This window comes from Vulpes vulpes, chromosome 9 (genome assembly GCF_048418805.1).
Source record: "Vulpes vulpes isolate BD-2025 chromosome 9, VulVul3, whole genome shotgun sequence".
NCBI classification, from domain to species: Eukaryota; Metazoa; Chordata; class Mammalia; order Carnivora; family Canidae; genus Vulpes; species Vulpes vulpes.
Window position 1 is genome coordinate 10,065,082 of NC_132788.1, and position 288,358 is coordinate 10,353,439.

General features: G+C 40.6%; 1 protein-coding gene across 6 annotated transcripts; it reads left to right on the forward strand.

Annotated features, from left to right (window-relative positions):
- Positions 1-2,358: 2,358 nt before the first annotated feature.
- PID1 (phosphotyrosine interaction domain containing 1) lies at positions 2,359-230,740 on the forward strand. Of its 6 annotated transcripts, XM_026006314.2 has the most exons (4): positions 20,808-21,128; positions 21,368-21,408; positions 107,120-107,266; positions 228,571-230,740. In XM_026006314.2, exons 3-4 carry the CDS (start codon positions 107,132-107,134, stop codon positions 229,045-229,047), a joined length of 612 nt encoding a protein of 203 aa, XP_025862099.1. In that variant the 5' UTR covers positions 20,808-21,128; positions 21,368-21,408; positions 107,120-107,131; the 3' UTR covers positions 229,048-230,740. The 6 variants fall into 6 exon arrangements, with proteins under 6 accessions (XP_025862095.1, XP_072575422.1, XP_025862099.1 ...); XM_026006310.2 differs by lacking the exons at positions 20,808-21,128; positions 21,368-21,408 and adding an exon at positions 2,359-2,696; XM_072719321.1 differs by lacking the exons at positions 20,808-21,128; positions 21,368-21,408 and adding an exon at positions 3,003-3,104.
- Positions 230,741-288,358: the final 57,618 nt, after the last annotated feature.

Below are 288,358 nucleotides of genomic sequence, written 5' to 3' on the forward strand. Positions count from 1 at the left end.
GGCCGGTATCTCATCCCGCTGCTATTTAAAACAAAATCACTTTTCCACGGAAGCATCTGCAACTGAGGATGGTTTCGAAGCTTGAGTCTGAAGACATCTCTGGCAACTGAATATTCCCATTTTTAGCTTCCTGAGAGGTTTAATATGCACATTTGGATTTTCTAGATTTTCGCAACGAAGTGCATCTCTTTCTGCGTTGGGATTTGACAAAAGGGAGCTGGGAGGCTGGGAAGGTCTATTATTCTCATCAGGAGTTTTCTAGGTGTGGGAGGTGTGCAGGATGTCGTTATGGGAAAACTAAAAATAACATCTCAAAACAGACCACATGAGCAAGCATCAGAGATGTATATCCACGGAGGGCCGATCACCAGGGCCTCAGCACCGGGGGTTTATCGATGGGTCCAGAGCAAGTGGCAGGGCCTCGGGAAGCAGCTGAAAAAGGTCTTCAAGCAGAAGCTGGGGAGAGGGGTGTCCTGTGTTCATCTGGGGAGACCGAGACCAGCCCCGAGAAGCAGCTCTGTGACTCTGCCAGAGGCTCCTAGGGTGCCAAGGGTGTTGGACCTGCCAGGGCAGGGCTGCTGACCCACAACTTTGTGGTCTGGAAGGTGATGCATGGAGCCCTGGTAAAGGACATCGTGGGGGGCCAGAGCCCTGGATCTGAGATCATCAGGGTGCGGCTCTGCTCTGGGCGACTCTGTGAATCTTGCGTTCTCCAGGCCTTGGGAGATGGGCTAGGGGGATCCGATAAGCCGAGGGCTGGATTCCAGAGCACTCTGAAATCTGGAAATCATGCTACCTATGCATGAGATAAGCACAGGTCCTTCTGGACACGGGGTGTTAAGTTTGATAGTGCACAGATGGCTCAGGACCCAGGCTGTGCACGTGCCCCAGTGCCCTATGTTGTCAGAACCCTCCTTCTGCCAGCCACCCCCCCCCCCCCACTCCCTGGATGCTGCCTCTCAGGACCTTTGGGCCCCCACATGCTGCATGCTCTTCTTCCTCGATCTCTGTTCTTTCTGCCCCAGCATTTCCCAGCACGCTCTCGGCCCACACTCTTCATCAGCCCTCCAGCGCTCAGCTTAGCTTCCCTACCCTGCCAAGTTCCCCAAACCCCCAGGCCCAGAGGGTTGCTCTTTTGCCCAGGCATTCCTGGAGGTCAGAGGAGTTAGAGGCGCAAGTCAAGAGCTCTGGCCTCAAAGTCATCTGAGTGTGCTCACTCTAGGCCACTCACTGGCTGTGTCACCTGGACAGCGACCTAAACTGCAAGCCTCATTTATTTCATCCGTATGATGGGAGTATTTTATTTTTTAAAGATTTTGTTTATTCATGAGAGACACACACAGAGAGAGAGAGAGAGAGAGAGAGAGAGAGAGAGAGAGAGAGGCAGAGACACAGGCAGAGGGAGAAGCAGGCTCCATGCAGGGAGCCTGATGTGGGATTCGATCCCGGGACTCTGGGATCATGCACTGAGCCAAAGGCAGCTGCTCAACCACTGAGCCACCCGGGGTGCCCCTGATGGGAATATTTTCATGCTAATCTTGCCTAGCTGTCAAGAGGATGGCAAGAGGCAGGCCTGTTTAGAAAAGTAGTTATTTCCAGGTGGGAACACTGGCTTGTGAGCCTCCAGGCCTGGGCTCCCACAGTGCCCCCCCCCACCGCGACCCCCATTCCCCGTGGGATCTGCGAGCTCCTGCAGCACCTGGCAGGTCTCAGGAAGAACCAAGAACTGGGAGCTTGCACTACCCTCCTCACCCAGGTACCCGCACCTCATCCTGAGCCCAGCGCAGCATCCCTCACCCCGCGGGTCCCTTTCTGGGTCTTGCTCCAGACACTGCCAGGCTCCCCATCTGCGGAAGCTCTCCCGTTTCGTTTCCCTTTCTCCCTCACCAGCCCCTGCTTATGTGCTCCCCTAACACCTGTCGCCACCTGACCCTGGCTAGCGAGCCCCGGGGAAGGGGAAGGGGAGCCTTCTCCAGTGTTGGATGTAGCAGTGAGGACGTACTAGCTGCTCAGTTAACCGGGGGGGGGAAGAAGGGGGCCCCCGGGAATGAATGAATAAATGAATGAATGAATGAATGGAAAGTCGGTGGCGCGGCTTCAGGGATGCCCGCTGACCCGGAGCCCCCCTGGCCCCCGCGCGCGCGCCCCAGGCCCTGCCCTGGCCGCCCCCGCCAGCCCGTCCGCTCTCGGGCCCCGCGGCGCGGGGGTGCGGGTGCGGGCGCGGGGTGCGGGCTCCCGGGCATGCTCAGAGCGCGCAGGTCCGGGCGGGGGCGGGGAGGGGAGGGAGGGGAGGGGAGGGAGGGAGGGGAGGGGGCGGGAGGGGGAGCGGCCGCCGCCGCCGCCGTGCGCTCGCGGCCCGGGCGGAGCTGCGCAGTCCTCTCGCAGCGGCGCCAGGACAGCGGCGCTGGCCGTGCCCACAAGTTGCCGGCAGCCGAGCGCGGCGCCGCCTCCTCTGCTCGCGGCCCCCGCGCCCTCCCCGCGCGGCCGCGGCCCGGGACGCACCGCACCGCACCGCACCGCACCGCACCGCACCCGCACCGCACCGCACCCCCGGCGGACGCCCGCCCCAGATGTGAAGCGGCGCCGCAGCCCCTCGCCCCGTCCCCCGGAGCCATCCGGAGCGAGTGTCGCCCGCGTCTGCGCTGCCCGGAGCCCGGGGCTGGAAGATGTGGCAGCCGGCCACCGAGCGCCTGCAGGTAGGGGCCGCCGCAGCGCCGGGGGCCAGCCTGGAGGAGGCGGCGGCGCTCCGGCGGGAGCCCAGGGGGCGCGCTGCGCCTCGGCGGGGCTTTGACCCAGGGCGCGGGCGGGAGCCGCGGGGGCGAGAGGGCGCTGCTGACCGCGGCCCCGCAGCCGGCGGAGGGGGGGGGGGCGCGACCCCGAACCCGACCCCGACCCCGACCCCGGACACGCCGCGCCCCGGGGCCTTCCAACTTTTGGCCGGGGGTGTCGGCGTGCGAGGCCGGAGATGTCAGGCTGCACTTTCTGAGCAGCGGTTCTAGATCACGTTCCCCTGTGACAATTTACTGGCCTGGGGTGCTTGTTTTCTTTTCTTGCCTCCAGATTTCTCCTTTTCCTTTTTCTTTTTGGTCTCCAGGAAAGAGCAGGTAATTTGTGAGAGTATGATTTGGAAATATCAAACTTGCGTTGGGGTGGCCATGGGATGCTTATTTTATTTTATTTATTTATTTTATTTTATTTTATTTTATTTTATTTTATTTATTTATTTTATTTTATTATACTTTATTTTATTTATTTTATTGTATTTTATTTATTTATTTTATTTTATTATACTTTATTTTATTTATTTTATTGTATTTTATTTATTTATTTTATTTTATTTATTATTTATTTTATTTTATTTTATTTTTTTATTTTATTATCTTATCTATCTTATTTATTTTTATTTATTTTATTTTATTTTATTTTTTATTTTATTATCTTATCTATCTTATTTTATTTATTTTTATTTTATTTTATTTATTTTATTTTATTTTATTTTTTTATTTTATTATCTATCTTATTTATTTTTATTTATTTTATTTTATTTTATTTTTTTATTTTTTTATTTTATCTTATCTTATTTTATTTATTTTATTTTATTTTTTATTTCATTATCTTATCTATCTTATTTTATTTATTTTATTTATATTTTATTTATTTTATATTTTATTTTATCTTATTTTATTTTATTTTATTTATTATTATTATTTTCTTCCTATTTCTTGGTGCTCTCCTTTCCATTCTCCCCTGAACTTCAACTCGCCCAGACGATCTCCAACGCCAGAAGTGAAGTTGTGGGCCAGGAGGAATACTGGCGCTCTGGGTCATCCCATCCAAAGTTTTTCAGTGCCGTCTACTGAGATGACAGGCTGCCTTTAATTTGGATTTGGATTTAATTTGGATTCCGTAGCCGGGGCGTTGGGAAGGGGGGCAAAATGAGCAAGAGGGATGTTTACGGAAAGGAGCTCTTCCAGTGACACTTGGCACCCTGGAACCGCCCAGACTGCAAAGGTTTGATGACTGCCTTTTGCTGACAGATATATTCACCAGGGAGAGGGCAGCTTCTCTGCCAGATAAAATCCACTGAATCCTGCAGTCCAACTTTTGGCAAGCTCGCAGCCACATTGTTTCGTAGTAAACTTTGAAGAAGTGTTTAAGTGGTAAAATATAGCACCATTGGAGGCCTAGTGGGTCTGAAGACTTAGTACAGTGGAGGCCAGGAGCCCTGGCTGGCTCCGGAGGTTTCTCAATGAACATTCAGAGCTCCAAATGCAGAATGCAGACTGCTCCTTCCATCCTGGGAGAGGCTACCCTTTGCCTGGGAGCTCTCATACTGAGGATTAACCTGCAGAGGGCATTGCATTTAGCACAAACAGATGCCCCACGCCCCGCTTCTAAGCCTCCCTGGGCCTGTGGATTTGTGGGGAGTGGGGTCACATGAACAGAACCTGAGACACCAGGCCAGTCCCCCAGGATCTCAAACAGACTCCCCGAGAAAAGAGACCTTTAACCTTGGGGACAGTGTGGTGGGTGACCAGCCTCTAACCTCCTCGTCTTAGTAAGAGACCGTCAGTCACATCGAGCTTCTGAATGATGGACCAGAGGCGATGTGAATATTTTTTGGCAGTGACCCCAGTTACCAGTTGGGCATTTGAATTCCCCGATCGGTTCAGGGCACGGCTTCTATTCTAAAGGAAGGAGTGACTGGAGCTGGGGGGGGGGGGGGGTGGGTTCCCCATCCAAGTGAGTAGCCCCACTCTCAGAAGTCCTTGGAGAGATGAGGCCAGAGTTCCTTGAGGTGGCTTTTCTGGCCCGGGGCTGTGTGCCTCTGCAAAGTTTGTGGATTTTGTCTCTCGCAGTTATTTCTGTTTCATTTAAGGACTCCTGTGTGCTCCGGAGCACGTGACCCTTGGCAGGCGAGAGCTCTGGCTCGCGCTCCGCATGGCAATGGTTCCTTTACTAGAAACGTCCTCCTGGCTCTTCTGTGAAACGTACACATGTGCGTTTGGCACGAGCCTGGTTGATTACAGTTTGCGCTTGCAGTGCATTGCCTGCATGTTGAAGTGTCATGTTGAAAGAGCCCCCGGTTTGGGCTTTTGAAAGCTCAGGTAAACATGTCTTATCACTGGCTAAGATCAGATCGCTGCTGGAAGGTTCTTGCCAACAGGAGGCTCAACTTCACGCTCCCCAAATGAAAATGGGTAAACAAGCCGGGTTCCCTTTGAAAGGTCCGGCTCCTGCCTTGCGATTATAGAAGCGGACCAAATGGAGGGGGGAAAAAAAATCTTCATAGTCGGGCTTCTTTCCACACAGCAGCTCCACTCTTTTTTCTTTTTTTCTCCAAAACACACATTTTGCATGTTTTTGCTTCTTTGCGTCTGGGGGAGGGAGTTGCTGAGGGTGAGGTGGTGAGTGAGCTGCGCGTAATAATATTTTATTTACATTCCTTGTGGTTTTGTTTGTCACGGTCTCTGTTTGCTGTCTGGGATTTTTTTTTTCTTCCCCGTGTTGCCCTCAAGGCACCACCATATAGGAACGTGGGTTTCCGATTCCTCAGTGAATGGGATGCTTTATCTTGCCCCGATTCTGTGGCCCTTGGAGATGCTGATGGGAATTGTGTTCAGTGGGGAAATGAATGATGAGTCCCACTCGTGAATGAAGTCAAAGCCCCACCCTTCTTACACACATTCCTCACCTTCTCATACAACCTCATTAATTTTTTTTTTCTTCATTAATTTTTAATGGAAGACTTCAATTTAGATGAGCTGGAGTGCGGAAAATCCTTCAAGGAAACATTCCCAGAGCTTCCTTAATAGGACTGAGGACTCAGGAGCCAATTTCTTGTACAAATACCTAGAAACAAAAGAGGCGAGGGAAGAAAGGAAGGCCGTCTTTTCTTAATTGATTTTATGAGTTCCTGCTAGATGATGCCCATGCAAAGGGTCTGGGGCCCTGGGAGCGTGGCCGAAACTTGCGTAGGCCGGACGGTCACTCTGTAGCTAATTTGGGGCTGGCAGCTAGCCGTTTTGCTCGGGACATGACATCTTTGGGCAGGTTTAATTATCACTATCAAAACTCACTTCCTTGCCAGACGCAGCGATGCTTATGCTTCCCGATTTGAGGTGCAGCTGATTGACCCAAATCCAGCACGGGCACTGCGACCTGTTGCCCCGAGCCGGGCTGAGCTGGATCGTTCCTCATTCACACAACCCGCGGCAAGTTCAGCTGCTCCCCTGAATGTTAAAACTTCTGTTGCATCCCACTCGAGCCCTGGCTGCGAGCTTCTGCCATTAAAAATATAATAGGATCAAAAGGGATGTGAGGATTTAAATTACCACCCCAACTTTTGAAAATGAATACATATGAGTTCTTCCCTTTTCACCTCCTGTACTGCACAGCAGACCTTTTCTTTTTTTTTTTTTTTTCTCCCTTGGAGGCACTCGGGGGAGTTATAAATTTTTAAAGGAGCAGATTTGAAACAGGCTCTTCTCAGAGAAGTACAGGGGACTTTTTAATAGAAAAAGGGCTATGTATTGGTCTTTAAAAACACAGAGCTGAGATTACTTCTGGCCTTGATACCTTAAAATCTGCATGGATTTCCTAATTGTCTTCATTCTTGGGCAGGGAGGGTCCGTTAGAAATGACAGACTCCTCTGTGCAAGAGTGAGGACACGTTAGCCATAGAAACGTGTGTTTCCCCAGAGCACATGTCTCCAGTGAGCCACCAGATACATTTTTCTGCAGGCCAGGAAAGGAGGAGAACAAGAGAAAGATGAATGGAGACTCAGTTTGAGACAAAGGAGGCCAAGGGATCCGGGCCTGAGGTGGAGCTGTTACAAGGGTGGAGTGGAATGGGATAGTAGGAAGCTGTGTGAGAAGCAAGTTCTAGCAAATTCGAATTGTGGAGTCGATGGGGAACTGTTTTCTCATGAGGCTTTTTTTTTTTTTTTAAGATTTATTTATTTATTTTAGCGGGGGGGAGAGAGAGAGGGAGAGACAATGAGCAGAAGAGGAGGCAGAGAGAATCCCAAGCAGACTCTGTGCCAAGCACGGAGCCTGATATGGGGTTCGATCTCATGACCCCTGAGATCATGACTTGAGTCCAAACCAAGAGTCAGATGCTTAACCGACTGAGCCACCCAGGTGCCCCTCATGAGGCGTTCCACAAGGTTCCAGGTTAATCATTTGCCTGTCTTCCCTGAGATTGAAATTTTTCCTGTGGCAGATCCAGAAAATACCGAACTTCCATCCGTAAAGCTTGGCTTTTGGCTTCTCAGCTTGGATCCTTCTCCTGCCCCCATCGCTTTCCTTTTTACTCTTACTCTGTTCAGTGGCCAAGCATCAGCACCTTCAAAATGGGGTGAAATGAGGAAGGGTAGGGAGAAAACCAGATCCTGCCTCCTTTGGTTTCTGGTGAACGTCTGGGCTGGCAAAAAGGTTCAAGGAAATAAAACTTCTGTTTTATTGGAGTTACAACTTTGGAGATTATAGGAGCCGAGAGTACTTCGTTCCTCCCCCCCCGCCCCCCAGTACTTATATTGTCCTTTCTCCGCCTTGCTTGAGCTGATAGATTTCATCTGCCCTTGCACTGGAGATTGTTCTAGACTTATTCTCTGTTATCCAGCCCCTTCCACTTTTCCCCTGAGGATTGATGGAGGAACCCTCTAGAACAGCAGCTGGAGACCATTAGACCAGGAACGCTGGGCAGAGAGAAACCTTTGGCAAGCAAGACCCTTTTCCAGGCCGACCAAATTGACAAGAGGAACACAGAGTAAGGAAGGTAGTGGTAGTAGCAGCCCGTTTTTATGGAGCACGCACTGTGTATGGGGCGCTGTGCTAAGGAGTTTTATTTGAATTATCTAGTTCATTTGCCTTCCCTAGCCTCTTTATCCCCATTTTATAGTGAAAAACCCCCTGAAAGCCAAAGAGGTTAAAAGATTCGGTCAGGGTTGGACAGCCAGAAATGAGCAGAGCTGGAATCTGGCTGGTCTGGCTTCCGAACTCACTTCTTAGCCACTTCTCTGTAGTGCAGAAGGGTAAGAAGATGCTCTACACCTGCTGGGGCCACTGTTATTAATAAAGAAAATTGTAGCGGGGGTGGGGGGAGTCCGGTGGCTCAGAGGGGCTGCTTTCATATTTCTTGTTGATGTTGTCTGGCTGCCTGTGCCGACAAGGGCTACCCTCTTTGGGTGGCTCACACCTCTGGGTGGTGATGGTGGTGGGGGGACGACGTAAGTGGTTATATCGTACTTTAGCTGAAATCCCAGTTGCTGTTTAAGAGTCTCTTCAACTGGAGCACATGGCATTTATCCAAACTAGAGACCTTGAAAGATGGTAATCAAGCCTGGTCTGGTCTGCAGTCCTTCCACGTTTACACCAAAAGTGGGGGGCAGGGGGAAGGAGATTGGGGAGTTCAGGAGCAACGGCTTGGAAATAAGTGGTAGCTACTCTTAGGGACGCACAGGGTTCTCACCGAAGGGATCCTAGATTTTGCCAGTCTTTTCGTGCGTCTTAGATGAGTAAGTACAAAGCCTTGGGCTTTATCGTTTGCAGAGGAAACTTGGAGATATCATTACTGTGAGGTCTTTGAGAAGCAGCATGCTGTCTTACATCATTGGGTCTTTCTGTGCATTTGTCAGCAAAATCTCCACCAAGTGACTTGCAAAATGCCAGCCTTGGAAAAAAACCAAAAAACTCTGCCCCCTGGTTACCCATTGCCTAACTGGGCTGTTTCATGTTGAATGTACTGGGTTATCTTGGGGTGTTAGGCAACTTTTTGCATTTTGTTTGATGTTCCAGATTGGCTCCCTCCTCCCCCACATCCCAGTCGCACTGACTGCCCCCCCCCCCCCCCCCCCGCCACTATGCAGATTAATCCTGTAAATTGGGTCCTGGAAGAGTCAGCCCCAGACAGCCCCAAGGCAGCTGGGGAATCAGGCTTCCTTCCATGGGGCTATTCGACTCCACAAATAGCGAATAGCAGCAATTCAGGGAGTCGTTAGTGGTCAGCAAATAAAACTAGTCCCAAAACACCCAGTAACACTGCAGTGTGCTTCACTCACACCCCCCCACCCACCCCTGGGGCACAAATCTAAATGGAGGCTTTGTTTAAGTCCAGCAGGAAGAAATAGTTGAGGTTGTTGTCCAAAGACCTCCTTGGAGGCTAGTGGAATCAGTTACTATCATTTTATGTCAACTTAAAAAGAGGTTTTGATCCCAATTTAGCTGCCAGCCAGTGATAGAGCATCAGAGTATTCCAGGTCCAACCCTCAGGCCAGGATCTGGACGAGGACCTTGTCAGGAGTCAGGCACAGACTGGCCCTATGTCCTTGGCCTATTTCCGTGCTTCCAAAGTCTGGGGGAGCTCTCTCACCTAATGCTGGTGAGTCTTGCCACTTGGGTTCCTCGTCTTGCTGAGGTCTTCTCTCCTGTGTCTGATGGCCCAGAGCTGCTTCCTCTTCCCTCACTCGTTGCCACTGAGGTCTCGCTTTGATAAGGGAGGTTCTGGTAGCGAGGAAAACACCACTTCCTTCTGCTTGTTGAAGCTTAAACACTAGTTGAGCCTTTTATTCCTTGCACCTTTGGCCTTCCTAATGGGCGCAGCCTCAGACTCGAACCCTGGTCCCCATGTCTTATGCATTGTGGTGGGCCTCCCCCCGGCCCCCACATATATGCTGAAGACCTAGCCCTGCCATTATCAATGCTGCCTCGTGTGAAAATAGGGTCTGTGCAGATGTAATCGAGTTGAGTCACTCGGATTAGGGGAGCCCTAAATCCAGTGACTGGTGTCCTTAGGATAAGGAGAGATTTGAAGGCACAGAGGAAGGCATAAGAAGGAGAAAGCCTTGTGAAGACAGAGGCAGAGAATGGAGTCATGCTTCCACAAGCGCAGGAATGCCAGGGGGGGGGGGGTTGGCAACCACCAGAAACTAGACGAATCAGGGGAATGTCCTTCCTTAGAGTCTTTACAGGGAGCATCGCCCTGCTGCCACCTTGATTTGGGGCTTCCAGCCTCCAGAACTATGAGAGAGTACATTTCTTTTTTCTTTTTTCTTTTTTCTTTTTTTTTTTTGAGAATACATTTCTATTGTTGCCCCATCTGTGGCAACTTGTTACAGCAGCCATAGTAAACTAATACACTAATGAAACCACATCGCCTTTGACCGAGTTCTGTGTATTTCCAGAAGCCTGGGTATGCCTGACTTTCATAAACTGGGACAAAATGAATGTGTCTCTGTAGCACACTCTTTTGCTACTGAGTGTGTGAATTTATTTACAGCGGATTCAGAGAAAATGAAAACAGACATTATAAAACAACTAAATCACTGCTTCTTCCTCCCTCATCTGCTTCTGGTCAAGAGCCTAGGGATGGCGGGGAACGGGTCTTGCGTTGCTAAAGGGAGCGCCCCTGGAACAGATAGTAAATGTGCTTCAAGAGATAGTTAACTTTGATCGTTAAAATTATGGGATGTGAAAGACAGTTTGCTTTAAGGCGGATCTCAGAGACACTTTTCCAGGCAGGTAGAGACCAAGGGTGGGCTAGGGTTTGATCCTCAAGATTGTCACAGACCCTGCAGAGTCTCTGGGGGACAGGCCTCCGGTGCTTGCCTCTGCCCCACGGAGACCCGTGTGGGTTGACTTTCGAGTCCCCTCCGGGCAGCCCCAGATGATTGTCTGGTTGATGATTTGCATCTGGCTGGATATTTTGCTTTGTTTTCGTTTTTCACTTGGTAACAGTATAAATTATTTTAATGAAGAATCGCTTTCTAGAAAGTACCCAACTCACTTTTAAGACAAAAAAAGTCAGTGTCACGAGGAGGAGTCATCACACTTGCTTTCCTCCCTCCCAAGTGCAGCAGACACTTTTTGCCCCCCCTGCCCCCGAGGGCAAGGAGCCTGGGTGAGGGCAGGGCGGCCCTGGGGTCTGCACATCTCAGAGTGGAGAGCCTCTTGGGTTTTAAAATGCTATTTTACCTTTCATTCTCTTCCTCAGGAAGAAGAGAATCCTGCGCTCGGGGGTGGGCAGGGAAGGGGGAGTAGAGATGCCAGGAAAAAGAGGCTCCTTAATTGCCATCCTCCTGTGAGGATAGGCCGTTCTGATCCCTTCATGACAAGTCCTTTCCTCACAGCTTCTTTGTAATTGTGGGTCTGAGGATGAATACCCAGATGGCCTAGCGCCTTCTTCCCAGCACATGCTTTGAGGCCTTTCCATCAGGAACTGGCTGCCTTTTCCCCAGGTGTGTGCAACATCCTGGGGTCCAAGCCACCCATGGTGTGGGGTGTGGGAGTGGACACTGCCGTTTCCTTTCTGACGGGCCTGTGGATGCTCCCTGGGGGCTGAGCCGGGGTCTGTGGGGCCATGGGGCAGAGGGGTGGCTAGTTTGTGTTGGGCTGACATTCTTGGTGGCCTCGTGCACTAGCTTCCGAGCGCTGCCATAACAAGGTACCACAGGCCGGGTGTCCTAAGGAAGAGAAACTTCTTGTCTCACAGATGTGGAGGCTGGAAGTCTGAAATCAGGGTGTCGGCAGTTGAGGTTTCCTCTGAGGCCATGAGGGAGAATCTGTGCTGTGCCTCGCTCCTAGCGTCTGGTGGTCTTTTGGAAATCTTAGCTGGCCCTTGGCACATGGTGGTCTCCCAGTGTGTGTCTCCTTAGAAGGATGCCAGGCATGTTGGATCAGGGGCCTACCCTCCTCTGGGGACTACTTACGTCTGTGATGAGCCTCATTCTGAGTCAGGTCACATTCTGAGGTATTGGGGTTTCAGCATAGGAATTTTTGGAGAGACACTTCAGCCTATAATACTTACTTTAGAATTTTCTTTTGGGTATCCTCTGGGCACCAGCACATTTCTCCCTGCTTGAACCAATTGCCAAAAAAGAAAAGAAAAAAAGAGCAATGGGACTTTTTTCCCCCCAAATGGCAGTGCAGATGTGAAATGAAGTGGCATATCTGCTTCATGTCATGGCTACTATTTTATACTTGATTTGATAAAAAAAAAAAATAAATAAAATGACAAAATAAGGGCAGCCCGGGTGGCTCAGCTGTTCAGTGCTGCCTTCAGCCCAGGGCATGATTCTGGAGACCCGGGATTGAGTCCCACGTCGGGCTTCCTGATGGAGCCTGCTTCTCCCTCTGCCTGTGTCTCTGCCTCTCTCTCTCTCAATCTCTCTCTCTCTCTGTCTCTCATGAATAAATAAAATCTTTTTTAAAAATGACAAAATAATATCTGCCTAGGGTGACAAGGTAACAAATCACACAGCTGGGAAGTGTGTTAAGATGCTAATAAGCTTTCTCTAGATTTCCCAATTCTCCCCATGAAGGAAACTCATAGGATCTGTCTGGTAGTGATTTTCCCACAGCTTTCTTCCAGGTTTGTGCAAACATGTACAAATATATAGATGCATATTTAGATCTTTCTCATGTGTTTCAATAATATACTATATATGTATTATTTTGCTTTTTCTTTTTCACTTTACAAAGTGCTTCCTAGGGATCTCCTCTGGTCAGTACAGTTGGCTCCCCCTTCTCCATGGTTCTGTGTTCCGTGCTTTCAGTTACTGGCAGTCAACTACAGTCCAGAAACACATGATCCTTCTTCTGACAGATCATTAGAAGGTCAGTAGTTGCTAAAGGTCACATGGCAACACCTACATCATTCACTTTACTATCAGAAGAAATATGAGTACAGTTATATAAGATATTTTGGGGGACAGAGACCACAATCACTTCTGTGACAATATGTTGTTATAATTGTTTTATTATCAGTTATTTTTGTTAATTTCTTACTGTACCTAGCTAAATTAAAATTTATCATAGGTATGTATATATAGGAAAAAAACATAGCATATGCAGGGTTTCAGATATCCTCTGGGCGTCTTGGAACATATTCCACATCGATAAGGGGGAAACTACTCTAATATAGCTCCAACTCATTCCTTTTAGGATCTGCATGGGATTTGTAGTAGAGTTGGGTCGCAATTTATTCAGTCCTTCCTCTATCAGGTTGGATCCGGGGCATATCCACGTTCTTTTGTTGCCCTCCTGCCTGTAAATAATACTGTTATAACTCTCTGGGTATATCCTTATGTACTTGTGCTCGTATTTCTTTAGACAGGACTGGAAGCATGAGATTTGCTATATCTATGAGTACGCATGTTTTATATTTTAGCAGCTGTTAATGAAGGCCTTTTGTGAGAAGTCTTCTTTTTGATCTGAAGTCTGGGCGCTTCTGGCAAAGGTGCAAAGAACATAGTTTGCTGGAGACAGGATAGTCTTTGCAACAAATGATGCTGGCATAATTGGATATCCCTGTGCAGAACAACCAACTCCAAACTTTAATCCTTACCTCAGACTTCTGGCATACGAAAACTCACTCAAAATTCATCACAGGACTAAATAAAACCTTAAACCTATGGAATTTCCAGAAAAAGACAGTGGAAAGTCTTTGTAACTTTTTATACATCAGCATAAGCATTCTAAACATCAAGACAATGAACAGGCCTGTTATACCCCAAAGTTTTGTTGGATTGGGCCAAGATTTCTTAGAGCAATAACAAAAACATGATCAATAAAAGAAAGATTTGATTAAATTGGACTTCATCAAAATGAAAATCTTCTGCTCTTTTTTTAAATTAATTTCATTTATTTATTCATGAGGGACATAGAGAGGGGCAGAGATGTAGGCAGAGGGAGAAGCAGTCTCCCTGCAGGGAGCTGGATACGGAACTCGATCTCAGGAGCCCAGGATCACCACCCAAGCCAAAGGCAGATGCTCAACCACTGGAGCAACCCATGTGCTGTGAAAACCTTCTGCTCTTTAAGCCATTTTAAGAAGACAATGAATAGATAAGACACAGACTGGGAGAAAATGCTTGCAAATCATATATCTGTAAGAAAGGACTTCTATCTGCGATACCAAAAGGACTCTCAAAACTCAATAATAAGATAACCCAATTAAAAAAAACAAACAGTTGAACAAAGAGGTTATATGGACAGGAAACAAACACATGAAGCTGTTGAACATCATTAATTATCAAGAAAATGCAAATTAAAACCACAGTGAGGTATCATCATGTAACTATAGAATAGCTAAAATTAAAGAGACTTCAACCACCCTGTATGCTGGCAAGGGAGTGGATGAATTGGAGCTCCTGCTGCTGGTGGGGACGTGATGGAAGGCAGATCAGTGGATCTGAGAATTGGATGTGTGTGAGGAAAGAATTTGAAAATGGCTTGCGTAGATGTTGGAGGGTGACGGATGTGTTCAACATCTTCATTATGGTGATGGTTTCATGGGCGTCTATACATGCCAAACTGGAAATCACACAGTGTATTACACGTCACCTGGATCTATATAAAGCTGTTTTTTTTTTTGTTTTTAAATTTTTTATTTATTTATGATAGTCACAGAGAGAGAGAGAGGCAGAGTCACAGGCAGAGGGAGAAGCAGGCTCCATGCACCGGGAGCCTGACATGGGATTCGATCCCGGGTCTCCAGCATCGCGCCCTGGGCCAAAGGCAGTCGCCAAACCGCTGCGCCACCCAGGGATCCCATAAAGCTGTTTTTAAGAAGCTATGTGAAGTAGTCATTGTATGGCAGGCACAGTGCTAGGTGTTGGGGGAACTCAAAAATACATGGTTTTTGCCCTCACTTCAGTGAATTCTCTGTAGCTTTCGTGTTCTTTTAACTAGAAATTAAAATTCTAACCTAGCGTCTAAATAACAAGCTCTGGTTTTTTCCCTAGAGTTCCAGTCACTCCTTTTAAAACATTCCTTTATTTAGTCCTTGAAATGACAGGTTTCATCAATGTTAGTTTGCCTCAGGATCCTAAGTGAAGCAAGTAGTTGAGCAAAAGAGGAAATCCTGCCAAAAGGGTGGATGGTTCCAGTTGGTGCCTTGTTCTTTCTGTCATGCTATTGTGTTCTTGCTTCTGGTGCTTTGTTTCTCACTTCTTTACAACCTACCCAGATGGCTTGGTCCTCTGAGGCCTTTGTTGCCCTTTGCCCCAGCACCTGACTCTGACCCCCGTGGCCAGTAGACTTAGGAGCTTGTGCTGTCGGATGGGTGAATTTCCAGGGTCCTGGCCCCATGGCTGGCTGGACCACCTTCTTCCTTTTCTTTCTCCTGCAATAGGAAACAGAGACTACATCATACAAAACCATGAGTGGGTCTTGATTCCAGTTTGTGAATGTGAAGTGTCTAGCCGAGGTAGGGTCTGGATTTCTTATGAAATAATCCTTTTTCTTGTGAGTATGGCAACTCAAAACTTTACCTAGCCCCTAGTGACTTTACCGATAGCCGTTGAACCTTAGTAGAATGGTTTTGAGAAGCATTTATAAAAATAATATTAATCTAGTTTAAAAACATTTTTTTCCTCCTCTAGGAGGAAAATTGAAGACACTTGACTCAATCTCTTGTAAAGCAAAGAGCAAGTAGTATAAGAATTTATTCAGTAAATATGTAAGGAGACCATGTTGCATATTGTCCAATCTGAGGTCCTGTTGAGGTGCTGGGGACACTATTAATAATTAACTGGTATAGCGGGCGTAAACCAGAGTCCCCTGGCAAACCAGGCTGTGTGGTCACCCCTAAGAATGGCAAGTAAAAATGCTAGACTTCTGTTCCTAACTCTGTCACTTTGGGAGTGAGGGAAAGAAATGAAGTACATGGAGGTGAGGGACAGCAGATGGGCAAGAAAGCCAGGCAGAGGAGAGATTTCAGAGGAGGGGGTAAAGAATGTGCAGACAAGAAAGAGGAAGAAGTGGGAGGGTAGAGGAAGTCACGCAGACACAGCACCATCCCTGGCACGAACGTGTGCTCCCCAAAAGGTAGCTGCCAGTCACATGTTCAATGCAGCTGTTGGCCCATTGAAACATTATTCTTTGGAGCAGGGGCATCCGATGTTCACACCTGCTCAGTGGTGCTGAATGCTTTGGTGGATTATCTGGCTGTTTTGGAAAACTAAAGTTTTTCAGATGAAAAACTAGGAAGCATTGAGGGGGGAATACAAAGGAGATCGAAAGCCAAAGGGCAGGCGTCTTGGGGGAAATAGAGAGTATTTCTTTAGGCTATGAGTCTGGCTACCTGTGGCCCATATAGGCTGTTGAACAGGGGAAAGGTCATGGGGTTTTTATCAGGCACCTCTGGATGTAAATCTTGCTGCCTCACTTATTAGAAATTACTTCAGGGCCTCTGATTTGTATTTTTTCAACTTTAAAATGGGGGTAGTAACATTTAGCTCTTAACTATTCATTGAGGTATGGAATACAGAGAGCATATCATGGTAACTGGCAATTATTGGGAGTCAGTAAATACTAATTTCTTCCCCTATTTTACTTCCAAGGGTGAGCTAGGAATAGCAGCATAGCATCTTAGGGCTAGATGGATAAGAGAATTTTGGTGTTTCTCAAAGTGTGTTCCATGGACCATGAATTTAGTGAGCTACTCATGTGAGTCTTGCCACACAGGATTCAGTCTTTAAATAGTTTTGGGAAGCAGTGGGTGAAACAAAGTGAGTCTGGTTTACTGCAGGACTTCTTGTGGCCTTTCAGATGCCAGTGCCCCGTGAATTTCTACGTGGGAGAAGAGAAGCCAGCTCTTTGTGAAGAAGCATTCCGCAATCCAGAGCGCTTCAATCCACAACTTGAACTTCTTTAAGTTGACAAACTGTGGGCCTGAGGCTTGGCTCTAGCTTACAAAAATATTTCCTTTGGCACCTTCAGTATCTATAAAAACTTGACAAATTAGTTTCCAGGATTGAAAAATTAGAGGAATTTATAAGGAAATCTGGATTTTCTGATTCTCTTAGAGAATGGGAGGTTCAAAAACCCCAGTGGGTTCTGACATGGTGACCATTGGCCAGCGCTGTTCCATGTGGAGGGGAAGCTTGTCCCAGTCTTACAGAGTGGGTGTCACTACGTCACATAAGCTGATGGGCCTGGGGTGTTGGGGTTGGGGACCGTGGTCTAGTTCAGCTCCTTTGGCTGGTGGGAAGAATAAATCCAAAATTCATGTAGTCCTTGGAATCAGGACAAGGTTCTTGGTCTTCTTTCAAAGGTCAAGGTGATAGAATGTTGTGTGACTGTGTTTATTTGCTTAGCATCATTTTTTGCTCTGCAGGCACAACTCCAGGAGCCCACCTTCTGCCTGGAGGCCAGTTCTTCTCTCCCTCTTTTTTGGGATCTGTGTGTCAGAGTTTATATGATTGGAGCAGGAACTAGCTGTTGCCCCTTCTCTCCAGTGCACACAGAAGCCTGGGAACCACAGGTGGCCTTGGGCATGCCATTTGCTGATCCTGAGCACAGGAGAGGGCTTCCAGGCAGAGGTGGGAGGCTTCTCTGACTTTTCACTGTATCCACATCCCCCGCATATCCCATGCCAGGCAAGTGGAACTTTCTCATTGTTACAATATTGGCTCATTTGGGGGCATTTTTACTGCCAAACGTTGGAACAGATTGCTTCCAAAAGGGGAGAAATTGAGAGGTTGGAGAGTAGTTTTTTTAGTTTAATGGCATTCAATGTTTTCCTCGCAGGTTATCAGCCTATGAAGAAATGCTCAAATGTTATTTCAGGAAACCCAAACTTAAAGACATTTTTAATAGTGGCAACACCTTCATATTTGAGGATCCCTGTTTCCAAACACACACACACAACTCCCAAAAAAATCAGCCCCAAAAAACCAATCCCAAGCCATTCAAAAGCACACTGTAAATGTTTTCTGATCCTCTTGGGAGCAGATCTGCTACTTCACTTATCTTCTCAGATATGCTGCTGGTCTCCTTAGCGCTGCCCATTCCTGCAGAAGTATGAGATTCTGATTATTTTTAGCATGAAAAGGACACGGAGTTAACCAGGAGGTGGCTTAAACTATAAACCAATGAATTAGACCTCTCACTCTTACCCATCAATATGGTCCATGAACGCACAAACATTGTGTATCTCCTGGTTCCTCTGAGTCAAACCATCTAGTTAGGTTTGACACAGTTCCCTATTATTCCTCCATTAGACCCCCTTCTAATTAAAGTTTATGACTATATTGATAACTATTCTGAAAATTGTTGCACATGGTAAATCAGACTCAGAGTTGGGTTATTATTCATCTATCTCCTCTCTAACCTAATTTAATCTGTTTTCCTCCAGCACCTTTTATTTTTATTTATTTATTTATTTATTTATTTATTTATTTATTTATTTATTTATTTATTTTTTTTGAGAGAGAGAGTGAGAGCAAGAGAGTGTGAGCAGGAGAAGGGCAGAGGGAGAGAGAGAATCTTAAGCAGGCTCCATGCTCAGCACAGAGCCCAAAGTGGGGCTTGATTTCAGGACTCTTGAGATCATGATCTGAGCTGAAATCGAGTCAGACGCCTCACCCAATGAGCTGCCCAGGTGCCCCCCAACAGCATCTTTTAAAACCAGAAATTCATGTGAAATAGTTTCTGCTGCACAACATTAACTCTGTCATAGCAGAAAGAGAAAGAGATCATGCTGGCTCCAGAACATAAAGCTCTTGGCCAGTCTAAAAGCTCAGAAAATACACTTACATGTTAGATCCTTATGTAATTCCGAAAAGATTGGCGTTTGGTTAGTTAAGAAAGAAAACCAAGTGCTTTTGAAGTACTTTTCAGTAAAAGATAGAAATATCACTGACACAGTAAAACAAGACTGAAACAAAACCCCTCAAATACTAGTCATGTAATGAAGGATTTAGTTGTACCTGAAAACCTAGGAGAGCTACTGTAACTGAGCCTGAAACTTCCAGCTCTGAGCTTCCTGGCAGCCTAAGTAAGAAGAGAAACGTAATGAATTGCTTAGCTCTCTTATCTAATAGAAGAATCTCCATCAACTCATGTGGAACCCTAAATGTTTTCCTAAGTTGAAGACCCTAGAACTTACCATGTGGTTCTTTATATGGGACATTGTGGCACAGACCCTTGGGTGATAATACTTATAGTACTTTTTGACAGAGTGGGCTTTAGAAATTGAAAAAAATATGTTTATTTTTTATATGGTGGCTGAAGTGGACATCTGTAGGGTTTTTCTGCCCTGCTTCATTTCCCATCTTTGGTAACAGCACCCTGATCTCATTTTTGGGAATTATTCTGTCTCTCCTGTTGGGGTGTGTGTGGGGGTGGGCTCCATTTACTTTTGGGAGAGGGATTGGTATCTAAGTTAATCAGACACCCTCTCCCAAAACTGGGATCTGGAGCAGGATGGCAAAAAGGCTGAAAGTCACCAAAACTGGTTATTCTGGCCACCAAGATCCATAGTCCTGCTGCACACGTCCCAGAAGCTTCTTGATCCCCGTCCTTTCGGAGCTTGGTCCTCCTGTCCTCCTTTCAATCTGGTATCACTCTGATAATCAATTTTCTTTCTTCTGAAGTGAGCTGGAGTTGGTGTCTACTGCTTGCAACCACAAACTCTGATATACAGGAAGGATTTTCCTTCCTATTTGGCCTTTCAAATTCTGTGTCACAAAATGTTCTTATGGAGCAGAGCTTGGCGTGTGGAGAAAATCGAGACAGCCATGCTGAAGGGGTCTCCGAGATGCCAACCAGAAGGTCTCATGGACATGCACCTATCCTTTCTTATGGGTACCCTTTCCTTTTTTTTTTTTTTTAAAGATTTTATTTATTTATTCATGAGAGACACACACAGAAAGAGAGAGAGAGAGACATAGGCAGAGGCAGAAGCAGATGTGGGACTCAGTCCCAGGACCCCAGGATCACGACCCAAGCCAAAGGCAGAGGCTCAACCACTGAGCTACCCAGGTGCCCCTATGGATAACCTTTCCCTGTCAAAAGTCTGCTTGCTCAACTGGGGGGGTGAAGGAAGGATGCAGACATTTCTCTCCCTGGAATTCTTCACGCACATAGCCTTGTAAGTGCCATTGAACAAAAAGAATCCTCATCATCCCATAGTCCTGAGTCCTGGCCCATCACTGGAGAATGATTTCTGTCCTTGTTTATAAGGGTGTAGCCCTGCTATTGGCATCTGCTATAAATCTTAAGGTTTTTATAACTTGGATGTCACTCTCACCTTTCTGCCAAATCTCTGTACTGAAAAAGCGGCCCATCATTTTAAGTAATGATGCTTTTACGACGTCCAAAACAAATAAAGTAGTGTGGGTACACACTATAAAATGAAGCCCTCTTGTCTCTGCATCTGGGGCAGAAATAGTGTCAAGGATGCAAACAGTCATTTGGGCCAAAATAGCCAAAGAGATGGAGTCTCAGGCTGAGTCTCGGTTCTCGAGAAACATTTGTTGTAGTTGTTGGTTGAAAATGTGAATGGCTCCGTAAGTTCACTCTAGGACAGTGTGGGCTCTTTTAGCCCAGAAAGTTAAATACGTCCGACTTTGGCAGCCCTGACCTTCGGGGTGGAGAATGTAGTTCACTAGTCTTCAAGACCTGCTTTGCCACTTTGATTTAATACAAGGCGGAAATCTTCAAAACAAAGCTCTCTGAATCCAGGAAAGTTCATCTGGCATCAGTTAGCTAGGGCATTAGCTGGGGCACCCCTCCTACCCCCCCCCCCCCCCCCCCGCCACCCCCCTGCCCCCTCCCACACCCCACCCCCTTGTCTTTTCTCTAGGAGCTTGATGCTTTGTAGAAAATGAATGGCTTTGCAAAAGTGCAAATTTGGGAGAGCGCGTTGTACAACCAAAGAAAATTCAAATTAGCATTCCCCCTGTGGGAACCCTCTTGGGAAAATGGAAGTTATACTTAAATATTCACGTTCAGAGGACAGCCAATATGTGTTTTGGGATGTTGACACACTGAATGATACAGCTCGGTGGTTTTCGGGGAGTAAGGTGGTCCAGAGAAGGAAGAGCGCAGCGTCTAAAAAGCGCACTAATTGGTGTTTCCTTCCCTCTGTTGTGCTGGTGGTAAATAGCACAGGCTCAATGCTGATCTCTTTACTCCTTGGCCCAGAGAACTGACGTTTCTCTTCATAATGTAATTTAATGCCCTGGTTGGACAGAGGCTGGCCCGTGAGATATGTGTGTGCTCTGAACAGGAGGGGACGTGTGCTGGCAGGGTACCTTGGGGCAGGGCAAGCATTCAGCAAAAACTTGGAGGGAGTCTTCTGGAAGTAAAACCCAATTTGCAGGGATCTCTCTACTCAAAAGGTAGACTTGCTGGGTGATTTGGGATTTGGGGCCGGATCTGTGTTTGCTCCCTTTTGTGTGGATTCCCCTTTCTTTCTTTTCTCCTCTTGCTCTCCTCACAATGAATGGGAGTGAAGCTCTCTCCACTCCTGAATTTCTCCGAGCTGTCTTGCTGACTGCTGTAGTTTTCAGATATTTTTTTTTTATAGCTCTCCCAGGGGGCGATGGCCACCTCTCCTTTCTCCTGTCTTCCTTTTCAGCAGCTAAAGGCTCTTGGTCGGCTGGATCACGGCTCAACTGGGTAAGTTTGACTGTTGCTTCAAAGCCATTGTTTTTTGGGGGGCTTTTTAAAAAAATTCTCACTTTTTGTTTTGGCTTATGGTTAAGAGCATGTGATCTCTGCCTTAGATGGCCATCAAAACTCATTTATTGGGTTGTAGATGGAGAGGAAAAATGGATTCATTTCGATCCAAGGCCTGGAAGAAATTGATAGACTGTTGATTGCTTGTAAAATGCACTTTAAAAAGTCCTTGTTGGAACTTAGCAGATGCCTGCTTTCATTATGTTAAGAAACCGATGCTATTTATCTTTCTTATTTCAATCATTGGCCCCTCTAAATAGGAAATTTAACTTTGATTCAAAGCTATTAATGCCTGCTGGTAAATAAGAAAATGCGTGATAGAGCAAATTATTTTTCATCTCTTGCATTTCTTATGGGCATCCCAGACTCAGGGGAATTTTTATGTAGCATAACAATTTCATAAGTGTTAACATGTTTTTTTAAACTTCACATTATAAATAGGAGCAGAAGCCTGCTTCAGAAATTTAAAACTAGATTAAAGTTGGCCAGAGCAGAAGGCAAAGTCATGGCTCTATTACAACTCACATCTTGGGGTTTTGGGTAGTCTACTGACAATGCGGTAGATTCAAATAAAATGCTCTTATTAGGGATTAATGCTTTTTGACCCGTGGATCTTGGAACTCGAGAGGGTCATGGAGTTGTTGTTTTTTTTAAAGACATCTGTGAACCCTGGGGCACCTGGATGGCTCAGTTAGTTGTCTGCCTTTGGCTTGGGTCATGATCCCAGGGTTGTGGGATCGAGCCGCATGTCAGGCTCCCTGCTCAACGAGGAGTCTGCTTCTCCCTCTCCCTCTCCCTCTCCCTCTGTTTCTCTCCCAGGCTTGTGCTGTCTTTCTTTCTCAAATAAAATAAACAAAATAAATAAAATAAATGAATAAATAAAATCTTGAAAAAAAGACACCTGTGAACCCCATGTGCATTTTCTATAGACCAAAAACATATACTTTGCAAATGTATCAACTACTTTTCAACTCTCGTGTGCTTTATTGAAAGACATATTTATTTAAAATCATTACTGATTCATGGTGACTTTTGGACTTTATGCATATTTTCAAGCACTGAATATCAAAGTGCTCTATGTGGTCAGCAGCACTGTGGACTTAAGAGGGGTGTTGGCATTGAAGAGACACTGGCTTTGGATTTGTCAGGATGCGTCACCTCTTAAGTCCACAGTGCATCATCCCTCTTATTTATTTATTTCAACAAATGCTAGGGATCTTTTATTGTTGGGTGAGGAGCCAAACTGACTGAGGAGATGGGTCTAAAGAATTGGTTCTTGTGCTTGGGAAGGGTTTAGTCGGTTAAATATAACACAGATTGTTGTTGTCATGGAGGAAACTTCCATCCTAAGATTGCGGAGGGCAAAAGAGGAGAGAGCCTTTGTAATATGTCCCCTTTGAGTGGGAACACGAAAGCTTCCCTTCACGTCCTACCCTGGGGGATGCTAATGTCTCAGGAAATGAGGACTGTGTGTGGCTGCATATTGGCTGGGAGAGCAGATATTTTAATTGGGCAAGTTTTTGCCTCAAACTGAGTCAGAGTTCTGTTATTAAGGTCAAAGGGAAAGATGGCAACATCACATCATCTTGCCACAGGTACTAACTTGAAAATAATGGCAGACATGGGCACTCTGACACCCTGCGATTACGTGAGTTTATTTGCCATTGAACCCCATGTGGTTCCCCCTGTGGTCTGGTGCTGTCATGTTAAAATTGACACACAGTCCTCGGATATGAACCGTTAGTTGATGCTGGTCCCACATGGTCTCAGATGGTTTTCCGGTCCATCTTTTGATAAAAGCATGTTGAGCACGGCATGTGTTGAAAATTGCCAGGATCACTGAGAAAGGGAGACTCTCTTTGTGATTAAAATAAGAGTTTCCTTTAAGTATTCAGAAGTTTAGAATTTTTATGTTTGTTTGGACAGATGTTATTTGGCTAATTTCTTCTTGGAAGAAAATGTTATTTAGTTGATACTGCTTGTTCTTTCGTTTCCTATCTCTGCAGTTTTTATTTTATTTTTTATTTTTTATTTTATTTTTATTTTTTTTTTTACACATCGGATGTGAGCAGATTGTATGGAACGAGGCCAAATGAGCGTAGATATTGGCTATTAGGCAGGTTTCCTTTCCTCCCTTCTGTGGCCAGTGTTTGTAAAAGATCTGTCCTTCTGAGATGCTAAGTTGTTGCTTTGATGCTTGGGTTCAAACTCACGTGCCATCTTCATGTCTCTACATCTTTAAATGCATCTTGGACCATTTCCCACATTTTGTGTGTTTTTATGTTTGATGCTTTCGCTAATGTTTCCTTAGTTTGAAATATCCTTCATCACTTGTATGCTCTGCCGAGGAGATCATACTCCTCCTGCAGCAGAAGAAACTGCCCTTCTTCTGCCTTTCTGACTCTCCAAGTGCAGTGAATCCTCCCCTTCTTCTAAGTGTCCACAGTTTGTGGCACTCATCCTGTTTATTTAGCTCATTCTAGTTTTTGTTTTTATTAGAGTTGCTTGTAGACTTCCATGTCCTAGAAGCCTCTGAGCCCTAGGGGCTGGGAACTGGGTCGTTTTTCCTCCCTGTTTATCCATTGCACCTGGCATAATACTTGGGATGTAAAGCTGGGAGCATAATGCAAGCCCAGTAAATATATTTATTTCTGTAGTGCTTCAGTGAACTAACGATATTTTATAATTTATTTGCTATATCTTAAGTTCTTTGGAAGGAAAGAAGGGAGGTAGTATGGCATACGTGTCATTATAAGTCAGTGAGATGCTAAGAGTGGGGTTTGACTTTTGCATTAAGGGGAGAAGGGAGGGAGGGAGGAAGGGAGAGACAGAGAGAGAGAGAGAGAGAGAGAGAGATTCTTGTATTTATCTTTAGAGCCAACTTTTAATAGGGAAGCACGCAACTCTATGAGTCTATATTAAATTCTCTAGAATATATCCTGTATCTCCTTGACATTTAAGTCAAAATATCATATATTCATCTTGTAGCTAAGTTATTGCCTGTTTACTGTAGGGATATTACTTGTTATATTTAGTTTCAGTAATGTGAGAGATGTCAACACTCAGAGCTATTCATAAAAATAATAATTAAAATATAAAATGCAGAATTTGTTTTGTTTAGGGTTACATCTGTTTCTTGGTAATGGTTGAGTTTTAGATGGGAGAAATGTTTCGGTTGATTTTCCTTATATAAGATGAAATACTCTCCAGTTGAGCATCTTCAGGAAACCTGGAAGCCAGCTTGGTTTCCATTGACCAAATATGGCACACACTGACCCTCACAATAAATAATAGCTGTTGTGTATTGTAGCCCATTGAATAAAATAATTATCTCTGAGGCTATACTGAAGATAGAAACAAATAAATAGGTGAGGAAGGAAAGCTCTTCCTTATTATACGATGTCAACTAATAAAGAAGGTGAGAATGATGGAGCTAGAAGACGACCATTTTGCAACCATCGTAATGATTGGTCCTGGCTAGCATCATTAGTGAATGCTAAAACAGGTGGATGGTTGTTTGATTTGGAACAGGGTTTTCACATAATCTCATATATAGTATGTCTCCACAAATTATCAATGGAAAAGAGGGAAAATTGTAGCTTTTCAGTGAAGAAATCACGTGGGTATCACCTTAAACAAAGACTCAAAGTTAGCATCACCCGAATTGGGCAAACCGTTACTGGGTGTCTCCTGATACGGTGCACTGGGAGGTACCACTTGCATAGTATTCCTGTTTCGGGAGCATGTACTCTACAAAATAACTGGGACGTGCTCTTAGAAAATATAAATGCCAAGAAAGACAAAGAAAGGCCAAGACACTGTTCCAGACAGGACAACCAAGTGCAGTACATGATCTTGAATTGGATTCTGGGCCAGGAAAATAATTGCTATAAAGGACTTCATTGACATGGTTGGTGACATACTTTTATGACAGTTATGCAAGAGAGTGTTCTTGTTCTTGAGAAATATATAACAGAACGTTTTAAGTGTGAAGTGGGGGGGTGACATCTGTAGTCTGTATCTTCTCAAATGCATGTGAGGGAAGGAGGGAGGAAGAAGGGGAGTGAGCGGGAAAGAGGAGAGGAGGAGGGAAGAAAGAGAGACAGGAGTGGGGAGGAAGGGGAAAGGAGATGGGAAAGTGGGAGAAAGTGAATGAATGAGAGCGAGAATATACTGCAAAGGAAATGTGGTTGTTAAGTGTTGCTGGTTGGTAGATCTGGTAAAGGGTATAGCTATTCTTGCAATGTTTTGGGAAATCTAAAATTATTTCAGAATAAAATGCTAAACAAAAAACACATTACATAGACATGTTTGCAAATGCCATTTCTAATGGTTTGGGGCTGGTGGTAACTGAACTGTCTGAAGCATGAGGACAGGGGCTGTTCTGTTTCATCCCTCACCACGCACCCAGTGCAAAGCCCAGGACCTGGCAAGAGTAGGCAGTTTGCAAATGTTTGATGGACACATAGATTGCAGGGCCTTGAGGTCTCTTGAGCTGTAGAATATGGATCTTGGCACAATTGCAAATACCAGTTGTGAGTACCTATTTGATGATTTTTGAGGTTCCCTTGCAGCTAGTTATGGCCATATAATAGGTTAATGGTAGCCAGTGGGATGTCAGCAGCAGTCTTACAGGGAGGGTACCTGCTTCTCAGGCCCTTTCTTGCTCTTTTCTGGTGGGAATGTGAATGCAATGCTTGAAGGTTGAGGGGCCCTCGTAGACCATCTTGGGGGAGCTCTGTGCTCTGGTTGGGGTACAGAGGATAGGCAGTTGGGACCTTGATGCCTGGGAGCTGCCACACTAGCCCTCAGCTGCTTACCCCAGAATTCATTTATATGAGAGAGTAATAAACATCTGTCTTCTTTAAACTACTGCTATTTTGCCATTTCTTTCATTTGCAGCGGAAGCCCATCCTACACGATACACCGTACTCTCTAAAAATCATCACTCTTGAATTTTTGTTCCTCTGTGCAGCTTTGTATTCAGTTTGTCACGTATACACATCGACCGTGGCAATTCTCTGGCCTTTTCTTCTTCTTCTTTTTCTTTCTGTTTTCCCAGGGTAGGAGTTTTCTTATTTTGATTGGGATTTTCTTTCTGTCCTTGAGTTGGTGGGTTAGAATCTGGGGCTTGGGGGACGTCACATGCTGAGGGCACCCTCCTTTCTCCCCTGTCATAACAAACCTTCTCCGTTTTGCAAATTGCTAAATTGGCCTGAGAAGATTGTGAGAACTGGCTTTCCTTTAGGAGATTTCTTGTTCTGACAGACCCAGCTGGGGACCGGATGTGCAGAGGTAAGCACTTGCGATAATCAGAAAATAGGAAATTTTAACTGTTTCCAGTTGCCAAAAACATTTTGCTTCAGTGGAAGGGTTCGGAGCAGGTTTTAAAAGTGCTCCTCCTGCCTGGTGAGTTTTGTTTAGCACAGCTTTGTACTTCTTGGAATCCACTCATGTTTTTACTTGTCCGGCGGCCGGGTCTTCCTTTGGAACTATTTATTGCCACGAAGGTTTGTGGTGCATCCAGCCCCACAGATAATAAATGGGTGTGGGTGCCCACAGCACAACATAAATAGAGGAGCTGACTTACAGCTTGTTTATTGTTAGACTGGTATGTAAGCAGCAGAGCTTTAACTCCCCAATTATGTGTGTGTCTGTTTCTGGGCTGTGGAACTCAGGAACTTGAAAATGGAATTTGTATGATGTTCAGTTGTTTCCTTTAAAGGACTTCTTTTTTAGGTGATATGTGAATGAAGATTGTATTGGTTTGCATAGTTCCCATGCTCCTCCTATTTCATGACCTGGAGGCTCTGCAGTACGAAGGGTCATTCCTTCCAGTGGGCTGTATTGACTACTGGTGCTCTGGCTAATGTCAGTCTGAGAGATGCTTGAAGATTATATTTGGAATTGCTATGGGTGAGGTCCACAGCTCTTTAAACTCCAAATAGCCTCGGGCAGGAATCAGTGATGGCTATCATATGCAAATTTTGATCGCATTCCTACAGAACAGAGAACAAATAACTTATTTGTCTGGAGTCACCTGATGAAGTCCCTGTCAGTTGGGTCTGCCAAACCAAACAACAAAGGAAACTCAGCAACCAGACAAACTGGAACCAAAATGTAGATAGTTGCATGAAATATTCCCTGGGCCCCAGTGAGCCTGGTGTGATGGGGATGGGGTGAGACTGGGAATCAGGATGTTTTCATGTGAGTTTCACGTAGGTTTCAGCCCCCATTGGGCAGTCTCACTGCGACCTTGGGCAAGTCACATTAACTTCTGAGCCTCAGTTTTCTCATTCAGCAGAATGAGTCTGGTACTAGAGTTCTACATAGATGAAAAGGTGTTTTGTAAACTGGGAAATAGACTCAAGTATTATTTAGCAGTGAGCTAATTAAAAGAGGGGTATTGCCTTCTCCCTACGAGCTCCAATGCTGATTTTCCTGGTAGGGAGCCCTGCAGTTTCATGATCTAAGTAATCGTTAAGAGTTTGTCAGAATATTTGTATGATCTGCAAAAATAGACTCTGGTTAGAATGAGTAACATTTCCATACCTTAAGGATTACTATTGTTAGTGAAAAGTTTTGAGAGTAATTAGGCAAAACAAAATTGCCTTTCTCCCTTGTCCATGAGCGTCTGTGGACACCTGTGGCGTTTACTAGGAAGCTTGGGGTGTTACAAGAAGCATCATTTTCATCTTGGCCCTGCTTGGGATAGAGGGGCATGTATCCAAAGGAGAAGCTTTATGAAGTCGTGTGTTCCAAGCTGAATTCAGAGGAAAAGCAGTGCTAGAGACTTAGTCATGCAGAAGAGTTTCAGACTGCAGGTGGGTTTTTGAGAGTGTTGTCAAGGAAGAGATGCAAATGCCATAATTAGTTTGGACAGCTCTTTAAAGTGTAAAGAAAAACATGTCTACTGGCAGAGATGGAATTTGTTACACGACAGATCTATATGTGGGATTTGATCTTAGACAATTGAAAAACAAGTAACATTCTGTTTATAGTATCTGAAGCTTCTGGTCATGGAGTTTTGAGGTTCTCCAGGATGGTTTCCCTGCCTCCGTAAGCACCAAAGTGTCTAGTGCCATGGCAGGTTCATACCTAACATTGCCAGAAACAAAACAAAGATTGGGGAGGATTTTGTAGGAAGCCTCTGATGGGAATTTAGAGAACAAAATCTGGGAAATGAGGTTCTTAAGAGGAAGTTGAGAAGGAAGACGATGTAGTTTCACTTTGAAAAGAGTAGAGAATTGCTTTTGCTGAATAGAAAAAGTGTTAAGATTACAGGGATTGAAAAAAATATTTTGTATTTGTAATAAAGCATTATTTGGGCAACTAAATACAGATCAATGGGAGAGAAGATAATTGGTCATTTTAGGAGAAGTTACATAATTTTGATGAGTTAAAATGAGGAAAAATTAAAGGATTTTGTAGGGTTGAATCTTTTTTTTTTTTTTTTTTAAAGAAGTGGTCTGTGAGTCAGGATTTCAGGAAAGAGGGTCACAAATATTTGTTGGTGAAAACAGTCATATTTGGTAGCTTTGAGGGGATGCCCTATAGATAGACTTGATTCCTGTGCTAGTTTTCACAGCTGGTTGCAATTGTTTGGATGACAATAAGAATCAGGGATCCTGGGTTCTGTATTTGAAAAAAAAAATGGTGCTTAAAAGTTTGGGGAAAAAAGTTTGGAAATTTGGATTGTGGTGAATGTTTGACAAGAATCCCTGATTTCGCTGCCTTAAACTGGGATCCCACGTCTCACTAATCTGGTGGTTAAATAAGGTTGCACTAATTTTCTGTTGAAAACTAGAAGGTAACATATTTTGTTTACACAATGCTAGTTTTTGCTTTATTCTTATGTTTATATTAGAAATGAGTAATTTAGTCTAAGAGAAAATACACGTGGGGCTTTCTGCCAAGACCCAATGCCGAATGTGAGTTTTGTGATTAAAGTATCCAATATTAATCTTTGCTCGACAAAACCAAATGAAGTTTTTAAAAATTTTATATGATCTGAAAAGAAAGCATTATAACTAAAATGTAAGATCTAGGAAGAGTTGAGAGTTGCTAAATTGGGCTATGGCCAGTACAGATGTGACCTTCATCTTGTAAAATGAAAAGATTTTCAGTTCTTTTGGTATTAGAGGAATGCAGATAAAGGTGACTGTAATTATGATTCATACTGAGTCTCCTTGTTTGATTGTTGTCCTTGGGGGTGAGATTTGCACTGAGGCCAATATTTTGCTCCATTCTTGTTTTTCGTTTCTGGGCTTTAATATGCAAATACTGCATATCTGTAGAATGTTAGCCACAGAAATGTAAAGATGATATTCATTTATAAATTCAGTAAATGTTTATTGAATACCTCCTGTGAGCCAGATACTATGCTGGGCATTGTCTTTGTCTTCTGGGAGCTCACAGTCTTGAGATCACAATAGACATATGAACATGTAATTATGGTTCTGTAATCCAACAGAGAGGGGCAATTGTGAACCCTGTCCTAGATGGAAACCCTTCACGGAGGAGGAGATGTAAGCTATTTGAGGATAAATAGGCATTGGTTAGGTAGAGAGGTTTACCCTAGGGATAAGTAAGAGCATGGGCAGAGCTGGGAACTTGGGCTTGTCCAGACAAGACTGAGCACACCACGTGAGGCCGGAAAGTAAGGGGGGGGCTGGGGTGAAGGAATGTAGAAGCCAACCTGTAGCGAGGCATGATTGGGAAGGAAGGGTCTCATATGGGCACTTTCTGAGCATAGACTCCATCTTTTAGGCATTGGGAACCCCCTGGCAGCTTATAGGAGGCAAAGGTGAAAATGTATTGGTTTTAGGAATATTATTCTGGCGGTGACATGGAAGATGAATTAAAAGCAGGGAAATGAGGAGGCTGTTGGAAATGGTGAAGGAAAAAGGGGATGAAGGTGTCATGCAAAATAGTGACTGCTGGGGGTCAGGGGATAGCAGAGGTATGAGTGACAGGTATGCAGCAGAATGGATTGACAGTAGGTTAGGGAGGAGAGAGAATGCGAAGGATGATATTGAGGTTTCTGGTCCAGGCAACCGAATGGAACATCATGCTGCATATGGAGCCTGCTGGGATCTGTAACTGAAGGGGCATATTTCAGGTGGCAGTGGGATATGGTGGGGGCAGAATCACGAATTGTCCTTTCAGACCTGTAACTAACTATTTTAGCTTGTGGGCATGCAGTTCTAGTTGTTATGTGGAGTACGTGAGTCACAGCAAGTGGTGTGAGTTTTGATTTTAGCTGGCCTCTAATTAGGCAGAACAGGAAAACTATATTTTAGTTGTTGGATTAAGTTTTTTTTCTACCTCATGATCCAAAGGCAAAGATCTCTGCCTTTAAAAATAACTATTTACTGAACAATAACTCTGTATCTGCTCTTGCGCTTGAGAGGTACTTGTTGTTGCAGATATTTTACGGGGAAGGAAACAGATGCTTATAGAGGATGAGTTTGCCAAAAGTGGTAAAGATGGAATCAAATCAGGTCTGCATTATATGCAAGCATATTCTTGTATTTGATTCTTGAAAAATGATAACTCCTATGGAAAAATTATTGAAAAAGTAGGAAAAGATTCCATTTTAACTGCAGCAGATACATCATAAGGTATTTTGGTTCTTATTTGGACTTTTAGGCCAGTTATTAAAACTTTTCTGCCCATCTGCAAATTTTGTATTACTTAAAAGCTCACCGATGCCTCAGAATAAATATAGTTTGAGTATTTTTTGGAATTATATTGGAAGAACATCTTGAAAACCTGTGCTCACGTAAGGAATGATTTTCCTTCTATTTTATTTGTGCAAAACTCAGATTTTCTGTGGTTAGGTAAGTAGCATTTCATAGTCTTTATTTCTGGGTAAAATAATTTTTTTCCTTCAACTGAGGACAAACCTGAACTAGACTCCCTCCTACCAAAGAATAAAAACCAAACTTCCACATGTTCAAGGTGATTAGTCCATAGCTCACCAGCTTTTTAAAGCAAGAAATCAACATTCCTGTTAACCATAGAATGACAGAAGAATCCAGATTCCTAAACTGTATCATCTAACATGTTCAGTGTAAATGAAAAAATCTGGCAGGAAAATGTAATACATAGCCAAGAGAAGAAGGAGTCAATAAAAATAGACCCCAAGAAGACATAGATGTTGGAATAGTAGGAAAAGACTTTAAAGAAGCTACTATAAATATGTTTAAAGAATGAAAATTTTTGTTATAAGGAGTGAACAGTAGAGAATCTCAATAAGGAAATGGAGACCATACAAAAGAACCAAGTAGAAACTCTAGAATGGAGCAATAAAATATCTATAATAGAAAATTTTTCTCTATGGACTTAATCATGGATTGAAGAAGGAAGAGGAAAAGGTCAGTGAACTTGAAAACAGATCAGTAGGTATCAATCCATTTGAAGAACATGGAGGAAAAGACTGAAAAAGCTTAACAGAACCTCAGCAACTTGTGATACACATCAAGCAGTACAGGATACGCATGTAATTGCAGTCCCAAGAAGAGAAGAAAGAGACTGGGGCAGAAAAAAATTCAACAAATCATGTTTAAAAATTTCCCAAATTTAGTGAAAAATATAAAAAAATTTTTCTTTTTTTTGGAGAGGGAGAGTGTGAGTGGGGGTGGGGTTGGGGGGACAGTGGGTCAGAGGGAGAGGAAAAGACAGACTCTTAAGCAGGCTCCATGTCCAGTGCAGAGCCCAACTCTGGGCTTGATCCCATGACCCTGAGCTCATGACCTGAGTTGAAATCAAGAGTCAAATGTTTAATTGACTGAGCCACCCAGGTGCCCTTGAAAAATATCAATTTACAGTTCCAAGAAACTTATCAAATCCTAGGTAGGAGAAACCCAGAGTAAAGTACACTTAGGCAAATAATAGTCAAAGTACTGATAATTAAAATCATGAGAATTATCGTGAAAATGACTAGAGAAAAGCAATTCGTTACATAAAGGGAACTGTGCTCTGAATGATCACTGACTTTTCATCAGAAATAATGGAGAGAAAGACATTATGGCAATGATTTCTTTCAAGTAATGAAAGAAAAGAATACTCTGTCAACCCAAAACTTTATATCTGGGGGAGATATACCATGAATATGAAAACAGGATTTTCTGCTTACTAGTAATTTGCTTACCTCTGAGCTGACCAAGTGAAACAGATCTGTACTTTACAGATTTTAATTGATTTTACTTTAGTAAATTGAGAAGTTCTCTGAAAAAGATACCACATCCACCAATTTCCAAGCTTTCTTCTTTAATACCATAAATCATTTCTTCACAGGATGTCTTAGGGGATTAGCTTTATTTGTAAGATGCTTCTGGAAATAGGAAACTTCAGGAATGGAAAATGATATTACTTATTGTTCATTTTTATGTTCAGGATATCTCTGGGATGTAGTGATTTGGGGAAATTATTGGCAGTATATCTATATCTGTAACAATGAAAATGTGAAGTCTTACCTACCTTGCATTTTCTTCCTTCTAATAACACATTTTTAGGTTGAATGGCTTTGGGTGGTTGCCAGGTGAAATACTGTCCAGCAGTGCTAAATTGTCCAATGTTGCCTCTTTAGACCCTTTTAAGTCTAGATGAAAATAGGACTCCCACCTAGAGTTCTCAGTGCATATTTTAGGAGCATAATAGTACCAGGAATATAGGTTGAGTTGGATTGCAGTGAAATTATTACCCTTTGTATCTCTGTCTTATGAGTGCTTACCTGTGCTCTTATGTGCAGTTTAATCATGAAATTTTGTAAATTAATGCTACAGTAAATGCAATTTGTATAAAGGTAGTCAGAACTACATTATAAATGATGTGAGCCATCTAGCTCAAATGAAGTTTCAACTTCTTAAAATAATTCACTGAAGGATCAAGTGGCTTAGGTTTCATTGCTACTGAGCAACATGACCTTCTCTTTCAATATATTTGCAAAGGGAGCTTAAGAGATCATGATTCACAAGGTTTGTTTTGAATTTGTTGCTTGTCCTCCTCTCTTATTTCTCAGTCTGGTTCTAGGAGTCTAACATATTTCCTTTCCGTGGCTGACTTTGAACCCTCCCCATGGACCACACTAAGGCTCTCCCAGTGCAATAGCACTGGTTGACAGATGACTGGTTGTGCTTGTCTTCTTGCCTGTGGCTGTTAAGGAGATGATGTAGATTCGTCTCCCTTTCTCTGTCTTGTTTCCTCCAGAAATTTTTCGGTCTCAGTCTCTTTTCCCTCTAAGTCAAAGATGCCTAACTATAGAATAAACTTCTAGAGCAGAAATTCTCTAACTGGTGATCCCCAGAATTCAGCACCAATCACTTGGAAACTTGGTAGAAATGCAAGGTATTGGGTCCTCCCATGGATGTCCTAAATCTGACACCCCAGAAGCAGGGCCCAGCAATCCATGTTTTCACAAGCTCTCCCAGTAATACTGAGTCTTGCTGAAATTTGGGAACCACTGATCGACATTAAGGAAACATTTTTGAATAGTTCTTCTGTCCTGCTGGTTATTCAACAACAAAAGTAAAAAGCAGAACCCAAGAGTTCTTGGTGCTGGTAGTGTGGGCTGTTGGATGAGTTCCTTTCAAGCCAGATGAAATACTTTCAATAATACCAATAACAATAATTAGTAATAATAAAGAAATAATAGAAACTAATATTTATAGTGCATTTTTCCATGGGCCAAGCCCTTTGCCTGCCTTATCTCCACTAATGATTACCATATTCCTGAGGTCAGTACTGATGTGATTGCTGTTTTACAGCGAAGAAACAGGTTTAAGGAAGAAGTTGGCCAAGGCTGAGGTATTCAGTAGGACAGCCAGGATTATGATGCTGGTCAGACTAGCACAACAATGTCATGACCCACTTGGTAATGCTATCTGAGACTTTGGGCAGTGCCTCTCTCTTCCTGTCCCAGCCTGTATCTCCTGGGGAGGCTGGAGACCTATTTGTAAATGCAAGAAGTGGAGCCAAAGTTCATGTCATTACAGATAAGCTCATGTCTTACTTACTTAGTTGTGATTTGCCCCGCTCTCCCAAATTAATATCCAGAGCTACTTTGATCAAGTCCAGTGGTTGTGGCACACACATTCTTTATAGCCTGTTTTCTTTCAAAAGTTGATCTCATTCTGGAAGTAACCAATTCACTGACCTTTTATCTTTGGGTTCTGCTTTGTGGTTTTTGAAGCTTTCCAAGATCAACTGAGCAATGATGTGGTTTGGCATTTTAAACAGTTAATACAGTATCAAGCTGGATGATTTTGAAAGCAATTAATACTTGAATGAAGTCCTTATCCTACTGAGTCATGTTCTCCCTTTTAAAAAAAAAAACTTTATTGGATGATTAGAGGCAGCCTTTCAAATTCCATTCCTGGTAATTGAGGGATTTATTTTACCTCCAAGATAGTTTTGTTTTCTTGACCAACAAGGAAATAGAATGTTTTAAAGAAGTAAAACCATATTAAATGGAGAGAAAAGGGCTCTCCAAATTGAAATTTAATATCATCATTTTTTAACATGAAAGCAAGAACTTAAATGAACCTTCAAAGTTACTAATTAATTTGACGCTAGCTCCACCCCTCCACCGTGTAGCTTCTATTTAGTAGAGGAGTCTAAAAGAAGGGCATTAATTAAAATTGGAATGATTAATTTTATTATGTGTAAGTCAGAATAAATTAATTCCAATGTCAGTATAAATTAACTCCAATGTTAATAATTCCATAGACCTCCTTCCCATGGTTTGCTTCAGTAATTGAGAGTTTATCAGACATTCCTAAGGATTCAGAAAAGCCTTTGTGGGGGGAGCGGTAAGGGTGGGGTGAAGGACATACAAGTGTATAGATACTTAAGAAATGTCAGTTATACTTCAAATTCTTATTTATGTTAGAGTAACCCTCACTTTTTAAGCAAAATACTTAAGATGATAAAAGTTTCTCCTTTCTCTCCCACTGCACCTAGGTACATTTTCTCTTTTACTCTTAAACCACACACAGGTGGAAACAGCTGTGCCCTTGCCTGGGATTCAAAGACTGTTCTTTTTTTTTTTTTTTTTCTTTTCTCTGTTGCACAAAGTGGATCCTTGCAAATTATTTCTACATCTCCAATCAAAATTGTGTACTATTTAGAGAATAATGTTTGTTGGGGCAGTTTGGTATGGCAGTATTTTTAGGGAAACTCTTAAATGAATAAAAATGGTAAGAGGAGCTATGCCTATAACATGTATTTACTGTTATTTTCTTTTCACCCAAGTCATTCAGAACTGTAGGGCTCCTTTTATGGGTTGACTACTCATCCTGCAAAACTGACAAATGTTGGTGACTGAATATTTTCTCCTAAATCCTTTAATGTACTCACAGAATGAGTAAACATTTGGAATTGGTTTCGATTATTGTTCTCTGGATGTAAAGAAGATTCCTTAGTTCCCACCTCCCACCAAGTTCTTCTGTTCATATTAACATTTTAGTATTAGGGTGAGATTTTGCAGTATTTCCAAAACCCATGCATTGTGATCTGTATCAGGGGTCAGCAATTTGTGTGTGTGTTTGCAAAGGGCAGGGCAGTATTTTAGGTGTTGTAGGATGTAGAGTTACTCTGCTGTAACTTTTTCCCGAGGTAGTGTGAAAACAAGCTATAGACCGTACATAAACAAATGGACGTGGTTGGGTTTCAATAAAACAACAAATGGTGGATTAATTTGCTCAGAGCTGCCTATTTCTCTGTCCTCCCTAATTGTTCTTCATACATTTCAGCCTATTGGCCCATTCCTTCTACTGGAAGAGGAACATGTGCTTTCCTTCTTCCCCATCTTTGCTCAAGATGCTCCTTTACCCCAAATGCTGGCTTATCTGTTCATGGAGAATGCTGCTCCCAGGATGTGAACGTGACCTGACTGTAAGCCTCCACTTCTCACTGATAACCAAGGTTTATACTTTTGATCTGATGAGCTGCACTGGGCTTCTCCTTCCTCCTTTACTTTTCCAGGAAGGTCCCTCCTGAAGTTCCACTGCTGACAGTAAAAGGTGACCTTCTCAGGTACAGGAGGCTGTTCCTTGAAGGGGAGAAGCAGCGGTGGGGCTCTTGGACACAGGGCTTGGGAGAGAACCATCTCCCCGAAGCTCCAACTGACCACTCTATTTGCAAATGGCATCTCCCTGTCCCTCTGAATCCCCTAGATGTTTCTGGACCTACCTTCATGAGATGCCTCCTGCTTCTCCCTCTTCATCCTTTTGTTACTTGCTTTTCTCTGGGGTAAGTTTGTGTTAGGGAGACCCCTGTTCTTAAAACATGGCCTCATTCTTACAAGTTTATACCTGAATTGACCCCTTCAGTGGCTGAACTCTAGGTACGTTTTTTTTTTGTTTGTTTTTTTAATTTTTAAAGCTGACACACATTGTTAATTTGTTCATAGAGTAAATTGTTTATAGCCTTGTTCAGGTCACCTGTGGGATGATAGGCTATCATCAGCTCTCAAGGAGTCTTGTTCCAAGATCTTTTTCTCCAAAACACAAGCTTTGGTTTTCCACTCCATTGAAGAACAAACTTTGTCACAGACTCCTTCTTATGTGCAACCAAGCACAAGACACTTGTTCTCTTGCCCTCCAGATGCCTGGAAGCCCTCACATTGACTCTCTTTTCATGGAGACCCTTCTGGTCTGGGCTTCCTCACCTCAAACTACAGTAGCTCTTAGCCCCTTTCCCTGAATGATTTTAATCTCTCCTTCCTTTGGCCCATCCATTTGAAGTCCCTCATAGGATCATAATGTCACTATCATGACCTCGTCCACTTAGGTACAGTGACAACACCGGTCAGTGATTGCAACAGTGGAGGAAAACCACAATGCCAGTGTTCCAGTATCTATTTCATGGAATGAATACTCACAATAAAAAAAGGGAAGTGTTTAAGAGTCAGGAAAAATCAGCAAAAATCAATCTTAAATTTCAAATGGAAAAAATATAAACACATTAGAAAATACCCATCTGGCTCCTGTTGGCTCTTGCATCCTTCTCTCCTGCCATGTCTCCCTGGAAGCTGTGGGCTTCTGATGGACCTGTCCGAGGACCTCAGGACTTCCTGCAGTTTTGCTGTCCTGAGTGTAACTTTCAGAACCACAACCTTTGGGCAGCTCCTCTGCCCTGCCTGCTGCTTCCAGTAGGGTAGTGGCAGTTGTGATTGATCTCTCCTCCTAAATTGTCTTACTTTTGCTTTTCTTCAGTGGAGAGACTCACTGCTTCTGGGGGCTCCTCTTGCCACTGGCATCAGCCTCTTGATGATGAAGGGTTGGGAGTGGAGACTGCACCTGTCAGAGCTGAAGATGCTTAGGGGGAGGGAAGTTAAAAGCCTGGGGTCTCAGGAGGAGGAGGAAGGAAGCTGTTGGTCAGAGCATGAAATAACAGTATCATAACTGGCATTTCAGTCCTTAAAATCAAGCATGGGTGACCAGGATGCAGAAAACTGAGCTTGTGATCTCTTACGTAAAAATAAGTTAATATTTAGTAAGGCTTGTTAGGTGTCAGACACTGTGCCAGGTACTTGAAATACCCAATCTGTTGTAATGATAATGGCTTTTCAAAATAGGTCCTTGTTTGACAATAACATGGCCATCAGAAATTTCTAGGCTTGCTTGCTTGCTTGGTCCTGCTAGTTTGCTCTTCAGTAAGAGGTGAGTGCATACGTGTAGAAGGCTGAATGCCGCCCCCCTCCCCAAATAGCCACAGCCTAATACCCAAAACTTGAATGTGTTATTTGTGTTAGTTTCCTTCTGCTGTAATAAAGTAGCTCACATTTAGTGACTTGAAAAACACAGAGTTATATCTTACTGTTCTGGAGATCCGAAGTCTCAAGTGGGTCTTGCTGGGCTTAAATTAAGATGTTCGTAGATTGACGTTGCCTTCCTTCCCAAGCTCAAGGGGGAGGATGTTTCTTTGTGTTTTCTGATTCTAGAGATTTCCTGCATTCTGGGGTTCATGGCTCCTTTCTACCTTCAAAGCTGGTCAGGTCTTTCTTCTTTCTCCCACTGCATCACTGACACTGACTCTTCCTCTTTCCTTCACTGAATACCCTTGCAATGACGTTGAGCCCATCTGGATAATCCAGGACAATTTATTTATCTTAAAGTCATCTGATAAGCAGTATTAACTCCCCCCTGCATTGTAACGTAACATAAGACTTAGCCCTCGGTGTTATATGCTCCTTGAGAGTAAAGACGTCTTTCTGGATTTCCCAATACAGGGTGTCATAGTTAATACTCAATGAATGTTTGCTAGATGACTAATTAAAAGTGATCTGTAAAAATAAATGAGGCATATGCTTGCTGGGAGAGGTTTCCCCATTGTGTAGTAATCATCAAAAATCTAGCATACTGGGATCCCTGGGTGGCGCAGCGGTTTGGCGCCTGCCTTTGGCCCAGGGCGCGATCCTGGAGACCTGGGATCGAGTCCCACATCGGGCTCCCGGTGCATGGAGCCTGCTTCTCCCTCTGCCTGTGTCTCTGCCTCTCTCTCTCTCTCTCTCTCTCTCTCTCTGTGACTATCATAAATAAATAAAAATTTAAAAAAAATTTTAAAAAAATTAAAAAAAATCTAGCATACTGGGTACTTTTGGTCACCAACTTTTACATCTTCCATTTCTTTCTTTTTTTTTTTTAAGATTTTATTTATTTATTTATGAGAGACACAGAGGCAGAGACATAGGCAGAGGGAGAAACAGGTTCCCCATAGGGAGCCTGATGCAGGGCTCAATCCCAGGATCCTGGGATCATGCCCTCACCTGAAGGCAGATGCTCAACCACAGAGCCACCTAGGTACTCCTCTCTCTTTCTTTATTTTTTTTCTTTTTAAGATTTATTTATTGATTTTAGAAAGAGAAAGAGAGTGTGGGAGCCAGGGAAGGACAGAGGAAGAGAGAAAGGGACAAGTAGACTCCCTGCTGAGTGCAGAGTGTAACACACAGCTCCATCTCATGACCCAGAGACCATGACTAGAGCTGAAACCAAGAGTTAGTCACTTAACCGACTGAGCCACCCAGGTGCCTCAGACCTTGCATATCTATAACTTTTTTTTCTCAGCTTGGTTCCCATCTCTGTCACCCCCACCCATACCCTGCTCATGTACATTGAGAATTAGTAAGTGGTTCAACACCCCCTGTGGTAGCCTGCCAGCTGGCCTCCTACCCTCCGAACATTCCCATGTTACAAAAGCTATGATTCTTACCCTCTTGCTCTCCCTGTACATCTAAAATCTCTCATTCCAGCTTTGAGCTAGTAATCTGATTAAAATAATTTACATTATATAATGAAAAACCCGATAGGCAGTTTTGACCATTTGGGATTTTTGTTTTGTAAGAAAGATCTTATTTTAAAGATTTAACTGAGTTATTGTGGTTTGTGAATAAATCCGCTGTCTTCTCTTTTTGCTCTTCCTGTTCATATGAGATTCTTGGCATTGCCCATCTGAACACTTATAGCTCAGCTGTATTGGTAAATGGAACACACATTTGTTTTAGGGACCATATTATGATATCGAAAAGCAGATTTAAAAAACATATCCTCAATCTGAATTCAGAGTGCTTTTCTGCTGCTTTAGTCTACGTTTCATACTTCATGTACCTTTTTCAGCAGTTTCTTACTTAAGAGTGTGAGTAGATACATACACACATATGAATTACATATATGCACATTTATATATTTTGGTGAAGGGTAGATGGGTGAGGTTTGAATGGGTAGGAGAGATTAGGAGGCACCACCTTTGACTTCTCTCTGTGTCCATTGGTGAGGAGGGTCCAGAGGAGTCTTGGGAAGTGGGGTATGTAAGATAGCATCCCACATCTGGAATGTTGATATGCATCGGGGGCAACCATACATTATAAAACCACATGTATAGGGGAGAACTGACACAGATTTGGAAACTCTAGTACAGCTGCAAGCATGCTTCTTTGGAGCCACATACATTTGAGTTTGTTTCTGGCTCTCTTGATCAACAGAGTGACCTTGGGCAGCCTTCTCAGAGTGCCTCAGCACCATTGTCTTCATCTATGAACCAGAGCTGGCAATACTTGCCTGGCAGGGTTAGAGAGCGTGCAGATTAAATACCTGGGCCATGGTGGGTATTCAGTAATTGGTAGACCATTTTATCTGGAAGGCTGAGGTGACATATTCATGTGATGTTATATCGCCAGGAGGAAGGGGGCATCCGAGTGTGTATATTACATAGAAGGCCAAATTTGCGGCTTGGAGGAGAGTTTCCATAGATCAAAAGGATGAGTCTAAGTTTGTTAGATTAGGGGTGTGTGTGCTTCACTCAAGCTGGGGACTCTGGTTTGGCCTCATTGGCTGACAGTGGACAGAGAGTCCACTGAGACTCCTCCACTGACTCTCCCTTGGTCCTCTAACCCACTGTTTAGCCACACACGTGGGCATCGTATGTTACTCCTGACCGTTGGTAGTTGGACGTCTGCTGGCACACCATTTGGGGTGAAAACTCCGGGCTTCATGTGACTGTAGTCCCCCATTGCTGGGCAGCGCTCCTTAACATAAGAGGCATTGATTTGTATCCTGCCACACTGCCGAATTGCTGTATGAGTTCTAGCAATCTTGGCGTGGAGTCTTTTGGGTTTTCTATATAGAGTATCATGTCATCGGCGAAGAGGGAGAGTTTGACTTCTTATTTGCCTATTTGAATGCCTTTTATTTCTTTTTGTTGTCTGATTGCTGAGGCTAGGACTTCTAGTACTATGTTGAATAGCAGTGGTGAGAATATGGTCTCATTCATTTGGGGAATATAAAAAATAGTGAAAGGGAATAAAGGGGAAAGGAGAAAAATGAGTGGGAAATACCAGAGAGGGAGACAGAACATGAGAGACTCCTAACTCTGGGAAACGAACTAGGGGTGGTGGAAGAGGAGGTGGGCGGGGGGTGGGGGTGATTAGGTGATGGGCACTGGGGGGGGGCACTTGATGGGATGAGCACTGGGTGTTATTCTATATGTTGGCAAATTGAGCACCAATAAAAAATAAATTTATAAAGAAAAAAAACCATAAGAGGAACTTAGTGATTTCCATGATTGTCTGATGAGGAGGTATTGATGAGATTTTTAGTTTAATAAACACTGCTAAGTGTTAATCCAAACACAGAGAAACAAATCAAGAGAAATGATTGTATATTATACACATGTATATATGCACAGGAAGGTATACATATATGTATTTATTTAGGTTTCTCAAGTATATGTGTTTGTGTGTATAAAATGTATCCCATTTCCCTTTGGAAATTATGGTGCGCTGCATTTCGAAAAGTAGACTGCAATTCGATATAAAAAGTGAAAAAATGAACTTCTTTCAACCCCAGGAACTCACATAAGGCTTCACAAGCAGATACTACAAAGCCTCAAGGGCAGCAATAAATTCCTCTTATTGATTTAAATCCAATTAGGGTCCAAGCTTGTGAAACAAATGTTGAAATCGTATGGCTGACAAACCAAATAACTGAAGGGGGCTTTCTACCAAAGGGGCTTATAGAAGTTATTCACAGAGAAACTTGCAATTGTAAAAGAGATAAACAAGCTTTGGATTTGAGTGGTGTGTAATCTGAAGATGTGTTAAGGGCCAGGAAGGGTTCATATTGCAAAATGTAGGGCTTACTAAAAAATTTCAGTACTTTAAAATCCTAGTGGTCTCTGCTTCACTGATCAAAGCGTATTATTTTAGTCTATCTTCCTTCCTTCCCTTCTTTCATCCCACCCTCCTTTTTTTTTCTTCCTGATAGCTTTTGGTATCAAATTACAATTCCAAACACCTTTCTTTCCTGCAGATAGATGTGAAACTCCTTGACTTGTGTTAGACATGATTGCTCTCTTTTAGATTGGCACCCCTTTCCAGGCCAAGGTTAAACATTGCAATGACTCAGAGAAGTATATGCACAATGAATTCAAATGTTAAAAATATAGCAAATAATTTGGTGCATTGAGACCGTTGTTTCACTTCATAAAGTCTTCTTAGGTCCTTCTCCCAGCATGCCTTGTGTCTTTTATAAAAGTCTTAATATGTACCATATGTGTAAATAGAAGGGCTAAATAAAACTTTATAGATCACCTGGGTGAGATTATTGAATAAGACATCTGGCTTTAAGCCAAGTTCAGATGCGCTCTTTGTAGGTTCAGTCTGTCACGATACAGGCAACGTGAAGCAAAAAAGGTTTATTTTTGAAATTTTGAAGATGAGCTAAAGCTCCACCCCAAAAAAGGGACCATACAGAAGAAGTCAGGTAGTAAATAAGAGATGCCCACCTGAAAATCTGTGCCTCTCCTCCATTTGAGTACACTGTCTGGTAAAACATTTTAATGTGAAGAAAAATATATAAGAACTGATTTATCACCACAAACTGACCGAATATCGCTTTTAAACATTCCCTTTGAATGGGACAGTGCAGGGACATGCAATCACCTTGCAAGTTGCGGTAGAAATAAATGTGATGCATGGCTACAGAAAACGCTGTGCAGAGTGAAGTCTAGGAGGCCCTCAAGTCTAGCTTGACCTCCAGGTTAGCTTGTTGGCAGCCTTCTAAGGTGAGATGGTACCATTGGAGAAAGAACGTGTTCCAGAGTAGGCACAGGATGGGTTTCATTGCTGATCATTCATTCATTCATTCATTCGCAAATCATTCTTCAGCTTCTGCTGTGCGTCACAGCCTGTACTAAACACAGAAAATTAGTGATGGCCGAGGCTATCCCAGATGACATTGAGGCTGGGTTAGAAAAGGGAAATCAGCTGACCATTTCTCCACTATTCCACTTTTGATGAGACTCCAAGCCATTAGCCTCGAGTGTGCTTGTGTTTCTCTGAGATAAGGGTGTATTTCTCACACCAAATAGTGTAAAGGACCAACAAGGGATATGGTTTCTCTTCAAGAATTATATTTTTAACAGGCTCCAAGTTCCTGTTTTGCATAAGCCTATATTTCTCATGGTAAGATTTCAGGCATCAACAAATTGTATTCCTGTGTATAAAGGGATCTTAACCATTAATCTCTGAGATCATTTTAGGAAAATGACTACCAACATGGTTTTAATGGATACCTTTTTGTTCAAATATGAAGGAATGTGAAAATCTCCATCCACATGTGTTTCCTGGATGTTTATGAATTGCGTATATAAATGCACAAAAGGAGTGTGCTCATTAAAGAACATTTTTAAAGCAGAAAATGTGTCCGTATAGTCATACTCAAAGACATTTGTTAAAAAGTACTCAGTGTAGTGCCATTAGATTTATGATTTATCATACTTTTTAAAAAAAGTTTTTATTTATTTAAAGAGAGAGTGTGCGTAACGTTGGGGAAAGGTATAGGGACAGAAAGAATGTTGAGCAGATTCCCCACTGAGCTCAGAGCCCTAGGTAGGGCTCCATCTCAGGACCCTGAGATCATGACTTAGGCCAAATCAAGAGTGAGGCGCTTAACTGACTGAGCCACCCAGGTACCCCATCAGCATACTTTAAAAAATGTTTTTATGTTTGCCATATACATGCATATATTAAATAGTATAAAATTTAATTAAATCTTTTTGTGTTTATTTTATCTGCTTACATATATGTGAGCTAGGGAATGTAAGTAAACATAAATAAAATATAAATTACTATTAACAATTGGATCGTTCTGGACTTAATGATTCCAGTGATTTGAATGATCTTAGATCTTGGAATACTTGACTCACAGACCCCCACCATTATAGGTAAGTGTGGAAATAGGAATATGACTGCTTCTAATGGAAATGCTTCTAATAGTGGCTTCAGCAGGAGGGATACAGCAGCTCATGTGACAAGTGTAGACATGAGGAATTGATGGCTGGTATTGGGTTGATTAGCTCTTCAGATAATATCATCAAAAATGCAAGTTCTTTCTGTTTTCCTAGTCCTATTGAACTTAGTGTGTTGACTTTCATCCTCATGTGTTTGCCTTTTGGTGGCAAGATGGGCTGCTACAACCCCAAGTCATGATAGTTATGGTCAAAGAGGAAGAAGGCAAAAAGGTGCACTACCTATATGAGGAAAAGAAAAAGTTTCCCCAGGGTTCCCCAGCAGAGTTTTATCTAGATCTCATGCCTGGCATTGTGTGACAATCCTGCTGAGGCTACCCACCACTTCTGGCCTCTGAAGAGGAGAGCTGAGGTGAAGGAGAATGCATAATCACCGCCACCAGTAGGGTCTGCAACATCAATAAATTGTAATTGCTGCTGCCGAGCTGCCATCGGTGGAAATGTGGATGTGCATAGTACATTGGATGAACTAGTTTGACCCGATGTTGTCCCATACAACTTTCTGTGGTGATGAAAATGTTCAGTCATGTGTGTTGCCCAGTACCGTAGTTACTGGCCACACATGGATGTGGAGCCCTTGAAATATGGTGATTGTGACTGAGGAACTGATTTGATTAAATATATTTAAGCTTGTTTTTTATTTTTAATATTTAAAAAATTGTTTAAGAAATTTATTTATTTTAGAGAGAAGGAGAGGGAGCAAATGTGCACAAGCAAGCAAGCAAGCAGGGGAGGGGCAGAGGGAGAGAGAGAGAGAGAGAGAGAGAGAGAGAGATACTCAAGCAGACTCCCTGAGGAGCACAGAGCCTGACACAGGGCTCAGTCTCACAACCCTGAGATCATGACCTGAACTGATAGCAAGAGTCAGACGCTTAACTGAGTCCCCTAGGTGCCCCAGATGTGTTTAATTTTAAATAATTTAATTGTAAATAGTCATAGGTACTAGGCTAGTGCCTGCCATGCTGGACAACACGAATTTGAGCATTAAACCTACTTAAGTGATTTTGAGAAGCAGTGTTGACATTTGAAAGGTCAAGTTCTTTTATGGTAAGTGTGATTTTATAAAAATGGTTATTTCCTCATGTGTAGGTCTTTACTTGGTATTTATGTGTTTGTTTTTGCTTCATAAAGTCAGCCCAAAGACCAGTTTCTATGTGCAAGCACAGATTCTTTGTAAGAAAATTTTTGTTCTGGAGATTGTTCTTTTATCATTAGGATACCACTGCAAATTAAAAAAAAAATAAAATTCAAAACACCCTGTTTTTGTCTATATCAACACTATTGCAGTAACTGTGGAACAAAATGATCCTTACAGAGGGTCATTCTAACAGTTTAGCTCCTGTTGCCTGCTAGTGTATGAACTGTAAATGCGTCCCCTCCCAGCCTGAAATGGTCCCAACTTCTGAAATGTGAGAGTTTATTTTGGATTTAATTTTATTCCTGGCACATTTCATGAGAAAGAAATATCAGAGAAGACCAGGGAATTTTCAGTGTTAGGAGTCCTCCCTGTTCTGATTTCCTTGTCCATGTGGGTGTTGGTGAACAATCTGGCAGTGTTCTTTGGCTAGAGCTCTGATGGGATGAGCTTGTCCAAGCTGGAAGAGTACAGACCCCAAATGTACTAATGGGAACCATCACTGGCTCTTGGGGTCTTGAATCTTGGGTGAGGTCACTTGGATTGGGGAAGTGTCATCAGTGCTTAGTTTTGTCAGGAGATGTGACAGCAGCAAGTCTGTTTATCCTCCAAATTAGAATGTTCATGTCACTTTGAGGTTCAATAACAGTGCGTCCTTTGTTTTCTCTGAAATTGAGAACACTAGTAATGAAATTCTTGGATGTGAGATTCTTAAAAGCAACTGTTAAACTAATCCTAGGATGTTGGGATGTATGAGAAGTGCTTACCTTTTGCCTGGGCCACAGACCTAGGTGGGGTATGGACACTGCCACCCAAATGTCAGACCTATAGTTCTTGAAGTACCATGAAGAGTTTGCATCCTGGCTGAAAACAGGTGGCATGCTCAAATGATTCACTGAGGTCACTTGAAGAACAAACTATTGAAGTGTGAATAGGTTAGAGTTAAGGGGATGCACAGGAGATAATGAAGCACCAGAAACCAGCATCAGTGGGAGGCCTTTAGTCCTGAACAGGGCCCAGTGGAGCCGCTGCTTCAGAAGAGAGGTTGCCGAGTGAGCCATGTCCATAGGTGGAGGAGAGGATCCACTGTGAAGAATCCTGGTCCTGGAAGAAGAGTGAGAAAGTAGGTAATACTCCAGTGGCTTCTTGTTCCCTTCCTATCCTTTGCCTGACATATCTCGGAAGCCTGCGGGTAAGTGAAGAACACAATCCACAGAAGGTAGAGGATAGCTCTTGAGGGTCGATGAGACCTGTGTTCTACTATGTGATCTATTCTGGAGAATGTTTCAGGTGCACTCAAGAAGAATGTGTATTCTGTTGCTTTAGGATGGCATGCTCTGAATATGTCTATGCAGTCCCTCTGGTCCAGTGTGTCATTCAAAGTACTTGTTTCCTTGTTGATCTCTGCTGAGATTATCAGTCTGTTGCGGTGAGTGAGGTGTTAAAGTCCTCTGCTATTGCTGTGTTATTATCTATGTGTTTCTTTAATTTTGTTATCAACTGGTTTATATAATTGGCTGTGACCATGCTAGGGGCATAAATATTTATAATCGTTAGACCTTCTTGCTGGGTAGACCCCTTAATTATGATATAGTGTCCTTCCTCATCTCTTATCGCTGTCTTTATTTATTTTTTTTAATTTTTTTATTTATTTTATGATAGTCACAGAGAGAGAGAGAGAGAGAGAGAGAGAGAGAGGCAGAGACATAGGCAGAGGGAGAAGCAGGCTCCATGCACCGGGAGCCTGATGTGGGATTCGATCCCGGGTCTCCAGGATCGTGCCCTGGGCCAAAGGCAAGCGCCAAACCACCGCGCCACCCAGGGATCCCTGTCTTTGGTTTAAAATCTAATTTGTCTGATATGTGGATGGCCACCCAAGCTTTCTTTTGATGTCCATTAGCATAATAAATGGTTTTATACCCCTCCCTTTAAATGTAGAGGTGTCTTTGGGCTGAGGGTCAATGAAAATAACCAACACGTTATGTAATTTGTCCCATGCTGCTATGTGCATATGGGCTGCAAAGTACTTGCACACACATTACCTATCTCTGTCATCACGATGGTCTCCATTTCACTCAGAAGGAAACTGAGCTCAGGGAGCTTATGCAAATTTCCCCGAATCTAACACTTGGTCAGTGACCAACTCATGAGCACGAACTACTGTCAGACTCTGGCCTCCTGGCTCTTAAATTCTATGCTATGAGAGGGGTTATGGAGGTGTAAAAGAAATTGAAAAAATATGGAAACCAAACCTTATGGTCACCATCATAATCATAATAATGGGAAGAATGACCCTGCCTTATATTTCCAGACATCATTACACTTGACCCTGATAATATTCTTGGGAGTTAAAAAGGTCAGGTATTATTATTCTCATTTTACTAATGAAAAATAGCAAAGGTTTAAGGCCAAATGACGTGCCACAAAACAGTATCTCAGAGCTGGCACTTGAATATAGGCTTTTAAAAAAATTTCTGAATCCATTACTGAGGCAAATATACTATATTGTTAATTAGAAAATGCTGGCAACAGGACAGTTTAATTAAATGAAGCCAGAAAACAACAAAACAAACATCTCATATACATATTCTACTTAAACATTAGTCTCTATTTTGCCTTGTGAGTCACTATTTTATTTTGTTCATATTGAAAAGCCCACAGTGATGGTCCATCATAAAATAAATGGATAAATCACACGTGAATCAAAAACAAGAGGAAGGAAAACAATATTTAAATACATGTCTATCAATTTCTAAAAAAAAAAAAAAATTAGTTTAAAATTCATACCGTACACCAAATGCCCAAATTAATTCCAGCTAGGCTCCAGAGTTTGATGTGAATGCATAATTTATGGAGAGATGAGCAGGAGGTAGTGTGATCTATGTGTGGCTAATGTTGTTGGGGGTTATGCTTTACTGGATGGCAGATACAGTGTAGGGGCTTTAAAAATGTTAATCCCTATTTCACAGATGAGAAAACTAAGGCCCAGAAACCTGCTGTGGCTTGGCATATGGCAGATGATGGTGCATCTTAGTTGGGGGCCTCATTCTGACTCCACATTCAGTCCAATTAACCATCGGAGGTCTTAGGATCATTTTCATCCTGACTGCTAGGATACCACGAATGTAAGAAACTAGCAGTTTCTTTTCTGGAAAACCTGTTAGATTTCCCTAAAATGAGCAATAATGTAGCTAAGAGCAAACAGTTAAACAAACCAGGACCATATTTGCATGAAATATGACAAAGGGTTAAATTTTATAGGAGTATTTTAACTGATGCATAAGAAACGCCATGTAGATAAATGGACAGGGACTATGCATAAACATTAGAATATGCTTCGTAAACAAATTTGAAAAATTAAGCTTATTAATAATAAAAGAAATGCAAATTAAAATAATAATGAGATGGTATTTTACATGTTTCCAATGAATAATGGTTTTCTTGTTTGTTTTTTAAGACCAAAGCTAGGAAAATTACGAGGTCATTGGTGTGGTGGCAGTGGAATTTGTAGAGCCTCTTTGGAAAAGCAATTTGGCAACAATTATAACGAATCATAAAATTTCCACACCCTTTGACCCAGCAATCTCACTCTTGGGAATTTATCCTGAGGCAATTATTAAAAAGACAATGAAAGCCATGTGTAAGAAAATATTCATCACAGTAATGTTTATAATAGTAAAAAGTTGGAAGCCACCTAAAGGTCCCACAACAGGGAAATGATTCAGTAAATTATGTGTATAACCATCAGATTAATTATGGAAGCTATATGATAGTAGAAGGATACTAATGATGTTAATTGAAGGAGTGAAAATTATATCTATACTGTGCTTTTAACTCAGAAAAGTCTGCCTGTGAATTAGCACTGAAAATAAATACAGAAGAATAAAAATCATGGACATGACATGATAGGGACGCTGGTGGCTCATCTCAGATGGTGAATCCGTGGGTGTTTGTGGCACTGGCTCATGGAGTTCTGGGTGTGTGAAGAGAAGTGTCCCAATATCAGACTGACTAGGTACATTGAAGCCAAGTTGGGAAGAGTTTTAGATATCGCCTTGAAGAGTTTGAACTCTGTCCCTTAGAGGCATTGGAAAGCCATTGCAAGTGTCAAAGCCAAATGTATCTTTGGGGAACTCTGACAGCACCAAGGGCTTCAGAACAAGAGGGAGGTGGCTTAGGGCAGTACAGACCCTGAGGTAGTTATGATAATTCTATGGAGCCTAACTGGGTGTGTGGGGAGGTGCAGTGGAGGGAGCAACCCCAGAGAAACATGGGAGGTGGAATCACCGGAACAGGCCAAGAGCTCCAGTGTAGGAGTGTGGGAGCAAGAGGAGAGGAAGGGATGTTGCTTTCTGAGCCTGGACACACCATTAGAGGGATCTGCAGAGAGGGCTTCATTTTGAATGTGTTGGGAGTATGGTTGATTTGGGCATCCCATACTGCCTTCCATAGACAGCTGGAATATAGTCTTGTCCTTGGGAGGGAGGTGATGGTTGATGGTGGAAATTGGGTATGTTGGCTTATGTATGTAGCTGAAGTTGGAAGGATGGAGGGATGCCCAGGGGACATTTGTCTCGGGAGGAAAGGGGTAGGCAGAAGGCAGAACCCTGGGAAAGCCCAAGGTTAGAGATGGTTATGAAGAGGAATTGATGATGCAGTTGTAGGCAGATGTGGAAAAGAAATAAAGAAAAAGGCTTAAGAACGAAGGAATGGACCAAAGAGCTGAACAGGGCTGTAGGTCCAGACGATGGGAAACCCCATAGTAGGCCTTTGGTTGGGTCACTGGATCTTGGACAGTATAGGTCTAGTGGCGCATGGAGTGAAGTGGGGGCGCACAGAACCCAAATGACTGTGGGGTGAGAAGCTCAAGGGAGCTCAAGGGAGAGGATGACTCTCAGTGGCTCAACACTTTTAAAAAGCTCAAAGATAGAGCACCCAACAGTCCTAGTTCGCCTGGGACTTGGGGCAGTCTCAGGATGCAGGCTGCTCAGTGTCCTAGTCAGGAAGGTCCTGGGCCAACCAGGACAAGTTGGTCACTCTACTCAAAAATGCATAAGCCAAAATATCTTTTTTTTTTTTTTTTTAAGTGAGGATAAATCTGTGTGAGGTTACCAGTTGTATATTCCTAATGCCGTTAAGTAGCAACACAAGGGAACCAGCCTATGCCGAGCTGCCAATTTAGTGGGATGGAGAGTTTGGGAATATTTTTGAAAATAGTTTTGGGTTGAAGCAATCTGGTGAAATTTGGGGAAAAATAAGTTGTTTTTCTTTTTAATTTTTTTTAGTTAAAAAAAATAACCAAGTCAGAGTGGCACAGTAAAGCCATAGGAAGTAAAGCACTGGTATAAACATTGACAGTTTTAAACTAAATGGCTTCCTTCTTTGAGTTTTCCAATTACTGTTTTATTTATTTAGTTTTAATTTTACACCAAGGTGACTAAAAAGCCTATAACGACACCTCATTAATTTGCATTAACAGGGAAGGGGTGTGCTGTTTGATGTATGAAAGCACTGCATTTGAAGACACAGAGTGCTAATAGACCCTTGGTCCTAGGGAAGACTCAGTTCATCTCATGGAGCCAGCTGTACTCACGGAATCTTGTTTGCCAGGCTGGGCCTGACTGCTGCCACTTGCTGGGGGTTGGAGTTGTAGACCCCCCGGTTGGGTTCCCCAGCCTCACTGCCTGTTGGTTCACTGGAGAGTGTGGGCCATTGGGGTTCTGGCATCCAAGTCCTGTTGGCTTGGGTCCAACTTCTGGCTCTCTGCGACTCATTTTCCTTCTTGGTTGTAGAATCCTTTTGTTAGAATTTAATACAGTATATGTGGAGCAAAGATGCCCCTCTGTCTGGGGCTCTTTCACTTGGCTACTTGCCACTTGCAAGTTGTATACAGGTTGCCCGATGTTTTGGGGCCTCATTTTTCCTGCTAAAGAGTTTTCAAGATGTTACGGGGTTTAAAGTTGATCACATACATGGAATGATTTGTGCAGGGTCTGACCCACATTTTTTAAAAAAGATTTTATTTATTTATTCATGAGAGATGCAGAGAGAGAGGCAGAGACACAGAGAGAGGGAGAAGCACGCTCCCTGTGGGGAGCCCGGTGTGGGACTCAATCCTGGATCCCAGAATCATGCCCTGAGCCAAAGGTAGGCACTCAACCACTGAGCCACCCAGGCGTCCCTCTGACCCACATTTTTGTTAGGTATGCCTAGTTGTGGCCTGATGCTTATTAGCCACATGACCATAGGCAAGTCCCTCCCCCTATTTCTTTATCTACAAAAAAAAAAAAAAAAAAGCCCTCAAAGTAGATAGATGATCTCTGTCGTCCTGTCCAATTCCTGAATAATGCATTTTCTCTAGTGCTATTCAAAGTTTGGATTGGACTGAGATTAATAATAAGGTTTTTTTTTTTTATGATAGTCACACAAAGAGAGAGAGAAAGGCAGAGACACAGGCAGAGGGAGAAGCAGGCTCCATTCACCGGGAGCCGGACGTGGGATTCGATCCCGGGTCTCCAGGATCGTGCCCTGGGCCAAAGGCAGGCGCTAAACCACTGCGCCACCCAGGGATCCCTGGACTGAGATTAATAATTATGTCCTTGTGTGGTGATAGGAGAAACCGACTTTACAAGTCTTCAGTTTAACACACCCTGACTTATGACAATGAGAATTCAGTTGAGGACGACTTTGGGAACCTAGACTGGAAAGAAAGGGGTGGGGACCAAGATACAGTAATCCGACTCTATGAAGATCCATGGAGAGGTTCTGTTGAGCCAATCAACATATTGGGCAAAATTTGGGCTTATTGGTCGGCATCCCTGCTACTCATCTTTCCATTTGCTCCTTCTCCCCCACTTCTGAATCTGGTCTGTGTAAATTATGGACCTTAGCCATCTGTCCACTCCTCTGTTCTCCCCTGATTCCCAGGGTTCCACACCTGGCTTCTGTATATGGAACCCACTTCCATACTAGGCCCACCTACTCTCTTCCAAATCCTGGACATCCAGTCTGTCTGCTCCCCCATCATCTGAGACTTGTCTGTCCCATCCTGCCTCTGGTCAACGTTTTGGCCCTCCATGTTTTTGCTGACCCTGACCTGGCCCCTTTCCTGCCCTGTTCTCTCCCTGCCTCGGAATCTTCTTGTTTCCATTATTAATTCCCAAAGCATGTGCAGCAGGAGTTACCCTGTGATTGCAGCTTGTACAACTTGACATGGGATGAATGGGAATAAGACGAAATGAAACAGCAGAAGATTGTCATTGATTTTTCTTTTTTATATTTCTTTTGTTGTCATCTTTTTTAAGCCCTTTTTTGCTCAGGAAGCAAAATTGTGGGGAAGTTCATTTCAAGTATAATCATTTCATGAGATAATCCATGCCAGTCTGTGCTGTGATGTTTTTATTAGTATTTGTTTTTCGAGCACCTGCTATATGTCAGGCACTGCCTCTGGTCCCTGAATGGAATTCAGGGCCACTGAATTTTGGGCCACTGAAAAGGAATTCATACTTTAGTGGAGAATAATATTCAGGTCCTGAAAATAAAGGGCTATTATAGAGGGTATGTACAAGGGTTTTGGGGTGCACACACACCAGTAGTCTGCAATGGGGTTTGGGGAGTATGCCCAGAGGGAGTGATATTTGGGCTCAATCTTGAGGACACTCTAGGTAGAAGAAACAACACAGAGGCTTGTGGGAGTGAAGGAATTCCTGGTATTTTGAGGTGATGAGGTTGGGGGTACATGAGTGGAATTGAAAAACAAAGCTTGTAAAAAGCAGCTGGGACTGTGTTTAGAAGTACCTGGGAATGGGGCGCCTGGGTGGCTCAGTGGTTGAGCATCTACCTTTGGCTTAGGCTGGAATCCCAGGGTCCTTGGGTCCAGTCCTGCATTGGGGTCCCTATAGGGAGCCTACTTCTCCCTCTGCCTGTGTCTCTGCCTCTCTCTCTCTGTCTCTCATGAGTAAATAAACTCTTAAAAAAAAAAAAAAGGAGGTACTTGGGAATGCTAGGATAAGGAGATGGGTGATGACAGGGAATTATTGCAAAATCTGAATGAGTTAAGTCTAAATTAATGCAACTTAACTGTGACGAGCTTGGGAAATAACTCTTGGTAGTCACGAACTGGGTATCTCAGTATTATTTGAAATGAGCAATTCTGGTCCCTCTCCACAATTGCCAACCATATATTGGCCTTCTCCCACTGTCCTGGCACTTGGGTGGAGTTATCTTTTCCTTGAAGTCTCTCTGTTTCCGGGTGGAGCCACTCGTTCCCTGCCACCCCCCACCCCCCCATTCTCCGACTTGGAGTAAGATTAAGGAATCTTGTTCACTTCAGAGCAAGGGCCAAAGGAGAGGCTTTGAATAGATCATTTCTGACTGTATTACTTCTCAGGGTTGTTTTCTCTCCAGAAAGGCACTATCATTAATTAAGGCAAAACAAACAAAGCAAATCCTAAACAGCTGAGCTTCGTATTTTCAAAGACCCATAAACCTCATCAGCATAAAATAAATTAAATTTGGAGCTTACCTAGCACAGACATTCATTTTGATGGAGTGCTCCATGCTTTGCTTTATTAACTGGAATGGAGTTTTCTGGAGTTATCCCAGAGCCCTGACAGGTTTTCCTGTAGATCCTGGATAGAAAGGGGCTCTGTCCCCAGGAGGCTGCTCCAGCAGAGAGGCTGCAGAAAGTGAAGGACACTTGTGGCTAGTCTGCCCCAGGACACTGGAACGTGGACCTCTGAACTGTGTTTGTGGAGTGCTTTATTTAAAAGTTGGATCTATACAACAAAAGTTAGAGCTGTACATTTCACACTCTAAATTATAACTCAGTAAAAATTCTAAGTAAAAAAAAGGAGTTATTTATTTTAAAAAAATCTTTAAAAAAATGACAGCTTATAAGGGGATGCCTGGGTGGCTCAGCAGTTGAGCATCTGCCATTGGCTCAGGGCGTGATTCTGGAGTCCTGGGATTGAGTTTCACGTCGGGCTCCCTGCATGGATGGAGCCTGCTCCTCCCTCTGCCTGTGTCTCTGCCTCTCTCTCTCTGTGTGTCTCTCATGAATAAATAAGTAAAATCTTTGAAAAAAATATGACAACTTATAGGTACCTTTTCAGGAAAGGACTTTGCAAACCAGAGATAGTGACAATAATAATATCATTTATGGCTTTGGGTCTGTTACTTCTTTCTGTGTGTAGGTTTTCCTCATTCTGAAAAGTGGCATGTTATGGTTTGGATTTTATTTCTGGGTCCTGTTTCTGGTTTATTTTCCCTCCATAGTGGAATAATACTTAATACATACTTTGTAAAAACTGTTTAAGGCATCAACAGCAGCAAGTGTTATGGTTATTTACTTTCTAAGAGTTTGACAGCTTGAGGATGACCGTATTTTTTGAAGGATCCAGATCTAAGGCTTTATTTAATCTACTGATTCTTAGCATCCTCATGAGTTTACTGACCTTTTCTCTAGGTAGTGTGATTATTTAGATGCTGGCCATCCTGGTGGTGGCATATTCTTCTTTCTTGAGTCCTCATGTTGCTTTCTGACCCCATCATTTTGGGAGGTAAAAGCCACACAAGAACCCATGAAGCCCAAGGATGCTGGGTGCTGAGGCTGAGAAGCAGACTGGTATCTATCATCCTCTGAACTTAGAGGAGAAATCTTCAGATGAACTTGAGCGTCGTCTTCTCCTACACAACTGCTTACCAACAAGGCCCCTGTGCAAGGGGAACCATAGGGCCAGTGTCATATTTGCTGCTTTCCATTTTTGAAAACTCTGTATAGATTTTTTTTCTGCTACTGCCCAGCATTTTTTTGATTGAGATCACAAGGCCAGGTTTTAAAGACTTTGCCTTTTGAAAATAGCTCTTCTCAAAGCCACATGTCAAAACTGAAAAAAGACGTGGGTACATTCTCTTCTATAGGGAAAGTGACCATCTGTTGGCTTCTTGCTGGTGTTCAGTGATTTCCAAGCCATGTTTGGCAGAGGTGACGCAGGTGTCCCACACATGAACTGTATTTTAAAGTATATTTTCACTACTTAGAGACTGTAATGACAAAGCAGTATGAGTGGTTGACTATGAGACTGATTCCATTTTAATAGGTTGGAGACCACAGGTACATTAATTGGAGACTGTGAATATAAGTTCAACTTTTTAATTTTTTCTGATTTAACAATGAAATTTCTCCTGTTGTATGTAGGCACATGTTTGGACTTAGGGTAAACCATATCCCTGATTTGAAGTTAGCTGTGCACAGTTTGTTTTGGGGAAAGATGTGGTGCAAACATTTGACCAACAAAGGGTCTATTTTGTGAATATTCAAAGTACTTTCACAAGTCATTGTGAAAATGACAAACAATCCAGTAGAAAAATGGGCAAAAACTTAAATACGTAAACTAACAGAAAGAAAGTATACATTTCCAGTAAACAAACAAAAAGATTTTCAGCCTTATTCAGTGAAAGAGGTGGAAGATGTAGCAGTAGTACGCGACTTGCATCCTCCAGCTGTCAGGTAGGTAGTGCCTACAAAGTGAAATGAAGCCCAGTGCTGTGCGAGCCAGGCATCATAGACACTTTCATACTGTATTGTTTTTGTAGAAGTGTAAATTGCTCTGATCTCTTTTTTGGGTGGATTTGGAGAACATGCGCCAAGAAAAATAAGGTACACTCTTAAGGCAGTTACCTATCTGTAAATGTATTTCTCAGTTGCCCCAATAATTGTACTTTTCTATATTGTTTGTATCAATAACAATATATCTGAACTGCTAGAAACAACCTAAATATCTGTATATGACTTGTGAAATTTTGGTACCAGGATTTAATGCAACACTGTAGAGCTTAAAGAGAGAGGGACAGACAGAGGAGAAAGGGAAAAGGGGAGGAGGGGAAAAGGACAGGAGGGGGACATAAGATACCTGTATGCTGCTGTTAGGGGAAAATGTTCAGTATATTGTAAGAAAAAAGCCGTAAAATAGTAATTTGATATGATCACATCTGTATTAAAAAATAAGAGAAAGAAGATCTCTTTATGTTCATGACTGCATTGAAAATTTCTGGAAAGAGTTGCAAAAGAAAAACAAAAAACCCCAAACCAAACAACAACAAAAACCTACTGATAGTGATTGACTCTGGGATTTGACACTGAAATTCAGAGAACAAGGAGCGGTCTTCTATATTTCACCTCTATGCCCTTCTGTGTTAATTTAGTTTCCTTTATTACACCAAGCATGTGGATCTTTAGTGATAAGAAAGGTACTTAATAAAAAAGCCCTCTCATTATTTTGCATTCTCTAATAATGTCTTCATCCTCCCCACATCTGATTCTAGAATTATTTTTATCCTAAATACTTGTAGATTTTTTTTTTAAGATTTTATTTATTCATGAGAGAAACAGAGAGAGAGGCAGAGACACAGGCAGAGAGAAAGAAGCAGGCTCAATGCAGGGAGCCCAACGTGGGACTCAATCCCAGGTCTCCAGGATCACGCCCTGGGCTGAAGGCAGGCGCCAAACCACTGAGCCACCCGGGTGTCCCCTGTAGATTTGTTTTTAATTGAACACAGCTTCAATTGCCTTCAGATATACTTCTTAAGAAGTAATTACATTTTGAATGACTTGCCCAGCCATCTCTCTAGACTCTTGACAGGAGGATTGCCCAGGATTTAGGAACAACAAGGTTATGACCTGGTGGGGGAATCCATGCTGCAGGTTCTCAGTCAAGAGCAATGGTCAAGAAAGTGGTCTCCCTGGTCAGATGGCTTGGGTTTATTACTTAGTAGACATAGGCCTTTGGGCAGATTTTTTTAGCCTCTTTCCATTTTTATTCTGTATCTGTAAAGTGGGGCTTTTTATAATACCAACTGCACTGGATTGTGGGGATGAAAAGTCATACTACTTACAAAACACTGAGAAGGGAGTCCAGAACTTAATCTGAATCTGAATCACGTCGGGTATCATTCTTTCATTTTATGTTTCTAGGCATGCCCACCTCCCCTCAGTGTTTCAGTTTTCTTACTTTTAATTTAAGACAGTCAAGATAAAATGGAACCCTTCTTCTGGTTCAGAATCTAATGATTTACTACCTCTATTTCTGACATACTCTGTATTAAGTCCAACATGGCCTAAGATTGTATATGGTTGTTTATAGTGTTTGATGGTGAATTTAATTCTGGCTTGTGTTTTGATCAAGGGTCCTTGGGTAGCTTAATGAAGATAGTATTACATGATACATATTTGTTTTTCCATTGACAAAAATCATACACATTCTGTGCCTAGTAGTGTCAAGTATTTGAGAATAGAAGGAGGGCATAATGTCTACCTTTGAGATACATACGGACATATGACTTGTAGAATTGGTGGGGGGCATCCACAAAATGGACTGTGTCAGTCAACATGTTGATTGAGAAGGTGATTGGAGGAAAATTGTGAGCAATTCGTTATTCTTGCAAGAGGGCCCTAGAGCTTAAGGTATGGAAATTGTTCTTTCTGGAATCCACACTTTTTCTGCCTTTCTGCATTCTAAGTTTTGCCTTTGTGTCTGGCTCACATCCTCTGAGTTTAACTTTCCTAGTTGAAAGAAGCCAGCTCTTGAGACAGTTGATGGTGTGGACAGGGTATCCCTTGAGAGAAATGACACTCAGTGACTGGAGAGCCTAAGGACTTGAACTTGGGTTGTGATTGAGTCTGGTGTTGCAGATGGAACGGTTTTATTTATCTTACTTTATTCTCATAGACACCCTGGAAGTTGGGCATTTTACCTATGAAGAATAGAGGTTTGGAGGGGTTAATCTACTTGTCCAAAGTACAAAGTTCATTATTCCCAGAGACTGGATTGGATGGAGCCCGGGTCTGACCTACCCCTTAACTCGTGTATCTTTTTCTTTCTCCGTCTACTCCTGCTTAATTTTGTTTTATTTCATGGACCAGAGTATATGCTAATCCCTTCCCCTGGCCTCATTAATATGTCTTGTTGGTTAAAAAGGGGATTAGGTTTGAGAGTGAGTTTGGAAGAGATCAGGGTCACGGGTGAGGTAAGAGTGTGTACTTAAGAGTGGGTCACTGAGGAGAAGGGAATCTGGGTTTAGCCATCCTGCCTTCTGATCCTGTCTCTCCCCCTTGCCCAGCTGTGTTTTGGAATAAATAATCAAGCCTCAGTTTTTTCATATGTAAAATGGGGGTAATTTTAGCTGTCTGGCAGGGTTTCTGTGAAAAGTAAATGGCAAAAGCCTATCAAATGCCTCTTGTAGTTTGTGCCTGAATACATAAGTCCCCAGCTGTGCTTTATAAACCTTCAGACGGCAGCAATGACCATGAAGTCCAACCCTTGCCAAAGAAACCTTCTGGTGTATCTTTGTGGCCGATTCCTGCTAGGATATCTTTGCATGGAAATAGATTTAAAATAGCACACTGGGAAGATTCTTCTCCAAACTTAGCCCCCTTTCCAGCTCTAGGTAGAACACCAAGAACTGCTGAGAGCTGCCGAGGATGTGTCTTCAATTCTTAGTGACATTCTCGTAGAAGTTTCCTCTGCCATAATGGAACCTGGGCTCGTGTTTCTTTTGACAGAGGAGGGGAAAATAAAGAAATCACATAACAGGTGACAGCTATAGAACATCTCTCTGTGATGACTAACTGCTTAACCTCTGGATGAACTTCAAAAAGTTATCCTTTGAAAGGGAATTATAAATTTCTCTAGAAAAAACTTTTGGACACGTGACTTAAAGGCAACCAGGACAAATCTACAAATCTATTTTACACATGGTGAGGAAGCACACTGTCATAGGAATAACAAGCATACAAACAGAGCCCTTAGCCAGCTAGTTCTTCTTTGTTTCTATTTATTAATTTTTTCACAGACAATGCAAATTCTAAGAAAAAGAGGCCATAATAAAGGCCTAAGTTTAGGGATCCCTGGGTGGCGCAGTGGTTTGGCGCCTGCCTTTGGCCCAGGGCGCAATCCTGGAGACCCGGGATCGAATCCCACGTCAGGCTCCCGGTGCATGGAGCCTGCTTCTCCCTCTGCCTGTGTCTCTGCCTCTCTCTCTCTCTCTCTCTCTCTCTGTGACTATCATAAATAAATAAAAATTAAACAAAAATAAAGGCCTAAGTTTAGAACACAAACTTAGTGTGTGTGCTTTGTGGTTGTCCGGGGTTATTCCATATTAAGCCAGTCTGACACTTTCTATATTTGAGAAACTGGACAATTAAAACTGAATTTCTGAAGAGTGGCCTTAAGACTCTCTAAATTTCTTATTCATTAGAGAATATTGTTTTCAGAATTGTATTTAATTTCAAGCTAAGATACAGTTTTCTTAAAATTTCGATGAACCAAAATTTGGCAATATTGCCAACCGTTTTACTGTGTGTTGCTATTGGATGGGACAGATGATGTTGCGTTATGACACGTTCTTTCTTGAAAAGTTACTTCTGTGACAACCTCATCCATCCAGAACACAGCCAGAGTCTGTCCAGAAGCAGGTAAGAAAAACCCTTGGCATGCAAACAGCTACCGCAATGTCCAAGCGTTATGTTCTGTGGATGTGATGACAGAGCTCACAAATGCATTTCGAAGATAGAATGTGCCACTGTTTGGCGTAGAGAAATCCACATTTCCATGGAGAATCACCCATTTCTCAGTGGCCCATGAGAGCATTTCTCCATTTAAGCCCCATGATATGATTTATGTTCACATCAGTAGTAAACGTGATTGATAAACAGCTATATTTTACTCATATACTCTGTTTAAGAAAATCCCCAGTATGCAAATAAAGATTTTTTGTTCATCCTAGTCCACTACAGATTTGGCACTTGGAGTCATCAGCTTGATATTTAGACCTTTGTTCTCAGTACAATACCTGCCTATAAATGTTTTGAATAAGTAAGTAAAGGACCTGGGAATATAGACGTTAGGTTATGCAGGGCACCTCATTTCTCAATACTTGAATGAAGACTTACTGTAATTTTGAATCTAACAAATGCTATTTTGCTCAATCCTCTGATTTATGGAGAACTACCCTGCCCCCCCCTGCAAACCAGCCTCCTGCATTTTGTTGTATAATGTCTTTTTATAATTGTTTCACTCCACACCCCCCATCTCCTTCCATTTTTGAGAAAATAATAATAATAATATCATCATAATAAATATTTTTTTCATTGTAAGGCAGCTTTATTTGGAAAGGGGTTTTAGAAAATACTAGTTAATGAAATTTTCAGCAGAGGCTGTCTGTGGCCACACAAAAAAGCATGATAAAATTTTAATTAAAGTATACTTAATTAAATCCTATTGGCTGAAAGTAAATGGAAAAAGTTATTAGCCCTCTTTAACTGTTTTCAACAAGCTTTTAGGTACCCTGCCTGGAGGGGACTGTTGCTGCTGGCGGGCACAAGAGCCCGTCTGGAAGGATGGATCTTATTTTCTGACCTGCCGTGGTTCACTGCTGGCTTCTAGTGCCATATTGGCACATGGTGCTCAGCTCCTTTTCCTAAATTTCCAGCAAACTATCTGCACATAAAGAAATAACATTGTAAGACAGCAAGCTATGCTGTTTGAATTTTTATCTTTACTTATGTAGCAAAAGGTGTTGGGAAAAGTGCCTTGAAATCTTCGAACTTCTCCCACTCTTGGTTTTTGTGGCAAAATTCCCTTTTGTGGAAGGAATCCAATCTAGAATGCCGATCTTCTCGATGTCTTTCCATATGTTAACCATTTTTTAAAAATCCTTTTTTTTTTTTTTTTCATTTTCTGATATGAAACTTCCTGGGAGCTTATCTTAGGTAGAGAGAAAAGGCAATAAGCGAGCATAAAAAGGAATCAGCTTATTCTCGAGAGATATTTTGTAGTTTAAAAAAAATGATTATGTGAGAGGATTTTTCAAAATGTTTATACATTTTCCTCCATGGCGACATTTCCTTAATAGAAAATGATAATCCTGGTTCTGAATCTGATCCTAAATACCTTTTTTGAGTGCTCTGGAAAAAAAAAATCACTGCCCTTAAGCAATGGATTAATAAATTAGCTAAATGTGTCTGAATAGGCATGGAGGACCTAGTTTAATCAGAATTAAAGATAAACATGCCTAGAAGAGAAAAATGAAAGCATTCCACTCATATTTGAAGTAAGGACATTTCAAGGATGGTGAAAGTACAGTATTTTTCAAAGCTAAAGGGTAAAAGATCCTAGAGACTATATTAAATGAGTCAAGCTAGGCTGCAAAAACTAATAGGCCCTAAAACATAAAATGTGTAAAACACTATCCATTTGTTTTTCCAAATTACCATCCAACACTGTGTTCCTGGACAATTGGTGGCTCTCTTCCATGTGGTGTTTCAGGGACCCAGGCTTCTTCCTTGCTGTGGTTTCACTGCTCCTATGAACTCATTGCTGTTTGTAGAGGTGGAGAGAGAGCATGAGGGAGAGCAGTTGCTTATTTGCAGTCTTTCCTTGTTAGAGACACATATTTTTTCTGCTCTGATTCTGTTGTCTAGAACTCCGTTATCAGTTCAAACGTCATGCCAGGGTATATAGAGAAGTGTGGTCCAGCTGAGTGCCCAAGAAGGAGGGCAAATAGATTCTGGTGACCAACTAGCCTCCCTGCCACAGAGATCATCTAGGTGAAAGTTTATAAGTGGTTGGCCAGCGAGGTGGGGGTATATTTCCTTTGGCTCGCACAGTGCTTGTAGAATTTTAAAATTATAGCAGACACACACTAAAAGATCAGGAGATTTCATATAAATATTTGGCTTTTGGGCTTCTGTTGGAAAATTTGACTTCTTGGTGATGTTTATCTCATATTCTTGTTGCTCTTGTCTAGAGTTATGTTGAGGCTCTGCTTGTACAGAGGCTAGAGGCTCTTTTATTTGTCATGGTTCTGGCCACTCTTTGTCATCACCAAGAAGGCGAAGCCTTAGTTTCCACTCACCATTTTATACCAAGCCTGCTTCTCTAACTCCTGCATGACTCCAGGATTGGAAACTAGAACACTGACTCACAACCCTAATGTCTCTCCCCTCTCTCACCTCCACCCCTCCCTTCCTTTCTTTCCCTCTCTCTCATTATACCAGAGGAAACACTCATGTGTAACTTAGATAGATCTAAGAAATAATACTCTGGTTGGTTAGGAAAGGTTTCCGTGAGCTCACAGAATTGCAAGTGCTATTGGAAGGAAGGAAAGAAGGCAGGCAAAAAGAGGGAAGGAAGGAGGGAGGGAAATGAAGGAAAGAGTGAAGCGAATGCATTCTGTGCTTTTGAAACAAACTTCTAGATCTCTGCACAAACACCAAGCTGCATTTAGCATGAATATATTCTATAAGCCTTGTTCTATTCTGTCTAAGATTTGTAATTGGGAGTGGGATCTTTATCCTCTAAAATCAGAGTGTAGGAATGGATATTTCTGTTTGTGACAGTTGTTGTGAGGACCGATTATATACTCAGATGGGTGGCTGGAAGAGACAAGACAGCGGTGAGCTGAGTAAAAGTACTTTCCTTCTGATAGACCAGCCTGTTCATGGGGATTTGGGAGGCCTGCCCTGGAGGTGCACCGAATTATTGGTTAGTGTTCCAATCTCCTTTGTAGAGAAGTGTTAGGGGAAGCCGCAGTCTGGAGGTCACTGGGCAGGGGCTTGCTCACCGATCTTACAGAGCACTGATCTTAAGAATCACTGAAGCTGCCTCCATCATGACCCAGTTGTGCTGGTGATTAAAAGAGAAAAACATCAGGGCCCAGAGCTTGCAATTGCTGTTGATCCAGATATGACCAGAGTTATGAAATGGACTTATTAGGAGGACGTGGTGCCCACAGCTAAGGGAGAGTCACTGTGAGTTCATCCTCGAGCCTATATATGAGGATAGCAATGACAACACAATCTTGTATCTGGGAAGAGTTTGCTACATCCTAAACCCTGTTGCAAGAGCCTAGGTACCAGGTGGTTGGGCATCACTACCACACTCTAGGTATCTTTGGCTCTAAAGATCAAGGCAGTGATTTCCAGTCCTTACTGCAGATCAGGACCACTAGGGAGGTATTTAATAATATGGATTTTATTATCTGTTGTATGAAACAGCTCTGCCAAGAGAAGTTGCTAACCACGTTAATGGCCCCATGGGGCTTTGTTTAATGGAAGAGTAGAATAAGATTCAAATCCAAGTCATTGGTAGGGACACCCCATGCCAATCCCATGCGAGAATATATTCTAGACTTCTGTACTTTAAATCCTACTCTACATTAAGATTCATGTGAAACATGACTTAAAATTTTACATCTATTGATTTAAATTAATAATTATGTTAATAATAGGGAAAGCAAAATTAAATAGAGCTTCCATTTCATGCCTGAAGAAAACCAACTATTGATTTCCAAGCCATAATCAAAACATGGTCATCACGCACCTTGCTTCTCAAAGGATGTGCCAAGGAGTATCAGAGTCACCTGGGAATTGATAGAAATGTATACTATTAGGTGCCACCACCCATCTTTTGATCCAGAATCTGCATTTCAACAAAATCCCCAGGTGGTAACTATACAACAGAGTTTGAGAAGCACCGCACTATCCAACAGATGTTGGAAGCCAGATACCTTCCGGAGAAATAAATAGGCTCATGGTCTTGTCCTTGCCAATGCTTATGTGTGAAGTGATGCTTGACAGAGTACGAGCTTGGGGTTTAGCCCAGCAGATGGTTTGTAGGTAGAGCTAGGTATACCTAAAAAAATACAGTGTTTGATTTGTCACTTTTGTAGAGTTAGCATGTTTGTTTAACTTATGATGTCAGGGTTAAAGAGCTAGAATTGGATCCATTTACCTTGGATCATAAAAACACATAGCAGAGCCCTTCTGATGTATGAATGTGTATCCAGTGCTTTCTGGTCATGAAGATGTTTATTGCTGAAGTTTTGCTGAGAGAATTTATAAACTGAATTTAAGAGTCAGGTCATAGAGTCAACTAAACTTAAGTAGTTTTTTATACCCTGATTATTGTCTTTCTGTTACTCATATCCCTTTCCTGATAACTCTTAGCTAGAATATGATGAACATAGAAATGCTAAAAAAAAAAAAAAGCCTTATTAATCATTAGTCATTATGGTTGTTGGGATATTTGGTATTTTCTGTACTTACACAAGCAATAACTTACCAGCAATAATTATTTCCTTAAGCAATAATTTTTAATTTGCTTTCATGAGACATATTCCCGGAGTGTGGCTTGCACATGAATCTGAGTGGCAAAAACCACCTTGGTTTTATATATACTTGTATTTTTCGGCCTGAGGAAGAAAAATCTAAATTTCACCCAAAGCACACAGGATCTATTTCGGCATCAGCCTGATAATGAGACAGTAATTGGTGTGTAAGCCGTTCATTCTCCAAGTTTTCTCACGGGGCATAATTTGTCTCTTATTTGTCAGGGATGGGTTCTGGGAAACAACACTCCCATTCACGATGGGCAGAGCAAATGTACTAAAACATTATCATAGCTGGGATTAATGGTCCACTATGGATTTATGTCAAGAATGTTAATGATTTGTTTATGAATAAGTGGGACTGTCGCATGGTGAAACAGTAGCCTGCAGAATTGCTGAATGGACAGTTTGCTTGCAGAGGATTCTTGGAGGAAATAAATACTCTTGCCAGGCCTTTTGCATCTCTTAAATCGCTACTGTGAATTGACTTTGGAATTTGAAATGGTGGCATTTACCTCACTAGATCCTGTGCTTGCCATTGCACATCTTGTAACTCTAAATTTTCTTTATACAATTAGAGGAAAAATATTTTTTAGGATTGAGTCTAATTTGGTTTTGTAAAAGGTTGTGAGAAAATAGTAATTAAATCTCTCATCGAGCAAAATATATTCCTGACCCAACTCCCCCCATCAGATTATGGTAACATATAATCAAACTTTCTTGAAGGGCAAGTTAATGTTTGGAAGATAGGGATTTACAGTAGATTTTAATTGGTAGATAAAAGTCAGTTATTGCTAGGTAGAGTCCAAGAAATGATAAATAATTCAAAATTATATAACGATTCATATACGCACACATAGATGGTTGTAAAATATATGTTTATGTATATGTTTGCCTATATAATATGTGTGTATGGTTTGCATAAGTGTGTAGCTTGCCATGTAAATGTTTATGATGTAATTTAATGATGTATGTATTCTAGCTACTTTTTAAACATTTACCTTTTTATAAATGATGATTTTGGCTTTCTCTTAAGAAGAAATTTAAAGTTAAAAGTTACTCTATGTAAAAAAGATTAATTTTTTTTCTTTGCTTTGGGATAGAATTAGTATAGTCAAGTTTTTCTTGACTTATATTCAAAGGGTCTAAATAACTTAAATATCAGAGTAACTTTATATAAAGTTTTAATTATAATCTGAGAAGTTTCTTACCACAGATATGATCTAAAGGATATTAACATCTAGGCTCCTATATAATCTGAAAAAATGCATAATAGTTACTTAATAAAAGTGACATCTGTATTTACTAGCCAGAAAGGACCCATAATGATTAATTCACTTGGTCCTTATAGTAGTCCTGGTTTTTCTGTGGCTATAAAGTCATGGAGTTAAGCCTCCAGTCAGAGCCATTGGTTTCCAGATCACATGTTCTTTCCATTGTGCAATATCACAGGATCAAAGCCCGTGTGACCTCCCCCTTCATGTTCCTCTCCCCTTTCTGTATTCCCATCATGATGTTCCAGGTAAATGGACAGACTTGCTGAATGCTATTGAAAAAAAAAAAAAGGTGGGCGGAAATGGCCTTCTAGGGATCAGAGAACTCCATGGCACAATGTGAAAATCTTGCATAGCTCCGTTGCTCCTTGGGTTTTGTTTGATTCTTCAAGGGTTTCATGATCTTCCAAAGGATCATTTGTCCATATATTAAATTATTAACTCAATGTAAGTCTAATCATACTGAAGTAGCAGGACATATATTCTCTTTTTATCATCATGTGGTAAACAGGACTCTGAAGTTAGGAAACTGAACTTCCTACGTACTCCCAAGGTGTTCTCATGTCGCTTGAGTCCTACTCTATGGAACTTATATGCCACTCTTAACTGGCAGCTCTGGCAATAAACAACATATGTAGATGTGACTTCTTCTGACCACTCTAAATTTCACCATCTTAAAGGCACTGAACACAGGCAAGCTTGGCTCTCCCATTTTAAATCTGTAATGGACTTCAGTAAGGCCTGTTGTCATTAAGCAGATGGTTGGATTAGGAATAGAGTTGTTAGCAGGGACAGATTAAAATGAAATCCTGAGGATATGTGTTGAGCATCAACCATGAACAAGGCAATATTCTCCATGCTCAGGAATGAGATGAATGAGGGCTGGGCAGGGTGCTCGAGAATCTGGTATGTCCATTCATGCAGAGATTGTGTTCATGATTCACTTGTGTACACAGCTCCTTCATACTCTGTTGCTCACATTTGTGTCCACTGAACGTTAGCATTAAATATTTCTAGATAATAATACTCTACTAGAAATGCTAAATTATAGTAGTATAGTCTATATGAAGTATAGTGGTATACTTTATGCATGCTATATACTGTTAGTAACATACTATGGTATAGAATGTATACATAGTTACCTTACTTATTTTTCTTATATTCGTGTATCTTGGCTTTAGGATTTCCTTCCTCATCTGCTCCATAGATGTCATTATGATAAGATTGATTCTGCAGAGAGCTAAAAACCCATCCCATTACCCTGTAACCCTGCCTTTTGTATCAGGAATTTTTTACCTGGTTCCAATGACCTCAGGGACTTTCATCCTCCAGGACACTGGCTTTCAAATCCTGATATTCATCAGAATCGCCAGGGGCTTTTGTTCAAAATGGAGATACCTTTCTCCTACTCAGGAGTCTTCCATTGTAACCAGCCCACCAAATGATTCTATGTAGAATGAGTTCTGTACATGGGCTTTATAGAGGAATAACCACAAACCTCTGGAATTTTTTCTAAATTTGGATTCTGTTTATTTTTCTAGGGACAGAATCCACGGTTTTACTTAAAAGTTCAAAGGGGTCTGAAATCCCCAAAGAGTTTATGAGCCCTTGTTCTTGTGGTTGGAGTGGAGGACATTAATTGTAACCATACATCTGTTACTTTTTGAGCTCAGGAGGTAAATGGATTGAATTTACAGGCAGCGTGATGAAGTCATATTGTAATTGGAATACTATTAGAATAAACTGTTTTTACTTTCAAACTAAAAATGTACTACTTTTGGAACATTGTTTTAGGTCATTTCTCAATAGCACTTAAATAGTAATACTAATTGATGACCAGGTGACATTTACAGAAAGATTAAGTTTATGTTCTAAACGCAGAAGCACATTACTTATACCTTACCTGAGCCAGATGTGATGGAATGTGCAGACATTTTATGTTCTTAGAGTAGAACAGGCAACCTGAAACCCTTTCAGGCAATTAGCTATCCCAGGCCAATATCCCTGGAAGGTTTGAGTTTATGCCAAACCCCTCATCTGCCATTAATTTTCATAGAAATAGAATGGTAAGAAGGCATTAATAACTCAGAGCAGGCACAGTGCTAGTATAGATGAAATTATCATGTTATCAAAGTAATTGACTCGAATTCCAAGAACAATTCAGCTTTGAGGTTCAAAGAAAGAAGTGAATAAAAGCCAAATTGATGCCTACCTTGGATCTGTAGCCTTGTCAGTTCTCTAAAACTTCTTGGTAATGAGGACTTTCTTCAGGGTAGTGATAAAGAACCTCATAGTCTTCAGACATGTTTTCTATGCTTCTAGACAGTCAAATTAATAGGTAGTTTTTCTTTAGGGATTAGGTGTGTTTTTCTCTTTAAGAAATATTTGACAATTGTTCCCTGGAATTGTCAGGGTCTTCTCTGTGAGTGAAGAGACAAATAATTTAAGTGCTAGTTTCACTTCCATGTCTCTTCACATAATAGTAGGTGGCAGGGAGGAAGCGCAGGCCTAAAAACACTGTGGAAGCTGCAGTAATGTGCCTTTGGCTGGTTAAGTCAGGGAAGTTTTTTCATTTTCAGAGTCAGAAAAAAATGCCATCGAGGAAAAAAATGAATGTGTTGTATCATTAAGAAAATGCAAATCAAAACTACAAGGAGGTGTCTGTTACATCACACCCATTAGGTTGGCTGCTATCAAAAGAAAACTCAGAAAATAACAAGTGTTGGAGAAGATGTGGAGAAATAGGAACCCTTGTGTCCATTAGTGAAAATGTAAAAGCATACGGCTACCGTGGAAAACAGTGTGGCAGTGCCTCAAAAAGTTAAAAATAGAATTGCCATGTTATCCAGCAATTCCATTTCTGGATATATACCCAAAATAATTGAAAACAGGGTCTTGAAGAAATGTTCGTGTGCCCATTTTTATCACAGCATCATTCATAGTAGTCAAAAATGGAAGCAACTCACACCCATTGTTGGCTGGCTGGATGCACAAAATATGGCATCTTCATATGGAATGTAATTCAGCCTTAAAAAGGAAGGAAATCCTGACACATGCTGCATTAAGGATTGACCTTGAGAACATTATGCTAAGTGAAGTCAGTCAGTCATGAAAAGACAAATACTGTATGATCCCACTTATCTAAGCTACTTAGAATAGTCAAAATCATAAAGACAGAAAATAGAATGCTGGTTGTCAGAGGCTGTGGGGAGGGAAAAATGAGTTATTGTTTAAGGGGAACAGAGGTTCAGTTTGAGGGTGGAAAGAGTTCTGGTGATGGAGGGCAAATGTACTTAATAGCACTGAACTGTGCAGTTAAAAATGATTAAGGACACCTGGGTGGCTCAGTCGGATAAGTGTGTGCCTTCAACTCAGATCAGAAATCTGAGTCCCAGATTCCTGGGATTGAGCCCCACATCTGGCTCCCTGCTCAGTGGGGAGTCTGCTTCTCCCTCTCCCTCTGCCTCTACTAATGTGCTCCCTTTCTCTCTCAAATAAATAGATAAAATCTTTAAAAAATGTTAAGATGGTAAATTTTATATTATATGCATCGTATCACAATAAAAACATTGAAAGAAAAAGAAAATGATTTAAAGGTGTTTTCACACAGTTTATTATAATTTTTTAATGTCTTATCTCTTTGTCTCTTGTGGACCAGAGATCTTTTAGAAATGAGAATACAGAGACAGAGACATAGATCAGGCTGGGATCTACCAACATCTCAGGGAGCATTCAACATAGGAGAATGGTTACTGTCTTTATTTAACAGACATTTGTTCAGTGTCCCTCTGTGCAGTGTCAGCTAATATTTGGAGTAGAATTCAAAACCAGATCCATTTATTCCTCTTTTTGAACCTGATAGCTCTACTAGGTTCAAGATAACATTTTGTCTAAATAATTGAAATAGTCTTCATTTTTTGTTTTTGTTTTGTTTTGTTTTGAAAACAGTGGTATTTTCATAGGAAGAGATTTCATGGTATAGAAAGGCATGAAAAAGCAAAACTCATTAAGACTGTACTTAATGCTTTGATGTATATTCTACAATCTCTTTTATATATATAAATATATAATATATAGTTTATGTTACATATATTATATTATTTATTATTTATATTTTATATATATAATATAGGTACACACATTTATAAGTTTTAAAAGATTTTATATATTTATTTATTCATGAAAGACAGAGAGAGAGGCAGAGACATAGGCAGAGGGAGAAGCAGGATCCCTGCAGGGACCCTGATGCGGGACTGGATCCCCAGACACCAGGATCATACCCTGAGCTGAAGGCAGATGCTTAGCCACTAAGCCACTCGGGCATTCCGGCACACACATTTATTTATAAATAGGAAATCAGCAATGCACTCTGCTTTGTGGCCTGCTCATTTGGGTCAATATATGTCATGTGACATAGTTCCATGATGATGTGATTAGTTCTCTATTTCCATTTTTAATGACTAGGGAGAAATTTAAAGGATTGTTAGATGTTTTGGTGAACATCATGTCATTCTGATGGTGGAGATAAATTTAGTTATGGTAAAAAGCAACATGGTTGAAATATAAGAATATGGAGACAGACACATAGCAGAGTGGGCATTGGAGCTCATGCTGGTGGCAGAGGCAGAAGCAATGGCAGCTGATAAATGTGAGAGGTTTGGGGGCAAGAGAACTAGAGGTCTTCTATTCTTCTTGAATGCTCAGCCTTGTCAGAGGGTCTGGTTCTGAATTGTTTGTATTCACTCAACAAGCCTTGAGTGCTTACCATGTGGTTAGCAGTGTGCTTAATTACTGGTTAACACTGGGTTAAAAAAACCTTTTTATAACCCAGGAGGAGCTTCTGGTATAGTGGGGGAGGTACATACAATCACTCACAATAATGCTCTGGTGAGATATACAATATACAGAGATTTGGACCAGCTTCTCCACAGTAAACTCAGCAGATATCAGGCCTTGGAAAGAGAGGGTTCCTTTATAGTGCCTATATGGTATGCAGTCCATATTGATGCTAATTAAGTCAATTATTTTCTCAGTATCTGTTTGGTATAAAGGAAAAAAAAAAGACTTTGGGATAAATGTCTCCTAAATAGCTTTTTGTATATATTCACTTGATTTTTTGGTCCTGTAAGTAAGGGAAGTGCAGGCAGATATGCTTATCTGGGAAGGAATATAATCACTTCGTAGATGGCCATGGCTTCCCTACCTGCTAGATCCATGATAAGTTGGGAGAGTAAAACAACAGAGTGACCTCTTAGCTAAATACCTGCACAAATGAACTCAAATTCCCTTCTCCAACAACTCCCTAGTGGTGGAATCTGTGCCTCCTGCTAGAACAAGGAAAAACAAGACTGAGTTGTAAGTTGACCTCTAAAATTGTTCATAACATTAAAATTTCATTAAAATTATGTCTGCGTGTAGCATATGTAGGAACATTTTATTATTTGATTTCAAAGTTAAATTTATTTGATATTTGTTTCATTACATAGGCAAGTCCTGACTTGCAGAATATTGAAATGTTGAAATATTAAGGATTGACTTTGATGGAAAAATATTCTTATTTTTTATATTTACTTATTTTTAATTAGAGATTTCACATTTATTTTAAAGAGATATATTCTTTGGAACATTAAACAGATTTTAAAATATTCAGTCATAGAGTTAGTTTATAGATTTCATAAATCCCAAACCTGCCTGCTTAAGGAAGTGTACTCTAGTTAACCTTACTTTTTACTCTATTATCTGTGTCCTGATTATCTGAAAAATGTTATTTTATTATAATCAACCACAAAAAATGCGTGTTTACTAGAAGTCTGCTATGAGCCAGGTACCTACTGTTCTAGATACCAGAACGATGGCACCAAGGTGATTATGATGGAGAACAAGAGAATTCTTGCTTTCTAGGGTTGATATTTCTGTGTTGGAAGACATACAATAAATATAACATCAGTAATGAAAATGTAATATGATATAGTATAATATAATGTAACCTTACATCAGGTAGTGCTAGCACTGTCTAGAAGATAAAATGAGGTAACGTGATACTTGATAAGCTCAGGAGGAGAAGCAAGGGCTCTCTGAGAAGGTGCTCTTTGAAACCTGAATAATGAAAAGACAGTTGTCTCATGAATATTTAGGGAAGATACATTGCATGCAGAAGGGATGGCACCTGAATTTTAGGTTGGGAAAAAGCTTGGTCACAGTGTCTAGGACATTGTTAGGGAACAGGACAGAAGAGGAAGAGCTTAGAAAAGTAGTCAGGAGTTAGACTTTGTCAGTCATGGTAGGGTGTTTGGGATTTTATGTCATGAGTGATGGGAGCTGATGGAGAGTTTTCAGTGGAGAGTTGACCTATGATTTGTTCTTTCAGAAAGAGCCTTGTCTGTCTGTTGTTCTGAAGGATGGATTGTAGCAAACAAAAGTAGAGGCAGGGAGGCCAGTTATGAGGCTGTTGCACTAAATCTAGAGGAGAGATATTGCTCTAAAAGGGAAGCTTGTGAGCAGTAGTTGGGTATGGGATCTATTTTGAATATAGATCCAATAGAATTATCAATAGATAAGGAATGAACTCTCAGAGAAAGAGAGATCAAGACTGTTTCCTAGGATTTTAGTTTAAGCAAATACATGAATGATGGTACCGTTTACTGAGATTGGGAGGATTCCAGGGAGAAGATGGCATACTTTTGGAGAATGATCTGTGTATTCTGTTTTGGCCATGTTAATATTGACATACTGTTCAGATTCAAATTAAAGATACTGAGAAGTCGAGAAGTCAATTGTACTAATCCAGATCACAGGCGAGAAGTCTTATCTAGGCCTGTATGTTTGAGAGTTACTGCAATAAAGCTGGGATTCAAAACCATAAAACAGGATGATACTACCCAGGAGAGAGTGTGGGCAGAGAAGTGGTCTGAGAAAGAGCTCCTCTGCTGGCTATTCCTATACTAGACCTTGAAATAGTTTATTACTACTAGACCTTGAAATGGTTTATTACCACATCAACTGCTACTGAGGACAGATGTTGAGAACATATTATTGTTTTACACCTTCTGAATGTTTGAAAGCTATTTATGATGCATATATAAGTCCCTAATAAATTATGAAAACTTCATGCAAAAATTTCCTGTGTTTTATTTTGTATCTTCTTAGTACAATGGGAAGGATAATAAATTTGGAGAGGATTTGTGCATATAGTTTCCAAGAAATATTTGTTAACAATGCTTTCTCAGTATGCCAGTATTTATAGCTTCCTGTTACTTTAAACCTGAAATTTTATTTGTAATTGGTTGGATTTGCATCAAGAACTCAGAAAAATTTCATTTCAGTTGTTCAGGGGTATCACCACTTTAAAACCTTGGATTTTGAATCAGAACACTAGATTTTGAATGGATTGAGTTTTTCAGAGTTGTCCTTTTGGTTTTTAATAAAAAAAATGAAATGCATTTGAAATGCTTATAAAGCAGTGATAAAAGGAAAAGCAATGCTTTAATAAATGGTAAAGTTCCATTATTTGAAGAATTACAAAGAAAATGTACAGTATAGGTCAGCATTGGTGCCCTCATTCCCCTAGTTCGTGGATCTCAGAAATAAAAGCAAGATGAATTATTTTAGTTGTCCTCTATTATGGTAAGAAATTTTAATCTTGTTAAGGTACCGTATTGTAATTATTTATCGTTCAACACAATATGTTTAATATTAACTGTGCATTGTTTCTATAATTTTACTTATTTTGTATTTGACATGTATGGTGGTAAATCTGTGCCATAAAAAGAAATATATGACTTATAGTATACAGTTACGTAAGATAGGTAAGCATAACCCTAGTTACTATTCTCAGGTGATACCACATTCTTGCAATGTATCTTTTCTTTTTGAGTTTGTTAGAGTCAAATTACTATCTTAATATTAATGACCTTTCACTGGATAGTGGGTATTATTTCCAGTGTGTTAAAACAATAACAAAAATAATGTCCAGGAAGCTTTTTCTTTCCTTATAGTTATATATATATGTATATATTTTATATATGTATGTTTATATGTATTTATATATAAATTTATATATATTTTATATATATACTTTATAGCTTTCCATGTACCATTGAGGGCTACCAATTTTCATTTACATCAATTAAATCAACATTATTATTTATATATTTCATATTCTTTGTGTACTTTTTTCCTAATTTGATTTCTGAGAGTGGTTTCTTTGTGTCTCATAGTATCTGTCATTTTTCTTTTGAAATTTGAATATATTTTGCATTATATCTTTTGATTGTGTATTATTTGACACATAAAGATACACAATCATTGCAGTTTAATTGAAAATTGTGCTCTTTGTCAGTACACAATGGTAAATGTTTTTGTCTTTTATCCAACAATTGATGTTATCTTACTTTTTGTCTATTTGCCATCATTTTGTTTTTAATTCAATTGCATAATAGTATGTCATTGTTACTTACTATAATGTTCTAATAGTAAAAATTAAGTAAAAGGTTATATCAGCTTTAGGCAAAGCACATAATATGCATTTTTTTATAATCCATACAAAACCTTTGAGAGGTAGCTATCCCACTATATGGTTAAAGGAAGTGAGACCCAAAGTATAAACATAACTTGCACAGGATTAAAAAATTAATAATGATGAAGCTGGGGTTTTAAGCCAGGTCTTCTGACAAAGTCTGCCCTGCATTGTCTCTGAAGATAGTTTTATAAACAGTGTCATTTGAATTGTATATAAACCAACCTGAGAAAATTTAACAAGATAATTTAAGCCATTTATATTTATTGTTACAACTGATGTATTGGTAACCATTTTGATCTTCTTATTTTGAGCTTTGTTTATTCCATGCTTCTTTATACTGCACATTTTAATTTTGTTTTCTTCAGTGGTTTGGAAAGGATAGTTTTTTTTTTCATCTTGGAAGATATAGATTCTTTTTTTTTTTTTATTAATTTTTATTGGTGTTCAGTTTACCAACATACAGAAAAACACCCAGTGCTCATCCCGTCAAGTGTCCACCTCAGTGCCCGTCACCCATTCCCCTCCAACACCCGCCCTCCTCCCCCCTTCCACCACCCCTAGTTCGTTTCCCCGAGTTAGGAGTCTTTATGTTCTGTCTCCCTTCCTGATATTTCCCAACATTTCTTCTCCCTTCCTTTATATTCCCTTTCACTATTATTTATATTCCCCAAATGAATGAGAACATACACTGCTTGTCCTTCTCCGATTGACTTATTTCACTCAGCATAATACCCTCCAGTTCCATCCACGTTGAAGCAAATGGTGGGTATTTGTCGTTTCTAATTGCTGAGTAATATTCCATTGTATACATAAACCACATCTTCTTTATCCATTCATCTTTCGATGGACACCGAGGCTCCTTCCACAGTTTGGCTATTGTGGCCATTGCTGATAGAAACATCGGGGTGCAGGTGTCCCAACGTTTCATTGCATCTGAATCTTTGGGGTAAATCCCCAACAGTGCAATTGCTGGGTCGTAGGGCAGGTCTATTTTTAACTCTTTGAGGAACCTCCACACAGTTTTCCAGAGTGGCTGCACCAGTTCACATTCCCACCAAGAGTGCAAGAGGGTTCCCTTTTCTCCACATCCTCTCCAACATTTGTTGTTTCCTGCCTTGTTAATTTTCCCCATTCTCACTGGTGTGAGGTGGTATCTCATTGTGGTTTTGATTTGTATTTCCCTGATGGCAAGTGATGCAGAGCATTTTCTCATGTGCATGTTGGCCATGTCCATGTCTTCCTCTGTGAGATTTCTCTTCATGTCTTTTGCCCATTTCATGATTGGATTGTTTGTTTCTTTGGTGTTGAGTTTAATAAGTTCTTTATAGATTTTGGAAACTAGCCCTTTATCTGATATGTCGTTTGCAAATATCTTCTCCCATTCTGTAGGTTGTCTTTTAGTTTTGTTGACTGTATCCTTTGCTGTGCAAAAGCTTCTTATCTTGATGAAGTCCCAATAGTTCATTTTTGCTTTTGTTTCTTCTGCCTTTGTGGATGTATCTTGCAAGAAGTTACTGTTGCCGAGTTCAAAAAGGGTGTTGCCTGTGTTCTCCTCTAGGATTTTGATGGACTCTTGTCTCACATTTAGATCTCTCATCCATTTTGAGTTTATCTTTGTGTATGGTGAAAGAGAGTGGTCCAGTTTCATTCTTCTGCATGTGGATGTCCAATTTTCCCAACACCATTTATTGAAGAGACTGTCTTTGGAAGATATAGATTCTTTAGTTATCTTTGAAAAATGATTTTGAAAAGCCTGGCTTGTATTTATTTTATTATCAAAGTTAACAGTGAAGTTGTGATTTTACTCCCTTTAAGTACAAAGTGGAATTCAGCAAACTTCTATTTTTTTCTCCTCTACTTTTTGGTCTTTGAAAATATAACCTAAGGGTTTTATACCCAGGCTATTATTAGTGACTTATTTTTGTATTACACATCTTCATTTTCAAGAAATAGTTTTATCCTCAGTGTATTATATTTATATGTTAATAATTTTTTAGATTCACCTGTATGCTTAATTGTTGTAGTGATCAATCCTCTTATTTCTACCCTTGGATTTTTAATTTTGATACTTTTTTTCAGTTCCCATCTTTCAGTGCCTTTATGAGAAAAGGAGGAAGTGTGAGTGAAATATATATTAAATACTTCCATTCCATATAAGTGGCCTCTTGGATCGATTCTTGGTGTACTGTGGGTCAAAACTTGGTATACTCTGGGTGAAAATGCAAAAAGACATAATCCCAGGGCTATTTATTATAACACTGAGTTAGCAAAAGCCTGAGAATACCTCAAAATCCATAAGAAAGGGACCAATTTAGTAAACTATGGGACACCCGTGCTCTGAGTAATATGCAGTTATGAAAAGAAATGAAGAATTAGGGGATCCCTGGGCGGCTCAGCGATTTAGCGCCTGCCTTCCGCCCAGGGCATGATCCTGGAGTCCCGAGATTGGGTCCTGCATTAGGCTCCCTGCATGGAGCTTGCTTCTCCCTCTGCCTGTGTCTCTGCCTCTCTCTCTCTTTCTGTCTCTCATGAACAAAAAAAGAAATGAAGAATTATCTCTAGGACAGATTGATAAGTTAAAAAAAAGCAAAGTGGGGAAGGTTGTGTATATTGTTTAAGGAAGGAATGGAGAAATATGAATGTGTGTGTGTGTGTATATGTAGTATGTATATATAGTAGTATGTAGCATGATAAACTAAACTAAAAAATGGGGTTAGTATGGAGGAAGGAGGGACAGAGTAGAGGGGCTGGGGATAGAAACTAAAATTTTATAAATATAGCAAAATTTTGCAAATAATTTACATAACTGTGGATAAAATTAAAGCAAAATAAAATGTTTAATCTCCAACAACTGATTAAACAATATTTAAACAATGAAAGCAACTCTGTATCAAGTTGGCAATTTAACCTCATAGAAAAGAATCCATCTGATCGTCATTTACTAGTGAGATTTAATCTAAAAACAAAGAAAAAAAGTCTACAAAGATATCTTAAAATGCTTTTAGTAATAATTTGCTTTACTAATCTTTTTATAGTAATGAAATTGGCATTTTTATTCTGAGCTGAGTGTGTATATTTCTCTCCAGGTATGTATAATATATACATGTATAACATATACAAGTTATATATGTATACGTATATATTTATAATACATGTATACCTAATCATTGTTTTATTCTAATACTGTACAATATTTTCCTTCTGTTACTCCTTTATATTATCCTGTGTGTTCATATACTCACACTCACATACACTGACAAATATATAGTAGGATATACATAATATCCTATTATATATATATTCTATATACATTATAAAATAAAGCAAATTAATAATTATGTTAATGTGACCAAAGAACCAAAATTTTAGTAAGTATACATTCCAAGAATTAAATGTAAACCCTGTAATCCTGAATCTGAATTGGAAATATCTTTGTATTTAGTGTAATTCTGCTGTTATTTCAGTTCACATTCTCCTTAGTTTTTAATTGTTCTGTTTCTTAGAGGTATTATATTCTATTGAACTTAAAACTGGCTTTCTAAAAGTTTCTTCAAATTCCTACATCAACATTATATGAAAACTTACCTCTTATTTTAAGTTTTTAGGATGACATTTTCTTCTCTTGTTCTAGGATATTTTTCAAAGGCTCTGAGTTGTTACTTCTTTTTGTAAGAGAAATGCCTAAATTTATAAAGATTGAGGTAGTAATAAATCTTACATCTTTCAGTGCTTTAAACCAATTATTTAGTTTTTGTGTGTATGTGTCATTTTTTTTCCTCTTCTGACCTCGAGATTAAATAGCCATTTTGAAATTATTTTTTGAAAGCTCAGAAGGTTCAGTATTCCCTTGGAATAGCTGTGGGTCTGCTTTAAGCCCAGAACAACAAATTAAATTTAATTCCCTCCTAGAATTTTCATTAGGTTTTCTGGACCATAGCTCAGTGGCAAGGGACTGGAGATTATTCTTGTTATGCATGGAGGTAATAAGTCCTCTTTGACAGTGTCTTTCCATTCCGCAACTTCAATACTTCTTCACAATATTGCTTGCCCTCTTGGGAAGCCATTTTGAAAATAACATATGGCTTCTTTTTCATTTTCTGAAACCAATGTTTAATTTGGCTGGGAGCAAATTGTACTTGACATTAATTCTACTTGTTTTTATTTCTGGAAAAGCCACTCTGAAAGGTCATTTTCCAATAAGGCTACAATATAATTTTATTAAGTGCATACTATTTATTACATGGTAATTAAATTCTTCATTCACACACGCACATGCATTCACACACAACATGACAAATAACGAAACACAGCCCTTTTCTGTTATTCTCCAGAGACCTGACCCACAAGAGCAGCCATAGTATCATTTGTGTTCACTTGTGGTCTGTGTGGTAAACTAGCAGTGACTGCACATTTGTTGCTACTTCTCCCCTTGGTAGATGGAGTCTAATTCCCCTCCCCTTGAATCTGGCTTGGCTTTGTGACTTGACCAATAGGATATGGCCGAAGTACCTTTCTGAGACTCCTGATACTGGGTCAGGAGGAGTGTTACACCAACAGCTCCTGCCTAGGCTATTCAGAACATGCTCTCTGGGAGCACTAAGCCACCAGATAAGAGACGCTGACTACTCCAAGTCCATCCTGGGGAAGCCATGTGCAAGGGTTCTAGCCAACTTGAACCCAGCCTTTCCAGCCATCCCTGCCAAGGCACCTGGCATATGAGTGAAGCCACTTGGACCAGCCTGTCCACCAGCTGAATAGCAGTGAGCCATCCCAGCCGGTATCGGCAGAACAAAAGAATCACCCGGTTGAATCCTGATCAAATTTCCATCAATGAAGTCATGAGATTTAGTAGAAAAGGATATTGTTTTAAGCCACTACATTTTGGAGTAATTTGTTATGCAGTAAGAGGTACCAGAATGGAATATATACACTGATCTCTTCAATGCAGTTTGCGTATGATGAATAAATAGCAAATTGAAGAAGCAGCATGGGATTAGGAACTGGGAAATGTGGATCTAAGTTCCTATTTTATTTCCCAGTGATCTGTGGGGCTGTGAGCAAATTACCTGATCCCCCTAAACTTTAGTTTTTCAGATACAAAAGAAAATTGACAACAATAACAATAATAGTAATAGTAATAATAGTAGCAACAATAATAAGAATAAGAAACCTTAATATAAGTCAGTGACACTTATTGATGCATTTGTGCCAGGTACTCAACAAAGGGTATTGAGCATTAATCCCTACACGATCCCTGTACATTATGATGTTATTATGATTAATATAGGTTTACAGATAGGGGAACAGCCTTAGATAAATCAGGAAGCTGCCTATGTATGTTCTTTGAAATACATCTTTTATTTTTTTAATTTTATTATTATTTTTTAAAGATTTTATTTATTCATTCATGAGAGACACAGAGAGAGAGAGAGGCAGAGACACAGGCAGAGGGAGAAGCAGGCTCCGTGCGGGGAGCCCGATGTGGGACTTGATCCCGGGACTCCAGGATCACGCCCTGGGCCGAAGGCAGGCACTAAACTGCTGAGCCACCCGGGGATCCCTGAAATACATCTTTTAACCTCTAGTCTTCCATATGCTGTTTCTTAGTGTCTTCACATTATGACTTGTGAATCAGAGTTTCTTATTTATGATAGTTCAAGAATAATTTCTTTTTTATTGATCAAAATAAATTTCATGGTTATAAAGTAGTACAAAATCAATGATGTAAAGAGACTGCATTGTGTTCAGGTCACTTGATTCTGTTGCTATTGATATGTTGGGACATGAGAAAGAGCCAGAAATGTCAAAAGGTCCTTCTTTTGGTCTTTGGAACTCACCCTCGTATGTGTGAGACATACCTTCCAGGCAGAAACAGACTAAGGCAGCTGGCACATAGTCCATAGAGATGGGATCTTCGCAGAGAGAGTAGAAAAGGTACTCCAAGGCCAGTAGTGAACTGTGTTGTGCATAGAAAGAACTATTTCTTCATTTTAATTATTGGTAAAAAATAAATTGCCCCTACATTTTTGTATTTTTTTTAATATCCCCTATTTTCTTCTAATATTTTTTTCTTTTCCTTGGATGCCTCCAATTAGTGAGGTATTCTATAACGTGCTAGCACCTACACTATTAGCATAGCACATATGTTTTTCCAGGTTAAAATTTTAAAGCATTTTTAATACTTAAGTTTTTGAGACCGATTGAGTTTTCTAAGCTATGCAACTTGTAGAAGGTAGAACTGGATTTTGAATCCTGCTGAATCCCTATTTCTGATGATATGCCTCACTATCTCTCACAAGCCTGCTTTTTGGTTGGTGAGATTTATTTTACTTACATTTGACTTACCAATTCTTTTAAAAATCCTAATCCAATTTAAGAGCGCTGATTCACATATTGCATGGTGTTCCCTGGTGCTCTGAACTTATTAATTTTGGGTGAAGTATTAAGAGTGTCTAAATATAAGCTCATGAATGAACTTGCTGAGTGGATTGAAAAATATGCCTAAGCCTTTTAGGTCTTAGTTGCAGGGCACGAATTAGCCGTTGATCTCACATTTACTCGTGGTGCAGATCTCTTTGAGGTGCTGGCGGATGTGTCATTTCTTGTGCTTTAGTGGGACTTCCTTTATAGATGGAGCTGGGCTCTGCACTGTGCCAAAGTGCAATAGTTCTCTGGGAGAGGAACCTGGTTATATAAATCCTCTTGCAATTCTCATGGTTGAGTTATGTTTGCATCTTTGGAAGCACCCTCTTCTCAGACCACTGGGCCACGTGGCTAAGCTGCTGGCCACCTTTGCTTGATACCTCTGAACAGTTTTGTCTAACCCCATCACTGCTAATGGCAACAGTTTGCCCTCCTCCCAGGTGGTATTTGGCAATGTTTGGAGTCAACTGGGGAATGTTATCTATTGCATAGTGACCAGGGAAGCTGCTAAACAACCAGTCACTCCAGGATAACCTCCCCCACCACAAAGACTTTCGGGGCCCAAATGTTTTTTTCATTAGTACTTCACTAAGAGCCTTTCAAGATATTTTTCCCTAATAACACCCTCCCCCAGTGAATTTTACTATATGATACTCTATTCATCCGTGTACTGAAGTTATGTCTGTGCTTCATATATAAAAAGAGTAAGGCTTTTTTCAGCCTCCAAAACCCATGTTTGCCCCCAGAGGGGCCATACAGTCCCCATTCAGAGTGCATGCTCCAGTGGACCACCTTGGGAAGTAAGAGGCTTTGAAAGAACCCAGTCACAATTAATCCTTGAATGAGATAGAACAAAAACCAAACCAAACCAACAACAAACTGGGAAGAGCCAATGTGCCTAGAAAATTAATGAGAGTGCTTAGAGGCAAACTGTTCAGTGCGGTATCATCGACAGTCAACTCTCAGTTGCAGATGGGTGGATGAAACAGGTTCTCACTTTCTCTTTCTCCTGCCCATTAATAGGCAAAAAAGCCCCCGAGTTCCCCTCCACATAATCTACGGATTTCTGTCTCTACCTGCCCATCTCCCCTGTGATTGGTCAATGAATGGGCCTCTCTGTTTCCTTAATTCGTTTTAACAGTACTCAGTGACATCTGTTCAATATGTGGCAGTGAACCCGATGCTGAGATGGCCCCCAGACGTGGACCTGCCCCTCTGTAGCACTGTGGCCCAGCTCTCTGTTCACACAATACAACCAACCACACTTGGATACTGTGTGCTGTATCCATGGTACGACACCATTTTCACATAACCAGATGCCAACTGAAGTGTTTGCTCCCCAGTGTCATTAAATCGACACACCTTATTAGGTAATACATTTATTTAAAAAGGAATATTTATGTCATTGCCTTGCATGGGAAACCCATCTCACTGCCATAAATAGAAGGAAATGATCGAAACAGTGTAGGAAAAATTTATTCACTAGATATTACCATTTTCTGAAGGTTCTGAGCTTGGAGCCAACATTCTTTGGGCTAAAAAGGAAGATTTATATGTAATAAAGGTGTTTAGGAAACTGGCACCAAATGAGACTGTCTCCTTGATATACTTTGAAAGAGAATCGAAGTGGGCATGACTTTCTCACAAGGTCATTGAATACTACGATGATGCTGCATCTGTGTACTAAAATCATCTCCATCCAGTACCCCAAGGGTCTCTCTTATGTTTTGGGAAACACTTGTCCAGCTCAGCCTCATTGATTATGCCCCTGCTGTTTCTGTTCCCAACTACACCCCATCCCATGCAGTTGCACTGACAGTGAACTGTAACTATTTGAAGTTTCTTCTGTTTCTCTGTGTGGCTAGTCTCACGCACCGTGCCTGGCACAGAGCAGCAGCTCAGTATTTACCTGCTACCTACAAGGTCCAGTGAAGATGTGTCCTCATTGTGTGCAGCTCCAGGTAGTCTGCAGGTGGTGCTGCTGTAGAGGAGGGCTGAGTGCAGCTGCATGGGCATGCCTGTGCTTGGTGAGCCAAGCTGGGGGGGCCGGCTCTCCGCCTCCACGTGCCATTGGCTGAGGTGGCCTTGTGCATGTGCAGCCTACAGAACTGCACGTGGCTGCTGTGTATAATGGAAAGGAGATGTGGATTAATAGGTATGGGGGGACTTGTGCTTTTCAGGTATACCTCAGTAGGATCTTTTGTGTTCTGGAGAGTGACCAGTAGTTGTCATTGAGGGATACCTCATATGGAAGAAAAGTAGACTTTACATAAATATTTAAAAGCAGGCTTATGAAAGACCAGGGAGATTGAAGGAAGAGTGATTTCATATAATCATGTCTTATGGTGGGATTTCATATAATCATGTCTTACAGTGGGATAACGATGTAAAAATCAACATTTCTTTAATAGAACAGTGTTCTGAGTGGCCCCGGCTTCCTTCCCCTCCTTCATTCATTTCCTCTTCTTCTCTCTTTCCTCTCTGATTCTTCCCTTCCCATCACCTCCCCTTCCTCTTACAGGAGATCAGTAGGCTCACCCCAAGTCACGTGGCTGTCTTCCTCCTGTGTGGGGACACTGGTCAGTGTTAGTAACCACAGAAATTTAAAGGCGGAAGGACTCAGGGTCAACGCCTAACATCTGTTTTCAAGATGAAGAAAGCTGGAGAGAATGAATGACTTCCCTCAGTCACATGCTTGTGTGGCCGCGAGCGTGTGGGTTTGGTGACACGTAATTTGTGGCGTGTGTCATGACCGATGAGGTGACTATGGTTTTCAAAGCCAATAGGACTAAGGAGGAATAGGAACAGTGCTGGTTTGCTATTCAGCACATATTTTTTGAGCCACTTCAGTGGCCTGATGGGGCAAATGCCTGATGAGAGCAACGGAGTGGAACTGGGCAAGAAGGCAGATCAATTTAGGAAACTGTTGTGTTGGAAGAAATGACAGAGATGGGAAGGTGGCTATTGAGGGTGGGCTCAAGAGAGGATTTTGTTTTAACCAAAGAACATTATAGCATGTCTCACACTCTCACACGTTTATGGATACGAGCCTATAGAGAGGGGAACATAAAAAGCCAGGAGGGTGGAGATTTGCTGGAATGATGTCCCTTAGTGGGCAGGAGAGGATGGGATCCATGTGCAAGTGGATCCACCAGTGACACCTAGGGGCACAGGACGGGTATCTTGAGAAACATGAGGTGAGGTAGGGTCTCTCAGGACAATCCCGAGGGGCATACGCTTAGAGGGGTTCTCTTTTGGGGGTCACCAACTTCCTCAGAAACTGAAGTGTCTTAGTTTCCTAGGGCTGCTGTAAGAAGGTGCCACAAACGAGGTGGTAAGTGTATATTTATTTATTATAAGGAATCGGCTCACGAATTAAGGGAGGCCAAGAAGTCCCAAGATATGCAGTTGGAGCTGATGGCATAGTTCCAGTCTGAAGGTCTGACAACCAGGAAAGCCGATGCTCTAAGTTCTAGTCTGAAAGCAGGCAGTCTCCAGACCCAAGAAGAGCTGATATTTTGGTTTGGGTCCAAAGACAAGAGAAGATCAGTGTCCTAACTTGAGACAGTCAGACAGGAGGAATTCTCTTACCTGAACGAGGGTTAGTTTTTTTGTTCTATAAAAGTCTTCAACTGATAGGACACACATTGGAGAGAACGATGTGCTTTCCTCAGTCTGCTGATTTCAGTGTTAACCACGTCAGGAAACACCTTCACGGAAACACGCAGAATAGTGTTTGACCAAATATCTGGGCACCTCACAGCCCAGTTGAGTTAACACATAAAATTAACCACCACAGGTGGCTGAAAACAATCATTTGTGTCCTCACAGTTTTGGAGGCCTGAAGCCTGAAACCCAGGTGTCGGCAGGTTTTGTTCTTCATGGTCGTTCTGAGGGGGAATCTGTGCCGTGCCTCTTCCCTAGCTCTGGTGGTTGCTGGCAACCCTTGGCATCTCTTGGCTTCCAGACGTATCACTTCAAGCACTGGCTCTGTTGTCGCATATCATACTCCCATGTGTGTCTGTGTCTGAATTTCCCTCTTCTTAGAAGGACACCAGTCATTGGGGTAGGGCCCACCCTAGTCCATTGTAACCTCACTTTTACCTAATTACATCTGCAAACACCCTATTTCCAACTAAGGTCATAACCACAGGCTCCAGAGGTGAGGATCTCAAACATATTTTTTTGGGGGGTGGGGGGAGGACACAATTCAACCCATCACCAGGAGGAAGACCCACACCTGAGAATGAAAATGGGGAAGAGAAGGTATAAAATAGTCATGTGAGACTGCTTGAGGTAGATGATTAGCAAAGTGCAGAGAAAATGCTGAGTGGCCTGATGCACCTCCTTGCATTTATGACCAAGAACTGATTATGAGACCAGCCAGCTTGGTCTTACGGGTTTTTCCAGCCCATATGCATCTCTGCGTGTAGCCTTGACTTGAGTGGAAGGTTGTTTTTGCCAGGGCTGGTTATCCAAGGGGGTTTGATGAAGTGGATATTATAGGTGAATGAAAGGAAGTTGTTAGGAGGATTGACCTTGGATATTGAGCTGGGTAAGGAAGGTGGAAGATAGGAGAGGGGTGGGTCATGGGAAACAGGTGGTGGGTGAATGGGTTGAGGTTCCCATCTGGTTGAAGATGTTGAGAGTCCCAGGTATTCATAGGAGTGAGCTGAGAATATAAGAGTTGTTGGGTGTTTAAGATGGACCTGTGGACAGTGGCCTCTGAGAACCGATGATTTTAAATAAATTTCCTAAAACCACTCCACTGTGGTTGTAGGGAGCCTCTTGTGTTACTTCTGACTATGGCATTCAATCTCCTTGCCCTAGGCAAATTCAGACGGTTATTAATTTTCATAGCAAAAAAAGTAATCTGTTCACACCAGTGATGCTTGCTCTATTTCTTGTCTTCATCATTGGAGTGAGAGACATCTCTGGTAACGTTTACAAAGAGCAATAAAGCAGAATTTCATTTCTGAGCTGTTTGATTGCCGTCCACTGGTTCATGACTTTAGTATAAATGTAAAAATAAGTTGCTAAGGGTATTAGAATTATGAACTGGAATCCTTCAGTTATCAGTGGAGATACTTTCCTTGTAAGACCATATGGGGAATAAAATATCAGTATGGCTTCCTGGCTTCACTGTCACCTTTTATTCTTTATAATGTGGTAGTGAGTCTGATTCCCAAAAATTCCCAACTATTTACTGACAGTTTGATCTTGTGAGATTCTTCTGCTAAATTCTCATGGACTTCTCCTGGCCTGTAGAATACAGCGTTGTGTTTTGTTTTTTATTTTTTCCTGACTTGATCCATGTCTGTTTTCTTCTAGCATTGTCTTCTGTGTTCACCTTTTTACACCATGTATTTTGACTAAACTAGACACCTGCTGGTTCCCAAATACAAGGTGTGCTTCTTTCCACTGGATTTTACTTCTTCTTGTCCTTGGCCTTGTCTGTTAACATCCTGTTATCTCACGGGATCTTCAGGGCCCTGATCAGAGGCTTTCTTGTGTATCAGACTTCGCTTTTGTGGCTCTCATGACTCAAATATTGGTGTGAAGCATCTAATAAAGGGCCTGTGAGAAGACAGATGGTGCACTCCCATCCCCAGAGTTTCTGACTGAACAGATCGAGGGGTGGAAGAGCTTGGGAACCTGCGCTTCCCATGAATTCCCAAGTGACAGTGGATGCTGCAAGTCTAGAAGCCATGCTTCGAGAACCGGTGCTAAAAGCTGAAATCTTTTTGCTTCCATTGACATTTTGGAGACTTTTTCCCCCCTTAGAACTTCATTCTGTCACCCTGCAAGCATAACATCAGTGCTAGTAATTAAGCAATAATTATGTCTTTTCTATGCATACGAATGTTGTACATTGGATGGATTACTCATTTCTGATAAACACTTGAAATTTTATTGAACTTAATTTAATCTTGGATGAGTCAAGAGGCATCTCTCTTCAATGCATCACCTAAGGTGTATTATTCTAAATGTCAATCACAATTTTATGTATGCTCTAGCATAATTTTATCTATGAAATTAGGTCATTTGAACTTTTCACAAATGTTGATAAAGCAGAGATTTAAAAAACAAGGGAGACTTCAGATTTGGAACGTGTCTACAAAGTTCCATATGGATGAAATTATTAGCATTGGTTAGAACTCCAGGAGATTTATCCAGTCCTTTGGATCTGGCTTTTGTGTTTGGTGCAGATTTGGGCATTTGTTGGATGTGGCAGGGGTAGGACTGTCTTGTGAGGGGCTCTGTTGAGAAGAAGAAGGATAAGGTGAGTACAGACAGGTGTGGTTGGTTCTGAGCAAAGGAAGGTCTTTTTGGTCAAGGAAGGTCTAGCCTCTTTCGTTGCTTTGTGCAGCGATATCCAGGGCTAAGTCCAGGACAAACAAATGACCTACACACAGCTGCCTTTGCTTAAATCAGCTCAGCAGACTGTGTTCTCATGCAGCCAGATAAAATCTGGCATTTACTTTGTATCTAGTGACCTTTGCTTTTAGGAGAGTTGTTTTTGTTTTTTGTTTTTTGTTTTTTAATCGGGGAATCTTGCATGATTGAGTTTTATAATAATGTTGCATTAAGGGGAAAATACAGTTTCTAATAGGTTAGTAATGAGAATGGCTCTTTTTTTAAATTTTTTTTTTTTTTTAAATTTTAAAGGGATGCTATCACCTAGGGTATGAATGGTGTAAAAATTTAAGGGTTTTTTTACTTAACACTTCCTTTTTGAGTTGTTTGTCTCTCCCAGCTTCTCTGTCTTTGGTGTTTCCTGTCCATCACCCCATTTTAACAAATTGGCTTTCTAGCTCTGAATGAGAAGCATTTTCCTTATAAGAGCAATAGCTTGAGGAGCACAGATTTGTGCTAATGTCTTAGAAGAGATGGAAGTGAGTTAGGTCCATTTCTAAGGGCCAGTGGGGTCTGATAGGAACTGTGAGGGCCCCTGTCTGCAGGCTTGCTTCATGGATCAGCCATTCTCTGTCTAGTTCTCTTCCCTTTCCCCTTGGTTTGTGGGAATCCCAGGATTTGCTAACCTTCCCTGAGTGGATAGGGTGGGGCACCCGCCTTAGGCTAGGGAGAGGCAGTGTTGTTCAAGGTCTTGGGACCAAGTCTGGTGAGTTTTCATCCTCTCCTTCCAGACACATGCAAACCAGAGAGAAGTGTGTGAATGAGCCAGTATTTGAAGGAATTACATGCAATTTCTTTGGACAGAGTTTTCCTCTCTGACCTTTACCGAGTGGGTCAGCTTTGGGTTGGGGTCTTAGTCTCTGTAGAGTCAAGTTCAGCCCCACTAGGAGATGGTGTGACTCTTTACATGGTCTGTGGATCTGTCCTGCCGTCTCGGCCACTCCTGTCTCCAACTCTCACCCAGTGCACATGCGTGGCCTACTTCTCTTTAACATCTTATTTTGATGCCCTCAGTGCCTATGAGATCCTTCCCTCCTCTGAATTTTTAGATGCTTATAGTCTCAAGAACATAGTATAGCTCTATATATTTGAAATGGAGCTGGTACAAATTAATTTCAGTTTGAGCAAGTCAAAGTGCCTTTGTAAATAATAAAATAAATTTAATTGAATGTAATTTATCAATACACACAATAAATGAACAGAATGTTTTTATCCTGGCCAATTAGAGGTCATGAACCATGGCATGATTTCAAGGAGGGCTTGAGTAGCTGAGATAAAGGTGGTTATACAATAAACATTAAGGATGAGAATGTAGAACAATAGCAATGAGAGTCCTTACCCCTATTTTTTTCTTTAAAAAAAAAAAAAAAACTGAAGAGAATAAACCAAAACCTTTAATAACCGCTATTGAACCGAGATACCTTGAGATCATCAGCTTATGGGTTTGGGGTACCAAGGACTAATGACTGCCAGACTCAAGAGTTGGCCCATCATGCTCAGCCATGGACTGACTTTCCCTCTGTGATATTGTGGTTCTCCTGTGGTGACTGTCCTGAGAATGGAGAATCCCAAGGGTTTGGGGGGGTGGGTTGCGGATCACAACATAGATCGATGATCATCCCATCTAAGTAGAAGTTATACTTCTTTCCTTTAGCTTCTGATAATATAAAAGCTTAGTAGTGGAGGGATTTAATAAAGAGAATTGGCTGCATATTATGATTCAGTGGATATGCAGTTTAAGAGGGAAAAGTAGAAACACAGTCCTGGTCTCTGACTTTGACCTCTCTCTACTGATGCTGGGGCTGACATGGGCAGCTGGAGAGAGGAGACAGTTCCTGGAGAGGAGCCCTGGAGAAGACTAGAAGTCCAATTTTGGACATTTTGACTTGGGAATTTTAGTATCTCTTCACATGAATCCTTTCCCTATCAGAAGTTGAAAACCACAACCTTCGGAATTCACCCATCCACGAATAGGTCACTAGTGGAAATAGGTCACTTGGTGTTGCAGAGAGATGAAAAGAATACATGTTGAAATCAGTGTGGTAAGGAAGGACTGACAGAATGAGAAAAGCAAAAAAATAAAAACAAAACAGAAACCAAAGGACAAACATTTTATGTTCTCATTCATTTGGGGAATATAAATAATAGTGAAAGGGAATAGAGGGGAAGGGAGAAGAGATGGGTAGGAAATATCAGAAAGGGAGACAGAACATAAAGACTCCTAACTCTGGGAAACAAACTAGGGGTGGTGGAAGGGGAGGAAGGTGGGGGGTGGGGGTGAATGGGTGATGGGCACTGAAGGGGACACTTGACGGGATGAGCACTGGGTGTTATTCTGTATGTTGGCAAATTGAACACCAATAAAAAACAAATTTATTATTTAAAAAAAAAAAAAAGAAACCAAAGGAAGAAAAGAACAATCCTAGGGTTGAATGTCATTAGTGGTGTAGCAGTGATTTGCATTACAATAAGGGCTGATGTCAGAAGCTGTAGCCCTGTGTCAGGACCTGTGCTGGCCACCCTGCGTGTTTGACCCAGTTAATCCTCAGTAGGCCCTAAGAAGTGTAGATACTAGGACTTCTGGGTGGCTCAGCAGTTGAGCATCTGCCTTTGGCTCAGGGCTTGATCCTGGAGTCCTGGGATCAAGTCCTGCATCAGGCTCCTGCTTCTCCCTCTGCCTGTGTCTCTGCCTCCCTCTTTCTGTGTCTCTCATGAATAAATAAAAAAAATCTTAAAAGAAAAAATTTAAAAAAATAAAAAAAGAAGTGTAGGTACTATAACTGTCCCCATCTGTAGAGGAACAAACTCCAGCTTTTGGGGAGGTTAAGTGAACTCCCAAATTCATGACCTTCTCTTTTACGTGATAGGGTTGAAAAAACATTAATGGCAGTAGATGGCAGAGAAGATGAAGACATCCATCAAGCACCCTTGAAGTTAGGCACGGTTGATCTGTACACCCTATGTTCTAGGAAAAGACCTGGTGTTATTAAGCATCATTAGCAATGTCAATGTCAACTAGAGTTTCGAAACTTACTGGCATACAGACTTTTGAATTTCGGGGCCTAGTTACCTAATAGAAGCAATATATAGCGCAAGCTGTGTTGGGAATGCATGCTGAATCCAGGAACTAAAAATCATATGCCCCCCGGGCAAAGTCTTCTGGCTGTGTGACTGTGAGTTGAGGCAAGGCAGGGAAGCTCTGAGCCAAATGGAATCGATTAATGTACACTTGGACGTGGACGTGAGGCTGTTTACCAAGCCCACTTGCTGATGGAGAGTCAAGTTTCTTTATCCTTCTTGTTTGTAATTTAATTTGCTAATTGTCTTTAAGAAAAAAAAAAGGGTTATGGGAACTTTGGCTGGAACTGCAAAAAATTCAGATTTTATGAGCATGTTGAATGCAACTAAGGAAATATAAAGTTGTTCTAAATTTACACGCGAAATATGCACCTGTTTTGAATTTGTAGCTTTGAAAGATGTCACTTTCTGGAATAAGCAGAGGGAGCCTGTGTTGTACTTGAGGCAGATAATGGGAGGCGGCAGGCATGGGGATAGTGAAATTCATCTTCATCAATCGCAGAACTCCCGCCACCCACCGCACCCCAACAAAAGTCCAGTTTGGCACCAGTAGAAGATTTTATGGGAGAAACTGCACCAAACTCTCCCAAACCTACCTTTGTGGCTGCAGATCCAACAAAGTCCGTCTGGATCTGTTTCCTGAGAGACAAAATGAATGAAATGCGTGTCATGTGGATCATGCGGTTGTAATAGCATGATTATTCGTGTTAGTGCTGTAAAAATATCTTTTCAAGTAACTCTGAATCATTTTGAGTGCCTTATGTTTAGGTCAATAATTGGCTGAGGGTGGTGAGTGGAGGCAGTGATAAGAAAGGGTCTTACTTGTTTTAAATCAAGAGGAATTTTGTTTAAGACCAGTGGTCCTCCGAGAGGGATGGGTGTGGTGTGAGGGTGGGGTATAGTAGAATCACTCCCTCGTCTTTCATTATGTTGTCCTGCAGGATGGGAGTGGGAACAGTTTGCCTTCCATGTGCATTTGAAAATACTTTCCACTTGATTCTGTCCTAAACTACTCTTTTAGGGCTGACTTTTTTTTTTTTCTTTAGTGTTTGCAAGTATTTATTAAGTGGCTTCTTGCTTCTGGGAAATACAATAATAATGTTGTTCACAGAGACTTCGGATAGTTTTTATTGACAGGCTAATTGTCTGATAAACAAGAACAGCTTAAAATAATCAAAAATTATATTTGACAAGGAAAGTATGGCCCGGGACCCTCTTAATGAATCACTCACTCAAGACCCCTTTGTTTACCCAGTGTTTGCTCGCGTTTCTTATTATGCAACACAGTGAGCAGTGAGGAAAAGCTGGCTAAGACTGTGTGGTTGAATTTGTAATGACTTTGCTGTGAGATTTGGTAGCTTTAAATAGTGTCTATAAGCATGATGTTCTGGTTATTTATTGCTGTGTAACAAATCACCTCGCACATTAGCTGTGTAAAACAGTTAACAGTCATCTATTTTGCTCACGAATCTGCAATTTGGACAGGACTCTGCGGGGGGCAGGGGCAGGGGGGTTCAGCCCAGGCAGCTCAGCCAAGGCTAAAGAAGCCACTTCAAGATGGGTTATTCATATGGCTGGCAAGTGGGTGCTGGGTGTCACCTAGGAGCTGGAGAGGGTTGTCCTGTTCTCCACATGCACCTCTCCTTGGGGCTGTTCGGGCTTCCTCACAGCATAGCAGCTGGATTCCAAGATTCAGTGTTGCAAGAACAGCAGCTGGAAGCTGCCAGTCTCCTAACTGTTGACTGGAGGGGACATAGACCCCTCCTCTTGAGGTGAAGAATGTTGAAGAATTTACAGCCATCTCTAACCTACCACAGACCAAATTAGACCACTTAGCTTTGCCTCCATAAGCTGTTCACTTTCAGATCTTTTGACATCTCTCAAGGTACTTGAGGTACTTACCTGTACTGTCTACCCACCCCCCCACCTCCTCCTGGACCTCGTTTCATGTATTTTCAGAAGTGGTAAAAATTGGTTCTTGAAGTGGAGAGGCTCTTAGCTATTGCGATGGGAATATCTATACCACAGAACATAAACCGATACGCAATTCATCTGAGGTATTAAAGTTTCATGGGGGTGAGGGAGGCAATTAGGAGAAAAAAGATCTGAAAAGCCTCCTTAAGGGGAGAGATAATGTAAAAAACTTTGAGAGACACTGCTTTACCTCTAGCCCAGGTGCGTTATCTTCTCTTTCATAAAGCCTATCCCAGTTCCCAGTTTGTTCCCAGCAAAGTTCCCTTTTTCTACACTTATAGACATTTCATTTATGTCATCAGTGTATTTAAGCTGGTTGATGCTTTTTTCTCTCTTACCTGACTGTGAGTTTCTTAGATACATAATATCATGTACCTATAGTATTGCCTGCAATCAATATTTAGTGAGTTGAATGGATGAAAATGGACGGAGGGGGAATTAGGTTTTATCTTGGTGTGGGTTCTTCCAGAAATAGACCCTGAGGTAAGGATTTAAGTGTCAAGTAGCCTTTTGGAAAGTGAAGGAGACACAAGGTGGGGAGCAGGGAAGTGGTACAGGGGAGGAGGGGATGCCCAGGAAGGGAATGCCATCAAGCCAGCTACCATGTGTGACCAGTGCTCAATCCTGTGGGGGAAATTCTCGGAAATGTAAAAACCCAAACCCAAAACTAAACCCAAACAAAAAATACCATTACAATTCAGAGTTAGATAACTTGTAGGACTGAAGACCTAGGTTTTTGTTTTTTTGTTTTTTTGTTTTTAAGCTTTTATTTATCTATTCTTGAGAGACAGAGAGAGAGGCAGAGGGAGAAGCAGGCTCCCTGCGGAGCCTGATGTGGGATTTGACCCCAAGACTCCAAGATGCTCAACCACTGAGCCACCCAGGTACTCTGGAACTGGGGTATTTATACTCTCACTCTCCACCATTCATGGATTGAGGACCCCCAAGGATGTTCATCCGCTGCCACTTTGCTTATGGGGCTTTGGAAAAAGCCCCAAGCAGAGAGAAGTGGACATTGCTAGAGAAGTCAGAAGTGGGACAGTCTGTGGGCCAAAGGCAGAGTACCAGTGGTATGAGCTGGAGGCTTCTTTAGCTCCTAAGGACTGAACTAGTCAGAGGAAAGGTGATGAATGGTTTTTGTTTGAAATGGGGAACTCTGACTTTCTCGTCAGTTTCCCTGGTTGAAGGTCAGCCCCATGAAGACAGGAAACATGCCTGTCTTATTCAATCCTATGTACTCAGTAGAGTCCCTGACTTAATAAGAGCATTAATGAGTACATGGCTGAGTAAGCCAGCACTAGGATTTAAGAGATGTCTTCCTTATTGTATTCCGATTCAAAGGAGGGCAGAGCAGCTAAGACACAAGCTGGTAATGGAAGCTGACAAGTGTCGGGTGCAATTTGCCTTCAAGAACTCTTAGAAAACAAAGAGACTATAAGTCAGGTCTGTTCCTGGTGGTAGCCTGGGCTCCTTCTCGAACCATTGGCATTTTTGTGACTTAATAGCCAAGGGTCAGATTCAGGTCCACTGCGCTCAGACAGGCCCAGGCCAGGTCCTGCCCACATACTTGGGTGTCTCGTCCTGAGGAATTTAACATGTTGGGTTCAAGTGCAATGAAAACAAATAATATTGACTGGCCAGCGAAATGGCTGTGCTTGGATGAGCCTGTGATCTTGGAGAATCTATGTGGGGTATACCTTTCCTTTCTGTCATGGGCTGAATTGTGTGACCCCTACCCACCCCCCCCAAAAAAGTCCTAAACCCTCAGGCCCTCAGAATGTGACCTTGCTTATTAGAAATAGGGTCTTTGCAGAGGTAACTGAGTGAAAATGAGGTCATTACTGTGGGACACAGAGACAAGGTAGCCATGTGCATCTATAAGTGATGCATCTACAGGCCAAGGAATGCCAGGGAAGGCCATGGATTGGCAGCAGGACTAGCAGGTAGAGAAGGCAAGGAAGGATTTTTACCCTAGAGCTGTGAGACAGTGTGGCCCTGCTGACACCTTGATTTTGGACTTCAAGGCTCCAGAACTATTAGACAATAAAGTTCTGTGGTTTCAAGCCACCAGGTTTTGGTACTTTTTTATGACAGCACCGGGAAGGTAGTACTTTCTTTTCTTTTTCTTTTCTATTTTTTTGACAAAGACTTTTCCAAATCTTCTTGTTCCTTCCTCTCTTTCTTTTTCCTACTCTTTGCTTGCTTTCCCATGTATGCTACACTGATGAACAGTTGACATTTGCCTGTGGGGTCCCTTGGTTTAGGAAGGACATTCCAGTCCTAAACCATTTGGAGGACAGAGGCTCTTCTTCAGATGTTTGGACCTTTTGGCTGTAACTCTAGAGGGGGTCATTTTCCTCATTGAAATGGTTTGCCATCTACACCAGGGTTGGGTGGGAAAGAGCCTTTTCTGCTCTTGTAGTGTGGTGGCCTGTCTCTTTCACATGTTGCTTCCTATGGGGCTGCAGGCACAGATCCCTTCATCTCCGAGGAAGCTTAATGGATTTGCATGATTTCAGGGGACCCAAGTGGGGCCATTAGTCATGGTTCTAGTGGCTGAGAGCTGCCAGCTTCCTGCTAGGGAGGTTGGATATTTGTCTGGTTGTGGACCTAGACCAGAGCTCATTGCCAAGGTGATTTGCAGAGAGGAGCAGTCTGGCCGATGGTAGCGGGAAGTGGTATGGAATCAAGGAATGAAAGGGAATGAGCTAAGATGAGAGAAGTGTGACTCAGGCATGTGTTTAGTTTGAAGACATTGCGTTTTTTTTTTTATTCCAAAAATATTGTTTTACTTCATTTAATTAATTGTTTATGCATTACACATGTATTTAGTAGCTGCTCCATGTCAAGCACTTAGGCAGGGACAAAGGATCCAAAGATACCGTAGGTAAGCAGTACATTCAGGTGTTAAGGTGGCATGAAAATCCTGATTATTGTCCATGGTCCAGTTTAGGCAGAAAGGTTCATTTTACCTGGGCTGGGAGGTGGAGAGTTTTGGGAAAGCCTTTCTAGATGTGATCATAATTGAGAGAAATGCCAACAGAATATAAGAGGTGTCTTCCTTGATATGGACAACTTTTAACTCTCTTTCTCTTTTTTTAACTCTTCTAAAGGTACCACGTATAGCAAATGAATCCCCTGTCCTCTCTGGACACCATAGTACCCTCCACTGAGCCCTGATGAAAGCAAACTCTGGCTTTCCCAGTCCCTGGCACGGTACCTTCCTGACCACTTGAAGCCTGGGGACAGAATTATTTTTAGTTTCTTTCCAACCTGCCAAGATAATGTTCAGTCGTGTATCCACCAAAATAGAGTCCTGCAGGGGAATTTTGTCTAGTGAAAATAAAACCAAATGAGCGTGGATGTAAATATATGTGTGTTCATAACATGTGTCTGCTGTGTCCTCATGAGCACAGGGTTCACTGATACCATAAAGCAAGTATTTCAAATTGGAACATAAAGGTGTCCCTGGGGTTCTGCTCAGGGACCAAATGAAGTCCCTTGGGGAAATATGAGAAACACTCTTTGGAATCTTACACTCATAACATTTGGTTTGATTTCCAAATCTTACCTTGTTTTGTCTGACTTCAGTCTTTTAAAAGTGTGTTTATGCTGTTTTGCTTTTGTTCTCTACTCTCTGCCTTCATTTATTGCTTTGAAGGAAGACAGGCACTTGGGGTGTTTCTTGCTGTGCAGTTGGCTTTGGTCTGGTTTTTATTTTTTAATTTTTATTTATTTATTTTTTAAAGATTTTATTTATTTATTCATGAGAAACAGAGAGACAGAGAGGTAGAGACACAGGCAGAGGGAGAAGCAGGCTCCATGCAGGGAGCCCGACGTGGGACTCGACCCCGGGTCTCCAGGATCAGGCCCTGGGCCGAAGGCGGTGCTAAACTGTTGAGCCACTGGGGCTGCCCTTGTCTGGCTTTTAAACGTGGCCTTGTCTTTCACTCATGCACCTGTGTGCATCCAGGAAGGACGTGGCTAGGCATCCCCCTCATCTGTGCCTCAACTACTATTTAATTGCAAATAACTTACATTAAAATTTACAGAAAATTAATCAGAGTTGGCTTTTTGCATGATAGAAAATATAAATGAGCAAAAGGAAAGAAGAGAAAAAAATTACATGCAATTCCACAATAAGAAGCAGTACTGTTAATGCTTTTATATATGTGCTTCCAGATTTTTTAATTTAATTTAATTTTTTAGAAAGAGGGAGAGTGTGAGTAGGTGGGGAAGAGGCTGAGGGGGAGAGAGAATTTCAAGCAGACTCCATGGTCAGAGCCTGATATGAGACTTGATCCCACTACCCTGAGATTATGACCTGAGCCAAAATCAAGAGTCAGACAATTAACTGGCTGAGCCACGCAGGCGCCCCTATGCTTCCCGATATTTTGAAGTGGTTGTCTAAATTTAAATGGCAGAAAATAGGGAGAGAAAAGAATAAAGATAATGTGTGCGTGTGTGTTTGTGTGTGTGTGTTTGTGTGTACATGTTCCAGTTCCTCCTCTAGGTATTTAATGGAAGGGGGATGTATTGTAGGATATCTTAGAAAATCCGGGCCTTGACATCAGAGTGCCTTAGAGTGAATCTGCCTTGCTTTATTCAGAATGTTATTGGAAGGTAAATGGGATAATCCTTGTCAAGTGCCTTTGGCACTTGATGAGAGGTGTGGAACCCCCACCACACACACACACACACACACACACACACACACACACACACATTTTTATCAATTACTGGTCCTCTTGTATGAGTCATTTATTTAGACTCATGACTGAACCTAGGACTTTCTGATTCTAAAACCTTTCATTTCATTCCATGCCTTATATTGTTGATTACAAATGAAGCCTATTATGCAGTTTTAAAAGATGATACAGCAGCAGCCTTAGCTCTAGACAGTGCATAAATGATCCAGATTGGCATGCTAGTGGAGGACTGAAATGGTCATTATAGGGCTGGGCTTCTAGGCTTCTGGGCCTGGATGTCTTAGCGCCTGGAGCTTGGGAGGACATTGGATAAGTTACTTCACTTTTCTGGGCTTCAGTTGCTTCATCTGTGAAATGAGGGAGTTGATCTAGGTCATCTGGAAGGTTGTTCCTATTAATATTCTGCATTTCTGGATTGTAATTCATCCTACAGAGGGCTTCAGGGTTCATGTTTCCGCATTTGTTCATGAGGGAGCCCAAGGCCAAAATATAAGAGGAGGTGTCTGAGAAGGGTGGGAGGAGGCTGACCACACCCAGATGGTAGTCTGCATCCATGGTCACATAAATAAATATCTGGGTGGGAAAGAAACAGGGTTTGGGGGGGAAAGGACCTTAGGGAATTATGGATAATGCTGATATGTATTTCATAACATTTTATATGTATTTTTCCAAATACAAAGCATTCTTTAGGGCACCTAGTTTTGGTTGATTGAAAATATAAATCTGATTCTGGCTTCTGCCTACAATGAAGACAGCAAGAAGAGCATCACCTTTTAGCTTATTAACAACAACAACAACAACAAAAAATCCAGCTAATTTACAAAATCAGACCCTTGAACCCCATCAAAGAGCCAAGGTCATAGTATATCCAACTGGTCCAAAATACATACAAAACAAGGCCTCCAAAAAAAAAAAATAAAAAAGACCATATGAGTTATGGCTCACTTGTAGTGGAGAATGGTGGAAGGCAAGGGCAAGGCAAGAGGGTAAGACAAATTCAGCTGACATTCTTAACTAATCTTAGAGGCCAATTGTTGGATAGTACTGGCATGAAGAGCCCCTGGTTACTCTTTACCCACAGGGAATTTGCAATAACTCATCAGCCTTTCTAAATAGAGCACCACTGGGACTCAGGAGAACTATTGACAGTGAGGCTGGGGCCAGAACAAGCCTCCTTTGCTGGTCTAAGGCTGAGTATGGCTGCCATGGGCAAGGCCATGCACCTGGAGTCTTTTCTTCTAAGGAACACAAGTCATAGTCTCTGAACAGTGAGGACAAAGGCAAAATCACTTCCAAGGCCTGACTTCTAAGACCATAGGACATAGGACCTTGCCCAAGGCTGAGGTGGAACAAAGAGGGAAGAACCCTTCCTTGCTCCCCCACCCCAATACACTCCCAGGCTTGAAGGCACCTAATATCAAGCAATTGCAGTTGACCTATGGGGGCCGGGGATGAATGGGGAGGGAGACACTCTGAGTCCCAGGTGGTGTACAGAGAGGTCTGCAAGAAGGAGCAGGAACATGGAGACACACCTCCCAGCTAAGCAGACCCCACGCTAAAGACAAAGTAGTTCTAGAGGAGCCAGAATCTGTGGTGTAGCAACAAAACCCAAGCCAGACCAATTGCAGTCAAGATTGACTTGGTGCACCATACTGTTGCCCGAGCAGAAGGGATGTGGTCGGTTTCAGGTTTAAGTGCTATTTCCCTTGGACTCGACTGCACACCATCCAGAATCCAGTAGGAAAATAGGAGAGGCACAGAAAGTCAGGAGGAAACCAATCCATAGTGAGGAGATCAAGCCATTAACAGAACAGGCCCAGAGATGACTCCGATATGGCATTTAAAATAACTGATAAATATTTAAAGGCTCCTGTGAACAAAGTAGAGAACAGGCCTGAACATATGGGGAATTTCAGCAAAGAAAGAATCACACGAAAGTGCTAAGGAAAACAAGAATAAGAAGGAAAACAACAACAGAGGTAACAGAGATGAGGAGGATCTTTGATGAGCTCATCCGTCGGCTCAGCAGACACAAAGGAAAAGTGAGTGAGCTTGCAGATAGGCCATCGTATTGATTATTGATTTCTTGTGTTATACTTCATTGACTTTCTCCTCTGATCTTTATTTATTTTTTTTTTAAATTTTTATTTATTTATGATAGTCACAGAGAGAGAAAGAGGCAGAGACATAGGCAGAGGGAGAAGCAGGCTCCATGCACTGGGAGCCCGACGTGGGATTCGATCCCGGGTCTCCAGGATCGCGCCCTGGGCCAAAGGCATGCGCCAAACCGCTGCGCCACCCAGGGATCCCACCTCTGATCTTTATTATTTGGTTTCTTCTACTCACTTTGGGTTTCATTTACTCTGTATAGTTTTCCTTTTTTTTTTTTTTGGTTGAAGCTGAGTTTATTGAAGAGAGTTCTTCTTTTCTAATATTGGCATTTTGTGCTATAGAATTCCCCTTTCATATGTTTTAGTGGCATCTCAGAAATTTTGTTGTGTTACGTTTTCATTTCCATTCAGTTCAAAGTACTTTCCGCCTTGTCTTTTTTTTTTTTTTTTTTTTTTTCCGCCTTGTCTTTTGATTTATTCTTTGATACAGGGGTTATTTGGAACTGTGTTAGCTTCCGTGTATTTGAATATTTTACAGAGATTTTCCTGTTGATTTTTCTTTGTAGGATTTGAATCCTAAATTTACTGAGGTGTTTTTTATTTTATTTTTTTTTAATCATTTTTTTTATGGCCCAGGATTTGGTCTGTTTTGGTGAAGTGTGTATTCTGTACTCTTGAATTCTGTTGTTTTTGGATGCAGTGGTCTATAAATGTCAATTTTGTCAGGCTGGTTGGTGGTGGTCTTCAAAGTTTAGAGATCCTTGCTGCTTTTTTGTTTATGTATTCCATCGATTTTGGAGAGCACGGGATTGAAATTTCCAACCGTATTTGTAGTTTATGTCTATTTTTCCCTTGTGGCCTATCAGTAATGTTTGCTTCTTTATGTTTTAAGTGAATTTCTTATAGGCAACATAGAATTGGGCTTCCTTCATCAAATCTCACCAAATGTGCCTTCTTTTTTATTAGGGGGTATCAATTTTATAGATTTTAAACCTATCACTTCATGATTTATTTTCTCTTTGTCTCATCTGGGTTTTTATAGTTGTTACCTTTTCCCTCTCTTTCTGCCTTCTTTTTTACGATCCTATTTTTTTTTCTATTAGTGCACGTAACTTTTTGGTTTGTTGGTTTTAGTCATTGCTTTACAGTTTGTAGCATAGACCTTTAACTTAACTGCCTTCAGACGATATTAAACCATGTCACATGTACTGCCAGATGCTTACAATACCATACTTTTAATGCACCTTTTCTGACCTTTGTACTCATGTGTATGTGCGCTGAAATCTTCCTACTCCCCAGTGAGCTCTTAAGGAGCCTTGGGGGCTTTCTGCATGCTCTGTGGGCATTGAGCTATTTTTGTGCCTCTCCCACATAATCTCTTGAGAGAATCTGTGATGTTCAAAAGAAATGCTTCCATAATTAAAACTGCTTGAATAAATATGGGTGTGTGAACATGAGTATTTTCAGTTGATGTAATAATAGCTATCACTTTAACAGATATAGACAGCCTTTTAAATTTAGGAGTGTCTGGAGGTAGGCCTTTAAAATTAAGTTGGAACTTTTTTCAATAAGGCAGTTACTAGGACACTTTGCAGCAAGAAGGGAAATGCCAGACTGCTGTAGGTCTTTCTTTTCTGGAAATACCCCATCAACGTAAACTGCATTATAAATATTAATCCTCGAAGTGAAAAGAGTGAGATTTTGTATATGCTTGCTGGACTTGGGGGGAGATTTTCCAACCCTGTTTTACTTTAAAAAGGACAAAAATGAAAAAGTCTTTTGCATTAAAACGTAGTTAAGTGAAAATTGAATTTAAGTCAAATTTTCTTTCATTCATTCATGTAGTTACTGCGAATCATATAACAATTCATTTGCTGTTTATGTAACAGGAAAATATTTTTCTTGCTTTTGTGTTGTTTTGTAAAGAAAATGCCGGAATAAATATATAAAAAAACAAATCTAAGAATTTACATTAAAAATGATAAGTGAGATCGTCTTGAGAGTCAGGGTGGTGTATTGCAGTGGTTTCTTTTCTCATGTTGGGGGCTTGAATCTACCTTTTTTAAAAATAAGTGCTATAAAATGTAAGGAAACCACAACTAAGTTTAACTAATTCTTACGTACCCCCCAAGTAATAAACTTCAGTGTGGCTATGAACAGACTGTAAAAGCGCTACTGATTTTTGCACGCTGGTACAAATTAACATTTGTTTGCGGTACTGAAGTTTTCCATTTATTTGGTTCACCCACTTGTTCCTTGTGGTTCTCTTAAGGAGAACATTTGCAATATTTCTGAAGCTTGATTAGGGGCATTACTGAATCAGTAATTTGCAAGTTAAAACTGACCATTTTAGCCTGTCTTCACAATGCAAGGATGAACCAGGGATTAAAACCTTAATGCCTTTTCTTTAATTTGAGTGAGGATAGTGTTCCAACTATCTTAGAAAGAGAGGAAGCAGGATTTGCCTTCAAAAGATGCTTTATATTTTGGATACAGAGTCAATACAAAGGTGAGATACACCCGATTTGAATTGGTAAAATATGTAAATCCTTGCCTGCTAAACTGTCAGAGATTAATGTCTGAATAGGAGTAGGAAGCGCCAACTGTAAAATTATACAGGGCATGGCGATTACCCCATCCGCATAATGGGGCTTGATTTAGAGGTTCTATTTTAGGATTGCACATAAAGCACCAAATGCAGAAAGCTGAGCTTTGTTTAATTTGTCCGGGGCAGTGCCCTAATTTTCTACAACACTATTCACTTCCCTCCTTTAAGAATGAATAACGCATTTGCTTTATGGAACTCTGTGCATCTTTCATTTGGGAGCAGTCGCTTTTCCAAACTCCTCTATTCGATTCCTCTTTTGTTGCCTTTTCAGAATGCTCCTGGATTATGTTAAGTTGCATTGTCTTTGTCACACTTTTCTCCCCACGCAAAGGACACGCAATACCATTTTTGACATGGCCTAACGTAGGACTTTACGCTTGACAGATGGGAAAGCCGGGAAGACCCGGGAAGTACAAGGCCACACAATTCTGATAGAGCTGGTTGTCCCATCTCTGTCTTTGCTACCCAGCAAGAGAGCTTGCCACCTGAATTGGTGTCATTGTGAGTGCGCTCTTTGGCTATCTCTTGAGACTTGGAATTTGTCTCATTTTCTCAGTAGCTCAGAGGCCTTTATTGTAGATGTGAATAACCTGAGGATTGTAATAGCTCCTTTAGATTATTATTGGTGATTTATCATTAAGGCTCAGCCTGTTCAGGAAACAAAGTGCAAGATCGCTGTCTTTCTTTCTTTCTTTCTTTCTTTCTTTCTTTCTTTCTTTCTTTCTTTCTATTTTTTTACTATAATGTTGCTGTTTGCTTCTGCAGTTTAACATTTATGAAGTCCTTTTAAAGTTTTGTTAGTGGCTCCACTTTATGGTCTCAGACAATTTTTCTGTTCATCGAAAAGTAATTTGTGTCGGCGAGACTCTTTTCGTTGCAGGGATCAGACACCTAACCCAAGCTCACTGAAGCATAACAGGGAATATATTGGTTCATATTCTCTGTAAGTCCATGGATGGATCTGAGTCGGATGCGGCTGGATCCAGGGCTCAGCAATGTCAAGTCTGTGACCCTCCATATCTTGGCCCTCCGTCTCTGTGTGGCCTCATTCTCAGACTGACCTTGGCAGGTGCACAGGGCAGCAGCAGCTCTGTGCTCACATCAACCCTGGCCTGGCAACCTTGTATATCAGTCTTCTAGAAGAATCCATTCAGCCAATGCCTTTGGCCAGGGACATGCAGTACTCTTTATCCTTATTCTTTCTGAGGGCTAGGGGACAGGGACATCCCCGCTCCACAAAGCAGCTAGATAGCAGTGGGGAAATGTCCTCAGAGGGGGCACAGGAGTGTTCTTATCACAAACAGCTAAAACAATCACACCTCTACCACTTGGAAGATTTACGAGAGCGACTCCGAGTTACATAAATATGTTAATTTTCTATAAAAAAGATGTATTATTGTAGACGCAGTGACTCATCAGATAATTCATAGCGTATTTCCCTGCTTACCCTCATCCTTTCATTGTGGGCAAAAAGGACAAAGCCATTAAAAACACACACACTTCTTTAAAAAATGGAATGATTTCTCAATTTCACGTTTAGATACTGCCTTGACCTCTCTCTTCAACTCTCCGCTGAACTTACCCAGATTTGCGGTTGTCATCTGGTTTACCAGTCTCCAGCTACTCTGAGAAAGCCTTTCAGGCAGAGGCTGACACTGGGTTTCTGTTCCAGCTGTGCCCGCCACCGTGTCTGGCTGGGTGCAGGTGTTCAGGGAAGGTGTGCACCGTGAGCCACTGAGCTGATGTGTGGCACACGCCGGCCTGGTGGGAGATGCCAAGGCTCTGGAGAGTCTGGTAGCTCCGCTTACACAGTACCTGTTGAAGTTGGCATTTGAAGTCCATTATCTTCCTGTCCCAGGTTTTGGGTTTTAAAAATGTGTGTGCCAACCTGCAGCTTCCAGGCTCTCTGTGCTCAGCGACTGAACCAGTAGCCGTGATATTTGGTCCCACAGTGGGGACAGGGAAGACAGTTCCAGAGCTTCTGGGCAGCAGGGTGGTGGTCCAGCCCTCTTGAGAGTAGAGTCACTTCTGGTGCCATCTTTAGGAACTTATTGTGTGGCACAAGTCAGGCTGAGTCGAGCCGGGGTTTCATGTACTTCTCATAGAGCTCCAGCAAAGTGGCAGATGGGGGACAGCGTCCCCACCTGCTCACTACCTCCTCTTCTGAGCCACCCTCCCCTGGACCCTCTTCATCGTGTGGGCTCAGTTGCAGTCCCACAGTGGCAAACAGCTTTGCCTCCACTCTTAGGTCTGTGGTGCTCCTCTCAGACACTTTTGTACCCCCACATGTTGGACTAGAATCGATTAAGAATAAAGAAGCTTCCAGAATAGTATGAAAACTCACCCTTATGGTTTTTAAAAATGCAAATCCACGCTCACTGGGAAATACAAGGGCATGTCTCTCCCATTTGAAGAAATACCAGGCCCAGCAACTTTGCATTCTAGAAGGTGGCAGGATTAGGGTTAAATCAAAGAGATGAAACTAGTAGGAGATATGCATCAAGATTTATTCAAGGAATGGGCTTATGCAGTTGTTGTGGAGGCTGGCCAGGCAAGTCTGAGATGGCTGGGGCAGGCTGTCAGGGAGGGCAGGCGGGGACTCTCGGCAGGGACTGAAGCTGCTGTCCACAGCTAGAGCATCTTCCTCCTTGGGGAAGCCTCACCTCACCTTATCTGTTAAAGTCTTCCAATTGATTGAATCAAGTCTACTCAGATTATCTAGGCTGTGTCTGCAATTCAAATGATATGGACTTTAACCATACCTCCTCCCAACTATCTTCCCAGCAACACCTGGGTTAGTGTTTGACTAACAGTGTAGTAGTCTACGCAAGTTGGCACATAAAAGTGGCCATCAGTGTGGCCAGTTGGGAGTTCTAGTAGATTCTATGTGGACCTGTGAAAATGTTTTAGGGCCTTGGGATTCTTTTATTTTGTGTTGTTTTTAAGATTTTATTTATTCATTCATGAGAGAGAGAGAGAGACAGAGAGAGAGAGAGAGATTGGCAGAGACACAGGCAGAGGGAGAAGCAGGCTCCCTGTGGGGAGCCCGATGCAGGAGTTGATCTTGGACCCCGGGATCACACCCTGAGCCAAAGGCTCAACCACTGAGCCACCTAGGCCTCCCAGCCCTTGGGATTCTTCTTTGAATAAGACAGTTTCTGCTCTTACGGCATTTATATCCTAATAGAAGATGACAGAAAATAAGATAAACAAAATACATAATTTTGGAGTGGTGATAAGTAGTGATGAGAATAATAAAGCAGAGGAAGGGAATAGACAGTGATGAGTGTATATGTGTGTGGAGCTGGCTACATAATTGGCGAGGCCCAGGGCAAAGTGGAAATGTAGTATCCTCTACTCAAAAAGCAGAAAAAAGTGCCACTACAGGTACTGAAACATTAAACTTTTTCCTTTCTTTCATGGATCTCTTTCTGTGATAGTCATGGTGTTTTTTTGGCTGCCTTGCGTGTCTCTTTCCTTCGCTGTTTGGCTGGTTGGTTGCTTTTGCTATCTCATGTGTTCTAAGTAAAGAAAAATTCAAAACTGAGATTATTGACACGAATCTGCCATTCATCATTATGTTGTGCGGTGCCCACTTTAAATACAAATATAGGAGTGGGATCATTGAAATCACACGATTTGTATTTCCTAGTTCATGGGTGCATCTGCATTTTGTGCTTATCAGAACAGTGGAAACATGCTACAAAACTAACCGCCTGTTTTTCTTTCATCTTTAATACATTCACATTCTCCTGACACTTTACCTTTGGTTTGCTGATTAGTGAGGACCCTGACAGGAGGAGGAGGAGAAGGAGGAGGAGGAGGAGGAGGAGGAGGAGGAGGAACTGTGGTAGCCCTGCCTGTCCCATTCCTTCTCTGTTGTCGTTTTCAGTGTGAGCGCTTGCCTACTACAGGAAAGTCAGACAAATAAAAGGGATATGCTAGGGTTCTTTGATCACTCATGTTTGTTAGAATACATCTGACCTCTTTCTACATTTGAAGCAAGTTCTACTTCTAAAGCCTGGCCTCTCGGGGCTGCCAGTGCACTGCTTACTGAGCCATAGGCTTAACATGCTTACCTTGTACTCACTTTGCATCTCGTTGAATTCCTAGGCATCAGGGGACGCCCATACTGTGTGTATCTCCTCTACTCATGCGTGTACTCTACTGTCTCCTTGGACTTAGCTTACGAAATGCAGACTCAAAGATGAAGTTATGAAGGATTTCAAGATTGTGACATTGACTGAAGACAGTTAAAGCAAGCATGGAGCTCTCCTGAGCATGGGACCCTGTTGTGATAGCACAGGTTGCACGCCCATGAAGCCATCTGTGTATATGTGCACACACACATATTATTTTATGTAATGATGATAAAGAAGGACGGTCTCATAAAGTGACATTTGATCAAGGCCTTCAAGAAGATAAGGAAACCAGGCATGCAGATACGAGGGCAGGAGTAACATGTTCAGAGGTTCCAAGGCACATGAGCCTTTGCCTTATTCTCAGAAGAATAAAGAAGCCACTGTGGCAGGATCCAAGTGAGCAGAGGGATGGGAGATGAGGTTAGAGAAGCAGAAGTCCCTGAAATGTGCATGGACTCCAAGGCCAGGAAAAGGACTTGGAATATTTCTATGAGAAGAAGGAGAGGCTTGGGGGAGTCTTAGCAAAGGGGTGACATGCCATGATTCAATTTTAGAAGGCTGCCCCCTGGCTGTACTGTGGTAATACCTGCGTTGGGGCGAGGTTGGAAGTGGTCAGACCATTGCTACTGCAGACCAAACAAAGATGGGGCCTGGCCTGGTCTGGGGGTATACATAGTACTGATTAAATGCAGTTGGATTCTGGGCATATTTTAAAACCAGTGCCAACAGGAGCTGTGTATGGAATAGATATTTACCCGGACCAGGAGATGAAATGGCCTGTTGAGAAGCTGTGAATTTCCTAAGGTCCTATAGCCAGTGTATGGCACAACTGGGGAAGGCAGAGAGCAGAAGTCTCGTGTTTTTACTGGGTCTTGTCCTCCTCTGTTATTTCTAGACAGTGCCCCCAGGTAGCTCCGATAACATTTTCTTCTGAACATCTTCACTTATTTAGCTGAAATGGGCATGGGGTTAAATCTCTAGGGCTCTATCTTTATGTATCATTTTGAAAGAACTTCTCAGAGCATGATCCTAGGTGATTCTACTGCTGGCCCATGTTTCCGTGGTCTCTGCGTGGGGGTTGGCTGTTTCCCACAGTGTTAAATTAGCGGTATCCTGACAGTATTTTTCCCTACATTTCACTAAGTATCTCTTGACTTCTCCTAGTGAAAGAGAAATAATAAAGCAAAGATTTTGTTACTGGGTTTGATCTACCATTGTGCCATGTTCAGTGCCAGTTAACTATGGTTGGTTGGTTGGTTGATTGATTGATCTGTCTTGCTTTTCAGCACTTTCAGACCATGCTGAAGTCTAAATTGAATGTCCTAACACTGAAAAAGGAACCCCTCCCAGCAGTCATCTTCCATGAACCCGAGGCCATCGAGCTGTGCACCACTACACCCCTGATGAAGACCAGGACTCACAGTGGCTGCAAGGTACGTGGCACGTGGCCCGCTGGGGCCCTCTTGGTGGGACAAACAAAAGGAGGTGTCACCTTAGGACACTTGTTTCCCGGTGGTTACTTTTTAAAGGAATGAAAATGTAAAATGACTAAGAAGGGCCATTAAGTGATGGTTGGGTGAATCCATACTCTGCTGTCTTTTTAGTGATCTACCACTCTGCATTGTTTCCAGGTATACACTAAAGACATGACTTTTAGTGTGTATGAATAAAATCGTATTCTCCCTATATTTGCTGTAGCCCTGTGGATTTGGGGCTTCATAAGAAAAGTTCTGTCCTTAGCGATACTTCCTCCCTTTGTGTTTGCACCCTGAATAAAACACATCTTAAGGAAATAAAAAACAAGTTTCTCAACAGTGTACTTCTCCTTTGGGGGTTATTTTGCATTTTTGTTTGGCTTCAGCTCTCAGAATTTTTCTTTTTCAGCTCTCAGAATTTATACTAATATTCATGCCTCAGAATCCATTAAAAACCCTTTTTTTCACTTGTGTAAACTGTAATGCTGACATTAAAAAAAACCCCTAGAAATGAAATGTATAATTTTGGTAAGATTTTTTGGGTTCTTTCTCACATGATATTCTTTTTTACATAAGTTGATGAATATAGCGACCCGTTCAGAGGTAACAAAGAAAATATGTTTATGCATACTTTGTCATCAACAATTTGTTTTGAGGAATAAAAGATTAAATTAAGGGGCAGAAAATTGAGTAGTGAAGATAAAAAATAAAATGTATGTTTGCAGGTTTCTATTATAACCTTGTGGACACACTCCTTTCCTTATTGCTTTTCTAGCTTAAGGGAGTCAAGGCCCATTGATCTCTCTTGCCAGAATTTTCCATCACCTCCCCAGTTCTTGCATAGCTATGGTCAGATTGGAGCCTACAGAAATCTTGAGTGAGGGCTGTGTACACAACACTCCATACATATTCACTCATCCCACAAATACCCACTGGGTGCTCACCGTCTGCCCAGCACCAGGGACAGTGGGAGCAACAGCCCCCAACATCTTTATAGGGTCTAACTTCTAGTTGGGGAGGAGGGAGGAGAAAGTACAGGTAAACAAGCATTGGCTGTTGAGAAAGCCAGTCTGGGAGAACTTGGGGAAGAATGTTCAGGCCAAAGGGACAGGGAGTGCTAATTCTCAGAGGCGGAGATGGTCTACCATCTTTGTAATAGAGAAGAAGGGGCAGGAGAACTGGGAAGTCAAGAAAGTTGTGTCCTATGGTGTGGTCAGGCAGGGGTCTGGGTAGAGAATGAGCCTTGTCATCATGGAGGCACGGAGTTTAGATTTGTTCTAATGACTACGGGGAACCATCAGATTTAGGCAAGTGAGTCATAGGACAACATTAAAAAAAAAAGGGTGATTTTATGTGGTAACTATGCTAAGGTGAACTTACAGCTTCCAAAGAGCAGTTGCCAGAGACTCTGCTTCAGCTGGAGATAGTGGATCCAAAGAAGTGGCGTGAGGTCCCAGTGTAGGCAATGCTTTTTTGGTGAACGGATGATACAAAGGAATTGGGAAAATACTCATTAAATTTGAAAGTGATACGAGATCACATTGTGTTCTATAGACTTTAGAGATTTCCTAGAGTCATTTTGAATTTTGTTCTTACTGGGGAACATGGTCCCTCAAAAGCAAGATGACGTCAGTAGGGACAAGTAAAAGGAGGAGAGTTTTGTTTGATAAAGTCTGCAGAGTATGTTTAAATGGGAGGGGAAAAGAATAAAAGACCTAGCAATCAGTCAAGATATGAAGTGTGTGTGTGTGTGTGTGTGTGTGTGTCAGAGAGAGAGAGAGAAACAGATTTGCTAGAAAGAAATATTTGCTAGGAGATTAAAAACTATCATTTTCCTGAAAAGGAGCAGAGGGTTCGAGATTCATGGAGTATTTTTCAGTGTATTACCTTAGGCTGTGCTCATTTGTTTTGCTTCTAAAAAGATGTTGGGAAAAAAAATAGAAGGAATTCAGAAGAGCACACAGAGGAGAGTGAGGTGGCCCTCGCATCAGTCCGTGGGGCCAGCGAGACAAAGGGAGATCATCCGTGATTTCACCTGGACACAGAGTAGAACTTTGGCATTCAGGGTCAAAAACACATTCCACGAGGCTATAAAGTTTATGAACTCGCTTTCCCTGGAAATCCTGAAGATGAGATTCCAGGTGTACATCATCATGATCTGCAATCAGGGATCTGGGCCAACTCTAGCTTTACGATTCCGTTTGAAGGAAGAAAACCCCCCAAAGTATCATTCTTCAGATTGTATACGATTATGCACTTTATCAGTTAACATTTGGACACCCTGGGAGAGTTCCATTCTTTAATTCTCAGTGATAATACCGGGTTTTTGCTCAGAGGTCACATTCCTCCCATAGAAAAACAACCAAAAAGTTACATGTTTGAGCCTTGAAATTTCTGTTCAGAATGTCCTGACCTCCCCATCCTCCTGACCCCCCCAACTCCATCATCCACAGGAACAAAATGCAGTGTTTCCTCTCTGATTCTTACGGAGTAACTTAGCTCACAAAATGCCAGCTGCAGAAGGAGGAGCTCTCTCTCGGCCTCCCTCCTGCCAGGAATAATGAGCACAATGTAGCCAGGCCCAGCTGCGGGGCCAGCGGACAGGACCCTCCATCTGCACACAGTGCTAGTTCTTTTTGCCTAAACAGCTCTCAAGTTGTGCTTGCATAACTGTGGCTTTGGGGAGGGAGAGAGGCAGGAGGAAGCAAAGGAAAAGGGAGTTGAAAATGGATTATGGTTAGCACCATCGAGGCCCTGGCTCATCTCAGATTTTGCATTTCCCTCTGATCTGTATTCTCCGTGGGTCCTGATGGGATTGCCCTGCCAGGCTATTCATGTTGTGGGCAGCTGGGTCTTTGTGTGTTTTCCTCTACTGCTGCCACTTTTTTTTTTTTTTTTTCCTCCCTGGAGTGGAGTTATTTAACTGCAAACCCCACTGCATACCATTAGGACGTGCCTGCCCCTACTCTTGTTGGAGGTTTTCAGAGCATCTGATGCTATGTTCTGATTTTGCAGCAATAGGAGCAGCAGCAGCAGCAATGGTTGGTCATACCTGGCTTCTCCTGCCTGGCACCACGGAATCCGAGGCGGCTCTGACTTGTTAGCAAACATTTATTTAATGAATAATCACTGAAAACCTACAGTGCATGGAATTGTGGAGGAAGGCATCAAAGTAGATGTCATGGGTCATGTGGTTTGTAGCCAAGTGGAAGGTATAGAGCAGTGCCTGAATCAGTAAATCTCCAATGCTGCTCAAACTGTGTGTGTGTGTGTGTGTGTGTGTGTGTGTGTGTGTGTGAGAAAGCCCTGAAGGGCAGGTTTCTGGACCTTCTTTCAGAGATTTTGATGCAGGTGCTCAGCTTAGCAGGCAGAAAAGAACCTGCACTTAAAAATCGACCATGCAGTTTTCATGACTGTGGGGCCTGGGCACTGCCTGGAGCTTGAGGACCAATTCTCAAGTGTGGGGTGTTGGAAGAGCCACGTGAGTGACCTAAGTGATGGAAGTGGATTCACACCCCGGGAAGATGGGACATGGGGTGGGACATGGAGGATTGAGCTCGCTGGCCATTGTAGGGTTAGAATGGGTTTGCTCCAGCTCACCAGGAGGCTGACATCCAAGAAAGAACTGGGCTGGGTAACTGGTGCATCAGATGTGTGCCCTCCTGACAGCACCTGTGGATGCCACTGTATCTTCCCTGGGGCACTGTTCTTGGTTGGATTGACTCACTTCTGGGCATACTTGCCAGAGTTCACAAAGCCTTGATGAAATGGTGATAATGATGATGATAAATAATTAGTAATAAAATACGAATCATATAGAAATAATGATAGTAATTAAGATAGTAACACATTAAGCATTCTCCTGTGCACTTCTCGCGATGTAGAACCATTTGGTCCTCACAACAACCCCATGGTTCAAGTGCCATCTGTGGTGCCATTTCACAGATGAGTTACTTGAGGACCTAGAGAAGTTCTTTCCTGTACCAGAGTATCCAGCAAGCATCTGGCAAAGCCTATATTTTGAATTTCATCAGGGTCTCCATAGCCTTTGCTTCTTCCCACTAGATTCCACCCCCCTCAATGACCTCTAAGGGGCTCCTGTGTGTGTCCTATGATAGCTCTTAAAACTGGTTGTGTCATGTGATTTTAGCAAGTCATTTTATTTCTGCAGTCTTCAGTTTCTGCATCTTTGATAGGCCAGAACCAAGGGCATTGCATTTCAGGCATCCTCTTACCTAAAGTTCTGAGACTCAAATTTTCCTAGTTTAATTGGATTAGAATTTTGTCTTTGCTCACAAAACCCAGAAAGCATGGGGAGAATGTACTAAAAGTATCATATAATTTTACCTTGAATATAGTTCTCAGGTTCTCTTATTTGGTTTTCTAGAAGAAAGAGAGAGTCTATAATGAAAAGTCACATTCCTTGTAAAACATACATAGGAAATGAAACATGAAATGTCCATTGAGTTCCTGTATGCTCATGTGAACACCATATAAAACCTGTTCCACAGAGATAGTCCCCAGCTTTACAGCATTTATAGTTGTGTGTGTTTTTTTTTTTAATTTGATGGAGAGAGAGTGAGAGAGCACAAGCAGGGGGGAGCAACGGAGAAAGAAGGAGAAGCAGAGGGAGAAGCAGACTTCCCGCTGAGCAGGGAGCCTGACTTGGGACTCAGCCCCAGGACACTGGGATCGTGACCTGAGCCAAAGACGGATACTTAACCGACTGAGCCACCCAGGTGCCCCCAGCATTTATAGTTTTATTTTTATTTATTTATTTTTAAAATATTTAATTTATTTATTCATGAGAGACACAGAGAGAGAGACAGAGACAGAGACACAGGCAGAGGGAGAAGCAGGCTTCATGCAGGGATCCCGATGTGGGACTTGATCCCGGGACTCCAGGGTCATATCCTGGGCTGAAGGCGGGTGCTCAATTGCTGAGCCACCCAGGGATCCTCCAGCATTTATAGTTTTAAAGCAAAATAGTAGCAATGCTGAAACAAAGATGCTGACACATAACTGGGGGTCTAGCACATCTTAAAACATTTATCTTTATTTAAAATCTTTATGAAGTTTGTGAATGGTGGTAGTTTGAGTTTAAGGACAACGATAAGTTGAAGAAGGAGAGTGACGTGGAGGAAGCATACCTGGGGAGGACAGATGGGGAAAGAAGCAAGAAGGAAAGGCAGGCAGGTTGGCAGTTACTTACACAGGTCTCCTTTTTGGAACTGAGTCTGCCTGCCTTTGTTCTGGTTTACCTGGCGATTTTTCCTCTGCACCTGCTCACTCTGGCTGGGTAGAGCCAGGGTCCTGTGATTGTCTCCAGGAGGGAAGTTCCTCTTGGCCACCAGACAGGATTTGGGAGTTGGGGTGGTGAATAGGGCTAATTGAGCATATGGTATTTCTTTACACTCATGGACTCTTTACGTCCATGTCTGGTTCTGTCATCGTTTGTGGTGACAGTGCCCTTGTCTTCATTCTGCAGCTTGGTGGGCATCCAGCTGCCTCTGTCCCCTCACATGTCATCACAGGCCCCACCAGGGCCTCACCTGGCCGACTCTCTCATAGAATGCTCTAGCTCCCAAATCTCTCCTCCCTCTGAGTGAGGCACTTGGCTTAGCATCACGTGAAGTCCCATCAAAGACCCTCACTGTTCTGTTCCCTTTAGTGAGGGCAGAAGCCATCGAACAGTCTAATTCCCAAGAAGGAACTTGTGATTCATACAGCATAACAATTTTACTATTATTCTTTCTGAGGCTCATGCATTCAGGAGTAACTGCATGGTCACTAGCTCTCAGGAAGGATGTGGTCGATTTGCAGTTGCATGGGACAGAGAGGCTCCTGAGCTGAGGGCTTTGCAGGCAGTCCTCACATCCTGCCATTTTGCGCACATGTAAGATGACCAGTCTTACAAGTAGATTCCAGCAACCCTACTTAAGATGAGCTCTTGATTTGAATTTAAATATATTTAAAACTGGCATCACATGTATCTATTTTACACAGATTTTTGTGCTTATTTGTTCAGTTTTGTATTTAATTAGACATGTAGACCTGTTTTCTCTCTCTCTCTCTCCCTCTCTTTTTTTTTTTTTTTCATTTTAGCCAAAGGCCCCTGATTTTACCCATTCACCGAAGGCAGAAACATTGATTATACTGTGTCGTCATCCAGACCGAATACATTTGGGAGGCTTTTCTTGTCATAGGTCATTTTGGGCATGGCGTGAGTCCAATTCTGCCAATTGTGTGGACTTTTTCCTTGCAAAATACGTTTCTGATTTGAACATCAAGACACAATACAAATAAAGAATAGTAACATACGAAGTAAGATTTGGGCCTGTAGTCTTTATTGGCTCTTTAAACCTCTTGGTTTAAATCAAAATGTAGACCTCTAGATTCAGAGTAAATGGCATCTGATTCTTTTTTTTTTTTTTTTTTTTTATTTTTTTTTTAAATTAATTTTTATTGGTGTTCAATTTACCAACATACAGAAAAACACCCAGTGCTCATCCCGTCAAGTGTCCACCTCAGTGCCCGTCACCCATTCCCCTCCAACACCCGCCCTCCTCCCCCCTTCCACCACCCCTAGTTCGTTTCCCCGAGTTAGGAGTCTTTATGTTCTGTCTCCCTTCCTGATATTTCCCAACATTTCTTCTCCCTTCCTTTATATTCCCTTTCACTATTATTTATATTCCCCAAATGAATGAGAACATACACTGCTTGTCCTTCTCCGATTGACTTATTTCACTCAGCATAATACCCTCCAGTTCCATCCACGTTGAAGCAAATGGTGGGTATTTGTCGTTTCTAATCGCTGAGTAATATTCCATTGTATACATAAACCACATCTTCTTTATCCATTCATCTTTCGATGGACACCGAGGCTCCTTCCACAGTTTGGCTATTGTGGACATTGCTGATAGAAACATCGGGGTGCAGGTGTCCCGACGTTTCGTTGCATCTGAATCTTTGGGGTAAATCCCCAACATCTGATTCTAATCCACTTTCTCTTTATTCTTTCTCAGACTTTCCTGTAAACAAACCAAAGCACATTTCCTTGAGTGTGTCCTCCTAAATGTCGAAAGGTAGAAGTTGGTGTGAGCTAATACCTGTTGTTTAAGAGACAAGCTTTTAACTTTCTACAGTTTTTACTTTTTGTCAATTTGTAAATTTTCTGACCTTTTTTTGGCCCACCTTCCTCTCTCCTCCCATTCCCCCATCCTAATTTTCTTCTTTCATTTCTTTCTTCATCTATAAGAATATATTGCACATTCTTAACATTTTCCAGATGTTAATAGGGACACAAAGATAAACAATGGTTTTGGGTACTTTGGATTGAAATAACAGAAAACCTAACTGGAATTGACTTAAGTCCTTGAAATTTATTTGCTTTGGAATCCGCAAATTCCAAAAGGATGGAGTGGGGGAAGAAGATGCTAGAGAGGCAACACAAGTGTCCACTACAAAAAAAGAAAGGCTTAATGACCCGAGGCCTGAGAAATACATTCTATAGGAAGAGCGATGGGAGTAGAAGCAAGTGCCACCCTCAGGTGGCAGAGCAAGGGGTGCCTTCCCTTCCATGTTACGACCGAGCCCATCCCCTTGAATATATATGGGGGATGGTCTTCAGATGAGATGAGCCTCAGTTTGAGAATCGCCACTCTCCAGGGTCCTTGCAATGCCCATCAGCTAGCATGTGGTTTGACACTGAGGGGCTTTTGTCTTCCAGGTGGGTGGCAGATGGCGGGGAATGTTCTCATTCATTGGAGAAATCTCCAGCTCCCCTTTCAGGCTTTCATTCCGGGTTTCTAATTGGGCAACCCATTATTCAAGGTAGAGAAAGAGAAGCAGGATTTCAGAAGTCATGAGTTCAAACACAATTGTGAAATTTAAAGTATCTGTGAGACCATCAGGGGGCCACACCCAAAGGGCACCCTGTTATATGAAGGTGGAGTTCCATAGAGGTCGGGTCCTTCAAGGAGATCGGGGCCATAGAAGAGAAAGGAGCAAGACAGGTGTACACGCTTATACACTTACATGTGTAAACATGTACCCACCTATAATATCTGAGGGCCAGAAAGAGAAGAATCAGTGAGGACGAACACTATGAGAACCAGAGGAACGTCCTCCCCACCAAGCACCAAAACTGTTTGTCTTACTCCTCCTATTTCATCCTACACCCTGCGCCCACTCTCCTGGCCATCCTCTTCCAGACTTGGAAGTATCAAGGGGGAGGAAATGGATATAACTCTGGGGATGACTGAAGTGTCTGTATATGGTTCTAGAATTGGTCTTAATGTATATATTTGACATACACACTGCCCATGCTACAGCTGTGGTGCCCAGCACGGCAGGATATTTTGTTGGTGATGGTCAGTTTTTTGGCTGTGAGTCTTAGGACTTTGAATTCTGTACTTTGGTCTTCCCACAGACAACTGTGGTGGCTTCAGCGAAGCTTTTCACCCTTCACAAGGTCACTTTTGTTATTTGATGACTAAAATCTTTTCATATGAGGCATCATTTTCATTTCAGCTGATAGGAGTGTTTAAAGTGTAGATTATCAGTCTGCCTGAATGCTTGTTGAGTAGGATTCTTTATGGGGTCACTCTTCCCTGTGATGCAGGCAGTAGAGTTATTTGTCCCATTGAGGTATTCTCTGGGGATGTTTGACACCTTCAAACTATTTATTTCCTGGTGTTCCACACCCTAAAGGCTGTGGCTGAAAAATGGGCATTTTACTCTAGGGAACCAGGTGTGACATTCAAGCTTCACCTTTGGACTAATGTCAAAGACTGTATTGTCCTGTGTCTCCAAATGTCACTGCCTACTTTACTTCTTATCTTTAAAAACTCTCGGGAGATCAGCAAAGATTCATTAGTGAAAACTGGGAAGATAATCTAAGCACGTGAAAGAGAGATTATAATATTTTTGTTCCACAACACCATGGAAAACATGCAGTCATGACACATTCTGTTGTAGAAATTATACCGGTGTGGAAAATGTTCATAATATATTAAATGAAATAAAAATCTGGCTGCAAAATGTGAATAGGATTTTATTTTTGTAAAACACTGAAATATGAACAGAAGTGATCCCTGGATAGCAGGATAATGGGTAAAATGTGTGATTTTCTTATTTTTTGCCTTTTTTTTTTTGCATTGGCTAAGTTTTCAACAATGAACAGATATTACACTTTAATTAGTTTTGAAATATAAATTTAAAAGAAGAAAGTTTCTTTGGATGAAGGCTTGCTTGGACAGCTATGTGGCAGAAATTCCATTCAAAATGGAACATTTTGGCAACAGCATCTTCTAAGTCACCCTGACTTAGACATTTGTTTCTTCTCTTTGCCCAAATCGGAATTTCTGTAGCTTCAGGGAAAGTGACATTTTCCCGTCTAACTTGTGACTTGTCCGGTGTCAGGCTTGTCTGGTGTGTTCAGCATAATAATTGTCAGCCTACTCAGATGCATTTGCAGGGATGATGTATGTGCTGGTTTCCTGAGGGCTGCTTAATGGCAACGTCAATGGTTAAAACAGAAATTTATTCTCTCACAGATTTCGGGACCCGAAGTCCCAAACGGGTATCCCTGGGCAGAAGCCAAGGTGTCAAGGAGCTTCCTCTGGAAGCTGAAGAAGAAAATCGGCTCCTTGCCTCTTGGGGTTTATGGTGCTGCAGGCATTCCTTGGCTTATGGCCATATCACTCTGGTTTCGGCCAATATAGCCACACTACCTCCTCCTCTTCTCTCTGTTTCAAACCTCCCTTTGCCTTTCTCTCGTAAGGACACTTGTGGTTGGATTTAGTGCCCACTTGATAAACCAGGATAATCTCCCTAGCTCCAGATTTTTAACTTAACCGAATCAGCACGGACCCTTTTTCCTTAAAAGGTAACATGTCAGGTTCCAGAAGAGGACCTAATATTTTTGGGTGGTCTTACTCAGCCCGCTATAGATAGTTTCTTTATAAATGAGGAATTCTAGAAATGCAAAACTTTCTAAGCAAAAAGAAATACAATGCTCCCAGTTAAGCAGTTGTTTAGGTTATGTCATTTCTTAAGCCTAAGAAAATGCTTTCATTGGAATTCAGAAAACTACTTTAATATGTAGAAAAAATGAGGAGCATTGATCTATGGAAGTATCTTGCTCCTGTTTTGTGCCACATTTTCTTTTTTCGTTTTACTTACTTTATCCAAATTTCTGAAAAGGAAGAGATATCTTAAAATTTTGAATGGAATTCACAGGTTTAAGTCCTGCCCGTTGGTAGTTTACATATTGGATGTATATGTTTGTAAAAAAAATTCCACAGTTCTCCCCCAGGGAAAGGGAATAATGTTTTGCCCCACCCCCACTCCCATTCTCAGTAGAGCTTTAAGGCTAATTTTGAAAATGATATGGAAAATATTAGGAGTATAATGTGTGTGTCTGAGAGAAGTATCTCATTAAGAAGTTATTTTCCCCTCATGACTTCCTGTTTAGATCGTTTGTCTTTGAAACAATTTGTTGGTTTAATTCTGGAAATTTAGTTTAATCATTATCTGAATTTAGGGTTCATTTATTTGGGAAATATGTTAATTATTTTACAAATTTTCCTGGATTAATTCTGTGGATAAAATATAGCTCCTCTGTGGTAGACTTCATCTGTGAGGCAACCTACAGAAACACCATGCAGAAAACCAATTAAGTTGGTAAAAACTCATTAATAATACACTTTATGGTTTCCAGCAGAGACTGTACAATTTGCTCGAGATGGTTACAAGGTTAAGATAACTTCAAGCTAAAATCTGGTTTATGCAAATAGGGTGCTTAAATGTAAGAAGTTAATGTTTAAAAGACGTTTTCAAGTATATGTATGTATTTCTACTTATTTTGGTCATGTCATTTCTTTTCAGTGTTCTACTTACTTTTTACCCTAGAGGAACTCCCATGTTACAGCACCAGTGCCTCTGCTACTAGAAGGGCTGGTTTAATTTATTGTTTGTTAAATGAAAAATTATGCTTTAAATAAGGAAGCATCAGAAGATATAGACTGAATATAATCTCATATAAACCTGGACTTTCTTTGCAGGTGATTTTTTCTGCCTTAAGTTTTAAAATGGTATCAAAGCGATACCTGCAGAGATTTACCAAAACAACCCATCAAATAGTAATGAAAAACAAAACATAAAGTGTTTATCTGTCTCCTTCTTCCCTCTCATACCCCAGTCATGCTCCAGCTGTAATTATTTTAGCTTTTTCTTCTTATGCTTACCTTCATATTTCAAATACTATACTTTTACCATTTTGGGTAATATTTTTTGGCTAGTTTGGTAGCTAAAGATTTAGATCTATTCTAACTCTACCCACTTGTCTTCTTCCATCTTCCTAACATAGTTACTTCTGAAATTTTAGGTAATATCTATATGATAACTAAAGAGTCAAGGTACCATGATTTTATTTCCTTTCTTCCTCAATATTTTTTGAATTGTCTATTATTTTCAGATTTGACATCATTTTATATATACTTATACTTAATTTTCCTCAAATGCGCTTTCTGCTTTGGCATATACCCATCAATATGTAACCCAACTACTCAGTGGTGGAGGTAGGGTATTCTTTTTCATGTCCTCCTGAGCTTCCCTCTTCCAGCGTCCCTTGTCCTCCTGCACTTGGCTAGAGTACTGGCCTCTAGGCCGTCCTCCCTGCTGTGACTCTAGGACTTCTCTCCCTTGGGGTGGATACTCCTCTGATGATTTCCTCCTTTGTTTTGCTGGAGCACACGTTTAAGAAGTAAACACCATGTGCCTTGCATGTCTGAACATCTCTTCATTCAACCTCACCTTTTTGAAAGTTTGGGTATAGAAATGAAGATTGGAAATAATTTCTACTTTGAAGGCTGTGTCCATTGACTTCTATTATCCCTCGTACTATTGAGGGATCTGATCCCATTTGATCCAGATAGTGTTGTGACTTTCTTCCCCCTCTACTCTCTGGAAAGATTTTGGGATTTTCTTTATGTTCTTTGTGCTCTGAAATTTCATCGCTATGTGCCTAGGTGTGAATTCCACCCCCCTTCCCATTCATACAGTTGGGAGGTTGTGTGTCTTTTCAATTTGGAGACTCTTATTTCTTGGTATTTGGGGGATCCTTAAGTAAAATTCTACTTCTCCTCCCTGTTGTGGAATCATTTGAGAAATAAGAAACATGATACATGATAGATTAACTAAAAGTAGCAGTTTTATAAAACTTGCTTTGAAAGACATGGCTGTGTATTCACTGGGTTTCCTAAAGTTTCCAAATCTATGTTGGAAGCTCTAATAAGTTACCATCTCCTCTTTCGTTCATTTTGTGCTTATGATTTAATAATGTCCATTATGATCAGTTTAGTGAGGTTTGGAGAAGACATGGATGCCCAAGGTCAACTTGCCCTGGTTATCCTCTTCGTTGTTCAGCCCTCTCTAAATTGCCAATCTTAGCTGTTTGAACTTCTCTTGTTTAAATCTTTATCTAAGATGGAAACAGCAATCCTTACCTTGCGTTCAAGTTTAAAGAAATATTTATAAAGTACTTTGAGCTTTTCACAAACGTAGTGTTGTATAAATAAAATACCATTGTTATTCAAATATAGCTCCCCATGGTTTGAATGGGAAGGTTGATAAACAACGTGGTAGTGAAGGAGATATAAATGTAGGAGAAAGCGATCATAAATAACCCAGATCATAAAAAGGTCATAAACCAAGCTCTTAAATTTGTACAGATATTTCTTATCATATCTCTGAGTATTTCAACTCCCGACTACCTAGCAAGTAAATGATAAAACCCACTGTGACAACAGGTGCAGATGTGATCCTTGGTGTGCTGGCTGTTCATTTCTTTGTTTTCACTGAAAATATTATACCTTCATTTCTTGGAAAGAAAAATGATGTCAGGGCTTCTGTGCATCCTGAGATCTCTAACTGAGACATTAGTCAGATTGGTGTTTATGAGTCACCAGGCATCTTCATAAACCAAATCCAGGAATTAGAAAATAATTTGCTCGGGAAGTAATAGGGATAAATGAAGTTCATCATCCTGGGAAACGGGAAAGCTACTTTGTGAGCTGAAGATCCTACTGGAATTAGGTCCCCCATGTTGACTGATTAATGCATTCTCTTTAAAACTTGTGTTTTTTTTTTTTTTGCCGCTTATGAGCAGTGTTGTAATTCTCACATGTCACCATCTGGCTATCCTGTAATATTTGTTAGGGCAGGAAAGACATTGTCCGTTATCACAAAGACATTTTTACTGATGGTCTCTTCGTGGGATGGTACAAAACATGTGTTTGCTTTTCTTTTTCTCTCTTTTAAAAAAGATGTTATTTATTTATTCATGAGAGACACAGAAAGAGAAAGAGGCAGAGACATAGGCAGAGGGAGAAGCAGGCTCCATGCAGGGAACCTGATGTGGGACTTGATGCAGGGACTCCAGGATCATGCCCTGGGAAAAGGCAGGCGCCAAACCGCTGAGCTACCCAGGCATCCCTGTGTTTGCTTTTCTGCTCACTTACTTAACCAGCTTATTTGGAGCCCATCCTGCTTGCATATAAAATCCTCTCTCCTGGTCCTCTCCTCCTTATTCTCATTCCAGGAGTTTCTGAAAACCCTTTTATTCCTTGTTCCTTCCTTGCAACCCCGTCCGCCACGAGTCCAGGCCCCTCAGGAGCATTTGGCTTGGGGGCAGGGAGCACTAGAGCTTCAGGGCTCTGCACATAAATCATCCCATAAAACAAACCTTATTCTTATGATAAAATGGACCCTTTTCTATAGCAAGACCCTGCTTCATTCATAGTTCTTCTGCCAACAAAATCTTGATTTCCTTTCTCCTTAGTGAGAGTCACGTCTCCAGAAAGCGCAGGGAGGAAGATAACTCATTCTGCCATATGTATGCTGGAGTCACTGAGAAAAAGAGTCAAAGGAAGGGAATTTAGAGACCATTATGACAAAGGAAAAATTAGTTTATTCATTCGTGATCACTAAAATCCATTCTAGGGACATTGTGCTTTTTTTTCCTCTTAAAATTATGTGTCCTTTTAACCAAAATAAACATTCACTAATAATTCATTATAAGTTTATGAATTTGTAGGTTAAATCTATGTACTTGTTACTCACACATTATGTATATTTTTAAAAGATACAGAATGGAAAAAAAAAAAAAGAATGGAGAGCTTAGAAGAATGAGCTGAATCTGAAATACTTGATATCATATGCCTATCTTAAGTGCAATGATTACCATTAATTTAGGCAGGGCTCTTCTTTAGTAATAGTGGGTGTAAAACCAAATTTCAGATGGCTTTGATGATGTCAAGATTTTCAGCTGATCTTGTTAGACCAGTGAGATCATCAGTTTCACCCCAGAAAGAAATGGAAAAGATGACATGCCAAGAGTAAGGGGGAGTGTATCAGCTCTGTCATTCTCTTGTTGTCTGCTTATGCGTACATCCTTTTTATTATCTAAAATCTGCCATTTATTTGCAGGAATCTCAGCCAGGTTTTGTTAAAACCAGATAATATGACCCATAAATCCTGAGATGGGCAAATGTGAGCTGTAATGACCCGAGTGATCACATGAATAAGGTGCCCACATCAAACTTCCTTTCTTTTTTCCCCCTTTTTGAAAGATTTTATTTATTTATTTGAGGTAGAGAGACAGAACATGTGTGTGAGAGAGAGAGGTAGAGGGAGAAGCAGACAATTCACTGAAGAGAGAGCCTGATATGGGGCTACATCCCAGGGCCTTGGAATCGTGATCTGAGCCAAAGGATGCTTAACCAATTGAGCAATCCAGGCGCCCCTCCTTTTCACCAAAGAATTCTCACATGTAGGAGACTTCTAGCTCCATATGTGACATGTGGACTGGCTAATGCTGGTGTTGGTCTGTATATTAATGCTGAATTTATTTCATATTATTGAAGATAAAAATAACTGTAAGTGGAAATTCTAATATATTGCATCCCCAACCTAGGGAATTCTATTGGATACCTCCTGGGGGTGTAGATAGCTTACTTTGGAAACAAAGGACCTTGTCTACTGTGCTGCAGATGTCGAGGCTACTTCCTGGCTTTGTTGAAGAGTGTCAAGATCATTCATTGATGTTTACCATTATTCTGGGCAGAGAAAGTTCTGGGCTGGTGTCACATATTTAGATTCAGAGCAGATTCCTCTCTTGGACCCCATTGGTAGGTATGAAAGCCTAGACCGGTCAGACTGGGTAAGGTTGTTAACAAACAGATGGAAAAGCAGAATTCCATTTAGCTTTCTTCATTCGTAGATCAATCCTTTGGTGACAGTACTCCTTCCTGTATCATGGCAGAGATAAGAAAAGAATTCATAATCACTTGTGTAGATGTTAAAGACATCAAAATGAAGTGCAGGTCATCTGGCTTTGGCCAAACTCTTGAGATTTATTGACAACCAGCAGCTGGCTATTATAGCTGAGATGGTTCATTAGCTGGGGGGAACTCCACTTTTATAGATCAATATTTCTTTGTAGCAACTAGAAAAGATTTTCCCAATGTTGAGGATATTTAGACTTATGAGTTCTTCTTTTTCTATTCTTTTATATATATATATCTTGTTCAATAAGTCATAGCACAGGTTCCTGGAGGAGAAAAATACTAAAATCAGCACTATTTAAAATGTGGAAAGTTCCAGATCCTATGAAAGGAGCAAAATTTATTTCACTGTATTTGCAGGACAGATAGATCTTTACCTAGCTCATTACTCTGTAGTTTTTTTGTCTTCAGGCTTCAGAATTTGACTTGTTAACTGATGATTATGCCAATGCCATGAAGAAGGTGGCATTTGGAATTCTGTCTTCTCTTTTCTTTTCTTTTCTTTTCTTTTCTTTTCTTTTCTTTTCTTTTCTTTTCTTTTCTTTCTTTTCTTCTAGATTTATTTGAGAGAGAAAGTGTGGGGGAAGGGGCAGAGGGAGAGAGAGAGAGAGAGAGAGAATCTCAAGCAGCCTCCCTGTGGAGCACAGGGCCTGACACGGGGCTTGAACTCATGACCCTGACTGAGATCATGACCTGAGCCAAAGTTAAGAGTCACGTGCGCAACTGACTGAGGCACCCAGGTGCTCCCTCTTCTTCTTTGTTTCACATGTGACTAAAGATAGGCTAAGTGCTCTGACAAGGATGTTGAAGCAATATTAAGAGGGCATGTATTCCAAGGCAGGGTTTGGTGTAGGGAAGCTATATTTTCCCTTCCCCCTTCTTTTTCTGGTCCTTTTCCTTCTCTTTTCTCTCATTGTTACTCTTTCCTCCCATTAAAGGATTTTATTTATTTATTCATGAGAGACACACAGAGAGAGGCAGAGACACAGGCAGAGGGAGAAGCAGGCTCCCCAAGGGGAGCCTAATGCATCAAATGGGCATTTTAGCATATGATGAGAGGATGTGCAGGGGGTCTCTGTAGGAGGCTCTGAGAACCGTTTTTGAAGAGTGGGGACTTCAGCTGAGTTCGGGTGATGGGCAGACAGAGGAGAAAGACTGCATGAGAAATCCTGGGAGACTCCTCACAACACGATCAACCTGGAGAACATTATGCTGAGTGGAACAAGCCAGTTACAAAAAGACCAGTAGTGCCAGAGCTCACTTACCTGTGGGATCTAAAATAGCCGAACTCCCTGAAACAGAAAGCAGAATGGTGGTGGGCTCGTGTGTGTGTGTGTGTGTGTGTGGGGGGTGCAAAATGGGGAGATGTTGGTCAAAGGGTGCAAAGTTTCAGTTATGCGAGCGAGCAAGTCCTGGGGATCTCATGTATGGCATAGTGACTGTTGTTAATATTGTATACTTGAAATTTGCTTAGAGGGTAGATCTTAGTGTTCACACCACACACACACACACACACAAGGTAACCCACGGGAGGTGATGCCTCTGAATTAGCATCACTGCCATGAGCATTTTATAATGCATATGGACACCAAAGTATCGAATGTTACATCTTAAGTAGATACCATTTTTTTTTTGTCAATTATACTGGAATAAACCTAAAAATGACTTATAAGCACGATAGTCTTTTAGAAGAGAGCTTGTGCACCTTTTGTGCTACTCTTTGCACACTTGCTGATGTGAATGTCACTATTTCCTCCCTCCTCCTGAGGGTCCAGGAAAAGGGCAGAGGCTGCTTTCAGCTTTGAGTTGACAATAGAGGCAACAGACCTTTTGCTGTCTCTTATGCTCTGGGGTCCTGAGAACTTGTTTGCCTTGCTCCAGGCACATGGTTTCTCAGTTCTAGCTGAGGTCCTGTGCTTTCTGCCGAGTATCCTGTAAGGGAGAGCTGCGCCCCTTTGTTTGCATTTGGCCCCCTGGACATCTGCACAAAGGAAGAGCTTTGTCTGCTTTACATCGTGAATAGCAATGCATTTGCTTGTGTCCCAGCAGTCTCTCCCTTGCTTTATTCCAGTCTCTCAAATGGAAAAACGAGGAGCTCATCCAGGGCAGCTTGTAATGCCTGGATGCATCTATATTTATTAGCAAAGTGTTTCCTTTATAGAAGTTGTAACTCCGTGCTGCTTTATGGAGCTTCCATTACCTGCATAATTGAAGCAGATGCATTTGACATTAAGTCCACCTATTCCATTCATTCCTACGTAGAAGTGTCTGCTTGTCTTCATTGTTACTTTGTTTATTTTTGCCTTTCAGCAGTTGAAGATTTATTGAACTTACAGCATATTGAGTTCAAGCCTTTGTTCAGTCCTCTGCCTTCTTCATTCAGGAACTATTGTGTTTAAACCATTAACATCTAATTGGAAACCTCAGACTGAATTCACTGTCCTTGATTTAATTTCGTCCTTTGGTAAGAGATAAATGCCATCTTCATTGTTAGAAATTAGCTTAAATGTATTTTATTGGAAAGAATGATAAAAGAATAAATGATGATGCTTTTTTTCCTGCACTCAAGGCCCCCTCTTCTTTTCATTAAAACACACATGTCACAATCTACTTACCCATACGACTATACGCACACCGTATTTGACAGAAAGCTTTGGAGTCTCTCTGCTCTTTTGTTTCTGGGACTTCTGGAAATGCATTAAATAGAGCAGCTGCTTATGAGGAATCAGAAAAGGGCATTGCCTTGTGTAGTTTATTTTACTTGAAATTGGTGACATACGCGAAAGTTTGTGATTAAAGAAAAAAAAAAGATCATGAACTTAATTTATTAAAGCTCCTAAAAGGAAAAAAAAATGCTTCATCTTCCTTTTGCACTTTCCCCCCACTGTTATGAGGAAAGTAAAGCTTAGTAGTTGGAAATACCTTGCCTTAGGGAGTTGATTTTTTCTGCTGCATAGACTTTAGCATGGCTCATTACTACAGGAGAAACATAAAGATATGTGATAAGTTCTGGAATAGGATGTATGAGCCTGCTACTCCATGTTCTCCCTCACTGCTGTTCTCCATTACTGCAGGGGTTAGTTTTGGGTTAAGGTAGGCCTGGGTTTTGACGGAGTGTTTGTCCAAATTTTCTCAGGGGATCAAAATTGCTCATAGTTTCTTTAGTCAGTTTATCCTCCTGAAGTTCAGGATAGCCAGCCAATAGATTTAAGAGAGAAAGTGCCAATCCTTTATTGATTTTTTAATGGAAGGTAAATAACCCATTAGCTTTTATTCACAAAAAAGAGACAGACGAAGCTATTTTCATATAGGAAATTTGTTGGAGGCATTTAATAAATGGCAAAGTCTAAGAGAGAGACGAATACTAAATTTCTGAAAAGAGTCTCTTTATTAACCAGTGAAATATCAGAAAACTCTTCTATACTAGTTATCTATTGCTGTGTAAAAATTACCCCAAAATTAGTGGCTTAAGGCAACAGACATTCATTACCTTAGAGTTTTGGTGTTTTAGTAGTCTGAGTGCAGCTTAGCTGTCTCTGCATCAGGGTCCCTCCTGTGGTTGCCATCGGGCTGTTGATTGGGGCTGCAGCCTCATCCAAAAGCTCAACTGAGAGAGGTTCCACATGCAAACTCACTCAGGTGGCGGTGGGCAGGATTCAGTTCTTTGCAGGTGGTTCGGCTGAGAGTTGCAATTCCTCCCTGGCTGGCTGCCAAAGATCTCGATTCTTTGCCACAAGAGCCTCTTCATAGATCAGCTTACCTCCATCATGACAAGCAAGCGAGAGAGCAAGATAGGATAAGACAGAATCATTTTCAACTTAACCTTGGAAGCGGCATCTTAGACAACAGGCCCAGGGTCCAGCACACAATCAGGGGGAGAAGATTATACAAGGGCCTGAAGACTAGGAGGTGAGGTTTTCTGGGGGCCATCTGCGAAGCTGCTTACCACGTCTGCTGACTGCTTTTTCAGACCTCATTTTATTAATTAAATCAACAAGTACACATTGGACTTGTTGTTCATGGTCTAATCATCTGAATTTTACATTTCACGTTGATTATTCTTCCTCTTTATTTTTTTAAAGATTTTATTTATTTTATTTATTATTCATGAGAGACACACAGAGAGGCAGATACATAGGCAGAGGGAGAGACTCCATCCCAGGATCCCAGGATCATGACCTGTGCCAAAGATGCTCAACCACTGAGCCACCCAGGTGCCCACTTCTTCCTCTTTAAAACATGCCTGTCCTCAGCTTCAGGGCGTCTTTGCCACTCTGAGCTTCCTTCTGGACTTGGCATGCTTTAACGTTACCAGCCATTCCTGTTTGTTTGCCCTCTGGCTATGAACATCATGAGAAACTTTCTTTCTTTCTTTCTTTCTTTCTTTCTTTCTTTCTTTCTTTCTTTCTTTCTTTCTTTCTTTCTTTCTTTCTTTTTTAAGATTTTATTTATTTATTCATGAGAGACACAGAGAGAAAGAGAGGCAGAGACACAGGCAGAGGGAGAAGCAGGCTCCATGCAGGGAGCCCAATGTGGGACTCGATCCCAGGTCTCCAGGATCACACTCTGGGCCGAAGGCAGGCGCCAAACCACTGAGCCACCCAGGGATCCCTGAAACTTTATTTCTTTACTTTTGTGAAGTGACATGTGCACCCCCATGTTCGTTGCAGCATTATTCACAGTAGCTAAGACATAGAAACAACCTAAGTGCATCCATTGACAGATGAGTGGATAAGGAAAATAATATTCAGTGGAATATTATTTGGCCATAAGAGGAAGGAAATTGTGACGACATGGACAGCACCTTGAGGGCATTATAAAAGTAAGTTAGGCAGAAAAAGACAAATACTATATGATCCCATTTATATGTGGAATCTCAAAACAAAAACGAACTCATGGAAACAGAAAGCAGATTGTTTCCTGGGTCTTGGGGTGCGGGGGATGGAAGAAATGGGGAGGCGTTCACCAGAGGGTACAAAAGTTTAGTTACAGGCTGAGTTTCAGGGACCTGCTGTACGGCATGGTGACTATAGTTAATAATTCTGTATTGTATTCTGGAAAATTGTTGTGATAGTCGAACTTGAATGTTCTCACCGTAACAACACAAATGGTGGTTATGGGAGGTGAAGGATGTGTTGACTAAACTAATTGTGGTAAACATTTTGCAGTTTATACATGTATTAAATCACCACGCCGTATACCTTAATCTTACACAATGTTACATGTCCATTATATCCATAAAGCTGGGGGAAAAAAAGAGAAAAAGGTGATTTCTGAAGTCAGTCATATATGCCTAAAACTTTCTGCCTTTTTTCATGAAGTTCGCTCCCAGCCCGGATGACCTAGCTAGTTAATTTGGTTGACTATGTCTCCTATGGCAAAAGCAGGAGATTAAGGCTTTAACTATGCTCATGAGATGGTTGCTGTGAAGGATTTAGAGTTGTGTGCTGTGTTTTTATCCTGTTTCCTTTCCTGCTGAGCAATAGGGCCTCCTCTGAGCTGGAAAACCTCAATCAGGCAGCTGGTGTGGGGACTTCAGTTCTTTCTAAATGCCTGTGTGGATGATCTGTGTTAAGTTAACTCATGAGGCTAATGTGCCTATAAAGCCACAGTGAAGGATTGTATCCACCTAGTTGGCCTGGTTTTATTCCTTGAGCACAAGTTTTGGATTCGGAAGCAAATTCTAATTCTGCCTTTCAGTACTTGCCTACCCTTGAGCAACTTAACCTTTTTTTTTTATTATTCTTTATTTTTAGTTTTTGCAACTTAACCTTCTGGTCTCTTTTACATCATCTGTAAAACGGGAATAATACTCATTTGTCAAGGTTGTCATAAAGACCAGATGAGACAGTCATGGGTAGCGATGCTCAGCAGGATAGCTGTTCCTTTTCTAACTTTTATTTCTATTTATTTTTTTTAATCCCTTACGTTCAACTCAAATGCTTTTTATAAAGAGATTCCTTTATAATTTGTTTCATTCATGACTTTAAAAAGACATCATAAAAGTGACTGTTTTAACCATTTTAAAGTGTATCATCCAGTGGCATTGAGCACATTCACAATATCGTGCGACCATCACCGTGCTCTGCTTCTAGAACATTTTCATTACTCCAAAAGGAAATCTCATGCCAATTAAGCAGTCACTCTCCATTTCCTACCCACCCCCTGGGCCCCTGGCAACCACTAATCTACTTACTGTCTCAGTGAATTTGTTTTTTTACGGATATCTCATTTAAATGGAATCATACAACATGTGACCTTTCGTGTCTGGCTTCTTATACTTAGTGTAATATTTGCAAGGTTTCTCACTTTTATTTCATGTAGTCATTTAACCAGTGTCTGCCAGTTGTGGGAAAGATTGAATGAGGAAAAATCATTCAAAGTGTATGCTCTCCACATGGAGGGCAAGGGTGGTATCATTTTTGTAGGAGAATGAGCCACACCAACCAGCTGAAGACTGAGAGGTAGTAAAAGTGGGAGGGATGCCAGCCAAGTTCATTTCTAAATCAGCTTCAACTGCAACTGCCTCCTTTCCTTAGACCTCCCGTCCTTCTGTCTGTGCTTCCCTCACGTGCACTGCCTCACCTCCTTCATGTCGTCCCTTCTCGTTTGCTACCTCCTTTCTCCCTTCCTTCCATCCTGTAGTCCTCTCTCTTGCACTTTTTCCTTCTTTGTTTCATCCTTCTCTCTTTTGTTCTCTCTGTGCAAAGGCAAAACTAAAATAGGTTAGGACTCAAAATTTCAATGTGTGGGGATTTATCCCAAGCGAACATAGTCAAAGTAATTGATATTAGCCTTTGGGATCATAGAAAAAGCCCAAATATGAGAACTTGGTTTTTAAAAAAATGATATATCTCTTGGAAAGAATACTCTGTAGCCACAAAAAAAATCATGCTTAATTGAATATTTAATCACAGAGTATATCTTTAGAGATAAAAGACCTTTTTTACAAAATTGTATTATAATAGAGTCCTCAGATTTTAATGAATCAAATAATATTACACATCCTCTGTGTGCATCTTGATGCAGAGAAAAATAAGACGATGCACTCAAAATTTTATGTATCATAGTATGGGATGATTCCCAGTGGCTTTCAGTTTTCCTGTTTGTGCTCATTATATCTTCAAAATTTCCAACAATGCACCTGCATTAACCTTTGGAATTGGATAAAAAGGATAATAAACATTTTCATAAACATTGTTTTTGAAAGTGTGCTAGTAGAATAGCTCAATCCTTGGCCATGAAGCCAGAGATCTGTCTTCAATGTAAAGGACTGACTGATGTATCTCAAATGAGATGATTTTGTCCCCAGGACCATTTGACAATGTCTGGAGACATTTTTGGCTGTCACAACTGGGATGTGCTACTGGCATCTAGTGGGTAGAGGCCGGGGATGCTGCTAACAGGATGCCCTCCCCCCAACACATTCCTTCACCAACACATTATCCAGCCTCCAAGTCAATAGGGGGAAGATGAGAAACCTGCTCATTGGCTAGATTAAATATTTAAAAGCTTATTGGAGAATATCCATGGAAGAGGTCAAATCGCTTGGGTTGTTTTTAATGGGTAAAAAGAATTAATTTACTTTCAAATAGCAATGCACTGACTTAATTATCTAAGGACTTTGGATAAAATCAAGCGATTTTTCTACTCTTACACCTGTAATCAGCAGATTGTTTTTTTTGTTTTGTTTTGTTTTTGTTTTTGTTTTTGGCTTGTTTTGTTTCTTAATCTGGGCCATCTATCCCAAAGAGAAGAAACCAAACGATATGTTGGAGGCTAGTGTGTTGATACTGATTTAGGACACAAAATTCCATGGATAAATGAATAGAAGTAATTGCCATACCGAGAGTGCTCCATTCGTGTGTGATGAAGAGAATTCTGGCTGAGGGAAGAGTGCCACCTACTGAATTGTGTTTGGGTTTTCCCCAGGTTCTAATTCATGCAGGTTTATGCCTGAAAGTGTTACTTCCCATTTATTGATCTCACACATTTTCTTAAGTAGTTACTGCCACAATGTTAAACAATATTTACTTATTATTGGATCAAGGTGTAATTAGAAACAGCTGTGAACAATTGCATGCCATCCAGCTCCTGAAGTAGCAAACTAAATTGTACTTGAAGACCTCGGATTGATTAACAGAGATTGTATCTGGCAGTTAAAACAAATCCATCTCCAGTTTGAGCACTGCCAGCCAGTCCCATTTTACCAAGATAACCAGAAAGATTAAAAATGCATTCAATACAACACTTCCAAATGTCACCAAGTTAAAGAAATTAAAGCACCTAGTGTTTATCATGACGAAACTGTCAATATTTTATCCTTTCCTCAGAATTCCATACCTGAACTTTTCTCTCTGTATAATTTTTTTCTTTCTTTCTCTTTCCTTTCCTTTTTCTTTTCTTTTCTTTTTTTTTTAAAGTAGGCTCCACACCCAGTGTGGAGTGCAACACAGGGCTTAAACTCACCACCCTGAGATCAAGACCTGAGCTGAGCTGGATGCTCAACCAACTGAGCCATTCAGAAAGGTGCCCCTTTCTGGGTGTTTTTAAATGCCCGTTTAAAATGCCCTCATCGAATATAAAAAATAGTGAAAGAGAATAAAGGGGAAAGGAGAAAAAATGAGTGGGAAATATCAGAAAGGGAGACAGAACATGAGAGACTCCTAAGTCTGGGAAATGAACAAGGGGTGGTAGGGAGGTGGGCGGGTGGTGGGGGTGACTGGGTGATGGGTACTGAGGGGGCACTTGATGGGATGAGCACTGGGTGTTATGCTATATGTTGGTAAGTTGAACACCAATAAAAAATAAAAAATATTATAAATATATATTATATATAATGACACCCTGTGTATCTATGTATATTATATATACACTATATTGTGATATATACTATATTGTGATATATACTATTATATACACATACATATATATAATTTTATCTAAAGTGTGTAGGACATAGAAGATGGTCAATAAACAGGAGTGATACTGTTTTAAAAAAATAATAAAATAAAATAAAATAAAATAAAATAAAATAAAAAATAAAATAAAATAAAATGCCCTCATCTTTTGCCTAAGTATTTCTTAAATAACTCCACGGTGCAATGCATGCATTTTGATTTTTCTGTTGAATAACTACATTTTTAGATAACTTGAAAAACCATTTTGAATTACATGTTAAATTGGATGGGTCAGATAATTACCATGGTGGATCTCTTTATTGGGATTAAATCGTTTGTCTCATAAAATTATATGCCTCTGTGTAATACGTTAATTCTTGCTCCTAATCAAACATTTAATTACATAGTGAGCTTGGATTAATTTGTAACCTGAATCTAAAATTGCGTTCATACAAAATTCAAAATGGTACATATTGCAAACTAACAGTTTCTACCATTGGGTTCAAAATTTTAGCAATATATGCCAATAATAAACACGAGGATTTGTGACAATTTTCAAGTCCAGGGAAACTTAGAATGCTGATGATGGTAAGAGCTGGATTTCTTGTGTTTATTTATTTATACTGACTTGTGGGTTTGAAAGCACTTTTGTGACGTTTAGTGTTTACTTCATTTCTCTGGAATGGTGACGGCTTCTCACATGAACACAGCGGAGCCAGAACCCAAAGAGGACTTCCTTTTACCAAGTCTTGTTGCCTCTTTCAGAAAACATCAAGCCTCTTTGAGAACTGAATTTTGCTCAATTGACCTGTGTGATTTATTCAGAACTCTGTTGACTCTTGACATGCTGGCTTTTAATTGCTAAATAGGATTAATTAGTGAAATTCATGTCTGACATGAGTATCTTGTGGTACCTTTTGGTAGAATGGACATTTTGCTTGAGCTATTATTTTTGTGGGAAATAAATCACTCCTAAAGCATGGCTATCATGGTAATTTGTGTGTGTGAATGGGGTTTCTTTACTCTTCACGATTTGTGTGTGTGTGTGTGTGTGTGTGTGTAGAACAGTCTAGTATTTACTTAACATTTACTTATGCTCACGTGTTATGGATTGAATTGTATCCTCACCAAAATTAGTGTTGAAGTCCTATCTCTCAGTACTTGTATAAGACCTTATTTGGATACAGGGTTGTTGTAAGTGTAATTAGTTAAGATGAGGTTATTTTGAAGTAGGAAGAGCCTTTAATTAAATACAGCTGGTGTCCCCATTAACAGAGGACAATTGGGCATAGACGTGACAGGGTGACAATGCCTTGGGACTATGGGGGAGTTATGCTGCCTCAAGCCAAGGAAATTCCGAAAGCTAGGACAAAGACCTGGGACAGATCCTTCCCTAGCATGGCCCTGCAGACACCTTGACCTCAGACTTCTGGCCTCCTGAACTGTGGGACAATGAACTTCTGTTGTGTAAGCCACTTAGGTACTTGGTTACGGCAGCTCCAGGAAACCAGTATATCAGACATTACAGTTGTTGCTGTTTCCAGTTGAGTTCCGCTAACATTTATGAGCACTTACTTCATGCCAAAAGCTGAGCTAGATGCCAGTGACACAAACTGAATTAAACCCCTCAGGAACACAGCCTTGTGGGAAGAGGTGGACAGAAAGGACTAGGGAAGTTCAATGTCCCTCCACATTCAGAGTCACCAATTCCAGATAGACCCATGAAGTCCCCTAAGAAACCCTTTAGCTCCCTAATTATCTTGCTCAAATTCATTCCACGGTTACTATTAAAGTCACATTTCCAACTAACCAATGACTTTCTACTTCTGCTCATGGGATATTCCTCAAAGATGGTATTTTTAAGGACTTTTGTGTTTTTTTTTCTTTCAAGAAAGAAAACAGGAACTTTCCAAAGGGCAGTCTTACTGTCAGCCTCACACAGGGCAGGGTCACTTTCCCCCCTTCCCAGGTGGGTCCGTGCTCCCCATCCCCCAGGGGGCAACTGCTGGGACTCTCACCCTCAGTGGAAGGACGTTTTGCCCATCATGGAACCATGAGGGCACATGTGCATCTGCAGGATTCCAGGTGGGCTGAGGGCTGTAAGGCCACCGACAGGACTCCTCTCCTGCCTTTCATGACACATTTTGATTCACAGTTCAGTTTTAATGAAAAGTCAAGGGTATTATGTTTAACTTTTAACACTGGTTGGTAAAAGTGAGCTGATGTTTATTTTGGTGATAAAGCAGGACAGATGCGAGGTTGCCAATGGCTACTTAAGAGCGTGGTGTCCTTGAGACATACTCCCTCCTTTGTGTGATGGCTTCAGTTTCCGGGTGGAGCCCTTCCTAGCTTCTTTGCTGTAATTTGTGTGAGCGATGTAGCTGGTAGGTTGCCATGGTTACTTGAGCCCATTGGGCAGAGGACAGATTTTCATTATAATTAGTGTGAACACCACAGCCAGCCCTGGGTGCTGCTCTTCACAGGAGCCACCTCCCCTATTAAAGCTCATGCAGTCACCACGTAGGGTGAAATGAGAAAGAGAAGCATGGCCTTTTCTTCTGTTCCTTCTGCTCAGACTCTTGGGGCAGAGGCCATGAATCACTTGGGAGATAAAGACAAATCAAGTTGTTGTTAGAAATATGCTTCTTCATAGCACTGTTTGCATAAGCTACTATTCCAACACAGGAATGGATAAATACTTTCTAAATAGCTGGGTTTGATTTTATATACTTACGCAAAACCCAAATACATTATCCAGTTGAGGAGAACTGCCAGGCAATGAAATGAAAATTAAAATACCTCCTGCCATACTGACCTTTATAGATTTTTGGTACGTAGAAGTGCCTGATATTGCCAATATGGAATTTTCAATAAATTAAGTTCCTTTGGAGCCGTCGTGACTTGGTGGAAATAACCCAAATATGGTGGGCTTTGGAGCCCGGCAGATTCGGCTTCAAGTCCCATCTCTGTACTTACCAAGTTTGCATTCCTCTAAGTCTCAATTTTTTTAGTCTTTTAAAAATATGATACAAATATCTGTTTATAGGGTATTTGTGAGCATTAGAGATAATGAACGTAAGTGACCTGGGAAATAGTAGATACTCAAAGCATGGTGGTAATTATTATTATTATTATTATTATTATTATTAGTTTTCAGTTTAGAAATAAATTGAAATGAAGAGAAGCTCACAGTTCTGAATGTAGTGTTGGTGTACAATTCACTAAATAGCTTGGGTTTTCCAAGTATTGTCATCATGAAATAAGTCCACTATATTCAAATAAAAGGATTCTTTGGCTTTGAACGGTTTTTTTTTTTTCCTCCCCCTTATCAAGTATTCTCCTTTCAGCAATAGAAGTAATAAATAAGTCTCTTTGCACATTTCAATTTGAAACACTTGGAACTTTGTGCAGTTACATCAACATCAGAGAGCCTTGCCCTAATTGCTGAAATACAACTGCTAGTTAATGGGAGAAAATGCAGCCCTGCTATTTGGACCAGTATTTTAAAACATTTTTCTCTTTGAGTTTTTAGAGGAAATTTAAAGGGAATGAATTTTCCTAAGCCGAATTATACTTTGAATAAGTGCCCTGTGATGAGCTCACAAATGTTAAGTGTCTTTATGGCCTCCTTGAAGCACCTTTAGTTGTTGAGAATATGTGAAGTTGCAAGGACTCCGGTGATAATGTTTCAATGCATTTACCTTTTGCGGGAAACTTGCTTAGTAATTTACCCTCTAACAAAATGTGTGACATTGATGCCTAGGGAATGGGCAACACAAGCAGAGCCCCTGACAGCTCTCATGTATGGGAAGGACGTGTAGCCTCATCAACAGCACCAGTGCATCTGATGGAAGTATGTGTCCTCAGGGGGTGTTGAGCCCCATGGAGAGACTACACAAAAGGAGGTACATGGCAGTAGTTTCCCAGGCTGCTGCAGAGACAGAGAGAGATACAGAGAAACAGACAGGTGGTTAGACAGGCACTGTCTGTGGCCTACAAGAGTTTTGCAGTCATAGTGGATTGCGTTAATTCGTTGTATTTTTTTATGATCAAGATCAGTGATTCTCAAAGATGAGGGGTATGATTTAGTTCTCCTGGGGACATGTGGCAATGTCTGGACATGTTTTTGGCCTTTACGACCGGGGAGGTGGTAATGGCATCTAGTGGGAAGGAGCCAGAGATGTTGTTGCTAAACATCCTCCAGTTTGTGGAATAGCTCTACAGCAAAGAACTGGGTAGGCTAAAATGTCAGTAGTGCCTAGGGTGAGAACCCCTGGTCACCTGGTCTGGAAGAAGACACACCTTCAGACTGGCGCAAGTCCTTTTCTCTTACCTCCTGCTTGGAATGTCACCTTCTAATGGCTTATTTTGCATTGTAGACTCCTTGACTTCAGAAAGGGGTTGTCTTAGTTAGATTGGACCACTATGACAAAATACCATAAACTGCTGGCTTATTCTCAACAGAAATTTATTTCTTATCATTCTGGAGGCTGTGAAATCCAAGATCAAAGTGCTGGCCAACTTGGTATCTGATAAGAGCTCTCTTCCTGGTTGTACACGGCTGTCTTCTCACAGTGTCCTCACTTGGGAGAAAGAGCAAACTAGCTCTTTGACCTTTCCTTATAAGGACTCTAATCCCATTCATCAGGGCTCCAACTTTATGATCTAATGACTCCCCAACAGCCTCAGCTCCACATACCATTACATTGGGGATTTCAACATTTGACTTTGGGAAGACACATAACAGGATTGTCTTAGTTGGTGAATAGTAAGTTCTAGCTTCCAACAGAAATAAACTGGAAATCTTGCTCATTCATAAGTCTCTTAGGATTCAAGTTCATTCTGAGTATGATCAGTTTGAATCCCTGGAAAAAAGTGGAACAGAAATGATAATAAATAGGTACAGTTTCTGTGCCCATTTTATAAAAGAGAAAATGGAGAGGCTGTTTCTCACCAAGTAAGGAAGCAAACAAATCACCAAATCATTCCTCTTTCTCTTCTGGATCCAGGGCTATATTACACCTCCCAGTCCCCGTGGCAGGTAGGTGTCCCATGTAACTGAGTTCTGACCACTAAAATGTGGGCAGACATGACATATTCTTTGTCTAAGCTTGGCCCATTAAATGTGCAAATGATTTTTGATTTTTCTTCTCCTCCTACCATTCACATGGAGAAGGTTCCAAGTTTCAAGAGGAGGGTGGAGCCACTAGCTGAGAGCCTTGGTTCTTAATCAGTTGCATCGAAGGAGCTTTGCCTTGGAGTGTTGCATAAGCAAAAATAAACCTTTATTTTGTTAAGCCACTAAAATATTGGTTATTAAAGAAGTTTTTAGCCCACTCAGACTAATAAAAAAAATGAAACAGACAAATGCAAACATGAGGGGGGCACATGACCTGTGGCCATCCATCTGGGACTACGTGGAAAAAATCACCTCCACCAAATATACAGAGGTACAAAATTAATGATGCTTCTGAATATGCAGGTGTTTACATTTGCACATGCTCTCTTCTGAATCATGTTTTAAAATCAAAGTGTTCATTAAACTCCCCTTTTCAGTATCTTACATGATAGGCAAAAGCTTATTTATGTCTCAGGCAGTCATTTTAGTAATTTCAGGTTCTTAAACCCTGCATGAAGATTCATAAATTCATATATTATTCCCTCAGTGCTAAGTGTTGCATGTGAGTCTGGGATTTAGCTGAGAAATGTGGAATACGAAGCTTTTTTGCCAGACCATTCCCAGTTGGTTGCGCATCTCAGAAGCCAAAACTTACTACCTTCCAAGTTGTAATTTAAACTTGTTAAATTGCCTCCAGACCCATCTTTTTCATGTAGCACAATGGGAAAAACTCAATGCTTTGGCTACAAATGTGTTTCTCTTTTATTTTTCTCTCTCCAAAATCCTACCTCCTTTGGGGCTGCATCATCATTATTTCATAGAAACTTTGGGCAGGAACATCTTTTTATGAAAACTTTGTTTTTCTGTGTTTTTTTTTTTTTTGGAGAGACATTAGCCCTTGCATCTGGCAGGTGGTGTGGCCTCTTTTGAGAGTCTTTCACATTGTGATGTCGTCACATTTTAAGATCTTTGTGGGATGGCTGTAAGGAGAAATTAAGCTTTGTAACTATGTAGAAAATTGACCTGGTAAACACATTAGAGGTGGATTATCCTCTATTGCTCCCTTAATAGCACCCAAAGAATGTGCAGTCCATAACCATTTCATAACCTCACAGGGGCTTTGTCGCTGAGAAATGGAAGGTTCACATCTTGTTCCATATTCTCGATATACTTAAGTGGAGAAAGCCTTCAGTGGTACACCAGCTGCTTGTGATATGGGAGAGCTTGCTTCTTGTCTCACTGAGTAGAAAAGAATCTCGCAGACAGAGAGTGAGCAAAGTGATAGAAGTTTATTAAGCAGAGAAACAGAGAAAGCTCTAAAAAATGAGAGGGGTCCCAACAGGGTTGCCACTGAGGGCTTTTATGGTCCATTTTTTATAGGAAACTGACCAGGGTACTTGGCAAATTTTTGTCAATGTCAGGGTGGATATTTAGAACAAACATGGTGGACTTACAACTATCATAACAACAAACAATACGCTTTTGTACGTATCATGAGCCCAAACAAGGGGTTCCCTTCCCTCTGGTTAATAGCTCCTCCATAATATTTTCTACATCCGGGATGTAGGTAGCCCATGGCCTTGAGATTATTGGGCCATCTTAGTTTGAGCAGGGACTATTGATAACACCTTAATGACATATTCCTTTGTGGTCTGGAGAGTTTCTGTGATGACTTAGTAGTCATTAAAGGGGAGACTCCCTAACATTTTGGGGCTAGGGAGCCAGGTTTATTTTTTCTGTTTTTACTGTCTTGTCTCTGTTTTCTTGAGATGGGTAGGAGCCTGACTCCGAGGGCCTTTCCCTGCCTAACCCTGTCTGTCCCTAGGTCATTCCTGCATCACATGTGTAAAGACCAGTCTCCCATAGACTACAAATGCACATGGGGAAATGTGCATGGAGTATACATATTAAGTATAGTCAACACTGGATGTCCCATATTTAAATACTTAAGGAATGGGGTGATTTTCAGCAAAATTACCTTATTAAAAATTATTTTATTTTCATGGATTAGAGTCTCCAGTGCATGTTTGCAGAGCTTGGCATGGAAAAAAAAGGGAGGGCTGCTTATACACTTCAGTATAGTGGAGCTTATATTCTGAGCTGTTTTTTCTTGCTTTTTTGTTTTTTGTATTCCTTCATGTTCCAAGAGGCAGTTTCTGCAGCATGGTCAGATCAAGTTTGATTTGGGTTGTCAGTTGCCTAAATAATTAATAGAGAATTTTCACATCTGTTGAGGAAGAATTGGACCGAAAATGAAAGCACCTATTTTTTTTTTCTCCCTTCATTAGTCAGGGTGGAATGTTATGCTGTGGTAACAAACATTCCCTAAGTGTCAGGAGTCAACAACACAGGTGTATTTTTTACTTACATCACATACCCACTGGTGGGGGGCTCTGATTCATCTCATCTTTACTCTGAGACTCAGGCTGATGGAGGTGCCTCCATATGGAATTTCACAGGTTATAGGAACAAGGAACAGAGCCTGGAGAACCACATATGGGCTCTATAATGCTTCACCAGAAAAGAGACACACATCACTGTTGCTTAATTTTATTGGCCAGGGCAAGTCTTAGAGCCAAAGCTAACTTCAGAAACAGGGAAGTGTGATTGCTCCGAATACCAGAAATAGTAGTAATATTTACTTCACTTTACCTCAACAGACATATGCTTACACACACATGGATATAGACATTTAACCCTAAGTCCAATTAGAAAATTAGCCCCCAAGGGAAAATGAAGACTCATTATTGGAAATTTTAGAAAAGTAGCTCAGAATAGAAGATACCAAAGAGTTAGATCTTCTCCTGGATGCAAGAATTTTTAGCCGACAGGTGGTGGAAAGGAATTTTGTTTTAGGGACCATTCCTCTGCCCTAGACTCAGTTAAGAATTTGCGCAATGGAATCTCTGAATTGAGAGTGTTTAATTTTGTCGTCTCACTAAAAATATAAATAGAACTCAGACTAAATTTGGATTTTTCTTTTAATTTTCCTTTTTCTTTAAACAGCAGGTCAAATATCAGTGAGAATTATGGCCACAGATGTGAGACATGCTCACTGAATCTCATTTTCAAGGTCTGTGGAATAGACCAAAGGCAAATATGAAGCATGAGAAAAATACTTAATTTTATTTTTTAAAGATTTTTTTTGGTTTCACTTTTAAGTAATCTCTACACTCAAAGTGTGGCTTGAACCCATGACCCTGAGATCAAGAGTCGCATGCTCCACCGACTGAGCTGGTCAGGCACCCCAAGAAAAATACTTTAAACATGTAATTATAGAGATTAAAAGTGATGCTATCAAAACTTACTGCCATAGAAATAACCTCAGTTCTTTCTTGTTTGTAACTATTTATAGCATTAAGATAGTCTCATATCATTTTTTTGCTTTTCCTTCTTTTGTTACAGTTCTTTTTAAAAAATTTCCTCTACTCAAAATAAATAAAATGCCATTTGCCTGGCAGAAATCGAAAGGAAGACCAGAGCAGTAAAATGGAGCCATCCCTGGTTGGGGGAAGCCAGGACAGATGGATTGATTATGATGAGGCCAATATCCGTATAAGGTAGCCACCAACAAAACCAAAACTCCAGATTTTGAATCTCCTCATTAGCTCAAGAAGAAAATAACAAAATTAACTCAGCATGGTTACTAGAGAGCAAACATTTCATTTTACTTTGTCTTTGCCCGAGGTTTTAATTTATCAAATGACATACAGAGAGAATCTCTTATGCCATCATCAATTCTTGCTGTGTTTTATTTAACATGTAGCAGAGCCTGACAGAAATCTGACCTCCCATGGCAGCTTCCCCTAAGGGAAGTTTATTACCTGGCATTGGTCTACTTTGTCCACTTATCTTGAAGAACATATTTGCAAATCATATACCTGATAAAAGATTCACATCCAGAATGTATAAAGAAATTTAACAACTGAGTAATAAGACAAATACCCAATTTTAAAAAGAGGCAAATGATTTAAGAAGACATCGCTCCCAAGAAAATAGGCAATTGGTCAATAGGTACATGAAAAGATGCTCAAAGTCTTTCAACACCAGGGAAATGCAAATGTAAACTACTGTGAGATACCACTTCGCACCCTTTAGGATGCCTAGAATAAAAAAGACAGATAATAACAGGTGTTGGTGAGGACTGGGGAAGATGAGACTCTCATACATGGCTGGTGGGAATGGCAAATGGGACTTTGGAAAACACTCTGGCAGTTCCTTAGAAAGTTCAGCTAGAATAATCATATATATAATCCAGAAATTCTGCTCCTGGGAGTATATACCCAAGAGAAAATGTCCCCCAATAAATGAAAACGTATGTCCCCACAAAAACTTGTACACAAATATTCAGAGAAGCGTTATTCATGACAGCAAAAAGTTCAAACAACCCTAATATCCAACTGATGACTGGATAAACAAAATATCATGCATCCATAAAATGGAAAATTATTTGTCAATACAAAAAAAAAAAAAAAAAAAAGGCAGCCCAGGTGGCTCAGTGGTTTAGCGCTGCCTTCAGCCCAAGGCCTGATCCTGGAGACCCGGGATTGAGTCCCACGTCGGGCTCCCTACATGGAGCCTGCTTCTCCCTCTGCTTGTGTCTCTGCCTCTCTCTTTCTCTCTCTCTCTCCCAAAGAAATAAATAAAATATTTTTTAAAAAATACAAAAAAAAAAAAAAAACCCACAATAACACATGCTAGCTACAACATGGATGAACCTTGAAAACATAATGTTAAGTGAAAGAAGCCAGTTACAGAAGACCATGTCTGCTATGAATCTATTTATATGGAATGTCTTGAATGGATAAATCTATAGAGACAGATAGTGGATTAGTGTTTGCCTGGGACTGGGCAGGGTGGGCAAACGGGTACAGCCTTTCTTTATGGAGTGATTAAAATTAGATTGTGATGGTGCTTGTGCAATTCTGTGAATATACTAAAAACTACTGAATTATATACTTTAAATTAGTGAATTGTATGCTATGTGAATTGTATCTTAATAAAGCTCTTCTCCTCCTCCTCCTCCCCTCTCCTTCCTCCTCCTCCTCTCCCTCCACGTCCCCCACCCTCCTTCTCCTCCTCCACCCTCCTCCTCCTTCTTGTTCTAAGTAAGGTGCGTTTCATCCAGTTCCAATACTGAAATGCAACCCTGCTTGGCAGGTTTCTGGCTTAGTAATTTATAATGCTGTACAATGGGTTCCAATTTCTGGTTCCAAGTCACCTACTGAGGAATTAGTAATAGCCCTTAACTGTTCCAATGATCCCGTCCTCAGCACCTCTCCTAGATTCCATCCTGCACCATCTAGACTGAGATGCCTCATTTCCTGTGTCCGAAGAGAACTTCAGAAGGGCGATCCATTAGTTTTTTTGGTAGACTTGCTTTCCTCCAGTGTGCTCTACAGATGCTGGCTGCCAGCTTGACCAGTGAACACACCGGCTGTATGATGCTGGAGCTATCTAGAGCTTTATCTATTCTCGGTGCCCTTGATCTGAGTCTTAGTTTATTGTAGGGCCCCACACACTCTGGTAATCAATCAGAATGCCCAGGTATAGTAGCCTTAGGGAAAGGAATTGCAAAATCCTTTTAGAAGGAAGAGTGACTTTCTACTTGGGATTCCAATGCAAAACCATGCAGTCATCGCTGTGTGCTATCGTACCGTACCCTCTATGCGGTGCCACTAGACTTTCTGGGAGCAGAGCCACATGTCGTTATGACTGTTAAAGCCATTCAGCCTAATATTGTCTGGATGACATTTACTTAAATATTGTAGGCACATAGTAAATTCTTTGCATTAATTAATAATTGTGTAGAAACCATCTCTCTGCTCTTTTGTGCAAAAGAAGACTGAATTATAAATGATGTAAGTTTTTCCATTAACTTTTCAGCTACAGAAACTATTATCTCAGGATTTACTGTAAACTCTAAGGGAAGTAAATACAATTCTCCTAGAGATGTTTATGAAAATTGTATTTTATGAGAAATAACAGTCCAGCTCTTGTACAGCTCATTCTCTACCTTCATGCAGGTATCTTCTCAGTTGGGACCTTTCTTAGATGCCTGCCCTGATCAGCCTGTCCCAAACCAGAGGGTCCTTAGTACTTTCTATCCCTGTGTCCTCCACTGTTTTTCTCTGCAGCCATAATCACCCTTGTTTTGTGTCATATCTCTTCCTTTATTGTTCATCTCCTCCATAAGATGTAATCCTCATTAGGCAGGACTTTATTTATTTATTTATTTATTTATTTATTTATTTATTTATTTTTCATGATAGAGAGAGAGAGAGAGGCAGAGACACAGGCAGAGGGAGAAGCAGGCTCCATGCCAGGAGCCTGACATGGGACTCGATCCTGGGACTCCAAGATCATGCCCTGGGCCAAAGGCAGGCGCTGAACCGCTGAGCCACCCAGGGATCTCCTAGGCAGGACTCTTAATTTTGTTTGATGTTCTGCCCTAGCACCTAGATCAGTGTCTGGATTCTTGTAGGTACTCCATAAATGTTTACTGAATATGTAAATAAATACACCTCCCTCTCCTTCTCCTTCCAAAATAATCTGAGAGAAGAGAGAAGAGGGTCCCACAGAGCATATAGCAAATGAGTAATCCCATTTTTCTATTGTAACTACTCATTACCCAGCTTCTAGACACCTAGCATCACATAGACAAAAGGAGAAAAAATGTTGAAGTTTGGGAGGGTCTTCGTATTCAGTTCCTTTTCCTGATGAGGAAATTGAGGATCTGAGTGCCCAGGCACTTTCCCTTGGTCACCACAGAAATAAGTGACAGGATAAAGACTCTATTGCAGATGATGTCATTCCTAGGTGCATGGTTTTTGAAGTTAGAACATGGAGAAAAGCCCGCAAATTACATTGGAATGTTTAGCCCTTCCACATTTATTAACCACTAAGGTTATACTGTATTACAGTTACTACCCAAATGTCAGCAGGGGAGCCTTGCTCCTTGGAGGTTTGAAAATAACCAGCTGAGACCCCATCTCCCATGTGGTACTCTTTTCAGGGATTTGTAGGTGTGCAATATTTCTACTTGAAGTAGTCCAGGACCCTTGCCTTTTCTTTTATACACTGTCCCTTCTCCACTTTGCTTTATTCCCAAGTGGCCTCTCTAGGTATTTTGCTAAACCAAAAGAGTTGTATCATACTCTTTGGAAACAAGAATGGCTTTCATTAAAAAAAAAAAAAAAAAAAAGGCAAAAAAAATAAAGCGATATAAAAAACAAAAAGAATGGCTTCCACCAGTGATTACTTTGAATAAGGGATACGGAACATGAAAGTAAGCATTTGAAATATTTTCACACACTAACCACTACTGTTTTGGGTGCTGTATTAGGACATTAAACTCTTCAAGCATTGTCCTGATAAAGTAATACATCACTCTTGTAGGGACAAATGGTACAATAGAAAGTACACTGACTTTGGTGGGCATTGTGGCCATACATGTCCTAGCAGCCTAATTTTAAACAAAGTAACTGGTTTCCTTAAGCCCTAGTTCTTTGATTGTAAAATGGAGAAAATAATACTTACTTTGTAGGCTACTGAGAATTAAATGAGGTCATATATGTAAAAGTGCTTTGTTATAGAAGATGGCATGCAAATAATGTCACCATTATCACTGCATGCATTTTAGAGTAGTTTTTTCTTTAGAAAGTGACTGCATGAGTTCCCCACACTTCCTGTCCGAAGTCAAACCTTTTAGCTGAAACTCTGCAAATGATATTCCCTCTGGGGTGGAAAGGGTGGTTTGGGTAAAGAAAACCAATTATGTGTAATAAGTTAGAAAACAGCTTGAGAAACAGTGTACCCAGTTGGATTTTGTTAGTAGGTAAGTGTAGTTTCATAAAATGAGCCAAATACCTATGTTCAAGACTCTTTTGCTGCTGAGATTTACCAGATTTCTTGTCTTATTTACACTGGTCTTGTTTTATTTTACTTTTTTTTTTTTTTATTTTTACTGATTCAGAAAGGCAGCATTTCATGGGCAAAGATCCTGCCCTTCTCCATATGATTAATGTAATTTTGCCTTCTGGATGTATTTTACTTAATTATTATTATTATTTTTTACTTTTCATATTTCCCCCCCAAACAATTAACATTGTTTGAATAACCCAGCAAACACATCTGTGGCTTCTGATTGTTTTCTCGTTTTTGTGGGGTGGATAGTGGTTTCTCTCTCTTCTTTCTTTTGCTATTACAAAGCATTGCCATAATAGCATCTCAAAACATGAGATCAGTAGGATTGCTTTTCCTCTTCATAGGAGAAAAATTGGGGTGTAGAGCTATTGAATGATTTACCCCTAGTCTCAGAGCTGGCTAGTAAGATCTTGGCATTCTTCTGACACATAGGCCATGTGAATAAGTAGAAACAAAGAATCCTTTGTGAAGCTTGGAGAAATGGAGAATAATATTCCAGTGCCCCCTAAAATAATACGGTTTTTACCACCCATCCTGAGTTGCAAGCAGACCTTCCAGAGAAGCCACCTCTTTTGTTTCTCTTTTGTTGTTCTGTGTCTATATTGGTGGACAAAAAGAGGTGGATGGTTTGAATGCAGAAGGAAGTAGAAAAAGAAATTGAACAAATCACATTCTCTTCCAGTGGATTCATCAGTTTATTGACTTACTCATCAGGCATTTTTGAGTGCCAGGCTCTGTTTTAGTCACTGAAGATACAAGGGCAAAGAAAATAAGAACTGTTGTAGTCTCATTGAACTTCCAGTCTATTGAGAGAGGCAGGCAGGCTGTGCCTCATTAACTGCTCAGTAACTGTGATAGCAGTGAGGGGAAATGCTTCAAGAAAAGAATAAAGTGCCATGAACTCTTGTAATAGAGCATCTGAACTGAGCATACAAGTTCAGGAAGTCTCCTGAAGAAGTGTCCATTAGCTTAGGCTAGAAATCTGACTAGCAGCATGGCAAGCGGTGGCAGGGAGGGCTGGAAGAGTCCAGGCAAAGACAAGAGTGCAAGCAAAGATCCTGGGGCAGCAAGAATCTTGGCATATCTGAGACACAGAGGTTGAAGTGAGAAAGCAAGTGGAAAGAGATGATCTTTGGTCTTGGTCTTGGTCTTGGTCTTGGAAGAGCACTGGTGATTTTGACCTCTGTATAGAGCAATGGGAAATTATTAAAAAGCTCTGAGCAGACTGGAGCATCAACACTCTGACTGCCAGGAAAGGAAGGGCAGAGAATGGCAGGACTGTGAAGGAGATCTGTTAGGAGATGTTTGCAGTAATCCGAGTGAGCAATACTGTTAGTTTTGACTAGGGAGGTGGCAGTGGAGGGAGGCATGATGGATCTGAGTCCTTTTGAGAAGGAAAACTTGAAAGAAGGTGGGCCCCAGGGAAGGGAAGGAAGATTTTAGTGATGGTTCCTTGGATTGGGGCTTGGGGAACTGGTGGTATGACAGGACTCCATTTACTAATGAATGGATGACTAGAAGAAGAACAAATTTTTTTTGAGGGGGCAGTAATAAAGAGTCATCTTTTGGATCTATTAAGTTTGGCCATTACAACAGAGATGTCACTTTTGGCTGTCTTGACCTAAAGCTCAGGTTAGAGAAGTAGGCTGTAATTAGATGGAGCAGAGCTGTCCACTCACAGTTGGTTTATAAAACCATGAGGGACAATGAAGTCATCAAAGAGAAAGAGCAAATGAGAAAAGAGGGCTTTGGACATGTCCCCAAGGGACAGCTGTTCAGTCTGTTAAAATGTACATTATAGGAGATCATCTCTGGTAAGAGTTAGGGTAGGGGTGGCCCTGCTGAAGACAATATTTGTATATCAGGAGGAGAAAGCCATAGAGGAAACTGAGAATAAGTAACCAGAGTGGTAGATGAAAAGCCAGAAGAATGTGATGCCGTGGAAGACTCTGGAAGGTGTACATGATGCTGATGGAGGCACAGTGAGGATGTCGTATCCTCAGGATAGTGGATAACCCAACTCATACCGGGTTAAACCCTGAAAGAGAAAGTGTTAGAAACTGATTTTTCTCTAGCACCTCAATGGTTCATTACTAAAATATAGAGAATTCCCCTTGCTGAACATTTCTAATGATTAAGATGATTTATTTATCTTTTATTTATTTTTTAAGATTTTATTTATTTATTCATGAGAGATACAGAGAGAGAGGCAGAGGCACAGGCAGAGGGAGAAGCAGGCTCCATGCAGGGAGCCCAATGCAGGACTTGATCCTGGGACTCTGGGATCACACCCTGAGCTAAAGGCAGACACTCAACTGCTGAGCCACCCAGGCATCCCAAGATGATTTTTTTTTTTTTTTTTTTACTTAGAAACCAGTTGGAAGGTAAAATGAAACCATGAAGCAATGAGATACTGCACTCAGGTGACTTGCCTCTGGATTTGGGGCCAGAAGGAAACCCATGTAGTAACTTTCTATAAATGCTGTCACTGGATGGTTAAGTTGAAGACTTTGACAAAATAAAATGTTGAAAACAGCCTTTCCAGTATTACTGGAGGATATAGGGCATGTCCATTGTGTCATTATTGTGAACAACGTTCCCATGGTTTCCTGATAGATATTTGAGTCTTGACTCTGAATAGGGAAGAGTCTAATGAACAAGATTTAGGTGCAAGATTTTTAAAATACAGATTAGGAAACCATACTACTTGAAGGATTCATGTATTTCCTCTCTTTAAATTCTACTTTGAAATATGTTGTTTACAGTAAATTTTTTGAACATGCTCAAATTTTTGCTTGTGTTTATGGAACCTCCTTTAATTCTTAAGTAGCACACAGCTGAATAAAGAATGTAGCTGCTCGTTTCGGTTGATTGGTTGAGTTTTTCACATAAAAGAGCAGCATAAAATAAGAAACTGGGTTCTCAGTTGGATATAAATTCCAGATATTCAATTTTTCTTTCAAACAATTTAGATGGTTGCAAATCTAAACCCATCTCTTTTTATGTCTCAATAACAGTAGGTGAAAAATAATGCAGAAAGGCATAAAAAATTTTTACCTTTCAAGTTTAATTAGGTCTGCCATTGGCGAAGAGTCAGGAGACTTGGTTTTTATACATCCAACAAAAATTTATAGAAAATCCATTGTGCCAGTTCCTAGAGATTACTAAGACACAAGTCCTGATTTGAGAGAGCTTATAGTCTAGTAGGGGAAGATGGATGTGTACAAGTAATTATAAGTTTCTGTTACAATATGTGTTTTAGGAAGTCAGAGGAGGAACATGAAATGGCAAAGGGGAAGTATTCAGAGGATGTAATTACGTGAACCGAGTCACATTGAGTAGTCAAGATAAAGAGTAAGGACCCGGAGGAAGGGGTCATTTGGCACGGGTAGCACAAAGTTGCCTTTAGTGGAATGGAGAGGGGTGTTAAGGTAAGGAGGGCCCAGATTATGAAGGACATGCAAACCAAGTTAAAGGGTGTTGGAAGAATTTCAGGCGGTTGCTTGGTAGGTAATTTGTGCATAATAGGAGATCATCTGTGGCAAGGTTGGAGCAGTTTGGAGAGTGGGGATGAAAAGGATAGTATTATGGTAGTCCAGGTGCCGTGCAGAGGCAACGTACAAGAAAATGAGCAGTGAAAAGATGGCTGCACCTCTTGGGAGCACCCCTAAAGAGTGAGAAAAAAAGATCTGGGTTCTAATTTCAATTTCAGAACTGTATTAGTGTTCTCTAGAGAAGAGAGAACTTATTTAAATGAATTGGCTGTCATGACTGTGGATGCTGGCAAGTCCAAAATCTACAGTGTGGGTTGGTAGACTGGAGACTCAGGGAAGAGGTAATGTTGCAGTTTGAGGCCAAAGGCCATCTACCAGCAAAATTCCTTCTTGCTCAGGACAGGTCAGCCCTTTCCTATTAAGACCTTCAACTGATTGTACAAAGCCCACCCACGATATGGAAGGTAATTTGTTTATTCAAAGCCTACTGATTTTTTAAATTATTTTTTAAAGATTTTATTTATTTATTCATGAGAGACAGAGAGAGAGAGAGAGAGGCAGAGACACAGGCAGAGGGAGTAGCAGGTGCCCCTCAGGGAACCCGATGTAGGACTCGATCCCGGGACTCCAGGATCATGCCCTGGGCCGAAGGCAGGCGCTAAACTGCTGAGCCACCCTGGGATCCCCAAGCCTACTGAATTAAATGTTGATCTCATATTAAAAATACCTTCACAGAGACCATCTGGAATAGTATTTGAATAAGCATCTGTCTGGTTGTATAATATTTGAATAGATTGAATAATAATATTTGAAGAAACACCAGCCAAGTTGGCAGGTAAAATTGACCATCACAGTAACTAAAGGTCTTAGGCAAATTACTTTCAGTTTTTAGGTCCTTTCCTAGCTTCCTCACGTATAGAATTATGACACTGGACTAGAATGCATCTAAGATCCATTCTAGCCTTGAGCAAAAAGTGTTTATTCTTTCTTTGCCATGGAGTTAAGAATGGGTGTTGCCTAATGACTGTTGCCTTTGAGATTCTAGAATTTTACATCCACAAGGTACTTTGGTATCTACGCCAACACATTCATATATAAATAAAGAGGTAGGCTGACCTGCTTAATTGACATAAATAGTGACTCCGTTGCTGTCATTTTGGGATGCCATGCTCCGTAGCAAATTTTTTTTCCCGCCAAAGTGCACTAAATCAGATTTCTATAGCTTAAGGCATGTTTGAAACTTGCTGGAAGCTTCCGCATTCAAAAGACCTTTTACTTCGGTTCTGTTGGGATTCAGGTATTAGTATACACTATTGGATTTTTGTGTGGTAGACATCCTTGTTAGAGAGATGAGTCTTCCAAGACTACAGAAAAAGCAAAATATGGTTCATATTACCAGATAGAATCAACCGATTCCAGGGAGGAGGGGGGGGTCTCTTGCACAGCAGTGACATCTGTGAGCTAATATTAGGATTCCGTTGGTCCCCTGCAGGTATGAGACTTTCATAGATACAGTGTCTCATTTTTTTTTTTTGAAAAATATGTTGGAAACACTTCATCTCTTCCATTTCGGGGAAGCGCATTGATGCTCCCTATATTGATAGGGAGGCTTAGCGGTTTTAGTTGTGAATCCTGACATTAATGGAAAAACTAATCATCAGGAACATTTTCTTGTTAGCAGAGAAACCAGGAGAATTTCTAATAGGCTCAAACCTTTTTGTGGTTCTCTCCCACCTGTCTACAGTGAGATTTTGTTTGGCTCCGCTCTGGCAAAAGTGTATGTGGACCGATGTAGGCTGAGAGCTTTGTGTGGACACAGTCATCTTAGCAGTGAAATCATAGATGAAGAGCCCTGAACATTTTCAAATTAGTTCTCACCCGGCCTCCAATCGTTGAAGTTATGTGCGATTTACTGTCGCGCAGCTCTAAAGATTTTAGGACCTTTAGACACTAATCTCTTTGCTCAATCACACAAATTGGAACATGATCTTCATCTTTGAAGGCTTTGGCCAGCTTTTCTCTTTCCTTGCTAAGCTTGCTAGAATTTTGTCTCTGACATTTTGAGACAATTTTTGAAAGATCATTTCCAAGTTATTTCAAGTTACTTTCATTCTTATTTTGATGTCATTTAATGTATCATATAATCAGGACTTGAGGCCCACTGCTGCCCCTTGGACAGGCTGTTTTAAATCTACTTTACTTGTCAGTCAATATATTCTTTATTAAAAGGCTTAAAAGGATTTAAAAAGTACATTAAAATGTTTAAGCCTCTGTCTCATTTTGGAATACGGCTTCTGTTGTTTTGTCCACATGGAATATTCAGTCTGTGCAGAAAAAAAAAAAAGAAAAATAATTCATTTTGCCATTACTTAAGTGGGGGTGGAGGAGGTCAAAAGTGGTCCTGTGTGAGTTCCTTTGCCTTAATCCCATATCTTTCTTCCATCTTTTTTTGTTTTTTTTAAAAGGCAGATTTCAAATAAATATACAACTTTGAAGATTTCGGGGTCAGAAAGTACTACTCTATTATTATATCCTCTTATGATTTAATTTTTGAGAACATAAAACTGCAGTGGCATCTGCTGGCCGCTCCCCCCCCCCCCCCCCCCCACCTTTCCTTGCTGTGTTGGGCTCCCTCTTGACTCCAGGTGAGTTGCCAGGGAGCTGGGCAAGGAGAGGACAGAGGGGATGTGGAGAGGGGCAGGAGGCCACTGCATTGACCACCCCTCCTCCCTGCCTTCCATGGTACTTCTCTCACCTCAGCAGGGACTAGACTATTCCTAAAGCCTGGTAGGCTAGAGTGTATTTAAGGAGCCTTTTCTTTTTTTTTTCTTTTTTCTTTTCTTTTCTTTTCTTTTCTTTTCTTTTCTTTTCTTTTCTTTTCTTTTCTTTTCTTTTCTTTTCTTTTTCTTTTTCTTTTCTTTTCTTTTCTTTTTTCTTTTTTCTTTTTTCTTTTTTCTTTTCTTTCTCTTCTCTTCTCTTCTCTTCTCTTCTCTTCTCTTCTCTTCTCTTCTCTTCTCTTCTCTTCTCTCTTCTTTTAATTCCCAGTGAAAACAAGCAAGATATAATAGTTCTGACATTTTTTTGAAAAGTTCAATCCTTTTAGAAATGATCAATCTCAATATTATACCTTATGCTTAATGTTTTATTTATATATTATGTCATTATGTATTGTTTATTATTATATCATCATTTTTGAAAAAGATCTTATTTATTTATTCATGAGAGATAGAGGCAGAGACATAGGCAGAGGGAGAAGTAGGCTCCCTGCAGGGAGCCTGATGTGGGACTCGATCCCAGGACCCCAGGATCATGATCTGAGCTGAAGGCAGATGCTCAACCACTGAGCCACCCAGGTGCCTCTCTGTCATTTTCATTCAGAGATTTAGGTTTCCTTATTTGTCCCATGAAGTTAATGTAGGTTTTTTTTCCTCCCTCAGTTGTCATCTCTGATTAAAACAACAACAACAAAAAGGTTTTGCTCCTTTTTGATTTCATGTCTCAGTGACTTTTTCCAGTGAGCAGAACTGCTCTGCCCTGTGACCCTGCCTTCCCTGCTGTTGTACGCTAGGAACTAACTGCTCCTTGGCCTGCCTTCCATTGTGTCAGGGAACCTCTCCTGCCTCCTCTCTCACTTAATCTTGTCTTCACACAGTGCAGACCTTTCCTGTTAGATGGGGATCTCATCCTCGTCCTAACTTCCCTGGGGTCTGGCTCCCAGTAGCTCATCTTTCCCAGCAGTGGGTGGGCTGCGCTTGTTCCCACACCCAGCTCTGACTCCAGGATCTCCAGCCCAGCTGAGTTCGGATCCAACCCCAGGGCCAGGAAGGTGTCGGGATGAAAGCTACTTGGATCTGAGGTTGTCTTGCAGGGTAAGAATCTAGGCATCTGCCCAGTGGATGACGTAGACATTCCCACAGATCTTTCCAGAAAGCACAAGCAGGTGGGGCAACCCCTCTAGTTACAGGGCAACTAATTGGAGTCGTCATTAATACGTCCTGCATGAGGAGGTTGTTAAGCACCTTAAACAGCCTGGGTATTAAAAGGAAAGAAGTTGGTTTATGACATAGTGTAGCCGCCGTGATGGAATCCGTTTCCCTGATGCACTGCAGCCCTGGCTAGCCAGCCTGTGCACCTGCTGTTTGCTCACCAGACACAGATTCATCGGGTTTGCTTCCCCCATCCCTTAACCCACCCAGGACGCCAAGCGGTGCCATGCTGTAGTGGATTCCAGGTATTGCATCTGGGCCCTTTGGACGCCCGTGTGCTAATTAAAGATATAAAATATGATTATGTCAGCTAATTATAACAGAAATAGACCATTCTTCAGTTTTCTGTTCTTAACGATTATTCTGCTGGCCCATCCTCAGTAACTTACCCACAGTGGCGATTTTGGGGGGCGATATTGATAGAGGTCCTAAATCATCCATCATCTCCTGCCCGATGCCTTCTGCGGTGGGGAGCATGCATTTGCAAGGCAGCTGGTGGGAGGTAATGATGCGGTTTGTGTCTGTGGACCGGCCCACGTGGGATTCAGTGCCACAGCCCTCCATACAATAACATGCCAACTCGTGTGTGGCTGACACACAGGCTTTTCTACTTCCCTAATTGCCTGGAAAGTTCCATGTTGTTTTTCTGACTCTTTGCCATGAACACACAAATAGACACTGTGTTAGGACTCTGGGTTTTCTACAGCCAGAAGAAACTGAGTTCCTATAGGCTCCAAAGACCTCCATCGCCTTATCTTTTTTTTCTTTTTTTTTTAAGATTTAATTTATTTATTCATGAGAGACACAGAGACACAGAGAGAGAGAGAGACAGACAGACAGGCAGAGGGAGAAGCAGGCTCCATTCCATGCAGGGAGCCTGAAGTGGGACTCGATCCCGGGTCTCCAGGACCACACCCTGGGCTGAAGGCACCGCTAAACCACTGAGCCACCGGGGCTCCCCTCGCCTTATCTTTAAGCAGGTATAGAGTCTCAAACAGGTGACTCCATGATGATTTTCCTGATGAGTCTTTTCTGCAGAAAATGTTTTCAAAGATTGAAATCCATCGTCTGTTTTTATCCCTGTAAAGTCCCGAGAAGTCTTGGTATTAGTGAGCTTTGTCTTGTAACATTTTATAACACTGAATTATTATTGTTGCACTGAATTAACCATGTGATGTGACCTAAACATTTCCTGTGTTTTATGCTTTGACATCATAAAATCGAATTGATGGAAGTGTCCTTTTTGGAAGTGTCCCAGTTGTTGCTAATATATATTATATTAAGAATTCTTACAGTTTCATTACTCTGTTATTCAGCCTGATTTGTGAGAGGCTCCGGAAAGGGAGATTTTGATTTTAGGCTTTTTATTTACGATCGCCAGCAGCAGAAAGACGAAGTGCGCATCACTCAGACGATGATGTCTGGGCTCCTTGGCTGTCCCCACGGGCCAGCCTCTACTTGCTCCTCTGGCTTCATTTCCATCACTCTCTGACTCCTACTTTGTGCTCCCCAGTTTCCAGAATCCCAGTTTTTTTTTCATGCCTCTGTGCCTTTGCTTCTGTCATTCCCTCCTGCTAGGCTGCCTTTCTCTACCTTCTTTTCCAAGACTCCTTCAACTTATTCTTCAAGACTCTGCATTGACACCATTTCCTTCATGAAATGTTTGTTCACCAGACGCAAATTCTGGTGTCAGGAAGTGTTCCCTGCTCCCACCACCCCCCATTATAGCAGGCCTCCCTCTATTAGGGCACTTGCCTCCCCATGAGGAAATAGATGGTGTCCCCATCTCCTTTCGTTGGGCAGGTTAGAGTCACTGTGTGCTCGCCAGTGCATCTGTGTCACCCGTCACCCAGTGCCATCTGCTCACAATGGTGCTGCAGAGGGTGATCACCAAAGCCAAGCTATGGGAGCATTATTAGGCTCTTCTAATAAACTGAGTTAATAGCAGATCAAAGCCACAGCTATGATTTAAAAATTTAAAAATACTCTGCTTCTGATCCCTTGGATTTCTGGGTCAAACTCTTTCCTAGGAGTCTGTTAACCCAGTTAGAAAATACTGCATTAAATAAATACAGTGAAACACATAAAATATTCCTTTTCATTTTTTCTTTTTCTTTTTTTTTTTTTTTAATTTCAAGACTGTGTACAGTATTTGCCAGAATCAAAAAGAACTGAGAAGGGTTTTTAAGGGGTTGTGTGTGCGTGTGTGCACATTTCATGAGTTTCGGGTCATTCGTTCTTGTTTTAAGATGACATGACTTCATAGCCATTGAAAAAGTTGTCGAGTAAATACTCTGGAGGAGAACATCTCAGATTTTCATGTGCCAGCAAACACCTGGGGCTCTCAGTTAGGAATGCAGATTCTGATTCAGTACATCTGGAGAGAGGCCCGTGATCGTGCATTTCTATGAAGCTCCGGGGGATGTATGTGCTACCGGTCCACAGACCACATCTAGAGTAGAGAGGCAGTAGCGTTCAGATGGTGTGTCTATATTTTTATCCGGTGAGACTTTTAAAGCAAAATTGTTTCCTTCTGTTTCAAAATGCTCAAGAGAACAAGCATCGCAGACAACTTGATTATAAGAAACTTGAGCCCACCTCATGTTGCTCTCCGTCCTAAGCAGGACATTTCGGAGTTAAGGCCAGCTCGTGTCCCATAAGCAAGACGTGTGGCATCCTGACTACTTCCAGCTCTTGTTCCTGATGGTCAGATTTAGAGCGAAAGGAGGCACACGTCACCATTCTCTTTAGTGAAATTTCTCAAAGAGTGGCTGGTCATTTCGTGGCATTCTTCAAAGCCCAATGTGTTATCTCCCATTCCCATGGAGTGAGTAGAATATACTTGTATCCAGAGATTAGGTAACTTTTCTCACTGGTTCCAGAAAACCCTTGTGCATTAGTTCCCTAGGGCTGTATAACAACTCTGGCAAACTGGAGGGCTTTAAACAGTAGACTTATTCTCTCACAGTTCTGGAAACCCGGAATTGAGATTAAGAGGTCAGTAGGACCAGGACTATATGGCCATGCTCCCTCTGAAGGCTTCAAGAGAGAAGCCTTTGCTTCTTACAGCTTCTAGTGGCTCCTGGAAATCCTTGGCTTGTGGCTGCATTGCCATGATCTCTGTCTTCTTCCTCACATGACACATGGCCCCTTCACCCTGTCCTCACCTGTCCCATGGCTCTCTTCTGCCCCCACGTATCTCTGGGTTTTGGATTTCCCTCTCATGTCTAAGGACATCAGTCCTTGGATTTAGGACATACACTAAATCCAGGATGATCTTATTCTTGGATCCTTAATAACATCTACCAAGATCTTATTTCCATGTTAGATTACATTCACAGGTATAGGGGTTGGGACTTGTGCATATTTGGGGGTGGGTGTTATTCAATTCAGTGCATCCTGGTTCCCTGATTCCATTGTGAATCCAGCACATCCCATGGTTGATGCAAACACTGTATTATGTGCAGAGCAGATGGGAGACACTTTGTACTTTGTGTGGCAGGATGGGGTTAGGAAGGTGTCTATGCCACCTTTCTCGGCCTTCAAGTAATCTTAGTGGTAATTAGGGAAACAACAGTGGACAGGTATTAGATTTTTATATGGGGCAGAGCCTGCATAAGGACTTTTAAATTTTTTTTCATTTTATCTTTGCGACTATGATGTCTGTTAATGATATTATTGATTCTTCAATTACAAGAAGTTTTCTTGGAGATAACCTTCATTTCTTTCTCTTTTTCTCTTTTTATCTATTTCTCTAGCTCTGTACCAGCCTCTTTATTCCTTTTTCGCCTTCCTTTCTGACCACAGGCTGACTGATCGATCTAGTTGTCCACCCATCTGGTTGCCCATCTATCTATCAAGTCTACTGATCTGTTTAGCTGTTTCTACTCCATCTCATTTCAGAAAATACTAAGGCATTTTTCAAGAACATGGATTGTTATTATCTGTAAGTCTTGGACAGAAGTTCATTAATTACTCAGGTAAGAAGAATTAAGGAGCCAATGCTGATTACTGTGAAGGTTAGGTATTTCTAAGGCAGTTTAGAAAATATCAGTCAGTGGATCAAAAATTCAGTATATGGACAGCTTTTCAGTTTCCAGCTCATTGTACACAGCATGATGTATCCCCTGGTATAGCATAAGTTTACCGTTCACCACCTACCTGCTTAGTTAGCTAGTTTTACAGCGGGACAGGATAGTGGATATAAAGTCAATCTTTAATTGTATCATTTCTGTAAAGTTTCCAGAAGATGTAAAGAAATTGGCTGTTTGCCATTAGATAGGGAGTTTCATCTTATCTTTCAAAGAGATGGTTAGTTAATAAATGAGTTGACAAGCAGCTCCTGGAAGATTCATGGAGGCCAAAGTGCTTTGTGCTTTCTAGGATAGTTCACTGTATCTTAATATATTGAGCCCTCATTGGCCCTGGCCATCCCACAAGATTTAGCTGTTTTATTTTAGGCTTCATTTCAGAGTCTGGAATCAGTTGAAACCAAATTTTCCAGAAATCAATATCACTGCATTGATAGGTTTCCAAGACTCTAATTGTGTCCATGGAAAGGAATATACAGTTTATTCATTGGTAGAGAATGGGGGCTAAACCAGAATAAAATGATTTTAAATGTCTGCCTCTGAAGATGAGGATATATATCTTATGCCAGACTTACTGCTATGGAAATACCGCATTCTCGAAGAAAATGTGCTACTTTGGGCTTTCAAATTATTTGCTTGTGACCTATGAACTTGAATTTATGTGTAGGTAGTAGATCCTTGAACAAAATAATAGACAGCCATTTATTTCTTTAGGTATTTCCCTATGTAGCCAACCCACACAATCTGCACCGCACAGAAAAAGAGGTAATGCATTGTACAGAGTGGTGTCTAAGAGGAGACTGGGCTCTGCCTTCCGAGAGCAAATCCAGGCTCTGCTTCTCACCGGCTCTGTGGCTTTGGGCAAAGTACTTCCACCCTCTGTGCTCAGTTATCTCATCTGTCAGATGGGGCTATTGGAGCCATGTTTATAGGCTGGACGGGATGGTTAAATAAGATGTGTGTGAAATGATAAGCACAGACTTGCCCTAAGGCAGCTCCATTTAATAGAAATATAATAGGAACCACATTGGCAATTTTAGATTCTTGAATAGCCTTGTTAAAAAGTGAAAAGAAACAGATGCAAATAATTTTAGTAATATATTTTATTGAACCCAGTATATTCCAAATATTTTCATTTCAGCATGTGATCAAAATTATTAATGGGGTATATTACTTTATTGATCTCTGGCTGCCACCCAGAGTGATTTGGTTTCGCTTGGTCTGGGGTCCAGCCCGGTCTGGGCATGCTTGCAGAGCTCCCAGCTGGTTCCCAGAGACACACCAAGAATCAGACCAGTGTCCTTAGGCAAATCGCTGTACCACACCTTACCATGAAATGGATGATGCTGTTGGCTGGAACGACTATCAGTGTTACTGATAGGAACAAAATATACTGATAATGAAATGTATTATAAAATACAAAATGCTACAGGGAGGGAAGAGCTTTCAGCTGTCAATAATTACGTCAAAATATGGAAGGAAAGCAATCCTTAGAGGACACTCGCCTCTCAAGGTATGCTGAGGACCTGTGTAGTCTTGTCTTTGATTCTAACTACTCTTGTCTTTTTCTTGAAAGGAGGTGCATTCCCCCCCCGACCCCGAAACTGATGTTTGCTGAGCACTACCTTTGTGCCAGGCTGGATGGATAAAGGACAGAGCGTGTTTTTGGGAAGTAATACTCACTAGCAGCAAGTGCAAGCCCCATCTGCTTATTAGCATTCTCCCGGGCTCCGCGTCCTTGTCTGTGCCTGGATGCCATGTACGTGGCTGGCTTTTGTGGGGACTGATTGATAATATGTAAATGATGGACACATGCACATAGCTCGGGTCGGGTCTCTCCCCGCCTCACCCGGGCATTCTGCTGGGCCCCGTACCCGTGTGTGGCTACTGGAGACTCGGGAAACCAGCCATACGTGTGGCAGTTTAAGTCACTAGTGACACTTGAACAATTACCCTAGCTGGTGAGTGCGCACGTCCCCAGAGCCCACACACCTTGGCCCTTCTCTCCCTCGCATTGACGCAGGAACTCTTTTTTCCCTTTCTGTATAAAAGATCCCAGGAGATTTGGCCTAATCCACGTTCAGATGGACTATTTCCTCTGTCCTGAGGGGAGAGATTGGGGTTAGCCTGGCTGAATTGGTTATTCAGCTTTTAACTGCCTGCAGCTGGAAGGAAACCCTCTCTAGCTGATTGGATCTGCCCTCTGGAGGGCAGGCTGCTGCCTCTCCACCTGGTGCTTGTAGAGGGAAATGGGCCTGATCAGATAGGAGGCCAGGCTAAAGGAAGTCCCCCCATCTCCCTGGCTTATGGAAATTATTTCCCATTATTCTCAACCGGAGATAAATTAAGCAGTAACACCTTATTACAACATTGTGGGCTTTCTTACACGAAGATGTTTCAAAAGTCCACTGGCCAACAAACAAACAACCCCCCCCCCCCCCCGCCCCAAAACCAAAAATGTTCTTTTACAAACACACCCAGGACAGAACTATCTCATGGGGCATGGTGGTCACCTGACTGGCTTGGCACAAATTCTGTTTGCTGTTTGTGTACCTTGTCAGAGCATTGCACTTGGTTCTGGGATGTCAGGCATTTGTGTCCGTGCCTCTGTTTTCCCAGGTGAAGCAGTTCAGGCCCAGAGAGATGGGGATCTGGCCCAAACCTTGCACCTCTAATACAGACAGTCAGCATTTGTGGATGACCTCCCAAGCCAGGTCGGGAAATGCTTTATGTGGGTGATCCCATCCCTGTGAGCTAAAGCACTAATATTATGCCCATTTGATGGGTCAACTCAAAGAATAAGTCCCTTCTCGCAGGTTCCACATCCAGGAAGCAATAGAGAAAAGATGAGAACTGAGAATCTCGGCAGGGCATTTCCGAGTGAGCGCCTCTCGTATGGGGTTTATGTAAGTCAGAGACTCACTGTGATAATTAACAATTTACTATGGGTTCAAAGCAACAGGGGAGATGCTATAAGATAGTGTATAATTAATCCCTAATGAGTGACACAGTCAATAATTGCTGTATGGATTCAGACTAATTTGAGTCTAATGCATTTTAAAAAATAAGATAAAACATATAGTTGGCTAATCACAGCCTCACAACCCCTTACATCTTCGGCTAGGAAGTCAATTCTTAGGCTATTTTTAGTTGTATTGTTGCACATGCTGCTCACATTAAACATTTCCTGAAAACATTTACATTTACAGTGTTGCTTTGTCAGGCTAATTAGTAGCTGTCCCACAGCAGCTGGAACAGGGCCATTCAGAGGCTGTTCAGTTGAACCCTTGTCTACAAGAAGGCTGAACCAGGTAAGCAGGTGGCTGGCAGGAGGTGCAAATTCATTCATTCATTCATTCATTCATTCATTCATTCATCATTCATTGAGTCCAGCTCATTTGCTAGTGTTGCTTCAGAGGAGGAAGTGCAGGACAAAGTGGAGAGCTGCCTCTGGGAGCTCAAGAGTTTACAAAAGTTCAGTAAACCACTTGAGGTAGAGTTTCTGTAGGCTAAAAACCTAATCAGAAATATCAGTCTGACACAGGAGAGCATCCTGCTTCTTTGATGACCTCAAAGGCAGGCAGTGGTTTCGGTACTTGCTGAGTCCTTGATCTTGGGGAAGTTCTTGGTTTGTAAAATCCAGCCTATTAGCACAGCCCATTTCTATAACTGGTAGGTAGCCTTGACATCCCAGTAGCATAACCCCAAGAGCCTTTATTTCTTGTGTCCACCAAAGTCTGATTTGGACTGTCAATAAGGGCTCTTCTCTAGGGTCAAGGGTCTCAGCTTGGGCCATCTGGTCATTCCAGATCCAGGGACCTGGATCCTCTGCATCTGGCTGACAAAGAGAGAAAGAGTATGGACCCTGTGCCTCTTCCTACAGGCGATCTCCCTCAGCTCTGCCCTCGTCCTGTTGGAAGTGCCAGTCGCACGCCCCACCTTGCTGCAGGGGGCTGGCAACTGTCATTTAGCAGAGGGCATAGGTCCAAGAGGGGACCCTGATGTTAGTAAGCAACAGAAGTCTCTCCCACATCTACCATTGTTTTAAAAATACAAATCTATTATCTCTGGAGCATGAGCCACTCCATCTCTGTATGGTTAAAGTGAGGAATCTTAGCCCTAAAGAGGTTACGATCTGTTGACATTTGATGAACAGGGTGTATTTATTCTACGTGCCTGTTAGCTCTGAAGTGTGAACACTGGGGTAGCCCCTCTTCATCCCGGTCCTTGGTTCTGAGAGACTGGATAAAATCTCTACTAAAACTGTATGGACTCTGAGGCTCCTGTCCCCGAGAGATGGCATTTTCTGCGGTCCTTTATTGAAGGCGGTATGGAAGCTGTCCTGTGTTACGTCCTGCGTGGCAAGGAGAAATCAGTTTTGTTGGCCTGAATCCGTCCAGAACACTCCAGGCCTGGTTTTGCCCACTCTGAGTAGCAGTTTTAACTCTGTCAGGTGGAGGCCTCCCAGGACAGACGCTATATATAACAATACCTAGAGGGTGCTTTTCCTGTGGATTCCGTTGAGATGGCAGAGATATTTGATGAGCATGACTGAGCCCGCAGTCCGTGAAGGGAACACAGACATCTCCCTGCCTAATTATAGTCAGCACCAGAAACAATGCAGAGTCGCTCCTCACATCCATCTTTGGTTTCTCTTCCCTGAGGAACAGGAACAAACTTTGAACTAGTTTGGGGAGAAATCGTCTCTCCTCTGTCTTTACCCTCCTCCTTACCTGTAGGCCCATGTCATTCTGCCATCATTTTCTTGCTTCAAGACCCTAATTATCGAGTCTTTGGCTCAGCTCTAGTTTTCCAATGCCGTTCTAACAAATGGCCACAAATTTGATGGCTTAAAGTAACACATTTGTTATACCACAGTCCCGTAGGTCAGAGGTCTGGAATGGCCTTCGCTGACCTAAAATCAAGGCGTCAGCATGGCTGTGTTCCTTCTGGAGGTTCCAGGGGTGAACCCTTTCCCTTGCCTCTTCCAGCTTCTTGAGGTGGCCCTCGGTGTGTGTTCCCTTCCTCTGACTTCAGAGCCAGAGATGACCGACCCGGTCTTTTGCTGGGCGTCACTCTGACACTCCCTCTTCTGCCTTCCTCTTCCACCTTCAAGGGCCCTGATGATCACGCCAGGCCCACATGAATACAGCAGGGCAATTTTCCTATTTTGAGGTTGATTGATTAACAGCCTCTGAATCCAGAACCTGTGAATACGTTCCATTACATGATAGAAAAGAGTCAACCAATGGAAGTAAAGTTTCCAGAGGGTGAGGTTTGGACATCTTTAGGACATGGTTATCTTGCCTCCCACAGGCTCTGCAATGCCCTTGCTCACGGTCTTAGAGCACCAGTTTGGGACTAAGAGGGGCATTTGAAGCTGATGATGAGGGGATCCCTGGGTGGCGCAGCGGTTTGGCGCCTGCCTTTGGCCCAGGGCGCGATCCTGGAGACCCCGGATCGAATCCCACATCAGGCTCCCGGTGCATGGAGCCTGTTTCTCCCTCTGCCTATGTCTCTGCCTCTCTCTCTCTCTCTCTCTCTCTCTCTCTGTGACTATCAGAAATAAATAAAAAAAAAAAAAAAAAATTTGAAGCTGATGATGAAGAGCACAGTCTCCCACATTAGAGGGCCTGGAATTTCTTGCCTTCATAAATTACTATTTTTGTGACTTTGGGCAAACTCTAGCTTTTCTGTACCTCTGTTCCTTGATCTATATAATGGCCACGATTATAGGGTTGCCCTCATAGAGTCATGGTAGTTTTAAATAAGATAATATCTGTAAGCACTAGCTGCTAGTACTTACTAAATTATTGTTGTTGATCAACCCAGGGCATGGCTCTGACCTGTGTGACTCAGTTTCTGTACACGCCTGAACTGGCAAAGATGTTTTTCAAGTTTGTTTACAGAGGAGAATAAAAGCCCTTTTAGAAGTAGGAACTTTGGGCAGCCCTGGTGGCTCAGTGGTTTAGCGCCGCCTTGAGCCCAGGAGACCTGGGATCAAGTCCCACGTCGGGTTCCCTGTATGGAGCCTGCTTCTCTCTCTGCCTGTGTCTCTGCCTCTCTCTCTCTCTCCCTGTGTCTGTCATGAATAAATAAGTAAAATCTTTAAAAAAAAAAAAAAGAAGTAGGAACTTTATTTATATTTGCTAGCTACCCTGTCCTGACACTGGATATTGATGTGTTTTTCAGGCTATGTCCAAAGTCCTGTGTTCACCTGGGGATGGAGATCCCCCTCCATCTTCTCCCCATGTCTGTGTGGGCAGGAAGCCCTCATTAGTTGGTTTCACCAACTGCTTGGGTCATGCAGAACATGGACGATATCTTGGGTAACAGTCCACTTGAGGATTTATTCAGTAGGAATAGATTAGCTGTGTTTTCTGAGAAGTATGCATAGTGCAGTGGTTCTGCTTGATGGAACAGATGTCTGTATAGCTGCCAGAGCTTGTTCTATAACGTTGGATTTCACTGAGCATCTGGCTTGCCCAGGAGCCAATAAGTGCAGGGAAGGGTTTTGGACTTAGAACCTTTTGCTGCTGATCATCCCTTGTAGAGGGGCCCCAGCTCTGCATCTGATTTTAGTAGTTATCCATCACCACAGCAGGCCTGGGGTAGACTTTATCTGAGCACCAGGGCTTTTAGAGGACTAAACCGTCTTGTAGAGTCAAAGGATCATTGATCTGCGTCTTTATGAGTATACATAGAGAGTGATTTCTCTGAATTCTATTGTCATCAGTGGAAAAGGAAGAAATCTGGTGGTGTCTGTATGTCTTTAAATACTATAAAACTGTTGCCTGTGCCAGAAGCAAGAAGGAGGCACTGTATGTGTGTGTGTGTGTGTGTGTGTGTGTGTGTGTATATATATATATATATATATTTTTTTTTTTTTACCTGAGTGACACTATTGTATGCATGTGAGAAGCCTTATTTTTATCTTCTAAAAAAATGCACTGCACCATTAGGGAGTCATCATTTCCTTTGTGGCCTTCTAATTCCCTTTACTCAAAATATTGTTTGATGTGATTAAAAGGACCTATTTCAAATTGTAAACTAGTACGTGTAAGCATTTCCTGAAACTGTTAGCATATATGACCTTACTGTAGACTATTATAATTCTGCTGAAATGGAGCTTGGAGACTAAAATAAATATCAGGGTGTGATGTTCTAGTATTACAATATAGGAAGAAAAACTTCTATGGAGAACAGAAGGGATGATTATACACTTTCAAATGTGAAGGAGATCAATGAAGTCTTTCCCTCAATCATTTTATACTTTCAATTTCATCTTTTTAGGCAATGAGAGGATTTCTTGACTAAGAGACAGCTCTTCTAGAAAGGAACCCCAAATTTCAAGCTCTGGTGGAATGGTGTGCCCCCCACCTCTGCCCCCAGTGTCATCTCCTCTCAGGATGAAATTCTTTTTAAAGATTTTATTTATTTGAGAGAGAGAGAACACAAGCAAGAGGAGCAGCAGAGGGAGAAGCAGACTCCATTGAGCAGGGAGCCTGACACAGAGCTCAGTCCCAGGACCCCAGGATCATGATCTGAGCCAAAGGCAGACAGTTAACTCATCAAACCACCAAGGCTCCCCTCTTAGTATGAATTTTAACTCACAGTTGGACAGTCATGTGCAATCAGGGTGCCATACTAAAATGGGATTTAAATTTTACATTAATGTGCTTATTCCAAATTTCTAACCAAGTGAACTCTTTCACTTCTCTGAATTTCTTATGTGTCTTCTTTTATACATGTTCAGTTCAACATTCATGGAATCCTGCAATAAATTAAGCTACTGATGCCTGCCTCCTGATATTAAATTTCCTGCCTCAAAATGGTCTGTGTCAAGGCCAGTGGGTGCAAATCTACCCATGTAAAGTGGCTAATAAAAACCACATCTGCTGCTTCTTATGTGGAAAGTAGAGAGCAAAGTAGGAGTCAGTTCTCTGTTTCTACCCTCCCACCCAACCTAGTCCTTGACTTCTTTTTAAGTTAAAATTATTATTTTTTTCTTCTATTGTAGGCCCATATTCAAAGCATTTTTCAACTGGTTTCTAACTTACTGATGATAGAGTACAAGATTTGGGGAGTGGGTGGGGTGGGAAGGAGGTTGATCTTTTAAACTATGTCCACGGTTGAATGATGCAAACATTGTTGAGAGATAGTTCTGGTTCCTGAAAGTTCCCAGGCATCGGCCAACTTCCCCAGTGTGACCATAGTGGACTGGGCAGGACCTGGTCCTCTGGCTGTTTGCTCTGGCAGAGGGAAAGAAAGTCCTCAGCATCGCTTTAGCATCAGAGAAATGCAGCAGAGCAGAAAGCCAAAAAATGATGGTGGAGACTCAGCCAGGAAAAGGAATAAAGAAAACTGGAAAAAAAGCATGAACACGGTGAGAGCAAATTGCCCCAGGCTGCCAAAGAAAATAGTCTATTAACTCCTAACTCACTTTGAATAGGAAACCTGTGGCGAACATTGCTGGAGAGCTGTGGTCTCAGACCAAATGAGGGGGAGGGCTTTGGAAAGGTCAAGTGATCCTAATCTCAGAAAGGGGAAGAATTCTGAGATCAAGGAGGTGGGCTGTAGGACCAGACGGTGAATGGAGGTAGGAACTTCATCCTTGCATATTAAAATTTGTGTGGGATATATAATTATCCTAATTCCTTCACCAACCTCTGGAAAGAGCATTTGCTGTCTGTTTTGACCGAAAGGAAGACGTTTCTTCTGAGAGACGTCGAAAATCCCATGTAGTGGGTACTTATAACTTTAACCAGTGGAAACTACTTAATGTTTTCATGTGGTTGAGATACGAGTACATTGGGCAAATAAGCTTTGTTAAAAGGCTCTGAAAGCCTGGTTGTAAAAAAAAAAAAAAAAAAAAAGATCCCCCTTTACAACATTTTCCAAATTTACTTAACCATGATATCCTTTTATCTTTTGCCTTTTATGGAGGCAGTGGTTGGTGAACAAATTTAGAAGGAATACTTGTCTATGTCTCTCATTTTACAAATGAGGAAGAGGGCCAGAATTCTCATGTTCTGCACAGAACACAGCCATGGCTAACTGTTGGCCTCTGAGACTGATAGGAGTCTTGTGCCCCCTCCCCGGCCCCAGGAGCCCTCTTTGGATGTCATACAACATAGGCTTATGCTTCAGGGCCCTGAAGGATGCATGTGCACTGAGCAAGACTTGTTGGACCCAAAGCTCATGCCTGTGGTAAGAAACCCAAGAAATCCTGGCAGTAGAACAAGAGCTTGACCTCACAGAATTCCTGGCTCTTGTTTCAGAATGATCCAGATAAATCTTAGGTTCCACGTAACTTGCCGCAGTGTTTTTGCTTATTGAAAGCAGTTCTCCTGAGGACCTCGTGTTGCTTCTCTTTTCTGTAGTATCAGACCATTATGGTTTCAGTGCAAGACCCATGCCTTGACTCTTCAGGAAGAATGAAGAGGAAAGCTTTAGGCTTGTTAGGTTAAGAAAAGAAAGAGGCATTTTATAATCTACTTGTGGGGGAAAATGGTGGTTAGAATGTGCTTCTATAGAACGACTTGATATTACCTAAGGAGCTATAATGATTCGTTGGAAACCACTCCTTATCGTGCTTTCCTCTTTAAGATGCCATTCTGTTTTTCCAAAGAATGGTATTTGACATTGTCAACTAAACAAACTCTTTTAGGCAGAATAGATGTAGGTCTCTAATAATATCAGATTCTCATGCTTTAGGTGGAGGTGATTGGGAAAGAAGGAAACTCAGTGACTTCGAATTAGAGACATCTGTTTTCCCTCATAACTGCAAGGGCAACCTGAGATATCTACAATAGCAATGATGGCAAGTTAGTATGTTTGGGTTTTCAGTGAAAATGTTCTAGAACCTGATGTATGTCTAGTCTTGACTTTCTTCAATGCAGTCAAAGCTCAGTATTCCCATTATGATGGAGAACAGTGGGCAAAGTATAAGATGGGGCATTTGTTCCTTCCGTGGTGTCCTCCCACCAAATTAAACTTGCCCAGGTCGAGGTTTTCAGGAAGGCACTCGTTATACCTGGCGTGAAGTGAGATTTCATACACAAGGCCCAAAGAACTTTGTTTTTATAGACACAACATGTCTTTCTATCTCAAAAGTCCCTTAAAGGCTTCGTTTTATCTTGTAGCAGTGGGACTTCAAACGTGGCTGTTTTTGTAGAAATGTTTTATTTTTTAATCAAACATAGGGTGATTTTAACAAGCTATTTTCACAGCTGAGTGCCCAGTGCTGGAGATTTATGGTGTGTTTCATATGTTCTTACTTTGCTCTCCGCTCTTGACTTGTTTATTTTTCATGACACATCTGAATGCCTTCTTGGAAGCAAGACCCTCTTCTTGAGATCCAATTGTGAGGTTATTAGTCCAAAGGAACATTACAGGGATCCTTCGTGAGGGGTTAAGAGACATGGTTCTGAAATTATTTTCTTTTCTGACCAAACGCATGCATGGTGTTTTCCTCCCGTGGAGATATAACCCAGACTTCAATTTCTGAAAGCTTTGAGCACTTAGGACTCTGGTGCTTTTGATATTACCCGTCTGATCCTCTTTAGACAGCCTCACATCATTATCTTCCAGCTGAACCGCTAGGTGGGAAAGATAAGAATTCTGAAGCTGGAGTTAAGCACTATAAGGCTATCATGAGTCAGATGAGCTATCATAGGGCTGTCTTCTCTATGTCATGTGGTCAACTTTTAGTGAAATTACCCCATGGCAGGGACCTTAAGTGGGTGAAACTGAGATGTCTTTATTGGTGATATGTTAAGAGAAAATTGCTGAGTAAAGAGTCTTTTGAGTGAAGATTACAAATTATCTTCACTCCATTTAGCAGGGATATTGCCTCCAAAACAAATTATTTAGACTAATGCTGACACTGTCCAAAAAGTGCCATGCTCCTTACTCAATTAAATGAGAATATAAAGGAGCATGTTAGCAAATTCTGGCATTGTGATTTCCTTTCCTAATTCAAATTCATCATAGTTGTTCTAAAGTAAAAGAAAAGCATGATATTTCCCTAGATCCAGCCTCTAAATGAATGTCTTAAAATTGTAAGAGTAACTCTAATACAAACATGGGTTATAGACAGTTTTGCTTACTGACGAAATGATAAACGTTGCTTTTAGATGTTTTTATGTTACTTATATGAGTTCCCTCCAACACCATTTGACATGCTTATAAATGTATTAAAAGTCACATATACAAGATGAAGCTGTTAGAATTTACTTTCCCTTACGCTGAACTGGTGCAAAGACGTCTTATTCTTTTCAACCTCAAAACTGGAAAGTTGGGATCCCTGGGTGGCTCAGTGGTTTTTAGCGCCTGCCTTCAGCCCAGGGTGTGATCCTGGAGACCCCGAATCAAGTCCCACATCAGGCTCCCTGCATGGAGCCTGCTTCTCCCTCTGCCTGTGTCTCTGCCTCTCTCTCTCTCTCTCTCTCTCTCTCTCTCTCTGCCTCTCATGAATAAATAAATAAAATCTTTAAAAAAAAAACTGGAAAGTCAAGCAAAGTAGAACCAAATAGATTTTTTAAAATTCCTATAATAATCACACATATAAGGTGAGTGGTAATCTTATGGCTCTAAATCAAAAACTTTTTAGGAGTCTGCCTATATCCAGAAGAAGTATTTTTTATTCTATAGCCTTCATTCAGTAAAGGCCTGATGAGTCTATTTGGAGTTGGCCACATGTCAGGTGTGGCATGGGTACGCAGTATGTGATGTACTGACAGATTCTAATGTCTATAATGAGCATCTTTGTATGAACAGTTTCTGATCTGAAAAGAAATTTGCTTATCAATGCAAAGAAATCCATTGATATGTTAATTTTATGCAAGCATCTCTTCACTTTCTAATTCACTCCCCCCCAATAATGGAATTGGAATTGGATTTCTGAAAGAACATGCAGAGAAAGCAATTTAAAAGTAATTTGTTAATCAGAAATTACTCTGAATTCATGGAATAAAAAAATGAAGACATGTAGCCTTTGTCCCAAAATACAAAAAAAGGTCAGTTTCCCCTAAATATTGTAAATTGAGGGGGGCTTATCTATCTACCACATGTAAACCTTAGTGATGCTTCACATTCTACCATTAAAGAATTGAAAGTTTTTCTTCTTGGTATCAAGCATTTTTCTCTCCCCCTCACCTTGGGATGCAAAAACTTAAGGTAGAGGTAATATACCAAATCTTAATGCCTTAATCTTTGTATTTTCTATTTTTGTGTCTTTAAGAGAAGAAACCAGGGTCTCCCTATGTTTGTATGGTTTAGGGATTAGGGAAGGACACAGGGAACATAGCTTCCCTGTCCTTGGAAGTAGGAAAGAGAAGGGAATCTTAACTCTGACCCATTAACTGTGTGGCTTTGGTTTTGCTACTTAATCACTTAATCTTCATTGACTTCATTTATAGGATGCTCTCATAGGATTGTCCTGGGGATGTGATCAGATGATGCATGTAACATAATGTGTGTAACATAGCAGCACCTGATCTGATGAAAATGGTGATTTGACTACAATCACTTGAAAAAGTTTGAGCAAGAAGTAAATTTAGGGGCATCTGGCTGGCTCAGTTGGTAGAGCATGTGACTCTTAATCTCGGGGTCATGAGTTTAAGCCCAACATTGGGCATAGAGCCTCCAAACAAAACAAACCAAAAAAGAACTTTAGAGGTGACTTTTCTTCCCTAAGACCAATAAAATAAGAATAGTATAAATAAAACATAATGGCAGTTCATATTTATTCAGTGTTTGCTCTAAATGGGGCTCTTTGCTTTTCTACCATTATTTTGTACTCACAACAATCTTAGGAAGCAGGTACAAATAACCCCATATGATTAGCAAAACAAGTGGTTTTTACAAGCAGTAGTGAATGCCCAGAATGGTGGTGGTGGGGGTGGGGGAGCGGGGCATGTAAAGATAAGACTTTAAGAATGATAGCTCCTGATTTTTTCCAGCTTGGTAACTAACTCGACCAAAGATGTGCCCAAGGTTTCATCTCTGAGAAGGAACTAATATTTACTGAATCTCACCCATATCAGGTAATTTAATGTCAACCTCACTAAAGGTAATGTCACAGAGGAGGTCGCTGAGGCTGCAGGAGACGGCGTACCTGGTTAATGGACATACGGTTAGTAACTGATGGACATTGAGCTGCATCTGGGACCCACTGACACAAACCCATGTGTTTTTCTGATGTCATGCTGAGGTGACTGGGACCAACGTGGTGCCACTCATAGGAACAGGCAAACCAGGACCCCAGACTTGGGTTTGGAGATAAATTCAGTTAAAGTCCGTGTTCCCGGGCAGCCCCGGTAGCCCAGCGGTTTAGCACCGCCGTCAGCCTGGGGCATGATCCTGGAGACCCAGGATCGAGTCCCACATCGGGCTCCCTGCGTGGAGCCTGCTTCTCCCTCTGCCTGTGTCTCTGCCTCTCTCTGTGTTTGTGTGTCTCTCATGGATGGATAAATAAAATCTTAAAAAAAAAAAAAAAAGCCCGTGTTCCTGATGAGGAGCCATTGTAGGGGATTAGACAGTTGGCAGTTGGATAGGTTCTGAGAGATGGGGATTTAGGGATCACTGATCCCAGTCCCGTGATCCCAGTGGCTGAAGCAGTAGCTAAGAATCACTGCCAGACTGAGGACAATCTCTCTCACTGTCTTTCTCTGTGTATGTGAGTTTGTGTGCCCAAGGCACAAGGGGCATTTTGGCCCAGAACATTCTTTGTGGGGAAGGCTGTCCTGTGGATTGTAGGCTATTTAGCAGCATCCCAAATAGTCTCCTAATGGAAAACGAAACATGTTAAGTTCTAGTAGCACCTCCTACCATCACCACTGATGTCAGGTCCTGACAACCAGAAGTATCCCCTGGTGGAGGAGGGCAGGATTGGCCTGTGTTGAGGTCTACTGCTGTGTGTGTGTGTGTGTGTGTGTATGACTGTGTATGTGCATCCGTGAGTGTTTGTGTATGTGTATGTACATGTACATATACATAAATATGCACACATATAAATTATTGGGGAGGATCATGGTAGATTGGATTTATAGCCTTGATCTCTGATTCTTCTTCCCTTCCTATATCCCTGCCCTCTAACCATGGAGCTTTACAGTTTCTCCCATGAAAGAGTCTCCTGTCCTGCCCTCTGCTCTGGCTCCTCTGTGTGACTTGCGTAGGCCAACACTACAAGGTGGGGTTGACGGTTTTCCATGTCAGCTCCTCAGCCTGTGAGGATGTGCGTATTTCCCCTTGCGCACATAACACTGCTTTCATCTCCAAGGGAAGGATATGATAGAACTAGCCCACTGGTCTCATGCGCAGGAAGAGAAACGAGACAAAGTCTGCCCAACTTGGTGACCAGGTCAAGCCCAGCCCAGATCTAACACAGCCCCGAGCCAATGCACAGATACGTGAGCAGGCTCAGCAGAGATCCACGGATCCACTGAGCCCCAATGAGCAGATGCACAAGAAATAAGTATTTCCTGTTGCAGTTCATTGGAACTTCTGATGGATTTCCTACACAGCCAAATGGGCTGATGCATGAGGGAGGGAGAAAAAAAGACTAGAAAAGGAGAGGAGGAAACAGTATTTAGAAAGGAGAACCAGGGGACAGTTCTCTCTCATCACAAATCAAGAGAAGGGGGTAGGTGATAATGGGGAAAGGACCTGCAGGGTGTTACTTGGGCATCGCTTTAACCTTGTCAGAAAACATTTCAGTGGAGCTGAGCACTGAAATGGGAGCAAAAGTCAGGTTATGAGAGAGAGAACAAACGGTGAGGCAATTTAAACAGGATTTATAGGCTGTTCTTACCCAGAGTTTGGTAAGGGAGAAACGGGTTCAGAAAGATATATAGACAAAGAGTTGTTACTAAGAAATGAAATGGTGTCTGAGAAATGTATTTGGTTTTTATTTACCCAGGGACATGTTTAGGCATGAGCCTGTCTGATTTGGTTTTCGAAGCATCTCCAAAAAGCACTGCGGGGGGACCCATGATAGCTCTAACTATGTGGGCTGAAGGTGCGTGGGACCTCAGGAGCTCCCAGTCAGCACTGGGAGAAGAGAGCAGAGGTTGAACTGTTACGTAGCTGACAGCACGCTTGGGTCTTACCCATGGCAGGTGGCTCCTCATAGCTGAGTTGATGAGAAATTGGATGATGCACTGCCTCCCAGCTTGGCCCATGGTGAGGGTGTCACTCTTCCTCAGCAACTAGAGAGAGAAGACATGCGAGATGCCTCAAGGAAGGTCATGGGAACCACTGGTGCTCTCTTTTCCCTTTAACTAGTTTCACCTCATCACTGATTTCCCTTTGTTTTCTCTTGTGCAGGATGAACACATGAGGGTTGGGGACTTTGTCCAATCGCCTAAGCCTCCCTCATTCTTGTTTTGCATTTGTTTTAGGCAGATTCTGTCTGTGCTGGGCCATCTGACTCCCTTACTAGACTGTACACTACTTAAGTCATGGTACTGTGTCTTTCCATCCTTGTACCATCAGCTTCCGGTGGAGACCCTTAGACGAGTAGGCACTAAATAAAAGGTTAAATATTAAAACATAGGTTTGAGGATTGTAAACTCACCCGTTGTGCAGGGAGGAAATGATTTGTTGGTAAACTCGTTGGATCTATCTGTGAATGCAGTAGGCATTGGTGGTGATGAGATCACTTGGCACTAGCTTTGAGAAGAGGTTGGATGGCATGGGCTTCCAAGGCTAGCTACCGTTTAGCTGCATGTGCAGTGGGACATTATGCATCTTCAGTATTTGTTTGTATCAGGAGTAGCAGATTCTTGAAGGACAGAACAAGTCAGCAGGATGAGGATCATTTCTGGGCAGCAGACACTTGTTACTCGCAGGTTCTGACGGAAAACCCAAATAGATTCCAGCCAAAGTGTTACCATTGCCACTTACTGTGAATATCAAGGCTCATGTTCAAGTCCAATTAGTGTTAACTGTCTGATAAGTTTTGGAGAATTTGTTGATATTTAATGAAAATGCAATAACTCATCAGCTTTTTTTTTTTTTTTTTTAGCAGAGGGCGTTTTTATGATTCTTACTTGGAATGGATTCTCTTTTACTTATTCATGTCAGCCTAAACACCTTGCTGTTTTTAAAGGGAATTGCATGCCCTTTATGCTCGTAATCATTTATGTGGATTTTAGTGCATATGTTTTCAAAGGATGATTTATCTCTCATTTTCTAGAATAAAAGAATAGATCTTATCCCTAGTGGGTAATAATATCACGTTAATTGTGTCTAAATAGGGGTATGCTTGTTTTTGTATTTTAAGATATGTAGTAGAAGTTATTATTTATAGATAGTCATGGTGGAAAACAGATATCTCTTTGCAAAGTCCTAAAGGGAGCTTTAAGTGAACCCAAAAGAAGCAGCGAGAATGATAGAAGACACAGAGATGAAGGCACACAAGCTGGTTATCAGGGCTTTCAAACCACACACACAACCAGAGGAGCCTTAGCAGGAGGGTTTACTATCCACACTATGGAGGCTCCCTCCCTATTCTCTTTTTTGACCCTCATCACCCTGGTTCCTTAAAAGGTCAAAGCTGTTTAGCAGTGACACAGTGCCAGGCACGTAGTACAGACTCAGTAAGTGTCTGTGTGGATGAATCATGGAATAAAGGCCTGCATGTGTGAATGAATCATGACAACTCATCACCAACTCTTCTCTCGTCTCTTGCCTGGCTTCCGTCTGAACCCTGGTTTACTGCAGTAGGACCCTTGTGCATCAGTTGGGATTAATTGTAGAAAAAGCACGAAGTATCTCAAGCAGACAGGGATTTAGTACCAGGGATTAGGTATGTACAAACAGCTGGAAGGGCTGGAGGAGTAGGACTCGCAGGCCCCATGTACTATTGTGTTCAAGAACCCCCCATAGCTGGAGTCAGGTATCGGAAAGCTCCAAGCCCTTGGCACTGTAACTCCTGCCCCCTTGACGACCACCTGCCTCTTATGACCTGGCAAGGAGATCTGGCTAAAGCGGCAGGATGAGAATCTCCACCTTCCTTCTGTGTGCCTTGAGAGGGTGCGAGTGGTAGGACCTAATTCTCGTCAGTGCTTGACTCAGTGCCTTGATTTGCATGCAAATATTCAAAGTCGGTGAAAATGAATTAGTCTGATATTGTACAGATCCCAGGTTTGTCTTCCTTGAATGTTCATGACAGATCTCATTATTTCCTTTCTAAGTTGATTAACTTACTTGATTAGGCCTAAAGTAACAAGGAACACATTACTGGCAGGGTATCATTCAAGTGTTCTGACTAGAGACCACGTGAGAAGATTGTTTGGGGTCATTGTCTTTAGTGTAGGGAGGTTTGAACTGAAAGGTCTGGATTGAGTTTGAGCTTTGCACGGTGATTACAGTTGAGATCAGATTTAACTGGGATAAATTAAATAATAACCTTTGACCAGGAAACAGCGGTGGGAACTGCTCACGTATGTTCCGTATTTGGGCCCCAGAACTGTTTTGGTCAAATGGGTCTTTTACTTAGAGAACCACAAGCCACAATCCATCTCAATTTCAGTCTCCCTCTCTCTCACTTATTTCTCTTTTTTCAACTCGATGCCCCCATTTATCCACCGTAGAGTGCTTTACTATAATCCGCAGAGAAATATACCTGTTAGTTACTGATAACTGACATTTTCCAGCAGACAAAACCGAACTCACCCCTGCAGTCTCAAATCTCTACTTCCTTTCATTAGAAATAAAAGCTCTTTTTCAGGACAAATTACTGAAAATTGGCTCTTTAGTATTTTCAGGTTTTAAAGGGTATCATATTTGGTAATTAATTATGTATTCCATATGTGTTTAGCTATTAATTAATATGCCTCCTAGCATTTTACAGATTTCATAAAATAAAATCTGCAAGAAGTGTTCCCTTGTGAAAAGCATTGGGAAAGCCTTTATGTTTTTACTTAATTAATGTGACAATAAGAATTGCTCACTCGAGGGAAACGCCAGCGTCTAAGGATGAAGGTTATTCCAATGGCTTGATTATTACCTTTTCTTCTAAAGGAGTCCACCCCCCTAAAAAAAAAAAAAAACCTAAAAAAAAATAAAGGAGTCCAGTCTATTCAAGGTTTGATACAACTAAAATCTTAGTAGAGACTAAACCCATGGGGTTTGCATACTTGAGGACTAAATGTAACTCTGAGGAACAGGAGATACCAAAATGCATTTTAACCAGGGCCTTTCAAAGTTTATAAATAGGCCAGTGCTTTCAGCCATTATTAAATTTGTAAAGCTGTGGTGGTATCAGTCAAGTTATAGCTGAAGGCAAGCAGCAAGAAGTCACTGATGGCCAGCAATGACTACTGATGGAATAAAAAAGAATGAACAGCCATGAAATCTCTTCTTACTCCCCTTCCTTCCTTTGTTTTATTGCTGAATATATATATATTTTTAAGATTTTATTTATTAATTCTTAAGAGACACAGAGAAAGGCAGAGACACAGGCCGAGAGAGAAGCAGGCTCCTCACAGGGAGCCTAATGCAGGGCTCGATCCTAGGACCCCAAGGATCATGCCCTGAGCAGAAGGCAGACACTCAACCGCTGAGCCACCCAGGCACCCTTACTTTTGAATATCTTATAGTATGAAAATCAAAGCTCTTTTTACTGTCTATGGCATGCCAATTTGCAGTTAGAATTGAGCTAGCAAACAGATTTTTGAGTCAAGATTAAGATCTCCTGAGAAAAGTCTCAAAGTCCCCATTGCTGACAATACTTTGAGCATAAAGGCAAAAGGATGTATTTTGGTGCCCCTAATATTATAAGCTAGGCATAGCTTATAAAGATAAACAGAAGAGGATCTGGACAAAGATGAATTCCTACAAATACAAGGAAACAATCTCAGGCAGTGTTCATGGGAAATAGCGAACTGGCTTTTGGCCATTAATTACTCAGGAGGGTGGGTGTGCAGGGCTCCAGCATATTTACTGCCATTAATTTTTTTCTTTTGTGGTTTGTGACAATAGGATGCCACTGGAGTTAAGGGCTGGGCATGATTTTGAAAAGCAACAATAAAATCCTTGTATTTTTAGGCACTGACCTTCTATGTATTTAGGTTCACTTCTGTGCTACCAACTTCCTTTCTCTAGGGATGGGGAGTTGAGAACAAGAGACTATTTCTTATCGTCTGTGTCTACGAGGAGGATGTGTTCTGTCCACACCTTTATTTCATCATGAGGACTCCATTGTGTTATTTTTTTACCTTCCTGTCCCCCCATTGAGAATACCTAGTGGTTAGCGTGTTGCTTCCTTCATCACAGTGCTGTGGGGGCCTGGCATATGAGAGTCGCTCAAGAAATGTTTTCAAAATGAAGACACGTACAAGAGAAAAAAAGAAACCCTTGCCAACCTGCCCCAGTTACCTTTCCTCTCTGAGGCACCCACCTGTTCCATTAAGAATCTAGGTAACCTGCAAAAAATACATGATGTTTAGAAGCTCCCCGATTTGTTTGCAAGGAGCTGTTAGTGAGAGGAGCTCAGCTGTGGCTCTTGGGAGTTAGTTTTGAAACTTGGCTATTCATAGACCTCATGGATGGAGAGGACCGCTCTGTAGCTTCTTCTCTGGGATTTGTGCCCAGGGCGGGACACTGGTGTGAGCACTGACTGTCGCTCTGTGCTGCCAGTGGGCTGTCAAGAAAAATGCTATAAAGCAGACAGCTTGGAGGTCAGAAACATCTGAGATCCAAATCCTCATCATCTTCTTGGCTGTGAGGCCACGGCGATTTTTCTAGCTTTCCTGACTCTGTCTTCCGTGGCTGCACAACTATTGTTAATGATGCTTTAAAATTTTAAGTCAGGAGTGAAAACTTGGCATTTGAATGTTTCTCCGTAGTAAATATTTAAGGTTGTGACAAATTGAGAATCAGGGTGTTAAGGACAAACCACTCTGTATTCACTTTCTTTAGTTTTTGCTCGAGAATATACAGATGGGGTTTGTGTGTGTGTGTGTGTGTGCGTGTGTGTGTGTGTGTGTGTGTGTGTTTTAAGATGATAAACTCTAGAGATAGCAGACTTGGTTACTTAATGGTGGGCATTTTTGAGTAGATTTTTATAGATGGATAACATTCATACTGGAAAGCATAGAAATTACAACTGTCCAGCCTGATGGATTTCCACAAAATGAACACACTTAAGCAACCAGTGCTGGGATCACGAAATAGAACCTCACAAGCTTTGCAAGAGCTCTTCTGTGCCTCTTCTTGTCTCTATCAATCACTCCCTCCTGAGTGTAGGCACTATCTTGATTTTTAAGAGTGTGGGTCAGTTATGCCAGTTCAAACTACATAGAAATGGACTCTCACAGCAAATATTCTTTTATGTCTGGTGCCTTTCCTTTAGCATCGTGTCCTTAACGGTGACTTAAAATTAGGCAGGGTTCCTCTGCACCTCATTTGACAAATGCATCCATTCTCTAGATCGTGACAGGTTTTGTTTTTGGTTTTTTTGCTAATAAATATCTGATGTGATAATATCATGATCTTTGACCCTTCCCTCAGGGGGAAGACGCCTAATGTAACCTGATAGGCAGTCATCTAGTGAATTAGATCAACACTGAGTATATCAGAGTTTGAAACCTTAACTACCTCAGCTGTCTTCTTGACTTCACCTGCTATTCCTTCTGGTTATCTGAAAAACTAAAATGTTGTATTCATTCTGACAGCAGTTTGTGGTTGGAAATTGAGTGGTGGTCATTGGCTGTCTCTTTGATGTGCATGGGCACGCGTGCACACGTGTGTGCTTGTGTTTGGGCGCATTCCTGAGTGTGTGTGAGCTCACTCATACATGCATGTGTCATGGTGCTGGGATGGAAAGAATATTATGTGCATGCAGATGCTCTGCAGATATGAAGCATGCAACCCTGAAAGATGATAATTTTCTGTTTAGAGGAGGAATCCTTTCAAATGTTATGTATAAATCACTATCTCTGTCTCACTACCCACACCAGGAGGCTTTAATTGGCCTCTTTAGGTAGTACATGATTTTTACTTATTACCTATACTTTTGTCTCACTCAGTAAGGCCTCAGCTAAGTTTTTTGCAGAGGTGAAGTCAACGTATCTGCTGCATTAGCAGTTTTGTCATTTAAATTCTCTGTTGTACTTTTACGAAGCCTTTAAAAACAGTACAAACTTAAGCCTATAGAAAATGCAAAGAAGAAATCATCCAAAACGAATTGTCTTTTAAAAATAAAACATATTAAAAATATAAAAAATAAAACACATTGGTTTCTCCTAGTCCACTGTATTTTTGAATAGGTTCTGAATTTACATGTAAATAAGCAGCTCAAAAATTATGTGGATTATAGAGCCTATAAAATATTGGCTCTTATTTTTGATGTTGTTGATGTGAATGTAATTGTCTGTTTTTGAAATAAAAGACAATTTTCCCCTAAATTGATTTTCCAGAAGCTATAATCAGGTCTTTTTTGAAGGCCCCGTCATGCTCTCACTAATTTCAAGTTTGCCTGATTTACACTATCATAAGGATTAATATGGTTTTGTGTAATGCAGAGCCACTGGAATTGAGATGAATTATGTGGTGTGACGAGCCATGTATCTAATTGACTAACTGAAGGACAAAAGAGCATTCTTGACTGGTGAAATTGGCTCTTCCACTTATGTCACAGGTTATGGGTGTTACCGAGGTGTTACAAATACATGCGTGTCTTTAAGCAATGTTTCTTCATGGGTATCCTCTTCTAACTACCATTAGGCTCACGTTTCCACGATAGCCAAATGACCCTAAAGCTTCCAAAATGTTCCAGAATCTGAGTCCTGTGATTGGTTGGCCAGCCAGCACTTTGTTCAATCCAATCTCAGGCACCTTAGTGAACACCTCTTAGAAGTACAAGGCATGGAATGCAAGAGTGAATACAGTCGCTTTCCTGGTTCTAAAGACTCATGCTGTCACGGAGGTCAGAGAAGTCTAGAATCAATCCATAGATCTTTTCATGAACTTCCTGAAGGACTGAGGAAATCACATCAAAATCGTGATTGTTTCCCCCTTTGGCATGGAGACAATACTTGCTCTTTGTTTTTCACAAAGCTATGTAGGGTGAGGGCGGGGGAGAGGTATATGCAAGGGCTTATCATGTTTTTTTTTTAAGCTGTCTGTATCATGAAAATAATCACTAAAATATGCAGTTATCATGATTTATTTACAGAAAAACACATGGCACATTTTTAAATTTACTTTTATTTGTTAGGGAGCTTTGTCTGAAGTTGTTTAAAGAGAGAGAGATTCAGAACCCAGAAACAAGTGGAAGGAGAAAACATCTTTTTAAAAAGAAGTGACTTGATTTCCTACTGGCATGAGCCACCTCCTTTGAACTACTAAGGAAAATAAAGCAATATTTTTCTTGGGCCATATCCGAAGAGAGAAATGAGCTGCTCGCTAGCTGTGAATTATGCAGCTTTAATGCACTAGAGAATGTGAATGTGTGCTTGTCTCAAGCAACTCGAGAGTTAATGTTCTGCATTTCGTCTAATGTGCAATGTCACGTCGGAGTCTGCCACCAGGTCCCCATCTTGCTCTTTGTTCTTAAAAGGCTTGCCATCTCTGCTCTGGGTTCGGTGAATCCTTTTTTTTTTCTTTTTTTTAACGGATATGAAACAAATGTGCTGGTGGTTGAGGACTGGTTGCCTGAGCCTTGCTTCAGGGGCTGAGTCTCCTCCACATTTGTTATTAATCAGGAACATAATTATATTTGGAGCAAGGAAAAGAAATCATTTATCATGGCAGGCCAGGATGAGATAGTCCCAATTCATAGGGCTGTAAACCTACCAGCTGAATCAAATCATTATTGCCAGCTCAATCATCCTAGGTTAACCTGGAGGCAAAATGGAGAATTGTCAACACCATTACCAGTTAGAAAGGAAAGAAATTTTCCCCCATTTATTGGCATGATGAACAAGGGAAAATGCCCAGACGGATATGCCAAGCGAGTATTTTCACCTCTTTTGCAATGATGGCCATGTGGGGAGGGAGTAAATAATAATGATAGCAAATAACACAGGAAGTGGTCAGTAGCAGAAAGACGAGTATTCAGGCCTGACCTTGTGCCCTCTTACCCCTGAGATAGCCAGTGGCCTGCCCAGGGAAGCCAGACTACCTTGGTTGTGTGCAGATCGAGTTTGGAGCCTGCATGGAGCAAGCAGAGTAATAAACACTGGGTCTGTGTCAGCCAGCAGAATGTAAATATTTAAAGGGTCTGATTGGCAGTGAGCTGTTTCAAGAGCCTTCTGTTTATAATCATTCACTGAAGTAAATGTTTCCCATTATATAGGCAGCATGTGGTAGGTTACTGAACTTCACTGCCTGGCTAAAGCAACATGAAGAATGTCAAAGTCTGGCAGCCAAGGAATGCCTGGGCTACTTTTTCAATATTCAGCCAAGCTCTCACATCTTTTTGTCACCATGGCTGCCCCTGGCAGGTCCCATGTGGTACAGGCGTTTTTGAGTCCACGCATGTGATGGGGGAGTTGTAGCAACCTGAGTTGCCTTAGACTGCTTGCCTGGCTTTACAGGCGGAGATGGCACTCGCAATAAACACATTAGCTCTGGACAGATAACCTTTCCATCCCAGCAGCTTCCCTGGGTCAGGTTCACTTTCATTGGCCCAGAGATCTTCTCCTAGCAGAATCATTTCTGACAATCCCCAAGGGATAATAAAACACCCACATATTTTGACTGCTTCACCAAAGAGATGGTTCTGAGTCAAGTATTGGTATCATGCCTCTCACTTTTATTTTATCTTATTTTGTTTTATTCTGTTTTTAAAGATTTTATTTATTTGAGAGAGAGAAAGGGGAGAGGCAGAGGGAGAAGCAGACTCCCTGCTGAGTGGGGAGCCAGATGCAGGGCTCGAAGCCAGGACCCTGGGATGATGACCTGAGCCAAAGGCAGATGCTTAACCTGCTGAGCCACCCAGGTGCCCCCTCCCTTATATTTTAAATAATAATAATAATAATCCTTTCGTCCTTCGTTTTAATTTTGATCACATCAAATTATCTGCCTTCATGCTGGTGCTTATGCCGACCTTGATTCAGCCTTTGGGCAGAGACTCCAAGACTCCTTTCCCTTATCTAATTTAACATACTATTTGCTGGAAACATCAGATCTCATTTTTCTTTCCCCAGCACGGGCAGTGATGGATCGTAGTGTAGCAGAGTAGTGTTCCCTGACTGAACTCTCGGTGTGGGTGTGGTGGTGACGCCACTGCTCGGTATGAAGTAGCCACTTACATGCATATTGGATGGATGAATGATTAATTCAGTGGGGCCCACGTTATCAGAGAATAAGATATTAAGTTGGACCATGGAAAGGAATGAGTTTTCTGAGCAGCAGGGCAAGGTTGTGTCTATGGGGCTGCAGTTCCTCCAGCCATGCCTGTCCCAGATTTGCTACCCTCAGTGCTCTTTCCTTATCTTACATCATGGTTTTTATTGTCCACATCGTTTACCTGCTTTATGTAGTTGCATTTTCAATATTCAGTTTTAAGGCCTTCCTGTCTATCAATTTATAGGTATCAATCTCACAAGAATTTTTGGAGGGCATCCTGTTTTCTATTGCTGCTTTAATACATTACTGCAAACTCTGCAGCTTAAAATACCAGCCATTGGGGCACCTGGGTGGCTCAGTGGTTGAGCATCTGCCTTTGGCTCAGGTTGTGACCCCGGGGTCCTGGGATCAAGTCCCACATCGAGCTCACCACGAGGAATCTACTTCTCCCTCTGCCTGTGGCTCTGCCTCCCTCTGTGTCTCTCATGAATAAATGAATAAAATCTTTTAAAAAATAAAATAACACCACCTGTTAATTATCTCACCCTAAGCTCTGGTGGGTGTAGCTGGGCCCTCTGCTTAGGTTGTCCAAACTTGAACTCAAAGTATTGACTGAGCTGCATTCTTGTGTAGAAGATTTGGAAAAGAATCAGAGTCATTCAAGTTGTTGGCCAAGTTGGCCAACGTCCCTTGCCGTTATAGGACTGTGGTCCTTTCTCTCTGGTGTCAGCCAGGGGTCACGCTCTGCCCCAAGAGGCCACGTACAGGCCTTCTCATAAGCCTTGTCCATCTTCAGACCAGTGGCCATGCTGGAATCCTCTTCATGCTGCAGATATCCCTGACTTTCCCCTTTGCCCCCATGGAAGACCTTCTCTGTCAAGGGCTCATGTGATTAAACCCACCAGCAAAATTTCCCTTTCTTCCGGTCAACTAGTAAGTGACCTTAGTGACAATGGCAAAACCCCTTGTGCCCTGCAAAGGAACATAATTGCTGGAGCAGCACCAGGGAGTGAGGTCAGGGGACCGTCTCAGAATTAGCATTCTGCTTACCGCAGGAGGTGAGGGGAAGTTAATACCAGATTAACTTTTGAACGTTTAACACTGTACTTTCCCCTGCACCATGTCATCCCTCCTTTTCAGCATCCCAGGTCACATTTCAGCCAAAGCCTCTTCGCTCTCAGAGTCTACAAGAGCCTCCGAGTCACTTGCCGACACCAGCAGTTGCTCCTTGTCGTGGTGACATTTTGGGACCCCCTGGTCTTGACTCTGCTGCAGCTCTAGACTTGGAAATATAATTGTGAGACCCCTTAAAGAATCCTGAGGCTGCCTGCTGCCCTTTTCATGTTAGTGTAACGATTGTGTGTTTTCTTCTTTTGATTAAGTACCGTTGAGATTGCCGCTAGAGGAGCACGAGCCTACAAGTGTGTCTGGACGCCCTGCGGTCTCCCTGAACTCTCCTGGCCTTGAGAATTCGATGGTGTTTTCCCTGAACTAGTTGCAGGCTCTTCTGCTTTTAGCTGCACTGCCCCATCGGTGCTGGCGGGCAGCCTCTTCTGCATACACTACCCACCACCTGTTGTCTGCCCAGCATTTAACTCTACGCAGCGTGTGCTCTTGGCCTTCCCTTGATGGGGTAAACATCTTTAATGGCAGGAGCCAAAGTGGCTTTGTAAACTAGAAGTCTCATTTTGTAATTCAGGGCCAGAGGCTTAGGGGGACCTCATGCTGCACCACCCACCCTGCTCCAGCGATTTCATCCTACTGCTGCTGCCGAGTGGTCCTTCCTAAAATACCATTTGCATCAAGATGCTCTTGCTCTCCCAAGCTCATCAGTGGCTCTCCGTTGGCTGCTGAATCATCTCGAAGCCTCCTGGCCAGCTTCGGTTCTCATTGTTTCCTAGATTAAAACGCCACTACAGCCAGGTTCTATCTCAGTATTTTCTCTCAGGTACTACTTCTGAATCTATTCTGTATCTTCGCAGCGTACATCTTATGTTGCACTGTATGTGTTTGCTCTTCCCTGTGACACTCGAAGCTTCTGAAGCACAGTAACTGTGTCTTATCATTTGGGGGTTTGTTTTGGTCTGCCATGTGGCAAGTACTCAGCATTGGCAGGGCACCTGGGTGGCTCAGTGGTTGAGCGTCTGCCTTTGGCTCAGGGCGTGATCCTGGGTTCCAGGGATCGAGTCCCGCATTGGGCTCCCTACAAGGAGCCTGCTTCTCCCTCTGCCTGGGTCTCTGCCTCTCTCCCTGTGTCTCTCATGAAAAAATAAATAAAATTTAAAAAAAAAAAAGAGAGAGAAAGCATTGGCTAAACTGACTTGAATGTGCCTCTCAAGAGATTATTTGATAAATATTTGTCAAGTCTCCACTATGTTCCCGTACTCTGCTGTTGACTGAAAGATGAGAGGGGTACAGGATGTGACGTCTGGCCTTGAGAAGATCCTGATTCCCAGACAAGAATGCGGCTTAGATAATTCTGAGATGAGGGCTGTGAGTGACGTATGTGCGAGGTATGAGCACAGAGGTCAAAGCACCCTATTCCACCTGGTGGGCTAGGGGAAGGCTGGGGGGGTATCTTGGAGGTAGCGATATTTGGACCATGTCTTAGGATGAGGGGGTATTTACAGAATGAGTCATTGAGACAGAGTAAGGGATGGGAGAGCCATTCTGGGATAAGAACACAGATGTGTGCAAGCATAGAAGTATGTGAGGGTGTGATGCCATCAAGATAACGTGCTTGACTTGGTAAAACCTGAGAGCCAGTTGTAAAAATAAGGCTGCAAGAGTACGCTAAAGCCAGACTACAAAAATCCTCCAGTGCCTTGAGACACTGAGTGGCTATAAAAGGCTTTTCGGGAAGTAATGTGATTGAATTAGTAGTTTATCTTTTTTTCTTGATTCTTTCACATGAGCCATGGAAAGATGATAATTTGCTTGAATGTGCTATTGGATAGGCTACTCACATTCAAGCAGCTTGCTGTATGCATCTCTGCTCTTTGGTGGCCCTGCAACATGTCCACAGAGGATGGGCTGGAGGAGGTGGAGGCAAGAGGGGTCATGGCCTGTGGAGACTGGTCCTGCCTTGCCCTCCTTTGTTTCTGGATGTACAGCTGCCCAAGCTCAGCTCTCTCACTCTCTCACTTCACAGCTTCCACGCCCAAGGCTCCTTAGCCACCTGCTTCCTCTCTGCCTCCTGTGGCTTCAGCCCCATCTCTCTGCTCTGGAATATGGGATACAGTTTCTGCTTAAAAATCCTCATTTCTGGGCAGCCCTGGTAGCTCAGCAGTTTAGCGCCTGCCTTCAGCCCAGGGTGTGATCCTGGAGACCCAGGATCGAGTCCCATGTCGGGCTCCCTGCATGGAGCCTGCTTCTCCCTCTGCCTGTGTCTCTGCCTCTCTCTCTCTCTGTGTCTCTCGTGAATAAATAAATAAAATATTTTTTAAAAAAATCCTCATTTCTTCCTCCACAGTCTACTGGGGGAACAATAAATACTTGATAGATTTCAATCACTTGGTCGAGGGCTCTGTTCTTTCAGCTTCTGATTTATTAATTCTTGAAATATCACAGAGAAGAAATATTGTCCTATCTTATTTCTTTCCCTGCACTATTTATGTCTTAAGTGAAACAAACAGAGCTGCTAAAAAAAACCCCTCTTGAACTTAAGGGAAGAACAGGAAACCTCTAGTACTCTACTTTCTCTCCCATGCATTGAAGTGTCGTAGGCACTCAGCGCGTCCCTGGACTTGCGCGGAGAAGTTGAGGGACAATTATAAAAATGAAGCTGGAAGCCAGAGGGGATAAAATGACTGGTACTACAGCAGCAGGAAGAAAGGGCTACAAAGGAAGTCCTTTTATGAGACCTTTTTAGAGCTCTCATGTCTTGCCTCTCAGAGGATATATTCTTGGCAAGATGATGAACCATTACGCATATGTAGTGAAACACATACAGTAAAACACACGCTCCCATCCTTGAAGAGTCTTGTTAAATAGGGAAAATAGAGATAATGAATCCATGATTTTGAGAAAAGTAAACCTTATATCATGACAAAAAAAAAAAAAAGTCCCAAAAAGGCTTCTCTGGAGCTAACACTACATCCTCTCTGGAATTCAGTTAGGTTCCTGCTCCTCCTGGGCTTTGACTTATACATGTGCTTTGACTTCTGATTTACAATAACTTGGAAAAAGAAAAACAGAAGTAGGTCCTTTACATAAACTCCTTTTTTTGTGATTTTCTATTTATCTTATCCCGTTATATTTTAAACTGCTGCTCCCACAAGCACTTGATACTGTAAACAGTTCTGCCTTGGAAACTTAACATTACTTGTTTTGTGTAGTTGATGCTATAAAAGCATTCTTATTTAAACTACCCTTACTCACCTCAGCATTTCCCCAAATTTCCCTCATTATTTTCAGCTAAAAGGATATTTTTCTCTTTATAAAAAAAAAAACTTGGAGAAGAAGAAAAAAATCATTATGACAAGATACTAATGTGCATTTAACTTGATAATTAGCCAATAAATGGATTTTTTATCCCAGTTTTACCTCCCTAGAAAATCTTGGACCCCATACTAGCACATATAATATTATTTCACATAAATAAGGACTATTTGGGTCCATGTCTATTTTGCCTCTGCAACTCCTAGCATGGTGTCCATACTGGTCCTAGAGTAAGTACCACTCTCTCCATGCTGCATCCTTATCTCCTCCTCCTTGCCCTCCTTCAAGGGTAAGGTCTAAGGCTCTTTGGGTGACTGGTGGCACGCAGCATGGTAGCCTGTGTCGAGCAGGCATTCACGAATACTGCCTTGAGGAATTCATGAGTGTATTTCCCTAGAGTCATGTATGTACGTTTCTCAATTACACGTGGCTGGCTTGATTACAGATGTGAGTCAAGTCACTTTTTAGGGCTTCCTTGTGGTTCTACTTCAAAGTTCATTTCAAAATTATGAGTATCTTTTTTTTTTTTTTTTCCTTAAAAGCAGTCCATCAGTGTTCATGGACACATGGTAGGCGTGACAGACGGGCCAGGCCTTTGTGAAAAACAGGAAGGAGACTACACGTCAGATAGTCTGTTTTACTAGAATACTAAAGATAAAATCTTCCAGTGTGTGTAGTTTATGCAGTTGCAAATTCTGCACTTTTAATACACGGACGTAAAAAATTAAAAAATGACAGTCCTTCAACAAGGTTTTGTGCCTGTTTTTTTCTTAGATTTCCTCAACAGAAAGCTCAAATCACTCCAAAATCTTTGTGTCTGTGTCTCTTTACAGACTATTGGTCATTTATGGAAAACAGAGTTGTTCATTGCTTTTTGTCTCATTTGTTTACATAGTCTATCATGACGTATCCTGGACGTGTTTTAGACTGGGCTAATCAGTCTAATTAAAATTAATTAAAAATCAATCAAAAATGGGTAAATGCCTTCTGATCCTTGGGATCTGTCTAGGCACACTTGATTGAAGAATTGTGAAGAATCATGAGACTGTATTTATTTTTATTTTTTTAATTTTAAAATATTTTTAAATTCATTATTATTTTGAGAGAGAGAGAGAACAGATAAGAGGGAGAGGGAGAGAGAGATCTCTTAAGCTGACTCCCCACTAACACAGAGTTTCTGGACCCTGAGTTCATGATCTGAGCTGAAATCAAGAATCAGACACTTAACTAACTGAGCCACCCAGGCACCCCATGAGATTGTATTTAATGCAGACAATTATTGTCTCCTAAATTCACTAGCTCTTTGTACAAATGTGCACCAGTTTTACTACTGAACAATACTGCATTTTAAAAAAATATTGTACAAAGAACCCATGCGAGTTCACTTTGTGTTGCTTGCTTCTCATCCTCGCCATCTTCCCTCCTTCCCCTTTTTCCACATTTTCCACTTGTCTGCAATTTAAATTACTCTGTTGCTGCCCTTCTACCCTTCTTTTGGTATTATTTTTCTTCCAAATTATCTTTTGAGCTGCACTTTGCTCTGGATTTTCAGGGATGGGTCCATGTCCCAGAAAACCTAGAAGAGTGAGTGGTTGATAGAAATCAAATATCTTGAACATCATTAACTGAACAGGCTGTAGCATTTATGAAGCTTCTTGTATTGTTTCCATAAACAGGTTTTACTATCAGATTTACCATTTACAATCCCTTTAAGACCTAACCGTAAATCTTAGTTTCTCTGTCTGTAGCGACTGATTTATGCTTTAATGATTTCTGTTTCAGAGACATCTTAACAACAGCACATTTCATTTGGGTGCTGCGGGAGGTAATAGAGCCCCATGAAAGAGAATGTGTACTTTCTTAATCATCTGCAAATGATACTGTTTATTTGGACTTACATGCAGTGATTTCCCTGCATCATTTTTTCCAGCCCCTACAATGAGAAAAGAAGGTTTATTTGATATAAACTTACTTTCTTTCAGCTTTATTTCTAATAGCCAAAGTGTTTAAGAATCCAAATGTTCTGGCTTCCTCCAAAATTGCTTTAAATGATAAAAACGTATTCAACTTGGGGCAAGTTATGTTAATTTCAGCTTTTGCCAAAATCCAGTAGAAGTTTGTTTGGATCTGCACTAGTGTTTGTTAATTCCTTTAAAAGGTGATTTCAGTTCTCTTGCACTCCGTGATGTCTAGATTTCCTACTGAATATTTATAAGATAGGACAGGGCAAGTTGTCTGCCAACCGTAAGGGGATGGCACTGGCTCCATTAAAGACAGGAGAATATTGATCTTGTCAGAAGACATGTTTACTCCAGCCTCCAGCAATACAAAGCAGGGCAAGGCAGGAAACCACAACCTAATCCTTCCATTTTCGGACAAAGCTTAGTTTTTGCAATAAATTGTCTTTTAAGCTGCCTATAGTTATTTGGTCAGATGCCAGCTTAAAGATGGCAGCAATTACCCAATTTGTGAAGATAACCCCATTTTAGGCCCTGTCATTCAGTATTAAGTCCCTTGCTGAGTAGTGCTGTCCATATTACAGCACTGGGGTGATGGGGAGATCTTTGAAGCTCGGATTCCAATTCTGCAAGCACTCTGGTACCCTTTAGAAGTTCCTTATTTTCCCCAAAGATCATTTTGCACCCAGTTATGATCTTTTCCACTCGATTAAAGTCCTGTCTCAGCGTTCACAGTAGATGCAGAACCAGCATCACATTTGGGGAGTATGTTGGCTTGAAAATAGCAGAAATAAAACTGCCAAATCCGTAAACGTTTTTAATGTGGCAACTTTAAAAGAAAGCCACGGATAAAATGCCCATGTACTTGAAAGTCTTGTTACTAGATTTGAGCAAAGATTTATAGTTTAATATAAAGTTAGTAGACATCTGGACATTAAAATTGTACTAGTTAAATTTGTAAGATTTTTTAGAGACTCCATTTCCAAATATTTTCTCTTAGCCTATTACTGTTTGTGAACTTTTAAAAACAGTACAGAAAAATTTCATAATGAAATAGTGGGTTGCTATATTTGATTTTTTTTGCCATGCCTTGTGCTAGATGGATACACTCAGTCGTAGTATGCCTTAGAAAATGCAAATTCAGCTGAGAGGAGAACATAATCATTTTTTGTGTCAACTTGTATGTGATCCCTTGGGTGTTGAAAACTGTAAAGAGTGATCCAAGATTGAGAATTTCAAATGAAAAATTTCAATATTATAGCTATTGTAGAAATTAAATTACTTTTTACAGGACCTGTGGAAAATATTTTCATCTACTAAAAATCGGTGTTTAGAAATGAAACAGGGACTCATTTAAGATTTTATTTATTTATTCATTAGAAACACACACAGAGAGGCAGAGACATGGGCAGAGGGAGAAGCAGGCTCCTCCCAGGGAGCCCAATGAGGGACTCGATCCAAGGACTTCGGGATCATGACCTGAGCTGAAGGCAGACACTCAACCACTGAGCCATTCAGGTGCCTCTGAAACAGGGACTTCTTATAGTGGGCCATAATTTATTCATCATAAACTTCTTTCACCCCATAGATTGCAATAGTTTCAGAAAGTTGTGTATGGTTATAAAGTAAGAGATGCTGAAGAGTTTTCTCATACTGTGGCTCTTCCTCAATAGCCTCTTCCTAGCTAAATTATTTCCAAGCCAGAATTATAATTTTCTCCTGGGGGGTTTAATTACATCAAATAGAATTTGGTATGTCTGTGATTCCATGTATGGCAGAAAGATGTTTGAAAAAAACAAGACAAAAAAATCACTGTTTATATATATAGAAGCTGTGAAGGAATGGGCAGCTGGGCTCCATCTGTTCTCAGTTTTTCCCCATCTATAAAATGGGAAAATAATAGTATCTGCCTCATAGGGTTGTTATTAAATGACACAGTGAATGTGAAATCTTTGGCCAGGGGTCTGGAGCTTATCTAGAACTCAGAAAATATTCAACTGTGACCACAAAAAAGCAATGGTAACAACCACAACAAACCGTCAATGAGAACTAGCCTCACTTGTGGCCCAGTGTGATGTACTCACATGTTAACGTAACTTCAAGGATCATAAGGTGATAGAATGGACTGTTGGAGGTGGAAACTGTAACTTCTCTTCTGGGGTCTCTTTAGAGAGAGTCCATCTGGAAGCCCATGAATGAAACTCAACTCAGAGGTGCCTCTTGCTCCAAGTTGGATTTGTTTTTGTTTTTGTTTTTGTTTTGTTTTGTTTTTAAATGACAGTGAAATACATTAAAGAACATAATTTCCTACTCTTCTTTAGTTTTGGTAGAACCAAAGGAAATTAAACATGAATACACGATTTACATCCCTTCGTGGAATAGATGTCTAAATGTAGACGTAGATTGCCGAACATTGCAACATATGAAACATGTACCAGCCTGCCAAAGTCCTCTCCCTGAGCCATATATAAATTGTTTGGGAAGGTTTGTACACACTTATAATGAAGAGTCTGACTCCAGTTTTTGATGTTTGACTGCTGACAGCATTTGAGTCATCTGCATGCATCTGGGGAAGCTGATAAGGAAGCCAAGATGCTCCCTCCTTTGCTGCCAGCGGGCACCCACACTCAGGAGCCTCACCCTGTCCCAGCCCATAACCATTACAAAAACCTCAAGCCCATTTCCTTTCCTTGCTCTGTCAAGTTGTTGTTGGACCCTTTTGTGAAGCCTGCTCTCCCCTCCCTACAAAGCCTTCTTATACCTTCTTGGTTTATGTTGGGGGTGGGGAGGTGTCATCAGTCTCAATATTTTGGGTGGAGGTCCTTCCTCTTCCCGTGGAGGGGCCTCATGATACTAGACATAGAGTTTACTTTCAGTGCTTCCTATCTGCATTTTAGATGTTATTTGCATGTTCTAAATATTGTCAGAAAAACAACAGTGATAAGAACAAAGTCCTTACTTTCTGCTAAGTATCACATTAAACCTTTATGTGGATTAATTACTTCATTTAATCTCACAACCACCATCTGATCCATATTATCCTATGTTCAGGGACAAAACTGAGGCACAGAAAGATTAAATTGCAGTTTCAATGTCACATGAGTAGTAAGTGGTCAAGGTAGGATTTGAATCCAGGCGGTGTGGGTTTAGTACGTCTCTGCTATGTTGCCTTCCCTTTTGTATAAACCTTGCATACGATCTTTATACAGCATCTCATTGAGGAAATCACCCCTGCATTTCTTCTTTTCAGCCCTCGCATATTAAAAAAAGAGGATATCGCACATATCTGAAGCCATATATATATTATGGTCTTAAGGAAATCCTCGTGCACTGAGAGCAAGGCCAGGCTTACCTGGCTTCTTCCTCCCAAGCAAACACTGGTCCTGTGCCTAGCAGGCAACTGACAAATTTTTCTTGAAGTGAAATAACATGCACATATTTAGATATGAGTGCTTTCTGTCTTCTGGTTTTTTTCCTCTTGACTTCTCATGTCAAATTATTGATTTGTGCCTGTGGGTGAAATGCTCTCAGAAAAATCAGTTGGAATAATGGAGCAGAATTTTTTTTGAAAACTACATACTTAAAGGAATATGTCATTTGCCTGATAAAGCAGTAATGATATTTTAGTGCTTGGCACTCCCATGGTAATTTGTATTATAGGCTGCTGGAATTACACCTAATTATATGTATATATGATTTACCATCTGGATGGTGAGCCCTGAGAATGCAAAGCCAAACTCTTACTGAATTCTGCATCACCTACTGCACTAACAGACCTTCACACATGGGTATTTCTCATCGAATGTTGGTTAATTATTAAATAACTATGAATGTATATCTATGCATTTATGTCTAAAATGCATAAATTGTACCTTGGAGAAATAGCTGCCAGGTACCATGCTGTTCCATTTGCTTTATATTTATCAACTCCGGTCCTTACAGTAAGGCAGTATTAATTTCTCTGTTGTCTGGAGTTTCATAAAGAGTAAATTCTAGAACTGTGACTCACTCACTGCCATCAACACCACATCAACCATGCCTGCTGCTAATCTGCCTTTCTATCCAGAATTAAGATCTTGGGACCCTAAGCTTACTGACCCTGGAAAGGAAGATCTTTGAAATGCATTCAGTTGCATTTTTTTTTTTCACAAAACTGCCTGAAAATCCTTTGTTTTAAAAAAGATAGAATATGGGAGAAGATTTATGTAGTTTCCTTCCCTGACCCTACTTCCCACCTCATCTCATCTCAACTCTTCACATTCAAGAAAGGAAAAACACTTTGATTATGATTGGTTAGGGACTAGGATTTAAAAGACATTTTAAGACTGGAGCAGGGAATGGTTATTGTGAGAAAGATGTTATGCCTTGGAGAGATAAAGGACAGAAGGCAGGAGCAGGCGTTCCAGGCAGAATTTCTAGGCATTCTGAGAGGGAGGTGCTGGTGTGGGCTGCTTAGACTTTGGAACCAGACGACTGTCCTTGGTTGAAATCCCAGCCTTTAGTGAAAACAGCAGACCCTTCTGTGGACAAGTTACTTAACCCCTGTGTGTGTTTTTTGGGGGGGTGGTCTCTTTCTCTATGTCTACAAAATGGGGACACTAACTCCCACCTGCAGGGTTGTTGTGTGGAAGAAATGGACAGTGCTTCTGAAGCCCTGATGGTCACAGCTGGCCCTCTGCCAACAGTGCCTCCATTAGAGTAGGTCATCCATGAAACAGAGCTACTCTCACCTCTCCAGTGCCAGGTAACATGGGGCTAGCCCACTGTCGGACCTACACACACTATTGACCTCAGTGAAGTCAGAAAGCTCTCTTACTCAGTTTCTCCATAAAGAAAAGAGAAACAATAAATTTGTTTACCTGTGGTTGACAAAATAACATAATAGAAAGGAAGCTCAACACCCTGATTTAATTACTTACCCATTTTTGTAAAGGAAGCTTGCCTTCCAAGGAAATCATCTTGAGTCAAAGTTGCTGCATTCGTTACAGCTAGACAGGGTAATTTTGTAATTTTGTGGAACATTTTGGGTTTTGCCACATGCCACTCTGATGAATAAAGAGGGGAGGTGGAGACAAACCCCACACGCTAAGCATTAAAGGCATCATAAAGACACCCGACAGCCATCGAGCTCCTAACACCGTGGAGACAGTTTCCTGACTCACTGTGCCTCCCGCTAGGTCACACTCACGTCTTCCCTAGGAGTCCTTCCCAGCGCTGTCCCCCTTCTCAAGACCAGAGCAACCCTTGGCTTGGCTCTACAAACACACATGACATGGTGGCCATCACAGTGAGAGGCCTCACAGTTGATGAGGCCCAGACCTTAAGTCAGTAGCATCAAGTTCTTCACAGATAAAGAACAGCTAAGTCTAAAGTTGATTTTTGTCCCTTCCTCACCTGTGACCTGACATGTCTGAGTAAAGCCCTTGAAGGTCTTGTGTAAGCCCATCCTTCCTATAACGACTTTAAGCTAAAGAAAGAAAAGAAGGAAAGTTATTTAAAGGTAATTATGGCATATCTTTAAAAATTCAGTTATAATCAGTTTCTATGGAGTTAGAAGACAACTTGTAGACAGGTGGGGTGTGGGTGTTCATGGGCTGAATGTGGGTGGGTCAGGCAAAGCACACGAGTATGAGGACAGTGATTTTTCCCACTGGCTTGCCGTGATGAAACTTGAGCCATCAGATGACTTCATGGAGAAGGGATTAGAGTTTAATATTCAAAAAGGAGTCTTCAGTGCGCCTGTCATATAACCCCAAAATAGAAAATCTTTTCCGAATGTCTGTCTCTTAAAGGGCCAGAGGATCAGGGGCGGGACATTCTGAGCATGTTCAAATTCAGCCCAAGTGGCATCACCCTTTGTAGAAAGGACTCGGCCTCATGAAGCAGCCACAGTGCCTCACCCTCCAGCCAGGATGCTAAGGCCACTGTTATTTTGACAGGAATTGAGATCTCTATTTTTCTATATAAACAGAAGAATGGCTTTCAAGACATGACTCTTCTAAGTCCCTGGCTGGTTCCTGTGTGCCTTTCAGGTTTCAGCCCAGTGTTACCCTCTGAGTGGGTTTATTTGACCTCTCTGGTCCCACTGAGACACTTCCCCTCTGTCACATAATACTTGGCAGATCGAATTGGAATTTACCTGCCTTCCTGATAGACCAAAGACCTGATGAGGTCTTTGAAGGTTGGAACTGTTTTGATTTGTGGGTCTTCAACACCTAGATAGTGCCTGGGTGTAGGTTAGGCATTCGGAAAATGGATAAATGCGTAGAATCTCGGATTCTACTGTATACCAGCTCCTGTTGTGCTCATTTTGATAATCTAGTTCTGACTGATTGATTTTCTTTCTTTCTTTCTTTCTTTCTTTCTTTCTTTCTTTCTTTCTTTTCCTTCCTTCCTTCCTTCCTTCCTTCCTTCCTTCCTTCCTTCCTTCCTTCTCCCTTTTCTTGTGTGTGTGGCTTAAAACATAGTTCTATATGCCTGTTTCCCTTCAGCCACAGTGGAGTTAGTAAGGCTGTTTGTAAATCCTTAGGTTACATGAAAAAGTACAAATTACACTGTTTGTGTATTCATAAAATATTTTAGTTGGAGCCTGTGCTTACATTAATAGCTTACTATCAAGCATACAAATGACTTTCATCAGCCTCTGGTGAATACATGCGACCACTGGAGCAGAGCCCTTGGAAATGTGTTGGAAGAAGGTATGAGGTGGTTGACGTGGTAGCTACAGTCTGCTGAATTTATCAGCCCGGTAAATGCCTTACACAGTGCTCTCTAATTTTTCTCACTTTTGCTGTTTCTTCTTTTAAAATCACAAAAGACCCATTTGTAACTTTATAAAAAGACGTATCATGAAAAAAATTCTTTTCTCAAGAGGAAACTGTGACCTCAGTAAACCTTGGCAAAGACTCCATATGGTTTTAATTCTTTTCATTTAAAAACTGCCGTGCATGTGTGTGTCTGTGTGTGCATTGCATGTGTGTGTATTTGTGCTTTACTTGGATGGGGGTGTAAAGTAGGGAGGGATTTTAGAAGAGATTGTAACACAAAGGACGTTAGTATTCCTTCTGACAGCAGATACTTCCAAAACACAACAAAGCCAACTATTTCTACTTTCTCCAGAATCCTTTTTGCAAGATCTAACTGGTCACAAAAGTGGGAAAACCAGTCACCAACAATCTTTATCATATATGTTATATCGACTGTGTTTTTGGAGAAAGGATTTTTTTTTTTTCCCCTAAAGACTAGACTAGAACTTACTTTTTGTCAAAGGGGAAGGGAACTCTAGAATCCTGAAATCTTGCTAGCAGTCAAAAGAAGTGTTCCCTTCAAGGTACTCAGACGAGTAGTTTGAATTGAAAGCAAAGTTTTTGAAAGTCCAGGTACTTATTGCTCAGCCAAGGTCTTTCTTTCCAAGCACCTTGAGAATGTGCTGTTCATCTGTGCAAGCTGTTACGGTAAAAAGCAAACTACCAGTTTGGGGCCAGTGATTGGCATCTGGTTATGCTCTGTGGAGCCTGGATCACTTAAAAGGCTACTCTAGGCTCATTACATTTCACAGTTTTCATGGCCACCATCTGTTCACTGCATGGAACTGCCACACCATTCCACGACTCCTGCACATTTTCCATTATGCTGGCTTTATAAAGTCTTCATTATTATATGCGCTCTCTTTGGAATTAGCATCCAAGTAAAGTACGTTTTGTTTCTCTTTAATTATGTTTTCACTCCAAGAAGTAAAAGGTTAGTGTAGAAGATTTTCGCATGATCATATTGTCCCATAACTTTTCAAAAGATCTCTTCATAGAATGACTGCAGTTTAAATAATTTTAAGCCTTTTATAGTAGTAGGCAGTTACAGTGTGGCTCTTCGAAAACACCAAACAAGCAAGCCTTTTCTACCCCCTCTGACATCACAACTTTTCTTTGTCAAAAATTGGAGAATTTACAGATTTGAAGAATTAATCCCAAGACAAATGCACATGTTTTGAGGAAGTTGAAAGAAAGTTCAGTGCTTACTGCCATTGAAAAGCATAATTGATATGCAGCCCAGAGCATCCCCCTGTCCTCTGGACTACCTGGTGGATACACAAAGTCAGCTTATCCAGAGTTTAATTCATCATTTCCTTTTCCAAATTGTTCTTTTTTCTGTGAGTGACACTAGCTCCTGTCCAACTCTAGTAAATGTCCTAGAGGATACCTCATCCGGTGTCTGCCCATGACCACCAATATCCAGTCAGGCATGAATCAGCTTGATTTTCCTCCCCACTACCTTCTCATCCCCTTCCTCTGGTATTCCCACCACTTCTCTCTTCTATTCAAACTGCTGTGGTTGCTTCTTCCCTTGCCTGCCTGCTGTGAAACCCCAGCCCATTCACCCCCATGGCAGTCAGAGGGATCCTTCTCAAATAAAAAGATCGGTGAATACTGTTTGCCTGCTTGAAACTCATGAATGGCTGCACCATTGAGTTCTCTCCCAGCCTCAGCATGACCCCATGCACCTTTCATTTCCTCACCTCTCTGCTTTAAATCTCTTACTGGGGGATCCCTGGGTGGCGCAGCGGTTTGGCGCCTGCCTTTGGCCCAGGGCGCGATCCTGGAGACCCGGGATCGAATCCCACATCGGGCTCCCGGTGCATGGAGCCCGCTTCTCCCTCTGCCTGTGTCTCTGCCTCTCTCTCTCTCTCTCTCTCTCTCTCTCTCTGCGACTATCATAAATAAATAAAAATTAAAAAAAATATAAATCTCTTACTGGGGTTGCCTCCCTCTTTCCCTGCATTTGGGTTTCAAGCTCTCATCTGAGCCCCAGGGTACTCAGTGTTTCTCCCAACACAGCACCTAACACACTGATTGTGAGGGTATGTTTGTATCTCTGTATCATCCTCTGGAGTGGAAGCTCCATGAAACCAGGGGCTCTGCTCTCTCCCTAGCCCCTTGAAAAACAGTTGGCACATGGTACTCACTCAGTAAATGTCTATTGAATGAATGAAGAGAATTTCACTCTGGGGGAATGTTACAAGGTGAGACAAAAATGTCATTCAACAGATTTTGCAGTTGGTTTATCAAATTATAGTTGCTAGAGTCCCCATGTAAAGTAAAGGCATTATGTACTTATGTAGTCAATTTGTTAGCTGGGACCATTTAATTTGATTCATTGTTGGGTTCTTAAGTCCTTTAGCATAGTTGGCAAGCACACTGCAATTGGATTCGGAAAATGCTTGGAGTCAAGCCCTGGCAATATCCCTTAATCTGTGGGGCTGGACACATCAACTGATTTTTCTGAGACTCAGTTTCCTCCTCTGCTAAATAATGATCCTGAAATTTACTAGTGTGATCACACGTGTCAACATCTGACCTGATGCCTGGCACATAGTAGGTGTTAAATAAATGTTAGTTTTTTGTATGGCTATGTGTGAGAACTAGGAGATATAGTTATTTCATGTTGGCCAAGATGTTTTGGTATTTGTTAAGTGAATTCAAGCCATTGTGTGTGACGTAATTTACCAATACTGTCATAGTGTCTTCGTTTTACTTTAAAAACTAGTAATATAGCTTTAACCAACCTAACCAAACATGTACACACATAGTTTTCATCAATTCTCTTTTGTTTATGATTTGTTTTCTCATTTCTCTCTTTGTATCTTATCCTATAGAAAATGCAGTTTAGCTTCAAGAAGAGGAATGATGCTGTTTCTAAGCTAGCTTTGTTTTGTTTGTTTTGAGCTAAAGATTCCTGAAATAATGTCAAATTTATACTGGAAAAAATTATATTGACACTAAAGAAAGACATAGTGTTATTACCCTTACAGGTAATTTCACACGTGTCTCCTTTTGAAGCATTATCACACTTCTTGTTTTTTTTAGCTACAATGCTTTACATAGATTTTTGAAGCAGTAATAATGGAGCTTTTTTTCTCTGTAAGCATTGTTCGTCGTTGACAAATGTGTCTTAAGGACATGATACAATCAATGGTAAGAAAAAACAGATTCAGTTTCTGCCTTGTAGGAGCTCTTTTAGTTTTTTTTTTTAATTCACTCTCAATGTAATTAATTTAATGAATGTGATTAAAAGCACATCTATTGGGCAGCCCCGGTGGCTCAGGGGTTTGGCATCGCCTTCAGCCCAGGGCGTGATCCTGGAGACCCAGGATCAAGTCCCACGTCAGGCTCCCTACATGGAGCCTGCTTCTCCCTCTGCCTGTATTTCTGCCTCTCTCTCTCTCTATGTGTCTCTCATGAATAAATAAATAAAATCTTTTTTAAAAAAGCACATCTATTGACTTACATCCTTATCAAGTTTTTAAAAGTGCAATGACACTAAGGTTGAATGAAGATGGCAGAGTTTAGTTCTAAAATATGCACTCGAGAGAACCACCCAGAGAGTTCCAGAATGTGTCAGGAGAAGCATCTGTCCTAAAGGCATCTTCACAAGTATAACCAGGTCATGAATTTGAACATTCTTTTAACCAGAGAGACTCCTTTTCTCCACACTAGGACTCACTGACTTATCAGTGAGGATACAACTAGGTGCCTTCTCTGCTCCAGACACAAATAGCGACCACCAGAAACCAAAACAAACAAAGAAACTAAAAAAGACTGAGTTTCTGCTGTGAATTCATCTCTTTTTCTCCTTTTCATAAAGTGGTATTTTCCATTAAAGAACATTCTAAGGGTGATGGGTAAATATGCTGGATGTGTTTTTATTGATTTCCTTAAGGAGACTTTTAACAATATTCTATTGTGCATTCCTCCCATGATGATGTAATGAATAAGGTTGGGAAATAGTTTTCTAGGGTTCAGGTGTTTGTGCAGAGAAATGGCCCTTATAAGCCCATGGGACTTGTATTTACTGTGGCTGCTCTTTACCAAGGGGACACATAGCTGTTTACGGTGTAATTGACCTTGCTAATTGTGTCCTGCCTCAGAGGAAGAAAGGCTTTGCATATCTAATTGCCTTTTAATTCTTTTGTAAACATTTAGGTCAGCAAAATATCATTGTTCCATTTCTTTTTTTTTTTTTTTTAAGATTTTATTTATTCATTCATGAGAGACGCAGAGAGAGGCAGAGACACAGGCAGGGGGAGAAGCAGTCTCTGTGCAGGGAACCTGACATGGGACTTGATCCCGGGTCTCCAGGATCACGCCCTGAGCTGAAGGCGGAACTAAACCAGGAGCCACCTGGGCTGCCCCTCATTGCTCCATTTCTGATGCATATTGAATACTGACTTTAAATGTCTTCTACTCCTCTCCAGCTCTTAATGAATGTGGATAGAAAAGGCTGTGCCCATTCTCTATGTAATAATAATTATGAGAAGAGCATTACTCCATGTGTGAATTCCCAAATGTCTTCTCAACCTCTCTCTGGAAAATTGAAGCAAAGGCCCAAACAGAGTTCCTAAGGCTGACCAGTTCTACCAACTAACAGAATCTGCAATATCATTTTAACCAAGTTCATTCATTGGTGATATTTCTAATATAATATTTAGGAATTTTACTTACTAAATCCTGATTTTTTTCATAGATAATCTTAGCTATCTTGGTGTAGAGCATTTCCTTACTCAGATTTTATTCTGTTTTCAGTATTTACCTTTATTTATATAAAGAAAAAAAAAAAAACAACAGCCAATGGCTTGTTTTGCAGGAAGAAGAACCAAAGATGAAAAATGAGTGTTTTTATTAACTTTTGTGTTTTTCTGGTTTGTTTTTGTTTGTCTGTTCCTGCGTTGTCACAGTGGCATTCAGCACATCTTGAGGTCAGCAAAAATAGTAATTTCTGTCTGTTATGTTAAAGTTGTGTGTATACTACTTTCCATGTGAAAAAAAATCTTGGAAAAATACCGTGGTGAGTGAAGCCAGCGGTCCTTTGACTAAATAGACAACTTCGTATTTTCTTCCTACAAAGGAAGGAAAAGCTCCTCTTCTGCCATAGGGAGCAAGAAATTCTACCTATCTTTTCTTCACTTCAGGTCATGAACATTCGGGAAATATGGATCTCTAATATTAGAGTATATTTGAGGACGAATCACTAGGGACACTGATGTGAATTTATTTTAATCATGCCGGTAGTGCAATTTATTACTTTGGAAATGGATTTTAACGAGAAGTGTGTGAACATCTTTTGACTGTCAGACAGCCTGTTGGTTATATAGGGAAGGGGGAAAAAAGCAAATGAGGTGAAAAGAATTAATATTCTGGGCTGTTAGATTTTTATTTTTTAAGGGATTTCTTTATATTATATTGTATTGTGCCAAGGCCTTATTAATCTGCTACATTTAGCATATCCGAGTCCAGTTTCCTAAAGAGAGACCAAGTAATCATCCAGATTTCTCCTCCTTCCCAATTCAGGGTAGTTGCCTAACAAAAGGGAGTGTGTATCTGATTTCAGTGGCCACCATATTGCTGCGTAACAAATCACCCTGAAACCCAGTGGCTGGTTGTGTGGTGATACTATGGACATACGCGGCAGAGGGGTTGACCATTGGTTGGGACCATGAATCAGTCAGCCTCACACAGGGAGCCTTTCTTTGTGGCTTTCGTGCCTCCACAACATTCTGTAGTTATTCAAGATCCAGGAGCTTTGCAAAGGATTTCTAACAGCAGCCACGGGGATTTCATTTGAGAATAAGAAACAGTATGAGCTTTTCTACTCAAAATAACCAGACTGTGTACGGTACACAAATAGCCTACCCTGCCAGGCTAATTAGAAGTTCACTGGAATATAAAATTCTTTAGGATTTGACTTCCAGTTCTTAACAACTACCGTCCACTTGGGCAAGCTGTCCAACCTCTCAGCCTCAACTTGCTCGTGTGTGAAATGGGAGCCTTGAATTGTACTCAACTGGAGTTGAGTACAATGCCCTATGTGGAAATGCTTTGCAAATTCAAAGTGCTACGAATGACTTATCATTATTGAAAACAGGCTGTATGCCTATAAAGGTTCAAATCCAGCAGCTGTGGCTATGATCCCAGGCCCTATCCTGCTTTTTAGAACAAAATTGGTAGATACATTGTTAAGTTTGTCTAGATATGAGCATAATGTTGTCTTCAGCTTTTCACATGATATATTTTTGTATTGAACAAAAATCCCTTATGTATGCAGATAATTTAAAAGACGCCAATATTTGGGTTTCGTTTAGTTTGATTTTGTGATTAGGAGAAACCATAGCTATTCTCAATTTCTTTCTTATTTTTTAAAAATATTTATTTATTTTAGAGAGAGATAGTGTGTGTGTGTGTGTGTGTGTATGAGAGAGAGAGAGAGAGAGCACAAGTTGGGAAAGGAGCAGAGGAAGAAGGAGAGAGGGAAAGCTGGCTCCCCACTGAGCATGGAGCCCGATGGGGGGGGGGGGTACTTGATCTCATGACCCTGACATCATGACCTGAACTGAAACCAAGAGTCGGATGTTTAATTGTCAGAGCCACCCAGGCACCCCAGTTACTGTCAATTTCTGATTATCTGCACATAGATTAATCCAATAGGGATATACCTGAGGCAACTCTACCTTTTTATCTTTTTCCTGACAAGATTTTCTCCTCTCTTTTTGTTTTGTTTTTGTTTTTGTTTTTAAGAGAGAGTGGAAGCAGAGAGGCAAGGGCAGAGGGAAAGGGAGAGAGAGAATCTTAAGTAGGCTCCATGCTCAGCATGGACATGGGGCTCAGTCTCATGACCCAGAGATCATGACCTGAGCCAAAATCAAGAATTGGATGTTCAGCTGACTGAGCCACCCAGGAGCCCCTCTCCTCTGCTTATTTCTAAATTCCCTCTCATAAGTTGTGGCTAGTAGTACACAAGGAAAGCCTTTTAAACGTGTTAAATTACACTTGTTTTTCTTACCCTTTTCCTCCTTAGGGAGGTTTGAAGCGATGTCACAGGTAGAGACTGGTGCTTGGCATCGCTCTTAGGAGGTCAGCTTTGTATGAGGAGCAGGAAAGACTTGCAAAAGGAACACATGTCAGGAAGCTAAGTTGCTTGAACTGCTCTGCCTCTCTCCTCGAATCAGGCACCTTTCTCAGAGTTGATTGAAGATTTGTAAATTTTGTGAATTTGAGCACCAATCATGAAGGATAAGCATGAAAGACCATGGTGATGAGTTGGGAATTATTCGGGGCTCATTCAGCTGGCATGTCTTGCCCAACATTTTCTTTATAAAGACTTTGGTTTCTTCCTCCTCCTCATTTGTACCAGCACCGACCTCTCTGTCAAGGTATCTAGGCCTGCACTATGACTTTATCCTTCAGAGGAAATTTCTGCATAAGGCAAGATCCTGCCTTTCATGTAGACATAAAATGAACATGTGTTTGGATTTTATTTTACTCGTCAATCAATGAGGGAAGCAGGCAGATGTTATAACCAGTTCAAAAGAACATCTGAAGGATAGGCTCATTGATCAGATCAGGAATATTGAAATGAACGTACACATGGAAGAAAATTGCTATCCCATTTGGGGGAGGAGGAGGTTTGGCGGGCATGGGAAGTTACTCAGACCACTTCTGGACAGGACAGAATTTGCACAAGAATCACTTTGCATTGCTATCACTTACTTAAATCTTACAGAGTTGAACAGTACCCCATAGGGTCAGAATCCAGTAATTCCAAGCACTGCTCCCTAGAGTCTAGGCAATGAATGCATGATTTGCCCATTGAGGTGTATTTTCCTTTGTGAGTGACAAGTCAGAATGTGACTGACTTTGGCTACCCCATTTATGGAGATGAAACCTCCATAAATACTGCTTTTATTGGACACCTGGGTAGCTCAGTCAGTATAGTATATGACTTTTGATTATGGGGTCAACTCTTAATTTTGGAGTCGACTCTTGATCTCAGGGTCATGAATTCGAGCCCAATGTTGGGAATAGGGATTAATTAAAAAACACTGCTTTTGTCATCTGATTCACCCCCACCAAATCATCCTTCCTGTTATTGATGCTGTCTAGTCGGAACCCTTACAAGTCATCCGGTTCTTTCATAATCTCTTATATCTCCAGCATTACACGCTACCTCTCTCCAAACAGGAACCCTTCTTTTGTTAGACGATCTTCCCTGCACATGTGCACATGATTAATTCCTCAGAGCCTTATGAGCAATCTCTCCTTTTTAACCTATTCATCCCCTTGTTCAAGGCAAGTTCATCTCAATCTTTTTAAACCTTGCATTTTATGACATCCTGTTGGGTAAATGGATTATACCAAACCACCCATCACTTAGTTATCTGCTATTTTGTACTGTCGAGGGATCACCTCATGTTTGTTGATTCCAACATGATTGCAAACTCTTCTTTTTAAAAAAAAAGTGCCCAGCACCCCACTATGAACATAGAAAACCACCCTTTACTTAGGGATCTGTAGTTGTCCTATCCTTGGTGACTATCCATTTGTATGATTAAAACAAGAATTGAAAGAATGGGGAGACATGGAAAAAATTTTCATTTCTTGAAATTGTTCCAAAATTCAAGACTTTTTCTGAATCTCAGTCCTAAAACCTTCGCCAAGATATTCCAAAACTTTGATCATGGGTGTGCCTTGACTGATGGCTTGGGTAGCTGCTGCTAGTTTAACCTTAGAAAGAATGTATTCCTTGGGAGCAGATAGTTGCTTGGTATTTCATCGGTAAGCCCCTTCAGAGTGATTGCTCCAGGTAACTTTAAACCACAAATTTACATTTTATATTATGTCCAAAAGCAGTCATGCAATCTGGAAGGTGAAAGTTAGCCTTGGTTGGTATAAAATGAAGTGAATTTGAACTCTGTGCACGATGAGAGGGTGTACCTGAGGCTTTAGCTGTGCACGTTTGCTGTGGGAGACCTGCCTTTCAGGCTGATGTAGCCCTGAGAATGGCAGGGCCCAGCATTTCTAGTTTGAACTACAACAGATAAGAAGATAATGATTTTGTCTTCCTTCGTAAAGAGATTTTTGTCTGTTTTATTCACTTCTGTCTCCATATGCCTGCAGCAGTGTCTGGCATATTTTAGATGCTGAGGAAATATTTGTTTTGGATGAACAAATGCTTGTTTTTCATTCTCTAATCGGTGTAATGTACTTAAAGTGTCTGAGTTTACAGTTTTCGAAAGTCCTATTTTGTTGGTGTTCAATTAAACTGTTTCCCCTAATAGGTTTAAAAACTCAGACAAGAGGGGATCCCTGGGTGGTGCAGCGGTTCGGCTCCTGCCTTTGGCCCGGGGCGCGATCCTGGAGACCCGGGATGGAATCCCACATCAGGCTCCCGGTGCATGGAGCCTGCTTCTCCCTCTGCCTATGTCTCTGCCTCTCTCTCTCTCTCTGTGACTATCATAAATAAATAATAATAAAAATTAAAAAAAAAACTCAGACAAGAGTCCTACTTTTATGAGAAATGTCCAGTCAAGAAAAAGAAATTTAATACAATTTGAATCAAAATATGGCCCATGTGTCTTGCATATTTATATACATTTATATGCCTCACAGATGTTTTAATTGATAGAAATATGTCTTCTACCTAGAAGTGGTTGTATTACGTTTATGTTTACTAATGTTCTATTAGTTTTTTTGTGGCACAGGCTTCTGTTGCTCATAATCATAGCTGACTAAAATGTCACTTAAAACCATTTACTTATCGAAATATAGTTTGCACAAAAATTACACTTGGCACCCATTAAAGAATACAAATTGTTTGAGACAAAAATGTGTTTTAATGTTGGAGCCCTTTATTAAGTTCAGTTGCTGCTTATAAAGAAAACTCACAAATACTGTAAAGTAAAATTCTGCCTTTTGTGTGTGTGTGTGTGTGTCTTGGTCTACCATCAATATTCACATGGCATTACTGTCGAATGCTTTGTCCCTCCTCTCAATGAGATGCCAGGTAGCCTTCAGATAGTTTCCAGTTCAATTTGTGTGTGTGTGTTGTTTGAAAGGAATATTTCCCACAGGCCAAATTAGACAATGGATAACCGAGGAAATTTATTTCATGTGTAAAGGCTTCTGGAGGAAAGAATGGCCCGACACATAAATCTGTCTTCAAAGCAGTTTATTGATCCCCAGTTGTTGAAAAAGAGGGTCTCTGAGCCAAATCCCCGTAGTTAGGTAAGAAAGCCCTTGGTCACAAGTAGCAATGGTCAATGAGCTTTGCAAAGGGCAGAAACTTATTATGGAAACTTATTACTAAACATATTAGTGAAAAGAGAACTATCTTTAAAAGAGAATATCTAGCAGGACAGTCTCTCCCCATAGCCAGCATTATAAAGAAGTCTAAGGCTTCTTTGACAAGAGCGCTCATACGTGAGCCCCCTTACACACAGACACGTCTTTCTATGTGATTTTTTCCAGTAACCTTGAGAAAATGACTTTCTGCTTGTATGCTCTTCTGGGCAGTTGTAACCTTTGGATCCCACAGGTGCAAATATATTTCTTTTTTCTTTCTTTCTTTCTTTCTTTCTTTCTTTCTTTCTTTCTTTCTTTCTTTCTTTTTTTTTATTTTATTTATTTATTCATGAGAGACACACAAAGAGGCAGAGACCTAGGCAGAGGGAGAAGCCAGGCCCCATGCAGGGAGCTTGATGCGGGAGTGGATCCCAGGACCCTGAGATCACTCCTGGGATCACAACCTGAGCCAAAGGCAGACACTCAACCACTGAGCCACCCAGGCAAATACCCTTTCTGAATATTTGGGCATTATAATATTATTAACTGCTTTAGATAAAATTATTCTTTGCTCATGGAAGTGGGGGTGGGAATTAACCAGCATCCTCCTGATGTGACCTGCAGGGAAAGCCTGAGCTGGAAAGACTCCAGCCTCCTTGGGACTCTGAGCTCTCATATTTCTCTCCCCTTTAGATGGGCCGGAAACTAGAGCATGTGCCTGACCTCTCACTAGCGGGCTAGTGCTTTTCTGAAGAGAGCTATTTGGTCCAAATTTGTCTGTAGCCAAAATGGAAGGATTTAGTCCGATGTCACAGGAGGAAAGTGTTATCTACCAAATGGCCTAGCAGGCAGGATGAAAGGATTTGGGACCTGGAGGAGAAGAATCCAAGCTGGACCAGCAAGCTGAGCCACATCAGTTCATAACCATCATGAAGGCGACACCTCCAGCCCTGCTGTGTTGTACTGGGGACTCTACAGTGAACTAGACATTTATTCACCTCCCCTCCTTTAATTTCCTCCCTGTAACAATTGATACTGTAGATGTTGTTTACTTGTATTACATAATATATGTGAGCTTCACTTGTCTTCCCCCCCCACTGCTGTATTCTCAGAATCTGACAGAGCAGAGACACTAAATATTTGTTGAATGAATCCTTACCTTGTGGATGAGAAAACCAAGATTCAGTAATTTGTCCAAGAATGGGCATCAGCTAATTAGCCCAACTCCTCGGTATAAAATCCACCACTCAGTTAATATAAGGATTTGGATTATTTTAGGATCTCAGTGCTGTTGTGTGTGTGTGTGTGTGTGTTTGCATATTCATCTGTTCAAATGGATTAAAATTTTCTTCTTGTTTTCTGTTCCATTCCTTTTTATAAAACTCTATGGACAGTTTGAGTTTGTTCCCTCCATGTAACAGGAGAAAGGAAGGGAACAGAGTTTGCCCATAAAATGGCCATTAAGTGGAAGTAGAGTTTGTGTAGAGCCCAAGATATATGGCCATAGTTGGGAGTGTGTAGAGAGCCCTACAAGGAAATTAGATACTCAGGGACACCAGAGTCAGACCAATTTGTTGATTAGCCCTCCTACCAAATTTCTGTTCAAGCTTTCTCTTACGTTCTATGCATTGAAGGCCTGATGGGTTTCTAATCAATGGGTAGCAGGTGGTTACTTTCTTCATAGAAAATGTTAAGAGATGCTTAAAAAATAATCATCGGAAGAACACTGATTGACATTAAGCATGTGATTTTTATTTTTTATTTTTTGGCCTTCAGTTACAACCCTGAAGCCACTGCCACCCTGGGATTGGTGTCATGGCTTCTTCATTAGAGAGCCATCGGTGATTTATACCCAGCTTCCCTGCTTGTTTGAGATGGGACACTGAATGGCTAGCTGAATGGCAAGACAAGTATGTCTCTGCAAGGGTCCTATACAAGTGTTCTGTGTGTGCACACCGATATCCACACAGTGTGATGTGGAGTGGCCATGGTTTCCTGAGACATTTCCAAATCTACCATTACTTGGCAGTTACCATGCTGTGAAATGAGGGTAAACTTATGTAAATATTTGGAAAGATGGATTTTATTTATTTATGTGTTATTTATTTTCGAAGATGGACTTTGTAGAAAGGAAATATTAAAGACCTGTGAGCCTCTTCCACCTAGCCTAAAAAAGCCCTCTACAGATGTAGAGTCTGGCTCACCTCAGAATGATGGATTTGCTGCTTGGGCCCTTCATTTCCCAGCTTAGAATTGATGCAATTTTAGAACTCTGCTGGAGAGGCCATACATTTTGAGAGCTGGAGAAATCTCCAAGGTTTTCATCAGTCATGGCCCTCACTCTGCATTGTGATACGTGAGGGAGATGTGAAACTGCCGCTTGCTTGCCCGAATGGGGGAGTTCACTGAGATGGCTGCAGTGCCTTTTGTATGGCTATAGGTTTTCACAGTCTCTTCTCTTGCTTCAGGGAAGGCACTTCTTTTGAGATCCATGAGAAGATAACCTCAGGAAACAAGGGCTGTCATTTGGGAAAGTTCTGTAGCTAAATGATTTATTATTTTGGCATTCTCTTCCAGTTTTCCTCTTCTGTGATCAATATTTGTAGAATTTTGACTGTGTAAGGTTAATTGCACATAAATGTGTACATGTAGATGTGGATGTGTATATATAAATACGTATATAGATATATCTTGGTATGTAGATTTTTTCCTAAGATTATGATAAACTAAGTTGATAGAGAATTAGGTGCTTTTGGGAAAAGTCTGTTCAGTGTGTCTGGGTAATGCAGCCAGTTGTTCTCAGAGTTATGTGTGTTCTTTGTAGATGACTGTTTTTCAGATTTCCCCCCTCTGATTGAATTTTTAAACAGCATGAATACAGTCAGCAAATTTCTTATGATCTTTGAGTGCTAGAAAAGTAATGTCAGGAATTCTGAGCTGCTAAACTTGGGAAAGAAATTGGAACATGCTTCTTGTATTGACTTATAAGCTTTTGGTCATCAGTTATCTGAGCTACTGATAATCTCCAGTAACAGAGAAGTTGTTAAAATACATTTGGCTACTTCTTTTTGCTCATTGGTACATTTCTGGTGTTCTGGAATTGTCCTGCATTTCAAATAAATTCAGGCTACAGATGAGGATTGCCATTATCACCAGTATTATCTATTATTGTTCTGAACATATTGGCCAAAAGAATGAGAGATAAAACAGAGTAAGATACAAATACTGGGAAGAGGAACAGCCCTCTGTAGAAGCAAAAAGGGGCAAAGAAATTGAATAGGTCATTCACCATGGGAGAAATAAATATCACCAATAAACATATGAAAAAAATCTTACTCGCAATCAAAAAAATAACAGGGTAACTTTTTTCATCTGTTAAATTGACAAAGTTGCTAAAGATAATGATCACTATTGTTGAAAAGTCATGGAGCAAGAGTCTTATACATAGCTATTGGGAATAAAAATTGGCAAAAGGTTTCTGAAAGGCGCTTTTAAAATATACATCAAAAAATTTAAAAAATGTTCATATTCATCACTACCATAGTTCTACTTCTAGGAACTTAGTGTAGGCAATGTGCCTTTTCTTCTTTGCATCACTAATCACTTTTCTGATTAATGCTATGACTCCTTTCTTGGAAAAATGCTAATGTACAATCAACTTTGCATTTAATTTCTTGGGTCATGTGGTGATTGCCAAGCTCCAACAAAATGACAGTATCCTATATTGCAATATAAATTTTGCACAATACCCCAGATACTGTTACTTTAAAGATTGTGATGAATTCATAAAATAAAATCTGTGAAAATCTGTGAAATTAATCTATTTCATATATAAAATTCTAGAAATAAAGCATAAAGTACAGGCTTGCATTTCTAAAAAAAATAGTGTAGCATACATTATCATTTTAATATACACCAAAGGCCATTGCTTCTGATTTTCCCTTTGACTTCTGCCCCTTCCTGCCCTGGTTAGCACCCCTGAGTGAAGCTTTTAGGACAAATCTTTGGACCTGCCCTGTTACTCTGACCAGCACCTTGAATTTACTTTTCCTTCTTTCCTATGGAAGAGAAATATTTTGAGAGAATAAACCAATGCTAGCCCAGGAAGGATTAAATTCTCCTTTGTAACAGGCAGAACTGTCCCCATTATGGGACCCTCCCACCAGAACGTGTGCAGCAGCCCTTATTAAATATTTCTTTAGAGAATTCTGTAGTGAGGATTAGCCAGAAGATGTGGGTAGAACAAAGCTTGGTAACAAAGAGGGCTGAGTTTTGTTGATGATGCTTCTCCAAAATGGGCTCTTAAGGGAGTGTCCAGAAGCTAGGTCAATTAGGAGGGTTTGGAGGTGGAGCAAGATGGCGGAAGAGTAGGGTCACCTACTCTTGGTCACCCAAGTCACCTGTCCCCACCAACTTACCTAGATAACTTTCAAATCATCCTGAAAACCTACGAATTCAGTCTGAGATTTAAAGAGAGAACCACTGGAATGCTACAGTAAGAAGAGTTTGCGCTTCTATCAAGGTAGGAAGACGCTATTAGGAGAGTTTGTTGGATAGAGAATTGCTAGATGCTATAGCATGTGGCTTCAACTCATTCATCCACACTCAGAAAGATCCTGTCTTTGGGTCATAAAATTATAACTGCTGCTACCATGTACAGAATGTATCGGGCAGTAATCTGCCACTTTAGGGATCACCCTAAAAGGCAAAATATTTTTGAGTAACTGTATATATCGTAAGGGGAGATCTTGATTTCATTACATCCCCAGTCTTAGGATGAAGGCACTTGAGCAAAAAGAGAGTTTCTGAATACAGATACCAGCTTGATTCAAAGAAGTGATATGAAAGGCATTTAAGAACTGGGCTGTGAAATCAAACTTCTGTGTGACCTCTGACAAGTGACTTAACCTCTCTGTCCCTCAGTTCTTCCTATATGAATTGAGAATGATAACAGTATTTATCTCTCAAGGCTATGTGAGAATTAGTAAGTTCATATGAATTAGTAAGTTCATGTAACAACCAAATAGCAATTAAATATAAGTGATCTAAATACACCAATTAAAAGGCAGAAACCATAGACTGGACAAAAAAGCAAGCCCCAACTAAGTAGCCCACTTTAAAGTAAAAGGATGGTGACTTAGATATCCCATTAACTGAGGAATAAATGCATGTCCACTCCAACGAAAAGGAGGTACTGACACATGGTACACTATGGACGGACCTTGAAAACAGTATGCCAAGTGAAATCAATCACAAGAGGAATTAATTATTATATGATCCCATTTATATGAAATGTCCAGGACAGGCAAATTTATAGAAGCACAAAGTGGATTAATGATATCCTAGGTCTGGGAGGAATGGAGGGTCTCTATTAATGGGCATATGTAGTAATGAATTGCACAAATGAATTACATGATTGAATGTGGTAATGATTGCACAACTCTAGGAACATACTGAAAGCCATGGATTTGTACACTTCAAGTGGTTGAATTGTATGCGATCTATATCCCAATAAAGTGGTTTTTTAAAAAATTAAAAAAACAAAAACAAAAACAAAATGTAAAACAGTGCCAGAGAGTTATCACTGCATAATCTAAGGCACTATTATTATTTTTGTATTTGGGATGAGACCCATAAATAAAATAATTAGAAATATTAAGTATTTTTTTAAAAATTAATTTCCCAGTGACATAAAATTGAATATTATCATTTTTATTTTTATTTTTTTTAATATTATCATTTTTAAAAATCTCATTTTGTTTTTATTCCTTTTTATACTAATCAGATCATCACTTAGCGCTGTATTGGCTTCAAATAAAGAGGATTGTGCTTTGTTTTGCTTTTTTTCTTATTGTGGGGTTAATAAGTCATCCATACCTGGCTGAACTGGGGTTCAGATTTGATTAGTACAAAAATTGCTTCTCTGCCTGCCCTCCCCTGGTGTCTGAGGGCTTCCAGTTTAGAGCTGGACTTGGGTGGACAAGTTTGCCTTGGGCATGTTGACCAGAGAGGAAGTGGAGGCAGCTCATGTGGTGTCTACTTGCAGTGCAGACCTTTGGCCTGGATTTCAATTCCTTTTGCTAGAAGAGTGAGGCATTGACTCAAGAAAAATGGGACCACTCAGAGCACAAAAATGTAGTTGTGTAGTGCCAAGTGAGCAAGAGTGGCCCAGAGCTGGAACAGAAGCCCTTTTCCCAGGTTGATTCAAACTCTCCATGGTTCTGGAAGCCAATGGTGATTGTCAGCTTTGTGGGGGTCACAAGAGAGTGTTCCTGGACACTCCAAAATAACTTTTCTTTTATTGGGAGTTCTTTTGCCGCAATCAAGATGATAGAAGATGTTGCCCATTAATTTGGGCAGTAGAAGGTGAAGGGTGTTGGTTTGTTTGTTTTTTATTGAGAGCTTTAAATCTCATGTAAAGGCAATAGTGAGTAGACATGGCCTGTATGCCAGAAAGTTTAAATTGGTGAATATCCTATACATTTTGAAAGCAAAATGGAATCATCAAGGTAAAATTTTGTTGTTGTTGTTCAAACCAAAATCTAACAAGGGATCAAATATTTTGGGGAAGTGATTCTGTTTAGAGTCATTCTTTGAATCTAAGCTTCTAGTTAGAAGAATAAAAACCTCACTTGTTTTTTGCTCTTGAAGGATTGTGGGGGTGTCGTGGTGAGTTTAATTAGGTTAGAGATAGTTTTTCATTACCTTGGACTAAATTATGTTTTTATTTCGTATTTTTCCTAAAAGAAAATTAAGGAGAAAAAATTAGGATTTGTTTTTCATAAGATTTCACCAGGCCTATTAATTTTCCCACTATGTACCTCTATGAGAAGAAGAGCTGGGGCATGTTTCTTCATGCCACAAAGTGCATTTTCATCTCCTTCTTTCACTTGCACGCGCACACATGCATGCACGCACACACATCACACATTTCTAATTTGGGGATGCTATCCTTTCTCTTAGCATTGACACTCAACAAACTTTGCTAGGAAGGGATTTCAGGAAGTTGGGGGAGTGTGTGTGTCTGTGTATTAAGACTAAGGTTTGACTGGTGAAAAATTGTGGCCTCCCTCCCAGCCTGTTGATCTTTTTAACTGAATCTGTTTGTTCAATGGAAGGAAAATATTGCCCTGCCGCAGTGTGGCTGCTGGTAGGGTGAGTGGGTTCTTTGATGGAATCAGTGAGAAGCTCCAAGGGCCGTTTTCTCTTTTAACCCCTGGATTGAATTGTCACCAGGCAGAGGAGAACAACTGTGGACAGAGACAGGCAATGTCAAGTTTAATTTGGGCCATCGGCACTTGAGGCAGGCAATAGAGGCCTTGCTGTCACAGAAGGAGCCTCACCTGCCAATTCTGTGACTGCACAAATTCAAGGAACAAGGAACGTTCAGTGACAATGCAAAGATTTGCTGCCCTTAACCTGAGACAGAGTCTGTGACTGACAGAAGGCCATGGGAGATGGCCGAGAAGAGCCAATCCAACAAGGAAAGTGCAGGGCAAGCAGGGCAGGCATCTCGGCCTGGGCTGGAGATGCTTACTATTAATGGAAGTGTCCTTCCAGGTTCTGGAAACTCCTCATCATAGCTGGAGCTCGAAAGGGAAGGTTTTCTTTTCATCTCATTTCCACTCCAAACTCTGGTCCCCACCTGCTTGTTTCTTGCATGGCCTCTCTGGGAATACACGTGCCCACTGGTTACCTTCTGAGCACATTCACAGTTTTGTGAAAAACACTGACCAAAAAAAATAAGACCTCAAGCCAACTGAGGTAACAAAGGCCTGATGGTAGAGAAGCCTTGAATAAAGTGGGACAGCCCTAAACAAACTAAAACTACCACCAGCCTATTACTGTTCCTTTTAGCCAGTCAGTGAGGAAGTTTAATTTTAAGACATCTTTGAGGGGCGCCTGGGTGGCTCAGTCAGTTAAGTGTCTGCCTTCAGCTGAGGTCATGATCCCAGGGTCCTGGGATCGAGCCTCACATTGGGCTCCCTACTCAGCGGAGAGTCTGCTTCTCCCTCTCCCGCTTCCCCTCTCCCCGCTCATGCTCTCTCTCTCTCTTTCTCAAATAAATAAATAGAATCTTCTTAAAAAAATAAAATAACTTTAAACATCAGGTTGGCTATGTTTCAGGTTTCCTTGATGTCTTTATTTTCTCAGGATACCAGTCATTCATTTTATGAATTGATATTATGACTATTACTATTACATTGTTGTCATTCATGCACCATTACAAATAGACCAACATCAAAAAGGAAATAAACTCCTTACATGAAAATAGCTTGAATTTTAAGACTAGGAAAGTGGCAATGATGAGTATGTTATCATGCCATTAAAAAGTTGAAAGTTAAGGAGGGTTAACTGATTTTTATTCTTTTACTCTGGGCTCACGCAGTGTGCCATATGCTGTTAACATGGCACCTGTATTTGTATTCTGGGGATCTAGCCTCTAACATAGACTGTTACTGTGAATTCCCAGATATTTTATGCAAGACAAAATGCAGGGAACTTGCAAGAAACCCAAAGCACTTGGGCAAAGTGAGGCCATGGAGTCTACAGAGGAGAGAAGCCAGGGTGTCCTGAAGGCAGGTCCTCTCTGCTCTAAACTCCCCACAGTTTGAGCAAGTTCACTTTCTATGTGAGGCTAAAATGGCCTTTCCCCTCTGGAAGTGATGAACACAAATACTCATCATCACTGTTTCCCCAAGGACAACTCAGTGTTGAAGAAAAATCAAGTCTGGCTTTCTTAGTCTACTGCCTTTCAAAGACTTTACAACTTTGATTTTGTATAGTATCACAATTACAGAGGTTGAGAGGTGGATATAATTGAGGAACATTTGGGCTACCTAACAAAAGGAGAAGGGATAGTGAGGAAGACAATTGATGGGGTGTAGGCTAGAAAGGGGGGAGATAGTAGTGATGAGGTGGTGGATCCCACTTACATTACTCAGAGTTCTCCAGAAAAACAGATCCAATAGGATGTATGTATGTAAGAACATGGAAACACATAGAAGCTCATTAGAAGAATGTTGGGAGAGCTCAAAAAAAAAGTCAATATACAAGGACCCATATGGGAAATCTGGTGCATTTATGGGGGAAACTTATGCATGTTATATAAAGAGACATTTCCTAAAACAATGAAAATAAAATTCTTAAAAAAAGATCTACTTCCCTGGCTTGGATCTGGAAGTCATGCTATCTGTATCTCTGCTGTATGTGTATGAGGTTTCTGGATCCTAGAAAATCAGACCCAATTCAAAGGATATAGAGTAGATGTTTTCCTTATTCTTCCCTTGCTGGCCACACAGACTTTCCTTCTGGTGACATTCACAGGTCTCTTCCTCGAGTTCCTTGTTGAGTTTTCTGCTTACCTGGGCTGTTGGTCCCCATGGTTCTTTGCCTCTGCTGAGCTAACCAAAGAGAAGCAATTTGGAGTCTGTGTACTGGGCAGTGATCGTACACTTTGCACTGCTAGCTAGTATTACTCAACTGTGGCTGAAAATAAGACTCTTCTGGCTGCTGAGCAGGTGCTTCTTGAAAAATAACAGAAGAGCTTGTTGCTTTTCCTTAATCCATCAAGATTTGAAACCTTTGCTTCAGTGCAAGTGCACTCTTACTAAAAATAATTGTACTTGCTGAAATGGTCATTAATCTCAAAAGATTCCTGTGAGTCTGCTATGTTCCTTATTCTTATTTTCCCAACACTGAAAGAGAAACTTCTTTCTTTTTTCTTCTCGTAAGAATACACTCATTAGCAATGACTTTAACCAGACTCTCTTCAAAGCTACAACATAAGCCTCTGTAAGTACTTGTTCCTTTATTTCTAAATATTTGGTATCACTCTTCTTTCTCACAAAGAAATCGAGTAGGAGAAATCTTGAGGGCTTTTTTTCAATGTGGTAACTCTACTATGGAGGTGAATAGTAGCAGTATTATCAGTCACAATATTTCCCTGAGTGGAGTTGAATAGTTTAATAGCTAGAAAGTTAGGTTCCAAGGTGACTTTTAACTCACAATATAAAAACATGATGGGGTGAGTCATTAAAAATTACTTTCACATCTTGCACTGGATTCTGTTTGGAAATAGAAGCTAAATAAGGAAAGCTCTTGAGTGATTACAGATTTACAGATCGATTGTCAAAGGTGTTATTTCACATACACACACACACAGGTGGTCCAGCACAATTAGAATAGTATTTGTCACCTATCACCAAAATAGATTGATCCAATAAAGCAGGAAGAGGTGATGCTGATCAAAAACAGGTCCTTGGTTGAATGTATCTAAAAACTAAATTTAACCTTCAAGATTGTTTACTCAACTATATGTTATAAAAAAATATCTTTTTCTGTTTAAATTAGCACTGAGCCAGGTATTCATTGATCTTGTGTAGTTTTGTGTTGTATTATCAATTCCCTTCCAAAAAGTTTGTGTCAGTTGGTACCCCAGTCTTCAGTACATAAGAGGGTCTGTTTCTCCGTAGCCTTGTGAACACAATGTGTACCATACTTATTTTTTACCAGTCTGGTAAGTGAGAAAGGCATCTCAGTGTAGTTTTAGTTAACATTTCTCTAGTGATGAGTAGATCTTTTAAGTAACAGGTAAGACATATTCTAGGGGTTTCATTCAGTTTTCTACAAAAATATCGGTATTCTAGTTGACTATATATTTTTAATTTATATAGTGAATATTTCCATTGTGCATTTAAACAGTTGCAAAGGATATAATTTCTATTATATTTAAAATACTGTAATTTTATTTTTTCATTTTTTAAAAGATTTTATTTTTTTTGAGAGAGAGAGAACAAAAAGGGGGGCGGGGCAGAAGGAAAGGGACAAACAGAACCTGCACTGAGCCGGGAGCTCGATGCGGGACTGGATTCCAGGACCCTGGGGTTATGACCTGAGCTTAAGGCAGATCTCAACTGACTGAGCCACCCCGGCACCCCTAAAATACTGCAGTTTTCAATAAAATTTCTACATGGCTCTTTAAATGTAGTCAGTGTAACCTATGCACCAAACTAGCATCTCTTTAAAAAAATATCATGAACATACATTCTTTTTTTTTCTTTCAGTTTATGCTAGTGTGCTTGTATGCCAGACATTGTTTTTTTCCAGTTTTATTTAGAAAGAATTGACATACATAAGGCATTCAGCCTAATAGTTTGATTTATATATATTGTGAAATGAGTACCACAGTAAGTATAGCTGGCACTCAGCTTCTCACATAGATACAATAAAAAGAAAAAGGAAAAGAGAATTTTCTCCTTGTGATGAGAACTTATAGGATTTACTCTCTTAACAACCCTCCTGTATACCATAGGGCAATGTTAGCTATAGTCATCCTGTTGTACGTTACATGTCTAGCACTTAATTATAACTGAAAGTTCATACTTTCTGACCACCATCCTTCACATTCCCCTCACTCTCACCCCTGCCTCTGGTAACCACAAATCTGATCTTTTTGTTTGTGAGGGTTGTTTTGTTTTGTTTTGTTGTTTTTGGGGGGTTTGGGAGTTTTTCTTTTGTTTTGTTTTAGATAGCAGATATAAATGAGAGCATACAGTATCTGTCTTTCTCTGTTTGACTTATTTCACTTAGCATGATGTCTTCCAGATCCATTTGTGTTGTAAATGGTAAGACTTCCTCAGTTTTTTTTTATGGCTGAATAATTATAAATATATATCACAACTTCTTTAGGCATTCATCAACCAATGGACGCTTAGGTTGTTTCCATGTCCTGGCTATTGGGTCTTGGCAATGATGTTTGGATATGACACCTAAAAGACAAGCAATGAAATAAAAAATAAGCAAATGGGGCTTTACCAAACTAAAAAGTTTCTGCACAGCAAAAAAATAAAATAAAATAACATCAAAAGGCAATCTATGAAATGGGGAAAAAATGTCAAACCACATATCATTTGCATAACCATCTAGGGCGTTAATATCCAAAATATATAAGAACTCATGTATCTCAGTAGCAAAAACAATAACAACAATTTAAAAATGGGCAAAGGTCTTGAATAGGCATTTCCCCAAAGAAGATATACAAAAAGCCAAGAGATATATGAAAGATGCCCACATCACTAATCATTAAGGAAATGTAAATTAAACCACAATGCGATACCGCCTCATGCCTATTAAAATGGCCATCATCAAGAAGATAAGAGACAAAAAGTGCTGGCATGAATGTGAAGAAAAGAAAACCCTTATGCACTGTTGATGGAATTGTAAATTGGTAAGCCACAGTATGGAATACAGAATGGGGGATCCCCCAAAATTAAAAATAGTACTACCATGGGGCACCTGGGTGGCTCAGTCAGTTAAGTGCCTGACTCTTGATCTCAAGGTCATGAGTTCAAGCCCCACACTGGACTCCATGCTGGGTACGGAGCCTACTTAAAAAAAGAAGAAGAAGAAAAGAACTACCATATAATCCAGCAGTTCCACCGCTGGAAAAACACCAAAACAAAACAAAACAAAAAAACAACACTAACTGGAAAAGATATCCATACCCCCATGTTCACAACAGCATTACTTACAATAGTAAGTAATTCTTTAATGATCGTAAATTCTACAGCATTTCTTTTCCTTCCTAACAATCATAAATTCTACAGTATTTCTTTCCCTTCCTAGTCAGTCCTCCTATCCTCTCCTGCAGCCCCTGAAACCCCACCATATGTCATCCTAAAATAATATCAGTGTCTGTTTGAAAGGCTATTGACCACCCATGAGATTACACAGAGAATTGGATTTTCAGATCAGAAATTTCATCCAGTGCCAAACTTTACTAATAATTTCAAGGAAACAGTTGGCACAAGCAAAACAAGGTGAGATCTAGGACCATCAGTGAGGCTCTTTCAGTTCCTTCTTGCTGTACCATAAGTGGTCTAGCCCAGAGAACACAGGAGATACCTAATATTGTATATGGTTATGCAGAGGAGAGCCTTTTAAACCTTGAAGCATTTCCATTTTATACTTAGTTATGTAACTTAAGAGTCCTTTTCCTGGAAGCCACGTGCTGTAGCTCTACAGATTTCAGGTTTGTTTACCACGACCAATTCTTGGCAAATAGATATACCCTGCAAAGAACATTCTATAGATAAGGACTTGCCTGCTAGCAAATGGCACAAGGTCTGTCATTAACAAGCTGACAAGGAGATGAAACCAGAGCATTTCTTTCTCTTCTAGGATCACTCTCCCTTTCCCCCATAAAGGGAGAGAATGGATTTCAGAATGTTGTTTAATCGTTTATTTCCCATCCTGTCATAATTCTTCTGCAAGGAAAATATGTAAACAATGGACATTTTCAAAAATTATTTTCTTTGACCATATGTCTTTAAATTTAAATATCTTCTGGTTTGAGTTCTCTGTACAATTAATATGCATATGCGTTGATCAGAACAGTGTAATTATAAATTTTTATAAATAATTATAAATAAGAGATAGCTTTATTAGAAAAACAACTCTTAATAAGATGGATGAGCTGACTTTTTAAATTAATATTTCTATTGGGATCATTGATTCACATGCAGTAGTTAAGAAATAACCCAGAGAGTTCCCCAACACTTTATCCACTTTTCTCCAATGGTAACACTTTGCAAAACTGTCATGTAATGCCACAATCATATCAGCCACCCATCTTAATTTGCCAAGTTTTACTTGAACTCATGATGCATGTGTGTATTTAGTTCTGTGAAACTTTTGCACCAGTATAGGCATATTTTCAGCCCCATAGGGAAGATTCTAAACATGTCCCTCACAACAGTGAGTCCTCATGTTGCTCATCTTTAACAGCACCCTCCTGTCTCCCACCCACACTCCACCCCTCACTCCAGCAACACCAATCTATCTGTTCCCTTCTCTGAAGTGCTATACAAATGGAATCATACAGGGTGTCACTTTTTGGGATTGTTTTCACCCAGCAGAATTCCCTGGAAATCCATCTGGTTGTTCCAGGTGTCAACAGTTCATTCCATGGGATGGCTCTGTCACCATTTGACTAAACCATTTGCCTATTGAGAGACATCTGGATGGATTCCATTTTTGGGCTATCACCAATAAAGCTTCCATGAACATTCACGTAGAGGTCTTTGTCTGAACATAAGTGGTCATTTCTCTGGAATACATAGTAATTTCATCTTTAGTTAGCTTCAGTATACCTCTCTTGTTTCCAGCCTTCACTGGCCTTTGATTAAGAGCTCTAGACTTGCAGCCCATAGATTGGTGTGTTGATTTTATGACCTCCAACCAAGTGTCTCGATATGATTCTTTCTAAATGTTTAATGCCTTCTCTGGTCCATTTCTAATGAATTGTGCACTAAGGAAAATGAATTGATAAAGTGCTACAAGGACGAAAATTGGTGACATTTTTCACCTGCCGCCGTGCTTATCCCTTGAATCCATTTGTCAGGATAACTCTCAAGCAATGTGCTCGGTATTGATTTATCATTTAGAGAATTTTCTCGTTGTGAACATTTTGGGGCCTAGAGAGCTCTGCTGAATGTCTGTCCCTCTCCAGTATACCCCACTGAATAGAAAGCAGAAGGGGAGATATCAGACTTGTCATGAAATAAATTGCACTTGTGCCACTCAGTGAAACAATGCCAGGTTCGACCATCCTTGAGCCAGCTCGCCAGAAGGGGCCCAATGAGAGGATGTAGGTTTCAATGTGGTGTCACTTTTATTAAGTGACTTTGTCTTCAGGGGCACACTTCAGTGCCTTCCAGATAAATCGCTTCTGTCTTTGACAGTGACAATGACGATATTTCCAACTTCACACATCCAAGAGCCAATTGACAGGACAAATTGCACATTGGAACTGCTTCATAAGCACAAGATGGGGCACAGCATCTCAAATCTCTCTATATCATTGGAATGAAGTTATATGAATAAGAGAAACAAATCTATCACTTAAACACCTAATCGTGAGACAGAAGCTGTATTTAACAGCTGAAGCAATGTTCATCTCTTTATTAGGGTGCAAAAGTAGTACTTAATTATGTTTTTGATATTGGGCTTTAGGAAATTTGCTTTCCCTGCCCCATGATGTACATTTACATAATAAAAGGAAAACATATCTCCACATAAAATTTCTATTAATATTTTTATAGATTCTGTCAACATAACACATAAAAATACTTGAAAATGATTAGTAAACAATGAAAAAATATTCTTAATATTTATGACCTTAGGAAAGTTACCAAAATAAGTAAATATCCCTAACAAAGAACATGCCTAAATGCACAGCAGAAGATATGCACTTTGGAATATCTGCTTTCTACTGCCAGGATTGTTGCTACTGTTAAGAAAAAAAATTAAGAGTAGGTCTGTGAGACTTTCCAGGTCATCACCATCGCCTTTGGGGATAATAAAAATGCGGTGTTTGAGACAGGCTTACCTTAGGCCACTGGGCTCATCCTCTACATCTGGGTCAGCCAACTATGCATGGCCAAACAGATATAAGGCAAAGACTTCAAAGCACAGCTTTAAGGGAAAGGCAACAATTGGTCCTCATCCCTGTCTAGCCAAAGGACAGTTGGGTCTACTCCTGAAGAGGTCTGCCAAAAGACAGGCCCCTGAGTGGTATCCAAGATTCACTTTGGAGAAGAAAATCATCCTAGTTTTGATGCAGGATCTGGGCTTCTTAGGGATGACCCACAGAAGTCCCTTCTGGTTACCCTTACAAGGAGCCTGGAGGGTAACCAGAAGGGATTCCCAGGTCTGCTCAGAGCTGAGCCCAGGCTTCCTCAGCCTGGCCTTTCAAGGCTCTCATGTCTTTGTTGAGGGCTTTGTAAAGCCCTGCTTATTACCCTGCGTGTGGCTCCCAGAGCAATTCACATCACATGTTGTCTGGCTTGTTGGTACACCACCCACAAGGGCAAGGCTAGAGCCAACACAGCACATGCTTAATATTTGCTCTTTGGAATTGTTCTTTAAAATAAGGATTGTTTGCTTTGTAAAGCCCCCTTTTAAAATTCTTTAGGAATATGATATCTGAATATTAAGTATGCATTTTTGTCTCTTTGCTTCAATTATTGATACTAGCATCATCATTTAAATCCCTGAGCTATGCAAACACGTCTCAGGTTAAGGACAGTTTAACTGATTCCAAATTCCTTTTAGAATATTAAACAAGCCCTGGCAGAGTTAAACAAATCTATCTGTCACCTTTCCATGTTCCTGACCGGGTCTCAGTGCAGACACTTGAAGAAGTGGCCAGAGAGAAAGTAGATGACATAAGAATGAAAGAGAGAGAGAGAGAGAGAGAGAAAAGAGAAAGAGAGAGAAAAGAGAAAGAGAGAGAAAAGAGAAAGAGAGAGAAAAGAGAAGAGAGAGAAGAGAAGAGAAGAGAAGAGAAAGAAAAGAGAAGAGAAAGAAAAGAAAGAGAGAGAGAGAGAGAGAGAGAGGGCCCATATCCTTTTCAAAGATTGGGGTACTGAGAAGAACCTTGTCCTTGGGGTAGAAGAACTGTGTCCCACGTTTTTCTCTTGTAGGGACCAGATGTATGAAATAGGGCCAATTATCAGAATCATCATCTCTGCAACAAAGGGGTAGAATTAGGCAGGTATGAATGGCCCTATTTAGCACTGAAAACTGAGAATGTTGATGATTTACCTTTGAACCATCAGGAATTTATTGCAATATAATTATCAATACTTTGAGTTTAAACACTGGGAATACTTGCTATTTGGATCTCCAACATAAAGAAAGGAGAAATCAAAGAAAAGTAGAATAGATGCTGGGAAGCCTAAAACAGCTCATCATTTTACTCCAATAATTCAATAAAAAGAAATTGGTTTGATGTGCGTAGAACATCCTGAGAGTGAAGACACAGATGTTAAGTGAGGCCAGTCACTTGGGCAAATAAAGTCACCAATGGCGTTCTAGTTGCCAGGCCATTTTGTTTGGGAGGCAGAATCTGCCCTGGGTCTTCCACCTGCCTATCTTCTAGCTCCAATTTGCCTTCCCTTCTCCCTTGATGCTATTCCAAAGCCCCTCTCCTAGGCAGGACTCCTCTTCTAGTACAGCAACATCTCAGGAACCCTAACCACAGTCAATATAAAAACTAATGAGCCTTCATGGGACACAGCTTAATCCAAGGAATGGACTCTAAATGGGGATTTTTTTTGTCCCCATTGTGCTGCATGAAAGACCTTTTTGAACCCAAGAGAAGTTTTCCAGATTCATTGAAAATGCTCAAAGAGGCATGTGTGTGTTCTTCTCACTAAGGCCAGCCTTGCACATGTCTATTGAGTTGTGTAACCTTCATCTGTGTACTGGGAATGTAATCCCCAAGAGGGCAGAGAATTGTACTGATTCTGTTCACTAATATGCCTAGTTCCTAGAAGGTTCTCAGTAAATACTTATTAAATGAATGTGCAAGAAAGAAATTTAATTTTCAAAAAAATGTCAGTTTTCCAGCCCAAAACTTAATTATTTTTTTCCATAATGACTTCATAGGTCTCACTGTGAATAGTGAGATCATTTATGCTTCAATACCTTCTTCATGGCTTACAACATGTAATACAAGTTCAAGGTCAGTAATTAGCATTATGTCTGTCTTTGCATTGGGAATTGTTAGGTATTTGGCATGTGGATCCATCCCCACTCTTCAGAGTATCTAGTGGTTGCTTGCTTCTCTGTGGCCAGCAAGGAAGGAGACAATTCAAGCTGGGATTGTGAATCTCACTGTTCTGTCCCCTTTCTCCACAAAGTGCAGTAGAATTAATTTCAGAGAAGAAGAGCTTGACTCTGCTGTTGGCTCAAGGTTGGCTCTTCTTCTTCTTCTTCTTCTTTTTTTTTAATCTGCCTTGTAACCCAAAGGCTATTAACATTCCCAGTCAGATATTCTCCTTCTTGAGTTCATATCATGTTAGTTCAGCAGAGAACAGGAAGTCTCCTACAGAAAATGAAAGAACACCAAGGATTTTTATATCCCAAGAAAAGCTTCTGGAGAAGCTTTGATCTGGATATGCCATCCCGTAGAAACCTCACAGTAAACCTCACAGTAAACCTTCCCATGTGGTTGGGAAGCTGGGTTTGTCCAGCTTGGAGAGTCCAAGATACTCGGGAAGCCAAGTACTTGGATTCTTCCGTGACCATCCACTCCATCCCACTGTCCAGGCTAGGATGAGATGGGTCAGGGTCCTAAACAAGGAGTTTTCAGAAAGGCCAGAATGAAATGTTGCCTGGCCACCAGGAGGAACGAAGGGTGCTGGCTTGGCCAGAAGGATCCATGTCAGGCAACCAGGGTTTGTTTTGCCACAGATGAAGAAAGAATGGTGATTCATGAATGGAGAGCTGGCTGAGCTGTTGGAAAAGTCATGGGTGGGAAGGAGAGCTTCTGAGGACACTAGTCTCTCCTGACTGATGCTGGTAATGCTGCAGACGCTCTGGCGGGCCCCTCCGCTCCATGGCTTCTATGTATTTTCACACACTGTGAATGTTCTCAAATAATTTTTTCAGTCGGGATTGGGCAAAGCCCATTCACACACATTGCAAACGTCTGTGTCGGAGGCATCAGTTTATGCCATTGAATGACACATGAGGAAAAACTTTCATTTTTTTTTTTTTTGCTCTGCTTGTTTATTTCTCTCTGAATGATTCATTCTTCATAAGTTTCTTGCCCAATGCCTATTTCTGCAACCATAGAAAAGATGTTAGTATTTACTGCATATTTCCAACTGGTTGTTACTCCCCACCCCCCAAGACTCTTCCTGTCATCTCCCAAGTCCCTTTGTTCCTACACCCTGGGAGGTGATAACTTTTAAAAAAAATCTGTCTACCATTTTGGACATTTAGTGACCAGTTTAGTGACTCGATGTTTCTCTTCTACTCTGTGGCTCTGAAAGGCTGCAGCTCTTAAGGATGAGGCTCAGAAGGGACTTATTCATCTAGAAAACATTCACCTCTTTCATAGACGGGCAGGAGAACAAGATTCTCCTTGACCAAAACCTGACATCAGTGTACAGCGATGTTGGAGGCAAAACTTCCTGAAGCCGCCTTGCACATTGAGTCCTGTGTCTTTACTCCTAGGGAAGAAGTGCCCACAGAGGGGTGGGAAAGAAAGTCTCCCACACAAGGACGATGTGGCAAGAAGCGATCTCTCTCTATACCGAGAGTACATCCCCGCCACAGTGCTGCCATGGAAGGATACAGAGATAACACGCTGTATCTGGAGGTTTCTGTTTATTGACACACATGGACCTTGTGGCCTCATGTCATCCATAGAGGACGTGCTGAATGCGTGGCATAACGAAGCTTTGGTATTCTGAGTCAATTGATTTTTTTTTAAGTTTTTACTTTAAGTTTTCCTTTGAGAAAACAGAGCCATAGGTATATTTCTATTAAATTATATATAAAAAATTAGAGAGAAATTAATATTTTGGTATTAAAGTCTGAATAGTTGTTTTTGTTGTTATTGTTTTCTAGTGACTTAGAGTCAACAGTATGGACTCTGGAGAACTTACGGGAAGGTTAGCAAATCCACAGGCAGGTATAAATAGTTGACTTAGGGGAAAGTGCTTAAAATCAGGATTCCGGAACACGGGCCATTATGGTTGGTAACAAGGCTGATTTATACGGGTCACTCTGAGGGGAAGCTGTTTTGGTATATCATATCCTCATTTTACACCCCATTTTTAGGGAAGTTCCCTCTACATAATTCTTTTTCCATATCTCTTTAAGTATTTCCAGTTTAGCATTGTTTCTTTGTATTTATGTAATCTCTTGAGATTTCTGACATCATCAACTCTGCAAAGGTGACAAAACAGAGGCTTTCATTGACCTCACAAGGTTCACCCAGTGACATCAGTTAGACCTTCTAGGTCATGTGCTATGTTGACTATGTCCTGTATGAATCAGAGAGCATTTCGCTAATGAGACTGTTTGGAAGGGTTTGGACAGGGTTAGCTGATTTAATTGAAGAGGAGATTCAGCCAAGAGCCTTACCAAGGCCTTAGGTGAGCAGACCCTGGTACTATTGAGTAGTAGGACTGGAGCTGCTTATCTAGACAGGCCGCCATTTTCTGGCATGTCAGGTGCATGTTTGCTAATTTTGCACTTCTAGAAAGGGCTTGTCTGTCCACCGCAGCCTCTGTAGTCTCCATGGTAGATCCTAATCAAGAGCAAACATAAATTATGGAAGCCCCAGTGAGCATTTGGTGTGCTTCTGGGCCCTCATCCATGTCACAGTGGAGAGTACTCCTCCCCTAATCTGTTCTTAGCTCTCCTCCCTCTGCAGGCTGAATAATACTTTGCAAGACGAAGCGAATGGAATATTCAGGATTAGTATTGGCAGAACATGTTAATGGTTCTCTTTCCACAGAAATCGTTTGGAGTCTGTAGTTCTTGAGATTAAACAGTTTTCTTTTCATTTTAAGTAGATTATATTTTCTCGAGTTTTAGAAAATATATATTATAGACATTATATATGTATATAAATGACTTTTATATGTGTAGATAAGGAATTTTGTTATTTGTGCTCCATTTTACCTGGAAATTTTAGAAGGTTTCTGAGTCTTACTTTCTGCAATTATAAACCAAGAATACAATTGTAAAGAAATGCCTAGGCCCCTAATGGCATGGAAAAGAGTGTCATTACAAAAGCACCCCTTAAAAGAACACTGTCCATTCTTTGGGAGGAGCCACTGCATCTCAGCTGCTCGCAGAAATCCAAAAGCTCTCTTACAGTCAAAAGATGGGGAAAAAGAACAAGAGGCTAGTAAGTGAACTCAAAGAGAAGCAGCTCTCATCTAATGGTGGCAGAGTGGCTCAGGAATTCAACAGATATCTTTTTAAGGTGTCTTTTCCATCCAGTCTTCTTCACAAATCATCAGAATGTTCCTGAAAGCCCAGCACCTTGCAGGATACAGTCTATGTCTGGATGCCACCACCTGACCTAGGGTTCTTATCTTTGAAAATGGACTAATAGTAATCATATTCCTTCCTGATGCACTGACCACAGGTTTGTCAACGAAGCCAGTAGACACCAAGTGCCTTTTGTCTAAAGTGTGACACAGACATTACGTCCTACTTATTATGTAGTACTTTATGTGGCTCGATTTGGCCATGTTATGTATACGTGGTGACTTAGAACCTCATGCTTGATGTGCAGTGTGCTATCCAGGTGACCCTGGTGAAACTGGGCCACTAAATGAAGATTACCGTCAAAATAATTTTAATACCAAGAGGTTACATCTGTATCCTGTGTTCTACCTCAGAGCTTCAAAATTGTTTTAATATATATGTCTGCATATTAAAAGTAGCTTTTGTTATTATTAAGTTCTTTGGGCTCCTCATCTCTGCCCCACCTTTCTCTCAAGCGCACTTCCAAAATAAAATTTTATTTACCTTAAAATCTTCAGTTTTCAAGTCATAAATATTTATGAGAAGGATACATTCTTCTGTGTTACACATATTACTACTATGAAATTATTGGTGGGAGTGAATCACCTACAATGTCTAATAAAGGTCTTTAAGCTCATTCCTTTATGTCACAATAGAAGACACTGGCTGTATAACTTTTTAAAATAGTGAGTGAGTGTGTGTGTGTGTGTGAGCTTAGAGCAAATTGAGGGAGATTTCCTTCCTCTGCAGGCTCTTGCTATCAAATATAAATGTAGTTATTTCTAGTTGCAGCAGACAGTAAGAACGATTGCACTTTTACTTCAAGCGCTGAAACTAGTTTCCCCATTTTCTTTTGAATTTCCCAAAGTAAAGATGTCCTAGAAGGGAATGCTACATGGTACCACTTGGCCAAACCTGGAAAATATCATGCTCAGTCAAAGAAGCCAGGGACAAAGGGTGACATATTCTGTGAAGATCCAGAATAGGAAATCCATAGGAGCAGACAGCCATTTGGAGCTCACCTGGGACTGGGGTCGGGGGGGGGCGGGGGACAAGGGCGAGTGATGACTTCGTGGGTACCCTGTCACCCTTGGGGGGGAGCTGAAAATATTTTGGAACTAGACAGAGCTGGTAGTTGCATGACCTTTGACTACTAAATGCCACTGAATCACGTGCTTTAAAATGTGATGTGATGTGAATTTCACCTCAATAAAAAAGTAACAAAACTGTTTAAAGAAAAGAATAAAGGTATCATAAAGTGCCACATACAGAAAGCACATTTGCAGCAAGTATGTAAATCAGGAACTCTTTGTTGTACATTTTCTCCACCCCAGAGCGACAGGAGCTATCCAGCCAGTGGCCCTCCTCGTGGAGGCCAGGCACTTGCTTGTCTGTCCGTGTCGTGTCCCCCTTCAGTCTCCTGCCACGTGTTGTCGCTCCTGGCTCTGTGACTGCGTCCCCATCGGGCTCCGTCTGTCCTGTCCCCTGATCTCCACAACCCCCGCTCCCACCCGGGCCCTCTTGCGTCCTGGCTGCGCTCCCTGATTCTGCTACCACTGCCCAGCCCTTCCCATCTGTTCTTCCTGGCATCAGGCAGGCCTTCCAGGTTCACGGCCTCGGTCACATCCAGGCGCCTGCGGGACTCTAGAGCTGCAGTGGCATTCCCTCCCGAGCAGGGATGTCCCTCCTCTCTAGACCGCATGCAGGGCCGTCTTCTGAAGTTCAGCCTGCTTTCATGCAGTGGCAGGTGCCTCTCATCTCCTTTCCAGGCTGTCCCATGCCTCTGCCTAATGTCCGGTCAGGCCACAGTGGCCTGTTTGCCCAAGTTGCGGGGAGGAGGGCTTCCCCCACTCAGCCCCTTCCTCTTCGGCTCCCGCCTTCTCTCACTACCTTCACGTGCTTCTCCTACCTGGCTTTTGAGACCCCATGTCTTGGAATCCAGTGGCTCTCTTCCATCGGCCGAGCTCCATCTCTCCCTCCTCTGTATCCTTGGGGTACTTTGCTTGTGTCCCTTGCCTGCCTGTTTCATGGTCTGCCTTACGTTCTAGTAGAGGGTTCGTGGTTTGCCCAGAATCACCCACCTTGTGAACTGTGGAACGAGGATGTACGTCTCCACTTTGCCTGCTTCAAAGACTGTGCTGCCAGCAAATACCAATCATCTCCTTCCTATGGGCTTTGGACCTCTCCATCCCCCCCCGCCCCCGCCCCAGCACTTTGCCAGTGTGCACAATAGCTTCCTGACAACTGTTCCTGGCCTGTGCAGCAAGCACTGTGCCTCTTTACGAAGAAGTTATATTTTTAAAGGGACTGTCCGATTAACTCTTGCTTAAGAGAGAAACAAAGCATGAAAAAATGCAATTGTCCTTAGTACTCTGCTTCTATGTTCTGCATTTTTTTTTTGTATGTGGCCTCTATAGCCCCACTAACTAAGCACAGACATTGATTGGAATCATTGTACCCAAATCTCCTTTCTCATCATTTCCATGGACCATTTTCCGATCTTGTTTTCCTCAAACTGACAGAATTTACATCTGTGTCATTAATTTTGAACTTAATTATATGCTATTTCATGTTATTTCTTAAATGATTTCTTCAGTTTTGTGTTTCCAGATTGCCGTTGGTCCAAAGGTAGCCATCTCATGCATTTTGGTGAATGAAAAAAAGAGAAAGAGAAAAAACGAAAATCCCTTGGATGGATTTGATGATAATAAGTGTTTTAAAAGACACTACTTGAGGAGCACCTGGGTGGCTCAGTGGGTGAAGCATCTGCCTTAGGCTCAGGTCATGATCCTGGGTCACTGGGATCCACTGGGATTGAGCCCTGCATGCGGCTTCCTGATTAGTAGGGAGTCTGCTTCTCCCTCTGCCTCTTCCTCTCCCCGCTTCTCATGCACATGCGTGCTCTCTCTCTCTCTCTCTCTCAAATCAATAAAATCTTAAAAAAAATTAAAAGTCACTGTTTGAATCACTTGGAATTATTTGTCTTTGTTTTCGTACTGCCCGTCTAATCTAGCTATTTGATAAGCCAGCATTCCAGTCTTAACCCATCTGTGAATCTTTCAATTATTATCTCTATAACCAGATGCCCATCGGTTCAAAACTTGTTTAGGTTGAAAAACAACTGAACATTGCTCTATTTAAAAAATTATCTTGCTGGTGGTGGCAGGGGAAACAATCATGTTTTAAGCCATAATGAATATAGAACAGTCTTTGTGTCCTTGGCATTTGCTAGAAGCAAGTAGCTTAAGTGAAATCAAACACTGAGAGAATTGTAAAGAGATAAGGAGACAAGTTTAATAAAGATTTCCTTTCTCAGATGGGGCATCCTTCTGACTTCTTCCTGCCATTAAATTCTGCTTGTGTTTGGTTGAAAATAAACTTCAAAAACAGCTTTATGATTTTAAAGAAATGCCAAATTATGTAAAAAGATCATACTGTTACTCTAATTTAAATTTTAAAACGGGGTAGGGAGAGGGAGAGTGGGTCTCTAGAAATTAGATTTTTTAAAAATCCAACTGTACTTAAGGCTTTGCAACACCCTTGCCAAGAGGCCGACTTGTGAGGGAGTAAGGTAGAAATTCTGATGACAGTTTTTTTAAAATTTATTTTTATTTTTTTAAGGGAGCTGGAAAGATGTCTCTCCACCCGCCCAGAGTGACGTGTGACTGTCTGAGAACATCTGGGTGAACAGCTAGAACGGAGAGCCTAATATTGACCTTTGGCTTTTTCTTCCTCTCTTCCCTCTGCAGGTTACCTATCTGGGTAAAGTCCCCACCACAGGCATGCAGTTTCTGTCGGGCTGCACAGAAAAGCCAGTCATCGAGCTCTGGAAGAAGCACACGCTAGCCCGAGAAGATGTCTTTCCAGCCAATGCCCTTCTGGAAATCCGACCATTCCAAGTGTGGCTCCATCACCTTGACCACAAAGGTGAAGCCACGGTGCACATGGATACCTTCCAGGTGGCGCGCATCGCCTACTGCACCGCCGACCACAACGTGAGCCCCAACATCTTCGCCTGGGTTTACAGGGAGATAAACGATGACCTGTCCTACCAGATGGACTGCCACGCTGTAGAGTGTGAGAGCAAGCTCGAGGCCAAGAAGCTGGCCCACGCCATGATGGAGGCCTTCAAGAAGACTTTCCACAGTATGAAGAGCGATGGTCGGATCCATAGGAACAGCTCATCGGAAGAAGTTTCCCAGGAATTGGAATCCGATGATGGCTGAAGGAACTAAGGACACTTCAGCAAGGCAGCATTGGTCAAGGAATTCAAGATGATAGATGAATAAGCAATGATTCAAATTTGGGAAGAAAAGACTGCCAAACGATTGGCCCACCAAGCTTTTTAAATTCAGAAGAGCAATTCTAAATCTAAAGAAATGTATTATTAAAGTAATTACATTACATTGAAACCTGCTGCTGCTGTGACTGTGAGGAGGGTGGGTGGGCAGATGGGGAGGAAAGTTCTAGACTCTCTTCTTTTTCTCCCCCCACCTCATTTCCCAATGCCTCCCTGTAGGAGACCTCCATGCCAGTTATCACCACTCTCAGGCAAATACGCTGCGGCTGTTGTTGGATGGCCCGTTCCGATTTGCCTTATGAAATCCAACAAGAATGTTAGATGCGCCTGTAGGGTCCCTAGTCGTGGTGGGGGGCTGGGGGGTACAGGCGCGGGGGCCGCAGAGCTAGAGGAACACCTCAGGCTCATCCTGAGAGCCCCTCTCCCTGGCATGTTTCAGATTCTCTCCTCAGTAAGCAAATCAGCACAGCCTTTATTGAGCTTTACAACTAACAACCTGATAGTCAGTCGGCAGTTAATTCACAGTTAAAGATAATGCTTTTATTTACATAAATATATCAAGTAGTACCCCCTTATTGTATTCACTTCATCTATTTTCTTAGAATACTTGCGACTACTAATAGCTGCTTTCCTCATCCCTCCTCATGCACCGTCTTCCCCCTTCCAACCCAGCCAACGTCCCTAGGGGATGGATTCTCAGCATACACCGCAGGACACAAAAAGGGAAGAAGATACCCAAGCAGATAAACAATCAAAGTAGGAGTTTAAAACGACCACCACAACCAGAGAAACCCTGGGAAAAGGGAATAGACGATCAGTAAGTGAGCAAACTCCATGTAGGCTGTCCTTTGATCAATTCGGATTTCTGGTAGCCTATTTAGTTGATGGTCCTGTCTGATGAATCCTTCATGGCAAGCTTCAGATCTGATTGGGCATCACCAGGGGAGCCTTGCCCCGATCACTCAACACTGCACCCGAATAGGGAATGTGTTCTATACACCCGGCTTGTCTAGAGAAACGGTGTCCACCTTAATCTAAAGGGAAATCTGACCTCGTCATCTTAGAATTGGTGATCGCTTAGGCTCAAGAGTTGTCGGTTGTTCACTGTTTCTATTGAGAAATTCTCACGAAGAGAGCCTGAGATTTCTCAGTGTCATGGATCTTTAGATATGAGAAACACAGAGTCAACACTGAATGAAATTGAAAGTTTTGATTCAAATACATACATTTAAGGCCAGGAGCAGATGGCCAGTTTCCCAGGTCGTGCTGCTCCTTGATTCAAGTCTGTTTCTAATCCCGGGAATGTTAGGGGCACCGGGGCACCTTACAGAAGCCTTAAATGAGAGCTCATCCAATCCAGAGAATACTGGTGTCGGCGTCTTGGTCTGTGTATCTGCGTGTCCGTGTATGCGTTTGTGTGTGTGTACATGTGCCCCCGTGTGTGGGTCCAGTTTTAAGGCATGTAGAATAAGCATGGAGTCGTATTGAGAAGAACTCGCCTCTTGGAGATATTGCTTGCTGCTCTACAAACACATGTAAACTATTCTTTAGCATAAATGCATTCATTCTTTAATAAAAAATATGTTTGCATTAATAAAGCTGAGGACTTTCATACTTTATACGTCTTTCCTTCTTTAAGTAATGAAAACCCGAAGGACAAAATAGACCAACTTGAGTAAATAGGGAACTCTACCTAAAATACCTGTATACCTGGTCATAAATAACCCATTCCTTGATTGTGCTTAAAAATCTTGTTTTATTTTCCAATGCTCAATTTATATTTAATTACTGCCCCTTCACTGAGATGGTATCATGCCAACCACTGAAATAGTTATTCAGTATGGTGGACTTAGTTCAGAGGAGAGTCTTCCAGAACGTTTTGCAAGCGATCACCATTTATAAAATCTTGTGTTCCATCTTGGGAGAGAACCTGTGCTGAAATCCTGGAAGGTAAACACAGAATGATTCCCTCTGACAGCACTGGTTAAAAATGTTTCCTGCAGGCCATGATTTCTCAGAGCGACCCCATTAATCTAGCAAGGCAGGTGGCCGTGGAGCCTGCATGTCTTGAGCAGTGCCCTTCATGGACTCCGTAACCAACATAAAGCCTCCTGAAGTGAAAATATGAGAGCCCACTGAAGAGCGGCACTCAATTAAGAATTACCACCCATCTCCTCAAATTCAAATGGCATTCTCCCTCATTGACCTTTCCTCAATTTCAATTTCACTACCTCGTCCTTGAATATGCCTCTGAGTGGGAGAGAAAAAAAAGAAAAAACCCAGCCAGCATATATTTCAAAGCAACACCATTTTCCTCTCACAGTAAAAATTAAATCCCAAGTGCATGTATGGTTATTTATCGCAGAGAGCGTTTGCTGGTGTTTTGAGGGGGGGCTACTGAGTGTGACATGCTAAGTAATTGGCTCTCGTAATATTGCTGTGAGCTTTTGCTTGAGATGATTAGTAAGCAATTTAAAGATAAATACACAACGACATCTTCCAAATAGCTAATGAAGTCTTTGGGGACAGCCAGTATTAATTCCCCTCGGGGGGTGGGGGGTTACAACTTGCATTTTTTTTTAATGCTTTGTGTTCTTCCTTTCTGTATTATACATTCCACACTGGTGGTCACAAAGCTTATGTTAACTCATAAACCCCCCAGAAGTATCCTGTAGGTGGATTTGGCAGTTATTTTAGAGATGAAGAAACTCACTGCTAGGATGTGTTTGATGGCGACTTGGAACCCTTTGATTTCTGGTCCAGGGCTGTTGTATTTTGGCAAGATCTACCTCTTTGGGATTTTTTAATTTCTATTCTCCTTAAATTCCCTAGCTTATTTTTTTAAAAATATTTTCTTTATTTATTTTAGAGAAAGAGAGCATGAGTCAGAGGAGGGGGCAGAGGGAGAGGGAGAGAATGTCAAGCAGACTCCCTGCTGAACATGGAGACTGACCTGAGGCCCTACACAGGGCTCAATCTCACCACCCTGAGCTCATGACCTGAGCTGAAACCAGGAGTCAGACCCTTAGCCTAACCGTCTGAGCCATCCAGGTCCCCCTCCTCTAGCTTATTTTAAATTAGCATTCTACACTACTATAAATAAACATACTTTGCTGTTTGTTTCCAAGGATTTTTAATAGCAATAGAAAAAGTTTTAAAAGCAAACAAAGGCCTAGGAAGTTTTATTTGAGCACAAATAACATAATATGAGATTTTACTTAAGTATTTTATTGGCTGTGCTCAATAGACAAAATACTCTTTCCATCCCTATGGAACCAAGATGAATGGTATTTTGTTTTTCTCAGGACATATTAGAACACTGAGTCACGCCTTTCTGCTAGAGCATCCTGTAATTTCTCTTCATTCACTGCATTTTCAATTCTGTATTTATTTGTATGATTACCGAAGTATTTGTTTCAGCCTCTGGGGTGTAAGTGTCATTAACATGGGGATTTTGTCCCTTTTGTTCACATTTCGTCTCTAGTCATAGATTACAGAATTCATGTTTTACACTTGTTTTTGTTTATTTCTGTTGTTGAAAACATAGAGGGGTATTAGGGGAGCGTGATTTTATTTTTCCAACAATAGGAAGCACATGAAGAGAGCTGATTTTTCTCCAAATTTGTACTTCAGAAAACATTTTTTCTTTGTTCTTTTTCCTTTTCCCACTTTTTTCCCCCTTCTTCCCCTCCATCCTTTTCGACTTTGATTATTTATACAACAGACTTTCTCTGATTTTAGCAGGAAGAGCATATGTGCCGAGATCATGTTTTAGTTCATGATCCATTGATGCAAAATTTGACAACATTGTCAAACACTTCAGATTATCCTAATTTGCTCTTACTTGTTATTACTTCTCAGATGGGACATGATGGCAATTTAATTTGTCATAGCGTACTATTCTTAAGCATTCCAGAAATGTGTGATATATCTTTTCATCTTCTAGGTACACCCTAGACTGGACTGTGGTGAAGGTGAACGTTCCCTTAATTGCCAAATTCTGATTGATCTTCAAGAAACTTTCCTTTTAGACACCAAGATTTGGCTTTTAGAGTAATTTTATGGGACAGAGTTGTTCAACTTAAGAACTCTGGCTGCTTCTTTTGAAGAGGTACCCTCTGATAATAGTTACGAGAAGAGAACTATGTATGGTGCATAAACCCCAAGCTTAGAAAGAAAAACAACTGCATGGGTAAAAGCAAATTACTAAAGGAAGAAAAATCTAAACCATCTTATTTTGGACATTTACAAATAAACTACAATATTTTTTTAAACGAATCTAAGACATAATCTTGCACACTTGAGCAAAGACCAACATTCACAGAGAGATTTGAGGAGAATGTTTCTCTTGGAATGTCCTAGTAAGATTATTTTGGGTTTTGCTTAAGCACCCAAAATTGGTTATTCAACCGTAATCTGAATAGTTTTTGCCTAGGAAACCTATGACTATCATTTAAAAACATTTTTAAGTTCCTACCACATTTTCAATAGCTTAGCTTAGAGGCTACTCTAAGAAAGTACTGAGGTGATCTGAAAATGGATTTGCTGAAGTATTACACATTTTTAAGCCCTTCGTAATAAATTACCAACAATTCTCAATACTTTTGCGTCTATAGAGTCATTTAACAATTATTTTCTTAATAAAGATGTTTCATCCCATTATAAGCTATGAGATTTGTAAAATAAAACGTGATCCTGTGTAGGACCTACTTGATTTCAGACCTTTCGTTATGTGATGCTGGTTGCCATTCCAGAACATTCTTTGTCCTTTTGGGGGCAAAGCCCAAGAGATATATTTAAGGAAATACCCACTTGTCAGAAAGAGCTAAGAAATGACTTCTTTCCAGGGTCACTTTTTAATGTAAATTTGGGAACAAGACCAAGATTGATCACAGACATGAACTAGGGCTTCTGATTCCAATTTTGCACAGAAAAAAAAATCTAATGATAAATGTTACATCCATAATTGGATTATCTTCACACGGATGCCCTTATGGTATAAGAATATTTTAATATGGGGGGCCTAGGATGGAATTAGGCCTTTAATTTTAGTCTTTTGCCAAATTCTTGCCTTTCTCCATTTTAATTGCAACAGCTTTTCCTAGAATTTAGTACTGCACTTTCAGAAACTAGTACAGTAAAACATCATTAATTTAGGTAAAACTAATTAGGAGTTGGTGGTTTGGGACTTGAAAAGCTCAAGTTTTATGTTTATTTTTAATAAGCAAAATAAATAGGATGAATAGCATTGTTATTGGAAGTGTTTGCCTGCTTGGGAAAAACTGCTTCCACATATTACAATAACAATTTACTAGACATGGTGTAATTTCAGCATAAGTAGAAGCTGGTACAGCTGAAATTGAGGCTTTGATGTTCTGGTTTCAAGCCATTATTCTTTATTTATTAAAGCAGGTTCTCCACTAAGCAACAGATGGTTAATGCAATTCTAGGACTCAGAGCCCTTGGAAGTAAAAAAATTCCTCTTCTACTCATCATTTATATACATCTTTACCTTCAGTTAGTATAACTCTTTGATCTTATCAGCATAACTCCCTCCAAAAATGAAACGCTTCCTGTTTCTCATAGAAACATTGCTATTAAAATAATTGAAATTATTTTCTGATCATCAAGCTTTAATAATTTTCTCCTTGCTACTCGTTTTTTTCTTACATTATTAAGACACTAAATTATTGTGGATTACCTTATGAAGCTCAGTGCCTCATCAAGATCGTATAAGTCAGTTATGACCAATTATGGTTAGTGGTCTGGTTTGTATTTAAAGTTTAACATTTTACTTTTCAGATACGGGAATGTGTTTAGGACTTGCAGAGTTCCACTACCAATTTGATCATCATGTTAGCTCCGCATGGGTGGGGTATGAGGTTCAGAGGGTCTCTGCACTCTGCCCAAGAGGATGTGATAGAGAGACCAAGTGGGCAGCACTGGATCCAGCCCATGTTCTTCTAGCAGAGCCTGGCCCTTGGCATGAGGGGCATGGTGTCAGTCCAGAGGAAGAGGCACCTTTTTGCAATCCATCAGCCAAGAGGAATTTACCTTTGTGTAATAATCATCCCAGAAGGTAGATAACTTTTCCATCAGGGTAGAAATTTCTTTCGTGAATGAATAGCATCTTAAAATAGCAGTCCTGAGTTATATCTATATCTTTGTTCTCAATGTATTTTTTCAGATACGTGAAATAGCAAACACTGGACACTTTTTACTATACCACATGTTTCGTAAACAAAAAGAGGGCACATGAGGCCCACCAGTGACCTTCTAGAAATCAGCAATAGCTCTTGAGTTCACATTCTGGAGAGGAGCCAAATTATCTAAAGTTGCCTAACTTTTAGGCTCAGAATCACAGCGGGTGTGAGCTTTAAGTCATCACATTCAAAGTGCTATTGTAGGAAAAGTTGTAAAGCATCAAAATCATTGTTCCCTGAGAGACATTTCTTCTCTGTGACTCTAGAAAGAAAAGAGTGAGGCATCCCACGCGTTGGGCAACCTCAGAAAGTGGAAGAAAAATTCATTCTGGGCGACTCCAGGGATGCCAGAGAGCCTCAGAACCTGAAGGTACATCTTGGCTCCTCTCACTCCCTGGGATAGATCTCTGAGGCAGAAATCTCATTTATTTCTTCTGCTCTCTCAATTCAGTCACTGACCCACACCTTTCCCGTGGCCGGAAGTGTCACAGCAGAAAGAACAGAGGTCAAAGAACAGTGGCTTCCAAAGAAGTGAGGAAGGAGCCCTGTGTCATCCACAATTTGGTTTCAGTCAGACCAGCTCTGTGAACCTGAGATCACTTCTGGACTTGGGACATTCATCTTTTGTCTGCAAAGGGCTCCTGAGAGCCCTTAAAGGCCACAGTAACAGAACTTCTCTGTATTACTCTTCTATTTTTGGGCAAGGAAAGAGAATAGCTTCTTTTTTTTTAAGATTTTATTTATTTATTCATGAGAGACATAGAGAGAGAGAGAGGCAGAGACACAGGCAGAGGGAGAAGCAGACTCCCTGTGGGGAGCTCTATGTGGGACTGAATCCCAGGACCCTGAGATCATGACCGGAGCCAAAGGCAAACACTCAACCACTGAGCCACCCAGGTGCTCTGAAAATAGCTTCTTACCTGAACAGAGAACCTTCAGCCCCACCATTCTTGATGCCCAGAGCTCCTATTGTTCTAAAACTGGCTTGATTATGCCAGAATTTTACTTACAGTTTTTCCAAGGCGTCTTCATTGTCTGCAAGAGACATTAATTACTCTTCTCCCTCTCTCTTTCCCTCCCTCCCCATCTTCCTTAACTTTCTATGTTGCTGTGATAAACAAACTTCTTAAGCTGGCCCTCACCTGCTGTTCCAGGCTCAGATTTGAACCCTTCCATGTGTTGCCCTGGGTAAAGAACTTACCATCTCAGGCAAAGAATTCAACATCTCAGTTTCCTCATCTGTAAAATGAGAGTAATAGGTGTCTAACTTAGAGAGCTGCAATGAAATGTAAATGAGTGAATATAAATGAAGTACTTAGCCCAGATCCAGCATCTCACAAGTGTTCAGTCAATGCTGCTCTTTGGGGGTTTTCATTTTTGCTTCTCACTCCTTCGTAGGGATGTGCTGGATAGCCTATAGTAGTCTTTGTAATTCCACAAAAGGGCTGGAGTTTAGGCTTTGGAATGCCTTGCTCTTGGGTCAAATCCTCCCCTCTTTATGGATGAAGGTCCTTCTTCCAGGCTCCCACAGACTTGTGAAAAACCACTACGGTCTTGACACAAGGCCATTATTTTCTTCTATGTCTTCCTCGCCCTGATCTGAGAGCTTTTAGAACAATGCTGTTCCATAGACCTCTACTGCTGGCCACATGTGTAATTTGAATTTTTTTTAGCAGTCAAATTAAAAAAATTAAAGGAAGAGGGGCATCTGGCTGGTTGAGCATCTGCCTTTAGCTCTCAGGTCATGATCCTGGGGTCCCGGGATGGAGTCCCACATCAGGCTCCCTGTGGGGAGTCTCCTTCTCCCTCTGCCTATATCTCTGCCTCTCTCATGAGTAAACAAATAAAATCTTAAAAAATAAAAGAAAGAGGAGAAATTAATTTCGATAATATAATTAAACCGAAATACTTAAACTCTTATTATTGCAATACATACCTAAAAAATGTATGAATGAGAGATTTCACATTCTTGCAGATAGTCTCTGACATCTGATATATATTTTATAGGCTACGGCATGTTGAGTGCTCAATAGCTACATCTGAGTGGTGCTGCTGTAGGTCATTGAGGATGGGCGCTGTGGCCTCTTCTTCCCTGCACCCACAGAGTCCCTCTTAGTGGCTGAGACACTCAGAAATGTCCGTTTAATGAATAAAATGGTGAATCTATTACCACTCCATCAGGTGTGTGAGAATATAACATTTTTAGGGCTGCTGTGACAAACTGGGTGGGTTAAACAACTGTGACCTCACAGCTTTGGAAGCTAGAAGGCCAAGATCAAGGTGTTGTCACAGTTGCTTCCTCCTGAGACTATGAGCAGAGATCTGTTCTTTGCCTTCTGGGGGATTTCCTGGCCATCTTTGGCATTCTTTGGCTTCTGCACCATCACCTAGCTCTCTGTCTTTATATTCAGAAGGGCTTTTCCTGGGTGTGTGTATGTTTGTCTCCAAATCTCCCCTTTTCATAAGGATGCCAGTCATACTGGATTAGGACTTTTAAATAATTATACCTGCAATGATTCTATTTCTAAATAAGGTCACGTTCTGAGATACTGGGGATTAAGCCTTCAACATATGAAGTTGGGTGGAGGACACAATTCAATCCATAAGGATAAGGCAGGTGGTAAAACTGAGTCATACTTTAGAGTGCATGATTTGGAGGCTTCACTGCTGATGGTTCCACTCCAAATTCAGCACTTTTTCTACTCTTGCCACCGTGGGTAGCCCTCTTCGTCTGGGTTTGGTTTCTCTTGGCCAGCCAGGATTGTGGTTGAGTTATCAAGGACATAGCAGACAGTCCTTTGAAGTATATTTTCATTTAAAATTTTTGAATTTCCTTGTGAAATAAAGTTAGCATGGTTCTTAAATACATACGCATTTCAAGGAGATGAAATTCCCTGAACTCAGCCCTTTCCCATCTGCCATTATTATATCCTGCCCGGTAATCGCTGGCTTCGGTTGTCTGCTGAGGGAAATGAGGTTGTGAGGGAAAGGCAGCTTGAGAACTAAAAAAAATAAATAAATAAGGAAGTTTGAAGCAGGCAGGAATGGCTCTTCCTGTATGTGACAACATTAGGCAACTCTTAGGCCAAGTTTTCCAGGCTGGGACAACCTTGGTCTAAACCAATGCCCACAATTCCCCCATGGACCCCCCTGTGCTTTTCACTGGGAATTGGTGTTTTCCAGTATGATCCAACCAACATCCCCACATCACAAAAAGAAGAAGCCTTTGAAGGCCAGAATTTGGGATTTGCCAGTAACACAAGGATTGTGGTGCTTTCCCGCATCTGCTGTTCCAGGTCCTGTGGTTGTGTCTAGCTTTGTCTTGTAAGCATGTGCTCTGTACCACACTGAAGGATCAGATCCCCCTGCCTCTTTGTGGAAGAACAGCATTCCCCAGGCATTTAAAAAGCAGCTTCAGGGTTGCTCTGTCAAGATAAGCCCATACCAGAATTTGACTGGCCAGCAATCAAAGAGCTCTGCAGCTGGGAGAATTTATTACTAACAATTATTTTCCAGACTGATTATTCAGGTCTTTTTAAAGGTCAGATTTTGTTATATTATGATCAAAGTTGCCTTTTTATAAATTCCCTTTTTCTCCATAGTGGGCTACCATCAGAGAACTCAGGACACTTTTTCTTTCTCCTTTTCTCTGAAAAACTAATGAACCTTGCAATTCTTTTCAACTTCATAGTTTTGGCGTGGCAAAAGTTTCTCTTTGTTTTCAGGCAAATTCAAATGACACTCTAATATAGTCTTTATTGGTAGCTGTGAGAGGAGATACTTAATTAGGCATTAAGATACGGGATTTGAAGCAATATATTCTGGTATTCCTTTTTTAGGTTCAGAGTTTTCTAGAAAAGGAACTCAGGAAAGCACGTTTGCAGGCTCTTCCTGAATATATTTCTGGAGAGATGGTTAAGTGCAAGATTAACAAGTTATTTCATTCATGCTCAACACTGTCCATTGGCTACTTCATGGACTCCATCAAAGACATGGGCTAAGGGTGGTAAAGAGAAAAGAAAGCTTTGAAGGAACCAAAATCATAGGAACTAATACTTTTGAGCATATATGAGGTACAAAACACTTTAAATACATCAACTTATTTAATCTTCAGAGAACTGTATGTGGTCAGAATTATTATCCCCTCATTATGGATGAAGAGTTGATTTTGGAAAAGCTTAAGGAAGTTGGCTGAATCCTATAATCGCTTAAGAAGCAAAGCTAAGACTTGACCTCAGGATCCTCTAATCCCAAAGCCTGTGATTTACCTACATGCTCCAAGGACATTCCTGGGTCACTCTGTCCCTACAATGGCCCAAACACCTGACTTCTGGGACTCCCAGGTTGGCCACCCCCCAATTTACCAACAGATCAGATTACCTCATTCTCAGGTCCAGCTCAGTCTTGAGAACCTAGTGTCTCTGTCTGGGAGCTGTGATGGGCCAGGCTTTCGTGACTTTTCAGAGCCTTGCTTTCAACCCTTCTGCTGTCAGTGACCCTGGGGATGATTTGTCCCCAGAGGGGCTGATTGTCATGAAACTAAAATGCTCAACTCTTGCCCTGGATGATTTTGGTGGTTCTTTTTGATCCTTGCTCTGGCATCGGAATGTATTTCCCTGGTCCAACCCAAAATTCATTTCAGTCTTCCTTTCCTTCCATGCACATCAGGACTCTAAACCTTGAGCCTGAATCATGTGAGATTTAAATGAGATAAAAATAGAAATGAACATTTATTAAGTGCTTACCATGTATCAGGATTTAAGATTTTTACTGTCATTTTCTAATTGTATGTTTCACAAAATGCATTTGCAGAGGGAACGATTATTCTGCTTATTTTACACTGAGGGAAGTTAAGATCAGAGAGGTATTTGCTAAATGTCACCATCCTGGAGAGACAGTCTGACTCCTGGTCTGTGTGTCTCATCCAGCCTTTCAGGTGAGTAAAGGCACTTGGCCCAGTGCCTGGCACAGGGCATGCTCACTCCAGATAAGTCACAGAGATGGCCCTGAAGCCTGCCTCTCTCTTAAACCAACCCTATCAGGCCAGCACCTGTCTTCTTGGTAAAAGAAATTATACCTTGGAGTACGCCTCAAAGTTTTATTTTGCAGAGAGAGAAGATCGAGAAGAAAGATCTACCAATATCTTGGGCATCTTTTACCTTTTTAAATACCACATTGAAGTTTGTTTTTTTTTTTTTCAGATGAAAATATTGAGACTTTGATTAAATAATTTCTCCTACTTTCCACAAAGCTAGACTGAGATTCGACATGCTCCTCTTATTCTTAGCATGAAGGGTATCGTCTATAACATGGTAGAGATGATCTCTAAATTATTGACCCTATAGGCATCTAATGTACAATCCTTCTTATTCTTCCTTAAAATGTTTCATTTCTCATTTGGGAAGTTCAATAGTGGAAATGCAGGATCCACTGTGAACCAAGGACTCTAGTGTCTCGTGTGACTATCCAAATAAGTAGAACATACAAAAAGAAAAAAAAAGTACTGAAATTGTACTGAGCGTGGTTGGATCTTAACAATTGGATCTTTGTTTCCCAGACTCTTTTATGATTATAAATGTGTCATTCCACGTACTCCCATTTAATCAAACATACCATTTACTCCAATGAACCTTGAATGGCATAACACTAATTTTCATGACTTTACTAAAAATGGAGGCCATTGTATCATAATTATTGTGCAGTTTTTAACACCCTATAATTTTCAAGAACTATTATGTCTATCTGCCATCAGCATTTTTGTACAAATAAGCCTGAGAACGCACTGCTGTTCTTTAGTATTATCTCTTCATGACTTTATCTTTGATTTCCCAATTTTAAAAGAGGATGTTGATATTCACAACCAGATTGTTATTTCCAGGGGAGATATCACAGCTCAGACTTTATTTAGTGGCATTCCCCTTGTAACTTCTATTCATAACCTAAGAAAACATGTTTGTAATAGAGAAGAAAGGAAGTAGTCATCTCGATACATCATCATGTCAAGAACAACTTTCTCGTGTTGATGTGATGAGGGAGTGATCGTTCCTTCTAAGATTTTCCTCATGTTTGCTAATGAACATGTAATGTCTTCCATGTATAAATATATATGATTTGCTTAAGAGTCACTTCTGTTGCTCTTTAATTCTTTAATTTTTGGAAAGACAAATATAAACACAATGTTGGTTTCCCTGGTGAAAATTCTCCCCAGAAGACACAATATGGTCTGAGATATTCATGAACAGCAGGTAATACACAAAGTCATTTCTACAGGAAAATATGCCATCTGGAAAAAACACAATTTGTGGAAATGCATGTTAGTAGGATTGTGTCATTCTAGGTTAATGATGATGGAAACGGCATCATCGAAGTAGTTTTGTAGTACGAAATGCAAGAGCATTTGGAAAGAGCCATCATGGGTAGCCTTTGGTGACATTTTCAGGTAACTGCTTCATGCGTTTCAGAGTAAGAGAGACTGAACCAAGACCACTGTGGCTATTTCTATGTGCCGCATAAAGTGCAGGAAGAGGGGCAGAGGGAGAAGGAGAACAGGCTCTTCACTGAGCAGGGAGCCTGATGCAGGGCTTGATCCCAGGACCCTGGGACCATGACCTGAGCCAAAGGCAGATGCTTAATGGACTGAGCCTCCCAGGTGCCCACCTAGAATTATCTTTAAATAAACCTGTGATGACCTGACTTACAGTCCTGTTGCACTCTATGCCTCAGTGTGCCAGTCACCTTCTAGTTCCTCATATATTCACACCAGTGGCCTTTGCATATGCTGTTCCCTCTGCTGAGGGTAGTGCCAACTCCCCATCCTTGGTTCTCCAGTTCTAAACCCATCCCTTGTGACACAAATAATACTTCACCTTTAAAGGAGTGACTGGAAGTCCTGACTGTGCTCTACTTACCTAGCACTATGTGTGTATTTTCTTCCAAGCACTAATCCTAGCCATACTTGTGATTTCCTTGGTGTGGCTCTGTGAGTAATGGCTGTCTATGCTCTTAGTAGAGCATAGAACTTATGATCTAGTATCATAAGTTCCCCAAGTACCTACCACAATGTCTGCTACTTAAGTGGGACCCATAAATAGTTTCTGAATGAATCGATGACTTGGCTTTAGAGTAGTGAGGACTGTGGCCTTGGACCACCTTCCTGAGGTTCACCACGCATTTTGCTCGGCAGCAGTGGCTTGGCTGGGGGGTGGGGGTGGGGGCAACATGTTCTGCTGGCTGCTTTTGAGCCTGGTCCATGATTGTGGAGCCGTGGTTTCATCTGTTTGAAACTATCTAGGTTGTGTGGGGACCAAAGTCTGGTGGATTAGAATAACTGATTCCTTAATCAACAGAGTCAGAATGACTTCAGAGGGATTTCTTCATTGGAAGGACTGGGCAGGAGTACAGGGGGGGGCGGGGGGGTCAAAGCCTGGATGTAGGAAATGTTAAATCTTCTGTTCTGACTTTTTGAAGCTCTGTTTCTACCATGTTGCAAATATTTCCAGTTTACTCAAGTTACAGGCATGAGCCCAAAGAGAACCATAGTGAGTAGAATCACAAGTTCTACAGTGAGAACTGTAAGAGGCCTTGGAAGATGATTTGACACTCCCCCACCCTCCATCCCCCGGTGGAGACCTAGAAAAAAAAGTCCAGGGACTTGCCGATGACCCCCAGGCGAGTGAAAGCATTAGGTCTGGGAAACCAGCATTCTTTCCATAAGCTAGAGTCCTGTTTCTTGTAATGGCAAGTCTGCTGCTTAGTGCCTGGGGACCCTCACTGATGTGCGTTGCCACCTAGAAGAGTGATCTGTGCAAGCCATTTAATCCTTTGGGATCTCAGGCCTTAATTTCACATATGTAAAACAACGGGACGTGTTCCAGAATGTTTAAATTACCTTGAATTGCAGATCATTTGTTATTCTACACCAAGCCTCTGCTTTTCCTAAACTGTGGGGCTCTTTGGGCATCATTTCTAAACCTAAGCCATATACTTAAGAGTATGACATAGAAGCTCATCACTAATACTAAGTAGCATTTGTATAGCACTAGAATATGCTAGATTCAGTTCTCTGTTACATAGAGTAACTTATTTACCTTTCACTGTGACCTTACGGGAAACACTATTATTTATTTACTTCTGTTTTGGGATGGGGAAAATGACACCCAGGAAAGTTACATGTCAGATTTAAGGTATCACAGATCCTAATTGACAGGGCTGGGGTCTGAACCCGGGTAGTCAGGCTCCAGAGTTCATGCTGACTTGGTGTAGAGACAACTGTCTGTACAAAATGAAATTCATTTTTCACATTTGTTTATATATTACTCCTTTTCCAAAAAGTTTTGCAGTGTCTTATGGTGTCATGCCACATATGAAATATGTGAATAAATAAGGGAGAGGAAAGTGGATGGGTAAGTCAATATTAAAAATCTTTTGAACACTTGACTCAATGTGGGCTTAATATTTGGATCAAGTGTGCTAGTGGTAAATGCCAAAAAAAAAAAAAAATCACTTGGAAACCTCTATCCATTTGAGATAGGATTTAGAGAAACTATTTTTAAGAACCTCTATTGAGTTGTAGGAGTTTCTCATGTATTTTGGAGACTAACCCCTTTTTAGATATATGGTTTGCACATTTTTTTCCCATCCTGTAGGTTGCCTTTTCACACTGTTGTTGATTGCTCGTTTGTTGCACGGAAGCATGTTAGTTTGCTGTTCTCGCACTTGTTTATTTTTGTTTTTTGTTGCCTGTGCTTTGAGTTTCATATCCGTGAAATCATTGCCAAGACCAATATTATGAAGCTTTTCCTCTATGTTTTCTTCTAGGAGTTTTACATTTTCGGTTCTTCCATTTAAGTCTTTAATCTGCTTGGAGTTGATTTTTGTGTATGGTGTAAGAGAAGGGTTTAATTTCATCCTTTTGTATGTGGATATAGAGTTTAACCAACACTGTTTGTTGAAGACACTACCCCTTCCTCATTGTGCATTCTGGGCACATGGTTGAAGTCTATTTCCTCTCTTGATCCACTCTCCATCCACTGAAGTATTGCATCCTTCTGCTCCTCTGCCCTCTGGCACCATCTGGTTTCAGCTAATGGGCAACACTGGCCAGAGCTTGGGGGACTGGACAGGGAGAGGTCATTGTGTTAATAACCCCAGCTTCTTTCCTGCAAGATCGTGCTGAGCTGAAATAAGAAAAAATTCCCCATGTTCTTTGTTTTTAATACATATTACTATTATTATTTATTAAATGTATTATTTGTATATACATTTGTATATACGTTAGTTGTATTATCATGTATTTTAATACTATTATTTTTTAATACATAAATCTTGCTTGTATTGATGTCATTTACAAGGTAGGGATCAAGGTAGGGATCTAGTTTAATTTATTCTGTATGATTACTATTTGACCTGGCACTCCCAGTTTTTTCCTACTGATTTAAAATGCTATCAGATAGGGGTGCCTGGGTGGCTCAGTAGGTTAAGCATCTGCCTTCAGTCAGGTCATGATCCCAGGGTCCTGGGATGGAGCCCCCAAGTGGGACTCCCTGCTTAGTGAGAGTCTGCATTTCTCTCCCCTTCTGCCCCTCCTCTGGCTTGGGCTCTCTCACTCTCAAATAAATAAATTTAAAAGAAACATGCTATCAGATAGACAGTATATCAGCTTGTTTGATTTCTTTTGTTTTTGTACATATTTTTTTGTGATGAAGTTTTTTTGCGATGAGATTTTTCATTCTGCTGGCTGCCTTATTAAATGTAATATTATCTAGTATGCCTAATCCTCTATTTTGTTACATTTGTTTATTCCTTATTTTGAATAATAATGAAATTTGTCCACACTTGATTCTTTCTCTTATCCCTCCCCTCCCCTTCACCGCCAATTTTAATTGAATATATTATTTTTCCCCGTGTTTGACTTCATTAATTTAAATCTATACTCTTATTTCTATTACTTGATTTATTGGTTTTAAATACTCTTTTTTTGACCACAGGCTGTAAAACAATTGGAAAGCAATGTAATTTATATAAACTCCAGCCTCTTCTCTCCAAGTTCCTTTCTTGGCTTTTGTATAATTATTGCCATTCTGTATTGTTGAGACTTCTTATCCGTAAAGATTGTTCTAGACCTATAATTTGTCTTTGGCAAAGTCCTCTTGTTCAGTCTATTTAAAGCTCACCTTGAATCCATTTCCCTTAAAATCATTTTTTGCCTTTTTTTTTTTTAATCAAGAAAAAAGTTAAAAAACTAATGAGAATTTTACTGTCTGAGTTCTTACACATGCAGAACTTCTATTAATTCTCAAAGAGAAGAATGTGTATGAAACTTGTGCTTAATGCTTTCTGGCCTGGGGTATTTTGTAGAGTACTCAACTGCCTTCTTGTGCTGATTATCTTCTAGACACCATGTGGAATGATAAGATGCTACATGGTCAGCCAGATTTCCTCTCTTATAGTGATTTTATATTTTCTTGGTTGCCTAAATGTCTCTTTATTGTAAAGATAAATAATTTGTCCTCAATACCCTTAGATTCAATGTTGGCTTTCTATTTCAGTGTTTACCTGGGCAAAGTATATGCCTTCAATCTTTAGAGATGTATTTTCTTTCATTTGGGGAAAATCTTCTTTAACTATGTCTTAACATTTTTTTCTCTTTTATCATAATGATTTTCTTTTGGGGCATCAATTAAACTTTTTAAACTTTGTATCCATTTTAATTTTGTTTGCTTGTTTGCTCTCAGTTCTGGGTTCCCCATGTTTTCTTGTATTTTTCTTAATGTTGCTCTAGAAAGGACTTTTTTTCTAGGATTAGTCTTGCTCTCTTGCCTCTTTTTCTTGAGTTTTGAATCATCTTTTTCTGGTCTTCCTACATTTTCCTTAATTTTTTTAATCCTAGCCCTGAGATCTGGTTGTATAGAGGCCACAGCTTACATTTTTCTTTTTTTAAGTTTATGACAATGTGTTTAGTTATAGTTTTGATCTGCTGCTTGGCAACATAATTCTTTTGAGTCTATATTCATCTGCCATTTTTTTATGTTCCTTTTTGTTTTAGATGGCTCAAGCTGCCATAACAAAATTTGATAGACTTGAGGGGCAGTGCTTCAACAATTGATTTACTCATAGTTCTGGAGGCTGGAAGTCTGGGATCAAAGTGCTGGCATGAAGAGGTTCTGGTGAGAGATCTCTTTATGGCTTACAGAGAACCATCTTTTCACTGTGTCCTCACATTAGAGAGAATGAGAGAGAGAGAGAGAGGAGGGAGAGAGTGAGAGAGCGAGAGAGAGACAGAGAGAGCACTCACACTCTGGTATCTCTTCTTATAAGGACACTCATCCCACCATGAGGGCTCTAGCATCATGACCTCATCTAAGCCTAATTACCTCCCAAAGGCCCCATCTTCAAATACCATCACATTGGGGATCAGGGCCTCAACATATGAATTAGAGGGAGCACACATTCAGTCTATAAAACTTTCTTTCCTTTCTTCTGTAACATCTTTGCAAATATACTGTGCCTGTTCATTTTTTAACTTTATGGGAGTATAATATGTCTCAGTCTTTCTCGTAGTGTGGTTTGTAAAATCTTGGTCATCTCAGAAAACTTCTTTAGGGGGGGTCTTCAAGTCTTTAACGTCAAAACTATTCGATCACAACACTAAAACCTTATTTGCTTTTTCATTGTTTTGAATTTTTACCAATTGTGCAAAAAGCAATGGTGGCTGAAACTGCTGGTGCCTGAGCATGAATCAAGGCAGTAACACCAGAATGCACTGGTAGTCATCGGAGTCTTCACAGTCATGAAATCAGTTTAAGAAAATTCCTAGTTTTAGTTTTCTGTAACCATGTTGTTAATAAAGCAGAAATAATTGTTAATTTTATGAAAGTTTGTTTCTTGAGTACATGTCTCTATAATACTCTGCACAATGAAATGGGAATACATACAGCACTTCTGCTAAATACAAAAATTATGAAGAGCTCTTTGTTTCTGGAACACACCATCTTCACATGAAAGAATCACTGACAGAAAACCTAAGCATATTCAGAATCGAGTACTTGGCAGATATTTTCTCAAAAAATGAATCAAAAAATGAAGTGAGACTGTCACATCAAGAAAGATCAATGGCAATATTTGTTGCCAATGAAAGACATCAAACTTCTGAGCAAAAATTAGAATTTTGGAAAAACTTCATTTGCCATTCTGAGGTTGACATCTTTCCAACACTTATGACTTTTCTGATGAGTTCAGTAGTGATGTTAACAATATGATTTCTAGATATTGCACAATAAAATGTGTCAACATCCAAAAGATCTGCATTACTCAGTGAACCAAATGACTAATGTGTGATGTTGCAAAATTATGCATGGGTGAAAGATTCATTCAAAGTGCGAGTTAGATCAATGGATTTTAATGTAATAGAGTAAGAAAAGTTCATTGTCATGGTTTCATATTCCACACTATAACTGTCCTTTAAGAAACTATAACATTTCAAAGTATTTAGTATTAAAGAAGAGTATCAACAATTATTTGAAAAGGCTTATAATAATATCCCTACTCCTTTTCCAACTACATATTATGTAAGGGCAGATTGTCTTCATATACACCAACTAAAACAACATATCTCAGCAGATAAAATGCAAAAGCAGATATTAGAATCCAGGTTTTTTCCTATTAAGTCAGACATTAAAAGATTTTAAAAATGTAAAACAGTGACACTCTTCTCACAAATTATTATTCTTATTTTTTATTTGGAAAATATATTTAATTAAAAACTTCTTATTCATGTTACAATTCGATGAGGTTTTTTTTTTAAGATTTTTATTTATTTATTTATTCCTGAGAGACACAGAGAGAGAGAGGCAGAGACACAGGCAGACAGAGAAGCAGGCTCCCTCCGGGGAGCCTGCTGTAGGAGATCTGCCGGTATAGTAGTTAAAAACAGGGAGTCTGGGGCCAGATAGTCTAAATTCTGACTACCACTGTGTAGTTCTATGACACTGGACAATTTATTAACCCCGCTAGATTATTTAACCTCCCTGTTCTTCAGTTTTCTTATCTGTCAAATGGGGATAATAGGAGAGGCTAACTTACAGGGTTGATCTGAGGATTAAACATATGTATCTTTATGTTGCCTGGCACATAGTATGAGCGGTATGTGTTACTACAAGATTTGTGATACTAATGATTATATCATCATTTACTCAGATTTGATTGACACTATTATTCTTTTTTTTGGGTGGGGGGGCTGGCTACCAGGGGTAGAATGTAGTGATTCATCACTTACATATAACGCACAGTGCTCATTACAACAGGTGTACTCTTTAGTACCCATCACCCATCTAGCCCATCCCCCCCACCTCCCCTCCAGCAACCCTCAGTTTCTTAACTATATAGTCACTTACGGTTTGCCCCCCTCTTTCTTGATCTTATTTTATTTTTCCTTCCCTTGCCCTGTGTTCATCTGTTTTGTTTCTTAAATTACACGAGTGAAATCATATGATATTTGTCTTTCTCTGACTTATATTTTGCTTAACATAATACACTCTACTTCCATCCAGGTTGTTGCAAATGACAAGATTTCATTCTTTTTGATGGCCGAGCAGTATTCCACTATATATATATATATATATATATATATATACCACATCTTATTTATCCATTTATCACTCAATAGACATTTGCACTCTTTCTATAATTTGGTTATTGTTGATAATGTGGCCATAACCATTGGTGTTGATAATGCTGCTATAAGCACATGCCCCTTTGAATCAGCACTTTTGTGTCCTTTGGATAAATACCCAGTAGTGCAATTGCTGGGTCTTGGATAGTTCTATTTTTGACTTTTTGAAGAATCTCTGTACTGTTCTCCAGAGCGGCTGCACTAGTTTGTATTCCCATCAACAGCGTTAAGAGGGTTCCCCTTTCACCACATCGTCACCAACACCTGTTGTTCCCTGACTTGCTAATTTTAGCCATTCTGATAGGTGTGAGGTGGACTCTCATTGTGGTTTTGATTTGTATTTTCCTGATGATGAGAGATGTGGAGCATTTTTTTCATGTCTGTTGGCCTTTTGTATATCTTCTTTGGAGAAATGTCTATGTTGTTTGCCCATTTCTTAACTGGAATATTTATTTTTGAGGTGTTGATTTTGATGAGTTCCTTATAGATCCTGGATACTAGCCCTTTATCTGATATGTCATTTGCAAATATCTTCCCCTATTCCTTTTATCTTGATGAGGCCCAATAGTTCATTTTTGCTTTTGTTTCCCTTGCCTCTTGAGACATCTAGTAATAAGTTACTGCAGCTGAGGTTGAAGAGGTTGCTGCCTTTGTTCTCCTCTAGGATTGTGATGGATTCCTGTCTTACATTTAGGTCTTTCATCCACTTTGAGTTTATTTTTGTGTATAGTATGAGAAAGTTCCATTTCATTCTTCTGCATGTGGCTGTCCAGTTTTCCCAACACTATTTGTTGAAGAGACTTTCTTTTTTTCCATTGAATATTCTTTCTTGCTTGTCAAAAATCAGTTGACTGTATAGTTGTGGGTCCATTTCTGGGTTGCCTATTCTATTCTATTGGCCAATATGTCTGTTTTTGTGCCATACCACACTGTCTTGATAATTATGGTTTTGTAATACAGTTTAAAGTCTGGGATTGTGATGCTACTGCTTTGCTTTTCTTTTTCAACATTCCTTTAGCTATTCAGGTGTTTTCTGATTCCATGCAAATTTTAAGATTGTTTGTTCTAGCTCTGTGAAAAATGCTGGTGTTATTTTAATCAGGATTGCATTAAATGTGGAGATTGCTTTGGGTAGTAGACATTTTAACAATATTTGTTCTTCTACTATTTCACAAGCATAGAATGTTTTTCCATTTATTTGTGTCTTCTTCAATTTCTTTCATAAATGTTCTTTTGTTTATAGCATACAGATCATATTTACATATTTACAATTCTTTGGTTAGATTTATTACATATTTACAATTCTTTGGTTAGATTTATTCCTAGGTATCTTATGGTTTTAGGTGCAATTGTAAATGGGATTCCTTGGATTCTCTTTCTGCTGCTTCATTATTGGTGTATAGAAATGCAGTAGATTCTATATGTTGATTTTATACCCTGTGAGTTTGCTGAATTCATGAATCTGTTCTAGCAATTTTTTTGGTGGAGTCTTCCAGGTTTTCTATGGAGTATCATATCATCTGCAAAGAGTGAAAGTTTCACTTCTTCCTTGCCAATTTGGATGTCTTTTATTCCTTTTTGTTGTCCAATTGCTAAGGCTGGGACTTCCAGTACTATGATGAACAACAGTGGTGAGAGCAAACGTTTCTGTCATGTTCTTGACCTTAGGGGAAAAGTTTTCATTTTTCCCTGTTGAGAATGATATTCGCTGCAGGTCTTTTGTATTTGGCCTTTTTGATGTTGGGGTATGTTCCTTCTATCCCTACTTTCTTGGAGATTTTTATTGAGAAAGGATGCAGTATTTTGTCAAATGCTTTTTCTGCATCTATTAAGAGATCGTATGGTTTTTATTCTTTTTTTTTTAATTCCTGTGATGTATCACATTGATTGTTTTGCAGATATTGAACCATCCCTGAGCCCCAGGAATAAATCCCATTTCATCATGGTAAATAGCCCTTTTAATATACTGCTGGATTCAATTAGTACCATGTTGAGAATTTTTGCACCCATGTTCATCAGGTATATTGGTCTGTAGTTCTCCTTTTTAGTGGGGTCTTTGCCCGGTCTTGGAATCAAGGTAATGCTGGACTCATAGAATGACTTTGGAAGTTTCCCTTCCATTTGTAGTTTTTGGAACTGCTTCAGAAGAATAGATATTGATTCTTCTTTAACTATTTGACAGAATTTCCCTGGGAAGCCATCTGGCCCTGGACTCTGGTTTGTTGGGAGATTTTTGATTACTGATTCAATTTCTTTTCTGATTATGGGTCTCTTCAAATTTTCTTTCTTCCTGTTTCAGTTTTGGTAGGTTATATTTTTCTGGGAATTTATCCATGTCTTCTAGATTGTCCAATTTGTTGGCATATAATTACTCATAATATTCTCTTGTAATTGTTTATATTTCTGCAGTGTTGGTTGTGATCTCCCATTCAGTCATCATTTTATTTATTTGGGTCCTTTATCGTTTGTTTTTGATAAGCCTGGCTAGGGGGATATCCATTTTTTTTAATTCTTTCAAAGAAGCAGCTCCTAGTTTCATTGATCTGCTCTGTTTTTGTTTTTCTTATTCCTATATCATTGATTTCTGCTCTGATCTAATTGTTTCCCTTCTTTTGTTGGTTTTAGGCTTATTTGCTGTTCTTTTTCCTGCTCCTTTAGGTTCCTTTTCAGCTCCTGTAATGGTATGTACTACTTCCCTCTTATGACCATCTTTGCTGTGTCCCAAAGGTTTTGGAATGTCATGTTTTCATTTTCATTTGCTTCCATGTATTTTTTTTTTTTCTTAATTTCCTGGTTAACCCATTCATTCTTCAGCAGGATGTTCTTTAACCTCCATGTATTTGCAGACTTCCCAAGATTTTTCTTACGGTTGACTTCAAGTTTCATCGTGTTGTGATCTGAAAATATGCATGGTTATGATCAGAATCTTTTTGTACTGATTAAGGCCTGATTTGTAAAACAGTATGTGATCTATTCTGGAGAATGTTCCATGTGCATTCGAAAAGAATGTGTATTCTGTTGCTTTAGGATGAAATGCTCTGAATATATCTGTTAAGTCCATCTGGTCCAGTGTGTCATTCAAAACTCTTGTTTCCTTATTGGTCTTCTGCTTAGATGATCTGTCCACTGCTGTGAGTGGGGTGTTTAAGTTTCCTATTACTATTGCATTATTATGAGTTCCTTTAAGTTTGTTATTGATTTATATATTTGGCTGCTTCTAAGTTGGAGAGCATAAATATTTATAATTTTTAGGCCTTATTGTTGGATAGAGCCCTTCTTCAATGCTTATTGGTCTTTGGTTTAAAATCTGATTTGTCTAAGTATGGTTATGCCAGCTTTCTTTTGATGTCCATTAGCATGATAGATGGTTCTGTATTCCCTCACTTTCAGTCTGGAGGTGTCTTTGGATCTAAAATGAATCTCTTGTAAGTGGCATATCAATGGATCTTGTTTTTTTTTTTTTTAACTATTCTGATACCCTATGTCTTTTGATTGGAGTGTTTAGTTCATTTACATTCAAAGTCATTATTAAAAGATATTAATTTAGTGTATTGTATTACATGTAAGTTGTGTTTCTATAGGTTGTCTCTGTTCCTTTCTAATCTTTTTTTATTTTTGTCTCTGTTTCTCACTCAAATGATTTCCTTTAATATTTCTTGCAGGCTAGTTTACTGTTCATGAACTCCTTTAGTTTGTGCTTGTCATGGAAACTTTCTATCTCTCCTTCTATTCTGAACGATAGCCTTGCTGAATATAGTATTCTTGGCTGCATATTTTTCCCATTCATCATCTTGAATATATTATCCACTTCTTCCGGCCTGCCATGCATCTGTGGACAAGTCTGCTGCTAACCTAATGTGTTGACTCTTGTGGTTTAAGGACCACAAGACTCTTTAGGTTAGTCTGCTGCTAACCTAATGTGTTGACTCTTGTGGTTTAAGGACTCTTGTGGTTTTGTCCCTAGCTGCTCTCAGAATTCTCTCTTTATCTTTGTATTTCACAAGTTCCCCTATAGTATGTTGTGGTGTTGACCAGTTTTTGCTGATTTTGAGGGGAGTTCTCTGTACCTCTTGGACTTGAATGCTGTTTCCTTCCCCAGATTAGGAAAGTTTTGTTCAAATAGACTTTCTGCCCCCCTATGTCACTCTTTCTTCTGGAATTCCTATGATATAGATATTATTGTGCTTTGTGGAATCTCTGAGTTCCCTGAGTCTGTATTCATGACCTAATAGTTTTCTTTCCCTCTTCTTTTTAGTTTCATTATTTCCATAATTTTACCTTCTGTATCATCCATTTGTTCCTCTGCTTCTTCTATTAAGAGAGGGTCATATACTGTCTCTTTCCTCCACTTGCCTCCTGGGCGAGACACCTTGGGATTATTTGCCTTACTGGTTGATTCTTCATTCCTATTTACTCTCCCTATTTCTTAAAACTTTATGCCATAAGGATTCAAGGAAGTTCCTCATGCCACCCTGTGCTTCTAGCTTTGCTGCTTTTTGGATTTGCCACTTGCTTTGAAGAATTGTGCTCTTGTGGCTCTTCTGCCATGAGGGTCTTCACCCAGTCATGCTTCTTGGTCCTTGATTTCCATTGAGTCTGGCAGCACTTCTATTTATTGTATGTTTCAAAATTGCCAATTTTATCAAGTTTCTTCAATGATGAATCTTTAATTTCACCTTGACACTCATTTTTTCTTGCCACTTTTGGAACATTTTTAAGAAGAAAATTTGAGACAAACAAATGAACAAATTTTTACTAGGTATCTGTCTCAATATTAGCAAACTCTTTTAACACAACTCACGAAATACATTATTTTTGAGTTCTTAATATGTGTTTGAGTTGTTGAAAGGACAGAAAACACTAGAGAAGAATAATATAAGAATTTTCTTTTATTATTAAATAATGTCTCTGTCTTTATACTATTCTTTCAATCAACTAAGGATAATGTATGACCCATGGTGGTTTCAGCTTTTGTCATTGTCTTGTAGTTCTAGCTACATGTATCCTATGGAAATAGCAAAGCAAAGCAAACATCTTCTTCCAAAGAACTCATTTCTGAAAACTTCTCTTGGTCCTTACTCTGAGGTTACCAAGTGTGAGTCCCATGTTGTTTGTCTCCTTTTCTTTTCCAGAAATCACATCATTCATCTGGCCTCAGCTATGTCTCTCCCAGCAAGATATCTATGAAGGATGGAAAAGAAATTATTTGGAAGCATTTAAAAATTTTTAAAATGGATGATTTTGAGAATGGTGTTTCATTGAAATAGTTTTGCTTGATTATACACCTTTGCTTTTTTCTGGTATGTCAGACTTAGCAAACATGGTTTTAATTTTGAATACTACCTGTTATTAAATGATTTTCCACCAAATCAAAAAAAAAAAAAAGAATACATAATGGATTCCAGATTCAGTGTAGCTTCAAGAAACAGGAGATACCTCAGAGCCCCAGTGGATAATGAAATCCTAGAAAAACTTCAAAGCAAACCCACAAGAAAAAAAATGCTCAACTTCACATCTTGAGCTCTCCTGGCTATTTTTCTAACCATGAAAGAGGTTGGTCTTACTCAACCACAAAAACAGGTGAAAAATGAATAGCTAACATAGCAGAACACTTTCCACCATGATACTTGGGTTTATTTTTTAACTTTTCCTTCAACAAATCTAAAGCTAGAACATGGTTAGTGTCTATTTTTCTATACTGGATGAAGAATGGATGGCAAGCTGAGCTTCAGTCATATTGTTTAATCACTGTTCTCTTGATGTGACAATAGTACAGTGTGACAAGTGTGGAGGTCCTGCAAATGTGACGTGGTTGGGTGCCAGGCAAAGCTGGTAGTCTTCTATGGACAGCTTTGTTCATGTTTCTCAGTCCTTATCATTGATGGGAGCTCGGGAGAGGTTGTCAACAATGAGTCTGGATTTTATTTTTCAATTGAAACAGATGTCAGTTAGGCACTAATATTAGACTGATGACCAATACTGTTGCTATAGGTAATAAAATAAATGATAGTGTCAACACTTAGAAGAGGTGAAAAAGGAAAATTTTCTTTTTTTTTTTAAATTTTTATTTATTTATGATAGTCACACACACAGAGAGAGAGAGAGAGGCAGAGACACAGGCAGAGGGAGAAGCAGGCTCCATGCACCGGGAGCCTGATGTGGGATTACGATCCCGGGTCTCTAGGATCGCGCCCTGGGCCAAAGGCAGGCGCCAAACCGCTGCGCCACCCAGGGATCCCAAAAAGGCAAATTTTCTGCTAGAGAAAACCAGTTTGTTTGGAAGAATTAGATGTTGGCAGGAACCTCCTGGATCATTTGTCTCTTAAGGGTTTACCCAGAGCTAGAACATTCTTTGTTCTTGCTTTGAAGTGACTTGACACATTTCTTCTCTGATGGGATACTGGAGATTTCTGAATTTCCAAAAAGTGGAACTAGGAAATTCAACCCCTACCTTTAGATCCAATGTCTGCTAATCACATTTTCAGAGAATTGACCACTGCATATTTTTAGAATTCTATTCTGCCATGAATGTGACTATGGAAAGCAAAACAAAACAAACCTTCAAAGGCAGGAATGAAAGAAGAGAGAGTAGTAGTAAATGATATTAGGCAGAAGGGGCACTGAGTTATGGGAACCTCAATGAGAACTAGACAGCGTACAACTCCAAAGCCCTTGGCCAGGAGAGACAATGATGGTTCCATCAACTTACATGACTCTGAGTCTTGGGGCTCTATACATTTGGGTTCAAATTTCAATTTTACTACTCATTTAACAGATGTTTGGTATATGAGACCTATCTGTACCTTCACAATTTTCTTTAAATATAAAACTATTCTAAAATAAAACATTTATTTTAAAATGCGGTATCACTTGTTCAAAAATCAGGGCAGCATTGGCAGCATAGTTGGGAAAAAACCTGTCTAAGAGAGGCAGAACCACAAAGAGACAGTAGAAAATGGACCCATCATTAGCCAAGACTCCATGCCCTTGGTGCATGCTTCATTCTTTCAATGGAATTTATTTACAAAAATTCAAAGATAAAATTAATGATTTCAAGATGGCACTTGCAGAGTATGAATCCTGAGCATAAGATCCCCTTTTGAGAATGGGTCCTGTTCAACGGCTCTGGTCACATGTCCATGATACTGGCCCTGCTCCAGGTATGTCCTTGGTCTCCCCAACTTCTCATTATCTTCCCAAAGAAAACATAGGACAAACCATTGTCTGCGACTTAGGGCAAGAATTCTTTTGTTGTTGTTGTTGTTCCACAGACTCCTTTGCAAGCTTGGTGAATCCTACTGACCTGGTCTCAGAATGATTTTTAGTATATTAAATTCATTTTATGCAGTATCTTCAAAATATACCCCTCTATAACCCACGATCAATTTTTGCTACAGATTTTTATACAGTGTAACTGTCCATCTATCAGGTAATCTGTTTTCAGTAGTTCTTTTCAACCAAATGGTTCAGCCACATGTTATGATATTGGTGATGCAAACATCTAAAATGCTTTCCAGTATATCCTATGTGTAATCATGTGCTGATCAATATTTGGATAGAGTTTAGTCAAAGACCATTCCACAGTATGTTCTTATTTGAGTTAATCAAGAAGAGACTTTACACTCAAAGTCCTTTAAAATGAACATGACTCTGAGCTTTGGAATTTCAATTGTCTTGGAGAATGCAAGAGAGAACTGAATTTATCATTGGCTGGGTTCCCTCAGTTTGACTGAAATTATGATTCAAAATGAAGAGAAAAGAAGAGAGGATATAGAAGAGAATAAAAATAAAATGCAATAGAAGACCATAGTTCATTTTATGAAATTTCTATCACAATATTTTAAGGATAAAAATAAAATAGAAGGAATTGCTATATTTCAAATAGAAATTAGCAAATATACATATAGATATTTGCTAATATATATAATATATATGACACGCACATATATATATAATATATATGACACGTGCATAATCAGAATTAATATAATTATATCCATGTACAACTGAGATTTCAGACCCCACCAATTAGTGAATGTGCAAGAAATAGTCCAGTGATGGGCAGGCATGGACGGACCCACCCCAGCCTCCTCTTGCTCTATGTGTAATGGAACATTTGATTGATATATCTGGTCATAGGAGAATGGGCTGTTAGGTCATTGACAGCTGGGCCTTTAATTCTAGGTAGTGATGGAAGTACCAAAATTGCCCTCCAAAAAGGTATTACCTAAGAACTGGAGTGAAATGCTGTGAGTAAGGTGAGCGTTAAGGATACTCTCTTGAGGATCTGGTAAAGTGTGATTGTTTGATCGATTGCAGAAGCACAAACCTAGCTCATGTGTGCATTCTGCTGTAGAATCCTGAGCCCGTTTAGCTGGCCTTCCATGAGGACTGGAAAATGCATCTAAGAAAGAAGATAAAAACTCATTTTCAAATCTTTTCATTCCTTGGAGGAACACCATCATTTCTCATTCGTATCAATTCTTTCATCTGCGGATTGTGAAGTGTGGCCTCAAATGTTTTCCAGATGTCTAATGGAATGTGTGTTGGAGGAAAATAACTTTATTTTGTTGGGTGCACAAATTCTGGTATGTTACTTATATTACAGAGGAAAATAAACAAATTAGAGCATCTTTTCTACTGTATAACATTTTATATAAGAAATAAAACTAGAAGATACATAGTAATTGGCTGGGTGGAAGTGAAATGGTATCCAGGATAAAAGAATATTTTATTTATAATTCTTTCTGGTTATTTTGGTCCTAAGTATGAACCACTGAGACCCTTTTGGAAATTCTTTAGCTAATTTGCTTATTTCTGATTCAATAATAAAATTATCTTTTCGTAGTCCTATCTAAATATTTTAGTATGACTTAGTGACATTGCTGAGTTGTGGTACCTAATATGCCATTTCTTATAATATTAAAGATCTAGGGCAGCCCGGGTGGCTCAGCAGTTTAGCGCCTACCTTCAGCCAGGGCCTGATCCTGGAGACCCAGGATCAAGTCCCAAATGGGGCTCCCTGCATGGGGCCTGCTTCTCCCTCTGCCTGTGTCTCTGCCTGTCTCTCTCTGTGTCTCTCATGGATATAATAAATAAAATATTAAAAAAATAAAGATCTATATCCTACTTACTTCTAAAAGGGCTCAAGACGGCTAGTACCTTTATTAGTGTGACAAGGACATGGTAATTCTTCCCCCCTGCCTATGACATAGAATCCTGTCTGTCTCCATAAATACAAATTATCTCACTTCCTGCTTATGCAGCTGATGAGGGAGTGATGAAATCCAGAGGAAAATCATTCCCCAGTTCTTCAAACTGACAGCACTAATTCCCTGAGTCTTTGAGACTTGGCAGTCAAAGTGTAAGGTGATACCTTAAAGAGAGAAATCCCAACCTTACATGAAGTGGACTTTCTATATTGCCATGATATGACATGATGTTCCCTCAACTATAAAACACTTTGAGTCATCTGGCTCCTTATTTACTCAGTAATTCCATTATTTAATGTGATGGGTTGTCTGAAAAATAATTTATAGAGTTGTTGGAAACATACTGACTCCAGGTCCTGAAGTCACCCGGATTTTTATGCTTCAGGTGCTAAAGAAAATGGCAAAATACACATGAAAATGGTTCTGGTCATTTTCTTACTGATTTCCCCTCAAATGTTTTAGCCCGAGTGTTGTGAATTCATTTTTGGATCATCTGGGTCATAGTTCAGTGGTTATATTAACAAGGAATCTTTCAAAATAGGAAACACTAGGGAGGCAAGGCAAGTAGGGAGAACATGAGGAGAAATGTTTTAGCTCTAGACCTGGCTTTCACTAATTGCTGGTGGGTTACTAGTGGTGATCACCACCTCAGCTGGTAGTAATATGAGAACTACAGTATGGATAACTCAAATCATGCTCACATGAATATCTCTCCAGTTTCTAAAGTGTGTTTGAGAATGATTTTATAAGACAATACATTTTAAAAATCAGGAACAAATATTACTGTGATTCCTCAGTAAAATCTTAACTACTTGAAAAGAGTGGTTATTATTTTAATTATTCGTGTTATTATTGCTGGTTGTTCAGGTCAAAAGAAATTCTAAGGAATGGACTCCAGGGACTGGAGTCCAGTGACTGGACTCACATGATTGGAAGAGTCACAGCCTTTTTCACTATCATTACAAAAACAACAACAATGTTGAAGCAACAGCAATACTAATGGTAGTTGCTACCGTTGGGCACCCACTTTGCATTAGGCTTTGAACTGTACACAGTATTATTTCTTTTTTTTTTTTTTTTGACAGAGAGAGTGAGTGCAGGTGTGCAAGCAGGGGTAGGGGCCGAGGGGGAGGGAGAGAGAGAGTCATAAGCAAGTTCCATGCCCAGCATGGATCCCCACACAAGGCTCAATCTCACAACCCTGGGATCATGACCTGAGCCAAAATCAAGAGTTGGTTACTCAACAAATTAAGCCACCCAGGCGCCTGTCTCTCTTTTTTAATCTTGTGTAAATAATGGAGTACATGTTCAGATAATTTGAGTGCATTATGAATGACATACAACTAGTTAACATCCAAACAAATATTTCAACCACATACATCTGGTCCACTACACCGTTTCCTCTGTTCTCATTTCTATATGACACCCTTCTTTTTAAGTTGTCAAGGCATCAGTAGAGAAAACACTGTAAGACTGTTCAATCTCTGAAATTCTATTAACCACAGTGATAGTAACAATAGCGTATGCCACAGACATGCACATGTGGACACACACACAAACACATGGCGCCAATCTCAAGAAATTTACATGAGGAGTCAGGGCTTACAGGAAATGGAAAATTATTTTTCTCTCTAGAAAAACTTTGGAGATCTAATCCTTCAAAATTAATTAAAGCAAATAAAAGAAAAAATGGCATACACCATTTCAAGATGGAGGGAAGTTACGAGAATGTGGATGGGAAAAGCATGTTGAAGGCTTAATAATAGGTTTTCAAGTACTTAGGAGAGACCAGTTATTTCCTATTTCCTCTGCAAGCAGAGAAAAAGGAACTTGGCTTAAAAAATAGCATGAAGGAAATTAAAAACTAGTAATTAGCTGTGGACTTAAGATTAAGGTGGGATATTGATGATGCTCATGAAGTCACCAATTCTTATGAGTTAAAAAAATTAAAAGAGAGACCTCATTATTTCCTGGAAATGACTCTTTAATATTTGAGAAATAGTGTGGCCTAGTGTTTAAGGATTCTATAATCTCACCAATCCGTTTTATCTCTTGCTTTTACCACAATTATGAGCTGTGTGAATTTGAGAAAGTTACTTAATCTTTTTTTCACATTTCTATAGAGGGGATTTTTGATCCATAATGAAACTGTAGATCATGCTTTTATTATAGTGTTTGGCACCTAGTCAACACCTTAGTTATTGCTGCAGTTGTGTTTGGATATGGTCTGGCTTGAAAGTGGAACTGTTGGTTCCATGGCATTTCCATTCCTCTTCATTCAAAAAGACATTTAGTGGACATTTCTTCCTCTTTTTTTGGCTACCCAGGATTTCCCAACTTTTTATATTTGGCAGGAATCACAGATTGGTACAAGCCATAGGAAGGCAGATATTCCTTCTCCTAACTTCTTGGTATTAGGGTGAAGATGTGTGAGCTTGGCTGGTTGATTAAATGCTCCAACTCTTGGATCATTCAGTTCAGATCATGATCTCAGGGTTGTGACATTGAGCCCTGCATTGAGATCCATGCTCAGTGGGGAGTCTTCTTGAGATTCTCTTTCTACCTCTGCCTGTACCCCACCTGTAGAATAAAAAATAAATAAATCTTTAAAAAAATGCTCCAGACTAGGATTTGAGTATGGAGTAGTGGTAAATGAGAACAGAGGTCACTAGAGATTATTTTCTGTGACTGTCATAAAAATGAAGGCATAGGGGATTCTCACTGTTTGCCTAGGGAATGTGGAATATGATGGGATAGTAGCCAGTCTCCAGTGGCAATTACACCTATAGCAGCATCTTAAATAAACTATTTCTGTGGTGGAGTCTTGACCATTTCTAGCTTCCTTAGAGTCTTGGTTCTTTCACTAGTCATTTGAATGATCCTATGAGGTATCTTTCAGCTATATCCACAATAATTTTGCATGACAATTCATCTGAGAAAAGCTCAATGGCATTCAAATATGAATATTTGTTTCAATTTGTTTCAAGCTCCTATGAATGCAGGTTATGGAAGATTGGCCCTTCTAGGGTGGATTTAGTGGGGCTTGGCTCCAAGCTATGACCAAGTCTTAGGTCTGCTCCACACCTTCCTCATTTTCTATGGATTAGCAGCTATTAGAAGAATAGCCATCTGATGGTAAAAGGCAAGAGTATGCAACAGGCCCAACTAAGCAAGCACATTGCAAGTATCTCCTAACATCTTATTGGCCAAAGCAAGTCACAGGGTTAAGCCCAACAGCAATGGAAAATAAAAATATGTATTTTTTTAAAAAAATTACTTATTTATTCTTGAGAGACACAGAGAGAGCGCAGCAGAGACACAGGCAGAGGGAGGAGTAAGTTCCATGCAGGAAGCCTGACATGGGACTTGATCCCAGGTCTCCAGGATTACACCTCGGGCTGAAGGTGGCCCTAAACTGCTGAACCACCTGGGGATCCCCAGGAAAAATATATATTATCTTTTATGGAAGACACTGCAAAGTCACAGGAAGTGGACACTGCAAAGATCAAGTCTGCACCTACAGAGAATGGTGAAGAACTGAGGACATTAAAGAATTGAACATATAGGTGTTCCTCAACATCCTACCAACAAAAGTTTTAAATTGGTACTTATTTCTATTTTTTTGTAACAAAGAACTTGACACATCATACAGAGATTATTAAGGGAGTGAATTGAGTTTCTCTATAGAGTTTGGGAGAACGTCAGATTGTTATCTAGTCTGTGTAGAGCTGAAGGCAGTGGAAATCTAGTGTCTTCCAATATATTAAAGGATAGGAATCTGGCAGCCTGTGATATATAGCTACGACATGATCTGTGAAATTATTGTCTGTTGTGTCTTATAATGAAGTACCAATTGAAGGCTACTTAGTGACCACTACTATAGAATGGAATAAAAGGCATGTGTTATTCAAAGAATGCAAGGTAGAGTATTCATATCTAATAATACATGATAATATCACATTTGAATAATTTTAAAAAGAATAATAAACTCAAATTCTATTCTTATCTCAGGGCACACACTGAAAACCAAGAATTTTCTATGACAGCTAAAATAAGCTATTTCAAACATTTTATACCTTCAGTGCTGAGGTGGTGAGCTGAAAAGCAAATCTGGAAGGATTCTGTGCTTTGTCAAATTACAACATTGGTTAAATATGCAATATTTCCAAATATCATAAGGCATTGACTGAGAAAAAATAGGCTTCTGAGAATTTCACTGGTTACTCATATGGTTGTATTTGGAAGAACTAGAGCTCCTCTGGCTTTTTAAGGCAGCTAGACCTGCCTTGACACCTGAAACAAATTCATTTTTCTAATCTAAAGAGACTGTTCCAGCTTGGCTTAAAGACACCATGTCTCCCTTGCCTAATTTGCAAAGGACCTCAATTTTTTCCATTTCCTTTCCTCTCACCTCTCCTTTTGTCCAGACCTAGGGGTAAACTCAGATTGCAGCATGCTGAAGGGGTCTGAAGAGGTCTCACAGACAGTTCTTTGTTAATTTGTATCAGAAAAAAAAAATCTGAGCAGTATGTGTGGGAATGGATTCCAAGGATGCTAGAACAAATAGGGAAGAATATAAAAATAGATCAGACTAATTTATTTTAAAATCTGGAAGGCACAAGAGATTCTGGATTCAATATGCCAGAAGAGTGGAAGTCGTTTAGAGTGTAATTTGAGATGCCATAAATTCTTCTGTATAACAAAGAAGGAGATGTGCTGGGGTGTGTTTATTTTGTGTAATCCACTCACCACTCACCTTCTATGTATAGTCTATAAGAAAGCAGTGAAGGTGCTTCCTAAGGTCTTAAAAAAGTCATTTGTGAGGGAAGTATTACCTTTTCTGAAGAATATTTTAGCAGTACTGTGTAGGCTGATAATGCTGGTGGAAGACAATGCAGTTGAAGTGGGCTTTCTGATATCAATGCTATGAAAGTATGGAGACTATAAGACACCAATATATAGTATCAGGTGACTAGAAGCACAGTGGAAAAGCACTCACACATTAGAAACACAGTGGTTAACTAAATGTCTTGATTCAGAGTGAGTTTGATTATGACCTGATCATGGAGTACCAGGGACTAAAATTAGGGGTGGAACACTAGGCAGCTATTTGGTTAGTATAACTTAAACAAAATATGAAGAAAAAATCTGAGATCTCTGTGAGAGTCACAGTTCTTTATTAAATTCTCACTTATGAGTCAGAAACAGATCCAAAGCTTCAATAAAGTAGATGCCTAAGGACTTATAAAGAAGACTTTCACAATAGTATCTTACGGCTGTAAAATGAATTGTCACTCAGTTTTCCTTAAAAGAACTTCTAGTCATTTAGCAGAATAACATTCCAAGGTTTGGGGGGTATTTATTACAGTCTCAGAGAGAAATGAAAAGAATCTTTAGTCATATTTGGAGTTTAAAGTGACAAGTAATAAATGCAAATTTGACCTGAGTCTGCCTTCAAATAAGTCCACCTCTGAGCTCATCCTAAACTTATTTCTCTAATTGTTAAATGTAGATATACAAATATTCAGCAACAATGAGAATTCTTACACTAATTTGATGACCCACAGGGTAAGTTCTGTGTTTGTTACAAATGCTCTCATTTCATTGCTTGGAAGCAGTATGGGGCACATAGATTCATAATTCTTAACTTCTGAAACAAATGAAAAATTGCATAAAGCCATACCCACAGCATAATTAGACAACAGAGAATATCTAAACTTCAAATTACAGGTAGATAGAAGAATATATGCCAAATCCTAGCAACCTATCTCTTGCTTTTCCTCCTACACAGTCTGGGTGATATAGACAATTCTGGAAAATGGCATTGAACTCCCTGGAATTGGAGTTTGTGGCAAACCTAAAATTGATTGAAAAACAATACAAAAAAGGAAGTCCACACAGATGCAAAAGAACACAAAGCACTGTGTACAGGGAAAAGTTTAAAGTGCATTCAGAATTTGTTGAGGCTGTGTTGAGAAAGGGATGTTTCTTTTTCTTTTTTTTTTTATGATAGTCACAGAGAGAGAGAGAGGCAGAGACACAGGCAGAGGGAGAAGCAGGCTCCATGCACCGGGAGCCTGATGTGGGATTCGATGCTAGGTCTCCAGGATCGCGCACTGGGCCAAAGGCAGGCGCCAAACCGCTGCTCCACCCAGGGATCCCCGAGAAAGGGATGTTTCAAGGGAAAGAGAGAATTAGAGGGAATGCAGGGATGCCTTTGGAAACTGAGCAGAAGAAAAATTAAGCAAGAGAATAAAATACAGTCTCTTTCAAATTAAAAAATAAAAATGAAAAAAAGAAAAATTTCTCATATTTTTTCTCTCACCTTTTCCTCCTCCAAATAGTAAAGAAATCATTCTTTACAATGACGGAAGATATGTTTTTGAATCTGGAATCTCATAAATCATCCAAACACCAGCCCTGGCCATAAAATTCAGGGAGACACAAACTACCTACCTACCTATCTACCTACCTGTAAGTACTTTATAAACCTCCTAAAAATCGAACCCCAATTCAACTAATAAATATTCTTCCAATGAAACAAGAAGTTATTGAACTCCAAAAGAAATTTTAATAAACACAAAATATGTCAGAAGTGAAGATTAAAATTACAAGTTGCCTCAGAAAGAATAAATAAAATGGAAAACAAATAATAGACTTTTAAGAAAAATAGGAAAAGAGAGACAATAATAAAAATTAGATAAAGGAAACAGTAAAAGAGCAGAAAGAAATTGGTTGAAATAAAGACAAGAAAAAATAACATATGTATAATTGGGGTTTAGAAGAAGTGTTTAAAATAATAATGATGAGACAGAAATAATATTTTAAGATTTTACTTATTTATTTGAGAAAGAGACAGAGGGAGGGGAGAGAGAGAGAAAGAGAGAGAGGAGAGAGAGAGAGAGGACATGGGAGGGGCAGAGGGAAAGAGGGAGGGAATCTCAAGCAGACTCCATACTGAGTGTGTAGCTCCACACGGGGGCTTAATCTCACAACTTGGAGAGCCTGACTTGAGCTGAAATCAAGAGTCAGATACTTAACCAACTGAGCTACCCAGGCAGCCCAGAAATAGTATTTTATAGTATAATTTGTTATTTCCACTTTTAGTGATGATTAAGGAACTCTAACAAGACAAAGTTCTATACGATGTGAAAAAATACAAATTTAGTTACTGGAGAGAGAATAGAAGCAGGCAGATTCTATGGAGTCCATGCTTAGAAGCAAGAGTTTTATAGCATGAGGTTTGTATGTTTATTTTTTAACCTGGGGCAGGTGCATTTGTTAGGGGCACTGGTGGAAAAACTACAGTCTTTTTGGCCAGGACTTAGACTGGAACAAACAGTCCCTGGAAACAATGAGAAAGAGCCAGAGAAAAAGTATTTAACTCACGTCTGTCCCTATATTTGGATAATTTAAGAATCCTTAATGTTTGGAGCAGTCTCAAGACAACTAAGCTAAAAAGCAAAAGCTATTATTTGAGATTGGAGCTAACTACCAGGAATGCATTTGCAGTTCAAGTCCAACCAAAGTAAATGCCTGCTAAAAAGAGACAAGCAAAAACCTTAAAACCTAAAAACCGAAGCTCATTAGCAAAAAATAACTGAACCCAGAATCTTCTCAACAATAATGTTTAGGATTCAATCCAAAATTATCTGGCATATGAAGAAATAGGAAAATAGAACCCATTCTTTTTTTTTTTAAGATTTAATCTATTTTTTTAAAGATTTATTTATTTATTTATTTATTTATTTATTTATTTATTTATTCATGATAGACAAAGAGAGAGAGAGAGAGGCAGAGACACAGGAGAAGGGAGAAGCAGGCTCCATGCCGGGAGCCTGACGCGGGACTCGATCCCGGGACTCCAGGATCATGCCCTGGGCCAAAGGCAGACACTAAACCGCTGACCCACCCAGGGATCCCCAGATTTTATCTATTTATTCATGAGAGACAGAGAGAGAGAGAGAGAGAGAGAGAGAGAGAGACATAGACAGAGGGAGAAGCAGGCTCTCCATGGGGAACGCAATGTGGAACTTGATCCCAGGACTCTGGAATCATGCCCTGAGCTGCAGGCAGATGTTCAACCACTGAGCCACCCAGGAATCCTAATAGAACCCATTCTCAAGGAGAAAAAAAAATCAATGTAGACTAAACTTGAGATAATTAGAATTGGAATTAGCTAACAAGTATTTTTAAGAAACTAACATGTCTTCAGTGATGGAAAAGAAAAAAAAACTTGCAATGGATTAAAAGAGACACACAGGCTGAAAGTAAAAGGATGGGAAAAGATATTTCATACAAATGGGATACAAAAGAAAATGAGGAGAGCTGAAATTATATCAGACAAAATAGACTTCAAGCCAATGACTATAAGATACTAAGAAGGTCATAATATGATAAAGAGGTCAATCCAGCAAAAGTATATAACATTTGTAAATATTTATGTACCCAACATAAGAGCACCTAAGTATATATAGCAAATATTAACAGACCTGAATGGAGAAACAGACAACAATACAATAATAGTAGAGGACTTCAATATCTTCTTTCAACAGTGGATAGATTATCCAGACAGAAAATAAATAAGGAAACACTGGGCTTAAGCCACACATTGGAACAAATGGACTAAACTAACAGACATTTACACAGAATTTTATTCAACAGCAACATAATATACATTCTTCTCAGGGACACATGGAACATTCTCCAGGCTAGGTAATAGGTTAGGCTTTAAACAAGTCTCAATAAATTTAAGATTTAAATCATAGGAAACATCTTTTCTGGCCACCATGGTATGAAACTAGAAATCAATTACAAGAACAAAACCAGAAAATTCTTGCATATATGGAGATTAAACAATATGCTACTGAGTAACCAATGGGTCAAAGAAGAAATCAAATAAGAAATAAAATAGTATCTTTAGTCAACTAAGAATAGAAATACAATATGCCAACATTTACTGCATGCAGCAAAAACAAAGGGAAGTTCATTAGTGGTAAATGCTTGCATTAAGACAAAAGAGCACAAATAAACAACCTAACTTTATACCTCAAGGAACTAGAAAAAGGAGAACCAATGAATCCCAAAGTTGATAGACGGAAGAAAATAACCAAGATCAGAGCAGAAATAAATGAAATAGCGGCTATAAAGACAATAGAAAAGATCAATGTAACTAAGAGCTCTTTCTTGAAAAGATAAAATGAATAGACAAGCTTTTAGCAAGACTTATCAAAAAAAAAGAGGATTCAAATAAATAAGATTAGAAATGAAAGAGGATACATGGCAATGGATACCACACACACACACACACACACACACACACACACAGATAAGATAGGTGATTTTAAAAACTTCAGTCAAATGGTAGATTTTGAGTAAATGATTCTTGAAATTAGAGTAGCACAAAGATAAGAACAAAGGGAGAACGGTACTATGTTATATGATATATGCTCTATGTTCCGTGTTGTATGTTCTAACAATTGAATTAGGGAAGCTATGATATGAGAGGCAAGGCTAAGGGAAAGAAGAAATTTGGATGAAATCATCAGTTTTTTTTAAATAAGCAATAGGTGGGAATTTAGGATATCATTTAAAGTGACAAAACAGCAAGGCTTAAAAAAGAAAATACAGAATGAGGACATTAAAATAGTATAAATATGGAAGTTACTACTTACACAAAACACAAAGTTCCTTAAATATGAAAAAAATAAGTAGACAAATGATGGAGAAGGGAAAGCTCTTCTTTATAGTAGAAACCAACCTTAACCAAACCAGTGGATTCCACTTAAACTGTATGTATGATAGACAAAATGGACTTAACAGACATTTGTAAAACATTCCATCCAACTGCAGTGGAATACACATTTTCTCCAAATGCACCTAGAACAATCTCCAGGATAGATCATATGTGATGACCAAGTGGTCAAAATTAGAATTGCCACTTATTGTATATTAACAGCATGGCCTTCTGATATGCACTAAGAAAGCAGTCTCATTTCTATTGCATTCTTTCTAACAAGGCATATCTTGAATATCACCATTAGGAACCACTGAGCAAACACAAATTGAGGGACAGTTTATGAAATAACTGATCTGTTGTTTTCACTCTGATTCGCATTATTGTAGAATTAGCAACATCTGACTAAGGTCCTAGAATTAGATAATATGTCACCCATGTTTATTTCTTGATTTTGACAATTCCTCTTATGAATATTTATGGAAATTCTATGTTTTAGGAAAATGTATTTGGAGTAAAGAGGCATCATATGAATAATTTGCTATTAGATGATTAAGAAAATATAATGAGGGAGATAATAAGGAGAAAGAGGAAAGGAGAGGGATGATGGAGAAGGAATAGAAAGATAAGAAAGGATAAAGTGGCTCTGGCATCAGATAATTTTTATGCAATTCTTGCCATTTTTATCTGAGTTTAAAATTATATCATCAACAGAAGAAAAATTAAACACATTTAGTGGGAAAAAAAAGTATTATGAAATAGATCCTTAGGGAAGCCCCATGTTGTAAAACTTGAAAACTTCATGGGTGGTAATTACAATGATGTGTCCACTTAACTTTCCAGCTTGATCAGTGGGGAAGACGGATTGGGTTTACAGAGCCCATTAGTAATTGTAAGTTTAATCAGGGGATGACACCAATTAAAGCTGCTGCTCCATATGTGGTCTCCTTATTAGAACAAATCACTAGAGCCCTTGGGACCTGGCATATAGCTATTGGTTTCATAATTTTTTTTCTGTGCTGATAAGAGCAGCTTCCAGAGATAGCAATATGAATCACTACCTTTTCTTGGGGTTGTATAACCATCCTGCTTTGACCTCGGTAAGTAACCTGACCAGTTCTCATGAGCTTCAAAGCAAAGAGAGTACGGAGTGTATAATGGAGCATAGATATTTTTATAGCCAACTGTGCCTTACAATAGTAGTGGATATGAAAACTAAAACATCAGCTTGTAATTTCCTTCCTTACTGTGTCAAGTATATATTTATGCATTTAACTAATTTCCCTTTTATTTTGACTCTTTCTCTCTTACAATTGACACTGGATTTACTGGTGAATATTGCTACCATTTTGCTCATAGTTCATGATATCATGGAATTGCCTGTTCAGTAGAAAGGAATGAACTTCAGAAGAAGAAGGGAATGCTGGACTTTAAGCATGACACAAGGGTTCATGAAGCTTTATCATCCTCTCCTTGGGAGGAAGGCGAGTGAATTTTCAGCTGCATGAGTGATAGCTGAATTTTGGTGAGAGATTTTCTTTCTTTTTAAGCATAAGAATGAGGAAAAGATTGTGTAGGACTATTCCATGTCTAACGGTAGACCATGGAGGACATTTGCCATTCGTGCCTGCATAGCCTCTAAACTTTGAACCATAGAAGAATGATTTAAAAACAGAATATGTATACAATGGAATATTACTCAGCCATTAGAAACGACAAATACCCACCATTTGCTTCAACGTGGATGGAACTGGAGGGTATTATGGTGAGTGAAGTAAGTCAATCGGAGAAGGACAAACATTGTATGTTCTCATTCATTTGGGGAATATAAATAATGGTGAAAGGGAATATAAGGGAAGGGAGAAGAAATGTGTGGGAAATATCAGAAAGGGAGACAGAACATAAAGACTCCTAACTCTGGGAAACGAACTGGGAGTGGTGGAAGGGGAGGAGGGCGGGGGATGGGGGTGAATGGGTGACGGGCACAGAGAGGGGCACTTGATGGGATGAGCACTGGGTGTTGTTCTGTATGTTTGGTAAATTGAACACCAATAAAAAATAAATTCATTATATAAAAAGAATATGAGGGAGGATTTGTAGTTGGCTGTTGCAGACTTAAGCATTCAGAGAAGAGGAATAAGCAGCAGCCTGTGATAGGATTTTGACTGAGTCCTGTATTCCTTGGTCGCTATTTTCCAAGCCTGGTTTTAGACATTAATAATCATTTTGTGAGCTACCCAATATAATTCCAATAAATCCAGTCATAGTACAAATTAAGCTATTGTAGCAAAGGATTTCACAAATACATTATCTTTCTGTCATGTAAAAGTTGATATGAATGTAATTCAGAACTGTCAGGCAGCTCATCTTCTCAGCTCCTTGCAGAGAATCGGATCCCTTCTATCATGTTGCTTACATCTCTAGGTTGTTCCAGTCTTTGTATCTGAAGCTGGGTCACCAGTACGATGCCCACATTCCACCCTGTGGAAGGGGGAAGAGAGAAAAGGTAGGCAAGCAATTCCTTTTTGATGTAGAAGTTGCGGAGATTATTTTTTCGTGCATTTGATTTTTGAGAATTTAGTCACATGACCACTCACTCTTAGCTCTAAGGAAGGGGACAAGAAAATAGAGTCATTAACTGGGCTGCTTTGTGCCTTAATACAATTCAGGAGAGTGAAAGCTTCTATTGTTAAAACAGGAGAGGAAATGGATCCTGGGGAATCTGATTCTGTGCCACATTTGGATGGAATCAATTGCTGTTGTTTATCACAGAAGACTTCTGAGTAGTACAGTCACATTATAGCTGTGTTAGCTTCCAGTTAACCCTCTATGGAAATATTTTAAAATATGAATCTGGTTTTGTAGGGTGTTATGATCAATCTTTAAATATTCTCTAGCTCTTCCTTTAACCTTGTTAAATCTGTCCCCAATGCACTTAAAAGATGATTCCGTTTACACAAATTTGATTTTGTACAGTACAACCATGTCAGAAAGAATTTCTAGTTCATGGAGGGTTACTAAATATCAGAAGAAATTATGAAAGAGGAGACCAGTTCTGCCTACATGTGGGATTATTTAAAACAAGATATAGTCTTTGTTCTTTCTTGTTTGCAACAGTTTATTTATGCACCCAGGTACATATGAATTTTTTAAAGATTTTATTTATTTATTTGAGAGAGTGCATGAGCAGGGGGGAGGGGCAGAGGGACAAGCAGATTCCCTGCTAAGCAGGGCTTGATTCCAGGATACCAAGATCATGACCTGAGCTGAAGGCAGATGCTTAATCAACTGAGCCTCCCAGGTGCTCCATATTATGTCTATTTCTAAAAGGACTTGAAGTGGCTTAAATTTAAAAAGCATGAGTAAAATTAAAGTAAAAACCATGAACACAGCAAGGGTAAAAAGAGGAGATACAATGAATGAAAGAGTGGAAATGAGATGGTAGGAAAATCATTAATCAGAACAAAGAAAGTTACTGCAAATGAGCAGAGAGATTTACAATAAGCTTTCTAACAGCTAATCAGTGACATACACTCCAGTGCTCAAATGTATGCGCAGTGTGTGTGTGTGGGTGTGTGTGCACACTTTCTGAAAGTTTAAGACTAGACTAGATAAGTCATCAAAAGCCAAGCAATCACTGCAGCCTACAAATTTGCTCAGATTATTTAAAATGAGGGAATTGAAAACTACTAGTGTGGCCTAGCAATGAGAAAATTAGAAGATGCTAAGTGAACATTTACCTGTGATGTTCATTTGAAAAGCTTTCTGTTTTGATTTGACACTTTTTGCCTATCAATTTAACCTGGCCAGTGGTCGGTCAAAGCACCTCCCTTCTTCACTGCTGGAGCCACCCATCCTTGGGCAGAAGAACTGAAGACCCCTCAGGGAGCGTGGAGAACTAGAAGTTGCCCGGTTAATGGTGTTGGTGAGGATCCATTTGTGCACACATCTGCCCTTACTCTGATGCACTGGTTGACTAGAGAAAGAATGTTTTCAGATTATTTAAGGAATTATTAGAAGGGCAAGAGAAAAATCACTATATTTTCATCCTAGGGATAATTTGTGATGGTTAAGCCATTTTTTTACATTTAGTTCCAAAGATGAGCTTCTTCTGGTCCTGTTTTACCTTGTGATGGAGGGGCACAGTTTGCCAGATGATGCCTCCAACCAAGACTTTTGCTTCACTGAGCCCATTGTAACATGGAATGAGGAATTCCTCAGCCTCAGCTTTCCTTTCTTCCTGCTCTGTAACTCATTTTGCCCATAAATGGAAAGGTTTGGAAGGAAGGGAAAATCAAGCTCCTGTTGAGTCCAGATGGGCTCTGATAGGGTACATACGTTGACAAGAAAATTCTTTCCATGCGATTTCTCATTGGAGCAAGATCTCTTGATTTTTTATTGTGATGCTGCCATTCTGTGAGCAACCTTGTTTCAGAAGAAGGTCTGTCTGATGTGGTATGGAGTTGGGTTGAATATGTTTAGCTTTCTTTGGATGACTAATAGACTAGTCCATTGACTTGTGCATTGTTCATTCATAAAGGTTTTCAGTTAGGCCCTTGAAATTTTGGCAGGAGTAGACAAGAAATTATTACTTCTAGGAAAAGTGCATTGACATTTTAATTTAAAAGACAGAGGGATACGAGTATTCCTTGCCGAAAGTATAAAACCTTTCACTAGGGGAATGGTGTAAAGTGAAGAAGCAGACCATTTTGTAAAAGTGAAAATCCTCCCCAGATCTGTAATAATATGAAGACCTTAAAATTTTAGATTTCTAGAACTTGTTATCTGAAAACTTTCACATAGTCACATCATTTACCTTAACTGAATTTTTAAATTTGTTTAAGGATAGGAGTTTATAGCCAAGTTCATGGGCGGAAATTTTAAAGAAAGGGAAGTTAAAAGATTTCACGTGATCTCTGATGCACCTTTATTTGATATTGTATCATCTGTTACTTAATCAAATTCTCTAAATTATAAAGCTATTTTTCTTAAGGCAAGGATTATCTTCCCACATCCTCCCTAAAAGGGTTGTGTATATGACGGCCATAAATTTTGAAATAGAAATTTAATAAGTGGTCAGACTTCAGTGGAGTATTTGAAATATGAAGTATTTGAGACTGAAGTCTGAATCCAGAATCTTGCACGATCACTTTTTTAAGTGAATTTATGCCATATGAGTAAATGATACCATGTTGATTCCTAAAGCTGAAATTCCTAAAGCTGAAATCAATTCTTTATAAACAAGGAGATTTGTTTTTGGGTTGAATAACTTTGCAAAGAAGTTGGTTGTACAATGCTTGTGCAATGATTTCTCCCTCCCTCTTGCCTTCTGTATTCTAGGTTTCCCCCTTTTTGTCACACTCTACCCTCTCTTTCCTCTTCCCCCCTTATATTTTCCCTCCCACCTCTTTCCTCCTCTCTTTACTGACTGATCCCTTATTTCTCTCCCTTCACCCACCACCCAAGGGGCTGCTCTCTTCCCCCAGCTTGGGGGATGCTCAGCTTGTTCCACTCTTCAAGGTTAATGGGGAGAAAATTGAAATGAAATTAAACTCAATAAGTTGGGGAACTGAGCGGTTCATATCATGATAGACTCCTGTAACTCACATTCTCTAATTGTGTGAAAACAAGATATTATTTCAGCTTAATGAGTCTATATGTTGGAGGGGCAGATTCTTCTTTCAATAGGAAAATAACATTGCACATCTAAGATTGGTTTTATAAAATAAATGACATGGCTATCTTTTGAGTGACTTAGAATAGACGGTGACAAGAGGCCAAATCAATCATGTTTATGAGCATATCTTTCACAACTTTTGCTAATGGAGAAACTCAGATTAGATTTCTATACCCTACAGCCCCACTGGCAAGTGACGGGAAGTAAGTTATTGTCAATAGTGAATGCTGGTCTTATAAACTCTTTTGAGAATGACCTCTATGGTTCCTTAGAAAGAATTTACTATCTCTAGGAAAGTGAATAGAAAAAATATCAAAAGCTATTCTTTTCCATGAGATTTGGTCATAGATTATGAAGGCTTTCAAGTTAGGTTTAAACTACATCATGTAAATCTTTAAGGATCCTAAAATAGCAATGAATTATCCTACTATGAGGCTGCCTTCCAGGAACAAAAGCATTACCCTTCTCTTTTACCATTGCTCAGCTAAGCATAAAATGATGTTCTTAAAATAAAGATAGTCTTCTAAATGAGTATAGTAAAGCTCCCACCTGGAAATTCTAGTAACAGTGTTCAGCTGGTTTTTCTAACTGTTCCCATGGCTTCTTTTTGACTTTTAAAAATCAAGAATCTCTACTTACTCTATTCTTTCTGAAAAGATCTATTTGGAAATGCCAGAATTCAAATAAATGCCATGGTTATTCATTCTGTGGGGGTTTTGTTGTTGCTCAGGAAGTATCCCTGTTCTGTAACTTTGTGCACACACCTGAAAAATCTTTGACATGAAATTCCAGTGGTGTTGGGGTTGGAGAATGAAAGGGTGGGGCTCACCAACAGAGCTGGCTAAATTGATAGCAGTGCCTGACAACCAGTGTGGGCTTGGTAAGCATGGTAATGGAATTGCCATCTAGCTTCCGCTTTGGAGGATGTTAGAAAATTATGTATACGTATATAATCATATTATGTATATGAAGTGCTTATATACTTATTAAAATGTTTTATCTTATAAAAATTAATATTACTTGGTGAATAATGGTTTGGTATTTGGGAAGAGATTTGGAGGGAAGGTAACACTGTTGACAAATTAAAAAACCTTGTCAATTCCGCAGAAAACACTGCTAGAAACTAATAGGATGTCTTTGTTTTGTGATGGTCCAAAATTTTTTACATTTCCTTTATCCAAAGTACTTAGGCAGATGACATTTAAAAAATAAACTTTATTTTTTAGAACAGCATTAGATTTGAAGAAAAATTGAGAATGTACCATACACCCTGCATCTAGTTTCCCTAATTACTAACATCTTAAATTATTCTGGTACATTTGTTACAGTTAATGAACCAATATTAATACATTATTATTAACTAATCCATACCTTATTTGTGTTTCTTTAGTTTTTACCTGATGTCCTTTAGTAGTTCTGGGGTCCCATTCAAGATCCCAAATGACATTTAGTCATTGTATCTGCTTAGGCTTCTCTGGGCTGTGACAGTTTGTTGGACTTTTCTTGATTTTGATGACTTTTATAGTTCTGAGGAATACTGGTCTAATATTTTACTCTACTGGGATTTATCTGATGTTTTTATCATGATTGCCCTGAGGTCTTGAGTTTGGTCATGGGTTTGCAGTGGTGGGACCCAGCATGCTGTACTATAAAGTCATTCTTGTTTTCTCTCTTTTCACTGTACCTTATTTGGAGGTACATGAGTGAGTAGTTATGTTCCCCTCTTGGATGGGAGAGTATCTAGATAAATTTTTTGAAATTATTCTGCATGGGAGTTTTATCTCTTCTCCCTTATTATTTATTTGTGCAATTTATTTATATTTGTATGGACTTCTAGATATTTATTTTATGCTTTGAGTTACCACCCAACACAAGGCAGATGGTATTTTCAAAAAAACTTTTCAATTATATATATTGTGATTTTTATTTGTAGTAATATAATAATATTTCGAAGGTATTTTGGAGCTCAAAACTAGGATTTCCAAGTCAATATGTGCATATTTCATATGTGATAGCTCATATTATAAAGCTGTTAATGAGGCAAAGTATTGTTTATATACTATTTTTTAAATATCTACTTAATATAGCTTAATATTTTATGGTATTGAGAGTAAACAGAATTTACAGTGCCAAGCATGCATTTAACACTATTTATTTATTTATTTTTATTTTTATTTTTTAAAGTTTTTGCTTATTCATTCATGAGAGACACAGAGAGGCAGAGACACAGGCAGAGGGAGAAGCAGGCTCTCTGCCAAGCAGGGAGTCTGATGCAGGACTCGATACTGGGACTCCAGGATCATGACCTGAACCAAAGGCAGACACTCAAACACTGAGCCACCCAGGTGCCCCAACACTTACTTTAAAAACAGATTTGTGGCCTTAAATATCTGGATACAGGGCATCACGTTTAAATTTGTAAAGTTTTTTTTTTCCTTATCTCTACTTTGTTAGTAAGAATTCTTTGTACGATGTGAAAGCATTATAGTTGAAGATACTTAGATTAATAAATATCGAAGAAATGTTCTGTATTAAACTTAAGAAGAGAAAAAACCCTAAACCATTATCCTCTGGGAAATTATACTAAACCTAGACTATTGACATTTTAAACAAAAGAACTCTCTCACTTTTTAAAAATAAGTATAATCTCATTCTATGAGTATCAATCATTCTAATAATTAACTGCAAACCTCAGAAGAAAATGAACCATACAAAGGAAAGACTGATTATAAATCCTTGTCTTACCAAACTATCCATCATTCTAAATAGATCTCCTGGTATTCTGCTACTGGAATGCATCAGCAATCTCCCAGAATTCCCTCATGAAGTGTGGATAAGAGGAATTGACATACCACCGTTATGAATCATCTTTAGCCATGCATTACAAACATAGACTGGCAAGGCAGTCTTAATTCTTTTATATCATGGGTTATTTTGAGACTCTAGAGTAATCTATGAATGGGTTGTGTCCGAGGAAGAATACTCAATGCACTAACTGGTTACACGGAGCCTCCTAAGACCCATAAGTGGTCCAAGAATTTCTTTCAGAAGTGATTGGTCTAAGTCATTTGCCATTCCCAAGCAGGAAGCAGGGAAGGGATGGGATTTCCTTCTCTGGACACATGAGGGGTAACACCCTAATTTCCTCTTGATCTCAGGCCAGGTGTTTATTCAGTTGTACTCCCCCAAAGGAACCACCAGCACTGAGACAGAAATTTCATAAAGGTAGGAATGGAGGATATCCCTAAGTTGAGCACATTGTGTAGAGTGAGCTACAATAAACTTGTCTGAATAAAGAAATGGACTGATAGTTGTATGGTTGCAGTAGAACTCAACAAGTTTTCTTATTAAATTCACAGTGCAAAAAAAAAAACAAAACACCCAAAAATAAATAAATAAATAAATAAATAAATAAATAAATAAATAAATAAATTCACAGTGCCACCAACAGCAGTACACATACACACATGCACCTATAATTTCTGTAACTTTTCTTAGAAAATCAATACTAATGTAGGATAGTGAGAAAAAACATCCCACAATTGCTAAGATTTTTATAGAATGGTGATCCTGCTTCTCACAAAGCTGTCCCACTCTGTGTTGGTCCAGTCAACTAAAATGTTAGGATTTGTGAGTCAGCAGAAAGTCTTACCATTTCAGGAAAAAATTTCAACAATTATCAACAATCAACAGGGCTGATTCCTGAAACTTCTAAATCAAAGGAGATTCATATCAAGTCACAAGTACTTCGTACAAGTAAGCCAGATGCCAGCGTAAGATTTTTCTGGGTTCAAAAATATCCAGGCCAAATGAGGAAAACAACAACACATTTGCATTTTAGCTTTTAAAAATAGCTTATATACAGCGTATCTGAAAACATACTACCCATAGTGATTCCTGGGAAAGATTTTTGAGAGAGGTAAACTTGTTTGCCTAATTACTAGAAACTTAGGGAAGGGGGAGTTGTAGAAGGAAGAGACTGGCAGTGATTGTTAAAGTTGGTTTCATATGTGTTTATATAATTGTAGAAGCATAATAGTTTAAAATGTTGATAAATAATTATTTTTGATCTATTACAATGGGGTAATTGCAAGTGTTTACAAAAGAAGAGAAAAATGGCATAATGGACTCCCATATACCCATCACTCCCCTACCTATCATTCATCTTCAATAATTATCTTCAATAATTATCTTCAATAATTATCATTATCTTCAATAATTATGTACATTTCTTTTATTTGAGAGAGAGAGAGAGAGAGCACGTGTGCAAGGGGAGGGAAGAGGGAGGGTGATATGCAGGGAGCCTGATGTGGGGCTGGATCTCAGGACTCTGGGATCATGGCCTGAGCCAAAGGCAAACACTTGATAACTGAGCCACTCAGGTGCCCTAACCATTCTGTTTCTTTTATGTTCTAACCCACTTTTCCTAACACCTATTCTCCAACACTAGAATATGTAAATGCAAATCCACAAATCCAAGACCACATACTTTTTATTAATAATTATTTTAATATGAATATCTTAAAAGATAAGGACTTTTAAGGCAAACATAACTACAATAGCAAAATCACACCCCTTACCCCTCACAAAAAGGTAATTATTTTATGTTTTAAAGATTTTTATTTATTTATTCCTGAGAGACACACAGAGAGAGGCAGAGACATAGGCAGAGGGAGAAGCAGGCTCCATGCAGGGAGCCCGATGTGGGACTCGATCCCAGGACTCCAGGGTTACGCCCTGGGCCGAAGGCAGGTGCTAAACCACTGAGCCACCCAGGGGTTCCCACAAAAAGTAATTCTTCAACCTTATCTAATATTCAAGAAATTATATAACAAATTATATATATATGTATATATATATATATATATATATATAGTATGAATTCACTTTTTAATTGTTTTACAGAAGGTAATTATAAACAAAACATAACTTTGTTTCAAAGGTAGAACAAGAAGGAACTGTAAAAAAGACCAAACAGATCCATGTGGTCTCTGGAAATAGCAGGCATTCCTATGTGAAGATTTCTCCTTTCTCTGAGAGATAAGAGATGAGTTTATGTGCTGAGAATGAGTAGGATATGATAGAAGTTTGAGGAGAGTAGAGGAAGTCTGAAGTCTTCTTAAGTAGAGATCTAGTTTGAAGTGGGGCATGGACTCACACTAGCAGCCTGTAACGCAGATTTTCCTAATTTATCTTAGAATATCCCTGATGATATGGGAAAATAAAATAACAACTGAAAAAAAAAAAACAGAAACTGAAAGCTGGACTATAGGAAGACGTGATACTCATTATAAAGAAGAAAAATGTAGGTTAAGAAAAACTTTTTAAAACTTTATCTCATGGCCCAGTCTGGTTCCATGTCATGAAACAAATATAATGTTCTTGATCTAAAACTTCAAATAGATTAATAGATGAAGGAGAGTAAAAGTGTACTAAACTATTCATCTCATCTAAAGAGGACCAAAAGTGAACATTTCATTTTGGTCTTTGATATTTAGATAAACGTAAGTTAAGGAGTGCCTCTGAAAAACTTAAAGGGAACTATTTGAATTGTTACTAGCACATAGACCTTCAAAAGCACTGATTTAATTTAGGCATAAAGCCAACAAAAAAAATAACAAAAAAATTCACATAGTAAAAGCTAGAGGAAAAAAGAGATATCAATGAAGAATTAAAGGAAAAGAAGAAAGCTTAGAACCAAATGATTATGATAACAAAAGCAGATTGATTACATCCCTCAATTAAAAGTCAAAGGCTGTCAGATCAAAGTAAAGCAATTATATGCTGCTTATAAAAAACAAATTTATAGCAGACTGAGAGGTTAAATGTGAAAAGTGAAGAAAGCTGTATTAGAAAAATGTAGAACAAAAGAAAACAGAGTACTACAGTATTAATATTAGGGACTCAATAAATATAATGATCAATGGGAAAATTTCACTAAACTAATTTTTCAAAAGATCCTTTCATAATATTAAATAATGTACAATGAACATGACTATTAGGAAACTTTTTCACAAAAAGTCCTATTCACATATCTACATAAAAACTTGTTCAAAGTCAAGATGGAATGGACTAACATACCACAAGCATGAGAGATTTTATCAGGATGCTCTGTTGTTGAAAATGAGGTACATAAAATATAAATGAGTTCATGTAAGGTCTGAGTACTATACTCTCTTACATTAATTCAATAAACATTATGACATAGCACTTTTTTCAGCATCCACACTATATTCACAAACTTTGATTATCTATTAAGGCATTAAAAAACTTGATAAATCCTAAATGGGTGAATTTGTACAAGCTCCACTTTCTGATCAAATGGCCTTAGAAAAGAATTATAGGAAGAATCATTCCAATGCTGTAGAATCAAAGAAATTCAAATTTAGGGTCAAAGAAAGAATATTTTTATTTATTTTTATTTTTTATTAAAGATTTTATTTATTCACGAGAGACACTCAGAGAAAGAGAGGAGAGAGAGAGAGAGAGAGAGAGAGAGAGAGAGATTGGGGGGGCTGCAGAGAGACACAAGCAGAGGGAGAAGCAGGCCCCATGCAGGGAGCCTGACATGGGACTCGATCCTGGGTCTCCAGGATCATGCCCTGGGCTGAAGGCGGCACTAAACCGCTGAGCCACCTGGACTGCTCAAGAAGGAATATTTTTAAAACTGTGATTTTTTTTCATATCTACTATTGTAAAATACAAAGTTTGGAGACTTGATACACATTTAGTATTTCCTGGTTTCTGTGCATCAGAATTCAGAACCAGCTTAGTGGGGTGGTTCTGCCTCAAGGTTTCTCAAGATGGGAGCCAAGGATGCTGACCTGTCATCTGACAATTGACTAGAACTGCAATCCACTTCTAAGGCGTGCTCATGGCTGTTGGCAAGAGGCCTTAGCTCCTTGGCACATGGATCCCTTCACAGGCTGCTTACCACACGGCAGCTTGTTTTTCCCAGAAGGAGTGATCTAAGAGAGAAAGGTCCCATCTTAACACCTTTCAGACATCTCAGAAGTTACTCCCTGTCCCTTCCACTTTATTCTATTTATTCTAAATGGCTCACTGAGAAGAGCCCACAGGTAAGAAGAGGTAAATTAGGCTCCACCTTTTGAAGGGAGTGTCACATTCGTGAACCTATTTTAAAGCATCACATTAAACTATTTTAAACTATCAACAAATGAGCTGTTGTACATATCAATGTTTGTGGAATGGAATTAACTAAGGCTTTTATTATTTAACCAAAAAGAATGGAGAAGAATGAAGGGAGAGAAAAGAAAATGTTCAATTCAAGACACCACGTAAAGCAGCAGAAACATCCCTATGAAGAAAAGAAAGCATCCACAAAGATCAATGCAAAAACTAATAAAGTATATAAATAAATAAAAGACAAGCAAAATTGATATATATGAACTATTTTTAGTCCCAGTGCTCTGAAAAATCCAATAAAATGGTCTTACATCTGAGAGAGAGATTGAGTAACCATAGACACACTGTATTATAAATTTGAAAGGAGATAGAACCACAGATATAGAGCTTTATTTAATTCTGAAAGAAAACTATTTAAAATGTATGCTAAAATGTGTTTAAATTGCAGTGAAATAAGCAGTTTACTACAAATACAAATTTGTAAAATTGCTTTAAAAAGAATTTTTAAAATCTGAATTGACCTGTAACTATGAAAGGGATTGAACATCTTTATTAAAAAATACTATTTTCTCCCCTCGACTCCCCTTTCTAGGTCCAGAAAGTTTTACTTTGAGTTCTTTAAGATATTAAGTGAGTTGATTAGTCTCCTGCTTTTTAAACTATTCCAGAGCCTAGGAAATCTAAAAAAGTTTCAAATTAATTTTAAGAAGTAAATAAGAGTCAGATATTCAAAATGCTGACTAGAAGAAAAGTAATCAATTCATAGATCTATTTTAATTATAATACATATACAACATCCTGAGGTACAGTAATGGGAAAACAATATGAATTCATTGGACTTTTAAAATCTATTCAACAATATTTGCTGAGATACATTGAAAACAAAAAGACACAGACAGGTTAGAGAAAAAGAATGAACAAATATAAAATAGGCAAATATTAAACCCCCCCCAGAAAGCAGCAACAAAAACCTCAAACTAATTTAAGCTAGTAGCATTAAAGCTGGACACGATAGAATTATTAGAAAAATATTTAATAGAAAAAAATGGGGAGTCATGTTCTATTGATCACAGTAAAACACAGCAAAGATAGGATAGTCTTGAATCTTTATGAGCTGAATACATGGCTTCACGATGTGTAGATTTAGGAGAAAATGATCTGTACAATATTTGTAACAGTTGAGGAAGCAATTCAGCAATTACACTCCGGGAATTTAAAAAATTTTAATATTTTCTGGTCTACTTGTTCTACTTCTCAGAAAATATATCTTGATAAAAACAATCTTAAGGAAGGGGAGAAAAAAAATTATGTCCAAATATAGTCAGGACAGAGTAATGCTCAAAAGCATGGACTCAGGGGTCAGATGGCCTGGGTTAGAAACCCTGTTCTGTGCCAGTAGCTAGGTGAAATCTTTGTGCCTCAGTTTCTCTACTGTAAAATGGTGATAAAAAGCACCTGCTTCACAAGGTCCCTTCCCTTCAGTTAGGTGGGTTAATATATGAAAGTCCTTAGAACTGTGAGTCTCACATACTAATCAGAATGCATGTGTTCGCTATTACTAATTTCATTAGTATTGATATTTAATGAGAAAACAATAAGGAAAGAAAAGTGACTATTCCATATGATAAGGGGGGAAATGAAAGAATGTCTGTGAAAGGAATGCTATGCTATTGTTGAAAAATGATGGCTAGGAGGAAAACATCAAAAAATGTTGATGATATAATGGCAAGTAAAAAAACAAGACCACAAATGATGTTTGTTTCCCTGTGACCATCATATACACTCAGTTTCATTTCACAGTCTTCCTCATTTAAAGATGAAAAAAGGCAATGTGCTAGACCTTTCATTTTTTTTTTTTTTTTAGACCTTTCATTTTTTAAAAAAAGATTGATTTGAGAGAGTGAGAGAGCATGAGAGTGGGAGGAGGGACAGAGGGAGAGTGAGAATCTTCGAGCAGTCTTCCCTCAGAGTGTGGAGCCTTCTGCGGGGCTCCATCTCAGGACCCATTAGATCATGACCTGAGCCCAACCAAGAGTCTGATGCTCAACTGACTGAGCACCCAGGCACCCCGAGATCATTCATTTCTTCGTTACCCTTCTTTCAATGAGATGACCAAAATGCTTGGAAGAAAATTCAGATCAGGAGTCAGAGTCAGTAAAATCAATATTTGATTTCTTTTTAGGTGATTAGACAGGTTCTAGAACCATAGTTGCAGAATCAGCTTGGCGTAACCATCCTGATTTCTGGCAAATATAGACTTACTTGTCTCATTTATTTTCTGTTAAATTGTCATAATTGAATTATTCACACTTGCAACTTTTTGCTGACTTATTTTTGAAATGTAATTTCCCCTTCATGTTTACTCCTAAATGTGTTTGCTTTCACCGGGAAGGACAGGGTTTGGGCTGGTCATTCTAGAAGCTGATGACTCTTTGATTTCTTCCATCTTCCTTTACATGCATGTTTAACCTCACCAAATGCTCAGGCACAAAAGCACCCACACTTCGTGTGTTTCTGAGACCTAGGCTCTGTTCTGACTTGCACTGGGAGTGATCCTGGCGAAGCTTCCATTTCAATGGAGAGTGGGCCAACGCGAGGACCAACAGCCCTTCATAAGCATTTTATATGGGTCCCCTGACAGCTCAACTGAGCAATACTGGCCAAATATGGATCCAGGGACAGGTTTTGTTTTGTTTTGTTTTTGATGCAGGGACAATTCTAAGTCATTTCTCACTTCGGGTGGATGGTCACCCCTCCTTTGTCAGCCAGTGGTGCAAACAGAACTTTCTGGATTCAGCAGGTAGAGCTCCCGCTGACTTCAGCATGTCTCCTTGAGATGAACACTTGTAACCAGAAGCAAATAGCTTCAGCGAGTAGAGAGGACTTTGCATTAAAAGATGTTTTCGTACGTTTCTTGAGGTGTGCTTCAATTTGGGCACAGCAATTCCAGAGATGTGGCTCATCTCCCCTTTTATCGATCACAGGCAATTCTGAGTACCTTATAACTCTTCTTTAAAAACTGGCTTCGAATTTAAGCAGCTGCTGCCTACATAGGAGGGTGACAGAGGCAATTTAGCTTCCTGGGAAGAGTGTTACCATTGCTTTACGGAGAGGATCAGAGAAGCATGTCTAATCTAATTGTCTTTCAGTAATAGAGTCACTTTAAGACAGTCTCTTCTTAATGGAATTCTTTTCTGGCTTCTTAAATAGTGCCTTCTGAGTAATCTAGAGAGGTTGGCTTACTCTTGGTGGTGTGTGGCCTGAAAAGTGAGACTGATCAGTGAGTCTCCTTCCTAATACCAGCCCTTGCCCCTGGCTACTCTTCCAGGTCCTCTGGAGGTGGTTGTAGATTTCCCCTGCCCCCAGAAGGTTTCTGGATGGGTCAGAACAGTACATTATTTGAATCAAATCCCACAGCTTCCTGTTACCCAAGGCTAAAATTTCACTATTATATTTCTGATGCCTAATTATGTCCAGACACCTGCAAGTTAGCCTATCAATGATTAACAAAGAGTTTGCATTATAAGTACATTTTAATATTAAAATGGCAATATTAGCTGCTTCAAACTGAAATATAAATTCTTTTCTGTTGTTAATTTGCCATGGAAACCTTAAATTACCTTGCAGATTAAGTACGTAATAGTAATAGTAATAGTAATAGTAATAGTAATAGTAATCCAAAATGAAGGTAGAAGGAGAAAAATCTTGGTTTTTAGCTTTTCCACAATGGTTATCCATCTAAGCTAGTGACCAGCCAGGCTTAAACTGTGAACTGAAGCTGAATTGAGAGAATGTTCTTAGCAGGAAGTAAACCTAGGTACTCTCTGTACTTACTGTATCTACTAGGAAATCTCTGTACATAAATATATTCACAGGGCTGCACAGAAACTTCTATCTTCTTAAAAAGCTCAGAAATTTACAATTGTGGAAGCTCTAATCTCAAGGTTTGATTTGAGTTTTTTTTCTTTATTCAAAAACTCTTCATTTTGATTTCTCAGCTCTCAGATACTGGATGGAATGTGGGTTTGACACAGTGGCCTAATGTCCACACATGCTTGTAAGTGATGTATTATTTTGCCAGGATTGTTGTAACAAAGTACCACAAACTGGGTGCTTGCACAGTGGAAAACTTACTGTCTCATAGTCTCGGAGGCTAGAAGTCCAAAATCAAAGTGTTGGTAAAGTCCTCAGAGCTGTAAGGGGAGGAGCTGTTCCAGGCCTGTAGATGGCTTATAGATGGCTGTCTTCATGTTCACATGGTGTTCTCCATGGTGCCTGTCTGTCTTTAAATTTCCTCTTTCTGTGGAGCTACCAGTTGTATTGGATTAGGTTCAGCCTAATGACCTCATTTTACTTTGATTACTTATGTAAAGGCCCTATCTTCAAGTTACGTCCCATTGTGAAGTACCATGGATTAGAAATCCAACATAGGAATTTGAGGGGAGATGCCATTCAATGCATACTGGTGGGCATCTTCAATCCTCTCACTATGACATAGAATAGGCCTGTAAAAAATATCTCCCGGGGAAGGGTGCCCTCAACTTCACATGTGTTTCAGCTGGGGAATGCTATTTCCTCATTCCGAAACTCAAAGTGCTCCTCAGGGCTTCTGAAACTCAGAGCCAAGTGGTCACATATTCCCCAAGCCCTGCCGCTATTCTTTCTCTACACCTCTTGTGTGGTAGAGGGATATGCCTTTAAAGTATGTTTTCTTTCTGTCCTTTCCCTACTTCCTTCAGAATAATCCAGATGAAATGGTGATAGTTTAATGTGATGGTTGGGGGGGGGGGGGGTGAGATCTTCCTTCTCTAACACAGGTGCTGTTTGCTGGAATGAGAAACTAATTTTTTTATATAAGTAAAATATGCTTCCTTTGATTTGGAGTGTTTCCCAACCCCTGAGCTTGTGGAGAAGGCAAGCAAATCCAGTACTGGTCCTGCCATGTTTTCTTCCCTGGCTTGAAAAGCAGAAGGGCATTTGGGACAACTGATCCAGCACTGGATTCCTAGCCCCAGAACTAAAATTTTGAGCTTCATTCTCACTGATGCTTCATAGATCATGGAGACTTTGGTGGGCTTGCCTTTGAAAATGGCATGTATTTTTCTGTTCGCTAATGCCTAAAAGGCTCATATATAGAAAGATACTCTTTCCTATAATGGATCTTTGCCTCAGCTCTATTATCTTAAGAAAAACATAAGAAAAGGCTTGCCTATTTTTCTGAGTCAGGAAGTACCCTATTCCTTTCAAAGGCCACCTTCCTAGTCAGCATCTGGCTTGATCTCTGATACTTGAGCCTCTGCTGAATTTTCTCAAAGCTGGTAAAGCCTGCAAGGTACATGGTTTAGGCCTAATGTACATGCGCTAAGTCTGTAAAGACATCCCCCTGTTTGTGAACAGAGCCAGCATCCAGCTGTAGTGATCTGCCACCGTGAGACTTTCAAGTGACACACAACCAAACTTCAAACCATTTACCAGGTCTCTAGAGTAAAAGGTCACTTTCAAATTCAGGGTGCATCCAATTGTATATGGCCAATATGAGTCTCTCAAACTGCAAAGTCTAAACATCCTGCTTATATATTATATACTGAAGTTCAGGGACTAACACCATGTGCCTTGAGCTCACCTACTTCTCTCTGTGCTATTTTGATGCAATGATTCCATTTGTTTTCTTTCTCAAAGTTTGTGGCCCTGCATAAAAAAGCCAGGGCTTGAAAGGTGCCCAATGAATAATACTTCTCTCTCTCACTTGAGTTCTGAACCAAATGAGAAATAAAGTCAATGACACACCAAATACTATCTTAATGATTAATAATGCTAATTTTGGGGAGGGTAGCATATGTCTGGAGGCAAATATGATTTGTTGAACTGAAGCCCAGAACTAGAAAGATATATCCAACAGTCACAGGAGGCCTGGACCTTCATAGGTATCCCCACACAGACTTGTCACTGCAGTATTTATAGGAGGTGGGACAGACTAGGACCCATGCTTCCTGAACAGTGGCTCTGGAGAACAAAGGGAAGGGAAGTGGAAGAGCTATACATGTCCAGTTCCTCTCTTGAACTGTAAGGGTTTTCCTCTCCTAGGGAAGGAGAAGAGTGAGAAGGTCACACTAATGAAGCCCCTCCTCAGAGAAGGACACATTAGGCATTGGAAGAAAGACACTGACTCCCACAGTCACCCCAAACTCACCCCTCATCACCAGCAAAACAAGTAAACAGCAACAAAAATCTTTTTTGCCCTACACTTCACATTCATCTCATATTTTGTTTTTGTCTCCCATTTTTATGCTGTTTCATCTTTTTTGGGATCTCGGGGCTTTGGGGCTGTGCTCAGATATATAGAACCCATGAGGGTAGCACTCCCCTGGGGCCGCTTATTCCTGGGAAATGCTCCCATGTTCCTTGACATCTATCCAAGTGCACCACATGCTTCTCAACCTGGCGTGCATCTGGTTGGTGTGACTGGAATATGTAGAGCTATCATGTAAATGTGGTTCTTTTTCAGGGAGCATTGATTTGTATTAGATCAATTGAGGGGGGGGGGAATAACAACAGCAACAGAAAGACCACATTCTCTTGAGAGTAATAAAATGCATCCACACTTTGGAATACTAGGCAAATTTATGTGGATTTTTTTTTAATTAATTTTTATTGGTGTTCAATTTACCAACATACAGAAAAACACCCAGTGCTCATCCCGTCAAGTGTGGATTTTAAGTAAAATACAAGACTTTGAAGGAAACTGACCCTGACAGGGGCTGCTTTGTGCTAATCTCCCAGTGCCTATGAGAACATACAGTCACTCTCCGTTGGTGTGAAAGTGGGGGGTGGGGAGACGTGTATCTTGGTTTCAACATTGTGGAAACCACTGGTAGAAAATAGCAGTGGTAGAAAACAACAAGGCTTTTCAAGTTGGATAAATCTGGTGGGCAAAGTCCATTTTCTAGCTAAGTGACATATTGCAAGTAACTTAAATGAACTGGGTCCTGTTCTTTTATTTGTAAAATGAGACACAATTACATTTTCTTACCTCATAAGGTTCATGTGAGGAATGACTGAGATAATATCCATGTAAGTCATTAATGCGGTGACTGGCACACAGTGTGGGCTGTTATTGGGATGACACCCTCTTCATTGATTTGTTTATCCATTTAGCTGGCCATTAGTTCACTTGTTTGCTCATTAACTCACATCCATAAATCTTTCAACATCTACTTTATACACAAATACTTTATGTCAGCATAATAAACTGACACGATTCATTACCAATGTCAATAGCACCAAAGTCCATTGTTGGACTGTACTAAAAGCATTTAGAGGTACGGAAGAGCATTTTTATTTTTATTTTTAAAAATTATTTATTTATTTAGAGCATGAACTGGAAGAGGGCAAAAGGAGAGGGAAAGAGAATCTTATGCAGACCCCTGCCCAGCATGGAGCCCATTGCTGGTTCAGTTCCATGACCCTGAGATCATGACCTGAGCTGAAATCAAGAGTCAGATTCTTAACTGAGCCATCCAGGCACCCCAAGAGGAAAATTTTTTAAGTCTTAAATATGTTACTGATATTAGTATTAATTACAGAAATAAATAGA

Coding starts and splice junctions, on each gene's coding strand:
- PID1 (XM_072719319.1), top strand. CDS start 21,229: ATGAATGGGAGTGAAGCTCTCTCCACTCCTGAATTTCTCCGAGCTGTC. Junction 21,409..107,119: donor CTGGATCACGGCTCAACTGG/GTAAGTTTGACT, acceptor CTTGCTTTTCAG/CACTTTCAGACCATGCTGAA. Junction 107,267..228,570: donor GGACTCACAGTGGCTGCAAG/GTACGTGGCACG, acceptor TTCCCTCTGCAG/GTTACCTATCTGGGTAAAGT.